At 38.5% G+C, this 228,211-nt stretch overlaps 15 protein-coding genes and 1 long non-coding RNA gene across 19 annotated transcripts; 5 read left to right on the top strand and 11 right to left on the bottom strand.

The window, feature by feature from the left end:
* Positions 1-1,298: 1,298 nt before the first annotated feature.
* On the bottom strand, positions 1,299-14,471 carry mfsd11 (major facilitator superfamily domain containing 11). 2 transcript variants are annotated; one of them, XM_051941407.1, is made up of 14 exons: positions 14,231-14,471; positions 13,219-13,391; positions 13,081-13,136; positions 11,269-11,376; positions 11,108-11,187; positions 10,059-10,155; positions 9,094-9,152; positions 8,847-9,009; positions 7,863-7,906; positions 7,715-7,780; positions 7,032-7,157; positions 6,779-6,953; positions 5,406-5,541; positions 1,299-4,576 (listed from the first exon to the last, which is right to left on the bottom strand). In XM_051941407.1, exons 2-14 carry the CDS (start codon positions 13,312-13,314, stop codon positions 4,415-4,417), a joined length of 1,368 nt encoding a protein of 455 aa, XP_051797367.1. In that variant the 5' UTR covers positions 13,315-13,391; positions 14,231-14,471; the 3' UTR covers positions 1,299-4,414. The 2 variants fall into 2 exon arrangements, with proteins under 2 accessions (XP_051797367.1, XP_051797368.1); XM_051941408.1 differs by having other exon boundaries at positions 13,219-13,333.
* Positions 14,472-15,076: 605 nt separating this feature from the next.
* On the bottom strand, positions 15,077-19,549 carry si:ch211-198p11.6 (uncharacterized). Its single transcript, XM_022199984.2, has 5 exons — positions 19,362-19,549; positions 18,177-18,221; positions 17,974-18,084; positions 16,427-16,561; positions 15,077-16,342 (listed from the first exon to the last, which is right to left on the bottom strand). The coding sequence occupies exons 2-5, from the start codon at positions 18,180-18,182 to the stop codon at positions 16,256-16,258; spliced, it is 339 nt and encodes a 112-aa protein (XP_022055676.2). The 5' UTR covers positions 18,183-18,221; positions 19,362-19,549; the 3' UTR covers positions 15,077-16,255.
* Positions 19,550-20,233: 684 nt separating this feature from the next.
* Positions 20,234-22,887, bottom strand: eif1 (eukaryotic translation initiation factor 1). Its single transcript, XM_022200017.2, has 4 exons — positions 22,696-22,887; positions 21,817-21,980; positions 21,546-21,647; positions 20,234-21,451 (listed from the first exon to the last, which is right to left on the bottom strand). The coding sequence occupies exons 1-4, from the start codon at positions 22,724-22,726 to the stop codon at positions 21,407-21,409; spliced, it is 342 nt and encodes a 113-aa protein (XP_022055709.1). The 5' UTR covers positions 22,727-22,887; the 3' UTR covers positions 20,234-21,406.
* A 752-nt stretch (positions 22,888-23,639) lies between these two features.
* Positions 23,640-24,995, bottom strand: LOC110955115 (GTPase IMAP family member 9-like). Its single transcript, XM_022199983.2, has one exon. It carries the CDS (start codon positions 24,694-24,696, stop codon positions 23,788-23,790), a length of 909 nt encoding a protein of 302 aa, XP_022055675.1. The 5' UTR covers positions 24,697-24,995; the 3' UTR covers positions 23,640-23,787.
* Positions 24,996-27,894: 2,899 nt separating this feature from the next.
* Positions 27,895-33,477, bottom strand: srsf2b (serine and arginine rich splicing factor 2b). Of its 3 annotated transcripts, XR_002595975.2 has the most exons (4): positions 32,867-33,477; positions 29,817-30,129; positions 28,642-28,702; positions 27,895-28,069 (listed from the first exon to the last, which is right to left on the bottom strand). XR_002595975.2 is itself a non-coding variant. In XM_022200010.2 (3 exons), exons 1-2 carry the CDS (start codon positions 33,226-33,228, stop codon positions 29,838-29,840), a joined length of 654 nt encoding a protein of 217 aa, XP_022055702.1. In that variant the 5' UTR covers positions 33,229-33,477; the 3' UTR covers positions 27,895-28,702; positions 29,817-29,837. The 3 variants fall into 3 exon arrangements, 2 of the variants coding, with proteins under 2 accessions (XP_022055702.1, XP_022055703.1); XM_022200010.2 differs by having other exon boundaries at positions 27,895-28,702; XM_022200011.2 differs by having other exon boundaries at positions 27,895-28,702; positions 29,817-30,117.
* A 1,185-nt stretch (positions 33,478-34,662) lies between these two features.
* Positions 34,663-62,050, bottom strand: LOC110955114 (transmembrane protease serine 9-like). The gene is given in 20 exon segments (XM_051941491.1): positions 34,663-36,148; positions 39,533-39,630; positions 39,757-40,010; positions 40,351-40,522; positions 40,689-40,999; positions 41,001-41,181; positions 41,423-41,691; positions 42,319-42,484; positions 42,657-42,677; positions 45,372-45,513; positions 53,477-53,872; positions 54,730-54,827; positions 54,953-55,206; positions 55,406-55,577; positions 55,748-56,111; positions 57,540-57,685; positions 59,148-59,410; positions 59,669-59,834; positions 59,953-59,973; positions 61,993-62,050. Coding segments are annotated over 20 exon segments (4,047 nt in total). The 3' UTR covers positions 34,663-35,653.
* An 8,200-nt stretch (positions 62,051-70,250) lies between these two features.
* fus (FUS RNA binding protein) lies at positions 70,251-90,187 on the bottom strand. The gene is made up of 15 exons (XM_022199998.2): positions 90,014-90,187; positions 88,448-88,472; positions 88,079-88,248; positions 87,825-88,005; positions 86,735-86,958; positions 85,868-86,069; positions 81,783-81,817; positions 76,535-76,576; positions 75,099-75,208; positions 74,561-74,690; positions 74,111-74,209; positions 73,330-73,468; positions 73,129-73,226; positions 72,918-73,050; positions 70,251-72,328 (listed from the first exon to the last, which is right to left on the bottom strand). The coding sequence occupies exons 1-15, from the start codon at positions 90,024-90,026 to the stop codon at positions 72,289-72,291; spliced, it is 1,641 nt and encodes a 546-aa protein (XP_022055690.2). The 5' UTR covers positions 90,027-90,187; the 3' UTR covers positions 70,251-72,288.
* Positions 90,188-92,787: 2,600 nt separating this feature from the next.
* Positions 92,788-108,259, bottom strand: arl6ip1 (ADP-ribosylation factor-like 6 interacting protein 1). The gene is made up of 6 exons (XM_022200013.2): positions 108,090-108,259; positions 106,119-106,252; positions 104,914-105,033; positions 100,131-100,248; positions 99,695-99,779; positions 92,788-93,594 (listed from the first exon to the last, which is right to left on the bottom strand). Exons 1-6 carry the CDS (start codon positions 108,123-108,125, stop codon positions 93,476-93,478), a joined length of 612 nt encoding a protein of 203 aa, XP_022055705.1. The 5' UTR covers positions 108,126-108,259; the 3' UTR covers positions 92,788-93,475.
* A 1,484-nt stretch (positions 108,260-109,743) lies between these two features.
* srrm2 (serine/arginine repetitive matrix 2) lies at positions 109,744-124,354 on the top strand. The gene is given in 15 exon segments (XM_051941426.1): positions 109,744-109,960; positions 111,888-112,139; positions 112,343-112,438; positions 113,909-114,109; positions 114,192-114,275; positions 114,356-114,421; positions 114,506-114,532; positions 114,632-114,748; positions 116,114-116,246; positions 116,988-117,821; positions 117,824-119,268; positions 120,872-121,426; positions 122,008-122,082; positions 123,807-123,914; positions 123,994-124,354. Coding segments are annotated over 14 exon segments (4,044 nt in total). The 5' UTR covers positions 109,744-109,960; positions 111,888-111,891; the 3' UTR covers positions 124,049-124,354.
* A 2,896-nt stretch (positions 124,355-127,250) lies between these two features.
* si:dkey-16l2.16 (ras-related protein Rab-35) lies at positions 127,251-140,893 on the top strand. Its single transcript, XM_022200012.2, has 7 exons — positions 127,251-127,410; positions 130,310-130,841; positions 134,914-134,964; positions 136,010-136,133; positions 136,207-136,331; positions 137,926-138,050; positions 138,292-140,893. The coding sequence occupies exons 2-7, from the start codon at positions 130,787-130,789 to the stop codon at positions 138,439-138,441; spliced, it is 630 nt and encodes a 209-aa protein (XP_022055704.1). The 5' UTR covers positions 127,251-127,410; positions 130,310-130,786; the 3' UTR covers positions 138,442-140,893.
* Positions 140,894-141,686: 793 nt separating this feature from the next.
* anapc2 (anaphase promoting complex subunit 2) lies at positions 141,687-152,480 on the bottom strand. The gene is made up of 14 exons (XM_022199994.2): positions 151,839-152,480; positions 150,562-150,811; positions 150,166-150,487; positions 149,070-149,202; positions 148,758-148,986; positions 148,398-148,517; positions 147,873-147,990; positions 146,294-146,472; positions 146,078-146,219; positions 145,201-145,276; positions 144,585-144,788; positions 143,886-144,018; positions 142,771-143,012; positions 141,687-142,010 (listed from the first exon to the last, which is right to left on the bottom strand). Exons 1-14 carry the CDS (start codon positions 151,935-151,937, stop codon positions 141,801-141,803), a joined length of 2,457 nt encoding a protein of 818 aa, XP_022055686.2. The 5' UTR covers positions 151,938-152,480; the 3' UTR covers positions 141,687-141,800.
* On the top strand, positions 142,942-148,916 carry LOC110955136 (uncharacterized). Its single transcript, XR_007938795.1, has 5 exons — positions 142,942-143,082; positions 143,877-144,801; positions 146,032-146,528; positions 148,384-148,538; positions 148,802-148,916. It is a non-coding gene; the product is annotated as an uncharacterized LOC110955136 (long non-coding RNA).
* Positions 152,481-154,620: 2,140 nt separating the features above from the next.
* On the top strand, positions 154,621-162,343 carry rnf25 (ring finger protein 25). The gene is made up of 10 exons (XM_022200001.2): positions 154,621-154,738; positions 154,975-155,046; positions 156,531-156,627; positions 157,349-157,416; positions 157,519-157,588; positions 157,682-157,753; positions 159,242-159,388; positions 159,462-159,551; positions 159,628-159,765; positions 161,527-162,343. Exons 1-10 carry the CDS (start codon positions 154,719-154,721, stop codon positions 162,112-162,114), a joined length of 1,362 nt encoding a protein of 453 aa, XP_022055693.2. The 5' UTR covers positions 154,621-154,718; the 3' UTR covers positions 162,115-162,343.
* A 1,434-nt stretch (positions 162,344-163,777) lies between these two features.
* Positions 163,778-172,238, top strand: kat8 (K(lysine) acetyltransferase 8). The gene is made up of 11 exons (XM_022200000.2): positions 163,778-164,191; positions 164,657-164,731; positions 164,866-165,044; positions 165,125-165,178; positions 165,272-165,436; positions 167,170-167,259; positions 167,342-167,482; positions 168,382-168,475; positions 169,039-169,189; positions 171,518-171,672; positions 172,075-172,238. The coding sequence occupies exons 1-11, from the start codon at positions 163,870-163,872 to the stop codon at positions 172,137-172,139; spliced, it is 1,491 nt and encodes a 496-aa protein (XP_022055692.1). The 5' UTR covers positions 163,778-163,869; the 3' UTR covers positions 172,140-172,238.
* A 5,200-nt stretch (positions 172,239-177,438) lies between these two features.
* On the bottom strand, positions 177,439-184,212 carry LOC110955132 (nucleoside diphosphate kinase B-like). The gene is made up of 5 exons (XM_022200014.2): positions 184,082-184,212; positions 181,017-181,147; positions 178,844-178,945; positions 178,330-178,442; positions 177,439-177,639 (listed from the first exon to the last, which is right to left on the bottom strand). Exons 2-5 carry the CDS (start codon positions 181,131-181,133, stop codon positions 177,522-177,524), a joined length of 450 nt encoding a protein of 149 aa, XP_022055706.1. The 5' UTR covers positions 181,134-181,147; positions 184,082-184,212; the 3' UTR covers positions 177,439-177,521.
* Positions 184,213-188,647: 4,435 nt separating this feature from the next.
* On the bottom strand, positions 188,648-225,325 carry rapgefl1 (Rap guanine nucleotide exchange factor (GEF)-like 1). Its single transcript, XM_051941403.1, has 16 exons — positions 224,589-225,325; positions 223,237-223,484; positions 206,144-206,222; positions 203,992-204,205; positions 203,414-203,511; positions 203,098-203,210; positions 201,782-201,949; positions 201,596-201,693; positions 200,828-200,950; positions 199,774-199,952; positions 199,587-199,677; positions 199,209-199,259; positions 198,987-199,074; positions 197,971-198,035; positions 197,739-197,793; positions 188,648-197,031 (listed from the first exon to the last, which is right to left on the bottom strand). Exons 1-16 carry the CDS (start codon positions 224,789-224,791, stop codon positions 196,907-196,909), a joined length of 1,998 nt encoding a protein of 665 aa, XP_051797363.1. The 5' UTR covers positions 224,792-225,325; the 3' UTR covers positions 188,648-196,906.
* Positions 225,326-228,211: the final 2,886 nt, after the last annotated feature.

The following is a 228,211-nucleotide window of genomic DNA, read 5'->3' as shown; positions in this document are numbered from 1 at the left end:
CAAGGGTCTAGGACCACTCGACAGGGAGGGAGGCGGGCTAAAAGGTTGTCTATCAAATCACTCTGCAGCAATTGGGTAGGTATACAACCAATCAGCGCAACGAATAGGCTCCTAGAGCGCAGGAAATCAGAGGATGCGGTAGTTCGGTGAAGCCTTATTTATACAGTCAGTGGGTGAAGCTCAAGTATATTACAGACATGTTAGCAGAAAGATTATTCAGTCGGTGCTAATGGAGCTCAACGACTTTGTCGTTTTTGTTGTCGACCCTGGCAGAGAATTAAATTCGTTGCCGTGGGTTGTCTAGCGCGGCTAGGCTAGTTGTTTCCGGTTGTTTCTGTCAGAATCGTCGCGCCTCTGTCGTCACTTAGTTACGCCCGCCTTCTGACTCTACACTTCATGGTGATTCGTCGGCCAGTTTTAGGAGAATCCAGCCTCAAGCCTTATGGAGGGTAACTTGACCCACCCTGGCAGAGAATTAAATTCGTTGCCGTGGGTTGTCGAACACGGCTAGGCTACCCAAAATCATCAACTTGCCCCTGCTGACAAAGTGTTTCAACAGAAAGGTAAATGCTGTAATTTGATTCTTTTAATAAACCGTGTAACTTGGGAGTTTGTGTGTTTGCTCAGACTCACGAAAAATTAGAGGGAACATTGGTCTTAACATTTATTTAGTCAAATAAATGTATTTAATATTACAGTATCTTAATCCAGATATACGTCAGTTTTACATCCTGTTGTTGGGTTTTCACCTTAGTATTTGAAATATTCTGGTAAATTTGCACTACATAAAATATTGTATATTATTCAAAAGCATTCTGGGTAAAAATCTTGTTTTTTAAATGCACTACATAAATAAATACTGCTGATTTGACCGAATAAAACAAAGAAAATAAACAGACATGCAGGTTATTTTTTTTTACATGTAATTCAATGTTTTATTTAAATTCAAGAATGACATCTTTTAAAAAAATCTGATTCCGATATTTAGAAAGAGGCTGTAATTTCTGAGTTTGCAGTATTATTTTTTATGTCGGCCAAACATTAATAAAATCTCTGAAAAAGTAATCAGATTATTTATTTTTTGAGTAATTTATCTTTTTTGATATAAACATTTAGAATGAAAAAAGACTATATGAATACCCAAAACGGTTAAAAAAAAGTCTGTGGGCACATTTTAAATCTATTTTGTTTATAAAATTAATTAAACATCACATATCTCTTTAGTTGAAGCAGGTAAAGCACACGACCAACGTTCAAAATAACATTTTATTGATAATAAAAACAAACAAGCCACAGTCTGGGTGCCTCTAAATTACTACATTCAAGTATAAAATCACCTCATACATCAGAATCATGCGTTTCCCTTCGTATCCTTGATTGCAGTCGCGACAGGAAACAAGCCCTCCATGTAATCTGGCAATAAATTAACGAGAGCAACGAGCCGCGATTCAGGAAATGACACAAAAAGGGAACGAGTACAGCGCGCCTGACACCGCTCCGTTTCCACGACGACGCCTTAAGGCCTGAATTCAGCACCGTCTGGCATCAGATCCGTTTAAAGTGACAGAAAAGTGAAGGAAAAACGCACAACAAGACGGAGAAGCTGAGAGAATAAAAGAGTTCCAGAGGATGAAACCGTTGCTGTGCGGCAGTGTTACGTTACTGATGTGAATAAGGGCACTTCAGATATATTTGTGTGATTTTGATTTAGTTGCTCAGATTTTATTATTATTCTGTATCATTTTTATTGGAAACACACTAAAAGGGGCACTCAGCTGACCTGAATTCATTCTTTTCTGTATCAACCGTTCATATTCAGCATAATGCCACTTGAGTCTCTGGTTTTCACACGTTTAAAGGTTCTGAACATGATTTACATCCAGCAGACTTCTCGTGTTTTTGTTAGCATCCTCACACATGGTGCAAATTAAATTAAAACGCTGCTCTTTAGTTCCAAAACCTCCACAGAGGACTTTAACAGGAGGAAGCCTGGCAGATAAACACACAGAAAGACTGCTAACCCTCTGAACTCCAAACAGGTTTTACCTTCTGCCTCATTTTTCTTCACCGTGGTTCATTTTTCAATCTAAAGTTCTGCATGAAGAAGAAGGAGAGGAACTCAGAAATGTTGTCTGCCAGTCGGACTCAGAAGAAAGTTAATAAATGTAAGCTGAATTTCTTTGATTATTTATTTTCCAAGTGTCCTCAGTTGTTACCAACACTAGAAAAGCTAATGGTGGCTTCCCATGGCGTCGATATTTAACCATTTATAACGTGTATCCCCGTCTCCTGTCTGCTCTGTGTAAACTGTCTGAATAATTACCAGATAATTGTAATTATTGGTCCCAGCTGAGTCGATGATGGTTTTTCTGTTGCACCAAGGAGAGCATAATTTTAGTTTTTAACAGAATATTATCAGCACAAAATGGTCATATTTGGACTTAGACGTGGTTAATTTTCCCAACTGAACCCTACGTCACAAAGGATTAGTTCAAGGACCGTTAGAAAGGCAAATATCTAGTCATTTTTTTCCTGTCATAGTTCGGCATTTTTTAAAAACACAGCTGTTTTGTCACAGCTGAGTTGCCAATGGTTTCTCTGCTACACCGAAGAGAGCAGATTTTTAAAAAATTTTTACCGAATATTATTACCACAAAATGCTCATTTTTGGACTTTGATGTAGCAAATTTTCCCAACTGAACCCTACGCCACAAAGGATTAGTTCAAGGACTGTTAGAAAGTCAAACATCCAGTCATTTTTGTCTGTCCAAGTTTGGCACTTTTTAAAAACACAACCTGCATTTCAGCTGAAAACTCTGAATTTCTGTCATGTGTCTGTTAGTCTCAGCCGAGTCATTGATGGCTGCACGGTTGTGTCACAAAATTCATTTCTTTTCTTTTTTTCCTTTTTTAATAGGGTGTGGTTAGAACAGCCAGCAGCAAATATGCAAACAGCATGAAGAAAAAAAGTCAGCAAAAAAAGTAAAGTAAAAAATATCATCAATATTAGTTTCTGGCTGATGAATTATGCAAGTTTGGCAAATTGTTTGTTTTTTAAAGAATCTATTTTTGGCAGATTTTTAAATGTAACATGAAGAATAAAACATTCTTTTGATGAAATAGAAAGTTTTGAAGCTCCAAGGTAACAGATGATGAGTTCAAGGACCATCAGAAAGTTGAAAATGACACATTTTTTTCTATTTTTACGTTTTTGGCTGATAAATCAGCATAATTTGGGTGATTTTTTTAAAAGAAATCCTGTCCTCGAAGCCTGCCAGTGGGTTAGATAACATAAGATGTCATCAAGGTGCATTATGGGACTTGTAGAAACCGACATTTTTTTGGTAAATATAACTGTGGTGTTACATCACTGCAGTGTCCCTTTAAGCTACAAGTTAAATTCAATCCAAAAATCTGGAATCAAAAGTAAATTCCCCCTGATTTGCCGTCTTGTTGTGTCTCTTTCCTGTCAAACATTCACCGTTTGAACATCAGGTGACGAGAAAAAGCAGCAAAGAAAAAGACTTAATCTTTCTTTCATGGAGGCACAAACAGTCTGTTGTCCAGCCGTCAAATGATCCGATTACAGCGCGACGTTTCCCCTAAATATCAGCGGAACAGCAACACAGAACCCTCACATGGAACAGAAATGAACAGAAAGAACCCAGTTTCTTGATTATGTTTCCCTTTAAACTAACAATCTGTTCCCAGTTGCAGAAAATTTGTGGTGAAAAGTGAATTTTGCGGCTGTGATGACCTTTAAGTGGAGCTGAAGAGTAAAGCAGTAACGACACAAGTGCAGTGAATAGATGGAGGAATTTGAGAGTGACGGTTTTGTCAGCGTTTCATTGTAATATGTGCACGAGTCCAAGATATTCTTTATTTTTCTTGGCAGCAAACCCATAAAAAGACCAACATCTGTGATAAACGGTGCGTCTGGGACCATTTTCAGCGGCGGATTCAGTCACATTTACAGCAGCGGAAGGTGTATTCAGTTGTTTCTAACCGATTTTGGCACAAAGAAATAAGCCGTTTATGACGAGTCTCTTTATGGGATTTACTGTCAAGATCAAATAAAGTGAATATCAGCAGACGTCTGTTTAAAGTGAACATTAAAACCAGCGGCTGATCCATAAATCGGTGTGTCCTCCCTCCGTACTGGACTACCATCAACCCAAAGTGCTTCCATATTTCCTCCACCACCCCGCTGAGTAGAATTTATTCAGACTGTGTGCACAAAGTAAAGAAAACGAGTTTGGAATGAAGCTAACTGAGGTATATCTGGCGTGCACACTCCACCTCCCAGACATTTGGCTCGGTGAAAACCAAACGTACCACGGCGTCGGTCCGACACACGTCTTCGTGGAGGAGTTCTAATCCAGCTGTGGAGACCCAAACACCTCCGGCGGTTCCCTCAGATGCTGTCGTAGTCGGACTCCCGGCGGCTGGACTGAGCGACGCCTTCGGCCACGAAGAAGGTGACGGAGCCGAGGAAGCCGGCGATGACGAGGATGAGCAGCTGCCAGTGGAGCAGCAGGTAGTTACTGTAGTAGAAGGCCAGCGCCGCCATGATGGACTGGAAGGAAACCACACAGCCAAGAGCACTTAATTAAAAGTTTAAAAAATCTTTCTGTGTAAATATCTAGTGCCACAATGTAGACATCTGCGGCTTATAGTCAGCTGCGGCTCATATAAGTACAAAACTCTTTTCTTTTAAATTTAGTGGGTGTGGCTTATATTCAGGTGCGCTCAAACGTATGGAAACTACAGCAATTTTATAATGCATGTCATGTAAAAGGCCGGGTTCTGCTCGAGGTTTCTTCCCTGTTAAAAGGGTGTTTTCCTTGCCACTGTCGCCTTTGGGCTTGCTCTGGGGGTCAGGCATATGGGTTCTGTAAAGCGTCTTGAGACAATTTGACTGTAATTGACGCTATATAAATAAAATTGAATTGAATTAAAATGGGAGCAGTGCCGCTCCCGTGGGATTTTGTGATGGACGTCGTTCCACGTGGTTCTTTGACACACTGTAAGACCCCATAAAGTGCATCTTCTCTTCTTTCTGGAACCGTTTGAATTTTCTCTCTAGTGCAAATGGTTGAGGAGTTCGGTGAATTTAAAGAGCGCTCGTAAAGTGGGATATAAAGGGTTAAAATCAAGTTTCAAACCAGTCCAGAATTAGATCAAAAACCGAGTTTGTAAACAAGTCTAAAACCAGCCCAAACAATGTTTCATAACAGTCCAAAAAAGAAAGTTTGAACCGATCCAAAACTGGTCCAAACACAAGTTTGAAGGCACTCCAAAAATCACATTGGAACCATTCCAAACCTGGTTTCAAACCAGGTCTAGAACCGATTCAAACCAGGCTGAAGTGATTCTAGAATCAGGTGTGTGGATGTGGAAGTCACCTGGATGAACTTGAAGACGGCGAATGCTGGAGCGCTGTTGTCTCTGAACAGGAAGCCGATGATGCTGAGCAGCTGAGTGTTGAAGCAGCTGTCGCCCAAACCGAGCAGGAAGCTGCAGAGCAACGCAACGCCGACGCTGCAGCGGGAAAAGACTTTATTTAGGCACCAGTGGCTGGATCTAAATCTAACGTGGACAAGCTGGTGGCGTCAGTCAGAGGAACAAAACAACTTTAAATGTTTTAAGGAAGAATAAAAGACGTAAATCAGAAGTTTAGGGTTAGTTAAAGTCTCCTGGAGCAAATCAGTGACAGAAAAAAGGATGATTTGACTTAATTACAGTAAAAGAAATAAAAAACAATTATGACCCGACTGAAAGAAGTCACTCATTCCTCTCTCCTCATTTAAAAACTCAGTTCAACCACCCCACTGTTTTTAGCCATTTACCTCTTATGTGTCAGAGTTTATCATTGTATTATCTGCTTTATTTCATTTCTCTTTATGTTTTCACTGTTTTGTATCGACTGTTTATGCTGCCTCTTGGTCAGGTTGTCACTATTAGTGAGAACTGGTTCTCAGCTGGCCTACTATATTTAAATATTCTACTTTAAAAAAAGCAGATATTTAAATGTATTTTTTTTTTACAAATTTAATACTTTAATAATTGTTCTTTTATTTGGTTGATAAGTTTTCTTTACTATTTATGTTTAGTAATTTTGTACAGTTTTAATTTTTCTTTGCGCACTGGTTTGATTCGTCTTAATTTGTTTTCACTGTTTAATATTTTTTTTATAATTTTTAATAAAAGTATCTACCGTAATTGATTAGCATTTTTAATTTTACTTGTTTTTATTTTTTTTTATTGTTTTTTAAATTTATTTTCTGAAAAATATGTTTAGCCATTTTTGATTGTTGAACAATTTATCTTCTTGCTTTTATTTTAAATAATTTTGCTTTTTTTCTTTAACTATAACAATTTATTTGTTTCACAATTTTAACGTGTAATTTTTCAAACAACCTAACTTATGTTTGGAATTTGTTCAGTAATCTACTCTTCCTTTGTTTAAAATCTTTTCATTTAAATTGTGTTTTGTCATGTTTAATAATTTTCTCTTAATTATTAAATTTTCTTTTTTTATTATTTGTTCAGGTTTCTTATCTACAGAACACCAGCATCACAGAAGTGTTTGGTTTCTGCCGTTTTTCACACTAGTTGTTTTTCTTTTGTCCTTTTTCTGCTTTAACATCTCAAACCTTCTTTCCATTTTCTCGACCTCTCGTATCTCCTGCACACTAAAAGCAAGAAAAGTTTTTCCTTTTGAACCCTGTTAGTGTAATAAATGTAAAACTAAACACAGTCCAGGTGAGTTTCTCACTTGGGGCTGATGTACGACTGCAGGTCGGTTCCTGCTTCAGGAGCTATAGGAGCGTCGCTGGCGATGTTCAGGAAGATCAGGTAGAAGGCGACATAGTGGGTGATGAGTCCGAGCAGAACCACCGGGTTCCTGCCGAAGCGATTGTCCTTGTTGAGCAGCCCGAAGACGCCCCCTCCTGGACGCACAGAGAACAGCAGCAATAAACACCTGGACGACTGCTACTTCTTATTGCAGCTTTAATAAATGAACTCACCTAAGATTTCTCCAATTCCGATACAGATCCCAGAGATCCCGATCAGACTCTTAGCGTCCTGACCGAAGCGGGTCATGGCTCCGATACACGTCCCGTAGACGCCGCTGTAGAAGGTCAACTCCAGACCTGTAGATTCAATTATATTCTGCTTAAAAAGATTTAAACCCTTCAGATCTTTATGTTCTCATCTATCAACAACTGAAGGTCCTCAATTCATCCTGTAGCAGGTTGGCATAAAAAAATCCCCATCAGCCACAAAAAGAACAAGAAGACAGTTTAAATCCAGAGTTCAAGAGACTCTGGATTTAAAAAGTTCAAATCCCACTTGAACTTTTCCAAAGGTAGGTCTAAAACCAGCTCTAACCCATCTCTGAAGGTTGGAAACTCGTGTTAAAACAGTCCAAAACATACATTTGTAGGTATTTGGAGACATTTCATCCACTTTACCTACAATAAAACCTTTTATAGAATTTCTCTCAAAGCTGACGTATTATTTCTTCATTTTTATTCAGTTGGTAGTTTGTTTGTATTTTTGGTGAATAATTTCAATATATGTATATAATAGACGCTCATTTCTGTCTTCCTCCATCATTTATCTGCGTTTTTCCAGGAAGTCAAACACTACAGTTGATGCTGAACAGGAAGTTGTAGTTTTTAGTGTTTTCTTGTTGCGTAGAACTCACCGGTGTATCCAATGGAGACGCTCAGCAGCAGCATTTCCTTGGAGACAAACATTTTACAGGCTTTAACTGAAAAAACAGCAGAGCAGATGTTAACGCACAAGATGATTCAGTTTCAGCCATGAAATAAAGGCAGTTCTGATCAACTCACTGAAAGCGTCCAGAGCCTGAGAGCAGAGTCCCGGCGGAGTCGAACTGTGAACAGACGTAAAGCATCGATAAATATCTACAAATGCAGTTTATATGAAGCTGAATCTTGTGTCCTTCGACCTTTTACAGGATCGTCCGTCTTCTCTTCGCACTCATCCCTAAACTGCTCTGGTTGCCGCGGCGACCGTATCACAGCAGTTTCAAAGACAAATGTAGGAAACACAACAAAGGATAGCATTTACAGTGAAAGGTCGCCTGTCTGCTGCGACGCAAATCCGTCCTCGAAAAAAAAATATTTCTGCAATATACGGAGATCATCTGTTCTAAAAGAAGTCAGGAGGCTGGAGAGGCGCCAACCAGAGACCACATCAGGAGCTCAGCACAAGCCAAATGTTAAAGGACAGAAAACGGCTCCTTAAAGAGTCTAATTTCACTGCTTAGACCGAAAGCAAATGTTGAAAATAATTCACTCACAATGCTGGGAGCCGACACGCTTAGCTCTGATCTACACCGTGTTGTCCTAAAGGTAAAGTTTGCCTGAAATAAACCAGAACAATCCTTAACTTCACACATCAGAGCTGAAAACATCAGAGCTGCAGCAAACGTTTACTTCATTACAGATAAATCCTCTGAAACCAAAAGTTTAAAATGTATGCTAACTGTGAAAAACAATGTTCAAAATCAACATTAAACTAGTAGAACACCAAGTATAAAACCAGTCCAAAACCAAGTTTAAACCAGTCCAAAGCTGAATCTAAAGCAATATTTGAATACAGTCTAAAACCCAAAAAAAAAGAACCCACAGTGAGGTAAAATTGCCACATTTTTAAGAAAACGGAGCCAACAGTGAGGGGAAAAAACCCAAACACATCCAGAGGCTGTTTGGAGTTCACAGGGTTAAATCCAGAATGTGCTTCCATGTTGTCGTTTTATAGAGGTTTATGATCCAGACGTAGAGAGGCCCAGGGACACCTGGAAAACTCACCTGGACGTGGAGCTCTCGATGGATTCGGGCTCCAGCAGCGACTCGGTGACCTCCGAGTTGACAGGAGAAGATTCAGGGTCGGGTTTCCTGATGAGGAAGAAGAGGAAGCAGCCGACCAGACTGATGACGGTGAGCGAGATGAACACCGTCTGACGGTCTTTATCTGAGACGACGTGAGTCAGAAGCAAACTATGAATAACTTTAAACTCACGAGGCAGAGATTTCAGGAACCACGGCTGGATTTTACCTGTTATATGAACGTGTCCGTGCCAGGCGCAGTAAATGTACAGATTTCCAAAGAACAAGCTGCAGAGACGACGAAAAACTGACATTTAGAAACAAACAAGTTCACGTACATCTAAAGTACAGAAAAACTGGAACAAATTACTATAATTTTATCACTGTGTATGTGAGGATAAGTGTCATGATAAAAATATTTCTAAGAAACGGACACAAATGTCAGAATATCTCATCTGTTTGCCAAAATATTCCAAATATGAAGTGAAAATATTAAAAACAACTACAGAGTAAGGAAGATGAACAACAAAGACACTGAAAATGCCCAAAGGAAGACATAAAAAAACAAAAACAATCAGTCTAAAATAAGATGTGCATTTGCTAAAAAAAAAAGATAATACAAATGTCAATAAAATGAGCAAAAAAAAAAAAACACTAAAAATGTTGAAAACAAGGTGCACATTAATGAAAGACATACAAAATGACTGAAATGAAACAAAAGCAACCATAAGGTGATAAATTGACTAAACAGATGTAGAAAAGGTTCAAAATTAGACACAAAATGACTAAAAAGTACTGGAAACAATTAATTAAATCACCAAAATGGCATTAAAAATGACTGAAAAGTGATCAAAACAACAATGAAAATATCCAAAATTATCCATAAAGTGATGAAACAGAAATGCAATGTCTAAAAGGAGATGCACAATGAAGAAAAAGACATCCAAAAGGTTCAAAACGGACACCAAAAATGCTCAAAATGTCCAAAACAAAACGCAAAACGACCAGAATGACCTTAAGTGAAATGGCGAAATACACTGAAAACATCCGAAATTGGACACAGCTTGACAAAAAGGCACTTAATGTGTCCAAAAATCAGAAAATGTGGAAAAAAAGACGCTAAAATTGTATAGAACAACTGGCACAATGACAAAAAAAAGACTTAAAAATGACTTGCTGCATAAAAAGGTTTACCTGAACTGCAGCAGAGCCCAGAAGATTCCGCTGTTCCTTCCTATGGTGCTGTCGGTGGAGTTGATGGCGAGAACGTTTCCCTGAGCTGTCCACAGAACTGGAGAGAAAATGCACACAATGATGAAAAAGACACTCAAAACCTTCAAAATAAATAACTATCAAACACAAAATATCCAAAATGTAACGGAAAATGTCCAAAAAGGCGCTGAAAATGTCAGCACAAAATGTTCAAAATAAGGAGAAAAACGACCAAAAACACTAAAAATGTTTTAAACAGATAAAAAAAAGTGACCAAAATCAATGCAAAATGTTCAAAAGATAACCAAAAAGGACCAAGAATAACTGCAAAATGTTCAACAAAAGACAGAAAATTATCAAAAAGAAACTCAAAATGTTCAAAATAAATAACAAGGTGACCAAAATCAACGCAAAAATGTTCAAAACATGACCAACAAATGAGACAAATTACTGCAAAATGTTCAAATATGACCACGAATAACTGTAAAATGTTCAATGTAAGACACAAAATGACCAAAAAGACATTGAAGATGTTTGAAATCGACTGGCCAATATTTCAAAATAAAATGAAAAATCACCAAAAACACACTCGAAATGCCCAGCAGAAATAAGTGTGACCAAAAACAATGTAAAATGTTCAAAATAAGACGCAAAATGATCAAAAGGACCCTCAAAAAAATAAAAACAATGAACAAAGTGAGCAAAATAAATGCAAAAAGTTCAAATTAAATAACGAAGTAAGCAATATAAATGAAAAAACTTCAAAATAAGAACTGAAAAAAACTTATTGTCAAAAAATAAATAACAAAATGACCAAGAACAAATGCAAAATAGCCTAAATGTAATGAAAAGGGACCAAAAAGGTGAAATATGACAAAAAAATGATTAAAAACACACTTAAAATGTCCAAAATAAGACCCAAAATGACCAAAAATAAACGAAAAATGTTTAAAGTACGACACAAAATGAGCAGAAAGACACTCATGATGTCTACAATAAGCTCCACGGTGGAAGAAGCAGGTAAAGCAAACCTGCAGCTCCGATCCCGACCAGCACCGACGCCGTGTAGAAGCTCCAGGTGTACGGGTGGATGAACATGGCGATGTAGGCGCTGAGGAAAACAATGAAGACGAGCATCAGGGCTCCGATTCAGCATCATGAAGGTTAAACGTGTCTGCAGGTGTGGACTCACCTGTACAGGAGTCCACTGAAGAACATGGAGAGCTGAGGCCCGATGACCGTCACCACGGAGGGAGCGATCAGGTTGGATGCTGAGAAAACTCCATAGATGATGGACATGCTGCAGGAAGACAACATTCAGACTGTTGAAAGGTGCGTTTCTTTAAATAAAAAAAAACATTTACCAGTCATAAATGGTAAAAACAAAAGGAACAGCTGAATTTTCTGTCGTCTGATGGCCAATGACTCGAGGAAAATTAACCAAATCTAAGCTCAGAGCCGCGACATTTAATCAAAACCATCAAAAATTACCAAAAGTAAGCCGTTGCCTCTAGCTTAATTACGTAAAAAAATTAGAATCATGAGATTGTTTTTCCACATATATGAAGCCACGACTGATAGTTTAATATCTAAACTGAACACAAAGAGGCAAAAGTGTGACAGATAAATAAAAAGAGAGAAACGATACAAAACAGGGCAAAAAACAAGGAGACAAAACAACAAAAACAGGACACAAAGACACAAAACTGAGATGCCAAGAGTCATCAAGAAATAAAAATTTGTAGATGCTTGAAACATGGAAATAGTTAAATATCCGTAGAATGTGGAGAAACAATTACCAAAAAGATGCTTGAAACTACACAAAGGAGGCAAAATCGTCCCAAAAACACACTAAATGACACACGAAACAACTAAACAGCACACAAAACAACAAAAAACGAGAAAGAAAACCACAACAAGATACAAAATGCTAAAAAAATAACACACAAAACAACAAAAATAGGAAGGAAAAGCCCAAAAATGACAAAACTGTTTCAAAGACACACAAAATGACCACGAGACACAAAACAACAAAAAAGAAAAAAAACTGCCCCACAAAGACTCTAAATTTGACACAAAACAACAAAAAATTAAAAGAAAACTACAAAAACAAGCCATAAAAAGAGAAAAATAACACAAAACAACGAAAATGTGACATAGAACAAGAAATAGGGGGGAAAAAAAGCCAAAAAATGACACAAAATTGTGAAAACGAGACACAAAACAGCCAAAAAGAAACAAGAAAACACAAAATGAAGCACAAAACAACAAAAAATTAGAATTAAAACCAGAAAAACGAGACACAAAACAACAAAAATATGCCACAAATTCAGAAAAATGAGTGGAAAAAAATGCCAAAAATGAAGAGACACAAAACAATCACAAAGGAGAGAAAAAGCTGTCAAACATCTGTAGTATTTGGAGACAAAACGACCACAAAGAGACTTTCAACAACACAAACGACATGAAACAACAAAAAATAAACAAAACAACAATAATGAGAAAAAACAAGACACAAAGCAACAAAAAATAAGAAACAAAACAACAAAAATTAGGGGAAAAAAAGCCCAAAATGACACGAGGCATAAAACAACAAAAAATAAAGAAAACTACAGAAGCAAGACAAAATAAGAAAAGCAACACACAAAACAATAACAATGTGACACAAAATAACACAAATATGACAGAAGTGAGAAAAAACTGTCCCAAAGACGCATAAAACGACCACAACGAGACACAAAACACTACAAAGGAGACCAAACTGTGTCAGCATTTATTGAGGATGTAAAATATGTGAAGTCTGTGGAGACGCTAGTTAGTCTTTAGCTGTGGACGGATTTATATTGCAGAGAAAAATGAGCCACAGTGAATTAAACCAACAACACATACTGCTGCTTGAGAGTTGAGGTTCATGTAAATCCCTCCTGACTGAGACGTTTGTTCCCTAAAATAGTTCCTCTAAGATTTAATTAGGAGTTCCTGACTGATCTGAACTCTTCGTCACCTCGTGTATCCGCTGCCGTGGAACTCGCTGGAGTTGAAGCTCTTGATCACGGTTTGCTGTGAACAAAAACCACAAATTACCCTCAACGCTATCTTAAATGATCAGTAATTAAGCCGGAACAAGCGGCAGTAAACCAACCTCTATGTTGCCGCACGTTTGGAAAGCCGTGAACATGAACATGAAGCCGAAGCCGAGGACGATGATGTTGGACAGCCGCTTCCCCTCTGGAGTCATCGTGGAGGATTTTAAATTCCTTGAGGAAGTGAATGAAGAAAAAAACGAAAAAAACTCTATTGTAGTGAGCAGCACATCTAGGAATAGAAACAGAGGAAGTGTGCATGAGAAGAATCCAAGAAACGTGAATTATTTAAAAAGAAGCCGAGACAAACGTGTAAACTCTGACTCTGTCACTCAACCAAACTCCATTTAAAAATCTTTCGTTTTAGCAAAAACACACACAAACTCATGATTTCACAGAAGACGCTAATAATTAGGGCTGCAACTCACAAAAAGGGACATAAACAAGAAAATATTCACATTTCACAGAATTTAGACTGTTTTTAATTTACAAAAACTATTAAACCAAATTATTAATCATTTTTAAGCTACTTCCACTCAGGAATCAATAACTATTTCTTATTCTGATGTAAATATTTGCCGATTCATTCAATAATATCTGCAGTTCTGTTGCTAATTTTAAGTATAATACTTCACAGATTAAAAACTTGATTCATATATAAACATAACCTTATTACTTTATGTATAAGGTAATAAAGTTTTTAACTTATTTCTGGCAAATATCTTAATGGGTTTAGGTGAATAATCAACCTTGAAATTGCAGTCAAGCTCTAACTTATAGTGAGATTTCCTTTAAATTAATGCTGTTTGGTTGGTTTATTACAAGCCGAATTATAAAATGGACGATATGGATTCTGTAATCACATAAATATTTGTTATTTCACTCATCATATCTGACTGCCAGCGAGTTATCCTTAAATGGACTGACTTTTACACGGGGTGTTGTGTACATGTCTATTTCTGGAAAAGCAGGAAGCCTAAATGCTAAAAACAACAGCTGGTAGACAGAAATAATTTTCTTCTGTCGTGTGAATGAAGTGAACATTAATAAAATGAGACAAACAGAACTCACCGATCACTGAAGCTCACCAGCCTTTCTCCGGATTCACGCTGCGTTTTTCAGCATAATTAGCTGTTTTTATAAACTATGAGAAGTTTGTCCGGCAAATTCCTCCGTCCGGTCACTAAACGGACTCTAACATCGCGGCTCCGTCAGCTAAAACCGGATTCTTTGCGCTAGTTTCGCCGGTAAACAGGAGAAGCTAGAAAACGGTCATGTGAAGGAATCAGCTGACTGAACTGCGACTTCCTCTTCTGTGGTGTTCATTGGCGACCGGAAGTAAAACATGGAGGCGGAGACTCAGCGACTCCAGCTGGTGGAGTCTGGAACTGCAAGTCCACTATTATTATTATTATTATTATTATTATTATTATTATTATTATTATTATTATTATTATTATTATTTGAGAGTCCAAACATAAATATTGGGGTTAAGACCACTAGTTTTATATATGGTGTGATTTCACCTGAGAAATTTACAAGTTAGGGTACAAACTCTATTTTACCTGACCATAATACATTTAAATTCTGAGACGCTATAGCATAATTTATTATGGAGTTTAACGTGACAATTTACAAGTGAAGTTCTGACCTGACAAACGCTTCATGTGTCACCTTGACCTATGTTGACAATATGACACTGAAGCTAATTAAACATATCAATTTCATTCAAGGTATGGCAGAAAAAAACATCCTGCAGGAGCTTTAACTGTGTTTAATTCAGATATAGTTTGGTTTTCTGTGTGTTTCTGTTATTCAGACTGTAAACATGGAGGATGGAACTCATTTAATCTGTAAAAAAATTCCTATTGATCCCAGTCTGTGGACAAAGTGGAGAAGAAAACAAGGACGCCTGAATTTGAAATATTTTTGAATTTAATAAAAACCTTATTTAAAAAAAATGATTGTATGAAACAACAGCACAAAGCTACTTTTTTCTGAACATTTAGGAATAAACAGTTGACCTTCTGGATTTTTATTTACAGAATATCAACACCAGATTCCAACAGTAAATCACTTTAACACATAAAAACATTTAATTACATCTTGCTGCCACAAATGTTTCTTAATCCGCCACTGAAAATAGTCCGTTTCCTTTCTGTTTGTAAAGGAGGAACTATTTCTGTTTCTGTGGCAGCTGAAATGAAAATGTAGATTGATTCTATGCCGACAGATCTGACCTGTTGTCCTCATTTACTTGTCACCAAACAATACTGTTTTCTTGTCTGAAAAAATACAAAAAAAAAATCAGCAAAAAAAAAATCGCAAAATTTCTTTAAATTTCAGGAAGAAAATTCCAATAATTCCTTAAAAGTTTCCCTTAAAAGTTTAATTTTTTTTAAAAAATCCCCCAAATTTGACAAGAAAATTCTTGCACGTTTTCAAAAAATGAGACAAATCTTACAAAAAATCTTAAAAATATCTAAAGTGATTACAGATATATCGGAAAAATTTCAAATGTTTTCTTAAGAACATTCACGAACAAAAACAACCAAAATCTGGCGAAATTCGTTGAATTTTGGTTGATTTTTTGTGAATGTTCTAAAGACAATATTACACATTTTACTGATGCATATGTAATCCTTTTAGATATTTTTAGGATTTCTTTTGGAAGATTTTTACTTATTTTTGAAGAATTTTCTTGTCAAATTTGGGAGATTTTCCCCCCCCAAAACTTTAAAGGGAAACTTTTAAGGAATTATTGGAATTTTCTTCCTTAAAGGTTTTGCAAATTTTCTGAAATTTGGGGAATTTTTTGTTGAATTTTTGAATTTTTTTCAGACAAGGGAACAATATTTTTTTGGTCCCATAAATGAAGAGAACAGTAGGGTTAAAAAGTCACAGAAGGTTTTAGCTGCAGAAAGTTGCTGGATCTTCATGCAGACCCTGAATCCTTGAGTGTAAACACAGATTCTCATCAGAACTGAAGGCACTTTGAAGGTGATCTGATGCTTCCTCTTGTTGATGGCAGCTGCAGACCTTCATGTCTCTGTAAACTCCACTGAATGCAAAGTCACGTTTGCGGTAAATCGTCCTCTACTTGATCCTGATCTCGAAGCAGAGACAGTTGCAGGATTCACACTCTGGAGGCTGACAGGTGCAGGCACAGTCCCACCGATCACACTGAGACAAAACACAACAGTTTAACCTTCATATCTGCAGCTTTCAGTCGGCGTCGTGTGGCCAAGCTGTCTGAGGTTCACTTACAGAAGGAGAAGAGCACGAAGGCAAGAGGGAGTCCACGGTCGGCAGCTTACAGTCGCACATCGCAGCAAATCTGAAGCACTGATCACAAATGGAGACGCTGGGACAGCAGTCGGTGCAATAAGAGGAGCAGCAGTCCTGTAAGGAGAGGAAACAGAAACAGGAAGAAGCTGGTTTAATTTGTGTTTACAGATACGACTTCTGAGCACAAACTGGTGAAGTCTGAGCAGAGGATAACCCTCGTGTCGCCCTGCTGGTCAAAACTGACCCGTTTTTAAGTTTGAAAATGTGAGAAAAAATATATATTTTCACAGTGAAACTTCTGATGTCCACATTTTCTACATTTTTGGGAAATCTTTGAACATTTTTTGGTGGAAAAAAAGAAAAGTTAAAAATGTTTCTTAAGAACATTCACAAAAAAATCAACCAAAATCCAGCAAAATTCGCTGGATTTTGATTGATTTTGTTTGTGAATGTTCTTAAAGAAAAGATTAGAAGTTTTACTGATATATGTCATCATTTTAGATATTTTTGAGATTTTTACTCATTTTTGAAAATATTTACAAGAATTTTCTTGTCACATTTGAGGGATTGTTTTAAATAAAACTTTTAAGGGAAACTTTTAAGCAATTATTGGAATTTACTTCTTGAAGGTTTTGCAAATTTTCAGAAATTTGGGGAATTTTTTGCTGAATTTTTGGATTTTTTCAGACAAGGAAACAATTTCGATCCTCTAAATGAGGACAACAGGAGGGTTAAACCAAAACTTAAAGGATCTCTGGTTATTTATTGGTTAATTAGTGGGGAAATAAGTAAAGTGTGGATAATTTGATGAATCTCTTTCTCCTGGTTGATTAACTGAGTTTGTTTCTTGTTGTAGATTTTGAAAATAACCGACAGTTAAACCATTTAACACATTAATTATTTGCATTTACTCACATTAGTTGAACTGTCAGCTAACATAAAACAATACAAAAAACTAACACAAAGTTAAAGGCAGATTTCTGCACTAATGAATATATTTGCAGCTCATTTCTGTTCTGGCTGATATATTTTCTCTGAAGTGGTAAAGACTGTGTTTTTAGCATCGTCTGTTAGTAGCAAAAACATCAGATTAACTCTGACATTTCTGATATTTTTAAGAGGAACATGCTTTTCTTTTCTTTTTTTGTTGTTTTCTGAGAAACACAGACTTTTCTGTGCTGTTGGACGAACACAGAAACCCAAAAAACAGTAACTTTTCATTTTAGCACAACTGTGTTTATGGCAATTATCATTTTTGCACTACTATATTTATATATTCCTTTCTAGGTGTACATTTCTGTATATATTGTGTCATTTATTTTTATTACTATTATTTTTTTCCTCCTTGTTCTTCTTTCTACTTTATGTCTGAACAAAAGAACTCAAAACTACTACATTAATAGGAAGACATGAAGAACGTTTATGAGATATGGTTTCTCTGTAGATTTAGTAAAATCTTTCCTTCACTGAGTGAAATGCATTCAGGTGAGACGTGGTGTGGAGCACATAAATGAAAGTGATCCAACCTTGAGGCAGTAACGGATCCACAGTCCGACCCCCAGAACCACCATGTACAGACTGACTGTGATCATCAGAACTGCAGGTAGAGGGATGGACAGCTGCCAGATGGACAGAACCTGCAGAACAGAACCATCATTATATGAAACATCCGTCAGCAGACGCTTGAGGGGACAGAAAATATAATATTACCACCATGATGGCTCCTCACCTCCATTGAGTCTTTGTGAAGATAAACCTTTAACCGTCACAGAACCTGATGGGAACAAACACAGTTTAAACTTGATTTATTAGACTTTAATCTTCTTCTTCTGTGGGTTTTGAAACAATATAAAAAAAAGCAGTTACACGTCTGGCCACACAGGCAAATGTTCGGCTTCACTTACACAAGTTTCTGTAGTTTAGAACTAAAGTGAAATTAGAACTTCATAAGTAAAGTATGAAAAAATGTGTTAAAACAACGCAAAATGTCGTTCATATTTTAGATTCCTCAACACTTGGAGTGGTTTCCTGTTAATAGAAAGTTATCTGGTGGAATTTATTTAATCTTATACAGACACCAGTTGGGCTGCGTTGAGGTGAAAACTACATTTATAATCTGGGACTGGTTTCAAGTCATTTTAAACTACTTTTGAATTATTTCAAGTCTAAATATAGAAATATTAAAAGAGGATAACATTGCCTTGTCAAACTTTCCACACATCAGATTCTACTGATCTTAGAGCCTCAAAAGTTGCATTTTAGTAGAAGTATGGATCCATCCACTTACAGGATCTTTATGGGGACACTATACCAGCCTGATTTGAAAATGATGCACTTTTTTTTTTCAATTTTCAAGGACCAATAATTATAAATGTGTCCTCTGTTGGATCCTTCAGTCATTCTGATCTGACAGAAATTATTCTGTCGCTGTCCTTACCAAGTTTCATGGCTGTGTGAGTTTTAATGTTGGACTTGTAAAACCTTAAATGGCTTCACTGGTCTTTACCTTCATCACTGTTGAACATTATTTTCATCATGATCTCAACCATGCTGAATTTGTTGCACATAAACAGAACTTGTCTCCATTTAAAGGTGCTAAATTACTGATTCTAAGACTGAAAAACAAACAGTTAAACATCACTATTATTACTGTTTTTTCTGAACATGTTTGTGTTTTATTCTGTATCTTAAAGCAAAGTTGTAGCTGTTAAAAACTGCATTGTGAAACGTACTGAAACTAATGTCGAATCTGTATTATTATAAACACTTTATAGTTAAAGAATGACTCTGACAGAGTGACTTAAAAATAAGAAAAAAAACAAGGGCAGTTTTATAGAACAGATGACGGCTACGTTGGGAGCCGTTGACCGTTAGCTAAAAGCTAACAGAGCTAACGGAGCTAACAGTCACTGACCGCTGCGCCGCTGAGTTTCTCCGGAGACTCAGTCTGAACTGGTACATCTGGAGGAAAACCACATTTTACATCTTCCATGCTGCAACGGAGGAGAAACTCGTTCGTAAAGCTGCTACTGAAAACAAACCAAAGCTAGCGGTATGGCGGCGGCTGCGTTACCATGGAGAAGGAAGGATCCCGAGAAGGAACGAAAAGCGCGAACGCGAAAACTAATTTCCTCCAACTGAAGTAAGAAACCTAGACATCTAAAGTAAAAATTCAGATCTTTTTGTGCCTGTAATTAGATATTAACATTTTTATTTTTTTTTATTATTACTATTATTGCTAAATTAAACAGCATCACTGTTGGAAGGTTGTTTGATATATTTTACAGGAAAAAATAAACCTTTGTTTCTCATCAAAACATACATATATAAACTTTTTCATTGGCTATTTACATTTTTGATGTTACAATGAGAATTGTATGGACATCCCTTTGGTGTATAGTGGTCAATGAATGTGACTAATCAAGAGTTGCTAATAATAATGCAATGTGACTAGAAACACAGATCACATAGACACCTGCACATCTGATTATTTCATGTTTGTTTCTATATTGCCTTGATTAGGATAAATTTAAAATAATGCAGACTGTTACAGATAAACTACCAATGTACTTGTGTATACATATTGCATTGGTCTGTGCAGTGTTTGGGAGAAGCTGTTTATGTAATCCAGCTGTTTAAAAATTAACAATTTATGATTCACTGTGTGTTCCTTCTTCACACTCAGCAATGTTCCAGTCCAAAGGTATGGAACAGAACAGAACATTTGCAAAGTTTGAGCTAAAATATTTCTGCAAACTGAAGTAAAAGCAGCCACACAGGACAAACTTATCAACCGCAGAAATTTTATTGAACCAAATGTGGAATTTGCAAAACAGACTCCATCACCTTCAGTCACAGTGACACAGTGTGACCTGGCCATGGCTTTGATTTTTACTGGAGAACTTCAGCATCTCTACATCTTAACTCGTGTTTATAAATTATTGCATTGCAGGAAATTAAAATATTCAAGTGTCCATAAACCACAGGTTTGGTACCAGATCTGTTGAGGGACCAAACCAGAAAGCTGGTCGAGCACCAGAGCAGGAAACTCGTCGCCGGCTAGTAAATCCCCAAAGAGGCTCGATTTTACTATCTAAGAATATTTAACAAGATAAGCTGAGCCAGAGAATACCAGCAGTTGAGGTCATTTCCCACCCTGGTGTCAATCTGTGAACTGATTCAGCCTTCATGTTACAGGCTTCGCTTCGACCGCCACCCAACGCTCATCAACTTTGATACTTGGATTGGTATCAAAAAGTGGTAAGAAAATGTATCAAACAGAAAGAGCAAAAAAAAAAACAAATCTGCTGGAGGAGTGGTGAAGGTGGTCAGTACTGACGGTTACTCTGCTCCGCTGGTGGAGTAAACAAAGGAGAACTCAGGCAGAACCAAAGGAGATACATAAGTCATGTTGGCAAACAAAACATCCTACATCCCTCCTGCAGTCTTCAAACTTCAGCAGTAAACACTGTAGTACACCTGAGACCCTCCTGCACACACCCAGCCCCCACCCCAGGACACCACTCCACTCCTTATATGGAGACTCATTGTTTTATTGAAACACCTTGAAGTACAAAACAAAAACGTTACATGAAACGGTGCCTCCGCAACATGGCACGAGACCTAAAATGAAAAAAATTTAAAAGGAAATAAACAAAGGGGACGAGGAAGGAGGAAGTGTGTGAGGGAGGGTCATCACCACTCATCCCTGATGTTGTGTGGAGCTGCAGTGGTGTGTCTTTGCGAGAGCGGGCCTACCCCCTGGTGTCGTAGCGGGGCGGTGGTGTTACAGAGTCCCATGTTTGTCAGAGGTAATTCACGTGTTAGCTAATAGGAGCTGGTGGGGTTGCAAGGGGAGAGGGGGGAGGAAGAGCAACAGCAGCACATAGGATAAGGGGAAGAGAGGGGGATGGGGGAGTTTAATGGCCTTCCAGGAGGGGAGAGGGCTGCAAGAAGCTTCTAGAAGCCGTGGACTTTGAGCTGCTCCTCCTTGGCCAAGTCAATCTGCAAAGAAACAACAAATTAGTGACTGAAAACAACCTCTGGCATTCACAAGCCAGACAATATGGTGAAGTACAGGAATGTCAAATAAACTCACCTCAATGAGGAACTGGCAGATATTCTTGCGCTGGTCTCCCTGCAGCTGGATCACTTCACCGTACTCTGGGTGCTCAATCACTGTCCCATTGCAGGCAAACTTCTGTTGGGGTCACAAAGAGCAAAACACTGAGTCACAAGGACACACAGCAGCCTGCATTATTATCTGATGAAAGCTGGCAGCCTGCCACAAAGCAGCAGCACCGACGGAGATGCTGCTGAGGAGAAAACAGGGCGCTGCTGAGGGCTGAGACCCCACCCCGGGCTCCTACCTTCTTGAAAGCCTTGACTAGCTTCTTCTTGTCATAGTCGGCGGAGATGCCCTGGACAGTAGTGAGGGTCTTCCTGCCGTTCCGCTGTTGGATTCTTATGTGGATGTAGTCCTCTGTCCCGGCTGGGAGGCGGTCATCACCCTTAGTTGCATCAGCAAAGGGGTCTGAAGGGGCAGAAACAGAGTTGGAAAAAACTTCAACAACAGAGATGCAACTCACTTTCACACAGGTCACCTAATCTGTACTATAAAGATATTTCACATAATTGAGGGACATACTTTGTCCCCTTCATCCTACAATCTGCCAAATGAGCTCCTGTGTTTTCATTCGAAGGGTCATATTTCAGATGTCGCAGATGCTAAATATACAGCTTAACAGCCCAGTGTGGCAGCGTTCGTTAGCATCCGCTAAGCGGCACCTTTAGCCAGCAGTAGCGGAATAACAGCAGAGTCATGGCATGGTAACTTTCACTGCCTCGTTCAAACTGTCCTGTAAACTGTAGCTGAGCGGAATAAATGTGTTGTAGACTACTTCTAGCAGCATGACTCCGCTGGATCCTCACCAGCGCCGACTGGTTTCAATAATAAGCTAACTCCTAAGTTTAAAAAAAAATGTGGGCCTAATGGCGGCCGTTACAACGTTAGCAGAGGCCCGCTAATCGACTGAAACCACAGAGTCCAGATAGTTACATTAAAAACACAGACAATCTAACTTAGAGTTTACCATTTATGTCACACTTTAAATAACAAAAAGTGTAATAAACACCAAAAACAGCTTCACAGCCAATAAACCCTCGACGAAAGTTAACAGCTTAGCCCGGCTAGCTGTCGCCCTTCCCCCACCTTGTGTCCCGGTTCAGCTCGATGAAAAACCACTCACCATAACGTTGGAGGTTCTGGATACCGGACATACGATAAGATTTGCTTTCCTTTCGGATAATAACTTGGTTAGCGAGCGGTTCGTCGGCTAACTTGGACTGTTCTATTGTCGTTTCGGGGTTGTGCCTCTTCACGGGAGCGACGCTCGACTCAGCTTAGTCAGCTTCTCACAAAATGGAGCCTGTCGAGCTCGTACGTCTGCAAAACGAGCCCTTATAGCCCCGCCCCGAACCCTACGTCGGCACGTCGCTGACGCAGGACGCCACCGGAAGCCACGCCTAAATTTTACTGGAAGGGTGATGTCACTTTGCGAGAATTTAGTCATCCTTGCAACAGGAAAATTACCAAAACATATAAAAACACTTGAATATTTGATAAAAATTGATGATGATTATAATATTTAACGTTAAAGAAACAACACAGATCAATAAAAACCTCAGACCACTTCAGCGTATTGATTTCTTTTTACCCAAAATTATCCAACAAAATGTGTCACAAAATTCCTTGCACCTGTATATATTTAAAAATGTTGTTGAAAGTCTCCCCACTTCTATGCACCTTTCATATTATCATCATGTGGAAATGATTTTTTTTCTCTAAGAATTTCATATATGCTGAGAGATCAATATTAGAGCGCTGTTTTCTTGTAGAATTAAATATTCAATTTTAATTTCACTTACCATATTTGAAAGAAAACTGATGCATCTTAAGGACAAAGTTAGTGTAGATAAAGAAGCAGCTGATTCTGGGGAGGTCAGGGGGAACTTTTTCAGACTTATTTGATTTTATATGAAACGACTCAGATGATGCTTTTACCTGTTGAACACATTTTAAGTCATTCTGAACGTTTTTTGTTGTTGTTGTTTTGGACAAGTTTTGTGTCATTTTGGGCTAGTTTTGCCTTGTTATGGTCAAACTTTGGGTTATTTTGAACAAAAAACGTCATTTTGAATTTTTTTTTTTTTTTTTGCATTTCAGAGGGCTTGTAAATGAAAATATTCATATTATGAAGGTAAAACTTCGTTAAACACACGAAGGTTACTGTAGATAAAGAATCAGCTGAAAATTGTTTCTCTACTCTGGTTGATTTTATTCACTGGATGACACACATCTTCTCGTTCTTCAGAGTCTGAATTCCTCCCACAAATAATCCGATCCCCAACCCCACTAAAGCTCCCAGTGGACCCAGTGACATTCCGATTGAAGCCCCGAGAGTGATGGCGTTGATGAAGGCGTTGTCCTTCTCTGCCTGTTTTCTGGCCTCTTCGGGCTTCATGTCGGGGTTCTCCTCCAGGAGCTGCTGCTGCTTCTCCCTGATGGCCTTCTCAGTCTCCTGCAGCAGCTCGTTGGTGTAATATCGGCCTCCGTTCTTCTGCACCAGAGTGTTGATCTTCTTCAACAGCTCTCCCACTTGACTCCGGTCCTTGGACTTGTTGTTGAAGACGTGGTACGTCCCTCCACATTGACCGATGAAGTCCTGCAGAGCTTTGTTGTCGCCGATCAGCTCCTCCACGGAGACATCTTCGTCCTCCAGATCGTCTCCACGGGTGAACAGGGCCATGGTGTATTCTGCTGCCTTCTCCCCAAACAGCTCCTGGATGAGTTTCACCGTTTGCTGCTCTTCTGCGGTGAACCTTCCCGGCTGGATCACCACCAGGAACACATGAGGACCAGGAGCAACGAAGGAGATGCACTTAGCGATCTCCATCTTCACGTCGTCATGAGTTCTTCCGGTGTCGAAAAGACCTGGAGTGTCGACCACGGCCAGCGTCTGACCTCCGAACTCTGTGGCCTCCTTCTGACACTCGGCCGTCAGAGAACAGGTGGAAGACGTGGATTTGAACTCCTTCCTTCCTAAGATGGTGTTTCCTGTGGCGCTCTTCCCAGCTCCAGTTTTACCGACCAGCACCACCCTGAGGTGAGCTTCCTGTTCACCTGTGGAGGACAAAGCACCTGCATGACTGAAGCTGCAAAGACGAAACTGATTCATAACTTTCGTCATTTTATCTCCACCAGCAGCTCTGTGAAAATAACGGTGACATCGAGAAGAAACAAACTTCAAACTGGGAGAGAAAACGAGCTAACTACAAGAAAAAAATTGCCCAAAATATAAAAAATGTGCAAAATAATAAAAAAATGTTCAAAACAATTCAGATTTTTTGTCCAAGATGACTCAAAAATCACACAAAATAGTGCACAAGTGTCTAAAATGAGCAAAAAAATATCCAACACGACAAGAAATTGGTCAACAATATTCAAACAATAAAAAGATCCAACAAGGCTAATTTTGGACCATGTTTGTTTTTGGAAAAGTAAATGTTTTCATCCGTTTTGGGCGAATTTTATTTCATTTGGACAAAATTTGAATCATTATCCAGTTTGCAAAAATTCTAAATAAATTCTTTATGTTTTTAATTTTTTGGACAAATATGGAGCCATTGTGGAAAAATGTTTGTCCAACATTTCTTTACATGTGTACTGAATGAAAAAAAAATCCAAAACAATTCAGATTTTGTCCTGAATGATTCAAAAATCAGCCAAAATGTAAAACAGAAACATCCATAATGCCACAAAAGTCATTAGAAAACTCACCCAAAATGTCCAAAATTACTCAGAATTTGTCCAAAATGACAAAAAAAAATCTCAAAAACGACCAAAACAGATGCCCCAGATTTGTGCAGAATAATTCATAAATCCCCCAAAGTGATAAAAATCTCCACAATGACAGAGAAATCATCCAAACAACTAAAAATTTGTCCAACAACACTAAAAAATCTTCATCACAAAAATTTAACAAAAAAAACCCCAACATTTCAAAATCACAAAAAATCCAAAAATAAATTTTAATTTGTCAAAAATAACTTTGAAAAAGAGAAAGAAAAAATTAAATAATTCCAAAATGACCAACAAAATTTAAAACATACTCAAGAAATATTCACAAATGTCATCAGTTGAAAAAAATCTCAGAAAGTCCAAAATATTAAAATTTGAAAAAGACGTAGAATCAAAAAAAAAAAGTCTAAATGTGTCCTTAATAATTATTAAATGAAATAAACCATGAAAACTAAAAAACTCAGACTTGGAATCCGTCCAAACTGATGCTGATATTCAGGCCGAGCAGCTTCCAGGAAACAGCTGAAATGAAGCCAGAAACTTTGCAGGTTCAATCCCATGTTACTTTAAACATTTACACTTTTTTAAAGTTGATCGATTGCTGATTTTCATCCGCAACCAAACAGTGACCTTTTAACAGTGAATGAAGAAGTTTTTCAGTCTGGATCACAGAGAACAGAGAAAATCAGCTGCAGATTCTTCAGCAGCTTAAACTGGATGATCAGGATTCCTGCAGAGATTCACCAGCAGCAGTGAAATTCACTCACAGCTGCTCCAATCAAGACCATAAACTCACTTTATTCTAGACTTTTAGATTGTTTCAGATCAGTTGCCACGGAGTTCAGCAGTGAAAGAAACATAATCAGTTCTTTTCTGTTCATAACACGATTCCCATCAGAGCAGCAAATTATTAGTATGATTCAGAGAAAGTCAACAGCTCCAGTGACATAAATAATAAAACCTAGAGTCCAGTTTAACCCTCCTGCTGTCTTCATTTATGGGCACCAAAAAATATTGTTTCCTTGTCTGAAAAAAAATTGAAAAATTAAGCAAAAAAATTCTGAAAATTTCTTAAAATTTGCAAAACTTTCAGGAAGAAAATTCCAATAATTCCTTAAAAGTTTCCCTTCAATGTTTTTTTTTTAAATGTCACCCAAATTCGGCAAGAAAATTCTTGTAAATATTTTCATAAAATGAATACAAATCTTCCTAAAAAATCCTAAAAATATCTAAAGTGATTACATATATATCAGTGAAACTTCTAATATATTCTTTAAGAACATTCACATAAAAATCAACCAAAATCCAGCAAATTTCACTGGATTTTTAACACTTTTTTTCCCACCAAAAAAGTTCAGATTTTCCAAACATGTTGAAAATGTGGACATCAGACGTTTGACTGTGAAAATACTTCCTTTTTTCCACATTTTCAAACTTTAAACCAGGTCAATGTTGACCTCCATGACGACACGAGGGTAAAAAGAAGTTCTTACTCTGAGTGTCTCCGTCCATGATCGTCGTCTCTGCGCTCTGAGGAGTGAAGTCAGTTCCAGCCGGCTGCTTCAGTCTCCTCCCCGTCAACATGTGACGTCCTGGAAGTTCAGAAATCTCACCGGTTTTGTTTCAAATTAACTTCCTGTTATCAAACTAGAACCAAGTGGGACCAAAATGACAAAAAAAATATCCTAAACTAGTTGGAGAGTATATTGGACACATTCTGATTAATGGACAGATTGAAGGTATTTGGTTTATTTTCAAGTCTTTTTAAGACAAATTTTATGGTATTCAGACAACATTTTACAGTTTTGCAAAAATTCTGTGTAATTTCAGACAGACTTTGGACCATTTTTAAGTTTCGGGGGAAAAAGAATGTGTTGTTTTGGAGCATCTGTGAGTTGTTATTGCTACATTTCAATTTTTTTTTCCATCCAGTTTTGCAAAAATTCTGAATTTGGTTTCATCTCCGAGTTTTAGGAAAGAATTTATCTTTTTTGTTATTGTTTTAGAGCATCTGTGAGTTGTGTTTGCCCTATTTCAAATTGGAAATGTTGAATTTTGGATCATTTTGGAGAAATTTGAATTGAATTGTGCATGTCGCTTGTGTTTTTTGACCAATTTTGAGTAACTTTGAAGCCTTTTTGAGGGTGCCAATATTACAGGCTACAGATTCATGGCAAGAATCACAAGATGAGGTTGAATTTTTTGCAATTGCGTCAAAAAAATGGCACAAACCTGCTCAAAATTAGTCCAAAGATGACCTGAACTGTGTCTAAAAGGATGACAAATTTGTCCACTGACTCAAATTTATCATAAAATGGCAGAAATGAAGAAATATTAGGCCTTAAAAATGGAAAAAAGAGAATCCAATCTTGAGCTATTTAGATAAATGTTGACATGGATCCAATCATGTTTTTGTTTTAAGGGTGAAAATATAAAAATTGTCAGGTCTGAAACATGAAATCCTCAAAATTCAGACAAAATATTTCACCAACTTTAGTTTAAAATAATAAAAAACAACACTGTGACTTGATTAAACACCCACATGTTCTTAGAAATAGCACAATCCCAGCCACAGAATAAGAGACGGTTTTAGACAAAAACATCAAATCTTTATTAAAGTCACATTAGTTCACTGTAAAGCAAAGACAGGAGCACATTTTATTTTGTAAACGGGTGAAACCGTAGCGACCGTAGCACTGTAGTCACAGCAGCATTCTGGAGAAACAGCTAACCAGCAAAACTCAACTGCTACACAACTGCGTCTAGTGCACAAAAAAAACACACACACAAGCAAAGTTAGCGTGAAAAAAAAACAACACCCAAACAAAAATCACAGAAAGCAAAATCGAGTTAGTGACGTTCTGTAAAATTCAGCATTTTCCTGCCTGACGGAGACCCTGAGCTGCAGCAACGACACGCTGAAGAAGGAAATTAAACAAAGAAATGAAACAGAAGCGACCTTTCTTTCTGTTCACTCCGTTTTATGTCACTTTGGTGCTTTCTTTTAAAACTCCAGAGCAGAAATTGAATAAAAAGAAAGTGATTTGTTGATGAAATACGCTTAAAATGTGCTTTTACATGAAGTAAGGCCTGCATGAAGATTTTTCCCCATTAAAGATTCCATTTCTGCAGCTGGATTTTAGTGATAAATACAGTTACGACATCCAAATAAAGAGGGTTTAACCTGAACGTATGATCATGAAATAAAAGTGAAGCCGTAGTGTTTGAATCCAAACACTCAGTAAAGCAGGAACGGGTTATAAAAAGCTGATAAAATGACATTTGTGAAACCAAAAACAGACTTTCTGAGGCCAAATGAAGACACAATAACCACCTTTTGGAGCTGGACGCCGGTTCTCGTGTTGGATCCAGTCTGGAAGCTCTCAGGTCTTCAGCTGAAACGGTCAAAAACACGCCGACGTTAAACGAACATTTCAACAAAACGCTCTGCAGAAGTTCAGCAAATCTATAAAACCTGGAAGTCAACCTGGAGCAGAACAGAACATCTAAGAGTTTATAGAACTAAACTGATTTTATTCTACATGTCAGGAGACATTTAATCACCAGTGAAGACACATTTTTAGTTTTCATGTGGACAAACTAAGTACTTTTGGACACGTTTTGTCCTTCAGGCAAAGTTTTGTTATTTGAGATAAATTTCGATTCACTTCAGACAAATTTTGAACCACTGCAAACTATTTTAGTTACTACTTTTTGATATATTTTTAGTTATTTCAACACATTTTTAAGCACTCTGGCCATATTTTGGGTTTTTTTTGAGTGCTTTAAAACAGGTTTTTCTACTTTGAACCAAATTTTGAGCAACTGAACAGTTTTTACTATCGTCACCCTGGAAAAAGCATTGTTGTTTTGTTATATTTTTTAGTTCTTCCTGTTTTTTTTGTTTTTTTAACAAACTTTGAGTCCTTTCTATTTTTTACCAATTGGACAAATCTTGAATCCTTGTGGACAAAATGTAGTTATTCTGTTCAAATGTTTGAACGGATCAGCTTGCAGTGTGGAAAAGGACACAGCTTGTGGGGCACAAAGGGACTTATTCTGTATATTTATAGATATTGCCTCGTAGCTAGAAGACTTGATACTTGTAAATGGTCTGTATTTATATAGCGCTTTACTAAACCTGCAAGGTACTGAAAGCGCTTTACATGATACGTCACATTCACACACCGATGGCAGAAGCTGCCATGCAAGGCGCTAACCACGACCCATCAGGAGCAATTAGGGGCTCGGTGTCTTGCTCAGGGACACCTCGACATGAGCACGACGGGCCGAGGATCGAACCGGTAACCCTTCGGTTGCAAGACGGCCACTCTACCCACTGATCCATGCCACCCCAATTGTAAGATAGGCAGGAGCTGTTTTCATTCTGGTTTTGAATGCAAGTGTCAGAGTTTTGAATTTTACATTTTCATGACCACCTCCCTCCCTGATGCGAACAGGTTTTAATACCAAATACAAGCTAATAAAACGCATCTTGTCCAGCCTCACCTGTTGCTGCTGAGCTGAGCACTACGAGGATTCACCTCCGTTTTCTGCAGCCAACTTGGGCTGACTCTTAGACCTGGACCTGGAACCCCTTCTGGAGGAAGGGGTGCGGCTTCTGGACCGGGACCTGGACTTGGACCTGGACCGAGATCTGGAGCGGGAATGGGCCTTGGTCTTCTTGTTCCTGGGGGAGCGGGACTTGGACCTGGAGTAGGACCGGGACCTGGACCTGCTGTAGCGGGAACGGCTTCGGGACCGGGAGCGACTCCGGCTGCGAGACCGGCTGCGTCTCCGGTGTTTGGGGCTGAGGGAAGAGCTGCATACATTCAGTTCAGTTACGGTCTGTGATGTGAGAACAGCTGGAACTACATGGAGGAAACACGACCTGGAGCTTCATCAGCACCAAACATCTACATTATGAACAACAAACAAAAATAAACTGAGACTACTGAGACAGATATTGCAATTTGGTCATTATAGCAGCTCCCTTCTCCTGAATACATAAAAATTGTGCTGATTGTTGCTGCTGTCTATATCAAACATACATGTCCCTTTATTTTTTCTATTTTTAACACATAGTACATTCAAAACAACAATGTGCTTTACAGTAAAAAAAGATTACGACTGGTGGTAAGAATTAAGTTAAGTTGAAATACGACAGTTACGACCATAAAGTGTTATTTCTGCTGAGATTTTACCTCAGTATTTTACATAGTAAGGATTAAGCACTTACACGTTTTATCTAAAAATACTACTGTAGCTTACAATAATCCATACTGAGGCTGAAATCAAACCGTGGCCGTTTCTCAACATGTGGACTCGTGAAATGTCATCAGTCTGAGACCAAGTACTGTTCTAATTCAAAGAACACATCTGACTGAGAACGGAAGTAACACCCGGAAATGTTCTAGCTCCGCCCACATTTATCGAGACTACATCGGACCAGACTTGTGTGGATGCGGCCAAATAACCCATAATGCATTTCGCCTCGACCAGCAGTCAAAGGCCGAGGAGGAAACTTTCAGAGGCAACAGAAGTTTTTTTGGGGGGAATACTACCGTTATTATGATACAAAACGTAGTTTTCAGATTATTTCAGACGAGAAAGTAGTTGTGTAAACGTCAAACATGTGGTCATTTTATCCAGAAAAAGCCTGATTAAAAATTTACTCCAACCGTTTTGGAGACGTGAGCGTCCAGGTTAAACGGCAATGAGCGGCCGGTCAGCCTCAATGTAGCCGAAGAGCAGCCTGATGTCAGCAAGACTTTTTGAAACCTGCCGCTGGCTCTGACGGTTCTATAGTGGTTAAACAGGGATATAAGCAGTTTTACGTTTATCTAAAGGTCACACTTTGGGCTCATGGTGTATTTTTTCATTATTATTCAGAGAAAAATGGGCTTCAAAGAAGTTAAAGTTAATATTCATAACATCATATTGTTAATCTCTACTTGATCGCTGACTGTGTGTTTCTTAATTGTTGTCTTGTCTTCATTACCTGTAGAACAACTTTGTTCTATTCTTATGACTGTTACTGTGCATTAAAAATAACATTTAAGCAATATTTTAGACCAGGGACATCTGGAGAAACCCAGATCCTCCCTGACTGCTGGGAGACTCCACAGACAGAACATCAGCAGCTCATCTTCAGCATCTGGACCAGCAGGATGCTGTTCATGGAAACTGAAGGAGATTGAATGCTGAAATGCATTTAAGCATTTTGCAGTTAAGTATTATTAAACTGTGTTAATAAACATGAATTGAATTGTTGAAGCTAGGAGTAAATTTTGCCCTAATCAGACCTGTTTGATCAGATGCTGCTGATGTTTGAGCAGGTTTCTGTTTTATTACCTGACAGAAGAAGAGCTCACCTGTATTCAGGTTCTGAGTACAGCAGCTGACATGAAATATTCTCTCATTAATCAGTGATGATGTTCAGCATCCAGAAGTCCTGGTGATCACATTAAAGTGATGTTTGTGTATCTGTCAGACTATAAACTTCTGGATGTTGGAGGACAAACATCAGGTACATATGTAGAATGTAGACTAATGTATTTTATTAATGTTAATAATAAAAGTATAAACCATCCACCCCTTTTATGAGGTGTCCTCGTGAAGGTTTAATATTTTTCAGAAATCAGTTTCTGAAAAGTTTTTGTGGAACCACTGATAGAACTGAGAATGAGACAGTTCAGTTCATCACAGACTACAGCTGTCAATAAATCAGCAGCTCTAAAACATAAAGAGATTTATGACAACCTTACAAACCTGAATATATACACAGTAACAGTATAATATTAAACGTGAACATGAAGGGCTGTGTTATATCTGCTCCATTTCGTTGTTTTTCAAGGTAAAAATAACCGGAGCAGATGAACCGAGGCGGTACACTGGCGCTCCCAATTAAAATTGCTCTTTAGTCTCGATGCGCTCTCGCCAAGTATGCGAGTACGGACTTGCGTACTTCAAATTGAAAAACGGCCACAGGCTTCGCTTATCCCTTCCGAATGCACTGCGAGAAATAGAGACGTCCTGGAGTAATTCACAAATTACCAAAGGTCCCCAGGTAGGACTAATCCCGTGCGAATGGGGCTTAAGTGCTCGAATCATTCAGTGGAGTCTGGTGTCCACATAACTACGTGCTTTTTAACTATCACTGGACTCAAAAGTGAATTTTACTTATAAAATGTACACGTTTATTATTATTATTATTATCTTATCTGAGCCGAATTACAAAGCGGATCTTTTTGGTTTGTAAAAACACCTATATTTTGCTCTGTGAGGGATGTGTTGGCTCAGTTTGACAAGGCATCCCCAAACACTCGAATTTGTCAACGGAGTCTGGTGTCATCAAGACTAAAAGCTTTGTTGTAGAAATTTAGACATTTAGTTTATTATACTTGTATTTGAGCCGAGTTATACAGTGGATCTTACTGGTTTGTAAAAACACTTATATGTTGTTCTGTGAGTGATGTGTTGGGTCAGTGGGCCAAGACCTCTCTAAACACTCGAATTATTGAATGGAGTCTGGTGACTTCAAGACTAAACGCTCCTACCTTCTGCTTCGGCGTCCGTGGCCGCTGTACTTCCGGGCGGATCCTCCTCGTCGTCCTCCACCGTAGTGAGAGTCTGGCGGTCTGCCGTACCGGGCCATCTGGACCCGCAGCTCCCGGCCGTCCATCACCGCTCCGTCCATGGCGTCCATCGCGTCCTCGGCGTCCCGTTTGTCGTGGAACCGAACGAACGCGAAGCCCCGGCTCTCTTTCGTGTAGCGGTCTCGGGGAATGTAGACGTCCCCCACCCGGCCGTACTTCTCGAACACCCGGCGGAGGGTTTCGGGCGATGTTCGATACGTCAGGTTGTCCACTTTGAGGGAAGTCATGCCGTCGACGTTCGGCGGAGGCCTACCGTAATTCATGGCGGTGAAAGCAGCGAGGCCTCCACGAAACAGTTGAGAAACGAGCGTCGAAGACGAGCACGTATGTTTACAAAGTCCACGAAAACACAAAAGTGTGTTGTAAATCGAATTACATCGCCTGTGTACAGTCTGAAGCCCTACGAATTTAAAGTAAGCTACTTTTTCCCCAACATAATTCCGTCCGAGCCACTTCCAACTGCCCCGAACCGCCGAGTCTAACTTCTTCTTCTTCTACTACTTTACAAAGAGGTGGTGTCCAGTTACGGCATCGGCGCCATCTTGTGGAGGTAAATAGATTCTCAAAAAGAACAACATGCAAGCAAATATATTTTTTTCGTTATGAAAATTATTATTTAATAACCAATAATGGCATGCTGGTGCGTTTACTAGATTTTTGTTACGTTTTCTGTTTAATTTTTGACTAGAGGTTGTGCCTTTGTCTCCTTTGGAGTGTAGCCGGTTTTAGCAATTAACTGCATCTTGTGGAGTTAATTTGATTCTCAGAATGAACCACATCTTTAAAGAGGCAAGCGGTAATGGGCATTTATGACATAATGACTAGTTCAAGAGATTTAGGTATTTTGTTGTTAAATTTTTCATCATAAGTCAGTGTCAATGATTTGCAGCATTCATACCATATTTAAGTTAATTCTCAAAATAACCAAGCAAAAAAACGGAATTATTGTTATTTCTGTCAAATATACAAATAGGATGCTGTGTATGTACCATATAGTCGTTTTAAAGGATCATTCTGGTTTATTTCAGCTTGCTATGTCTCCCATTAATGTGCCTGTTGTGTCCATATAATTCATGCTAAACTCACACTCTCTATCTCATTTTCAGGGAAGTGAGGAATGGCACAAGCAGTGTATATTGGGACAAAGAGCTGGGGTTCCAGTCATTCAGAGATTTTCTCAGTCAACAGATTCCACTCTTTGCAGCAACAGTTTTCCTGCTCAGTTGGTAGCAGTGCAGTGAGTACAGGACCACCACCAGGTTTCACAAGTATGCAAGTTTTCAGGACATAAAGTAAATGCAACATCACAGTAAAGAAAAATTGTAGTTTATTTTACACAAACGACAATTTCAACATAAATGGATGCAAATTGGTGCATAGAAATCACCAAAATGCAGGAAATAATGTTTTAAAAAATTATTTAAAAATATAATCATCTGTTAAAGCAAAACAAATATATTAAAAAGTGTTTTTTGAGCAAACATTAAGGGCATTCATTTACACTGAGCTACATTAGCTCTCTGATTATATGAGGTAAACAATATTTGTGAGACCTTCAGCAGATTTCACAACACCAAATGCATGATATGTAAAGATTTCACACATTTGATTGATAAAACAATCTATAATAATGCAAGTATGAGCCATTTAATTTCAGAAACCATGCAACGCCGGATCGCTGGCAACATTCACACTACTCTGATCAGTGCAACTTTCAAAGTTTTTCATTTACACCCACATTTTACACCCTCCACAGTCAAGTCCAGCTTACAAAGCCGGTGACCACGTTACAACAGAGAAGTAGGGAGGTAAAGTCTCTATTCAACAAAAAAGAAAGAAAGAAAAATAGTTTCCTAATTGCAGAAGTGTCTCATAGTTTCCAGATTTACGGGGTGAACCTGAACCACTCACTGACAACAGCTCATTTTGAGGCTCGTATTTGTGCAAACATGGAGAAATAATCCTGAATAAAGCATTTTTTTTCTCAGTTTGCCAGCTAGAATCTCAAATACATATGAACACTAATTCTAATCCGGTTTTGATGCATCTACATCCTTTTCATGGAATTTTTGCCTATTTGGCAAATGGAAAAACTTCGAACAGCTGTGAGGACATCTTTGCAGTGATTTTAACTGGTTTGCATCTCTTTCTGGTCTTCGATGATTTCTTTGCTGCTGTTTTGTGTGTTTTAGTGATTGTTTGATTGATTTGTAAACCGGACATGTCAACCATTTCTTCGAATTGACCATGAACACCATATTACCCGGGAGACTCTGGGGCCAGAAGTCAAAAATGTCTGGTACATCAACTCTGATTCTTGTGTTATCATAATCAGCCAGAAAAAAACAATAATCCAAAAAATCATTTGGAGTTCTATGACTGAAGGTTTTTTAAGTGCTCTTTGTAGTCAGCCATTCTGTAAGCTCAGCACCTCTGTGTCTGTACTGATGTTTTGACCAGGAGAAGTTCATGTCTCAATTTAAAAAGCTGCCAAAGAGGAAACAAAGAAAACTTATACTGTAGGAGAAATGAACACCTGGTTTTACCCTGCCTTTTTCACTGCTCAGCTCCTATTGGTCAATGGATACCCTCAGTATCAAGTCAATGATCAGCTGATGCAGTTTAAAGCCTGTAACAATTCTCACATTCATTTGTGCTTTGCACATCATGTAAATCAGATGAAGTTCTCTATGAGAAGAGCTGGAGACACAAGGCGAGGAAGAGGAAGTGGAAGAAGAGGAAGGAGGAAGAGTGAGCAAGAGTGCCCCTGCTGTTCAGAGTAGTGGCGGTGGTGGTGGTGTTGGTGCTGTTATTGGTAGAAGCTGGAGACAGCAGCGTGCCCAAATTTTGAGTCAGGAACTCCTGAAAGCGGCTCACTTTGCTGAAGACTTGGATGTTGTCAGCTCGAACTTCACTTCTGGTGGAGTTGGTTTGGGCAGAGTTGGTTTGAGTAGAGTTGGTTTGAGTAGAGTTGGTTTGGGCAGAGTTGGTTTGGGTAGAGTTGGTTTGAGTAGAGTTGGTTTGAGTAGAGTTGGTTTGGGCAGAGTTGGTTTGGGTAGAGTTGGTTTGGGCAGAGTTGGTTTGGGCAGAGTTGGTTTGGGTAGAGTTGGTTTCAACAGACAACACAGCCACCTGAAACCAGGAACCGCTCTGTTTACACATCAGTGGGCCGCCCTGGTCACCCTGAAGAAACCCAAAGGAGAGTTATCAGTGCTTCTAATCTCATTAGTTCCACAGAGAGAGAGACACACAAAAATGACTGAAAGGAAGAGTTTGATAATTGTAAAATACATTTCCTACTGGGAGTTTGATTTCGTTTTTGTGTTTGTCAAAAGGTGGTTAGCTTAGCTTGGCACAAAGAATGGAATCAGAGAGAAACAGCTAGCCTGGCTCTGTTTAAAGGTAACAAAAGAACGCAAAATGAAGACATTTTTTTCCTTTAAATGAATTGCCAACATTACATTATCTATCAGTCAGAAATTGTAAAAACAGAAGAATGACCAAATTTTCCACTTCCTGACAGTCATTGAACAAATCCTGTGTGACCCGTGGTTTTGTCATGAATAGCAACTAAATCTAAACTTAAAATTGTGAAATTTCACCAAAATCAACCAAAATCAAATAAATCCTGTAAAAAAAAAAAAAACTAAAATGTCTGGACTCTGTAAGTAGAGTTGAGTAAAATTAACTAAATGTCAGCTTAAAATTGATTTAAAAAATTCAAAACAAAAAAAGTTCGTTCCTCAGCAGAACTACACACGTGGACAAAATTGTTGGTACCCCTCAGTTAAAGAAGGAAAAACCCACAATTCTCACTGAAATCACTTGAAACTCACAAAAGTAACAATAAATAAAAATTTATTGAAAATTAAATAATCAAAAACAGCCATTACTTTTGAATTGTTGATTAACATAATTATTTAAAAAAACTAACTAATGAAACAGGCCTGGACAAAAATGATGGTACCTCTATAAAAGATTGAAAACTATTTGACCAGAGTGACATGATTAACTCAGGTGTGTCATTTAATTGACATCACAGGTGTTTCCAAACTCATAATCAGTCAGTCTGCCTATTTAAAGGGAGACAAGTAGTCACCCTGCTGTTTGGTGAAAAGGTGTGTACCACACTGAACATGGACAACAGAAAGCGAAGGAGAGAATTGTCCCAGGACATCCGAAAAAAAATGATAGACAAACATCTTAAAGGTAAAGGCTATAAGATCATCTCTAAACAGCTTGAAGTTCCTGTGACAACAGTGGCTCATATTATTCAGAAGTTCAAGACCCACGGGACAGTAGCCAACCTCCCTGGACGTGGCCGCAAGAGGAAAATTGATGACAAATTGAAGAGACGGATCGTTGGAATTGTATCCAAAGAGCCCAGAGCAACCTCCAAAGAAATTAAAGGTGAACTCCAAGGCCAAGGTACATCAGTGTCAGATCGCACCATTCGTCGTTGTTTGAGCCAAAGTGGACTTCATGGGAGACGACCAAGGAGGACACCACTGCTGAAAAAAACTCATAAAAAAGCGAGAGTGGAATTTGCAAAAATGCATGTTGACAAGCCACAAAGCTTCTGGGAGAATGTCCTTTGGACAGATGAGACCAAACTGGAGCTTTTTGGTAAGGCACATCAACTCTATGTTCATAGACTCAAAAACCAAGCATACGAAGAAAAGAACACTGTCCCTACGGTGAAACATGGAGGAGGCTCAGTAATGTTTTGGGGCTGCTTTGCTGCATCTGGCACAGGGTGTCTTGAAAGTGTGCAAGGTACGATGAAATCTGAAGACTATCAAGGCATTCTGGAGAGAAATGTGCTGCCTAGTGTCAGAAAGCTTGGTCTCAGTCGCAGGTCATGGGTCTTCCAACAGGACAACGATCCAAAACACACAGCCAAAAACACCCAAGAATGGCTGAGAGAAAAGCGTTGGACTATTCTAAAGTGGCCTTCTATGAGCCCAGATCTGAATCCCATTGAACATATGTGGAAGGAGCTGAAACATGCCATTTGGAGAAGACACCCATCAAACCTGAGACAACTGGAGCTGTTTGCTCATGAGGAGTGGGCCGAAATACCTGTTGACAGCTGCAGAACGCTCATTGACAAATACAGAAATCGTTTAATTGCAGTGATTGCCTCAAAAGGTTGTGCAACAAAATATTAAGTTATGGGTACCATCATTTTTGTCCAGCCCTATTTCATTAGTTTGTTTTTTTTAAATAATTATGTTAATCAACAATTCAAAAGTGATGACTGATTTTGATTATTTAATTTGCAATAATTTTTTATTTATTGTTACTTTTGTGAGTTTCAAGTGATTTCAGTGAGAATTGTGGGTTTTTCCTTCTTTAACTGAGGGGTACCAACAATTTTGTCCACGTGTGTATGAGGCTACGAATGATTCAGCTGTGACCTGTGACTACTACTACTACTACTACTACTACCACTACTACTGATAACAATAACAATAATAATAATAATTAGTACTAGTAGTCATAGTATATGGGGTTGTATCCCAAATCTAAGTTCAAGTTTTAGAAATTTCAACAAAATCACTTAATTTTAAATGCCTCGTTAAAAAAGTCATCAAAAACTAATCACTTCTATCCAGTTGTATTAAACACTACAGTTCTGAGCTCCTCAGCACAAAAGGTTCTCCAAGGCTGACTCAACAGTAAAAAAATTCAGAGTTTTCGCTTGAAGTGCAGGCAGTGTTTCCTCAGAGCAGAGAGGAGACGATTAGACTGACTGACGGGAAATTCAAACATACAGATCAATAAAATAAATGCAGCATGGCTCAAAAACAGTGAACAGAGGAGCAAGCTGATGGAAGATACATTCAGCATGGTGAAATAGGTAACTAGAGATGTTGTGCAGAGTGGTTTGAAAAAATTTGCAGAGATTGTACTAATGTAGGGCTGCACAGTGTATCAGTGGTTAGCACTGTCGCCTTGTAGTTAGAAGATTCCCCTGTTTGTGTCCCGGCCTGGGTCTGGGATCTTTCTGCATGGAGATGGCATGTACTCCCTGTGCATGTGTGTTTTTTCTGGGTACTCCAGCTTCCTCTCGCAGTCCAAAGACATACTGTGATTCTAAATTGGCCGTAGGTTTGAATGTGATTGTTGGTCTCCATATGTAGCCCTGTGACACACTGGTGACCTGTCCAGGGTGTCGTCTACCTTCACCCTAAGTCAGCTGGGATAGGCTCTATCCCCCTCGTGACCCTAATGAGGATTAAGCGATGCATAGATAATGGATGGATTAATGGTAAATGGTCTGTATTTATATAGCACTTTACTATACCTGCAAGGTGCCTAAAGCGCTTTACATGATACGTCACGTTCACCCATTCACACACACATTCACACACTGATGGCGTGTGTGTGTATATATATATATATATATATATATATATATATATATATATATACACACATGAAGGGCCAGTACTGGTGACACCAGTGGACTTGAAAACATGTTAATTGCAGGTTTCAATTTCTGATGTAAAAATGAGCTGTCAACAAATAGTGTGTAGCAGTTATAATAATAATGTCATTTACCTGCTCCACTGTAAAATTTCCTGTACAAATGTTGTCACTGGATGACGCGTTCCCACAGTCTACTGTTGAGGTCTGGAACTCCTGCAACACTTGCTCCTCTGAAGTTAGGAAGAGAAAAAAAACTGTGATTATACAGCATTGATGTGCAGCAGTGTACATGTTTAACCTGAACAGGTGGACTGATGCAGAACTTTCCTGTGACAGCCGTTGTGTTGTGGACTCACCTCCTCCTCGTCCGGAGCTCCAGCCCGCGGCCCAGCACACTGTGCCCACGGCAAAGGTTTGCCCACTGTCCAGGCAGATGGGCTGGATGTAGTCGGACAGGGTGGGTTGACCTGACAGGGTCAGCACTGCGATGTTGGATCCGTTCAGGTTGCTCAGAGTTATATTTGTCACATTCATCGTCACCTCAAATGGGTTGGATCCGTTCTGCCTCAGACGACCCAGCACTACAGTCCAGTCAGACGCTACAGGGGGGCTGAGGAAAGGAAAATGAACTGAACTCAAAACATGATGATAACAACTTAAAACCATGGCTGCACCTTCACAGGTTCATTTCTCATAGTTAGCGTGGACAGAGACAAACCAGCAAAGTCCATCTGTGGCTCCAAGATCACTGGTCCCACTGAACTCTTTGAAAGCACTTCACTACAGTTTCATGTTTAAAAGTCTTGGTATTTTTCTGCAATTTTAGTTGTTTTGCATCTCTTGGTTCTCATTTTGTCCCTTTATGATAATTTTACAACTCATTTGCATCTCAGTTGCTTGTTTTGTGTCTCTTTTGTGTCACAGTGGGAAACAGGACAAACTGATCTCACCTTGAGAAGCATTTGGCGTCACTCATCACAGAGTCCACGGCCACCAGAGTCCCACCACACACATGACTTCCATTCTTCTGCAGACTCGCCATCCACGGCCACAGGCCTTCTGTCACCACTGAGTTTCCCCCCAAAATACGAGGATTCCTCGGAGCTTGTCCACAGACCACCGCTGGAGAGAAAAGTCAAAGGTAGACACAGTGAAAATCAGACCTCTGAGACTCAGATTCCAGATACCAGATGACTTCTATAAAGAGATCAGGAATTACATGAACTGTTACTCTGTATAAAAAAATCAAAGGGTTGTTAAGAATCAAAAGTATGGGACTGACAGGCACTCACGTTTGGGTGTGGTGGTTGGAGGGGGGGGGTTGTAACTGGCGGCAGGCCTGGACAGGTGACGTTGAGGTCACTGTCAGTCCCTGTGGACCTGAAGGTGATGAAGCCCGTCTGGTTGTTGGTGATCTGTTCATTAATCCAGCTCTGGAATCGAGACGCTCTGGTGTAAACTCCTGGGAACCTAGCATCGGCACAACCAATTCCAAAACTGACGATACCGACAAGAATCCATCTATCGCCTTGCTTAACCACCAGCGGACCTCCTGAATCCCCCTGACAAAGTAGAAACAGTTAGTTACAGAGCAAACGGAAGTAAAACCTGACTCAAACAGGTAAAGGTGATCACCTGACAGGCGTCCCTCCCTCCTTCAGATAAGCCGGCACACAGCATGTTCTCAGTGATCCGACCAACTCCATAGTTGCAGTTACACTGTCTGTTTCCCACAATCGGCACCTGCACCTCCATCAGATTTTGTGGAAAAGGGTTGCTCACTAAGGAAACAAATTCAGCTCTGAGTGTTTATGTTTTGCATATTTGTGGTCATTTAGTATTTAGTGCTGGTCATTTTGTGCATTTCAAGTTTGTTTTTTTTCAAAACTCAGCTTGCATTGTTTGGCATCTGTTGTGTTCATTTCACATCTCTTCTTCACTGGTTGCATCTCGTTCTGTTTGTGTTGCTTCTCTGGGTTATTTACTTATCTGAATATAAATGTAAACTCCCGAATAACCTACCTCCAGATGCAATGGTGCCATAGCCAGTGACCCAAGTTTCGACGCCAGCGTGGAAGGTGCTGCCTGAGGCTGCCACGCAGACGGGCACAATGAATGTGGTGAAATTAACAGGTGATGAGAGCCTCAGGAGGGCGATGTCGTTGTCAAAAGTTGTGGGGTTGTAGTTGGGATGGCTGATGATCTCTGCTACTGTCCGATCAACCTCGTTGGGATTGGTCCCCTGCTGGCTCTGACGACCCATAAACAATCGCACACTGCTCGCGCTGGTACTGGAGGTCACAAAAAATAAAAAAAATTTACATGCTTGTTTTCCACTGAAAATGGGTGGAAATTTATAAACCTCCATCCGAATTGTCAAAAATATGTAATTTATTGGGCTAGTGAGAAGTCATGACTGATTAAGCTGTGACCAGCAGTTTTGTAGGAGAGTTTTCAGGTGAACTTCATGCTGTGTTCACACAGAGCAAAGATGAGACGACCAGAGAGGCTCAGAAAAGAAAAGATTCTGGTTCAAAAAAGAACAATGCATAATCAAAGTATTCAAGCCGCTTTGGAGTTTTCCCTTTTATTACTTTTTATTTTACAATTTCAAAAAAAAACAACTTCCTGTTGTCAAAGTGAAAATTGATTTTAATGTTCTCTTCAGACTGCATCAGGTTGTCCTCCAGGACTTCTCTAGACTTTGCGGCCTTCATTTTGTCCTCTACCTTTCCAAGCCTTCCTGGACCTGCTGCTGAGAAAAGGTCCATGATGCTGCCACCACCGTGCTTCACAGTGGTGGGATTTATGACATTATTCTTTACAAAAGTCAGAGAAATAGAAGGGTAATGAAACTGTCCTGAAAAAAAACAGTGGATGTTTGGGTGAACATGCTTTGGTTGACCGTATGTGCTCACCTTGCGAAGCAGTGAGCAGCACTCACCACCCACTGGTTGTTAATGAGGGATCCTCCACAGAACTGAAACCCTGACAGTGTGTTCACGCTGACCTGCCAGGGCCAGAAACCTTCAGGGGCAACTTCTCCTCCAACAATCCTGGTGTTGAGAGTGGCCAGACCACAAACTAAAGACATTAGAAACACATAGTGAGAAACACTCTGCCTTCAGTCTGGGGTTTAAGTTTGATAGAAATTATTAACAATGCGAAAATATAAACATTTCTATTTGACCAAAAATATGTGTTTGAAATTTCACAAATGACAAGATAGGGATTATCAGAGGAAGCTTTGACTTACCGTTTAGCTGTGACTCAGACTCTGAAAAACAGAAAATAATAATAAAACAAAATCTTAAAACAATGACTATGGTTAGTTTATTGTCTGTAATAACAGTGGGATAGTCGAGTGTCTGTGGTTAGTTTACTGACACCAAGACTGCAATTCAGTCTATTCCACACCAGATTACATTGCGCTTATCTGTAGTGTTGATGTTAATTTAATCATTTTATGGAGGCTTGCAGCTGTGAAATTAAGGGTTTCTTTGTTCGTTTCCTTCAGCAACATATTCACAAAAATAGTATCCCCCTCTCTACAGCGGCCTCCAGTGCTTGGATACCGACACCAACAGTTCATTAAAAAATGAAAATCTAAGTGAAAGGTCATAGAAATGCCGATTTCTTTGGTTAGGGTGACTCCAGCTGGAGGCTCTACTGTTTGGCTTCAGGGTCAGGATGGGAGGCTCAAGCCCCATCCCTGCTGAAAACATTGTTCTGAAACTCTGTGTTGCCCTCTAGCTGCTCCAAAATGTCATGGTACACATCCACACAGCAGGTCTTTGGGTCCTCAGATTGCAGTTTGGGCACCAACTTCACGCAACTCTTCCACATTTTTTCCAAGTTTTCCCATGCTTTTGATTTGTCTGGCCTGCTTTGTACGTAACAAGTGACACAGAGAGGTCGCCGATGCCTCGTCTGTTCCTGCTTTTCAGAGGGCTGCTGATGCCTCCTCTGTTCTTGTCCCTGCCTCTGAGTCAGCTGACGCCATCTCTTCCATTCTGAAATGTGCACCTAGGTCATCCAACGTTAAGTTTAGTGACCTGCTTCTTTGTTTTCCTTGAATTTCCCTCGAGATTAATAAAGTATCTATCTATCTATCTATCTATCTATCTATCTATCTATCTATCTATCTATCTATCTATCTATCTATCTATCTATCTATCTATCTATCTATCTATCTATCTATCTATCTATCTATCTATCTAGCGAGAGGTCGGTATGAAGGTGTTAGGAACAGGGCCAAATGGTCTGATTGTCCGAGGTAGGGGTGAACTTTGTTGGCACCTTTGAAGTTATTATAAACCTGGTTCAGTGTTTTTTTTACTATGTGTTCCCATGTGGATGTTTTTGTGGAATTTGGGCAACACAGACTTCAGGTTTGTAAAGTTAAAATCCCCTGCCACACTGATGAAGCTGTCTGGTAATCTGTCCTGTCATTCATTGACTGCCTCATGCAGTCTGCTCGTGGCCCATGGGTGAACACAGCAAAAATCCACAGCGCGCTGTGTTCACGACTGAGATGGAGTGGTTTGCATTTTATCATCAGGAACTCCAAGTCTGTACAACTGTGGCTCTCTATGACAGTAACATCAGTGCAACAATCTTCTCTCGCAAAACATACACATCTCCTTCCTTTATTTACATTTAATTGCAGTAATTAATTTATTTAATTAGAGGAGGCATACAGTCATGGACTTGGGTTTCGGTTTCTGAGTTTGGTTTGTTCCTGAGATTCATTCCTGTGGTTTCCTTTTCTGTGTTTCCTGTATCTCAGCTTGTGTCTGTTTCTGTTCTTTGTCTGTCTCGGCTTTTGATTGAAACTATTTATTTCACCTGTGTCTTGTCTCCCCAATCAACAGCTCTGTCTTTGTTGGTTTGTCCTGTTCCTTACCTTGTTTACCTTCCATATGTCAGACCTTCTGTTTACCTGCCTGAATTCTTCCCTATGTACTTTTGCCTCTGGTTAGAACATTTAGTTCTTTTGAGCATTTTGTGTTTCTTTTTTTTTCTTTTTTTTTGCTGTAAGTTAAAGGATTACTTTTGTTGTATTTTTGGATGTTTGGTTAATTTTTGCCAGTCCTCATTCTTTTCATTTATCTGGACTGTGAATTTTTTGTATCAGCATTTTTGATCAAAGCTCACTTTGTGTTTCTTGGTGTCTGCACTTGAGTCCTGAAGTCATTGATCCATGATGCAAATAGAATAAAATTCCTTCTCCTGCTTCAACATTCAATATTCAAGATTTTTTTGTACACATAAACAGACAGCTGAGGCACATAGGAATTCTTGTGTGGGGTTTTCTTGGAAGTCGAGTTAAAAAAAAAAAGCACAAACCTTTCGTGAGTCCAGTCCAAAACAAGAGCTTCCTGATGCCACAAAAATGTGTACTTCAGTTTCAAATTGCTCGAATCTTGTGGTGATTTTATCAAGTATATCAGGTGCTGTCTGAGTTTTACACTGAACTTCAATCATGTGTACGTGATGAATCTTTAATCCTGAAAACTAATGTCGATTTGTAAAATCAATGGATAAACTTATGATTGTAATTACAACTGTTAATTTTAGATGTTTTCAAATTTGAATTTTTACAAATAAATTTACAAAAAATATACATTTTGTGTTATTTTGTATTAGAAATATAAAGTCACAGTCTGTTTTTGTCATCTTACTAATATTTGTACATCTGTCACATAAAAAGGAACATTTTCATATAATTACAGTTTTTTTTCTTCTACTGTATAACCAACAAAGGCATTTGGAGATTTTACTCAACCTGAGTAAAGATATTCTCACTTTATTTTTACCTTCTTTACTTAATTTGCTCTAAATATTTTTGCTCTCTGTGTGACTGGATTTGCACGTCTCCCTGTGTTTACCTTAATACTACTTTTTCTGAACTCAATGATTGGACGAGCTCCTCAGTAGCGCTACCTGATCAGGTGTGTGATTTTCTTACCTGGCAGCAGCAGAATCAGCAGCACAGTTGTCGCACAGATCACCTTGTAGAAAGCCATGATTGTGAATCCATCGCAGCAAATCTGCTCCTGCATAAATAACCTTCTTCTGCCCTCCCTCCATCTGGAACACGCCTCTCTTTCCTCTTACATGACAAACACTGTCATCTGTCCCACGACACACCCAACAACTCACCGCAACTCACCTGTTTGTCCTCATATCAACCATGTCAAAGTCTCTTTGTACTCAAGTATTGTTCTGTAAAGGGCCTCAGTGTTTCCTACACTTCTACTCCACTACTTTTCGTACATTTTCCACCTTTTGTCACCCCTGTTGTAATTAGTAACTTTTCAGGCTTATGATTAATTGCTGACCTCACATGAGATAACAGTGCACGGTTACAGATTAAACCATTTTTGATTTTCACTGGCCTGTTGACACATTTCAAATGTCTGAGATTTGTCTAGTCAAAGAGACATTTCCTATGTCACGCGGAGTTTCACTTACATAACTGACTGTGGTCACTATTAGAGAAAAAGCTCGTGTAAAAATGACTTGAGACAAACATACAAGTTCATTTTACTGTATGTCACATATCAGATAGAATATATGAAGTATAACGTCAGTTTGAGGCTGTCAGATTGTAGAATGAATGCGAAACTTTATTTAAATGAATTCTGATTTGTAGATGTGAGTCGCAGCACCCAAAGGTGAAGGAAAGGAGCTCATAATTCTCTTGAAATAATTTTATCTTGAAGAGTCATGGTGCCTTTGTGGTTGCCACTCCTGTTCACAGATTGATTCAGATAGCATTTTATCATCGTTGATTGAATTTAAGTCTCGTTAAAGCTCGTGTCCGGAGTCTAACTTGTCCTAATACCAAAATAACATGAATCTGCTAGGACGAACGAGTAAAGTTTCAATATGTGATTACACTCGTGTATCCCTCTCGATGACGTTGTTTATCAAACTTAGTGCATTTACGCGTTTATATGTGTTACATTGTTTATTTATTTCTATCTAGAGTTCAGAATTGCATGACTCCTCTGACGAAGAGTATGTCCCAGACGGCCCAACATCTTCCTCCAGAGGTCGGGCATCTAAACGAAGCCGTCAGGCGGGCTATGGAGGCCGTGGTCGGGGAGCGACGCGAGCACCCCGAGCCAAAAAACGTCCTGCAGTCTCTTGGCCTGACAAGCCGTGGGATTGGTAACTTTTCTGGAAGTTGCTGATCCCTGATGCTCTCTCCTCCACAAGCAAAACAAATGTACGCGCGGTTGCGTAGTGCGTAGCTCGCCCACCTCTGCATGGGCTTGCTTGCTGTGCGCGTAACCGTTGATTGACAGCATGACAAAGCTGAAGCTTGAACTTGATTGGTCGGCAGCGACCGGCGCTTTTTGGAATAACATGGGGGTCTATGAGAGGAAGGCGGAGCTCATGAATAAATTTTCATATCGCGTCATACTAACATTATATTATAGTATCGAACTAGACTAACACATTTAAGCTTTGTTAAACAATGATACATAAATTGAAAACAAACGGAAACTCCGGACACAAGCTTTAAGAAGTCGGGTTTAAAAAGTGAAGGATTCCACCACAAAAAATAGGTATTTTAGGTAGCTTAATAGCAAAGAAATAATAACAGTAATAATTATATAAATCAGCCTTTAAACAGGATAAAGTGTTGGTTAACACTGACTTTAACAAAGTCCAGACAAAGCTTTATAGCATTTTAACACTCTGGCCTCTGCGTAAGCTGATGTGTATGAAAATAAACAAGTACATTTAATAACTTGTAAGCTCAGTGGTTGTATCTTTGATCTTGGTTGTCTGGATTTACCCGGTTTAACTGGTTCTGCATAGTTTTGTTGCTGTCCTTTCCTGGAGCAGTGCGTCAAAATGACTTTGCACTTCTGCATACCAGCACATTTTCCAGTAAGCATACCTTTACATAACCCTTCCTTGTTGACCCAAGCATGAAATGTCTAACTTGCAGATCCAGGGGTCTGTTCCGTAAAGCGAGTTTACTAAATAATCCAGACTTAAAACTGTCTAACTGTCAAGCTAACTATGGTTAACTGGCAGACTAATTGGCTGACTAACTGTCAGGCTAACTTTCAAACTAACTGTCAGGCTAACTGTAAGGGGAACTTTCAAACTAACTGTCAGGCTAACTCTCAGGCTAACTGTCAGGGGAAAAGAAAAGAAATCTGATTTCTTGCCAGCAAATTTAAACATCATGAGATTAATTGTCAAAATTGCTTTAACGAAATCAATCCAGTATGACAATCACAACGTTGAGTCACAGATGCCTAATAAGCAAACATGTGGTTTAGATAGACTAGTCATCTTTTCTAAGGACTCATCAAAGACTGATTTCATTAGCCGCTGGAATGTGGTCGGATAATTCTTTGATCAAGTGCGCGTGACATTAAAATGAAAAAACCCAGAGTCATTGTCTTTATTATCAGGAGTCATGGCTACTCAGTAGCATCCACTGACAGAGAAAAGGGTGGTTCCAGGAAGACATTCAGACTAAACATTAAGTTAATGTTTGGAAGAGGCGTCTCTTTCATTGCCAGACAGGTAGCACTGTAGATAGTGTCTTGCACAACAGCAGTTCTTCCAGTTTGATTGGGACAAGCAAAAACTGTCGGATCTGTTCCTTTTCCGCATCTTGCAAGTGAGCATCTGACACCACAATGTTGATGTAATCAAGGCTCCAAACAAAGAATGAGAGGAGGAGTGGAACTTGTCAGTGACAAGTTGTGAGTTGGGTTTTTATTTTTCATTTGCTTGCTTTTATTTTGTGGTCTCTGTTATGGAGAAGGTTAGCATTAGCTAGTTGACATGGGTAAGTAATGAAGGGGATGGACTTAAAACCTTCTACCTTATCAGCCACATTTATTATTATTACAGTGCTAAAAATGGAATCCACACCAAGAACCATAAGTCTGACCTGAGCACAGCTATAGGTAGAGTGGATGCTTGTCCTTGAAGATCCACAGCAAAGTTTTCCCATCCAGTGCCAGATACTGAGGATCTTCTGCCCATGATAGAAGGTCAGACTTTGACCCTTTTAGTTTCACCCAGAGATACTCATGAATGAGAGTGCAACTAGCTTCAGTGTCAAAAACAGCTTTACCATGTGCTCATGGAAACTGGAACAATGACTTTGAACAATGAGTGGATTGTATTTTGTGCGTGAACTTAACTCACTTGATGCTTCCTGCACTTGTTGGGATGTCAGCTTAGTGTGCATTTTTAAGATTTCAGAACTGATACTAAACATTTTTAGGCATCCACCAAGATGGTTTGGACACCTAATGTTGTTGAAGATTAGTAGAACTGAAAAATTTGGACCTTGAACTCAGCTGGACGTTCCAACAAGACAATGACCCCAAACACACATCGCAAGCGGAAAAGAAATGGTTCAATCTGTTGTAGAATGAAGGTACTAGACGGGCCTCCCAAAAGTTCTGACTTTAACTCATCGAGAACCTATAGACTGATAAAGAAAGTCTGAGTCAGAAATTCAATCAAATCCAAATTCAAAGAACTTAACTTTTCCATTAGGAACTTTATTTGTACCAGAGCATCTGTGTGTACACTGTACATAGAATTAATGTACCCAACAACTTAAGAATAAACACAAGCAATATACCATAGACACAACACATCCAACATACCAGAGATAGTAGATAAAAGACTGGTAAAATTTAAGATTAAAAAGAATATGTTATCCTTACAAAAGTGCAGTGTACCAAATACACAAATAATTAAAAGGTCCTGAAAAGTTAAGACCTCCCAATCAGTGCAGTCCAAACAGACCTGTTGACTCTCGGCCACATTATCATCCCCCTCTCTCACCAGCTTCTTGCCTACGTCTTCTCTCGACAGTTTCATGTGGAAGGCAGGGATCAGATGAACAACATTATGGTCTGCATTGCTGACAGGTGGTTTTTGTTTGCTTTTTTTGCATTCTTCACATTCCCATGGCAGAGATCGATCGTTGTATCGCCTCTGGTTGTACATGTGACATACTGTTGATAAGTTGGGAGTGTCGTAGTTAGCCTGCAGACATTAAAGTCCCCTAAAATCAAAACAGGGGCTTCTGAAGATTCACATTCAATCTGATGAACAGACGCAGCTATGGCCTCTGTATGACATTGCCAGAGGGGGGGATGTAAACAAGTACTATCGTCAGCTGACTTAACACCTGAGGGATGTACTTGGATCTGAAGGACACAACCAGCAGCTCTAGATCAGGTGTACAACAGGAGAATTTGATGTCAGCAATTCTGCCCCAGTTCTGATTAAAGTACACACACAACCCACCTCCACGTTTCTTCCAGCGGCTCAAAGACAGACAACACATTTAGTTGAACTACACCAATTCTGTCCAGAGGAGTTAAAGATAAACCAGAAGCTCGTAGACAGAAACCAAAAGAACCGAACTCAGATGAAAAAGGACATTGAACCAAATATCAGCTTTTCTGTTTGTATATTTATGATCCCACTGATTTAGTTATGTTTCCAGAAGATCTGCAATATATCTATAAAAGAACCAAAATATACCATTATTATTTTGTGACAAAGACATATATGTTTCAATGATTCCATCACAGAAAATTTAGAGTTATGGGAGTCATTGGAAACTCAAACACTGCCATGATATACATAGTCTTTAGCAGTGGATGAAATTTTTTTCACAACTGTACCTGTGTGTGATTAATAATGTTTGAATGTGGATCTGTTGTTCCAAACCACAAACTTTCCAGCGGCAAAATGTGTTCAGGATCACTGACTCTGATAAATAACATTCCTAAGCTGCACAGTCCAACCAGTTTTAATCTCTGTACAGTAGAGTAGAACGAACACGTCAGGTTTTCCAGCTGTGTTAGTGGCCGGACACACCGACAATTTCTTTCAACATTAGAACATAAATGGTCATTTCCTACATTTCAACCTCTGAACTCTGAGTAGTTTTAGGGGCGTTTTTTATTTGTTTGTCTGTCGGGTTTTAAATGACCTTTTTCCTCATTTTTGTTCCTCGTTTTTCATCACAATATAAAGTCCCGTACTTCTATGGGAAAAAAACTCGAAAAAATTCGAATCATCGTCTCATGCTTTGTTTTATTGATCCAGTATGTTCTAGTTTCCTCTCGGTCTCTCTGATCATCTCCTCTCTGCTCTGTGGAAACACTGCCTGCAGTTCTTCTGAAAACTCTTGGATTTTTTTTGTTGTGGGTCACATCTGAGTGGAGAACCAGTTGTGTCGAGGAGTTTAGAATTCTGTTTCTAGAAAAATCTGGTGTAAGCAGTTTATTTTTGAAATTTTTTTTTCTTAATGAGACGTAAAATGAAGCGATTTTTGATACATTTCACAACCTCATGCTTAGATTTGGTTGTTTATTACAACAGAACCACACTTCTTCTATTACTACTTAAAAATGATGATAATAATAATACGTTTTTTATTTGACAACAAATTTACAATGTAATGAAAACAAATTCAAACATAAAAACGACCCAAAGCATGCAATACACGATAAAATAATTAAGTCAATTTTTTTGTTAATATTATAAAACACATTCAAGACAACAGCTGTTACCTCTAAAAGCCCTGAAGCAAAAATACATTTGACGACTGTCAGAAAGCTGAAAATCAAACAGTTGATGATATGTGCTCTCATTCTTTCAACAAAACAAAAAACATAACAGAATTAACCTAATCAGGACATAAAATCTGATGCTTCTATTATCTCATTTCTTCAGTGTAAATAGCAAAGATGTGAGTCAGAAGAGCAGTTGAACTGCATTCCGAGCTGGTTTAGAGCTTGGAGCTCCCTCTGCTGGAAATCCCATTCACATAACACCTGAACTGTTCTTACCTGTACAGCCCAAATGTTACATTCATGGTTTTCAGTTGGAAACATCCATCCATCCATTCTCTATACACCGCTTTATCCTCACTAGGGTCGCGGGGGGGTGCTGGAGCCTATCCCAGCTGACTCGGGCGAAGGCAGGGGACACCCTGGACAGGTCGCCAGTCTGTTGCAGGGCTACATATACAGACAAACAATCACACTCACATTCACACCTACGGGCAATTTTAGAATAACCAATTAACCTCAGCATGTTTTTGGACTGTGGGAGGAAGCCGGAGTGCCCGGAGAAAACCCACGCATGCACAGGGAGAACATGCAAACTCCATGCAGAAAGATCCCAGGCCCACCCCGAGATTTGAACCGGGGATCTTCTTACTGGAAGGCGAAAGTGCTAACCACTACGTCACTGTGCAGCCCAGTTGGAAACATCGCTAGTGTCCATCTCCATCGTGTTATCAGACATTTTCTCTCAAGTGTTATGTATTTGCCACTTATCACTAAACTAATTTGTAGCTTTCCAAAATACTAGATTTTTTTGTGAATGATTTTTTGTTTTCAGTGTGACTGAATGGAAACATAGATCTAAACTGCTTGACTTGTCCATTTAAAGTTAAAAAAAAACTGTCCACAATGACTGAAAATGTGTTCAGAATAACAAAAATGTGTTAGAAATAAATCAAAAGCCAAACTTCAGGAGATTAAACAATCTGTAATTATGTGCAACTGAACAGTAAACACACCCACACATCTTAAAATGTTTTTTCTTGGTATGAAACAACTCCAACATTGATGTGCTTCTCATAAATGCAATCACAACGTAGCGGAAGATGTAACTTCACTTAAAAGCAGGTTATCACATCAAACAGACAACATGTACAGAACACATATTCATAGGTTTGAGGGGAAAAGCAGATGATATTTTTCCCTCAATATTTATAACATGTTCAGTTTTCTTCTGACAGTAAAGATTCAAAAAGAAGAATTATCGTCCAAATTAAATAATTACAGTGCAGCGGAAGTATACACAGAGCAAATACTGTCAGTAAATATGAAGTGCATTGTTTTTCAGATAGGAGTGGTACAGCAGCTGTCTGATTATATGAGGTAGACTGTATTCCTAAAACCTCCAAATTCTGAAACAGCAACTGTGCAGTATATAAGGAATCCATGCATCTTATCATTGCATCTGTTTAAAGAATCTACAATAATTCAGGTGTGATTTACGGTGCATCAGAAACCATGAAATGCCGGATTGCTGGGAAACATTCACACACATCTGTTCAGTGCAGGCGAAGCTTTCAAAGTTCTTCATTTACACCCACATTTTTACACCCTTCAAAATAAAGTCCAGCTTACAAAGCTAGTAAACATGCCAAGTAATAGTGAGGTGAGAAGGGGAAAAAAAAAAATCACATTTCTCTTGTGCGAATGTGTCGTCTGTAGTGTCCAGATTCCCAGAGTGAACCTGAGCTACTCAGTGACAATTAGAGCTCATTTTGCAGTTCTTGATTCTGCTCACATGGGGAAATATTTCTGAATAAAGTGGATTTTTTTTTCTCAGTTTGTCAGCTAGTGTCTCAAACATCCAAATCTCTTCCTTCCTTCTATCACTGATTGCATCTGTATCCCTACCATGGAATTTCTGACATTTGGCAAAAGGTGAATTTTCTAACAGAACTGTGCAAAATGCATGCGTGGGACATCATTTATAAGTTAACATCTTGTACTTTATGAAAATGTGCATGTTTGCTATGAAACTAAGACATAATCTGAACGAAATCAGTTTAAACATGGTTCCACAAAGGTAATTAGGTTAATATTGCACTGAGTTGAGAGTTAACATTGCATATTCTGCTTCCAAGCCGTCTCTTTGCTGCAGTTGTAGTAGTGGTTCTTTTTTCCTGCCCGTCAAGGAAAAAAACAGAACAAACAGAAACCTGAACGCCTGGTTCAACCCCGCCTACTTCAGTACTCAGCTCCTATTGGTCAACAGATAGTGTCAGAATCCACTCAATGATCAGATGATACAGCTTAAAGCCTGTAACATTTCTCATATTTAAGGCTGCTCACATTCATTTGTGCTTCTCACATGTAAATCAGCTGAAGTTCTCTATGAGAAGAGCTGGAGACCCAAGGCGAGGAGGAGGAAGTGGTGGAAGAAAAAGAAGAAGAAGGAGGAGGAAGAGTGAGCAGGAGCTCCCCCGGTGGTCACAGAAACAATGGCAGCTGCATTGGCGTTTGTGTTGTTGGTGGTGTTTGTGCTGTTGGTAGTCGTGAAGGTGATGGTTGTTGTGGTACTGTTGATGGTCACGATGGTGTTGATGGAGTTGTTGGTGGAGGCTGGAGACAGCAATGTACCCAGAGTCTGAGTCAGGTAGTTCTGGAAGTGGCTCACTCTGGTGAAGACTTGCAGGTTGTTGGCTCGAACTTCCCGGGTCAGTCTGACTCTGGTGGAGTTGATTTGAGTCAAACTGATTCTGGTGGAGTTTTCCTCGGTCAAGATGATTTCATTGGAGTTATCTTCGATGGAGTTGTTATCAATCGATAATACAGCCGCTTGGAACCAAGTGCCCTCCTCTTTACACATCAGCGGACTGCCAGAATGACCCTGAACAAACCCGCAGGACAGTTATCAGTGTTTCTAATCTTACTCGTCTCACAGAAAGAGTTTCCTTTCCTTCTTGTATTTATCTCATATTGCAGAGTCTTAACTCTAATATTAAAATTAGCCAGGTAAATTTACAATGTTGACTTGTGCTGAGAATATGAACATAGCTCTCCCTGGTACCCCATATTCTTGCAGTACCTTCCACAAGGCCCCTCAAAGGACATCATCATAAGCCTTTTCTAAATCAACAAAACACATGTGGACTGGCTGGTTGAACTCCCATGACCCCCTCATTAGCTCTGCAGGGTAAAGTTGTTCAACAGTTTGTTGGAGCCTCTCTTCTAGCACCCTGGAGTAAACTTTCCAAGGGAGGCTGAGAGGTGTGATACCCCAAAATTGGAGCACACTCTCCAGTCTCCCTGTATAAAAATGGGAACAAACACCCCGGTCTGCCACTCCACAGACACTGTCACCAATGTCCATGTGATGCCGAAGAGATTTGTTAACCAAGACAGTCCAGCAAAAGGTTCTTGCCTACCTCAGTGACCTCTACCATGGAAATTTGCAAAGGATGTGTTAACAGGGTGGAGGTGTTTCTGAAAGTGCTCTTTCCAGCACTCAACCATCTTCCCAGTCAGGGTCAGCAGTTCTCAGCCCAGGCTGGACTCGGCCAAGGCTAAGCCCCGCGTCCCCTTCCTTAGGGGTTCAATAGTTTTAAAATGATTGTTTAGTTCTATCTCATTGTGGTCAGTTTTTAGCACTTTTTGGTCTTTTTGTGCATCTTTTCACTCCTTTTTTCTCATTTCTAAACACATATCAACCAAAGCAGTATAATAATAGGAATTGTTATTAATCACCTGCTCCAGTGTAAAATTTCCTGTACAAATGTTGTCACTGGATGACGCGTTCTCACAGTCTACTATTGAGGTCTGGAACTCCTGCAACACTTGCTCCTCTGAAGTTAGGAAGAGAAAAAAACTGTGATTATATAACATTGATGTGCAGCAGTGTACATGTTTAACCTGAACAGGTGGACTGATGCAGAACTTTCCTGTGACAGCCGTTGTGTTGTGGACTCACCTCCTCCTCGTCCGGAGCTCCAGCCGGCGGCCCAGCACACTGTGCCCACGGCAAAGGTTCGCCCACTGTCCAGGCAGATGGGCTGGATGTAGTCGGACAGGGTGGGTTGACCTGACAGGGTCAGCATTGCGATGTTGGATCCGTTCAGGTTGCTCAGAGTTATATTTGTCACATTCATCGTCACCTCAAATGGGTTGGATCCGTTCTGCCTCAGACGACCCAGCACTACAGTCCAGTCAGACACTACAGGGGGGCTGAGGAAAGGAAAATGAACTGAACTCAAAACATGATGATAACAACTTAAAACCACGGCTGCACTTTCACAGGTTCATTTCTCATGGTTAGTGTGGACAGAGACAAACCAGCCCAAAGTCAAACCAAACCAAACCATCTCAGTTGCTTGTTTTGTGTCTCTTTTGTGTCACAGTGGGAAACAGGACAAACTGATCTCACCTTGAGAAGCATTTGGCGTCACTCATCACAGAGTCCACGGCCACCAGAGTCCCACCACACACATGACTTCCATTCTTCTGCAGACTCGCCATCCACGGCCACAGGCCTTCTGTCACCACTGAGTTTCCCCCCAAAATACGAGGATTCCTTGGAGCTTGTCCACAGACCACCGCTGGAGAGAAAAGTCAAAGGTAGACACAATGAAAATCAGACCTCTGAGACTCAGATACCAGATGTCAGATGACTTCTATAAAGAGATCAGGATTTACATGAACTGTTACTCTGTATAAAAAAATCAAAGGGTTGTTAAGAATCAAAAGTATGGGACTGACAGGCACTCACGTTTGGGTGTGGTGGTTGAAGACGGGGTGGTTGTTGGAGAGGTGGTGGTTGGAGAGGGTTTAGTTGGTGGAAGGGTGGTAATTGGAGAGGATATTGTGAGGGTAGTGTTTGGAGGGAGGGGCGTTGTAACTGGCGGCAGGCCTGGACAGGTGACGTTGAGGTCACTGTCAGTCCCTGTGGACATGAAGGTGATGAAGCCCGGCCGATTGTTGATGATCTGTTCATTAATCCAGGTCTGATACCTGGACACTTTGGTGTAAACTCCTGGGAAGTTTGCCTCGGCACAACCATATCCAAAACTGACGACGGCGCTAAGAATCCATCTATTGCCTTGCTTAATCACCAGCGGACCTCCTGAATCCCCCTGAAACAGTTACAGAGCAGATGAGAAGGAAGTACAGTAGCTATAAAAATGTTCATTCCTTTGGAAGATTTCCGTTTTATTAAATTACAAAATTGAACCATGGTCAATTTAATTTGGCTTTTTTTTTTTTTCAAATGGAGGTCATTTGAGGTCAGTGAATGTGTCTCAGTGAAGTATGTAGTACAAAGACTCCTGTATTTGGAAGGTTCAGTCACTGGTTGATCAGTACACCATGGAGACTTAAGAACACTCCAAGAAACTCTGGGAAAAGATTGTTGAACAGCATCTGTCAAGGGAAGATATAAGAACATTTCCAAGTCACCGAATATCTCTTGGAGTAACATTAAATTCATTATTAAGAAATGGAAGGAATGTGGAACACGAGTAAATCAGACTAGAGCAGGATGTCCTCAAAAACTGAGAGCCCAAGAAAGAAAGAGACTAGTGAGGGAGGAAACCAAGACAACTATGACTCCTTTGAAGTAGTTAAAAGCTTCAGCAGCTGAGATGGGAGAGACTGTTCATGAAACAACTGTTGTCTGTTCTTCACCAGTCAAAGCTATATGGAGACAAAGAGAAAGACTCTGTTGGAAAAAGCTCAAATTAAATCTGGACCAAAAGACGTGGGTGATTCTGAAGTCAACTGGAAAAGGGTTTTTTGGTCTGAGGAGACCAATATGGAGCTTTTTGACCATTAGACTAGATGTTGTGTTTGGCAGACACCAAACAATGCACATCATCCCAAAGACATCATTTCCACTGTGAAGCATGGTGGTGGCAGCATCATGATGTTTCTCAGCAGCAGGTCCTGGAAGACTTGTAAAAGTAGGGGTAAATGAATGTAGCAAAGTCTAGAGAAATCCTGGAGGACAACCTGATGCAGTCTGAAGAGAACTGAGACTTGGAGAAGATTTGTTTACAATCAAGACAAAGACCTGAATCATTCAGCCAATGCTACACAGAAATGGTTTAAAGACAATAAAATTAATGTGCTGGAGGCCAAGTCAAACATCAGTCCAACTGAAAATTTGTGATCGGACTTTAAAAGGGCTTTTCACTCACAATCCCTGTGTAACCTGACAGTTCTGAAAAGAATAATGAGGTAAAGCTGCAGTGTCCAGATGCTTAGGCTGACTGAGACCTATCCACACAGGCTCAATGCTGTAACTGCTGTTAAAGCTGCATCTATTAAATACTGACATGAATGGAATGAACTCAACTACTTCTTGTCCATAATACATTTTTAATTAACTAACATTACATTGTAGAAACCTGTCTTCACTTGGACATGAAAGACTTTTTTTTTTTTTAATTGTCAAAAAGCCAAATTAAATTGGCCATGATTCAATGTTGAAAAGGAGAAAACCTGAAGGTGAATACTTTTTGTCAGCTCGGTAAAACCTGGCTCAGACAGGTAGAGGTGATCACCTGACAGGAGTCCTTCCCTCCTTCAGGTAAGCCAGCACACAGCATGCTCTCAGTGATCCGACCAACTCCATAGTTGCAGTTACACTGTCTGTTTCCCACAATCGGCACCTCCACCTCCATCAGGTTTTGTGGAAAAGGAGGTCTCACTAAGAAAGCATAAACTTAGTTTAATAAACAACACATTCATCAACAGCTCCATGGACATTTCCTGGACTTTTTGTGGGCCTTTAAGATCCCTTTGTAACTCTTGTTTTTGTTAGCTTGAATCTCTTTGTGGTAATTTTGCCCCTTGGCAGCCATAGTAGTGGCCCTTCATATGTCTGAAAAGTGGCTTCATCTGTATGCATTAAATTGTCATCTACTTGTGTATATCTTTGTTAGGTTCTCTTTCTTTATGTCAGCTTTTAAAAATCTTTTTCTGAGCCATCTGCGTTTCTTCATTGTTGTTTTGCATGTGTATATTTTACATCTCACCAAGTCAATTTTAATCTCTTTCTGGACTTTCTGTGCGTCTTTGCAGTCAGCTTTCATCTATCTGTGCTCATTTTACATGTGTTTTTCTATTGTTTGTACCCTTTGCAGTTGCTCTGAGTCTCTGTGATCATTTTACACTGAGTATACATTTTGTATGTTTTATCTGTGCAATGAACTATTATCCATTTGTGCTCTTTTTGTATCTCTCTGTCGTTACTCGTGTCTCTGCATTACTTCAGGGTCTTTTTGTCCCTCTGTGCAGTTGTTTTAGGTGTATTTGTGTTTATTTTATGTACTTTTTTCCATTGGTTTGCATTTTATTGAGGTTATTTTGTGTGTCTTTGCTGTTGTTTTGTCTCTGTGTGCGTTGGTGTTGCACCTGGTTGTGTTCATTTTCCATCTCATTTTCTTTGTTTGATTCTCTTTGTGGTTGTTTTGTACTTTTGCAGCTATTTTACTTGTGCTAGTAGCTCCTTTTGGATGTTTTGGAGAAGTTTTATCTCTGTTTGCATTGAATCAGTATAATATATTGTTCTGTGTTTTTGTCTCTTTTGTGGTCCTTCACTGTCTCTTTACTGTTTGGGTCTATTTTACATCTCATTTTAGCTGGTTCTGTCTCTCGGATCAATTTGCATCACTTTTTGGTCTTTCTGTGCGTCTTTGCAGTTGTTTTATGCCTATTTCCATTAATATTACAACTCTTTTTAATAAGTTTTACGCATCAGTCTGTCCATTTTGTTTCTCTTTGATGTTTACTTGACCCCTTTACGCCTATTGTCGCGAATTCACAACATACCACTTTCATTCAGATTGCAGCTGAGATAGCGCATCCATTCTCCCAATGCCAGTTTGTGCATGTTCAATACGTACCTCAGAACCTTTTGCAAGCACTGGTTTCTCGTAGGACCGGTCGAGTGTGACCTAATTATTATATATCTGTTATTATTATTATTATCATTATTATTATGTATCTGTTCTTTGTTTAGTAGATAAATTAACAATCGCCACTTATTTTAGCATCAGCTGGAAAGCAAAAACACACAAAAATGTTTTTTTATTTAATTTTAAATAAATTCATGCATCAAGGGGTAAACTGAACACTCTCAGATGTAACCTGCTGGCTTTATGACCCACCTCCAGATCCAGTGTTGCCCCAGCCGGTGATCCAGGTATTAACGCCAGTGTGGAAGGTGCTGCCTGAGGCTGCCAGGCAGACGGGCGCAATGTAGGTGGTGAAAGCCACAGATGATGAGAGCCTCAGGAGGGCGATGTCGTTGTTGAGAGTTGAGGAGTCGTATTTGGGATGGATGATGATCTGTGATACAGTCCGAGAAACCTCGTTGGGGTTGGACCCCTGCTGGCTCTGACGACCCATATACACAATCGCACTGCGCGCTCTGTTCAGAAAAGAAGAAGACACTGAGACATAGACAAATGAAAACAACAAAACAACAGAAAAAATGACATTTCAAGTGACATTATCAGCAAAAATTAGGTCAAGTTTAACACTGACACGGAAGGGAATTTTTGAAAGCAGTTCAAATGTCTGGAGAAGTGAAGACAGAGTTTGTTGGAAGGTTCTTTAGTCTTCATGATGTAGTTCTGTCCAGGAGTACTGATCCACCACCAGTTCTACAATGACTGTAGTTCATCACCTGGAGAAGCAGTGAGCAGCACTCAGCACCCACTGGTTGTTAATGAGGGATCCTCCACAGAACTGAAACCCTCCAAGTGTGTTCACGCTGACCTGCCAGGGCCAGCTACCTGGAAGAGCATCTTGACCTCCAACAATCCTGGTGTTGAGACTCGCCAGACCACAAACTAAAGACATTAGAAACACATAGTGAGCAACACTCTGCCTTAAGTGTTTGGCACTAATAATGGGCTTCGTATTTCACAAATAACAAGATCATAACAACCAACTGAAGCTTTGACTTACCATCTAGCTGTGACTCAGATTCTGAAAAATAGAAGACAGACACAAAATCATGAAACAACAAATCTAAAAAAAAATCTCAAAAATATGCTGAGGTTAATTGATTTTTCTAAATTGCCTGTAGGTGCGAATGTGAGTGTGACTATTTGTCTGTATATGTAGCCCTGCAACAGACTGGTGACCCGTCCAGGGTGTCCCCTGCCTTTGTCCCAGGTCAGCTGGGATAGACTTCAACCCGAATGAGGATTAAGCGGTGTATAGAGAATGGATGGATGGATCGTTCAGGATGAGAATCAGCACCTCCAAGTCTGAGGCCATGGTTCTCTACTGGAAACCGGTGGATTGCTCCTCGTGGGTTAGGGAGAGGTACTGTCCCAAACGAAAGATTGTAAGTATCTTAGGCTCTTGCTGACTCGCTTAGTTCAGCATCAGCAGTAATGTGGCCGTTGTACCGGACTGTTATAGTGAAGAAAGAGCTGAGCCAGAAAGTGAAGCTCTCGACTTACCAGTCCATCTCCGTTCCAAACCTCACGTATGATCATGAGCTCTGGGTAGTGACCGATCTATGAGGCTGTGGATACAAATGGATCAAACGAGTTTTCTCCATACATTTTCTGGGCCCAGCCTCAGAGATAGAGGAAGGAGCTCAGACATCTGGAGGGAGCTCCAAGTAGTATCGCTACACTTTGTGTTGAAACAATCCTGCTCAGGTGGTTCACGTGTCTGATGAAGATGCCTCCTGATTTACTTCCTTTGGAGGTTTTCCAGGCACCTCAGAGGAGACCCTGCAGTAGACCCAGAACTCACTAGAGGGATTATATATCTCATCTGGCCTAGGAATGCTATAGAATCCCCAGGAAGAACTGGAAAATGTTGCTGGGAAAAGAGATGTTTGGAGTGATCTGTTTGGCCTGCTGCCACCACAAACCGAGATAGATAGAAGTTTCCATTTAGAAAGATTTCTAAATAATTCAGTTTCATCACTAAAAACAGTTGCACCAACAACCATGAATACATGCCAATAAAATGTTTAATGACATTTGTAAACAATGGCTTTTACTGTACAAAGTATATAAAGGACAAAACAAAAGCAGAAGGTAACGCAACAAGGATTAAGAAAAACAAGTTAAAACAAAAAGACTACAGATGCAAAATGCATTGTACATACAAGTAAACACAAATAAAATAACTGGAGCAGGAAAATCTAAGTTGTCCAGTCATATAGCATGTTTAAAACAAGGTATTTAGGTTTTACCCTACAACGTTTTATAAAATGAAAAATTACCTGACTGATTTAAATATTAAAGTTAAAACTCTACAATAATGTATACATGTTTATCTGAAAATATTAAATATAGAGGTAAAACCCTACAATATTATAAAAAAAACACAAATTTATCGGAATCATTTATTCATCATTTAAATATTATAGACCGGATGAGATTAAGACCCTTAAAAAGTATACATGGAAAACCCAGTGAATTCAAAACAGAGAGGAAAAACTTCTAACAGGAATAATAGCAGAAACTTTTCTAACCCTGAAATCTTCTTGAATAAATCTTGATTTATTATTGAAGAATGCAGAATGTAAATAGTAATAAGAGAGTTTTAGCGAGGGACGGGTGGATGGAGATGGTGTTTGATAGGACAAATATCACAAACTTAATCCTCCTGTTTCCTAAATCTCACATGTGATCATTTAATCTTAGAACAAAGCTGCTAATGAAGCTGAAATAAGTTGAGTCAAGAGTTTCTAAATGCAGAAAAAAGTTATTTCATTAGGGTATTCTCCTTTTTGTTCCGCTACAGTTATCTGACAAATGCATTTATTCTTCACTAAAACAAACAAAGGCATTTTGAGATTTTACTCCACCTGAACAAAGTTTTTCTTACTTCATTTTTCCTTTTGATCAAAATATTTTGCTCTCAGTGTGACCACATTTGCATGTTTCCCTGCGTTTCCATTACTACTACTTTTTCTGACCTCAGTGATTGGACGAGCTCCTCAGTAGCGCTACCTGATCAGGTGTGTGATTTTCTTACCTGGCAGCAGCAGAATCAGCAGCACAGTTGTCGCACAGATCACCTTGTAGAAAGCCATGATTGTGAATCCATCACAGCACATCTGCTCCTGCATAAATAACCTTCTTCTTCTGCCCTCCCTCCATCTCAAACACGCCTCTCTTTCCCTCTTACATGACAAACACTGTCATCTGTCCGACGACACGCCCAACACCTTACTGCTCCTCACCTGTTTGTCCTCACACCAAACATGTCAGAGTCACGTTGCTGTTCTTTGAGGAATCTGAATATTTCCTCCACTTCTGCTGCATGTCTGTGCATTTTTCACCTTTCTGTGACCCTTGGAGTATTAAGAAACCTGTTAGGATTCTGACTGATTATTGATTTAACAATGAAATCATGGCACAGTTATAGATGAAACCATTTCCTGGGCTCTGAGCCCAGCTGGGTCAGTTGAGTCCTGATCTCACATTTCAGTTGTGTGAGATCTGCTTCATCACAGAGACGTTTCCCCTGTAAACCTCACATGGTTTCCCTTACATGACTGTCTGCGAGCCAAATGGGTCAAATGATCCAATATCTCTGAATAAATTCACAGATTGGAGAAAAAACACTCTCCTCAAGGCAGCTTCGTGTAAGTTCATTTCACTGCATGTTGCGTTGCGTGGTGTAATGTTTGTCTGAGGCTGTCGGATTGTGAGATAGAAGTGAGGTTGCACTGCAATCTGAATAGAAAATATATCATAAAATTAGTCTTTTTTCAGCTGGAATCTGCATTCAGGCGGCAATTGTAGGTCATTAATCTTATTTTTTAGACATAAACGCAGAAATGAAACAAGGGGTAAATAATGAGGTTATGTGTTAAAATTACCCATCTGCACTCCAAAACCCAACATGTTATGTTTTACAAAACATCAACAAAGTTACATCAAGAAAGTGTAGATTTTAACAGCAAAGTAATCTTCTCTAACACACAGTTCTGTTGTGAAAATCAACCAAATCTAAGTTCAAATATCAACAAACAAGTATGAAAACAAAACAAATCAGTAGTAAAATATCTCATGTATGGAGTCACTAATAGCAACACCTGAGAGGAAAATGTACATTTTGATTCTAGTTGATTTTCTTTACATCCATCCATCATCTATACACCACTTAATCCTCATTAGGGTGGTTGGGTCCTGGAGGCTATCTCAGCTGGCTTAGGGACAGGTCATCAGTCTGTCACAGGGTTACACATACAGACAAACAATCCCACTCACATTCACATCTACAGACGGTTTAGAATCACCAGTTAACCTCAGCATGTTTTTGGACTGTAGGAGGAAGCTGGAGAATCTGGAGTAAACCCACAACTGCACAGGGAGAACATGCAAACTCCATGCAGAAAGATCCAAGGCCGAGATGCAATCTGGGGGTCTTCTAGCTGCAAGGCCACAGTGCTAACCACCGAACCACTGTGCAGCCCTGTTTTACCCAAGGTTTAACTTTTTATTTATGTTTTTGTTTACTTCTAGTCAGGACTTCTAATGGAGGATGTGACATTAGCAAAGAAAGAGCTGTTAAATCACCTCTTGACCCCTAATATGTACCTTGTGACCTTTTAGAGGGGCGTGACCTTGAGGTTGGACACCATTGGCCTACATGGAGGAGCTAAAATTAATTTGAAATTCATTACAATAAATAACAACTGTAATAGTTTTACTAGGTTGTTACTACATAAAGCATATTTTGCTAATCACTACTTTTCGACTGTTGTTTTCATCACTTGAAGAGTTTGAACAGTTCAATAATTAGTGCTTCTGCAAATGCACTAATGGTAGAATAAATAAACATATTTTTTATTCTACCATTTATTCAATTCTGTGAGCTTTTTCAGTTTGGCTGTGTAGCAGTTTGTAGTTTTGTGTTACGTAACTAAATCGCCACAGACTCTCAAAGAACATGTTCTCATCTGCTCAGGCAGCATTTCTGCACATCCATATGTTGGTCTGGTTGAAGACTGTCTGCTGCTGTCTCCTGTCAGACGCTTTTTACACATGGCAGGTGTTTTCAGAAACTCAGGTTGCTTCACTTAAACTCTGAATTCTTTTCACACCTACAGCTCTTTTTTTCCTTCAGGGAATCAGCTTTCACGTGTAGTTCCACAATACCTTAACATTTAATTATTTTTATGGAGGTGAACCTAAAACTAAGCTTTGATAATGCCACAATATTAGAAAGTCATACATACATACATAATTTGTTAGAGTATTTTCAGAATAGAGTAAAGAATCAAACATTTAGGAAGCTATTTAATTACTATTTCTGCATTATTATTATTTATATAGCTACTAATCTAACCATTAATCTGTTAGCTTACTTTTAGCTAATTATTCCAAATGTTAGGTTTTTTTAGCATAGAATATTAAGGATTATTTAAAGTAGTTTAGCCTACATTTAGCTATTTCAACCAATAAATCAACTTTCAGCTATTTGTTTCAACTGTTTATCTGCTAGCCTACTTTTAGCTAGCGATTTAAAAAATTGCATCTTTCGGCCTACTTGTAGCTAACCACATAAACCATTTATATGTTTTCCCATTGTAGCCAACTATAAGAACCATTAATCTGTTAGCCCATTGTAGCTAACTACTGAAACCATTATTCTGTTAGCCCATTGTTGCTAACTATTTAAACCATTTATCTATCAGCCTTTTTGACTATTTATCTATTAACCTACTTTTTGCAAACCATTTCAACCATTAAGTGATAAGCCAAACGTGACCTAACTATTGCAGTATGTTTTTTTGTTAGCTTATTTTAACTATTTCAAGTGTTTCTGTATCTATCAGGGTACTTTCAGCTAACTATTTCAAAAATAGTCTATATATTTTGACCTACCTTTAGCTATCTATTTATCTTTCAGCCCATTTTAGCTAACTATTTTATACATTTGTCTTTTATTCCGTTATAGCTAATCATTTTAAATATTTATCAATCAGCCTACTTTCAGCTAACCAATTCAACCAATAAGCTATAAGTCAACTTTTAGGTAACTGTATCAGTTGCTCATCTATTAGCCTATTTTAGCTGACTATTTCTCTCATTATTTTCTCAGCAAACTATTAGCCAACAATTTAAGCTATTTATCCATTAGCCTGTTTTAGCTAACTATATCAACCGTTCACTTTTATTTAGTTATTTCACTCGATATACACCATCTGTAGCACCAGAAGGTGTATCCAAAATCCTACCCTATTTTAGCTAACTATATCACCTTTTCACCTTTATTTAGCTATTTCAACCATTTATCTATCTTTAGTTATTGTTTATATGGATCAATTATTATTATTATTATTGATCATCATAACTTACAAAATAATTTCTAATATGAAATTAACTACTTTATGTAATGTTGATTATTTTGTTTTGCAAAAAATATTTTACATTTTGTTGTTTTTTTTATGCACAAAACCTGAGTGTAAAAATAGAAGTTGTAAAATAAATGAAGTGGAAAGTAGAATATTTCCCTTGAAATGTTGCATGGATAAAGTATAAAGTGTCAGAAAAGGACAATATTCTAATTTTCCACCACTTGATTCACTGGACAGCTATCAGATGGCACAGTGCTTTTGTTCTCTAAATGAATCAGTCATCCGTCATGGTGACTGTGATTGTGTTTCTGCTTTGTGATTTTTCTTTTTCTAAGAAGTGAGCTGAAACTAACAGGTAACTGGAAGGAAGGAAACGAGCTTTAAAGGTCCTGCTTGTGATAATAAGGCTTCCTATTCACTTTGGCAGTAAAAAATCTATTTATGAGAGTCAGTTAAGATGTAAATTTAGTTTTCTAAAGACAATTAATTTGAAGAATTGAAGCAGAAGTTAGCAATCGTAATCATGTGGAAAATAATGAATCTTGATAGTTTGGATTTATTTACTGAATTAAATTTAAACATATACATTAATATTATCAAAAAAACATTTCAATACATATACTTATACACAGATAACTCATTTTTAGAACATTCTTTGCTCAACCATTTCTGATTTTTAGTATGGATATTTGTAAAGATATTTGTGAAATATTAGATTTATATATCAAAAACTTTCTGACGTTTTACTTTTTAAAACTGCCCATTGACCCACTTTCAGCAGGTTTTTTCTCACATTTAAATCTGAGGCTGATTGAACAACAATATCTGAGGAACTATTAAAGATAAAACTTGAAATATTCACTGTCATTTCTCTTCATGTCATTGATTGAGAATCTGTAAAATCGGACAAGCAGATCGAATAATCTTTGATTATGGGTGAGTTCCATCCATCCATCCATTCTCTATACACCGCTTTATCATCACTGGGATCGCGGGGGATGCTGGAGTCTATCCCAGCTGACTGGGCGAAGGCAGGGGACACCCTGGACAGGTCACCAGTCTGTCGCAGGGCTTATGGGTGAGTTATGAGTTCCAATATGAAAAAAGTGAAGCTGTCATGAAAAGTTCATCTTTAAGCTAATACATTTTTAAAAATGATAGTCAACTATGATATTTTCTGAACCACATGTAGCTGTATGTGACAATAACACAAAACTAAACATATAGAACAGTTTAATGTGAAATAGTTGACAAAATTCACAAACATGTACTAAAAAAGTTATTTTTGTTGAAATAACTGATTGACAAGTTCTGGCACGAAAACCAAAACAACAGTAGATAGTCTACTTCTGGAGTTTCAAAATTGTTGAAAATGGAAATTACTTTTTAAATAATATATATATCTTGGAAAGTATTTTATATATCGGTCTGAAATTTCAGAGATACCTTTTTATATAGTTCATGATATAAAAAGTATATCAGAGGTGGTCGAGCAGAAGGCTTCTAGTGATTTGAGCTGTGATGACCTAAGAGGAAATAATTCTTCTTCCCTCCATGTGACTCATCCTGAGAACACGAAGGAAACAAAGACCACAGATTTATTCTTGGACATGACACTGAAAACAGGCTATTGATCTTCCAGCATCCATTCATGTTCACTGACAGCTGAACAGGAAAAATAAACCTGCCGGCGGTTCATCAGGCTTCCAGTTAATAGGTTAACTCCAGCTATTGTCATTTTATCAGATAATTGTCTCAAACTCCATGAAAGCCAAACGCCATGACTTCCCATCCATTATGTCAGTCAGAACATAACACCCACCAACAACAGCAAACACCTCACACATGAATCACCGGGAAATGTATGCAATGTATATTGACTAACAGTAATTTATTCTTGATTTTTTTCCTGCTGATTAATAGAAAAATAAACGTCAACATTACATTTCAAGTCGAGTAAAAGTGCAAATACCACAATGTGAAAATAGTCCATTATAAGTAAAATATTATATTTAACATATTTATTGTTAAAAGGTACACAAGGAGTGTAATGTACTTTAACAACTGCCCCATAAATGTAGTACTATACTAAATAATTACAATTATTAGATTGTCAACATGTTTGTGGTTGTTGGACTTAACTAGCGAAGAGTACACTGAAAGATAAACAGTTGAAATGGTTAGCTAAAAGTAGGCTAATAGATATACAGCTAAAACAGTTAGCTAAGAGTCGACTAATACCTAAACATTTGAAATGGTTAGCTAAAAGTAGGCTAGCAGATAAATAGTTGAAATGGTTAGCTAAAAGTAGGCTAATAGATTAGCAGCTGAAATGGTTAGCTTAAAGTTTGATTATTTTTTTTATTTCAAATCAGCTTCTCACATTATCAAAATCAGGCAATTTACATGAGTGATTTGAAAAGGGGATGGATGAAGCAACGCTTATAAATTCCAACCCCTCACACACCACCAGACTTCCATATAGGACTACATTTTCCTGCCACACACAACATATAGACAAGACAAAAGACAGGCCCATTACACTTCAAACCCACACCACTGCCCCCTTTGAACACTGAAACATCTCAAATAGAACAATGGTGTCAATCGTCATTCTTTTAGGTAGATACACAATACATCGACGCATCTACTTATGCTAATACATACCAACAACATACAATGTTATACAAACACATTTTGGAAAAAAACGAGAGAACAGAAAAAGGAATAAATACATTCTTGTTACAAAAGCATTTTCTTGCTGTGGTAATCATGGGTCACCCATACCCAGGCCCATACACATTGTGAGTGTGCCTGTTTATGAAAGATAATAATGAAACAGTTGAAATGGTAAGCTAGTAGTAGGCTAATATAGAAATGACAGAAATTGTTAGATGACAGTAGGTTGACAGAAAACAGGTGAAATGGTTAGCTAAGTGTACACTAATTGATTAAAAAAACAGTTGACATTGTTACCTAAAAGTAGGCTAATAGTTAAATAGTTGAAATGGTAAGCTAGTAGTAGGCTAATATAGAAATGACAGAAATTGTTAGATGACAGTAGGTTGACAGAAAACAGGTGAAATGGTTAGCTAAGTGTACACTAATTGATTAAAAAAACAGTTGACATTGTTACCTAAAAGTAGGCTAATAGTTAAATAGTTGAAATGCTAGCTATAAGTAGGCTAATAGATAAATAATTGAAATGTTTAGCTAAAAGTAGGCCAATAGATAAACAGTTGAAATGGTTAGCTAAAAGTAAGATAATAATTAAACAGTTGAAATGGTAAGCTAGTAGCAGGCTAATATGGAAATGACAGAAATCGTTGGCTGAAAGTAGGTTGACAGAAAACAGGTGAAATGGTTAGCTAAGTGTACCGTAATTGATTAAAAAACTGTTGACATGGTTAGTTAAAAGTAGGCTAATAGATACTAGTACAGTAATATAGTGCAATAATCAGACAACCGGTTGAAATAGGTAGAGATAGGTGGGCTAACCAATAAATAGTTGACATGGGTAGCTAAGAGTAGGCTAATATACAAATTATTAAAAATGGGCAAAAGTTATGAATAATCAGTTGAGTATCACAATATAAGTTAACATAAGTAGTTATGTCAGCTTTTTCACCATTACTTTCTTATGATATAGCAAATATATACAGAAAAATAAAGATAAATGGCTAAAAGCACCAGATATCACTGGATAAATAAGCCCAATGCAGCCACTTGATATATTTGATTGTTCAAATATTGTTATGAAATCAGTGGAACAGACTGACGTGATTATAGATGATTATCTGACAGCAGACAACAGATGATGTGAATCACTGTCTTGGAATCATCTTTTGTCCTCGTGGTGTCGATTTTGTCCTGATAGAACTTTTTCTCAGCAGGAACAGTTCAGGTGAAACTGAAGTCACTGAAGGTGGTGCATTGGCTCAGGTGAGCCGCTTCCAGGTGATGTATTGTGACGCTGCTTACGTTAACACAAATGTTCTACCTGAGCAGCATTTACTCCACAAATGAACAGAAACCTTCAGACCTCAGTTATCAAGCTTGTTTAACATGTGGCCACCTGATAGCGATAGTAAAACAATCTGCTTTAATTGAGGTGAAGTAACACATGAATCTCCCATTTCTTTTTAAGGAAGTGACCTAAATATGATAGATTTCTGGCAGCAGAACCCATTGTACTGTATTGTATATAATTGCTGATTAAGGGGAATTTTAGTGGCATCACCCTTGGCTTTGATGATTTATTTTTACAGGAACCCTCTTTGTGTTTTCTATTGTCAACACAAACTGGATCTGCCACTTGGAGAGAAGTGTGAGAGCTATGTCCAGGTAAGATTACAGGTGTGTGTGCAGGTACGTAGAAGCTCCAGGAAAAGGCTGCAGAGCTGGTTAGACAACACCATTGATGAGAAGTGATGACAAATCCAGCTGGCAGACATCAAGTATAGAATTACTGTCACCCACAGATCATTATTACTATAATTTTATGTACAGTTAATCTAACAAGTGGCATTTAAATTCTGTGTGAAGTTTGACGTTTGCGTGTTTTGGGATTCCAGTTTGTGGCTTGCTGCAGCTTCTCTTCACACCTCCTGTTGGTATTTTTAATGTCAATGTGTGGATAAAACAGTAATTCTCCCAGTGGTGATAGAATTTCGCTGGATTTTGGTAGATTTTTTTTAAACAATTTTTTTCCACCAAAAAATGCTAAAAAAAAATTTCCCAAAATGCTGAAAATGTGGACATCAGAAGTTTCACTGTGAACATGTATTTTTTCCACATTTTCAAACTTTAAAACGGGTAAATTTTACCCACATGATGACACAAGGGTTAATAACTCGGAGCTCCAGACGAAGCTGAGCAAAAGATTCAATCAAGCCAACAACAGAGTCAGAAAGAACCACAGAAGCACTGATCGATTTCTTTTTATAACATTTTCATTTGGAAACCAGTACAAGCACAATACAAAAACAACTCAGGAGTAATAAATAGACAGTCCAACAAAAACACTGTAAATACAGCTGCGTGGACGAGGCCCGTTTTACACGTCGGGTCACGTTACCGCTGGCATCAGTTTTTATTGTTTTCTAGTGGCTCGAGTCCAACAAGTTCCTCAGAAACGACTCAATGATGAGAAAATTCTTTAATGTTACTGGAAAAACCACAAAGACATAAAGCAGCGTCTTGATCCTCAGTGGTTTTAGTTTCAGATCAGATTTGTTTCTTGATCATGAGGAAAATCAAACTGTTCTGAGTCATTTCAGGACAAATTTTATCCACAGAAGCTGCAACTAACGATTACTGGTAAAGTCGATTAATCAGATTTTTTAGATCAATAATTACAGGTTTGGAAAACTTTAATAAATGTCAGTCCAACATGACAAATGTGTTGTTTTCTCCACAAAAATCCTCCGTTTAAAGTGAATGACCCAGAAAAGATTCACATTTCAGAAGCTGCAATCAGAGAATTTAGACTTTTGTTTTCTTTAATAATTATGTAATCCAAGTACTCAAATCTAACTAATTTGTTAGAGTTTGTGGCCACCAAGACAGTTATGATTTCCTCTGGAATAAAATGATTTCTAGCACCAGCTGGCTGCACTCTTAGAGAATTACTTGAACCAAACACTTATTTTACGTTTTATATTTTGTTTAAATCTGTTTCAGAGTCTTTTTTGAACATTCTTGTCCAAACAACCTCATAAAACTGCCCATGATTTACAGTAAAGCTGCTCTGACCTCCATCACCTTCACCACTTTCTCTGCTGTAACACAATTAATCAACATTAACAAAGGAGTCTGGCAGCATTAAGAGCCACCAGACAGGTTTCACGGTCTGCATGTGACAAAACCTTGTATAGAAAATGTTTAAAGCACTTAGTGCAGCAGTAATGTGGAAATATGAACCACTTCTGTTGTTTAAGTGGAAAAAATGACAGAACGAAAGCTGTCGAAGGGAACATAAACCTCTTAATCCTTCTCACCTGAAGAACCAGCTAGAAATTAGAGAATTTGACTCGTAATATTCACATTTTACTTTCTAAAGTGCACAGATTCGCTGTGACAAACAGATTACCGACGAAAGACGACGTTATGCAAGTTACAGTTCAGAGATGTCACCATTAAAATGCTCTCAGTTGATGCAGAAATCGAAACATTTGCTAAATCACAAACCTAATTTTGAGAAAATGCCATTTAAAGACATAATTTTTTACAATGTTTTTAATGTTTCAACATAAAATGAGGCCTTATCTCTATAACTGCTAACAATAACTCCCAGAACAGAAATGCCAACATGAGATAAATCTGCTTCACAGTTCTGCATTTGTTTTATTTCGTTGACGTATTAAAATCACACGTTTATACAAAAGTGATTTGAGATAGTTGTTTTTATCAAAAACTTTTTGCAAATACCAAAAAAATCTGTTTGTTCCATACTTCTAGTAGTAAAACGTCTAAATCAGGCTGTGAATGACGTGATGTGTGTAAAAACCTCCAGAGTGTAAACAGGAAGTGTCATTTATGAGAAAATCGCATTGACAGATATGTAACATACAGAAAATCTACAGATGCAAACAGACAAAATGTAGTAAAATAAACACCTTAATGTGTATTTTTAAAATGTTGTAGAAGCAAAATACTCCTAAACCTCACAATAGAGCTCAACAGTGTGACGAAGAAGGTTTTGTTTGAATCACAAATTCGTTTTTCTTGCAACAAAATACATACAGTAGTTTATTTATACGTGTTTCTTGCTGCAGGTAACGCTGAAATCTCTCTTATGTGAACTTCATTGTTTTTGTCTTTAAATGGAGAATTAGTTTTTCTAAACGAGGCCTCGTCCAGCAGAAAACAGTCAAACACACAAACAGAAAGAGTCACGTCTGTCTACAAACTAAATCAGTTTTATAAAAGGTGAAGATGTTGAGCTCACACTGAAGGAAGCTTCAGTACGGTCGACCTCGACGTTCCTGACGACGGTCGCCCCTGGAAACAACAACATAAAGGATTTATATTCAAACTTTCACTTTAGAAGTATAAAACAAAAGCAAGTCAAAGGCCTGAATTTCATATTTTATAGACAAAAACACACTGAAATTAACTATGAGAAGAGCTGAAAATACAACTTTTCGAGCTTTTACAGCTTCTGGCTGATATGTATGTTCAGTGATTTATTCATACCGTGCTGTTTTTCTATCAGGCGCTTCATTTTTCTTTATGTTATATAGTTTTTTCCTGCCGTCCTCAAAAACTGAGAGACCGAGCAAGAAAGAGACGATTTAGGGAGGCCACCAAGACACCTATGACTTCACCTTCAGAAGAGTCTTATACGTCTTGGTGGCCTCCCCTCATAACTGACATTACTTTGTTGAAATCTGTTCGTTTTGACATTTAATCTTTTTTGTTTTGAATATTTTTGTCCAAACAGTTCAATGAAAGTAGTCATGACTGAAATTAAAATTCAATAGAAGCAGAAAACTTCCAAGAACACTGTTTTGTAGTTTTTCTGAGCAGGGACTTCCTTCCTGTTTTAAGTTCTCTGTTATCTACTATTTCCTGTTGGTATTTTTCTGACCTTGCGTCCATCTTTCCAGGTCCGTATCCTCCCCGATCACCTCCCCGGCCTCCTCTGAAACCTCCTCGGTCGCCTCCCCGGCCTCTGAAGCCGCCGCGATCAAACCCTCCCCTGCGATCTCCTCCGTAACCTCCTGACAGCACAACAAGGAGGTCAGTTAACTGTCCACAGAACTGTCCAGACTCAGCTGGTGTTTGTCAGTAAACCAGACCTCTGTCCATGGGTGGCATCTCACTGGCGTCCTCAGGTTTAGGAGCCTTACACTGGTTACACTCGTTACGCCACGAGAAGTTCAGGTTGCCGCAGTTGCTGCATGGAAATGTGAAGAAAATCACAAGAAAATCACGACAAATTCAGCTTCACTCCTCTGATTTATTTAGTGGTGCAAACATTCAGATGAAATGGAACTCACGGGTTTGAACACTTCCAGTCTCCGGCTCTCTGCTGCCCTCCTCCTCCTCCTCCCCCCCCTCCCCCACTGCCTCCATTTCCTCCTGGGAAACCTCCACCTCCACCTCGATTTCCTCCGAATCCTCCACGACCCATCGGCCCTGAACACAGCAGTCAGTGAGCCGTAATGATGCTAACAGGAGTTTATTAAGAAATGACAGAACTGGAGCCATTTAAATACTTCATAGTGCAAAGAGAACAGCACTGAAGACGATTAAAAACCAATAAATCAATCAGATCCTCCCAACAGAACTTCCTTAAAACCATCTGACTCTATATCCAACTTTATTAGTGATCAAAGTTCTACCTTCATGTCCATAGAGGTGGGTCCAGATTTGTCACTTTTTAATGGACTTTTTCCATAATTTCTGAGGGTGGGGGAGACGAAGGAATGACCGAATATTCAGATCGATTTGGTTGGAGGGGTTGGACTCCAAATCTCAAAATAAATATTTGGATACCACCCTAACGATCAAATATTCAGGTCCAGCCCTACTTAGAGCATCAATATTATGGAATGAATTATAGTTTGAACAGTAAAACAGCAGCTGCATTAGTATCATGGATGTGTTTCTGTTTCAGTTTGGCCAAAATTACAAAAATTGTCAAAAATGTGTCATAATTTCTCCAAAATAAGACAGGATTTATCCAAAATGTTTCATTATTTGGCGAAAATTGCACAACAAACAGCCAAAAATGGCCAAAACAATTATCTAAGATGACAAAAAAAGAGGCTCCTTCACCTCCTCGTCCTCGTCCTCCTCTCATCCCACCTCGACCTCCAAAGTCAGCTCTGCGGGTGGCGAAGGACACCTTGATCGGATTTCCGTTGAAGTCTTTACCTGCAGAATGACAACATTAAAGATGTGAGGAAAAAACAGAGGTGGACTGAACCACAGAAAGTTTGGAATTAAGTGTGAGGTGTTGCCTGTGTCACTAAAAAGAGAACCAACCTTTTAAATTAAGCACTATTTCTTATCTTTTAGTGGACTTTGAGCTGTTTTAACTGTTTATCTATTCGTCTACTGTATACTTTTAGATCACCAAGCTTCAGAATGAAAACAAGATTAAAATCGAGAACCGCACACAACAAAAAAAAATTTACTCTTTAAAAAGTTAGCAGTGACCGGTTTCCACATTAAAACAGTATGAGATGGCAACTTAAATCTGAAAAGAAAAGAAGAAGAGCTCACCATCAAACCAGTCGATGGCAGCTTTGGCTGATGGAGGATCATCGAAGGAAACTGTGGCCTCCCCCTTCAGCTTTCCCGTCTCTCTGTCGGTGTACAGGTTGATCATGGGCAGGCCGGTCTTCTTGTTCACCTAACAGGATGGATGGAAGTCAGCTCTTTGATTATGGATCAGACCATTTTAAATCGGAACCATGCAGGTCCAAAAAGACGTCAAACATGGGCAGATATTTTCCTTAAGGAGTCCAGAATGTGACTAAATCAGAATTTAATTTCGATGTCCAAACTGTCTATGAAATTTAGGCGCCAAAAGAAGCAAACAACAACAAATCACACTAATTTATCGTTCTCCATTACAGCCTTTTCCCCCACATCTTTGCATATAGTTAAATCTGAATTTGAAGACCTTCATCTGAAATAAATTCATCTCAGGTTCAGATTTGTAAGAAATGAACACAACTGTCAGACTCGTATTTTACATACTTCCATACTTTATAGTACATTTTTATAATGTGAGCAGCATGAAGCTGTGGAGAGTTACCTTGATAATTCCAATCTGCTTAAAGAAGTCAGCGACTGATTCGACAGTGTAGTCGTCTCCCAGGCCTTGCACAAAGATGGTGTTATTATCAGAGTTATCCTGGTCTGGCACTGGTGGGAGAAAGATTCAAAGGGATGTTAATAAAGTGTCATGTGTTCACCGACTACACTGGTTTCATCCATTGTTGATCAATGAAAATGAATAATGACCATGAGTTGATATTTAACCTGCATCTTAGATGGGGAAAAAATGTACTGATGATTTTCTTAAAGTCTGACCAGCACAAAAGCTAAACATTAATGGGAGATTCTGAATTGCTAATTGATGTGCTTTAAACGAGAGAATGTAATGTATTCAGAAATGTTTTTGTTATATCTGGGGATGTCATTTTTTCAGCTGGTTAGATTTGAGTCATTTATTAATGAGTATCTGCTGATTGGTAATACACACTACTAAACTACTGTAGATCAGCTGTAGTATCTGGTTGCACCACCAGATGGAGCCTCAGTGTTTAATACTGTCATGACCAATTCTGCCAGCAGAGAGCACTGTGGGGATTTAGCTAGTCAAGGGGCACCATGACAAAGTCTTATGTGATGCTTAATGACCTCCCACTCTTGTTGTGGTCAAGAATACAAGTTTCATCGTCTTTTAGAGCTTTGGTAAGGAAAGTGGGCCAATTCTCCTCAGTCTGCATGTCGTCTAAATCAAAATGCTACTTTTTATGCAGCACTTGAATTTCACAGTAATGATTCTGACCACCTTTGAGCATTTCTAATCAGATGCAACTGCTGCTGGCTTCAACACCTTCTATATGATGATGAACTGAGCGAAATCAATATTTTTTATTTCCTGTGATTGTTGATCAAATAACACCACTCCCAAGTGGAATTTTATATCTATCGATATATCAATATATCTTTGTTTACTTTGTTATTTTGTGAAATAAATAAAATATTAATATTCACACACAAACTAATTCATCACAATAAAGCACCTTGAGGGTTGACAATTTTGCTCAAATATTTGCTGCAGTTTGTTTTGTCAAAAGCGCTTTCAGCAGCTCAGGCTTGTTTGCACTAAGCATTGTGGGTCAGAATAATCAAACGCATGCTTTGACACCCTAGGTATTGGAACGTTCTTAATGTTTTTCTGGGGTTCTACATAGATTAGTCCACCAAAATATAACTTTAAGATCCCTGAAAGCTCACCAACACCTCATAAAGTGTAACAGAAAACATTTGAATGAGGTGAAACATCTAAAGTGTAGACAGGAGGGCACTAAATCTCTTAAACATTCCTGTCACGTTTGAAAAAAATATGTCCTGTTGAGCAGCCGGTTCCTATTAAAGTGTTTCCGTTCTGTCAGACAGCCAGTAAAAAAAGATTGGTGTCAACAGTCTCTTGTATAGAACCAAAACAAAACACACACTTACTGAAGCCGGGGCCTCCATGTCCATGTCCTGGGTCTCTTGGTCCTTGAAAGGACAAAGAAACTGAGATTAGTTGTGGAAACAAGTGGCTGTGAAACCAAACAAACAGCCATCATTCAGACATACATTCCTTTCATTTATGTTGTGTTGAGACAAAACCTGTACCAACGTCAACCTTCTAGTCACTCTGTATGTAACAGCCTTGAGCAAAACATTTACCACCCTCTTCCCACCATGTCATCATTATGTAACATCATTCATGATCTTCACAACACGTGTCTCATGTCATCTTAAAATCCCATGAACAAGATTTACCACACAAGTTCATTTTATGCATCTCAAAATAGTGAACACCTCCATCAATAAACCTGACTGTGGAGGTCGGCTCTTGAATTCAAGGCATTTGTGTTGCTGCGATTCCTCTGGCATAAACTTTACCAACTCTTGGCACTAAGTCCAACACAGTGAAACACAATCCCTGGTTTTTCTGACACAGTGATCCATGTCATTGATTACTTCCTTTGTCAGCTTCAAGCGGCTCAACAAAAGACTAAGAGTTTGTACCAACAGACATCTTGGGAAAAAGAACCCCATGTTTGTCATTCTGAGAACTTAACAGTTCGTAAAACCAACCTCCAGTTTTTTCAGAGATTAACCGAGACACCGTAGAAATTCTTTGGTGTTTTAAGTCCTGTCACCTTTTTGAGATTTATGCTGCGTCACCAGCAGCTTCATTCATCTGAACCAACCCTGAGCACCAGCATCCAACTTAGGTAATAACTGAGACAAGAGGTGGCACCAGGCCCACCGTTTCTCAGAGGTTTTAATCACTTTTTACTAGGTTTGATTCCTTGAATTTGCTCCACTTGCTGTTGATTTGACTTGTACCCCTTACTGTCTATTGAATTGCAGTCTTTTCAACCTTCTTTTTCATGTCAAATTCCTTGTATGTGAAAACTGACAAGACAATGAAACTGATTTGTTACTTTAAACTATGTGACTCAGCAAACTCACCAGGCAGCAACAGCAGTTTCAGTCAATGACTCATTGTTTGCATGACACCTTTTCCATGGCTGAGTCACTGTGACGGATGTATATAGGTATCTGAGGGCCACTCATGGTTTTGGCATCCCTGTAAGCTCCATTAATGCTACATTATCCACCAATCTGCCACAACATTAAAACCACCTGCCTGATATTGTGTAGATCCTTCTCATGCTGTCTAAATACTCTGACTTGTCGAGTCATGGAGTTGGGACTGATCAACCAAGAAGTTGTCCTGTTGTGTCTGGTACCGGATATTGGGTCCTTTGGGTCCAGTGGGATCCATTGAGTAGGCTTGTTCCAACACGACTCCACAACATGACTGAACTGGGATCTGAGAAGTTTTGAGCTCAAGTCAAGACCTTGAATTCTTTGTCGTGTCCCTTGAGCTGTTTCTAAACTGCTTTTGCAGCGCAACAGGATGCATAGTCCTGCTCGAAGACTCTCGTTTTTGGGCATAACTGTATGCTATAAAGTCATATCAGTGTCCACAAAAACTCAAAGGTTCAAAGCATTCAAATAGACAAGGAGAGAGAAGCCTATAGCTGCTGCTGTTGCTCCAAGACCATGTGCACGTCATCAAATTTTCAGATCGAGGAAGACGTCATGCATGCTTTTGAGGAGTATCTGGAGGTTCAAGATGTGACTTTCTTCCATTAAAGGACAGTGAAGCTTGAACACTGACGAACCAAATGAAGTTAAAGGAGACTATGTTAAAAAGTATTGCAAGAATAGTCTTTCTCCTGTTCCGTTGACATGTACCATCCACCTAAATGCTGCTTAGGTGGGTGGTACATGTCTACCTAAGTGTCAGAGTAACATCCAAATGACCCAAAGTTTCCCAACAAAGACAACGGGTTCAGGTGGACATTTCACAGAATACTGTAGCTAGTGACGTATTCAGACGTAGCACCATGTCACTGATTATTCCTGGAGTTTGTTGTCTTTCCATGCAAAGTACAGTGGTTGGACACAGGAGCACGTGCATTTAGGTGAATCATGGTAATACTCCCTGGACTGAAGCTTGACTTTAAAACACCGTATCACAAATCAAACTGCAATATCTGCCAGAAAAATCGGCAAACTGATATTTTCCCTAAAGCGTTCAGCCCAAGTCAGGCGTAGCACAGGCTATCTGGAGAATTCAGAACTTCTCCTGTGTTTGGGGATTGCTGATGGACGCATGTACGAATAAAAGCTTCTCCTAAGTCCTGCAGCAGCTACTTTAATTTAGACTCTTCTAATGGTGACTTGTAAAGGTGAGGATCATAGAGAATCTCCTCTGACAGTCATTCCTCATGAACGTGATTTGATTTGAGCATCAATACGATGCATTGAAGATTGAATCAACGCCACTTTCAACCTGAACTTCACATTTAAAACTCAATGGAGTATTTAGTAAATGTCATTAAATCCCAGCTCATGGATAAATAATTTGAGGTGTTTTCTTATTAGTTTGTATAGAGTTTGAGACAAATTATTTTAGAATTTCAATGCAATGACAACTTTCCCATTTGACAAGAACCAAAACTTTACAACTACAAACTCTGTCAAAACTAGCTGTTCCCTCAAAATGTGAATGTTTCTTCATGTTCATCTGTCCCTGAATTTGGTGATTTGTTGCTTTTTTGACGTTGATGTTGCTCATGTTTCTCAGAAGGTTCTTAAATAACCTCCGACCCTGGTGCTTATGAAAGCAGGAGGCATCACCATCAGATCTCCAGAACCAGAACTCGGAGGATGATGGAGGAGTTTTACCAACTCAGAAATATACTTCTACAGGCTCATCATTCAGGCAAACACATCTGCAGCCACAACACCAACACGAGAAACTCAGAAATATTTACTCTGACCTCCATATATCCTCAGCCACCGTTGGCCCGTTGTTTTAGGATAGTTACAGGTACCAGACTTTCTAACCGTTTAGCCTTGAATAGACTGAAAACTACAACACACCCATTTTTAACAGTGAACAAATTTCCCTGCAATTGTAATTACTATTTGTTAAATATTTTGTCATTGTTTGCAGGTTTCTCACAGTTTCTTCTTTTTTATCCCAAGAAGAACGACAACAATCAGTTACTAGTTGCCAACCACTGAATCTATCAGGAACTATTTTGACGTTTTATTATATTCAAGGGAAAAAAGTCCAGAGTCTGTAATTGCAGCTTCTTAAATGTCAATATTTTCTAGTTTCTTTCTAGAGAAACAAAGACATTTTTCACCATTTTCTGACACAAAAAACTGCTTGATTAATCCAGAAAATTACCAATAATAAAGAGTAGTTGCAGCCCTGACTTCATTATTGATTTAAAATAGTGCAGAAATATCCATCATAATGTCACAAATTTCTAAATAATGTAATGTAGTTGGACTGAAAGCTGTGTTTTCTCACAATTTAATTCTGCAACTATCATCTGGTTGCTCAAAAACGACTTCACATTGTTTACTGTTGAACTGTTAAAGAGCTTTAGGTGGGTTTTTGAGACTTTGCAACCCTGATTAATAGAATGGTGATGAAAAACACATTAAAAACTTCAAGAAGGAAAAATTGGTTGCAAAATTGCGAGCCGTGATGCTAAACTTATAAAAACATTTTAAATGTCACGTTACATTACGTTTTACAGACCAAACAACTGACTGACTGATCCACAAAATAAGGAATAGAATCATGAGCTGCACAGACAAACACTAACTTTGATGGTGAAACACTCCACAGTTCCCACCAGGGAACAACTACTTTAGACTTCCATGACAACACAAGAATCAACTCTGTTCATTTTCTTCAAGCTCAATAATGTCAACATCATCTGAACCAAAAGCAACCTGTCAGCCTTCCAAGTGTAAACCAGTAACATACAATTATTCCTTTGTTGTTGATGTGGTTTACACAAACAATAGATCTATTGTTCCAACAGAACACAAACCTTCCATCTATTTACAGTGCAGTCTGTTCAAGTTCTGGTATTCCACAGCTGTGCAACCAATTTCAGTCTTCATCTTTGACACGCACACGACAACAGAAATATCCTTCAGGTTTTACCGCCGTGTTAGTAGCAGGAGCTGAAGACGATTTCATCCATTTCCGGAACATAAATGATAATTTGATCTATTTAACCCTCTGAACTCCAAGTAGTTTGAGTTTTTTTTTTGCTTCCGTCTCATTTTTCCTCATTGTGGGCTCAAGATAAAGTCTTGCACCTCTAAGAAAATAGAACCAAGAAGGAGAGAGAATTCAGAATTATGTTTTTTTAAGCAAAAATGCCTTTCATAGATGTTTCACCATGCTGAAAGTATCTTCCAACAACTTGCTTCTCTGCTGACTGTTTTTGAGTCATGCTGCATTTATTTTATTGATCCAGCAGCTTTGATTTCCTCTCTGCTCTGGGGAACACTGCCTGCAGTTCAACTAAAAGCTGAAGTTTTCACCATCGGCCACATACGACTCAGTGATAGAATGTTGAGGAGCTCAGAGGTTTTCTCATAGCCAAAAGATGAAAATCTGATAAATCTTCCATTTTTTTGTTCTGAGTCTTTCTCATGTGGTCACAACTAAGTCAGTCCTGGTTTCTTGGATGCACTCAGAATTGTTAGTTTTAAACAAAATCCCCAGCAAACTGCTCATTTTTGATTATTCTTTCAAATGAGATATGTATTACACTGTGATTTTAATGAAATTTCACAAATTTAAACTTTTGTCACATCTGACACCTTCAAGAACCATTGGAAAGTTGAAAATCACATTTTCTTCTGTTTTCACAAAGAAAATAACCCCCTGAGGGTTTTGGAGTTCAGAGGGTTAACCTGCATTATATTAAAACTGTTGACTCTTTCCTTAACTCGATTCTTCTGCTGATTTCATCACATTTTCTCAAACTTGTCCAATGCCAGACAAAAAACCTCCATCTACCAAACTCACACACCGTGAAATATCAAAGATGGAGATAGTGGAGCAGCAGAACTACATTTTTAACCTTTAATGCAGTCATTTTTTTAACTCATTCTGCTGAAGATCACACACCTGAACACACTGTTCTTACCTGTACAGCCCAAAGTTTCACCCTACACCCTAATATTCATGTTTTTCAGTTGGAAACCTCCATCACATTAGCATGTTTTCACGTTACACTTCTACCACCTATAGCTCCAACCCCTCAAACTCAACAAACCTCGTCTCTCAACAGTTTTTTTTTTTTTTGTCACTTACCACCAAACTTATTGAATCCTCCTCGATCGCCCATTCTGATGAAGAGGAAGAGAAAAATGCATTGAAGGCTGGAGCTGACAGCGATTTCTCTGTTGGGTTGTGGGTAACCTTCAGTCTCCTTGGTAAACCCGCCCCTCTTCATTGGTACTAATGAACTGAATCTCATTAAAACACCTCCAGGACAAGAGGCTCCTTTAAAGACCTCGTCTTTATGCGCTCAGGTTTCTTTTTTTTTATCCACAAGTTCTAGAAACTTGTTTGCACCATTTATGCCAACTTTTGTGTTTTCATGTCAATTAACCAACCCAAACGTTACCACCTTTGACCCTCTGTGGGTGCTTTGGACTTTTTGTTTTTTAGGTCTCAGACAACCTTTACTCAAATTGCAGCACATCCCGGGTGTTTGAGGCTTTTCTCCCAAATGATTTGGATTTTAATTATTATTTACTCCAACAACAATAAGACTATATACTGCCTACAGGCTTCCCCATATTAGTTTCCTCTAATGATGGCTTAAGAGCAGAAAGCCAGCGTGGAGAAGAAGGTAAAAGCCTAGGAGAAGATTCAAAGATTGATTAAAGCAGAGTATGACACAGTGATCCTGCTTGGGGAGGTGGAGGTGAGAAGGCAGCGATGGGAAACACTGTGGTGTTAGTTTGTCAGGCCACCGTCTACTGCAAACACATTTTAGCAAGTTGTTGTAGAGAAAAAGACACGTGAAGGTAAAAAAATAACTCCAAACTGGTGTTGAACTGTAAAACGTGTCGAGGTTTACTGGTAAAGTTAGCTGGAATCTTTCTAAAGCAAAAATCTGGTCACAGAGTTTCAGTTTTGGCCCCAATTTGTCTTTGAATCAGACCTTTGTCTTTATTTTACACTAACACTTAAAGTTGCTTCAGAAAGTAGACAGATTCCTTCACTTTTTGCACTTCATTGTGCTGTTTTCACTCCGTCATTGCGAGTTACTGAGTGCAAGATTGGTCAATTTTACCAATTTAAAATGAAACTTTACAACAGGAAGTGGCCAAAAAACGAAGAGGTCTGAATACTTTCCATCTTTATACCAGCAGGTCATATCTGGTATAAAAACACACATTCCTCCATTCTCAAACCTTAAACCAAAATCCCTCAAGTATTGTTTTAAGAATGTTAACCAACACTCAATCAGTGCACACTTCTACCTGCCTGATTAAAGGATACTGTGATGACCCAACAGGGAAGCAGCTTTAAGTGCGTAATGGATGAGAAAACACAATGAAATGGCAGTTTGTCACCGACATTATGAGGTTACAGAGAAGTACATGAAATACAGCAGCTCTATAAGCGACACATCGACTTACCAAAGCGGTTACTGCTTCACTCTTTCAGTCATGACGTTCTCGTAAACTCTTTGTTCCGTCTCTGTTCTGTTCTCAATAATCTGCTGGGTTTACAAACATTTGCCCCAACCAGTAATCTGTTTCTCTGTGGTATTGCATTTATGTGTAGTCATGACCAAAATTTTGGCTCTCATTGATACATTAAAGGTCTTAAAATGCATTGGGTCAATAAGATCCAAACATAAATGTTAATATTCGGTTAAATGTGTCCATTTTCTCCTCATTTAGGTTCTTTTGGTTTCAAGCTTCTGGTTTATTTTTGACTCTTCTGAACAGAATTGATTCAGTTCAACTAAATTTCAGGTTCTTGATGTGTTTAAGTCAGAACTGTGGGGAGACCAGTCCAGCACCTTCATTCTAGCCTGACTGAACCATTTCTTTTCCACCTCCGATGTGTGCTTGGGCTCACCGTCTTGTCGAAACCTTCAACTGCATCCAAGGTCGACCTTCTGCTCATGATTTTAGGTTTTCCTGAAGAACATGGAGGTAATCCTCCTTCTTCATTGTTCCATTTACTTTGTGTAAAGCTCCAGTCCCACAGAGCATGATACTGCCACCACCATGCTTGATGGTAGGTTTGGTGTTAAAGGCCTCACCTTCTCTCCTCCAAGCATATTTCTACTTAGTTTATGTTCCATCTGACAACAGAACGTTCCACCAGAAGGCTTTTTCTTTGTCCATGTGATCATATGAGTCAATATTTTAAACTAAGGGTGACTTGAAATGAGTGTATTTGGTGGTAATAATCACAATGTTGAGTTTGATTTTATGTTTTCTAACCAGAATTCAACCCCAGAGACCTTCACTTAATGATCCCAACAGAGAAAACTCCAAACCTCCATATAATATTATGTTAATTGTGCTATTTATCCAGTTTATAGCACAGTACAGTGTAGAAACAGCGGATCATGTCTAGCAGCTGCACAGTGTCGTTTGCATTTTACATGATCTAATCAGTCCCTCCAGGAATTCGCGATGTTGCAATCACGCGAATTCACGCGAATTCGCGCGAAATCAACCAATCTCCTCGAATTTTGCGCGGCCTTGCAATTTTGTCCAATCACCACAACTTTCCCGCAGTTTTGGCCCACCTTCCGTGAGTTCCACCAATCATAGCAGCTACCAGCGCAAACGTAATGCACGTACGTCACCAAACTCACTTCCTTGTTCATGGTTTGAAGATGCAGACATGTGCAATACTAATGTCTCTCATTTACCAACAAAAATTACTGCTGAAGACAGTGATAAACAATTAATTCACTGTTACCAACATCACTCAAAACGGACTCAGGGATTTGAATGAAATTTTCAGGGTCGGTCAGAAATGATACAAGGACCAAATGATTAGACTGCAATGATGCGGCTTAAAGTTTGGATTCACGGATTTGTTAAGGATTCATAGCGGCATGGCGTCTGATAGTGGCACGGTAACCATGGCAACAAGTGAACGCTACCTCAGCGGCCTGCTGACGATCACATGATTGTGATCCGACAACAAATCTACCACTGTGGACATATCGGAAATGTCACAAAGAACAACTGATTAAATTGTGGGGGTGTTTCTGAGTCCCATCAATTCCTGTCATTCCCTGCATAGTTAGGTCACGTTATATTAAATCAGTATCTGGCTGCTGCTAATGTCCCACCATGGTGTGCCAGCTTTTGTGGAAATGGTTGGAACGTTAAATAATTAATTTCGGAATAAATATTGTCAATTACAGCATTGAAACATGTTCTACAAACTGGAAAAAATGCAGCTTTTTAGCAATTGTCACTGTCTCCCGCAATTTCATCACAACAAATAAGCTTAAAACATCACAACTTTTATCGCAATTTTTTTGAAAAGCTGCCGCGAATTCAGGCATTTTCGGCCGCAACAATCACGAAAAACGCCCGTGAAATCCTGGAGGGACTGTCTAATCAAACACTTTGGAGTGAGCAGTACCTCTAATCATTCACAGGCCTTTTATGGCATTCTTACATGATGGAACTGTGTTCTAAATTTGACATAGGATTTATTTTTGTTCCTTTATAATTATGGTTTGTACCACATCATGGAGCCCGGGATCCAGGCAGTGACCGGTTTTTGTCAGCGCCATGAATCTGGGCATCGATACCAAACAACCAGTGTGAAGTTTTTAATTTTAAAAAGGGATTTTTCTCATGTCAGGTCATGTTATGGAGAAAAAAGAAGAAGAAACACTCTTTCTGAGCTTGAACTCAAGAATATAGAACAAACGTGATTAGACCAATAAATTCCCTCAGTGATAATATTTTTTTTCTTTTACTTCTCTTCTTACTCCCTTAGCAGCTTGTCTCAATAGCAGGTTGTGGGACCAGTAATCATGATTCTTGCTCTGGTGTTTTTAGGAGTTTGATCATTACTGATTTCATGTTTTCCACCACCATCAGCAGACACATACCCAGAGTTACTGCACAGGACTTTTTTGTATTTAAACGTTCACTGATGAAATGAAATCAAGACCTGTGCAGTCGACAGAAAACAAACAAACTGCTTAGTGGTAATTTAGCAACACCCAGGATTACGTTCCCTGAAAAGCATGAGGGATGATGGGAAATTTCCCCTCGATGACCTCCAAATATGGAACCTCTCTTGTTTCATCTACATGTACAGCTCCATGTGAATCCAGACATGCAACACAGTACAGAACGTCATTGGGCTAGTGATGATATCTAAACACTTACCCCATCCCTCCTCTTCCTCTTGGTCCTCCTCGTCCACCTCGGTCAAAACCGCGATCGTACCCGCCTCCACCGCGACCTCCAAATGCACCTCCACGTCCTCTTCCACCCCGGCCATCCTGACCTCCGTAACCTCCGTCAGGACCTCCATAACCTCCTCCTCCTCCTCCTCCTCCGCTCATCGGAGGGCTGTCGTCTCCATATCCTGAGAGAATGATCTGAAAATTAGATCTCAGAGCGCCACCACTGTTTAGATTTTTTGCTTTTTCTTTTCATCACTGTAGGAATCTGTGCAACCACTGTGTAGCATCTTTGGGTTAATCTGAACCCCAAAACCTAATAAGTCATCTACATCACATCAAATATTAGAGCAATAAGCTGCAACAACAGAAAAAGTCATCAAGGTTTCAACTTTCTTAGGGTCCTCAAACAAAATGTGTGAAACATATGTCTAAAAGTGCTTCTGATTATGCAAAAAATTAAAACAAATGTAGCTTCTCAGTCCGCAGGATTATGTTCAGTCTACTAGGGCTGGACCCGAATATCCGAATATTCGGTCGTGACGGTGGTATTCGAATATTTATTTTAATATTCTTCTGTTCCCTTTCCCCCGTCGGATGTTACGATACGAACCAAACATTTGGATATTCCTCATTAATCGGGGCGAATATCCGGAACCCAGAAATTGCTATTCGGGCCAGCCCTACAGTCTACTCCATGAAACCAAATCTACCTCAAGGATTTGTTAAATTGTAATCATAAGAAATGCAGCATTCAATAAAAATCTGAAACATATGATTACATTTAAGTGGATCTGGGAAGGTAAACTAAATATTAAACTTAAATGGTAAAAGTCCCCATAACTCTCACCTCCACTCTGACCATACGGGCTCTGCTGGCTGTAGTTCGGGGGAGGAGGGGAGTTGTAGCACGGCGGCTGATTGTAGTGACCTCCTCCATGTTGAGATGGTGGTTGGTGGCTCCCGGTGCCTCCATAACCTCCAGGCTGACCTCCACTGCTGCCGTAACCTCCACCGCTCTGCCCACTGCTTGGTGGCTGACTGTAGCCAGAAGCTGGAGAGTTTCCTTCATAACTGTTAAAGGACAACAGAAGAGGAGAATTAAAATACTAGAAACACCACAGCCAAACAATCTTAGCACATCAGTGGAACTTCATAGTATGGGAGGCCACCAAGACACCTATGACTCCTCTGAAGGAGTTCCAAGCTTCAGCAGCTGAGATGGGAGAGACTGTTCATACAACAACTGTTGTCTGTTCTTCACCAGTCAAAGCTTTATGGAGACAAAGAGAAAGACTCTGTTGAAAAAAGCTCAAATTAAATCTGGAACAGAAGACATGTGGAGACTCTGAAGTTAAGGTTCTTTGGTCTGAGGAGACCAAAATGGAGCTTTTCGTCCATCAAGTTAGATGATATGTTTGGAGGACAGCAGACACTGGACATTATCACAAACACACCATCCCCACCATGAAGCACGGTGGTGGCAGCATCATGATGTTTCTCAGCAGCAGGTCCTGAAGGCTTGTAAAGGTAGAGGGTAAAATGAATGCAGCAAAGTCTAGAGAAATCCTGGAGGACAACCTGATGCAGTCTGAAGAAAACTGAGACTTGGAGATTTGTTTTCTGTCAAGAAAATGAGTTGAATCAAACAGCTGAAGCGACTTTAAGGATATTAATAATTATGCAATCGCTTATTTTCCACATTATATTTTTGTTTAAATGATACTATTTTGTGGAAAACCTGCTGTCACTTTGACATTTTGAAATTCTTTTCAAAATATTCAAATTAAATTGAGCATGATTCATGTTGACAACCAATAAAAAAGGGGGAAATGTCTTCATCCAGGTGAATACTACCAGCCAGAAATACTATTTCTATTCATATGAAGGTTTAAGTCAGACAATCAATGGTGTGGAATCAGAAGCTGGTGGCGTCTCACCCTGCAGAGGATGAAGACGGAGGCTGCTGCTGGCTGTAACCAGAGAAAGACGACTGCTGGTTGTAGCTCACGTTGGACGGCTGGTTGCTGCTGTTGTATCCTCCAGAGCTGTACGACTGACTGGAGTGATTGTAGCCTCCTCCACCACCGCCCTGGTTGGAGGGTGGAGATCCGTAACCTCCTGGGAGAAAGAACTGAGATTAGAGATGAGACCAGTAAAATATGACAAACTGTGACGTTGTTGCTTCCTCTACCTGACTGTGGTTGACCGTAGCTGCCGTAACCTCCCTGGTTGTAGGAACCGGGGCTGCTGTCGGAGCTCTGGTTGTAGCCGCCATAACCCTGCTGGCTGTAGCTCTGCCCAGAGGACTGACCGTAGCCCTGGTTAGCTCCTCCACCTCCACCTCCACCGTAGGAGCCGTAGCTACAAACCAACAACACACCTTTTATACACGTTATACTCTACAAATAAATGTACCTTTCCTCAATTTTGTCAAAATAGGAATTATTGTTCATGATAAATCACAAGTTTTTCTTACTTTTCTGGTTTATACCCGAATTTAAAGTTTACAACCGACAACTACTAATGCCTAAATAAAGTTAGAATGAAGGACTTCACTTACCCCTGGGTAGACGTTTGGGAATAATCTGTGGAAAAACAAAGTAGAGTGTTCATATTAAAACAGAAACACATCTTTAATCACAAAATGATTACAAAAGAGGCTTTTTGACAGTGTACCCTTACATTTCAACCACATTAGACCATGAGAGCAACAGAATGAATTCACAAACACTTCACATGTGAAACCAGACAACAGTTCAGTTTCACTCTTCAGAATAAGAAAAAAAAAACTCAACTTAAAACTGAATTACCTTTGTAGATCTGGTCTGCCTCAGACCAGTTTAAAAATCAAAATTATTATTTTTGATCCGTTAAATATGGACTAGATTAACAAAACTAAGCTAAGGAAAGGATAAATTATAGCTTCACATTGGAGAATATTGTGATTCATTTGTGAAAACACAATAAAAGGAGCAGTGTCACATTTTGTTTACTTCTAAACTATATATTATTGCATCAAAAGCTATTATATGCAGATTTGTCAAGACACACACAAATACTATGTTAGTCCAGTTAAATCTAGACTGGAGTAAAACACAATCTGACAATTATGAATCCACAAACACATTTACAGATTTGTAAAACCAAAAAAACGTTCAGTTTCACTCTTGTTCTCAGATCCATACTGCACTGGACTAGTTTAAAATCTCGTGTTCTGATCTGATTAATACAGTCTAGATTAACACAACAATGTTATGGAAGGATTCAATCAGAGCTTCCCATTTAATAATTTTCTATTTTATCTGTAAAACACACAATAATCGTGGCACTGTCCCAGTTTGTTTGCATCTAGACTATATATTATTACACAGAAAACTATTATATTTAGACGTGCCAAATCTGGATTAGATGAACAGGGTGAGTTTAGAAACCGCCATGTACTGATGATGTGAATGGCTGTCTATATGTAGGGAGGGTGGAGAGTTGGGTTTTTTTTTATTATTTCTACTTTAATTGTATATATTTATTGCCTTCTTTGTTTTTAATTCTTGTGAAGCACTTTGTGTTGTTCTGGGTGAAAAAGTGCTACACAAATAAATAAAGTTTGAAGTTTAAGACACATTTTCACATTTCTGAAACCTTTAATTAATTTATGAAAATATCAAAATGATAATTTCAGTGTTTATTTCTCCTCTCTAGATTACATGGGAAAAGGTTTAAATCATAAATTACAGCATCGTCACTTGTCAATTTTTTTTTACTAGATTAATGGAGATATTTTCAAGCATATTTATATTTGGTAAAACCACACACAGATCCGGTCTCCGCCGCCAGCACCAGAAACTGGGTCAGTAGCACAAGCTAGCTAACGAGCTAACAGCAAGCTAACAGCTAACAAACAAACCGCTGCAAGGTTCTTCTGTGGAACTAAAACACATCAGTGTCAGCTTACATGACCAGGTCAGCTATTCTTTGAACAGGACAAACAGCACTACGAGAAGTTAAAGAATTCTAGTTTGAAATTTAAAAACAGCATTTCATCATTTAAAGTCACATATTAGCCGCTAACAGCTAACTAGCGTCACCGGCAGCTAACCGCGTCAGAACCCGTAGCTGAGCTTCTTACCGTTAGACGCCATCAGACAGGAAAAGCGCGAATAAAACCTTGAAAAACGACCAAATAACGTTGTGGGAAACGACTGAACCGGAGAGGAGGAATCAAGGCGAAGATGGATGCAGCGACACCGGCGTCCTAATCACTGTCCTCCGTTGCGGTTCTGACGCCGCCCACCAGGTGGCCCTGTGGAGCCAATAATTAAGAAACCGTAGTTTTACAAAAGCTCTTTAGGGAGCTTAGACATTATTCGTGTTTTTGATTTTTTTTTAAATGATATTTTTTGAGAGGATTTATAAATAATAAAGGCTAACATAATGATGAAAATATTTGCTGCTATTTTTATTTTGAAAAATTGTTCTTTTTTTTACATTCGCTTTCTCCTAATAGAGCTTATGATTTCATAATAAAAAAGAGACAATAGTGAAAAAATAGTGAGATTATTAAATTAATGATAATAAAACTAATCTCAAGGGAAACAGTTGACTTTTAAAGTATTTAAAGTATTTAAACACAAAAGTGAATACAGAAAACTTCATGCATATAGTATTTTTAAAAACAGGTGTTTACAAAATGACCACATAAATAGCACAAAAGCAGAATATTCTAAAATAAATAAATAAATAAATACATAATGAAAATAAAAATTAAAATAAAGTTCAAACCAAAACATTAAAGATTCAAAAATTCAAGATATCGATATTAAAAAATGCAAGCTAAATTGTTTAAAGCAATAAAATATTCAGTCAGGTCACATTCAAAACAACAGAAATGCATTTACCTGATAAGACACAGTGACAGGTGATGTGAATATGTGTCAGGCTCTGGTTCTTACAAATGTTCAGTCTGTGTCTGGTTACCTGTAATCCATTAGCTCACATTTACATCTGACAGTCAGAGAAGGTCATTGAACTCGTTATTTTATACCTGAGTGTTTATTGTCCCCAGTGGCCAAAGTGAGGAACTGCACACCACAAAACACCACTTAAACCAGTTTAAAAATACTTAATAATTTCAAGGAAAACAGAACAAATAAAGACTTAGAAAAAAAACTGCAACTGATCACTATCTCGTCAGTTAAGTTGTTTATTATCATCTGGGATAGTCGACCAGTTTTTTGGGTGATAAAATGTCAGAAAACAGTGAAAAATGGAGCTCAAACCCCAAGAAAACCTCCAAAGATGACTTGTTTTGCCCAAACATATTCAGTTTGCTGTTATAGAAGAGGATATAAACAAGAAAACTCCCACAGAAGTCACAGGATTTCGATGTCTTAGCTTTAAAAAAAAAAAAAAGACTCATTCTGATTAATCAAATACCTAAACAGAGATTAATTTAAAAAATTTAACTGTTGTTGTTTAAATCATGTAAAACATTTTAATGAATTTTTGTGTTGGCTTGTTTAATTTTAAATTTTGACACCAAGATCAGAAACATGTTAGAAATCAGAAGTGATACAGATGTTTAACTGATTTTACAGCTTTATGCCTTCTGTTTGGAATCAGTCTTAAATTTGACTTCTTGATTTGTGTTTGTGCTGAATGGATGTTTCTCTGGAGCTTTTTGTGAATAAAAAGCTCCTAATTCTATAAAAATATTTCACATTTTCTGATGTTCTCTCAGAGTTTTAGACTCCTATTCACACATACTTTCAGTCTGACATGTGATCAGTCTGAGAACAGCCTGGAGGGAAACAACACAAAGACTCAGTTATGAAGATATTTTAAAGATCCGTCTGAGTGAAGAAACAGAAGTTAACGTGTCACTTGGCATTTATTAGCTCCTCTGTGACGTCTCACTCTGATTTTACAGTTACACTGCAGATTGTTGTGATATCTACTGAAAAAATCCACTTTGTTATTTAAAGATGTTTTTTTTTATTTTTGAGAAAGTTATGCGAGGTTCTACTAATGTTTAGAGCAGGAAGTTTTCAGACAGCTAAAGATGTTCTATAAATGTTTGCCAACGCTGTTAGACTGTTACGTTCTAAGGTTCTTAAAACTGGATGTTACACTGGGAAAGTTCTTTGTTATCACAGAATGTTGTATAGATCCTATAATATCCCCAAAACAGTTCTAAAGAACGTTCTGTCATCTGAGACCCTGATAACATTTTTTGAATGTTGTTTGAAAACGTTCTTCGTTTGTTAACATGGAACATTTCACAGATCCTACGTGTTCCCTCAACAACAAACCCAAAACATCTTTAGAACATTTATGAAAAACATTGTGCCATCTGAGGCCTTGATAACATTGAGAAACTTGAACGTTGTTTTTTTGTAACGAGAACATTCTTCTTTATCATTGTGGAGACGTTGAGCAAAAAGGCAAAATGTTCCACCTTTAATATATCAGGACCATTATAAAATGTTCTGTGTGAAGAAGTTCGAAAACACCTGGAGAACATTCTTACTTTATCATGGAATGTTTGATAGATCCTGTGTGTTCCCTCAACAACACCCCCAAAATATTCTCAGAACAGTTATAAAGAGCGTTCTGTCATCCGAGGCCTGAGTTGTATTGAGAACATCCTTCATTTGTGATCATTGTGAAAACGTTCCATTTATGAACATTCAAGAAAAAGATAAAATGTTCCACCTTTAATATATCACATTACAGAAACATCCTAAAACTTTCTGCTATCTGAGGCCACCATAACATCTGGAGAACATATTTCAATATTTCTTTTTTCCTAACCTTTCCTTTTTGGGATAAAAAAAATTCTCCGTTCTAAAGAGTTCTGTGATTTAAAACAAACCAGGAAATGACGTTCACAGGCCAGAAAAATCCATTTAAATCAAATTTTATTGGTTTAGGTAAAGATCTCCAATAAAGACAAACAATGAAATGCGTTTAAAGACGAGAAAAGAGGAGACTGAGGAGGAAAGAACACATAAATAAGAAAAGGAGAACTGACAGGACATAATGAGGGTAGAATGGACAGAAAGGCCTATTTACACAGAGATAAATGCTGCTGAGGTTCAAACGAAGCGCTAATAGCAGCGAGGAGCCTCTGTGAGCTTTAAATCCAGTTCCTGTTTTCAGCACTAAGCTTAAACACAACCAAAGCAGAAGAAGCAAGAAGAGGCTCGTTGACAAAAACAAGTGATTTCTGGTTAAAATGAGGCTTTGACGCTACAAAACCTGCTCAGTAGTCTAAGAGGAGGGAATGGCTTAAAGCATGACACCTGGAACAAAGCACAGCTGATCTAACAGTGTTCAACTCTCCCTGTGAGAACCTTCATCTGGCGGCCACAAACTCAAAACAAAATTTAAAAAAAAAACTGATGGGTGGGGGTTGAAATGTGACGAGGTGGAGGGAGAAATGAAACTTATCCGATGTGTGACAAACCAAACGGTGACGCTCAGAGACCAAACAGGACGCTTGGCTTCTGCTCTGCTGCTGCTTCTTTCAAACTTTCTTCAACCTTCCGTTGCCCGTCGTCGGTTCATCTCTCGGTTCCCAGACGTCCGTCTACTCGTTCTTCTTCTCCTTCTGCTTCAGCAGCTTGTTGATCTCCCTCTTGGCCATGCCGGCGTACTTGGTGATGATGCCATGTTGGTTGAGGCCCGGCAGCAGCAGCAGGAAGCTCACTGCAGGAGAACAAGATATTTATTAAACTGTACAGCCGTAGACTGAGACTCCGGAGGAAAAGTAAACAAAGCCGTTCTGTGCATCATGATATTGATCAGTTCTTCATTAAAGCCATGAATACCAATGATTTTAATGCATGTATGAATTATTTTACAAGAACGTAAAAGAACATGTTGCAACTTGATCCAATAATGCTGATGTTCGTCGGTGTTTTGCCCTGTTTTAGTGTTTTATCAAATCTAATTTCACTTCTATGGCGTGTTTCCCTTAAGACAGAATTATCAATTTACTTTTAGTTTGAAAAAGCCTTTATTTTGAAATTGTTAATAGCTGTCACAGATGATTTTCCTTTGTCGCTGATTAAAACCTCAATGTTCAGCAGTTAACTGAAAAACAGTTTTTATTACGCAACTAATATCTGCTGCTGAATCAGCTCAGTTTTGTGAGGAATAAAGAGTTGATAAAGTAAACATCAATCATCATAAATTAAATAGCAAAAACTAGTAATATTTCAACAGCATAATTTCAGAGCAAACAAGCCGCAATCGTCCACAGTAAATAAACCGTAATTTATTTCCCCATAATCATCCTAACAGTTGATCTACATGAGTTCACTGCATTTAATGCAACTGCTGCAAACAGCTGACGTCGACAAATTGAGTCACAACAAATTTCTTAGTCCAAGAAATCTGTCAGTTTTTACTGCAACCAGTAAAACTGATTTATACTCAGAGCTGACATGCTTCATCACTTTAATGTTTTTGGAAGAGTCCTGATGCTACCTCAGCTCCTAGCCTGTGTTAGCATCTTTTTAAATGTAAATACCAGCAAAATTATGGATTTTAGTTCTTCTACCACTGATTTGCATGGTACTTGAAGAAAAAAAAAAGCAACATGTGTGAGCTATGGGACATCTTGAACTTCCCCAAAGGGACGAACAAACCACCTGACACTCTTCTATGTAGCTTAGCATTGTTAGCGTGAGCCTCAGGCAGCTAGCGAAACCAGACTGCCAGCTTCAGAGTTCATCGACATGGCAGCCACACAGATGCAGCAAACACACCCGATGCTCTCATTTAACAGTAAGTGGCTCCACCTGGTGGATCAACCGGCTCAAAATCAATATCCTATAGTCTCCTGAGACTAGGGCTGGCCCGAATAGTGGTTTCTGGCCTCCTAATATTCGTTCCGCCCCTTTAACTCGTCACTGAATCTGATGAGTGTAAAAAGACTTTTCAGAGGCAGCAGTTTGTTCTGTGTGTTCCTGATTCAGAAAAATGTTCATCTATAACTCAAATAAATCATCAGTGGTTTGTTTACTGCACACAGACTGAAGCCTGGATCTCATTGGCTTCTTCAAAAAACAACTTACTCTCAGCACAAAGGCCTTGACATAAGAAAGAATGCGTTGAAGCAGTCAACTGTTGGAGCCAACAGATTAAAATAACCATTTCATATTGTCTCTGCTTCAGTTTTCTGAACATTAAACATGTTTTATTTCATGTAACTGGAGACTGACTCCCTCTGATCATCCTCTGTTCAGGTTTTACTGAAATTTCCTCCATGTTGGTAATTAAGAACTGAGAGCTCTGTTACTGGAAGTGCCTGATGCAGGTATTAATCCACGAGTCATTGTAGCAGGAAGTCTGGTGATGGAAATCTGAGGTCACAGCAGGAGAACAACACTTTTCTATTCATCTAAATATGTTCACTGTTCTACAACGAGCCTCCAAATAAATAATCTGAAGGTCGAAAGACGCCTTAAAATGACACAAACCATCTCTTCCTGTTTGTCAGAGTGAGTATGAGTATCGCAGAAGCGTTAAAGTTCACAATCAGGAAACGCATCAAAAGGAGCAGAATTTTCTCACATCATGCACTGCATTCTTTAAAGAAACCATGAGTTATATACTTATTTGAATCCAAAGCACTGAGAGAGAGCTCCTTTGTGACTTTTGAAACTACGTGTAAAAACTGAGTAAGAAATATCAAATCTAATTCTCAAAGCTCCCTGTTAAAGACTTTAAAACAACCTTTATGTGTAGAAAGAGTAATCTAATTATGGAGAATATAGTTTGTATTTAACTCAAAGACTCATTTCAGAACAGTCCTTGTGTTTCAGAATTACAGAAGTCAAATGAATTCTGACTTTGCACATTTAACTTCTCACCACTTCATTAAATGCAGGGTTGCTGGATTAAAAAAAAAAAAAAAATATTGACTTAGACAAACCTGCTCAACCTGCTGAGCTACAGGGGAGCAAAATACTGCTCAATTTAAACTTAAATCTCTCCATCAGATGATTTAAAACTAAATTCAAGTTGACTTAACTTTATAATTGAAGTTTCTCTTTACCTCAAGCTTAAGCTCTTGACACATTTGGACTATTTTAACACATTTAAAGGTGGTAAATAAAAATAACTTTAATTTTGGAGGAAGAAATAAGTCCTCTAACTGAATGTAGTTTGTTGATTGAACATAATTTAAACAGACTGATTGCTTTAATTTTCTGCTCAAATATTATTTTTACTTCTATTTCACACTACTTATAGTACACCAATTCTTTTGTACGTTTCCATACTGTATACTCTTTAAATAAATTAATACTGTCACTTATTTTTATCTTATTTTACCTTCACTTTATACCCTAATATTCCGTGCTGTCTGATTGTTTACCCCTGCATTTAACATCCATGCTGCTGGAACAATAATTTTTTTTTTTTTTACTTAATCAAGTCATCCAAGTCTAAATTTACCTTCTAAAAATTGTACGTTTTAAAATAGTACATTAGTTTCTGTGAACACGTGCAGATATTTTTCAGGCTACAGTTTTTCTGACATGTGTAAACTACATGTTCTGTGGTTTGTAAATTTCTGCTGCAACGCTGAAGTTTCCCCTGAGGGATCGATAAAGGAGCTGTGACTTTTATCCAGTATGAAAACATTTCCTGCTCCTAACCTCAAGTGCTCCCTTTAATCTGGATGAGCAGGAAAAGCTCTAACGGGACAGTTTTGTTTTCCACATGAACCCTCGAGCTACAAGTTTGAAGAAACGCATCTCTAATTCCATTTTCCTTTTAAATCGTTTAGAACAAAAACACAGCATCACAGCAGCCTGGATTACTTGTGACCTGCTTGTATTTTTACTTTACTTTTTGAGGCAGCAGTGAAATAAAAAGGGCGCAGGAATAAAGGGGAGCTTTATCTGCATAACAAATGGATGCCCAGCTTATTTAATTGTAAAATTTATTGAAACGGTGCATGTGAAAGTCTTTCTATCCAACAACTTAGAATTAAAACTTGGTCTGCATGGCTTGTTTCGAGCAATGTCTCATGAGAATGTAATGAAAAAATGTATTAAAGTCGACAAGTTTTCTTGGTCAGAATCACCCTACAACAGTAACTACACCAGCAAACATGACAGACCTGCATCCAGGAAAGGAGTCTTTATCCAACAGAAGTCTGTGCGTCTTCCCATATCATGACTATTTCATACACAAAAATGTCCATTGTGCTCGAGTAAAGGAAACTCCAATCAGTAAAACTTTCTAAAAACAAACATATCTATTTTTTTATTCTCAGTTCTTATATTTCTGTTGCTGAGAAATTCTCTGGAGAAGGAAAACCCACAGCTGAAGAATTCAATATATGACCAAAACCTTCGACTTCTAGGGCTGGACCTGAATATTAGGTCGTTGTGTCGTCCTGCGGGTCAAAATTGACCCATTTACACACGTGGACAAAATTGTTGGTACCCCTCAGTTAAAGAAGGAAAAACCCACAATTCTCACTGAAATCACTTGAAACTCACAAAAGTAACAATAAATAAAAATTTATTGAAAATTAAATAATCAAAATCAGCCATCACTTTTGAATTGTTGATTAACATAATTATTTAAAAAAAACAAACTAATGAAATAGGGCTGGACAAAAATGATGGTACCCATAACTTAATATTTTGTTGCACAACCTTTTGAGGCAATCACTGCAATTAAACGATTTCTGTATTTGTCAATGAGCGTTCTGCAGCTGTCAACAGGTATTTTGGCCCACTCCTCATGAGCAAACAGCTCCAGTTGTCTCAGGTTTGATGGGTGTCTTCTCCAAATGGCATGTTTCAGCTCCTTCCACATATGTTCAATGGGATTCAGATCTGGGCTCATAGAAGGCCACTTTAGAATAGTCCAACGCTTTTCTCTCAGCCATTCTTGGGTGTTTTTGGCTGTGTGTTTTGGATCGTTGTCCTGTTGGAAGACCCATGACCTGCGACTGAGACCAAGCTTTCTGACACTCGGCAGCACATTTCTCTCCAGAATGCCTTGATAGTCTTCAGATTTCATCGTACCTTGCACACTTTCAAGACACCCTGTGCCAGATGCAGCAAAGCAGCCCCAAAACATTACTGAGCCTCCTCCATGTTTCACCGTAGGGACAGTGTTCTTTTCTTCGTATGCTTGGTTTTTGAGTCTATGAACATAGAGTTGATGTGCCTTACCAAAAAGCTCCAGTTTGGTCTCATCTGTCCAAAGGACATTCTCCCAGAAGCTTTGTGGCTTGTCAACATGCATTTTTGCAAATTCCAGTCTCGCTTTTTTGAGTTTTTTTCAGCAGTGGTGTCCTCCTTGGTCGTCTCCCATGAAGTCCACTTTGGCTCAAACAACGACGAATGGTGCGATCTGACACTGATGTACCTTGGCCTTGGAGTTCACCTTTAATTTCTTTGGAGGTTGCTCTGGGCTCTTTGGATACAATTCCAACGATCCGTCTCTTCAATTTGTCATCAATTTTCCTCTTGCGGCCACGTCCAGGGAGGTTGGCTACTGTCCCGTGGGTCTTGAACTTCTGAATAATATGAGCCACTGTTGTCACAGGAACTTCAAGCTGTTTAGAGATGGTCTTATAGCCTTTACCTTTAAGATGTTTGTCTATCATTTTTTTTCGGATGTCCTGGGACAATTCTCTCCTTCGCTTTCTGTTGTCCATGTTCAGTGTGGTACACACCTTTTCACCAAACAGCAGGGTGACTACTTGTCTCCCTTTAAATAGGCAGACTGACTGATTATGAGTTTGGAAACACCTGTGATGTCAATTAAATGACACACCTGAGTTAATCATGTCACTCTGGTCAAATAGTTTTCAATCTTTTATAGAGGTACCATCATTTTTGTCCAGGCCTGTTTCATTAGTTTGTTTTTTTAAATAATTATGTTAATCAACAATTCAAAAGTAATGGCTGTTTTTGATTATTTAATTTTCAATAAATTTTTATTTATTGTTACTTTTGTGAGTTTCAAGTGATTTCAGTGAGAATTGTGGGTTTTTCCTTCTTTAACTGAGGGGTACCAACAATTTTGTCCACGTGTGTAAGTTTGAAAATGTGGGGAAAAAACAATTTTTCACAATGAAACTTCTGGTGTCCACATTTTCGGAAAATTTTTGCACATTTTTTGGTGGAAAAAAATAAATGTAAAAAATGTTTCCTAAGAACATTCACAACTTTTTTGTGAATGTTCTCAAAGAAAATATTACAAGTTTTACTGATATATATGTAATCATTTCAGATACTTTTAGGATTTTTTTGAATGATTTTTGCTCATTTTTGGAAAATATTTTCAAGAATTTTCTTGCCAAATTTGGAGGATTTAAAAAAAAAAAAAAAAAAAACTTTTAAGGGAAAAATTTAAGGAATTATTGGAATTTTCTTCCTGAAGGTTTTGCAACGAAACAATATTTTTTGGTGCTCGTAAATGAAGACAACAGGAGGGTGAAATTAAAAAAAATAAATAAAAAATCTGAATGTTAAAATTGAGATCTGAATACTCGGAATTTGAATATGTATATGAGTGTGCATGTATATAGTTCATATAGTATAACTTATTAGGTGAAGTACTGAGTTAATAAATAAAGACATGGATAATATAAATAATATTCTGTCATTAAATCATTACACCACTGAATATTCTGGGCTCGAATATCCGCAGCCCACAAATTGCTATTCAGACCAGCCCTATTGACTTCTGTGTGCTTTTGTGTTTAGGAGTGAAAGTTGGCAGCAGAGAAGAGAGAATGATGGGGAAAAACCGGTTGTAACAAACTCACCGATCAGGTAGGTGAGGAACAGGTTGTGCACCTGCTGTCCGATCCAGGCGACGGCCAGCAGGCTGCTGATCACGGAGGCAAAGTACTGCAGAGAGCAGAGAGGTCACGTTACATTCAGCTCAGCAGCTGTGGCGCCGTTTAATGGGCTTAAACGAAGCCTTCCTCACAGGTGCAGCAAACACTCAGGTCATCTCCACGAGCAGAACGTTCACTGTCACTTTAAACAGACACTGTGTGAAAAACCAGGTTACCGCAGCCCGTAACCCAGTTAGAGGTTTGCTAAGTGGAGCAGCGAAATCAGCTGATATTTTTATTCTTGGGTGTAGAAAAAAAAAGAAAGAAAAAGAAGCTCCCTGCTGTATTAAAGCAGCAGCCCTGCAGCTAACTCAGCTTTACGCGTTACGGGTTTGGGGTTAGAGTCAACATTCTAGTTTACCATTTTGGGTTTCTCCTCCTTCAGGGCGCAGAGACGCTTCCACCAGCCGACGACGCGACGCTGAGTCTTCACCAGATTACCGCAGATCTCATGGAAACGCTGCTGCTGCTCGGTGGTCCTGAGAACAAACAGGAGGTCAAAGTGTTATTTAAAAAAAATAAAGACATCCTGACAGAAGAGTTTCTGTTCAGCTGAGGAAAAAAAAGGATATTACAACACAAATATTTACCAGCAACACCTCTAGTCTTCTCAGCTAGAGGAAGCCACAGCAGTTCTCACTTGCTAGCTGCTGTTATACTGCACAGAAAATATGAACTCTCCATCAGAAGTGAAATAATTCAATTTTTAGCCAGGATTTATTTCATGTTTTCTTCATCTGCTTTGGACAAACTGGGCATTCTGGAGACGTCAATTTAATTTTTTTGGTGCATTCTCTCTGAGATACTTGACATGCAAAAACAGCATTATAGGAAGTGCTGGGTTTGAGTGTGAAATAAGATTAACCATCATGGTGTGATCAAACCTCCGCTGTTTCTGTGTTTCAGCGCTGGAAGGTTAAAGAGATTAAACTCTGACAGCAACGAGAGGCAGCTGAGAAAAGTGGCCTTTATTTTCTGCTTAGCCATCGTTCCCTATTTTGGTCCTCGTTGTCACGGAGCCAAACGGGAACCGTGACCGGACTCTGAAGGCTTCATTTAACCGGCCGACTGCTGCAGTCTGAGCTACGATATGAGAGTCTGCAGATCGATAGCTGCTCTGCAACTACAAATACAGAACAGACTTTTAAACCGAAGTGGCCTCACTTAGTGCACATCACACCGGTCATATCGGCGTTTCTTTTTCTTTATCTACGAGAGCAGCTGTGTAACATATTCGAGCAATATAGTGATGGATTTAGACAGAGAGACGCTGCGTTGATCATTCCTCGTTTGCATAAAGATGAAGTCTAGTCCGCTTTATGGAAATCTGGAGCATCAAACACGATCCACCGACTCTGGAAACTTTAGAAAAAGTAAAAATCGAAAAGGAAGACGGATTTGGCAGCCCAGTTCTCATCTCAAATGTTCTCAGAAACACATTTTGGTGAACAGGTTTTGCAATACGAGTTAAAGTTCTCAAAAATGTTGGTTTGGTTTGAAATTCAGGAGCAGGAAGCCTCTAAAAACACTGAGACTGTAGTGTTCTGGTCGACTGGTTGGTTGGTTTGCTTAGTTTTCATTGTTTGGATGATCGTCAGTCATAAGAAGTTAAGCTCTACGTCAACATTCTTCCAGGATTAATCCAAGAACAACTGTGAGCTGGTCAAACCTGATAGAACCTGCTGGGTCCAATTTATTTGACTTAATTTCAACATTTACTCAGGGTCGACTCAAAACCATCTGATGCCAAAGACATCAGATGATTTCTGTGATTTGTTCAAAAACGTAGAGCTTAAACTTTGCAAACAGCAGTTTGTGTATCAGCAGCTCAACAAGCAACCTCTGGATCATCTAAAAACAGCAAACTGGTCTGTTTTATTCCTCAGTAGTTGTGGTTCTGCAGCACCAGCTGATATATTTTCAGCAATCAGATGTATATGTGTGGCTGCTCTGATCCCAGTCTGTTCAGCAGAAAGTACAAAAAAGAAAGTGAAAAATTCCCACAAAAAAAGCTATGAAATGACCTCCAAAATATGCTAAATCATGACAAAAGGACACAAAATTTCCTTTAAAAGAAGCAAAATCACCACAAAAGGATGCATCATCATCATAAACCATCAAATATCATCACAGAAAGACACAAAACCACCTCAAAAAGACACAAACACTCCACCAAAAGAAATGAAATTACTAGAAAAACACAAAAAATCACCACAAAGAGTGAACTATGGTAATAAAGACACAAAATCCCACAAATTATTCAAAATTACCAGGAAAAAAAAGGCAAATATAGCATGTACAGCTGCTCTCAATCTGTTCTGATCATTTCATTTCAGTAGACAGTTCAAAAAAGGTGCAAAATCACCACAAGACATAAATACACCTCAAAAAAACCAAGAGATATTAAATGACTTTAAATAGACAGGAAATTACTAAAAAGACAGAATAAACATGAAAAAGATGTAAAATGACTGCAAAGTAACAAATATGATCATAAAAAGCCACAAAGTAACCACAAAAACACACAAAACCACCACAAATACAGAAAATCCCCACCAAAAGATATGAAATTACTACAAAAACACACAGAATCACCATTAAGATGTAAAATCACCACAGAGTCAAATATCCTCATTTTTTTAAATGACAAGATTACCTCAAAAAGGTCTGACATTACTATAAACGGATATGAAAACCACCACAAGAGTCAAAAACAGCATAAACAGACACAAAACCTGCACAAAAGTGCAAAATCACCACAAGTAGACATAAAACCACCAGTTATGAATGTGTGCAGCTGCTCCACTCTTATCTGTTCTGATCATTTTAGCAGAAAATAATCAGCTTATATTGATTTGATATGCTGTATTACTATCTTTACAATTAATTTAGGCCAATAAGGCTCCAGGTGGGGTCACTCTGAGCTGAGTGGAACATGAATTCATCTCCAGATCTATCGATATAAAGGCTGCCTGCAGTCAGACTCCTTTAATGCAATAATTAAAGTGTCACAGCAGACACGTAGAGGCGTCTTTGTGTTTCTGTTCATCCAGATACGACGTTTACTTCTTGCTGAACAGGCCCTGCGTTTCTGCTGCTGCCTCAGGAATGTGCAGCAGTGCAGGTTTTATATCGAGACGCATGTCCAGCACACTGAGGCTGTTATCCAACGCTGCCCTGGTGTCTGGTTGTCACAGCTGAGTCGAGAGGCTGTTAGGTAACATCTCTGTAATGTCAAAGCTCCAGCAGGATCAGGGAAACTCTATCGGACCGGTTTCAGGTGGGAACATCTCAAGGAAAGCAAAATGAGGTCTGCTTTTACCTCAAACTGGGATCTAGGGAGCAGATCACTGGTTTTATTTCACTGCTCTCAATGAGAAAGCCTCAACTGCTGACTTGGAGTTTTTATGAACAAAAACATCTCTTGTGCTTCAGTAAAATGTAACAAAAATGAAAAAAAAAAAAACTGGCTGAAAATCAATGTGTAAAATCAAAGCTGTACGAAGTTCCAGGTAGCAAGAATATCTTTATGTTTTCACCCCAAAGTGACAGGAAAAATAGATCTTTGGTCCAATAACGGAGCAGATCTCACAAATGAGCTGCATATTGTTTCATTGCCGTCAATGAAAAACCTGAACTGCAGCCTAGCCGCGCTAGACCCAGGTCTGAAGACGCAAGGGTCTAGGAACTCTCGACAGGGAGGGAGGCGGGCTAAAAGGTTGTCTTTCAAATCAGTCTGCAGCAGTTGGGTAGGTATACAACCAATTAGTGCAACGAATAGGCTGACGTAGTTCCTAGAGCGCCGGAAATCAGAGGATGCGGGAGTTCGGTGAAGCCTTATTTATCTTTCTTATCTTATCCTTTGTTTATCTTTCAAGTTGAATTTTAGCTTCAAATCTTTAAGGGTTGTGGCCAAAGCCGAGTCAAAAGATAACTGTTTATTGTGCGCAGCCATCTCCTTGTCTATCCTTGTTTCTATGGTTGTTTCTGTCAGAATCGTCGCGCCTCTGTCGTCACTTCGTTACGCCCGCCTTCTGACTCTACACTTCATAGTGATTCGTCGCCCAGTTTTAGGAGCATCCAACCTCGAGGCTTACTGAGGGTAACTAGACCCACCCTGGCAGAGAATTAAATTCGTTGCTGTGGGTTGTCTAGCGCGGCTAGGCTACCTGAACTGCTCACCTAGAGTCAAAATGTTGGTTTCTTATTAAAAAGGTGACGGGTTCTAGGAGGTCCAGTAAAGTCAACCAGTCACTTAATTTAACAGAAATCTACATGTTATTCTGTCATTTCTGACCATTTTAATAACAACAATGTCTATTATGCTTGAGGATGGGACACAATAATAAACTCAATTTGAGGTTTTCTGTGAGGAGAGAATCCTTTTACCCAAAGGTGACAGTAAAATGGATTATTGGTCCAATAACTGAGTGGATCGCTTACATGAGTTGGTTATTTTATTGATTTTTTTCCCTTGATGCCACTGAGAAAGCATGAACTGATCACTTAAGAGTCAAAATGTCGATTTCTTATTAAAAAGGTGATGTCATCAGGGTTTGAGGAGGTCCAGTCAAGGCAACGAGTCTCTTAATGAAAAAGAAATTATTTATTCTGTTAATTCGCACCATTTTATAAACAAAAATGTCTATTATGCTTGAGTAAATCACACAGTAATGAACAAAACTGGAGGTTTTCTGTGAGGAGAGAATCTTTTTACCCAGAAGTGCCAGTAAAATGGATTTTTGCTCCCATAACAGAGCAGAACTCTCACAAATGAGATGATTATTTTATTGAATTGGTTTCTGCTGCCAGTGAGAAAGCAAAGAAAAAACCCTGAGGAAGGTCTCAGAGCCAGTTTCACCTACATCATGTCTTTATGATCATCATGTTGAGTCATCATCACACGCCTTAAAATGTCCTCATCCAGAAAACCTGACTGTATTTTACAAGCTCAGACTTATCTGACAGCCAACTTTTGAACTATGACACCTTTTCAACAACAGCTGCTGTTATTTTACATTTATAAATGTGGATGTAGGAAAGATGGATGTTGATATCTGAGTGTTAAGACAGAATAACAGCAGAAAACCTACACAGAGCAAAATATGTAGGTAATAAATGTGATTTATTCATCAGTCTCTCACCACTTGTTGGAGCCGAACACTCGGGGAGCCAGAGTCGGTACCAGGTAGTCGGCCAGGCAGAGCAGCATGACGGTGCAGGAGAGTCCAGTCAGCACTGACGGGTCCAGGTAGTAAATCAGCCTGACAGAGGAGGAACACGAAGCATCAGCCGCTGCATTTTCTAATGTGTAGCTGGTATTTTACAGCACTGTTTCTGGAGCCACTGCCTGTTGTGATGGAAGGATTTATGCTCATGTTTGCTCAAGCTGCACATTTGAAAAAACAAACAAACAAACAAAAAAACAGCTCTGCAACCGACAGTGAAGCAGATCAACAGGGAGGGTGTGTGTGTGCATTCAGGGAATAACAAACTGTTAACCAAAGCACATTCAGGAACCTCATAGGAAGCTCAGTGTCCTAGTCTGGATTCACCTACACGCTAAAGAATGTCTCGTCTTACAAAATCTAATCTGCTGTAATCCACATTGTTTCACTTCCTCACGCTACGTCTTTCAACAGCCTGGAAAACCTGAAGAAAACCTTCAAATCGCACAATGACAGGTTTCAAAATGAGAGTATCGCACACTGTTGCAATCAGATTTGACATTTTAAGACCACACAAAGAAAGATACAACACCTTTTCCACAGCTGACCTACACGTTGTAAAATCTATCAAAAATAAAACAAAATAGCCAATTTGTCAAACTATCAAGATTGAAAGAATCTTTAATTTGTCACATGTACAGACAGCACGAGCAGTGAAATGCAAACTGGCCGTTCCTTAAGGCTGAGCAATAACAAAGCTTTATAAAAGAACATTCTTTAAAACAACAGAAATAAAACACACTGTCATCAATATCAAGGAGGTAGTGAATCTGAGGCTAAGCCACAATAGTGCAAGAATGCAGTCCTGTGTGTTTTATGTATGGATGTTATTTACATAGCTGCTTTCCACTGAGATGCATTACTTGATTTTTTTGTAGCCTTTAGGTATGACATCCTTAATGAAGATGACAGAAACAATATAGCTAAATATGAGACCAGTCATGATTAAAAGCAAGACTTGTATAGCCGTGTATTTTTTGCTGAATCTATTTTAAGACTTTTTAAGGTCCACAGATGGCATAAATACTTGTTTTGTCACAGCTAAATCTCATCTCTGAGAGGAAGGAAATGCTTGTTAAGCCAGCTATGTGCCACGCAGTGTTCGGGAACAAAAGACTCACAGGAAGAGGACGGTGGTGGCGCCCATCAGGGCTCCAGGGAACCACGGCTTCTCCCAGCGCAGGACTCGGTCCCCGGCCAGGATCACTTCACCCCAGCCCTGCAGCTGCTCCTCAAGCTGGGCCGTTTCCTGAGCCTGGACACAAATTCAACACTTAACCAAACCAGAAAGTTCACTACTGATGGGTGCGTTATTGAAAAAAATGTTAGTATTAGTATAATCTAGGAGGACCGAGAGTTTCTCCAGGGGTTCGTATCTCTGCTCTAGACAATAGACAATCCACATTATATTCTGAGGCTACATAATCATCCATAGCAATATTTCAAACTGAGGCAAGTTTTTTCATTTAATTTTAAGGCTTCAAATCATTGTTGAATGTTTATCTTCCATTTAACTGCAAGCGTTGCATCACGACATTTTGGTCACCTGAGGAACACACGGGGAACTTGAGCTTCTCTCCTGCCCTCTGTGCTCACATATACCACATTTTAATACAGCTGAATTCCTAATAAAACCAGTTTCATTTAGATTTGTACAGTGTAATAAAGTCACTGAAACACAGCTCAATCCCACTAAAAGGTAATCAGAGGTCTGCTGCTCTGCACCACTAAAAATCCTGGTTTTACAAAGACGGCATTGTCTGATAAACTCACAAGACACGTGAGCCAAGGCTGTGATGTGACTGTGTTCTTAGAATTCAAAGTTATTCCAGAAATCAGAGAACATCTACACCGCATAAGGACAGAATAAATGGTTTTAGCCGACTCTTGTCCACTGTGTCCATACTGTATATAGAAACTTTGAACTTTTTCATCTTGTTAAGGGGTTTACAAGATTTTTTTTTTTTTTTAAATTACTAATTATTTTGGAATTTCCAGTTCAACAAAATGTGATTATCTGAACCCTTGGTTCTATTTTGCACTATGCTGTTACACAATAACAGCCTGTCAAAGTAAAATTAACTTAAATCAACCTGTCATTTTTGCTTCTTTGGAGGATTAATCATTCAGAGCATTTGTGAGTTCTTATTTGTCACATGCCTCTCAAGGGTTTTAATAAGACAAAATAGAAGAACATTCTTTAAATATTGTGAAGTCATAAATAATAAGGTTATGATTAAATTAATTCAATTAAATGACTTTAATCATCTAATCAATACAAAGTGAATCAATTAGTGCTCAATATTATTGCATCTTTTAAAATAAGAAGATAATTTAGTTGTGCTCACTTTGACAAACATATCTGTCAGTGAAAAGATCATTTAAAAATGTCAGAATAGTTTGGTAGTAAAACTGCATCCAGACTATTCTAACTTAAGTCGTTGGTTTCTGCTTCTGCGAGACTTTTACGGGAATATATTGTTGTGTGAACTAGCTGAGTACGTTGCAACAAATCCTAAGTAATAAACAATTGCTAGCTTCTAAAGTTGTGTTAAAGGGTGTGTGAGCCTTTGGCGATAAGCACACAATCGATAATGCTGCCTTCCCTGTTGATATGACGGTGCAGTGACAGTGCAAAACAGAAAATAAACAGACTTCAATACATGTAAATATGAAAATACGTCGAGCGAAAATGTCACGACTAAATTTCAGGGGTTTCAGCTTAATTATAAGACCAGAAACTGTCGCGTTGGCACAACTTAGCAACGTTACAAATGGGACCTAACGGCAGCAGGCTAACAGGCTAAGCTAAGCAGCTAGCTGAGGTTAGCTGTGGTGACAGTCGTAGCTCAGCGGCAGCACAGTGAACGGTCGGATAAAAGATTAGAGCGAATTCGGTGCCTCAGTTTCTCAGCGGTGCAAAGTACACACAAACAGAACAAATCTACCAACAGACTCGGTGTCGTAATGCTATCAGATTAGGCGCTGATGCTAACGTGCCCGTGAACAAACACACCTACATCATCGCACGGGGCCGTTTAAAAGCCGCTGAATAGGTAAAAAAAAAAAAAAGACAAAGCTTTTTTACTCACCAGCAGGTTTGCGCTTTTGTTGTCGCCTTCAGCCATCGTTCCCGATCCGGTCGGTTTGGATTCTAACGTAGTTTTCGGTGTGATGTCAGAGAAACGACCCGCAGAGCGACAGACTGTCCACACACGTTCCTCCGACTGCTCCGGCGTCACTAACGGTCGAACTCAAGCAGGATGTTTTATCTGAATAATTGCGTCAAACTCCAGCCAGAAGCATCATGGGGAATGTAGTGTTATATCGATCAGATCCCGCAGTTTGGTTTTGTATCTTAAATTGATGCGATTTTGTAATGCAATATGGGAATTCATCAAACGTGATATAATGACCTCATTATACCTTTACTGTGTATTTATTTTTAGCTTCATTGTACTTTTGTAATTCGTGTCTCCTGTTCTTTCCGTATGTAGCTGCTGTAACGTAAATTTCCCTTTCGCTCTATCTCATCTAAATGAGATACATGATACGTCACATTCACCCATTCACACACTGATGGCGGAAGCTGCCATGCAAGACGCTAACCACGACCCATCAGGAGCAATTAGAGTGTCTCGCTCAGGGAGAGCTCGACGGGCAGAGGATCGAGCTGGCAACCTTCAAGTTACAAGACGGCCACTCCACCCACTAAGCCTACGGCTTTGTAAATGTTTTCACACTGGAACACTGTCACTGTTTCAGCAGGAAATTATTGTTTAAGCAAATGTAGATTACAAAAATAAATGATGAGATTAAAATTTTACATTATTGTTTGTTATACAAATCCATCTGGCTGCACAGCGGAGTAGTGGTTAGCCCTTTCGTCTTGCAGCAAGATCCAAAGTTCAAATCCCGGGGTGGGCCTGGGAGCTTTCTGCATGGAGTTTGCATGTTCTCCCTGTGCATGCGTGGGTGCACAGGGAAATTCCTCCCACAGTCCAAAAAATGTGCTGAGGTTAATTGGTTACTCTAAATTGCCCGTAGGTGTGAATGTGAGAGTGATTGTCTGTCTGTATATGTAGCCCTGTGACTATGTGACAGACTGGCGACATGTCCAGGGTGTCCCATGCCTTCGCCCGAGTCAGCTGGGATAGGCTCCAGCACCCCCCGCGACCCTAGTGAGGATAAAGCGGTGAGAATGGATGGATGGAGATCGTGGACTTACCTGACCACGTCAGATATTTCATTGAAGACCCGACAATTTTTTAATCGTGCAAATCTATTTGAATAATTGAAATATCAGGGCTAAAACCCTACAATGTCATATATAATTTAAATGATATAATAATATTTACTCCATCAAATTACCCAACAAATTGAAATATAAATGATAAGGTCTTATAATATTACTTAGTATTTGTTTTTTTGTTTTTTTTATGTTTTATATACGGTCGATACAGTATCATTTTAGGTACTGATTGTGTTTTTAATACATTTTTGTTTTGAATAATTATTGTTATGTTTTAACAATTGTAAATTTACCTGACTAATTTAAAACTCTAAAATTACTCCTGAAAGCATATCTTGTACATATTATTCTTTTAATGGGACAGAACTAACGAATTAAATTAAACATGTTTTAACTGAATCAAATGCGCTTGTTTGTAATCTTTAAACATAAACCACAAATGTCCCAACTTTCCTGTAGCACTTTGAACGCAGCGCAGTCCGGAAGTACACACCGTGCGTATGACGTCACACGGTTTTCATCTCCTGTAATTGGAGAACAGCGCAGCTAGCTGGTGGCTAACGGAGCTAGCAGCAGCGTTTCTTTGATTCTCACAGTTCTAAAGACGCGACCATTTTAAACTCAGTGTTGACGTGTGATTGTTCGGGACTTTTCTAAATCTTCAGACTCCTCTTGACACCGTTTCACTCTTCGTTTGGAGGGAGACTGCTGGTACGTAGCAAATACGTTAGCTACTTTGCTAGCGAGCTTAGGTTGGAACAGTTAGCAACGCTTAAGTGTGGTTGGGCCTTCAGAGACGTTAAAACATATAATCCGCCGGTTAATAAGTGAGCTGAATGTTACAGCTGCGTTTTTTAGACCCAATAAACTTTAGATTATTACCTCAGAGTGATAGATTAGTTTCTGTTGTCGTTTGTCAACATCAAGTTGCTAAATTTCACACAGACGCAACAACGGGCCTGATCTGGCGCACGTGTTAAAGCGCGACAAAATCAGTGTTACCTTGAATAAATCCTCCAAATAATGATAATATTTGATGTTTAGATGCGACACACATCCAGCTAAAGAGCCAGAGGCCTTTCAGCGACTCTGCAGGAAACTCGGCCCGCAGTTCAAACAAAAGAGTGTCAACAAATTGCCGCCTGAAACAAAAGTGTTAGTGTCAATATTTCGGTGTTTTAAAGAGGTTGTATTGGTGTTTATATTGGATTCAAACAGCTTAAAACTTAAACACAGTTTGGTTAGTGGTTTATGTCTGCCATTTTATAAAAGGAAGTCACTTAGTGTTTCATTATACTGTGATTGTCGTGTATGAGCTTTGACCGAAAGGAAAAATCCCCGCTGGATATGTGATTTATTTATTAGAAGCTCTTAAAATAACAGCTACATTTCCAGAATTAATCATTAAGCATTTAAGTTTCATGTTAAAGTTGACGCAAGATGTCTGCTTCATCATTGAATGTCAATTGTCACTGTTTTTACTTCACATGAAGGCTACGACTAACTAATGATTTCCATTGTCGATGAATTTGTGGATTATTTTCTGGATTAATCAATTAGTTGCTCAGTCTTATTAAGTGTCAGAAAATTGTTGAACAATGCTTCCCAAAGTCTGGCTTTGTCTAGAAGCTGCAGTAACAGAATTTTCAATAAAAAATACTCAAACCAATAAATTATCGAAGTAATTAATGATTCCTTCCAAGGTTGCATTGAATCAGGTAAACGCTGCAATTACCATGTTCAGTTTGACACCATACAGTTCATTTCTAACATTTCTGTTAAAAGCTGATAAGTTTCTCTGAGCTCACTTAAACTTAGTGTTTATGACCTGTAAGGTGTCAAACTGAACATGTTAATTGTGTACAATAAAGTTTTCTCTTTTGAATGGAGAAAGCTTAAATTTGTAAGACTTTGAATGGAAGCAACTATCACATAAGCAATTTCCTCTCATAGATCAGCAAAGTATTTCTGATTTCTTCTGGGAATAAGGTCAAATAACAGGAGTCTGACAAATCAGGGAAGGACAGAAACGAAATCAGAATGTGAAAATGTGTGTCTTCCTCAGTGTTTCCCTAAAAACAAGTTTCTGCCTGTCGAGAACAAAACACGCCCCCAGGGGTTTAAAACTAAAATGGAACTGGCTACATTTCCAAAAGTCTCAGTTTTACGATCCTAGAACATCGGAGTGGTTTGGATTTTAGGCTTAAATTTAGCAGAAGTTGTGTGGATGTAGCCCAAAACTATAGACTGTTTTCATCCTAAACCTCGTGTAAAAGTTGACTTATGGCCTTCGACTGAAGGAAGAAAAAGCTGAAAAACCCTTGATGAAATATTTAGTCCCACCTTTTATTCCAATTTTTGTTTTCAGTACCAGATACATTTTCAAAAGTGTCAGTTTTAGGATCCTAAAACATTGGAGTAGTTTAGATTTTAAACGTAGCAGAAGTTGGTTGGATGTAGCCCAAAACTGCGGACCGTTTTTATCTTGAGTTGAACTTCATGCAAAAGTTGACTTATGGCCTTCTGCTAGAGAAAGTGAAAGCTGAAAAACACTGGATGAAATATTTATTACCACATTTTACTTGTCTAGTTTTTGTGTTGTTGAACCCCACGCTGTGTCCCTGTTTTGACACTGCAGCACCATGTACAATGGGATCGGCCTCACGACTCCGCGAGGCAGCGGCACCAACGGTTACGTCCAGCGAAACCTGTCGAGCCTTCGGGTCAAACGGCCGCGAGATGAACGCGGCGGCGAGCGGGACGAGAAGGACCGCGAGAGGCTGGAGAGTCAGCTGAACCGGCAGCCCAACGCCGACATCCTGGAGCACCAACGCAAGAGGCAGCTGGAGGTCAAGTGTGCTGAACTGCAGGACATGATGGAGGAGCAGGGGTAAGGAAAGGACTCGGACTCAACTAGTCAGCTGGTTAACAGTAAACTGATGAACCATTTCAGTCATTTCCAATGATTCTGGGTTTTTAAATGAAAGAATCTGCCATAAAATCATCATCTTTGGTCATTTTCAGCTTTTTATATGTGGAAGTTTGTATTTTATCCATTCATTGTTAAAAGCTCTTCTCTGCTTGGGCGCTCAGGTATTCTGCAGAGGAGATCGAGGAGAAGGTGAACAGTTTCCGCATGATGCTGCAGGAGAAGCAGGAACCGACGCAGGCCTCCACCGAGAGACCAACGTAATATTTTTAATGTTTTTAAAAATGTGTTTTGTTAGGCTGTTTGTGGAGGAAATGTGAGTGCAGGGCTTCGTTAATCTTTGCGACAAATACTGTTCCCAGTTAAGATAATAGAAAAATACCAGTTTAGCTTCACCGACCTCTGCAAATTGTGCGCTAAAGCTTGCATGCCTTTGAATGTAAGGCGATCTACACACTGGATGACTCTGGTTTATAAGGCTCTCCTGGCTTGGGTCCTACTTATTTATGCACCTTTCTATTAAGAACTTGAAGCCGTTATGCCCTACGATCAAATGATGTTTTGTATCTCTCTGTTCCTCGTGTTGAAACTGAAAAAAAGGTTTCAGCTACTCCGCCCCCTCTGCTTGGAATGCCCTCTCATCTGAACTGAAATTGTCAGAATTAGTTTCATTGGAAGCCTTCCGCTCTATCTTAAGATATTGACAGCGGAAGTCCTTTGTGTCCTGTGCCCTCATAATTTTGAAGTGAGAACATAAGAAATTTTCGAAGATATACGACTTAAATAAATTTTGTTTGTTTTCTGAAACTTCGCCTTGGTGGATTTCAAATGTTGCTCGGTCGCATTACTGGTGGTGTTCAGTTTTTTATTTGTCACATTGTACTTGGTAGTTAAAGTATTTTTAGCTCAGCTCCTGAAATGACACCTCATGTATTCGTCCGTCGCTGTAGTTTCTCCATAAACATCATTACATCCAAATTCAGCAATCACTTATAACAGCTAAGATAACGGTAGTAGCTTCTGTTCATCAACCAAAAGAAGCTAGTTTCACATTTAAACCTGTATGTGGAGCTTCGTTCCAACAGAAGAAGCCGACAAGTAAATTTAAAATCACTCTGTCACAGATCCAGATGTTTGGGATCAGTTTGAGGCATTTCCTTCGTTAAATGCTTTTTGACACTGATTATCAACTCAGACGAGTTGAATATGAGCTGAAAATTTCTGCTCTTCTTCCCACAAGTTGCAGCAGAAATGTTGCCGCAGCTGCACCAGTTGTTTTGTGTTTTCAAGTTTCTCTAGAAGCCAGAAGCTTTAGTGTTGATAATATCAGCTAATTTCTCATAAATCACAGCATCAATCTGTTTATTTTTCATTTTTAACTCTCTTTTTATTTGAATTGGAAAGACAAATTATTACAATTCCAAGAATGTCTAGATTAAATCATAAAAGACTGTTTTCTTTGGTGCTTTAATATTTTTGGCACATTATATTTGTCAATGCCCTTGACTAGATGAAGATCAGATCACATTTTATGACAAATTAATGCAGAAAACTATGAAATTTCAAAAGGTTCACATACTTTTTCTTGCCACTCACGTGTTCACGGACCTGTTCCCTGTAAGGTCGGATAATCTGGCAATCCCAGACGACTTGCCTGTTTTAACTCCTTGTTAAATCTGTGTTAAGTTGACACAGAGAGAAGCTGAATGTCGTGTTGTGTTTCCTGTCAGGGTGACGGAGACTCACGCTCTCGCTGCCGCCAATCAGCAGAAAAACGACCGACTTCGCGATGCTTTCGGCATCTCCAAGGACTACGTCGATGGATCGTCGTTCCACGCCGACCGCAAGGAGAAAGAAAAAGAGAAGCGAGAGCAGGAACGCCTGGAGAGGGAAAGACAGCAGCAGCAGCAGCAGCAGCAGCAGAAATATACGTGAGGACAAAAAAACAACCATCTCTCAAAAATATCAAAGCTATTATTTCTGTCCCTGATTCCACGCTTGTTGCTTTTCCAGTTTGGTGGAGGATTCAGACGAGTCGGATTCTCCTCCCAAGAAACGCAGCCGGAAGAAGAAAAAGAAGAACAAGAACAGAGACAGGTGAGAGGATGAACTTCAGTAGAAACAACATGGAAGACCGATGAATCGGCGTCTGACGGTTTTTCTTTGTTTCCCAGCAGCTCAGAGAGTCCGTCACCATCTCCTCGCAGAGAGAAGAAGAAATCCAAAAAGAAGAAAAAGAAGCGGTATTCCGCTGTCATATTTCTGTTTTTCTACATTTCACTGGTTGGTTTTAACAAAGACACTAAGCTTTAATATCTGTTTTTCAGCGAGGTGTCAGAGGAGGAGGAAGACAGGTTGGTGTTCGTCTTTGCTGTTTGTAGCCCCGTTAAAGATTAGTGTAAAACGTGTTGAACTCCTGTTCTGTTGTGACTTTGTCTTTTACCAACTTTCAGCTCCTCAGATGAGAAACAGAAATTGTCAAAGAAGCACAGAAAAAACAGCGAAAGCAAAAGTCCTCCGAAAACAAAGTCAGCGCGGCACCGAAGCGTCTCGTCCAGCTCTGCTCACAGGTGGGAAAATACAGAAATATTTACATAAACTCATCTCAATGTTGTGATTATATATCGCAGCATTTTGCGGTATGTAGGTATTTTTTATATATTTATTATTGTGGCGAGCTGCATTGAAGAATGACGCTGCCATTTATGCACTTTACAACTAGCAGATGCTTTTATTTTGACACACAGAAAGCAGCGCTACAGAAAATGTGGCAGGACACACTTCACACTCACGGTCCTGAAAACACTTAACCAAGCTAACTAGGCTGACTAAAACACTAATAACACTGGAACACTAACATAAACCACAATCATGTCATTTAAACCCCCAACTCCCCAAACTCCCATGGTGCTTTGCAGCACCACAGTTCAGTCATAGCGACCGGTTCTGCGATCGCCACGTTATTTTAATTATTTTTGTGGTAAAATAAACATTTTTTAGCCTAAAAAAATGTAAAAGAATATATAAAAAATAATAATTAAAACATATTAAAAGAATATATCTGGAATCTGGATTCATAGACAAGGGAACACTATATTCTCGCATTTCTTAAAAGCTAAATGAATTCATTAAAAAATAATAATGTGCAGAATATTGCTCACTTTATTCTGCACATTATTTATTTTGATGCGGAATGAATATTTGGATATTTGTCTTTAATAGGGCCCAAATATCCGGAGACTGAAAACCACTATTCGGGCCAGCTCTATTATATACATAATCTTGACTATTTGATATGTTAAGATAACTGTACATGTAATCTTTTTAGGTTTGCATGTCCTTCTTTTTGAGCAGCAATGCGAACAACTCAAATTTTTGTTTGACTTTGCAATGACAATAAAATGTATTTCTAATCTTAACTCTAGAAGCCGCCGAGATGCTTCAGATGCTGCTTTGAATCAAAGTTTTAGACTAAACTTGTCATTAAACCGTTTGTCAATTTATTTTCTCTTGTCATGTCCAATAATAAATAATAATAATAAATAATAATAAATTCCCACCAACCAGCATCTACAGCAGCAAAAAAGTGCTTCCTGTTTATTGAGCTAAGCGCTAATTAGCTCCTCGACTTAAAAATACTCGTCAAGTGAGGATAAGAGGGGTTTCAGTTTTCAAAATATAACCTGATCCTCCAGTAAATGGATGTGTTTTACTGCAGTTGTTTCTGAACTTTAAAGCAAAACCTGACCAGTGACTAAGTCCAGAAAAATATCTGACATTGTTTTGATCTCAGCTTCTTAAAAATGAGAGGATTTGTTTTATTGGTCAGTATCTTTTTTTTTAAAGTGCTATTCAGGTAATGCTATAGGTCAGTTAAGCGCATTTAGGTGCAGCTAAATCCAATTAAATTCCTTTTTCTGTGTGAATTTTAACAGCCAATCTCCACCTCCGCTGAGATCACGTCAGCAGGACCAAACCACGAGAAACGAAGGTAGAAAAGGTAGATCGCCCGACAGGAGGAGGCGGAGCTACGAGGAGCCGAGTCCGCAGCGTCACGGAGGCGACGGGGTAAGAAAGGTGTCATGTGGTGCGGTTATGATTTACTCTACATGAAGGTTTTTCTGTATAAAACCAACTAATTCTGGATTAAAAACTGACAGAACCAGAGCTGAAAGCTATCAGAGGAGAATCTAAAAGCCTCCTAAACAAGCTCTGAATGCTGCAGACGATCTGTTGGATGATCCTGGTGTCTTCTGTGTAAAAATTATCCTTTGATTGTCTAGAGTTTGTTCTTATCTACCATCCATCACACAAGCCTTAAAAATTGACCCAGAATGCACTTATTTTCCCTAAGCTTGTATAGAATGACTCAAAAATTCAGCAGAGATGTCCAAGCTAACCCCAAAACTCACCCAGAATCATCAAAAATGTCCTCTAAATTACTCGGTTTTTCCCCAAAATTGTCAAAAATGATCACCCACTTTAACCAGAAGGCACTTTTTAAGGTTTTCTCCGCTAAATTATCAGAAAATAGAAACACATCGAGGGTACCACTGATGGAGAGAGTCCATTAAAAAGTGATAAATCTGGACCTGTTAGAGGGTCTGTAACTCTGAAAATGTTGATACTATGAAGGTGAAACTATCCATGGGTTCATTAAATATACTAAAGTTACTGTAGATACAAACATCTGAGGAGGTGCAGCTGATTCTGAGGAGGTCTGTGGGGAGAAACTGACAGTTTTTTCATAGAATGACTCGTAAAATTCACTAAAAACACTAAGAACAAATCTTTTCTTCTGTCGTCCAGAAGAGGCCAAATCTCGAGAGGGAAAAAGATCGACCGAGTAGGACGGAGAAAACCTCCACGAAAAGGAGACATGACTCATCCTCGTCATCTTCTCCTCCACCGCAGAAAACCAACGAGAGGGAGAAAGGAAGGAGGTCCATGAGCAAACAGAAGGAGAGCAACAAGGGGAGGCGTTCAAGGAGCGTAGAGGTGGAAAAGAGGAGGCGTTCAAGGAGCGTAGAGGTGGAAAAGAGGAGGCGTTCAAAGAGCACAGAGATGCTGAAAAGGAGGCGTTCAAAGAGCATAGAAATGGAAAAGAGGAGGCGTTCAAGGAGCATAGAAATGGAAAAGAGGAGGCGTTCAAGGAGCATAGAAATGGAAAAGAGGAGGCGTTCAAGGAGCATAGAAATGGAAAAGAGGAAACGTTCAAGGAGCATAGAAATGGAAAAAAGGAGGCGTTCAAGGAGCATAGAGGTCCAAAAGAGGAGGCGTTCAAGGAGCGTAGATGAGGAGAAAAGGAGGCGCTCAAGGAGCATAGAAATAGAGAAAAAGAGGCGTTCAAGGAGCCCAGTGATGGAGAGGAGGCGGCGTTCAGGGAGCCCAGAGATGGCGAAAAGGAGACGTTCAAGAAGCGTAGAACATGAGAGGGACAGAGTGAGGCATTCAAGGAGCAAAGAAAAGGAGAGAGAACGAGGGAGGCGCTCCAGAAGCAGAGATGTGGAGAAAGCGAGGCGTTCAAGAAGCAGAGAAAAGCGGGACAAAGTAAAGGAGAGCCTTGCTCAGAGGCCAAGACATGACTCCTCTTCATCTCCTTCTCCTTCTCCTCCTCCTCCTCCTCCCCCAGACAGGAGAGTCGAAGCGAAAGGAGCCGAGATGTCAACCGGAACAAAAACACGAGACATGACTCCTCGTCTCCATCACCGCCGCCACCCGAGAAAAAAAGAGCGAGGGAGAGAAGCAGCGAGAGGGAGCACCGGGCTGAGAGAGATCCGCCATCGAGGAGCGACAACAGGAGGAGGCAGGAGAGGGAGGCGTCACCTCGGCAACACAAAAACGACAGGAGACGGGACAGAAACCTCTCGCCATCGCCTGTCGCCAACGGAAACCAAGGAGAACGGGAGGTAGAGAGGAGGCGAGAGACTGACAGGGAGGTCGCTAGACAGAGAGAACAGGACAGAGAAGGAGGCAGAAGGAGAGAGGAGGTGGTAAAGTCTTCTGCAGATGGAAGGAGAGAAGCATCGAGACCTGCTGAGAAGAACAGGAGCGACAGACCGGAGCAGCATAAGGAGAAACCCCAGGAGAAGGAGGCGAAACAGGCCGAGAAAAGACGAGAAAGCAGCAGCAGCAGCAGCAGCAGTAATAGTAGTAGTAGTAGTAGCAGTAGCAGCAGCAGCAGCAGCAGCAGTGGCAGCGACAGCGACAGCTCCTCGTCTTCCTCCTCCTCTTCATCCTCCTCCTCCTCTGAAGATGAAGGTGAAACCAAGAAGGTCGGATCAGCCAGCAGCCCCGAGAAAGCTGCTGCCATCGGAGCCGCGTTTCAGAGATATTTAGCAAACGGTAAGAAGGAAAGTTCTGAAGGCGACGCCACCAGACGGAAGGAAGCGGATAGACCTGAGAGACCGACCCCGGAGAACCGGTCCAGAGACCAGGAGAACCGGTCTAAAGGCCAGGAGAACCAGTCCAGAGACCAGGAGAACCGACACAGAGGACAGGAGAACCGATCGAGAGACCAGGAGAACCGGTCCAGAGATCAAGAGAACCGGTCCAAAGGCCAGGAGAACCGACACAGAGGACAGGAGAACCGATCGAGAGACCAGGAGAACCGATCGAGAGACCAGGAGAACCGGTCCAAAGGCCAGGAGAACCGATCCAGGGGCCAAGAAATTCGATCCAGAGACCAGGAGAACCGGTCCAGAGACCAGGAGAGCCGGTCTAAAGGCCAGGAGCGCTACAGCCCCACCCAGGCCGACAGCCCCAGTCCTCCTCCTCCATCGTCCCCCAGAGGCAGCAGGTTCTCCCCCTCCAGGAGGCCCAACAGGTCCAGCCCCTTGGCCAGGAGGTCTCGCTCTCCTCCTCAGAGGACCTCCAACGCCTCCCCGGCCCGTCGCACTCCACCCAGGCAGTACCAGGAACCACTGTCCAGGTCCAGAAGAGCTTCTCCTCCTCCTCCGACCTGGACGGACCGTGACAGACAAAGGGACCGAGACAGAGAGAGGGCTATCAGGAGGAGCAGGACCAGGAGTCCAAGAAGGAGAAGCAGGTCAAGATCCAGGAGTCCAAGGAGACGCAGCCCCCCCAGCAGGTAGGACCAGAACCTGGTTTATAAATGTTAATATCTGAGAAGAGAAAGAGCTGGAAGCAAACATTTTAGAGTTCAAATTTTATGTGGTTGCATTCGTCCTTCGCGTCTTCTTGTGGTGCTTTTGCATTATTTTGCGTTGGTTTTGCGTCCTATTATGGTGGTTTTGCATGTTTTTGTGGAAATGTTGTCTTTCTGGTGATATTGCAACTTTTTGTGGTGATTTTTGTGTCTTGTTATGGTGATTTTGAAACTTTTAGAGGTGATTTCTTTTTTGGTCTTTTTGTGGTTTTAAGTGTATGTGACGGTCTCTAAATGTTTTTGTGGAGATTTTTGATCTTTTCATGCTGTGTTTTTGAGTTAGCTGCTTCTTTTAGGTGCTCTGCCACGTTGGTTATATTGACACACAAACTGCTGTTTGCAAAGTTTAAACTCTGCTTTTTTAACAAAATGCGGAAACTCTGACAACTTTTTTGACATCAGAGACAACTCTGAGTAAAGTTCAGTGAACAGTTTATAGTGTGTGGGCATTTAATGAATCTTTGAGTACATGCGAGTTAATTTTTTTCTCTCTTTAAGCTAATTCAGAATTTTTGGATGGTCGTTTTTTTCCGTTTTGTGTCTCATCTTAAAACTTTTGTTTCTACTTGTAACCATTTTTTCTTTTTTTTAGTCTTCTAGGGTCCCACATGGTCAGCTTTTTGTTTACACTTGACTTATTATTCCGCCAAGGAACACTGCAGAGGTTTTGTGACGGTCGATGTTGGTTTGTCTGTCTGTCCATATGGACTACACTACTCAACAACATACTAATGGGTTTGGATTAAATTTTCAGGGAAGGTCAGAAATGACAAGGACCAAATGATTATATTTTGGCAGTGATACGGCGTATAGTCTGGATCCATGGATTTGTTAAAGATTTCTATATCATTGCCAAATAGCGGCACGGCGTCACTGTAACTATGACAACAAGTAAACACTACGTCAGCTGCCTGCTGACAATCACATGATGGTGATACAAGGAACAATTGATTAAATTGTTTGAGTGTTTCTGAGTCCCATCAATTCCTGCCACCGCTACATATTTAGGTCACACGATTCGGTATCCATACATAACGTACACATGCCTGTGCTCAGTGTAAGGTCATTCTGTTTGTGGGTACATCTATATTTAATGGACACTTTCTATATTGCTGTGATTTCTGATCATCAATAACTAATAAACAAATACTGCTTTCCTGACAACGCCATATGGGGGAATGGACAGCCTTGACGGAGGACTGTGCTCTCTGAGTGCTTTTCTAGTTGACGACTTCTTTGACACCAGTTAGTTTAGAGTCAGCTTCCGGTAAACATTCAGCAAACAGTAACCAAGTTAGACCTAAAAGTTGACATTAGTTTCTTCCTTCCGCTGCCTAAAATTTTGACAATTATGAACTACATAAGACAATTTAGAGTATCTTTGCGTCTTTAAATGTACCAGTGACGATGAGAAGCAAAGATTTTATTCATGTTGACTGTGTCCAAACATAATTATTTAAACTTGAAGTGAAATAAAATTTTATGAGCTGCTGTGAAACTTAGTTTTGGTGTTTTCCTCTTCTAGACTTCGTCGCTCTCCCTCTCCTCAGCGACGGAGGAGAACCAGCAGATCCCTGTCTAGAGAGAGACCCAGACAGAGGGAGGTGGAGCAGCAGAGGGAGAGAGAGAAGGAGCGTCAGCAGCAAAAAGAAGTTCCTCCTCCTCCTCGCTCCTCCTCTTCATCATCCTCCTCCAGCTCCTCCTCATCCTCCTCCTCCTCACCTTCACCTCCACCACAGAAAAAAGACGCCAAAGCAGCACCAGAGAAGAGTCGCTCCTCCAGAGACTCCTCAAACGCTCCACCCTCAGGTAGGAGGAGTTCGCTGCCCCGAAGGTCTCCGGCCGACAGCCAATCAGACGCCAAGCAGCCATCGAGCAGGAAGCAGCTGTCACCGGCGGCCCAACCGGCTCCACCTCCAGAGCAGGTGGCCAGAAATAAGAGCACCGTGAATGGGAAGGAGGCCGACAAGAAAGGCAGCAGCAGCTCCAGCTCCTCTTCATCCTCCTCATCGTCCTCCTCTTCCTCGTCGTCGTCGTCCTCCTCAGAGAGCTCAGACTCTGAGGCAGAGCAGGAAAAAGGGTGAGCAGGAAAATGTATTTTTTAAAATGGTACAGCTGCTGTTTTAAAGGTCAGTACTTCCAGGTCTTCTATCTCAGATCATCAGGTTCCTTCTGCTCAGCCGGTGACAAAAAAACACTAAAAAGAGACATGAATGTGCCACACAGAGACTAATAATGTCTGTAAGGGACACAAAATGCATTTTTTTCCTCAGTGAAATTTGAGGCTGTTGGAACAACAATGTTTTAGAAACAACGATAAAAACTTGAGTTTTCACTATTATTTCTCATCATGTCATTGATTTCAGGTTTTTGTCTTTAGTTCTTCCTGTTGTTCAATCAGACTCAAATTTGAATGTAAGAAACATCTGCTGAAAGGGAGTCAATTAGCATTTTTTGTAAAACTAATTTTCTGAAATCATTATTGACATATCAAGCTAAAATTTCACTGTTTTCTTTGTAAATGTCAGTATTTTATGCTGTACCGATTTCAGGCCAGTCGGAGCAGAAATTGTTCTAAAAATGTGATAATTTAAAACATTAATGACCTTATTGTTGTGGCTGAACTTCACTGTAATTATGAATAATTTGTGTTTTTAACAGGAAAACGGACAAAACTCAGAGCTCTCATTCCTCGTCCTCCTCGTCTGACAATGAAAAGGAAACAACGAAGAAAAGGTGAGGAGAAGAAAAATCCACAGTCTTTGTTCTAAAGACTTCACTTTTATTCTGAAAGAGAACATTTGACGCTCCATTTAACTGCAGCCTTAATTTATATAAATTATATCATGAAAAATACAGAACAAACTGTGAGACAGAAACAAGACTCAGACTCTAAAATCCAACTAACTCAGTTCATGTGTTTCCTTTTGGAGATAAATTTAATTTGCACGTTGAATGATCATTTTAATTTGAAGAAAACCAAATCTAATATGATTGATTCTGGAACCTTTGGTTGTCTGACAGTATTTCAAACGTAGTTATCTGATTTAAATGAATGTTGTTATATTTAATTAACTCTATGAATGATGTCACAGTGGGTTTGCATTTCTGCCTTCTGGAGGCACAACCTCAGCAGATATCATTTAATTGTACATTTAGCAAACTTTTTAACCATTTGTCAATTAATCATGCATATTCTGTTCATTTATCCATCATTTTAGCTGACCGTTTATATTCTTTCTGCATTAACTAATTAAACATTTTCTGGTACTTTGAGAAATCTGAATAAATATTTTATCATTACTTATAACTTTTTCATTACTTTGGACTAAGTATATATTCCCTTTTGCTAATACTTCAGTCAATTTATTTTAGGTATTAGCCAGCAATTGCTTTGAGCTAAGTATTAATTGTTTTTAGCTAACTATTCATTTCCTTCAGCACACTAATTTTTCTTTATACTAGTAATTTTTTTTTGAGATAACTATTAGTTTTAGCTCGCTACTTCTTTGACTTAATTTTGTTTTTTTGAACTGTTACTTTTAGCTGACAGTTTATTGCTTCTAGCAAACTTTGTTTCTTTAAGCTAACTATTTTGTTCTTTGAGCTAACTATTGCTTTTGGCTAACAATTTATTGCTTTTAACTAATTATTTTTTCTTTAAGCTATTGCTTTAAGCTGACTATCCATTTCTTTGAGCCAGCTTATGCTTTTAGCTAACTATTTGTTTCTTGAAGCTAGCTATTTTTTCTTTCAGGTAGCTATTACTTTTAGCTAACATTTTTTTGCTTTTAGCTAACTATTTATTTGAGGTAGCTTTACTTTTAGACAACTATTTATTTTTTCTTTTAAGTAGCTAACGGTTTAAGGTACCTATTTCTTTTCGCCATACTATTTTTTGCTTTTAGCTAGTTTTTTATTTCTTTTAGTTAACTATTTCTTTTAGATAAGTATTCGTTTGTTTGAGCTATTCCTTTTAGCTACTTTTTTTTAGCTAACTATTCATTTGTTTAAGCTATTACTGTTAGCTAGCTGCTACTTTTAGCTTATTCGTTGTTTTTAACTAACAATTTATTGCTTTTGGCAAACTATTTCTTTAAGCTGTTTATTTCTTTTAAGTATTCATTTTAGCTTATTCATTGCTTTTAACTAACAGTTTATTGCTTGTAGCTAACTACTTTAAGTATTTTTTCTTTTAGCTAACTTCCTTTCTTTTTGCCAACTATTTATTGCTTTTAGCTCACTTTTAATAGCTTTTAGCCATGTTTAAATTTTAGCTAATCATTTATTTGAGTCATTTTTTTGAGGATGATAAAGTTAGAATAATAATCAAATCATCATTGTTTATGAAAAACTATTAGTGAATACCAGCCTGTAGTTCAATGCTATTGTAATCATTAATTTTATTGTGGATTCTTACCACTGTTTTTGAGTTTTAACATTTTTTGTTTTCCTTTCAGCCCCATTCGGCCCCGTCGGGTTCCGGCCGATTCTCTGAGAGATTCTCGCTCGCTCAGTTATTCTCCTCCGAGACACTTGAGGGCGGCAGCGTCCTCACCGAGTCGCAGGTCTGTAGACCCTGAACATCATTTTACCTGCGACGTCATGTATGACTGTAATAACTTTATGGTGTTTTCCTTCCTGTAGAAGCGGCAGCAGACAGTCGCCGAGTCGCTCATCAGGCGGCCGACGTAGGAAATGATGCAACAGCTCGGAGACGCCTCACTTCCTCCTGTTCTTCTTCTGCTGTTTGAACTGAACATGGAGCCAGTAGATGTGTGGATGTCAGAACTGGCTTCTCTCTTTCTTTTTCTGAGCTGAACCGGAAGCGTTCGCAGTAACTGTCCTCTGTCCCGTTGGTTTCGTTCCACCTGTAGATATGAGCTGTCTGTATTTTGGTTATTATCGTGCAACAGATCCGCGATTTCCTTTTAATGTGAATGGAAACATGTGGTTAATTTCTTTGTTCAAAATGATTAATAATAATAAAACTCAATTGTACATTTTATTCGTGTGGATACTTTTTTTTTTATTTCGTGTTTCAACGTAAAGCGGCTAGAGCCGATATTTTACAAAAAGAATGACTCAAAGTGTGTTTGTCGGTGCAGAGAATCAACTTTATAGAGGTTTAAAATGAGTTGCAGCTCAGTGTTTAGCATTTAGCAGCTAACAAGCTCAATATTTTTTGCTCAGGAGATGGTGGAGACCAAAAGTGGAGCAAAAAGAGTCTGAATATTGGACTCAACTCTGCCAAATGAAAGATTATATTACACACGAGAAAATTGGACAATATAAAAAATAAATTACCAGTGAATTAGTCACACAACAACTTTAAATGTGTAAATCCAAACTACATACTCAATGGAACTAAACTGATTTTAATTTTGGCCTGATTTCATATAAAGATTTTAGAAATGGAGTTTTTGTATATTTTGGATGGAGCAACATTTTGTGTGTATTTGTTTTGTGTCTATAGTCATTTTGTGCGTCTGAGGGCATTTTGTCTCTTTGTGGTCATTTTGTCTCTGTGGTCATTTTGTGTGTTTTTAAGTTAATTTTTTGTACGCTTTCGGTCATTTTCTGTGTTGTTAATTTTTTGGTCATTTTGTATGTTTTTGTACTTGTTTTGAGTCGATAGTCGTTTTAGTGTCTCTGTGGACATTTTATGTGTTTTTGTGTTAATTTTTTTGTACATTTTAGTCATTTAGTATATTTTTGTCTTCTTTTTTGTACGTTTTTGCTCATTTTATGTTTTTTGTGCTTGTTTTATGTTGATAGTCACTTTTGCGTGTGTCTGTGGACATTTTCTGTCTCTTTGTGGTCATTTTGTTACTTTTTTGTACATTTTTGGTCATTTTTTTGTGTTTTTGTAATTGTTTTGTGTCTATAGTTATTTTGTGTGTCTGTTATTTTCTGTCTCTTTGTGGTCATTTTGTGTGTTTTTGTATTTGTTCTGTGTCTATAGTCATTTATACATCTCTGTGGACATTTTCTGTCTGTTTTTGGTCATTTCCTGTGCTTTTGTGATTGTTTTGTGTATATTTTCTGTCACTTTGTTTATTTTTCTGGTCATGTTGCTGGCAGTTTTTATATTTAAACAGTTAATCTCAGATATTTTCTTCAGACTTCATCTCTAAAATGGCTCTTTCCGATGAATTTTAGGACTTTGTGTGAAATCCGCTGTGGACGGAAGCATTTCTCAACATCAACTGTGACCGGAAACAACTCAGCTGCTGTTGCAATAATGAAACTGGGATGAAGACATCAGCTGGGCGTTGATTCATTTACACAAACCTGACTTGTCTCTGAACCCCTGAATCCAGATGTCCTGGGTAAAGCTCAAGATGTCGAGTAAAATTCAAGATTTTTATGAACTTATTCGACTTTATTTAAGACATGTAAAATAAACTGTTTCGTAACAATTTCAAATCTGAAAACGAAGCAACAGCAAGTGAAAATCAATGTTGTGGGTGTGCTTTCAGTGTCTAATTGTCTCTTTTATATTAGCTCGCATCTCTTAGTTTCCCTTTTGTGTGTCGCTAATTGTCTAGTTCATTTCTTTGTGGTAAACTTATGTCTATTTGTTTTCATATAATGTCTCTTTGTGATCATTTTAAGTCTCCCCCTCACTGATTTTCATCTCCTTTGCGGTGTTTTTTCACCCCTTAGTGTCTGTGTGTGGTTGATTTGTGTCTTTTTGTCATTAGTATCTCCTTTTTTGTTAATTTGCATGTCAATATGGACATAGTGTGTCGTTTTACTATTATTTTGCCTCTCTTTGTGGCAGCTGTGCATCTTTTTCTAGTCATTTTGTATCTATTTGTGCTCATTTGATGTGTTTATGTGGTTGTTTTGTTTGTCTTTATGGTAATTTTGTGTCTCTTTGTGATAATTTTGTGTCTCTTAGTAGGTATTTTGCATCTCTTTTGTGGTCATTTTGCATCTCTGTGGAATTTGGTGTCCTTTTCTAGTTGTTTTGTGTCTCTTTGTTGCCATTTTTCAATGAATGTCTCCTTTTTTCATGTCAGGGTCGTTATTTTTCACTTCACTGTTACTTTGCCTCACTTTCTGGTGGCTGTGCATCTCTTTCTATTCTGTGTCTCTTTCTGGAAACTTTCTTCATTTTCTCTTTTTGGTCATTCTGTGTGTGTCTGGTCATATTAAATCTCTTAGTGGCTGTTTTGCATCTTCTTTGCAGTGATTTTGCATTTACTTTCTAGTTGTTTTGTGTTTCTGGTCATTAGTTGTCTCTTTGTATTCATTTGATGTGTTTTTGTAGTTATGTGTGTTTTGTGGTTTTGTGTATTTTTGTTGTTGTTTTGTGTCTCTTTTTGGTCATTTTATGTTTTTTTTTGTCTTTTTGTCAAACTGTTTTGCATCTTCTTTGGAGTCATTTTGCATTTCCTTTTGTAGTTGCTTTCTGTTTATTTCTTGTTATTTTGTGTTGTTTTGCTATGAATATCTCATTTTGTTGATTTTCATGTCATGGTGGTTGTGTGTCACTTTATTTTGTGTCACTTCATGGTGATATGCATCTCTTTCTAGTCATTTTGTGTTTTTGCGTGTGTATTTGTGGTTATTTGTGTTTTCGTAGCTGTTTTCTGTGTGTCATTATTTTGTTTTAAATGTCTCTGTGAATTTTTTGTGTCTCTTAGTAGCTATTTTACTTCTCTTTTGCAGTCATTTTGTGTCCATTTGTGCTCACTTGATGGTAGTAAGAGGAAATAAAGCACGTGTAATTACAAATGTTATCATTTTAATTAGAAAAAATACATTTTATTATCATTAATTAAAACGAGTAAATTAATATGATGAGAGTAATTACATTCTCCATTGAGGTGCATTAGGATTAAACATGGAATCGACGCAGCGGTTGCTCGGTGGCAGTTTTTCCCACATGACCTGAACGCGGCATCAGATGATGAGCGGGTCAGGCAGGTGTGGTCGGCAGGGAGACATTCCGACCGGAGCCGTGATCCACAACCGGGACTCAGCCAGCGCGTTACCGCAGAAGGCCAAAACCATGAGCGGCCTACCGGGAACCGAACCTTCCAGATGACCGAAGTAAGTTTTTTTTTATTTTAAATTGATTTACCAGGGGACTGCTTCAAAGTTTCCCGGAGAAGTTTCCTGACGTTTCGGCAGAAAGGCCAGCGTCAGGCCCGGACACCGTCACTCCCAGACCGGATCCACAAATCTGGACATTTTGCCGTTTTCATGCTTATCAGCGACGTTAATCACATTAACAAACACAAATGAACACGTTTTAAGCTTTTTATGTCTTTTTTTGCTTCTTCGGCTGCATTTTTCACCTCTTAAAATAAGTGTTTTTTAATTTAATTTGCAGTTTCACTCCCGTTTCTGCGCCGGTCTGGTTTGGCAGCTTTAACTTGTGACTACCGGACTAAACTGTACTTTTAACGTCCAGAAAAGTCGAAATAAACTCATTTGATGTGGCCGAATTTAAGAACGCGTTTACGTCTTTATTCACATATCCACATAAATACCCAAAATTAATGGAATAGCTTGTTAAACTATATTTTAACTAAAAGCAATACAAATTCGCATGGAGTTTGGCAGGTCTCTCCTTCAAACATAGAACGCATCAGGCAAGAGGAAAAATGGGACAATATTGCCACTGTAGTGGGTCACAAATATAAAAAAACTCGACAGTTAAATGCTCACTAATGATACTAAAGTGCAACCAAGCTGGGAAAATCTGTTAAATCAGTGACCTACTCACGTTAAAATGAGTTGTAGGCCAAACTACTTTTCAAAATCTCATTAAAAAATGGAAAGTCAATTAGTATTTGTTTTTAACCCATATTATTCAGAAGTTGTCATTTTCACTTTCACTTTCTATTCTATCATTCAATTCGTCTCCCATAAATACACTTTATTGTGGTAAAATAAACTTTTAGTGCATTAATTGCTTTGAAAACACAATTGAAATCTCGCGAACAGCCAGTCTTACTCAAATTTGATTGTTTTATTGAAAAAAAAACATTTTGGAAGTTTTAATGTATGCCGAATGAAAGATAACAAATGTATAACTTAGACAATTGTGGAAATTAGGTGTTTCAACCGTTATTATTTGCTATGACCTGAAGATCTTTTCAAAATAGCTGCTTCTCAAAGCGAGGATTCGCGTTGCCCCTACAGGACACCATACTGGGAGGTTAATTCACATTAGCGTGATCCTAGCCAGACTCCACTGTTATTACAGTCAGTTTAATTTAGATAGATCAATGATACACTAATTAATAGACAAAAAATCATTAGGTTTATTGTTAGTTAAATCGGCGACATGAATTAATGCTGTTTTTGGACGAATTCTACACCAAACTCTGTTCAAAATCTCGGCAAAAAATCTGTGTCTGAAGTGCTACTTCCTCATATGAGCGCAAACGGCTGAAACTTACTCAAATTTACTGCGTTTATTGAAATGAGAAAAGTTTGATGTACAATCTCTAAGCCGAATGAAAGATAATAATCATAAGAAGTAGAAGAATCAGAAATTTTAGCATTTTATGCGGTTTTTTTGCTGTTTACATAAATGACCGTTAAATTCCCGCTTTTTAATGCTTCAATTCGCCCACACACAGTCAAAGCCCGGCGATAACGGTTGAAACTGCGTCTCAGATTTGGTCTTTTTTTATTTAAACAAACAGTTTAGGGGACATGATGTAAGCCGAATGAAAGACAACAAACATAAGACTTTAATAGCTGTGAAGATTTTGTGTTTAAGCCCTTTTTGCTGCTGTCACACCGAGAATTTGTTAAAATTGCTGTTTCTTAAAGCGGCGATTCGTGTTGCCTTTCTACCAAGAACAAGGCTCGGTTAGCCAGCATTAGCAAGGTACTAGCATACTTCTGTCGTGTTTAATTAATTACTTTAGATTAAGAGAAGACATCAGTGACGGCTAGATAAAGAAACATTTCGTAGATGTTTATTATTAGTTAATTCAGCGACCTGTAAATGACCTTTTCGCGTTCGAGGTAATTTCATGCTGAACTACGTTTAAAATCTCTGCAAAAAAACTATTTCTGTCAGCAGTTTCTTTTACCCCTTTATTATATGCGACTTTGAGATATTTCCTCAAACTTTATGTATTATACTTTGAATCGTCATATTTAGATACACAATAATACCTTAAAATAAAGTTTTAGTACAGAAATTGCTGTAGGTGTACACAGCTGTCCGACATTAAACGCGCCGGGTTAAGTCTGGTGCAATATCCCAAAACTGTGATTTAAATCTAATGTTCTTTACAGTTTTAAGTGCATAACGTTGGCCGAATTAAGGAAAACACATACAAGACTCAGCAGGAATTTGAGTTTTAGCGTTTAAGATGTTAATATGTGCTGTTTTTCAAAGAGTCTTTAAATTTCGACTTTTTAAAGCGATAATTGGCGTTGCTCTCCTTTCACGAAATCTGGCCAAAACGGCTCGAGTTGCTTCACAGATTTGGTATTGTGTTATTAAAACAGCAATACTTCGAGTGACTTAATGATAGCCGAATGATTAGTAACAAGTAGGACACTCAGCACAATGCGGAGTTTTATTGTTTTAAGCTGATAATATTTGCTGTTACATAAATATTCCTAAAATTCCCACTTTTCAAAGCGGAGGTTCGCTGTGTCGTCCTCTCACGAAGAAGGCAGATTTCCAGGGCTAGATTAGCTCGCTTTATCAGAGTCCCAGCCTTTCCTGTTTTCATGGAAACAGTGCTAACGTTAGCCTGCTGTGCTCCAGTGTTTCATTTAATGAATTGAGAGGCAGTAACAGGTAGACAGTGTGACCCTGCAGTCTGATGGGGGTTGGATGAAGCAGGATGAGGAAGTTATATTTAGTGACTCAGCTGTTTGAGGAGCAGGCGGGAGGTAAGGAGGGGAGAGGCTGCACCCAGCAATCAAAAACGATTGGCTCTGACCTTTGATTACCTTCCCTGTCTTTGTGCAGCACCTGAAGCGTCCTGGGATGAAAAGGGAACCAGAGCGACTGAAGGGATCGAACTCAAAGGGACGTCTGCAGATGCTTCTTTTCGCACAAAGGGATGGAGTTCAGGGTCATAACTGCTCATAACTGGATTAACGATCTGTGCACCAGCCTCAGAATGACAAACCTGGAGATGTGAGGACTTGCTGTGGGAGTGCTGCTGATAGAACACAACTGGAAATCCCCTGCAGGAGTCACCGGGTGGAACTGGAACTAAGGTGGAACCAACCAGGCGCCGTCGGCCGTCAAGTATGAATCATAAGTGCTCACTTCTTCACACGTTCTGCCGGCTGCCGCGGTTTCACCCTGAAACCGACCAGGATGATGTGAGCGCCTGAACTGGAACTTAAATGGCCGCTGTGCTGCTCTGAGCTGGGAGCGACTGAACAAACTCTGCACGTGAAACTGGTTTGACTTGGGAGTCAAGTTCGAGGCGTCCAGATGGCCGGAAAAGACTACAATCATCTGTTCAAGCTGCTGATCATCGGAGACTCCAGTTAGTGCTTCATTTATCATCCAGCTGCAAAAAGCTCACGGAGGACAAACAATCCGAAACAAACCAGAATTATCCTCTAACATCACATTCTGACCAATTATCTGATTATTCTGGTTTATTCTGTCCTCAGTCTGGTTGTGATCCATCAATGTTTCAGTCCTCAGCCCCAAAAATACCAGAATCTGAGATTTACAACCTCTAATAGCTCCAGAGGTGGTCAGATTTAACTATTATTTTTTTAACAGTTCTGGTTAAATTGACCTTTTTCTGATTGTTTTTTATTTGAGTGCTACAAACCACAAAGACTTGTTTTAGTTATCATAGTAAACAATCAGAGCAATGAGGCTGCAAACAGCTCAATTATAAAGTTATAAATTGTTCTAATAATTAGTTTCCCTCATAGCTGCTTTACAGTTTCATGTTAAAAATGTCAGAGACATTGTCAAGAGACAACACGAGTAATTCCAGAGACTTTAAAGTTTAAAATATCACAAAATTTATACAAAATAAAGTCAGAATTTGCAGTAAACATGTTCAAAAATATCAACATTTTGAGTTTAGTATCATCGAAAAATCTGAGAACTAACATTCATATTGACAGAGCAGCTCTCAGGTATTTTTCCCAGTGAAATTGCTTCACAAATATATTTTAAAACACATTTATATTTGCTTTTCTGCAAAACTGGAAAAATGAACAAATATTCATATTTTTGAAGTTGCTTCGGCAGAATTTTTGTAATTTTTTCTGTCAACAAATAATACAAAATTTAAGCGAATCAGCATGCAAACCTCTGAAAACCAACAAATATATATATCTTTGTGAAGCTGCTGCTGCTGCAGAATTTCTGACACTTTTTTTTGCCTAAAAGTGACTTTTAATGATTAATCAGCCATTCAAATGTTCAGAAATGCTGCTGATGAATGAATGATTTCTGGAGACACCGTTTTTTCACGTCTCAAACCCTCGAAGTCGTGTCATTTATGCGACACCCGATAAATGACTAACGTGGAATAAACCCATAAACCTGTTTCGTGGCTCTGAGAATTCTCGTGGTGCATTTAAGGACCAGAAGGATTTCTAGGTCACGAGACCACAGAAGTTATCACCGTTAAAGCCACAAACTGTTAAATGTGAACCAAGTGTAGGTTTAATCCTGTAACTGTGGAGATAAATCATGAAAACTTCCAGGTAGTGGACAGTAAAGTCACTTTAAAAACATCTTAACTCCAATTATGATGATATTAAAATTAATTTATACATTTTTAACACATTAGAATTCAATTTTGGCTACAGATGGCATCTATGAACCTCCTAAATAACATAAAAAATGCCATTATTTCAAATGTCTTTAAGCTAAATGAAGCTTATTGATGCTGTCGGGCTGTAAAATCACTTTAAATTAATTCCACTGTAGTTGGAAAAAAAAGCAATCCACATTCATCCTGAAAGACCTAAATATATCCAAAAAAGTGAAAAAAAAATTGATACATTTATATATAAACGAACAACAACAAAATAGATATACAAAAAAGTGCAAAATCAAATATAGAAATTATACAGAGAAAGTATATATAATCTACAGCAATAATAGGAAATAATTGCAAAAAATAAAGCTGATGTATTTTTGCAGCAGTGGGATTTACAGGGTGAACAGTTTTTATTTTAATAGTGTCACATGTTTGGAAATAGAAGAAAAGCTCCACTGACCTTTCTGGAACATGAGCTCTTGTCCTGAGATCGACTTCAAATCGTCTAAAAACTTGCTATAAGCTCTAAGTTATTGCATTAAATTAGCAAATCAAAACTTCTAAAAGCCAAATTTAACATATTTTTACATGTAAACAAAGCAGGATGATGTCATGTCTAAACATGGATCAGAAACAGCGACCGTCTTTAGGTAGAAATGCCCTTATTTTGAAAATTCTTGAGGCTGATTTTCTCATTTTTGATGCTCGTGTGACAAAATGAAGAATTCTTCAGTTTTCTGCTTCACTATTTGAGACTTGATGAAGCTTTTAAAGAGGTTTGAGAAGCAGCCAGTGAGCTAAAATGACTCGCTTTAACTGCAGTCAAGTCTGTAAATGTTTGTGCAGGTGAGGTTGGAATTCTTCAGATTCTTTCAGAACTGATTCACTCTGATTCTTATCAGGTTGGTGGAAGATGAAAACTTCTAAAATGTCTGCTTATTTTCAGCTTCTTCCACTTTAGATGTCTTTAACCTCCTCTGGAGTTCTCGTTTTTCTGTATAAAGGAACTTTTTGTTGCCCCAAAAGCAGTTTTAAGCAGGAAAACCACCATCAGTAGAATGATGAGAATTAAGACTAAAAATAGCAGTTAGATTTTTTAAAACTGGTTTTCTTTATTTGAGTTTAACTCTGAGTTTAACTGAAGTGTAACAGACATTTTGGTTTGTCTAATAATCAGAAATGGCAAGAAAATGCAGAGAAAAATGCAAAAATAAATAATAAAAAAACCCTCAAAATTCTTAAGTAGCAGCTTCTTAAAAGTTACGATTGGGCAGTTTTGTAATTTATTTTAAGAGAAAACTAAAATATATTAATTTTTAGCATAAAAGACATTTAAGTTGATTAAATACTTATAAAAATATATATAAATATATTAAAAATGCACAAAAATTCTGTAGTAGAAGCTTCTCAAAAGTGAATATCTGTCAGTAAAGTCATATTTTGTGCATTTTATTTGATGTTTGGGCAAAGGAAATGCAGATTTATGCTAAATAAATAATTGTTCATGATTAAATATAGAGCAAATTTGATGATCGACTCAAAATGACATTTTAATAATTCATTATTTTAAAGGAAAATGTAGCAAAAATTCTCATAGCATCTTCTCACATTTGAATATAAGCTGGTTTCTTTTTGTCTTTGAGAAAATAAAATTAATTCTTCATTAATGAGCAGAATAGACATTTAAGTACATCAGATATTTAGAAATATCAAGAAAATGCACAAAAATAGCAAAAACTCTCCAATAGCAGCTCCTTAAATGAGATTATTGGGTAGTTTTCCTGTTTGTTTTTTTTTGCAAGTTAACTTATATTTTGTGTATTCTGACTGTTGGTTGGACAACTTAAAGCACTTTAAAGACATTAAATTGGACATTTTTGACTGTTTTCTGACATTTAAACTCTAAATTAATGAATCTAATTGTCAGATGTGTTAAATATGGAAGTCACTGCATCGACTGAAAGCACAAAACCTCTCGATTCCAGAAGCTGCTCCTTAATTTAACAAGAACAGATGAACATTTCTGTTGTCTGCAGATGAATTTATTTGCTTAATTTCCTGCTCAGTGATCAGATTTAGATTCACGTCTTAAGTTTGAAGCCTCCAGACGACAGATTCAGACACGTTGCCTCCTGAAAAATTATCATTACCTTGGAGCTTCGTCTGAAAACAGGTTCGACCAGTCGAGTCTGGTCTTGTTTTATCAAACCGCTGAAATGAATTAACTCATTTACTGAAGCTCTGACTCACCGACGTTTACTGGAAACTGCTTTGAAAGCAAAAATAACAAATATTCACTGATTGCAACTTCTTTTCTTTGACAGTAAAATCTAAATTTTGGACATTTTGACTGTTGTTCAGATAAATTTTTGTTAATTTAGTGTTTAAGTTATTCAGTATGACAACATTTTAGTTGATTAAATGGTCAGAAATGACTAGAAAATGCAGCCCAGAACCCAACAAACGCTGTAAAATGATTAAATGAATGGATTTGTTGAATGAAAATTACTTAGATAATTTTGTATTTTTTTCTAGAAATATAACGTCAAAGCAAATGCACGAGTTCTGTATTGTTCTGATTATATTTTCTCGTATTATAATCAATGTTTTTCTCATTTTCTGTTGCGTTTTCTGCAGATATTCTCAGACGTGTTCTGCAGGTTTTCTCTGTTTTTCAGCCTCTTTTTAGTTCACATTTAACTCTGATGTATTTCCACCGTGACTTCGTTCTTTGCTCTTATTCTTCGTTCTGTTTCCCTTTTCTCCTCCTCCGTGTTTTATTCGATGTGAGTTTAGTCTCTGATCTGCTCCGTTTCCTCCTCAGATGTCGGGAAAAGCAGCCTCCTGCTTCGCTTCGCAGACAATTCATTCTCTGGTGAGTTTAAACTACTTTTTCTCTGCACGTCGTATCTGCAGGTTTCTGCAGACGTTTTAGAAGAAAAAATTGACAAATAAAGTTGTAGAAACTTCCTCAAACACGTCGATTAGTTAAAATCTCAGATGTGTAAAACGTCTAAGAAATGTCTTTTATTCACGTTTGATTAATTGAAGGAAAAATTTCCACATTTATCCTGATAATTGGTCACAAAAAGTCATTTTATTCTATTTATTGCTGTGGCAGTCCTTCTGTTATTGAGGAGGAAAATGTAAATAAATCAATAAAACTAAATCTATTTTGTTCAGTAAATGACAGATTGGCTCTTTCTGTATTTCTACAAATATATTTATTTCATTTGTTAATTTAGTTAATTCAATATTTAATTCTTCATTCACTCCTTTATTTATTTCTACATGCATTTTTGTGTTTTTTTTAAATATTGTATAGTTCAGTATTTCTGCCTATTTATTTATTAATGTTGGTATTTGTAGTTTTTCCTTTGTTTGTTTTTACATGAATTTATTTTCCAAATTTTGTTTGCATAAAGTTTGCTCTACAGAAACGTAGAAATAAGAGATATTAATATAATTGTCATTTTTATAACTAAAATATAGCTACTGTTTTATTTGTTTATGCATTCATTAATTTATGTCTGTATTTTGACATTTATTAATTTTGATGTTTTTATATACATATATATCTGTTTATTTATTTGTCTATTTTATTTTTTTAGATTAAAATAATTATATCCTTTTAAATACCAAAATCTATCTACTATATCTTTCTACATTAATTTATATATTCATTTCATTTTTTTGCATGTATTACATATTTTTATTTGTTTCTACATTCATTTATTTCTGCATTTTTACTTTTTTTATTTCTACACATTTTTTGCCTCTTGTGGTGTGTTAGCATTTCTGTGGTAATTTTGCATCTTTTTTGTTTATTTTCTTGTAATTTTGCATAATTCTGTGGTGATTTTGCTTTTTTTGTGGAGTGTTTCTATGTAATCTTGATCATTTCCCTCTGGGTCCTTCAGGCAGCTACATCACCACCATCGGCGTCGACTTTAAGATCCGGACGGTCGACATCGACGGCGAGCGAGTGAAGCTGCAGATTTGGGACACGGCCGGACAGGAGAGGTTCAGAACCATCACCTCCACGTAAGAACAGACCAATAAACGTTCACATTCATCCCTGCAGATCTGAAGCTAACGCTGTGGTGTTTGTCTGCAGCTACTACAGAAACACCCACGGAGTCATCATCGTTTACGACGTGACCAATCCAGAGTCTTTTGTCAACGTTAGGAGGTGGTTAAATGAAATCTCCCAGAACTGCGACAACGTCTGCAAGATTCTCGGTACGTCGACTAAACTGCAAACTCTTCTTTTCTGTCTGTCATTAGATGAAAAGGTCATGATGAGGTCGATTCATCCTCGCGAAGTGAAGCAAAAAAATTAAGTTTTGACATTTTTCTGTTTGTTTTGTAAACTTGTGTTGAGCGTCTTGCAATTTTTGCCTTTAACCTCAAAATTCAGATTTTTTTTTTTCTGAGAAAATGCCATTTTTGCTTTGTAATTTTTATTCTGTCACCCTGACTGGTCGAGGCAGACGGCTGCCTTCCCTGAGTCTGGTTCTGTCAAAGTTTTTTTTTTTAGATTCCTTCCTGTCACTTGCTTGTAGGAATCTAAAAAAACAACTTTTGATTGTTGGGTTTTCTGTTCTTTGTTTAAAATATGTGGAATGTTCTGAGATGGCGTATGTCGTGAACTGGCGCTATACTGGGGTCCTCGGTTTACGACGTCCTCGACCTACGGCATTTTGTCGTTACGTTGGAACTGGTTACACGGAACTCGTTGACGAGCAGAGTGGATGAATACGTCGTCACACGGTGCAATAAGACCGCTTTGTTTCCATTCTCTGGTTGTACACCACCTTGGATCGTGCTACATTCACTAACTTCTTTCCCTTCATTATGGCTCCCAAGTGTCAGTCAGACTCTTCTGATGCTTCGAAGAAAAGCTAAGCCATCTCCATGGCACTGAAATTAGATCGAATAAAATGCTCGGAACAGGGCAGAACACCGACAAAGTTCAGTCAAGTCTTAAAAACGTATTGTGGTGACCCTCTGTGATGAATGATGAGACTTTATCTCGTTCTCTGGTTGTTAATTGAAGCTTCACACAGATTACTGTGGACCGTAGCCAACGGCAAAATAACTACAAAAACTTGATAACTTAGCTCCAGAATTAGCCGCCCTTCTCAGCTCTCTCTACTGCTGACTCTGAACCAATCAGAGGTGAGCTAACTAAACATGACACGTTCACTGACATTAGGGAAATCTCAAACCGAACAACAAACATTGAAACATCAACAACAGTTTCAGTCCTTTACAATATTCTGTTATCTTCTTGTAAAAAATGATTCATGCGTGGATGAAAGTTGTTGGTATTCATGACTCTTCTGAAGAACTGATTGATATCGTGATTCACGGAATGACTTTGTTTACATTTCGCCGGAGTTCCGACTTACAGCAAAAATCGACTTACATCACATCTTAGGAACGTAAGTGAAAGACCCCCTGTCTAAGTAAAAAAATTTTTTTTATATTTTTGTTAAACTAGTACTTGTCTTAGATGTTATGTCTAAAATGGAGTTTGAACCAGAAAATATTCAGCAGAACTTAGTGTCTCATTGTTTTTATAGTTACTATGATAGCAAACATTTTTTTTTATTTTTTAAATCTGAATGGTTTTTATTTTTCACATCGTACATTTAACTGCAATAAGAAGACAGCAGTGTCTCGGATGCTAGTTTTATTCATTCAAAACAACATTCAGACCTGAGTTTGGGTTCACTAGCAGCTTGTTTAATGCCAGACGTTGTCCTCCGGCCAGCAGGGGGCGCTACAGCTCAGACAGGTTAAAGGATGTTTGTCCTGCTTCTTCTTTCAGTGGGAAATAAAAATGACGACCCCGCCAGGAAACAGGTGGAGAGTCAGGACGCCATGCGTTTTGGGGAGTCAGTCGGTGTTCGAGTCTTCGAGACAAGTGCCAAAGAAAATATAAACGTAGAAGAAGTAAGGCGAAGATACTTATTTCTCATAATTTAAGTTGTATTTAGTGCATTTTCTTCATATAAATGTTTGTCTTGCTGCCAGTCCCTGTTAATGATGTAAATTTGCATGTGCAGTTGTTTCACTCTCAAATGAAGATCTTAAAATTGTTGTGTGATTCATTATTTTCATTATTTAAGTATTTTACTTTGACAAAATTGCAGATTTCTGTTTAGAAACTTGAATTTTCTCTGTTGTCGTTCAGATGTTCATGGCCTTCACCCACATGGTTCTTCGGGCCAAGAAGCAGAGTCAGAACCGAGCTGAGAGGGAACGAGAACGCGAGAAGGACACGGTGAACATGAACGCTCATAGAGACCGAGACCGAAGGAAGAGAGGCAAGAAGTGCTGCTGATCAATAAACAGGAACTGATCCGGATCCGATCGAAGCCTTCAGAGATTCATTTACTGAACGGACGATTTCCTCTCTGCAGCCTGAAGTTAACGGATCATTCTGGTGTTTTTTCACGGCTTTAAAGTTGGATGTTTTCATCGACTCCTCGCTGCACAAACGTGTCCTGAATCTGTAGTTTCACCTCATCAACGCTCTCAGATTTATCTGTCGACTGTGGGGAAGTTTAGAGACAATTCAGCAGCATTTAAAGTCGTATTAGACGACAGGAACCTGCACAAAAACCCAATTTTTCCTGCTTCCTGAGTAAATGTGCAGCCGTTCTGGTGATTTGATGAACAAGTTATTTTTGTTAAATTTGTTGGGCGTATTTTTAAATTAAATTAACCTCCATATAGTATTTAACTCAGAAACATTCAGCTTGTAGCTTCTTGCACAAAGGAAAAAAACGAAATGTCCTTTTTAGCGCCAACATCAGGTTTTGAGTCCCAAAAAAAGCAACTGTTGATGAACATACTGACTGCATCTGTGAATAATTCTGATTTTAGAGACCCCGTGTGGGGCTGTTGAACTAAAACTGACAGTAATTTACTGATTTTTTTTTTTTGTGATTGATTGAACAGAAAACTAGTTTAAACTCTTTTCGACATCCTCAAACGTCAAGTTTAAAATGCTGAACAGGTAAAACCCCAGAAACACTCAGTTTAGGATGCCGTGGCCAAAGAAGATTCTCACAGAAAGGGATTAATTCTGGAATACTTGTTTTTTTCCTTGACAATCTGAGATTAAAGCAGGAGGCATTAAACCCTCAGCTGTGACTGTCAGGCACAAAACAAACATCTAAATAACTGTGATTAGATCAAAGCTGCTTTTATTTGTGTAGTTTATCTGTTATTGAAGCACATCAGAAGGCAAAGCAGCTGCAAACGTTTAAAATCTTACATTATTAAAGCTGCAGTTCACAATTGTTTCCACTGTTTGGCCTCTAAAATGTCAGAAAATGTTGAAAAATGTCAGTAAGTGCTTCCCAAAGCTAGAAATAACGACATATGCTCAGTTTCCTATCATTAAAGAGGAAAGAAACCAGAAAATGTTTACATTTAAGAAGCTAAAATCTGAAAGTTTACACTGTTTGTGGTTAAAAATGAGATTTTAGATGAATTTACATGAAGAAAACAGTAGTTTCAAGGACCAGCTTACCAACAAAAAAGCATTTGTCAGCGAAAGAACTGGAAAGAAGCTGTACATTCAACAAATATGCATTAAAATCCTGTCATAAATAGTTAAGCCATTTTTCAGGTTAGATTATTATTTTTCACTGAAGATGGGCACTAAAATTGTGAAAAAAATCTTCAGTGTTTCCCAAAGTGAGAGATGCCCGAAGGTAAAGGAAAGTTCAACATTTTGAAACAAATCTATGAAAAAAAAAACTCCTATTACACGCAGAAAAGATCAATTTTGAAGGCAAATTTACAAAAATCAACAAAGAAGTTCCACATTTAAGATGCGGCTCTGGTTGTGTATTGAGGTAGAATTCATGACTTATAATATAAATTTAGTTGCTTGTTTCTAAAATGTCAGAAAATGTTGAAAATTGTTCATTCGTGTTTCTCAAATACAAAGAATCACAAAAATATTCAGTAGTTTACTGTTAAGGTGGAAAGAAACCAGAAAATACTCCTATTTAAGAAGCTAAAATCACATAATTTTGACTGTTTTTATTTAAAAATAACTTAAACTGATTAATAATTGAGAATTAATTTAATAGCAGACAACTAATTGATTTGCTGCAGTTTTACACATCAGCTTTACTTGTATATTTATCAGCGGTAATCCAGTAAAATGTGACCTGTAGAGTGTTTCTTTTCAAAAACACCTTAAAAATGTATCGATGATTCAGAAAAATTCTGTTAGATTGTCTGAAGTGTTTCAGATTTTGCATTTCTTGCTCCCTAAAAGATTTTTTTTTTATTTTATTTTGATGACTTTTGTCAGAAAAATGAATTTTCATCTTTTCAGGCGTCAGATTAGAGTTTTGACACTTTAGCTACCTGATAATAATCAAATAAAGGGAATTTTTGTTGTTGTTAAAATCCGTTAAAATCGCTCAGCTTGGGAAAATCTGCAGATGGAGCTTTTCTCTTCAACTTCCTTCCACTGCTCCTACAAAATAAAAGCACGAAAAAGCTCAGAAATCCTCTTGAAGTGACTGAACTGACCTGAGATGCTTCCGATTTTAGTGCAAAAACACCCGAATGTTCCTTTAACTTTGCTCTTTTCTGCTCGTGTTTGTCTTAATCCAGAACTCCTATTTAACTCAGAAAGGGAACTAAAGTTACTAACAGGAGTTTAAACTAGTGTTTAAATGTGTTTTAATGTCGACTCAATCTGAATAAAGCAATAAAGGCCGGTGATTGTCAGCGATAATTAATGTCAAATAAAGAATAAAGTAAAAGCTGCTTTTGTTCATTCAATTAAAACCAACTTTTCTTTTTTAAATGTATTTTTTTCAGATTTCTCCCTTGAATTTAACTATTTTTCTGAAACAAATGAATTTCTAACCAGTAGAATTTACAGTAAAGATGGAAAAAGCTGCTAAATGTGGATTTAGATTGAAAAATACACATTCAACTGTGTTTAAAGATGCTATTTTTTTTCTCCAGTTTGCATAGAATTATTTAAAATGATCAAAATAACAGCAGCAATGGAGGAAAATGCAGATTATTCTGTTAAAGTGGCATCAAAAATGTGATTTCATGTCAGGTTTTATTGCAGAAAAAATCCCAATTTTTGGTTCATTTTTGCTCATTTTTTTGCTATATTTGAGTTAAATAATTTTATCAGAATCTGTTGCAAATGATTTATGTGCATTTTTTCAATTTAGTTGTAGAATAAAGTGATTTTAATAAAATAGCAATATTTAATGATAAATTTGGTAAAAATGTCCCATCCCAGTGGCACAGGTGAGTAGTTTAATGACCGTTGGAAATTTCAAAATCCAACAATTCCTTCCTGCTAATAAATTATGTAATTTTGTTTTTTAAAATATAACTTTAAAGCATACCAGCAGGAATAAATCAGATCCAGTGTACGAATAAGGGGCAGGCATTAAGTTTTAGAAGGAAAATAGGATTTTTAAACTGCAGCAATAGTGGAGATTTAACGTGTTTGTAACGGCGGCTATGAGAAAATGTGAGGTTTTGTGTAAAAATGTTGTCTCTGGTTCAAGAAGTTCACAGAAACACAAGAGAAATCAAGAAGCTTTAATATTTATAATAAGTCAGTTTTTAACATCTTCATTTTCAGCTTCTTCACAGTCAGAGCTGACGTTTCCCAGTGTTCTTGAATGCAGCGCAGCCCCTTCAGGTGGACTTGGGCAGCCGGTACACGCCGGCCGACACCATCAGCTGATGGTCGCGGACCTTCTTCTGCAGAAAGGCCTCCAGCTCGTTGATGTCCATCTCCGTGACGACGGGTCCCGTGGCGACGAACATCCTCAGCATGGCGTGGATCCGGTCCAGAGTCATGCTTTCCAGGTTGGTGAGCATTGCCTGGATGTAGGCCCAGAACAGCTGCAGAACCAGGACCAGGTGAGTCAGACCGAGACGTTTACAGAAAGTTTATTTGTTCATTTAAAGGATTTAATCTGGTTTTATGAATATCTAAGCATGAAAAACGTCAGAACAATAAAGAACATTTTCAAGTATATTAATGCGTAACTTATTATATTTTTGTGAGTTTTCAATGGTATAAAGTGATCAGCTGAACTTAAATGTTCAGCAGCAGCTATTTTAATAATCAATTATGGATTTTTCTGTGTGAATTTGGTTCCAGCTTCTAAAATGAGACAATTTCTTGCTTTATTTTGTCTCACTGTATAAAAAATTGAATATTTTGGTGATTTTTTTGACTGCAGGTGAAACCAAATAAAACATTTTCTGTCATCAACTTTGTCTCTTTCTATTGTTTTGATTTTTTTTTTTTAATTTAACTGGCAAATCTTTTAACAGCCAGTTTATCATTTTAGTAACTTTTCAAGCTTTAATTATAAAAAAATGAACATTTTTAGACTCCAGCTTCCAAATATTGACTAAAAGAATACTTAAGTGCAGCTCTAATAATGACTGGCAACTATTTAATAGTAAATTCATCATTTTAGTCATTTTTCAGGCCAAAATATTAAAGAAAATTCACATTTTCAGATTCTAGAATCTAAAGTTTGGAAAAATGACAGAAATATTAACTGACTTCTGAAACAATAAACAACCTGTTGATCGATCTGGGCGCTCTGTTTGTAGAGTACATTTAAATTTCTCTATTTTCCCGTCGTACCTGCAGCTTCTCCTCCCTCTGCTCTGACTGGGTGGTGGTGTTGGAGTCTCTCTCCTCGTCGCTGTCTATCAGCATCACTCCTCTCTCCAGCTTCTCCTTGTTGGATCCCGTCTCCACCACGTAGTAGCGACCGCCGGCCTCCTCCCGCAGGACGCCGTGCTGCTGCCACAGAGCCAGCTTCCTGTGGAGGAGCTCCTTCGGCGCTCCGAGCTTCAGGCTGAGCTCCTCCAGAGTCCAGCAGCCTGGAGAACCACCGAGGACACCGATCAATAACACCGATCAATACTTCTGATCAGCCTTCACATTCATATGGTAGGCTATTAGTGTTTAATGTTTTTTTCTTTCTCGCATTTTAGTGACTGCAGATGGAACCAAACGAAACATTTACTGACTTCTTTCATCTGTCTACGTTGACTGCCAATGTGCGAGGCAACATTTTTTAAAAATAGCATCTTAATAATCACATCAGTAGCAATAAAACAGAAACAGATTTAGGAGTTTAGAGGAAAACTTTGAAAATGTGATAAAATCTGAGTCTGTGTTAAACAAAGCAGCGATTTTTTTATTTACCTAAACTTGCTTGTTGTTGTTTCTGAACAAACGGGAGGGTGTTAAAGACTGTTCTTTTAAAAAATCAGCCAGTAACTGTATAAAAAAAAAAAGCAGGAAGAATCCTCCAGTTTTCCGATGGTCCTTGAACACACCGTGCAGTTAAATCAGGAAAATTCACCCCAAAAACAGTGTCATATTTACAGGATTATAAACTGACTTAATAGTTCAGTCTACAAAGCTGAAAACTAACAGCTGTGATAATGATGATGAATTTAAAGTGTTCAACTAAGTTTTTGTTTTAAGTCCAGAATTCTTGTCCTGGAACTTTTAATTTGATATTTGTCACATTTTCTAATTTAAACAAAACTTAAATGACTCAAACTAAATGGAAAAAAATGGTTCCAAGTTTGGTAAATCCAAGTTTCCATCAGGAGTTTGTGAAGACAACATTGGAAGGACTTTTATTGTGAAAGAGCTGTTAGAACATCCTGCAGCAGATGCTAGACTATTTTGCTCCATTTCCAGATGTTTTCTATTCTGTTCTATAAAACCAGGGGTCGTACTTTTGTCCTGGAAGTGCAGGATGATGGCAGCCTGGATGGGCGACACGGTGAGGTGGGTCAACGTTCGGTCCTCCAGCTCCACGTCCAGAGTGACGGAGCCCAGATGAGGCTTCCAGCTCAGAGTCCTCATGGCCTGAAACAAACACAGAAACATCCAGAAAAACTGGAAAACTGCAAACCAGAGGAACTACGGCAGGATTCTGGTGTTGGAATATCTAGAGATTTTTGGACTCTGAATAGACTGATAAATAACAGTTAATTGATAATTAGCTGTTAACTGACTGATAATTGACTATGAATTGATTGTTAATTGGCTTAACACATTGATAATTGATTGTAAATTGACAATTGATGGCTAATTGATTGCTAATAGACTGATAATGGATTGTTAGTTGACTGATAATTGCATGATAATTAATTAGTCATTTATTGTCATGTTGTCATTTTGTCTAAGCAAAATGTGGAACAAGAATCTCATTATTCTATTTAAAGTCTTCAACATCACACAGCGTCCTTGAACGCATCGTCACTAAAACTGAGCTTCTGCTGCCAGTTTTACACAGATTTTCAGGTTGCAGTGAAGTTAAATTTAGGAAATTGACTAAAAGAAATGTAAAATAGGCTTTGAGAAATGACCCTAAACAGCTGAACCATGTAAGAGCACCGCTGGTCTCATCTCTAACAGAGTGGTTTCTCCACCTTGAGCTTCTCGTAGCGGTGGGTGTAGGCCTCCATGGCCTGGCAGACCACCGGCGGCAGCTCCAGTTTCTCCTCCTTCAGCGGCGGCCAGAACTCCGAGGACAGGATGATGGAGGACAGCGACAGCGGCGGCTGATCCTCCTCGCTCAGCCTCGACTCCTCCTCACGGATGTTGCTGTTGATCCTGCGAGAGTCGGCCATGTCCTGAAGAAATACGGTGAATACAAACTTTAATGAACGACTGAATATAACAGTCAGACATGACTTAAACCTGCATTCTGTCCAACCGCCAGCAGGGGGTGACTCCTCTGGTTGCATTTATATAGACGTCTAAGACAAAATCCCCCAACGTCTCACTTAATTTATTACCTCAGTAAACATTTTTCTCATGAGTTCATGTTCTCAGTTGCAAATTTAAAGTCTTTTTCAATACAGCATGATGCTTATTTAGTAAATGATGGTCCTAGTTACATTAAAATGGACAAAAAAAATCGAAAAAACGGACAGACAGTGACAGATTAATTCCAAACTTAAAGCTTGAAAACAGATTTTAATTTAGTCTGTCTGGTGCCCAAATAAAAGCTGTTGGGCTGTTTTATGGCGACTGAATTTTTACCTTCAGCATAACCTCACAGTAATGCATGTGAGACTCTCCAAACCGCAGCTTCAGCAGCTCGACGTTACGAATCTCCCTGAAAACACACAACAGGAGAAATGTGATGATATTAACACGAGGAAATTTCATACACTGACATAGTTCCACATATGTTTACCATGTGGATGGCTGTGGAGATATGCAGTATATAAAAAATACAAATAGAACCTTGCATCTTGAAAAAAAGACTGTAAACATCTGTGGCTTGAAAAGATTTCTGTAGTCGAGTTTGAAAGGCCTGTTATCTTTAAAATAAAGTTTGAAAAATCCCAAATTACATTATTAGTCGGCGAGAAACTATAAAAACTGAAAGAATACTCGGATTTAAAACTTTCCGATGTCCTTGAACGCATCATGTGTCTCCATCAGGAAAAAAACACAAATCTGAGTCTAAAAATAGTGAAATTTCATCAAAACCACTTTATTTTACCCATCTCGTTTAAAAATCTGCAAAAATAAGCCGTCTGCACTCAATTGTGGAAAATCTACAGAAACCAACACAAATTTAGAGAGTTTTTGGTTGCAGGCAGTGTTTCCACAGAGAGACAGAGGAAAATCAAAGCTACCGGATCAATAACAGGGAACAGAGGAGCAAGTTGTTGAAGATACATTCAGCATGGAGAAACAGCTTTTACAGCAGATGAGCAGAGTAGAGAGGAAAAGTATGGACTCTAATATGAGATGTTTTTCTAGTGTTGGTGACACAACTCAACTTTAATTTCTGTATTTTTCTGATTCATTCTGTCTTTCTAACATTTCTGACTTCTCTCTCCTCCTTCATCGTTTCCACAGAGCTGCAGGACTTTTTGTTGTCATGGTAAATGAGCTACAGTCCTACCTGGCCGTGTTGTAGTTGACTTGGTGCAGCAGCCGGTCGGCCAGCACGGCTCGGTACTCGTCTATGAAGATGTCCTTGCTGCCATAGATGCTGACCAGCAGGCTGATGATGTCCGACGAGCGACGCTTCGAGCCCATTTTATCTGCAAACATCCAGAGGAAACGCATGAGTAGAGCCCAGCAGCAGTGTACGGACAACGGTGGTGCGTTCACTGACCGGGTACGGCGTCCGTCGGATCTGGAGTCCAGTCCTCGGGGTCGTTGCCTTCCTCATCGCTGTCCTGCATCTCCAGAGTCACCGGGTCTCCTCTGGACAGTTCTGATGCCAGATCAGTGCAGCCTTCAGCGTCTCCAGTCAGACCGGCAATGATCTGCCTCACCGTGTCCTCACGAGTCCTGAACACACCACAGAGGCTTTTTAAACCTTATGTGTGGTTCATAAAGAGCTCATGGTACGTGAAATTATAAACTGAAGCACAAATAAACTTGACTTCAGCAACATTACAAAGCTAGCAAATTTTAGCAGGCGGTATCAGGAGTTTAAAGGAGCTATTTGTGGCTAAAGGAGCCATAAACAGCACAGAAAGGTGCTATTTGTAGCTAACACTAGCTATCAGGAGTAAAGAGGAGCTGTCTGTAGCTAAAAGAAAGCTATCTGTAGCTAACAATAGCCATAAGAAGCAAAATTATATAGCTAACAGAAGCTATCTGTAGCTACAGGAGCAATAAGTAGCAAAGACAGGTGCTGTTTGTCGCTAACACGAGCTATCAGAAGTGAACAGGAGCTATCTGTAGCAAACAATAGCCATAAGGAGCAACTATCTGTAGCTAACAGAAGCTATCTGTAGCTAACAATAGCCATAAGAAGCAAAATTATATAGCTAACAGAAGCTATCTGTAGCTACAGGAGCAATAAGTAGCAAAGACAGGTGCTGTTTGTCGCTAACACTAGCTATCAGAAGTGAACAGAAGCTATCTGTAGCTAACAATAGCCATAAGAAGCAAAATTCTGTAGCTAACAGAAGCTATCTGTAGCTAAAGGAGCAATAAGTAGCAAAGACAGGTGCTGTTTGTTGCTAACACTAGCTATCAGAAGTGAACAGGAGCTATTTGTAGCAAAAAATAGCCATAAGGAGCAAATATCTGTAGCTAACAGAAGCTGTCTGTAGCTAACAATAGCCATAAGAAGCAAAATTCTGTAGCTAACAGAAGCTATCTGTAGCTAAAGGAGCAATAAGTAGCAAAGACAGGTGCTGTTTGTTGCTAACACTAGCTATCAGAAGTGAACAGGAGCTATTTGTAGCAAAAAATAGCCATAAGGAGCAAATATCTGTAGCTAACAGAAGCTATCTGTAGCTAACAATAGCCAGAAGGAGCAAATATCTGTAGCTAACAGAAGCTGTCTGTAGCTAACAATAGACAGAAGGAGCAAATATCTGTAGCTAACAGAAGCTGTCTGTAGCTAACAATAGACAGAAGGAGCAAAAATGTGCTATTTGTAGCTTACAGAAGCTAACAAGATGAACTAAGATGTGCTAACAGGAATGCAGTAGCTACCTGAAGCTAACTGGCGCCATCAGTAGCAAACAAGAGCCAACTAGAGCTAAGAGGAGCCAACAGGAGTCTACTGAAGCTAATAGATTAAAAATTTTAGTTATTCCAAGTCTAGTTTTTCTGGTAAACTTGTTAGCTCCTCGCTAAAAGGAGGTACCTGTAGCAAACAGGAGCTAAGAGGGGTCCTGTCACCACATTAATAACTTACCTCTGTTATTAAAAATAATAATTAAAGGACTGACCTGAGGTATTTGCGGATGGGCTGACAGGCGACCTGAAGGATGACCATCGATGGGTCGAGCTCTCTGAGAGCTTTGATGGCAGAGATGTAAACAGTGAGGATGTCTGAGGTGTGAACGCCTGCAGACAGAAAAACAGAAGAAACACAGCATTTAACTTTTCAAACGTATTTATGTACTCCGTGGCTTAATTTTTTTTTATATTGACAGTCAGAGTTCAAGCATCACTGCCATCCTCAGGCAATCAAACACTGTTTTATTTGCTCATTTTCCAATTTTATGTTTTTTTTTAATATATATGTACTTGGGATATGATATAGATATGTGTATGCATACAGGTATGAGTATGTTTTCATTTTCCTTCATCCTGAGTGTAAATCTTAAAGACAGAAACATGATGAAAGATTGAATTTGCATGAAAATCCCTTGATGTCTTGTCATTTTACAAATACTGTAAATAATGTCAAGAATTTCCTTTCCAACTTCTACATAACTCTTATTTTTACGTCTGCAGAAACAGAAACGGACCCGGATGCAACAGTCGGCTTTCAAAAGCAGACTTGAGTGAAGTGAGGAGCTGCTGCCTCTGGTTGGTTCTCTCCAGACAGAACTTCAGATCCTCAATCGCAGCTTTGGATTCTGGGAAATCTGACAGAGACGGAAGAAAATGTAAGAAAAGTGAAGGAAAATCTGCCGTAGAATTACAGACATACGAGAGAAAAATCATGCCAGAGAAACATTGTCAGATAGTAAAACACTGATGAGTTCACAACCACAAGTTGAAGAGAAGTTCTGGGAAATTTACCAGCTGGTATTACTGAATGTTACCATGGAAACACAGAAGCTAGCTCTGAGTTAGCATCAGGTCAGGTAGCTAACTCGTCTCACCTCTGATGATGCTGAACAGCTCTTCAATCCTCATGTTGACGTAGATCCTGCAGAAAAACTGATGCATGTGACACCTCCACTGCTTCAAGACCGAGCTGGCAGCCGGGCCGGGCTGGACACCGGGACCACCGGGACCAGCTGGACCACCAGGACCAGCTGGACCCGAACTGTCGCCTTCTGCTTTGCTGGCAAACACTTTGCTCAGCCAGCCGAGCACCAGCTCCAGCCACTGCTCAAACAGAATCAGACAGGTAAGACAGGTAACAGCTGCTGACAGGTGAGATGTGACGATGGCGTCTTTAGATGCTTCACCTCCTGGAACTCGAGTAGGAAGGAGCGCTCGTACTCGCCCCGGCAGTGCTGCTCCATTCGCTGCTCGATGAGCTTGTGGAGGATGGAGGTGACGGCCTCGGAGCTGACCCACTCCAGCAGCTGCAGTCTGGACCTGCAGACAGAAAACAGCAACAATCCATCTGACCTCAGAGAAGTCAAACTGAAAACAACAACACGCACCAATGCACAAGCAGGAGGACACTGTTTACTCTTCATTAGCAGCTAGCCAGGTTTATTTTAGCTCCTTTACAGCGACCGGTTGGTACAAATCAAACTGAAGTAGATTGAAGCACTCTAAGTTTATTCACCAGTCAAAGTTGTTACCTCCTGTTGGCTTGGAGCTAACAGGAGTCATCAGGAAATAACAAGAGCTATCTGTAGCTAACAGGAGCTATTGGGATTTTACAGGAGCTATTGGTAACTAGCAGCTGTCTTAAGGCAGTAATACGAGCTTTTTACATGTAGCTAACGAGAGCAATGAGAGGCTAACAGGCTATGTGTAGCTAACTGGAGCTATTAGGAGTTAACCGGAGCTATCAGTAGCTAACAGGAGCCATGAGGAGCTACCAGGAGCAACTAGGAATTAACAAGAGCTAACTTTAGCTAACAAAAGTTTTAGGGTTATAATATTAGCTATTGGTAGCTAACAATTGTCATAAGGCAGAAATAGAGGGCTAACTGGAGCTAATGAGGGTAATGAGAGCTAACAGGAGCTATCTATGGCTACCATAAGCTAACTGTCATATTTACTCACTGGCTTTGTAGTTATCTGACTTATTAATTTATTTCTTTAATTTTCCTCCTAACTTTTTACTTATTGCCTGGTTTATTTAAGCTAATTATTTATTTATTCATTCACGTTTATGTAATTATTTATCCATTTACTCACTGATGTTTTATGTATATTTTAGAATTCTACTATTCCTATTTAGCAGACACTTTTATCCACAGTGACATAAATCTGAGAGTAGCTACCTTTTGTTGGCTGAGTGTAGTGAGTGGGAGGGAGTGTAGACCTGAATGAGAGAGTTCAGGCTGGAAGGAGCGGTTTTCATTCCAGTTTTGAAATACTCACAGTATGTGGCTGAGCTCTTGCTGTAGTTCCAGAGCCTCCTGACACCAGCACTGGGACGTCTGGACCCCACATCCAGGGCAGGACCCTCCTTCTTGGCCCTCGGGGGCCTCGGCTCCGTCCTCGTCTCCGCCCTCCTGCTTCATGTAGACGGTGAAGGTCCTGGTGTAAAACTCCAGCACTCGCTCCTGAAGAACTGGGGATGGAGAGAAGAGCAGGAGGGCCCTGATGGTGGTGAAGGCCCGGTCCTGGAGGCCCCGGGGCCCTGGACCACTGAGACCCCCACAGCCCTCATCCTGCCACGTCCCCAGCTTCTCCAAACCACCTGAGAGGAGGAGGAGATGTCTGAATGATGCTCTTTAACAGAGAGGATCACCTGTCACCTCTGGTTCTACTCACCAAGGAAAGGTTCCAGACGGTCCAGCAGAGTCCTGAAGGCGGTGAGCAGAACCAAGGCCCGGTCCTTCTCCTCCAGCTCATTCTCCGGCTGCTTCAGTCCGGACCAGAACTCAGGAACCACTGAATAGGACAGACGGGTCTGCAAAGTCTCCAGCAGCCAGGCGCCCAGCAGCCGACCCAAACCCTGACTGCACAGCAGGGCCAGGGAGTCGGAGAGGCTCTGATCGGAGCCCGAACAGTCGGGAGACACCTAAAGATGAGCAAAATATGATTAAAAAAGTGATCTAAACATGACTGAAACTTGACCAAAACATGCTCAAAGCATGACCAAAAAATAACTAAAACATGACCAAAATACGATCCAAACATAACCAGCATATGAACGAAATATTGAGACTACAAGAACCACAAATGGACAAAAAAAATGGAAAAAATGGACATTATACATACACAAAATAATTAAGACTGTGCAACCCAGACATTTTGTTTGTTTTTTTTCTTGTTTGTTTTTTGTTATTGATGTATAGTAAAATTTAATAAAACATAAGTGTCAAAAAAAAGAATATGAACGAAATGACCAAAATATAACAAAAACATGATCTAAATATCATCTAAACTTGACCAAACTATGATCTAAACATGACCCAAACACAATCTGAATATGAGAAAAATATGAAATAAGATGTAAACATGACCTGAATAGGACTATAACTAGTTGTTTTGCATCTCTTTATGATCCTTTTGTGTTCATTCTGTTATTTTAAGGTCATTTTGAATCATTTTGTGGTTTTATGAATCTTTCTGAAGTCTATTTGTCTCCTTTAATAGTTAATTTGTGTCTCTTTCTGGTCGTTTTGATGCGGTTTGCTTCTTTTCTTGATTGTGACTGTTTTGAATGATTTTACATTTCTACGTGGTCATTTGGGTGGTTTTCTTACAAGAAATGTTGGCTCACTGACCCCTGATAAAATCTTGTTTCACTATAATAAGACAGAAAACATGAATACACAGAGATAAACCATCAGGTAGCAGAAAGACAGAATATGGATAGAAAAACATCACAGGGCAGCAAAGACGGCAAAGACATCAGCACAAGTCGACCGAATTTAACCGAATACTCCTCCTGACTAGTGCGGAGTCCATGGTTACGTCCTGGCGAGAATAAATCCTCTCCACAAGCATGAAAAGATTAAATTGGATGATATTTGAATGGAGTTCGGCTGCAGCGGTTCACTCCGTTAGCTGCCGGATCATATTCAGTGTTAAAATCCACTCACCAGAGCCGCAGTGACGGTTTCCCAAGCCTCAGCGAACCCCTGTTGCGGTTCCGGTCCGGACATTTCTACACAGTCCGATTCCATCACAGTTTCCTCCATTTTTCTCAGAGTTTGTTCACGAAAGACGAACTCGGTTGTATAAACACATCATTTAAACTTGCGGCTGGTAGCAACCAGTTATAACGCCACACACGGACACGTACGAACAAACATTACGTCTGATGCGGGTTTAAATTAATGTCAGAAACAGTTATTACTTAGATCAGTAACTGACTTAAGTTATTAACATAAATTAACGCTACATGTTTCTTCCTTTCATATCGCGGGTTTTCTTCTTCTTCGTTGACGTTCTCTTCTTCTTCCTCTGCTGATTTTTATGCTGAGTCACTGAATGCTGCCTCCACAGGTAACATCCGGTTACTGCACCTCCTCACTGACGTCATGCTTATACAGTCTCGGGTTATGGGTTATGCTCATAGACTGTATATACAGTCTGTAGTTATACTGAGTAACTTCAGTAAATTTAAAATATTCGTCAACACATTTTTTCAGTGTTTTTATGAAATCAGTGAAAAACAAGTGAAACAAAATCTCTGATATTTTTTAGTGGGCAGAAAACAAAGTAAACAACAGCAAAATAACTTAAAACAAATCAACATGTAGAAAACAGTGAATAAATTACAGAAAAATCACCAAATAAATACATTTTTCAATTCAATTCAAATTTATTTATTTCATCAAGGATGTGTAGCACAGAAATACACATTTTATGATCATCAGATAACCAGTCATACACATATGTTATGCCATACACACCCCTGCTCGAAAAGGAGCAGGCTGAAGAAAATCTTATATTTCATATATATAAGTACAGACAAATAAGTTTTGTATTGCTATTGGTAAAACTTTATTTTTGACTTTGAACATAACTAATAATGTATGTAACTGAAGTAATTCCTGCCACTTCAATAATCTAGAATCAAAAAATAACATATTTGTATGCTCCCGATAATCCGCTCTATAAATAATCCTGATTGCTCTCTTCTGTAGGAGGTACAGTGGTTTTGTGTTACTTTTATAAGTGTTTCCCCAAACTTCCACACAATAAGTAATATAGGGCAATATAAGTGCACAATACAATGTCCTCATTGTCCTAAAATGTAATATGTGCTTTACCTTATTTAAAATAAAAATATTTTTTGACATTTTTTTCCTTACATGTGCAATGTGGGCTTTCCAAGTTAGACCATCGTCCAATATTACTCCCAAAAAGCAGAGTTCATTGACCCTTTCTATATTCCATCTATGGACAATATAACATTTTCTTCTCTTTTTTTCCTATTGCCAAAAATCATAAATTTTGTCTTGTTTACATTTAATGCTAATTTATTGTCTTCAAACCAACCAATTCCTGTCCAACAATGTTTATCAAAGCTTTTATATCATATCCAGAAATATATAAATTGGTGTCATCAGCAAATAAAACAAATTTCAATAACTTTGACCCCTCACATATATCATTCACATAAAGAATAAACAAATTTGGTCCCAACACAGAACCCTGCGGAATTCCACAAACAATCTGCCTGTGTTCAGATTTACTGCTACCAATCTCCACAAACTGTTCTCTATCTTGCAAATAGCTCCTCATCCAATCTAATACTATCCCTCTCACCCCAAATGTTTCCAACTTTGACAATAATATAGAATTTTCTATTGTGTCAAATGCTTTCTTTAGGTCAATAAACACCCCTATGGTGTATTTCTTATTGTCAATTGCTGTTGCTATATCCTCTATTATATTCATTACCGCTGAAGCAGTTGACCTGTTACAACAAAAGCCAGACTGACTCTCACTCAGTAGCATATTCTTCTCAATAAATTTGTCTAATTTTTCAACAAATATTTTTTCAAACATTTTTAAGAATTGAGACAATAGAGACACAGGTCTGTAATTTGTAAGATTATGTTTGTCTCCACCTTTAAATAGTGGTATTACCTTTGCTACCTTCATCTTATTGGGAAAAATTCCTGTTTGAAAAGAAAGATTAAGAATATAACACAAAGGTTTACTGACACAATCTATGGTCCTTTTCACAAGTACCATGTCAAGCCCATCACTGTCTTTTGACGTCTTATTTTTCAATTTAATTACGAGTGATATAATTTCATTTTCACTAACATCGTTAACAAACATAGATTGCAACAATTTATTCTCTCCTCTCCATTCCATTTGTGCATCTCCTTTTTTTGTTTTCTTTTATAGTTTTTGCCAGATTGGGTACCACAGCTACAAAAAAAAGAGTTAAATTAATTCACCACTTCACTCTTATCTTTTACAATCATATTGTTTTCATTTATAATATGACTAGGTGGTTTTATCAGCCCTGATGTTCTTCCAATTACTTTATCCAAAATCTTCCAGGATTTTTAATATTGCTTTTATTTTTTTCTAATAAATTATTGTAGTAATCCTTCTTTGCTTGTCTAAGTATTTTTCTCAGTTTGTTTTTGTAAGTCTTGTATCTACAATAATACATTGTTCTGTGTTTACAAACAGAAAATGCAAATTTTGCACAAAAATAATCAAAATATTTTTTAAAAGAAGCAAGGTTTTTGTTTATTTGTATATATTTTGTAAGAAATAAGTCATGTAAAAAATCATAATGACTGTTTTACGGTTCCGAAAATAAAATAAATTAAACCTGCATATACATGAGATGCAATTTTCACAAAAATATTTTTGGTTTGTGCGTTTTCATTCAGTAATAAACAATAAGAACGTAAAATAACCAAATAAATATCTGTTGTTTTGAAAGGTCTGCGTGTTGACGCTACATCCGGTTAGCAGCAGCTGTTAGCCGTTAGCTGAGAAACATCATGACGGCGGCTGAGTGCGAGTGAGTTTCTCTGAATTCTAATCCCAAATCCTCTGAAATTTCATGAAACCCTTTGATTTGCTGTCCATATAATCATCCGTAAAAATCCAAGTGAATGTCGCAGGTGTAATTTATTAAGCTAGCGTAGAGCTAACAGGCTGACTTTACCTGGATTTGTGAGCGTTAGCCGGTTATAAAATGCCTCAGAAGTGCAGCAACAGCACGAATTAATAGGTGTTTTTTTTCCCCCTCCACAGCGTCCAGTCAGAGATCGAGGTGCTTCAGTCCATCTACCTGGACGAGCTGCTGGTTGGCCGCAGGGAGGACGGGTGAGTTAGCTGTTAGCTGCTAATTTCGGCACTTTGCTGCATTAACTGATTATTTGCTGATATTTAATGGCAGTTTATGTAAGATGTGAGCAGCAGCTTTCTAGTTAACACTCCGTTTGGAGCTGCACAGTAATGTTGGGGTAAAACAGGAAACTGACCCCAAAAGCTACAGGTTTACTCTTCTTTATTTCTGTCTGCTTAATTTGATTTCTTACAATTTGGTCAGAAATTTGCACCAACCACAGCTCCTTCATCCTCCATCTTGGATCTTTTATCAAACCCTGATACCAGACCTTTTTTACTGACACGAAGCTCATCTGTTGTCAAGTTGTTTCTCATCAATCTGGTGTATTTTGATTCATAGGCTCACATTGGATTTAGGTCAGATAAACACCAATGTTGCAGTTATAGTTTACTTTCTAGTTATTCTTGCATCAGCTCTGATAGTTTGTGCTTATTTGGCTTCAGTGTCTGGTTGTTGCATCTTTTCTTCCTTATACGTGCCTTTGTGCAGAGATTTTAGATGTCTTTGTGTTAAATTTGCATCTCTTTGGTTGGTTCTTTGTGGTCTGTTCACGTCTCTTCTGCGTGGTCATATTCCATCACTCTTTGTGTCTGTTTGCTTCTTTTCATGTTAAAAATGTGAATTCCAAACTCACGAGGTTATGTAAAAACAAGCTTTTCTTTTAGGTGCCTTTGACTTCTCATCCAAGAGGCTATTTAAATTATTCTGCTGCTTCAGAACTGAAGAAGCCTCTCAGATGACAAGTTACTCGTCTTCAGGAACCTATAAGAGGAATCTAGTTGCGTTTTACTGAAGCATGTAGGGTTGTTATGGTCAGAATCCCTAAACATCTACACGGACAAATTACTGTTGAGCTTCTCAGACTTTATCCTTAAAGCTTGAGCTTCTGCTTCTACACTCAACTAGTGAGGACACTGTTGTTTCTTTGAATAAAAAATAAATAAGGGGCCTTTTTAGAAACACTGAAACATGACTCATCCATATTTGTTAGACCAACATGTGCAAAGCGGGTTAAAAAAATAAATAAAACGCCTTCTCAGCTTGCCAAATCGTCATCATTATGCATATTTCAAATAATTCGTACTGCATGAGGAATGTCCAGACATCCACTTTACTGAGCACTGATGGAACAAAAACAGGAAGTTTGCTCACTAATTCCCCTTAAATCATTGATTTTATGGCATAACTTCAAAGAACTAATAAAATAATAATGCAGAAAATGGCTGTTTACACACATACATGCAGTAAATGTTCAATCTGTACTGATGTACTAAAACTGAATCATAAAATGCAACCAAAAAGGTGTCAGCTGAAGCCAAAATCCTTTTTTTTTTTTTTTACTTCTATCACATCTAATATGCCTTATTTGAATTTATAGAGGCTAAACAGTGCAGACAGTAAGTAAATAACTGGCTATACTGATTGTCGTTGCCTCGATGCTGTTGTGTTGTTGCTGCAGATGCTGGGAGGTGAGTCTGGTTCTGTATCCGTCCACGGCCGAGGATTCTGTCTCCCAGTTCGTCCGACTCACGCTGACTTTGACCCTCGATCAGCAGGTGCGTCTCTGTTATCTCATTCTGCATAAAGATAAATATGAACAGTGTAATGAAACAGGATTTATGACCAACAGTAACAGTCTATCAGCCATGTACTGCTCAGAAAACAGTCTAGAATTTTAAATTATAATGGCTCAAACTCATCCATTGGTTCCTCCAGAAGATACAAATCCACTGGCACAGATCTTAAAATAAATCAAGACTGAATTTTAAATAAATCGTTAAAGTTGGTGGAGCCAGGGGGCGTGGCTATACTTGATAGACAGCAACAGAAGCCTCTGCGGTAAAACGTGGGCGGGATAAGAGAGTCCTCAACCAATCCTGCCCCTAGTTGCTCTCCGGTCCAGTCTGTTTGATGACGCTTTTTACGTCACTGGCTCCAAGAAATCCAAAACGGCGACCAGGAAGTAGCAAAATCCGGGCTTCATTTTCTCTGCGTTGAAACCAACGGGTGACGTCACAGTTAGTTCACGCCTGGTCTGCGGTCTAGTTGACCTAAACACTGCGGCCCTACGTTCTAATTTAAAGTTGTAATATATCATTAAATTATTAAAAAGAAGATAATTTCTGTAATTATTTTCTCACATGACTCTATTTTAAGCTTTGATTCACACATTCACTGTCTGTTTTCTCCTTTTACTGGGATTTATTTTCATTTTCGCGGCTTGTTAAGTCATTTAACAAACATACTTCTGCTCTTTCCTGTGTTCTGTGTGCTCAGTATCCTTCCTCTTCTCCATCCATCTCCATCCACAACCCCCGCGGACTCTCTGATGACAAACTCAGCAGGTAACACAGTGACTCATTCACCAGCTTCACTGATTTCTGCTGAAATCTTCCGGGACTGAGTGTTAAATCCTGTGTTCTGGTGTTGTTGTTCTTCTCCTTCAGTGTCAGAAAGTGTCTTCAACTGGAGGCTCAGTCGTGTCTCGGTTCACCGGTGCTCTATCAGCTCATCGAGGTCACTACAAATACTCTTATTATATTAGTATTGTTGCTGTTGTCAGGAGAATATGTAGTTTCAGAGGACTGATTGTCTGTTTTTCTCCTCCAGAAAGCGAAAGAAATCCTGACTGAAAGCAATATTCCTCATGGAAACTGTGTCATTTGCCTCTATGACTTTAAGGTGAGACCATTCAGGATTTTCTCATTAAAGTTTTATTTTAGTAATTTTATCACGGTATTGTGCAGTCAGTAATCTTCTTCCTGCTTGTGTTGAACCTGAACATATATTTCATCCCTTTTTATGAATTCTGTGCTTTTTTAACAACAGGAACTGAACAACAGTTAAATATTCCTGTTTTTAGTACTTTTCTGTATATTTGAAAAAAGGAACACTTTTTTTCATTTTTTTGATTAATTAACTGTTATTTTACAACATTTACATGTTTTATGAAAATCTTTTCTTTCAAAATTACAGAAAAATCTAATAATTTATATATTAACTGTAAATAAACAGACCGAAATGTTGAGAAATTTTACACGAAAAATCATTTTTTCTATTTTTCTGTCTGGTATTTGACCATAAAATTATTTATTATGTATTTATTATTTGTACTATATTGAAGTCAGCTTAAAATTTTGATGTTTTACAAATATCTGCTGTTATTTAAAAAACAATTGAAGATTTTAAAATAATTTTGCTTTGTTCAGTTTTTTAACAGATTTTCCCTATTTTGTTAAATTGCAGAAAATATGTCATAAAATTATTGAAAAAAATGAAAGAAATACAAATTTATAATTACATTAATTTACTACATGTTGACTGTAAAAAAAAATAAAAAATAAAAAATCCCAGTCAAACCTGTAAATAGTATCCTTATCAGAATCTGTATTTTGTTCTTTTACGACGTGTAGCTGCCAAATTCTGTGTTTTTACTGCATTTAAATCAGTTCTAAATGTTTTTATTTTACGGATATTTTCATATTTTTTAAACATTACAGTCGTCCACCGTTTTTTAATGTATTTTTTCTTGCACCTTTTGTGAACTAGTTTTATCTTTTTGTAGTTGTTTTCCACCATTTTCACAACTTTTTTTTTAGTTGGCTTCCTCGCTTTTCGTATTTTTTATTTATTTGTGGAGCCATTGTGTTTCTTTTTAATTTGTTTTCATTCATTTTATTTGTTTGAAGTCTTTTTGAAAGTCTTTCTGATTGTATTTGACACTTTTTTCTGGTCTGTTTGTTTCTTTTTGTGGTTGATACGTGAGTTCTGAGCTTCACAGAATTCACGCTTCTACAATCAACAAGTCTGATGCCTTAAACACTCTCTTGTAGAGTAGAATAGAATAGCTTTATTGTTATCATACACTGGAGCATGATGAAAATGTAAGTAGCTGCCACTGGACGGTGCATTGAAACAAGCTAAATTAATGACAAAAAATTGAATGTACATGTCAAACAAAACTATATTAAGAATTCCAACATATGCAAAAGAGGCAGATATGTACTGTACAGTAAGAAAAAATAGAATAAATATGGGCAGGAGATTAAGCAGCATTATTAAAAGTGACACTGTGCCATATTTGAGTTCAGAAGTCTGATGGACAGTGGCTAAAAACTGCCAGCAGATATTTTCCAGAATCAGCTGAAAGTCAAACTTCCTGTGTTTCAGGAGGGCGAGACGTTCACTAAGACCAGCTGCTACCACTACTTCCACTCCCACTGTCTCGGCCGCTACGTCAGCCACTCGGAGAGGGAGCTCCGGCAGCGGGAGAAGGAGCTGGAGGAGGACAAGACCAGAGATCGATCCGACTATCAGGTCAGATACGAGGCATGCTGTTTATCTGCTTCCATCGGGGAAACCCTGAATCCTCACTGCTGCTCTCTGACAGGAGCTGAGCGTCGTCTGTCCGGTGTGCAGAGAGCCGCTGATCTACGACGTCCACCAGCTTCTGTCGGCTCCTGCTCCTCAGCTGCCCGAGGTAAAGACTGATGCTGTGACTCACCGGCAGCAGGACGGTGAAAGCGTCATGAGTAAACTCTGCGTTTGTCTTGCAGCTCGACCAGGCCGCCATCGGTTCAGACTTTCAGCAGAAGTGGTGTGAACTCCAGAAGCTCCTGGAGAAACAGAGATGTAAAGGTGGAATCATCGACCCCGAGGTGGAATCAAACCGATTTCTCATCCACATCAACGAGGTACGAATCTTATGGTGCTTTCATGTAGACTGCACATCATATAAGCATCTAAAGACACAGGAGACGGATCTGAGTTTGGAAAAATAATGAAGATGTTCAGCAAAGTAAATCAACCAGTCAGCCTATGGAGTGGCAGCAGTGAAGCATAAGATGTGGGGAAAAAAATGTGATTTGTGTTATTTTGGCTGATTGTTGTTGTCAGACTGGCAGGCTTTAGGATTTCTCAGTGATGTGCTTCATAGAAAGTTTGACGTCCAGGACAAAACCTCAAAGCTGAGTCGGATGAGTTCAAGAGGAGTTTGACAGTTTTCTTTGTTTTCCAGCTTTTCTTCATCGGAACCTATGAGGGATGTATAAATTCATTACAATAAAAGAAAACAAAAAAAAGGGAAATTCCAGTGCAAACAGGGCAAGAGAGGAATATATTATGTTAGTTTCTACACTGACAGCTGCACATTAGAGGTCTGAAACTTTAATTTTATTTCATTTAAACTTCGACATCCAGCCCTGACATTGTCCATCATGAAGACTACTTGGAAATCAGTTTAGTTTTTGGCCAAATGAAAGTCAAATTAATGTTACTGATTGAATATTTTCTGTGATAAACACCAGTTATCTAATCAGTGTTCTGTCAGCTGCAGTGTGAACAGACTGAGCAGCAATTCAGGACAGAACATAAAAACATATTTATGCATTTCTGCATCACCAACTAAATGTGTTCAGGTTTCCATGGCAACATGATGCATCCAGTGTGTGATGCTGTAACCGCTTCACTCAGTGATCTTAGAAACGTACAGATCAACAGTTTTGCAGATAAAAACCTCAGCTGAGAATCTAAATCACTCGGAGAGAATTTTTTTTGGAGAAGAGTATGAAAGTTTCTTACAGCTGAGCCAGACTCTGAACACAACCTCAGGTTAGCTGTGCAGCACCAGTTGCCATGGTGATCTGGCCACGCAGCACCAGTTGCCATGTGTGATCTGGCCACGCAGCATCAGTTACTATGGTGATCTGGCCACGCAGCATCAGTTACTATGGTGATCTGGCCACGCAGCATCAGTTACCATGTGTGATCTGGCCACGCAGCATCAGTTACCATGTGTGATCTGGCCACGCAGCATCAGTTACCATGTGTGATCTGGCCACGCAGCATCAGTTACTATGGTGATCTGGCCACGCAGCACCAGTTACCATGTGTGATCTGGCCACGCAGCATCAGTTACCATGTGTGATCTGGCCACGCAGCATCAGTTACCATGTGTGATCTGGCCACGCAGCACCAGTTGCCATGGTGATCTGGCCACGCAGCATCAGTTACTATGGTGATCTGGCCACGCAGCACCAGTTGCCATGGTGATCTGGCCACGCAGCATCAGTTACCATGTGTGATCTGGCCACGCAGCATCAGTTACCATGTGTGATCTGGCCACGCAGCATCAGTTGCCATGGTGATCTGGCCACGCAGCATCAGTTACTATGGTGATCTGGCCACGCAGCATCAGTTACCATGGTGATCTAACAGGTCAAAAGAGACACACCTTCGTGAATTTGAAAACTCTGACTTCAGGCTGACACACTCATGTGTTTTCACCCCTCAGGCTGCTGAAGCTACAACAGTCTGAACACTAATCAGTATTTTTTCTAAGGACATTCACGTTGTAGTAAAGTTATTAAGTTAATTTTAAAAACTTAGCAGATATGTCATTTGCTTAATAAAGTGTAAATGTTGTGTTTGTAATGTGATGCATGTTGTTCCCACAGACTCCTTCTGTGGCTGAAGATGGAAACCTGGATTCAGACGTTCCTCCTGGTCCTCCGACAGCCTCCAGCGCGTCCTCTGATGAACCCGGACTCAGATCGGACCAGGTTGGTTCAGGACTGTCCCACTGCAGAGGCGTTCAGGCCCCGAGGCGTCAGAACCAGGCCAGGGGGCCGAGAAGAGGAGGCAGAACCAGACCCCATCAGGGCCGAGCCGCCCCCGTCACAGAACACCTGGACAAACTGACTCTGTCCTCAGACTGCACCGAAGGACCAATCAGAGCTCAGGGTGAACACGTCCAGCAGGTGCAGGCGGAACCAGAACAGTCCAACAGGAGGGAGGTCCAAACGGAGCTGCAGGGTTCTCCAGACGCTCAGTCCGGTTTAGAGAGCGAAAGCCTGAAATATGCTGCAGACTCCGGAGGCGGCCGCGGCCACCGTGGGAGGAGGAGGGGCCCTCAGAGGTCTGGTCCTGGACCTGCTCGGTACCACTGGGATGGCTGGGCTTCCAGAGGCCGAGGAGGAGGCCCTAGGCGAGGCCACAGCAGGGAGCAAAGGGTGGTGGAGAGGAGCAGGGAGGAGGTGCTATGACAAAGAGCACCAGGAGGGCCGATGAACAAACGTATGTGTGCCTCCATCCTCAGTGTGCAGAGATCACAGCCCTGGAAGGACGACCGCCGTAGAACCCCTCATCCATCATCCTGCTCTCTGATATGCACTTTCACACACACTGACAACACACACAGCTGGTTGTTGCTTCTTGTTGTGATGCTAATTGACTTGAAAGAACTACAAATTAAATTTTCTGTGTCACACTGTGTTTTCATTTCCAGTTTTAATTCATCTCCTTTAACGATGTGATCACGTCTGATTTAGTGTCCAAGACGTTTCAATTCAATGTAGTCAAATGTTAACTGAGCTCCAGACGATTCTGCTGCACTTTCCTACGCTACTTCGACATTTCAGAAGTAAATATTTTACTTAAACTAAACTACATTTATTCTTACACTTCAGACCCTGTGCAGAATTTTTAGGAAAATAAAACAAAAAATCTAAAAAATATATTGTAAAGTATTTCTTAAAACATACTTGTAAAGCATTATTATATTTTATGTATTTATATATTTTTATTTTTAAAAGTTTTATTCTAAGCTGTTATTTTATTACTAAAACTCTTAATCTGTTGTTCTTTAAAAAAATAGCTGTTAACTATATTATGAATTATTTATTGACATGTTGTAATAATCCAGTATTGAATAGTTTAAGGTTCAAGTTAATCTTTATTATTGTGGAGGGGCAATTTGTCACCACAGTGGTACAGTTTTACCACCTACTAAAACCACATAATAGACGAAAGAATATGATGATAAAAATTAAATAATAAATTTAAGACAAAAGAAATTTGTTGAAAGAGTGAAATAAAAATATGAATAAAATAAAAAAATGTATATATATCACATAGTGGTGTTTAATAACAGAGAGGTACAAATGAGTTATGAGTAAATCTGTTGGTCCTACACAGACCATATCTGCGACTGGGTGGGATGATTCATCATTAAATGTAGCACAAAACCATTGTTTTTAGTTATTTTAATATTTAAATATAGTCTTTGATCATTACTATTTTTCATTAAAATTTAGTTCTCCAATGTTAATATTTCAGTAAAACACCTCTAGACCATTATTAATTATTTTGATTTTAAAATATAATTCTAAATCATCATTTTAATATTTAAATAAAATTTGTGACCATTGTTATGATTTTTCCATTATAATTTTATTCTGAACTGTTAATACTTCAGTAAAACATAGTTGTAGATAATTTTAATTATTTTACTATTGAAATATAGTGCTAAATCATTATTAATTATTCTAATATTAAAATATAGTTTTTGCTCATTATTTTTCATTATAATATAGTTGTGAACTGTTAATATTTTATATTATATGATAAAACAATTCTAAATTCATTATTGTTATTAACAATTGACAATTCATTATTGTTAATTATATTGTCAAAATATAGTACTAAATCATTATTCTTAATTACTTCAATATTAAAAACTGTTTTGAAGCCCTGTCTTTTGCCTTGACAAAAAAAATTCCTTGTATTTCAAAGTTAAGCACTTTTCTCTGAAGAAAAAAAATAAAACGGTTAACATATGTAACAGCGACATAGCGCTAAGCCTCATGGGAGAAGTAGTTGTACGTCGAAGGATATCTATGGACGGAACTGACGTCCTACCTCCGCCATCTTGGCCGTTTTTTTCGTCGAGGTCCGGCCCCTCTCTGTAAACTGCGCAGAGTCGCAGCGGCGTGTGGTTGTTTTTAAAAACGGCGGAGGTTATGACTGGCGGGAGCGAGTTTCATAAGAACTACAACAACAAGAACAAGCACTCTGGACACACAATGGACGTGGACATGGATTCCAGTCACATCGAAAGTGAGCGTGGAGAGCTGGACAGCAGCATCACGGCTGCCTGCTCTTCCAACGGCAGTGGCGGGGAAGAGGACGAGGCGGAGGGCCTTGGCCGTCCGAGAGAAGCCGGGGGCTCTAGTAGCCAGCACATGCCGGACGGAGGAGGGGTGCTCGGCGGCGGCAGGGAGCAGGAGGTGTCGGTGGAAATTGGAGAAACGTATTTGTGTCAAAGAGCTGACAAGACGTGGCGTAAGTGGAGCCGCTGTTCAGGCTGTTAGTCCCGGATTCCGATGACATGTCAGCTGCGGTGGTAGCGCGGTTCAGTTTATTCAGGACGAAATTCAAACCAAAATGAGTTATTACGTTTTGAGACATAATTACTTATCAGGCGTAATTCGGCTGCTTTTAATATGCTACTTTTTTCAGGCTTTCAGGAACTTTCGGCATTAATGATGAGGTCGTAGCGGTGTAAACAACAGACGAGCCCCTTTAAAAAAAGATATTTCCCCTGATATTTTACACTCATGTTACATTCTGGATGACTATTTCTTTGCCGAATTAAAGAATACTTCAACACACACCGACTGACTATTTCTAAACGGAATGTACTCCCAAATATGTTGTCTAATAAGCTGTGAAGCTGTCAAGTCTTCAAAATGTGAATGGAGTTTGGTGCTAAGATGCATTAACTGATGGGTGTTTCTCATTTTTCAGACACAGCAGAAGTTATTCAGTCCCGGCTGAATGAACAGGAGGGCAGAGAGGAGTTTTATGTCCACTATGTAGGATGTAAGTACAAAATCAACTGCTGTATATCCTGAACTGGTTAAATCCTTATATTTACTTTTATGTCCCCATGCTTCATCCTCTTATGTCATGTCTCTTCAGCTAATGATCCTCATGTAATTTCTTTGTTCCTGCAGTTAACCGGCGTCTTGATGAGTGGGTTGGTAAAGCCCGTCTGGCTCTGACTAAGACGGTGAAGGATGCCGTCAGAAAGAGCACAGAAATCGGAGGTGTTGGCGATCTAGGTGACCAGCCTGAGAGGAAGATCACTCGCAACCAGAAGCGCAAACACGACGAGATCAACCATGTGCAGAAGGTAGAGTTGCTGGTTGTTTCCTGCTGTTTGATGTCACACTTTAGGGTATTCTATTAATCTAAGGGATGTTTCCTTTGCAGACGTATGCAGAGATGGACCCAACGACAGCAGCACTGGAGAAGGAGCATGAGGCAGTGCGTCTTTAAAGCCGCCTTTATTTAGTCCCTTCCCTCAGTTTTATCTGAACTGCTTGGTTAAATACAATTTAAATGGTTTCTCTTCCTCAGATCACCAAAGTGAAATATGTGGACAAAATACAGATAGGAAACTTTGAGATAGACGCCTGGTACTTCTCACCGTTTCCTGAAGATTACGGCAAACAGCCCAAACTGTGGATCTGCGAGTACTGCTTGAAGTACATGAAGTACGAGAAGACGTTCAGACATCACCTGGTCAGTACGACACTGAAGTATTTCCTCACCAAAGTTTAACAATAGCCACTCTTGTGCCTTTTTAGTTTGAGTCAAAGAGTGATTGTATGTGTGAGTCTGTGGATAGCTTTTTGTTCAGTGTGTGCTGGTGCTGCAAAGGTTGAAATATTAATATTTTGGGCTATTTTAGACAAATTTTAGTTTTTCTGTGCCATTTTTGAGTTATTGTGGGCAGTTTTTTAAACAATTTTGGATGGATTTTGAGTCATTTTTAACAATTTTTCTGTCATCATTGCCGTTTTAAATAATTTTGGACAAATTCAGAGTCATTTTGGACAATTTTTATTGTTTTGGACCACTTCTAAGTCAGACAGTTTTTGAATCACTTTGGATATATATTGAGTCATTTTGGACAAGTTTTTTGTTTGGGCTAATTTTGGTTCATTTTAGACAAGTTTGACTGTTTTGCTTTAGTTTTTGAATCATTTTGGTCAAATTTTGAGTTGTTAGTATTTACTGGTATTGGACACATTTAGGGCTGGACCCGAATATCCGGATATTCGTTCGCTACGGCACTATCCGGATATTAATTTGGTATCCGAATATTCGCCCCCCCACCCCCCGTCGGACGTTACCGGGCGGAAAGAATATGCCGCGTTACTGTCTCCTGTCCACCTTCGGCCCACATCGGCACTTATCGGCTCATCTCATTATGTGATCACATAAACATATACACATATGTCTATAACATATACACATATGTCTATAACATATACACATATGTCTATGTGATCACTCCCTCCTCCCCCCAGACGAAAATATTCGGAGCTCGTCTCTTCCCTGCGCCTTCTTCTTCTTCGGCTCATTTCGGCTCCTCCATTCATGTTTGTAAACACCACCCGATTGGCCGGGTGGCTGCCGACTCTGACGTCGCGCTTCACTTCGTTGCATAAACACAAGACAAGATGCCGAAGACCTCTGCTGAAGACAAAACGAAGGCAACGAAGGTCGGTTTACAGTGGGTTTAATCTGTCTTGAGGAAATGTTGGCCAGAACTTTGTAAAAACGAAAAAGGATCCGAATTTTCGGGCCGTCTGTGTCACAAGCCGCCACCGCCGCACCGAAATTTTTAGGTGTTATAAACACTTTTTTTGGAAACCGTTTGGTTTTAGCTAATGTGGACAGTTTTTGAGTCATTAGAGAGAATTTTTACTGGTATTGGACACATCGTAAGTCGTTTTGCACACGTTATGAGTTTTGACAAGTTTGAATTATTGTTGACCATGGAGGCATTTTGAGCAAATTCTGAATCAACTTGGATGTTTTAGGTTATTTTGCACACATTTTGAGTAATTTTGCACGTTTTGGGACATTTTGGGTCATTTTACACAAGTTTTAGTTGTTTTTGACAAGTATTAGTAATTTTTGACCATTGTTTAGTCATTGTATTAGACAACCAAAATTAAGTCATTTTGGACAAGTTTGAGTTACAGAGGACACATTTTGAGTCATTTTGGACATGTTTGGGGACATTTTGGCTCATTTTTGACAAATTTTAGTTATTTTTGAGAAGTATCAGATATTTTTGAACATTGTTTATTGATTGTATGAGACAACCAATATTAGACAAATCTCAGTTCATTTTGGAGAATTTTTAAGTCATTTGGACAAGTTTGAGTTACTCTGGACAAATTTCGAGTCATTTTGGACAAATCGGTTGATTTCACTCCTCTTTTTTTCCTTTGCCTCCTCAGTCACACTGTCAGTGGAAACAGCCTCCAGGTAAAGAGATCTACAGGAGGAGCAACATATCGGTTTATGAAGTGGACGGACGAGACCACAAGGTGAGCATTTACTGCTAAACGATGTGGATTCTGTGAAGACTATTGACGTGGTGATGACTGACTGCTGGTTTTGTGTTTACAGATCTACTGTCAGAATCTTTGTCTACTAGCGAAACTGTTTCTGGACCACAAGACGCTGTATTTTGATGTCGAACCCTTCATCTTCTACATCCTCACTGAAGTCAACAAACAGGGAGCGCACATCGTCGGCTACTTCTCCAAAGTGAGCGTTCATACAGCTGCTGCCTCTGGTGTTTAATGTTTATTTGTTTATTCACACGATTTACTTGATATTTTTGAAGTTGCTTTTTGTATATGTAGCACTTTTAATTTTGTTGTTTATTGCACAATACAAGGACAGTGAAGGGATTCTATTTTATTTCTATTCTCTGTCATTTCAACATGATTTAGTACCGTTTCAGAAATGATCTCTGTCCATACCAACATGCCTTAGAACGGTCTGGACATCTGAAAGAATTCTGGCTGTCTTTCAAGAACAACACTGATCATCAATTCTTCCCAGATTCTACCAAAATTAACTCGTTGTTGTCAGTTGTGATGCAAACTGCCACAAATTTCTTAAATACTAACTTTCCTTCTGCATATGTAGACGGTAGTAGCCTGACATTCTGAATTTAACGGCACAAGAGCTGCCGGCTCATACAGAAAGGTCAACAACACTGGGGGCTGATGTCTTTGGTCTGGGTCATTTTAGAAATGTCTTGGGTCATGTTGCACCATTTTTTAATCATTGTGGACAGTTTATGAATAGTTTTGGACAAGTTTTTGTTTTTGTGAGTCATTTTTTGAGTCGTTATAGACCGTTTTTGGAGAATTTCTGTCATTTTGGACAAATTTTGACCAGTTATGAACAAGTTTTGGGTAATTTTAGATGTGTTTGTATCACTGCGGACAAGCTTTGAATAATTTTGGACAAATTTTAGTTTTAGTGGATCATTTTTGAGTCATTATGGACCGTTTTTAACTCATTAGGCAAATTTCAATTCTTTTTGGAGAATTTCTGTCATTCTGGACAAATTTTCAGTAGTTGTGGACAAGTTTTGGGTCATTTTAGATTTGTCTTCAGAACATTGAACTGGAACCTGCGGTTTTGTTTTGCAGGAGAAAGAGTCTCCGGACGGGAATAACGTGGCCTGTATTCTCACACTGCCTCCTTACCAACGCAGAGGCTACGGGAAGTTCCTCATAGCCTTCAGTAAGTAACAGCAGCTATGATGTGTTAGTTATTAGCTTATATAATCTTTAAAATGATAAATGAAATGCAGGAGCCTACAGCTTTGCCTTCTTATTTAACAACAGCAGACAAAACATTCTTCTTTGGTTAATAATATGAAAGTCAATTTGCTTTTAACTGGAGCTGCACGATATATCGAAAAACTATCATCATTGTGATAATGGTAAGTTTGATATCCATATCACAAAGTTGCGTGATAATTTTATGGTTATTTACATGTATAAATCATGCTTTTTGCATGCATAGACATTTTCTTGTGAGCGTGACCTTAAACCCCCCCACCCTGAATAGCACTGCTGCTGTTGGCTAGAGCGAGCCTCGTGCTCCCAGTGGAAAGGGAAAGAGCCACAACACAACATGTCAGGACAGGAGAAAGACGACTGTAATGAACAACTGGAGCCTAAAAAACACCGTGGTGTTTTCTGTCATGTGATAGATAATGAAACAACGGAGTGATTGAGAAACTAGTCCTTAGATTAAAAGGTAGGAGTCTTCATGTAAATGTGTGTTGCTGCTGTTTGCAGGTTACGAACTGTCCAAGTTAGAGAGTACAGTCGGTTCTCCAGAGAAACCTCTGTCTGACCTGGGGAAGCTGAGCTACAGAAGTTACTGGTCCTGGGTTTTACTGGAGATCCTGAGAGACTTCAGAGGAACGCTGTCCATCAAAGACCTCAGGTAGACGCACAAACGCCAGCATCACTCAACCTTTTATCAGGACGACTGTTTGCTTTTCTATCAAACTGGGAAGGATTGGATATACAGAGAAGACATTTCTGCAGCTTCTCCTGTCATCTGCAGCTTAGTTTACATGTGAAACAAGCTGCTGATTAAACAAAATTAACAACAAATCGTACAAATATGAGTCTGAAAATCATCAAAGCTGTAAATTAGGACTAGAACTTTAATGTATTCATTTCAATTAATTAATTACAGAAAAAATGACACGTTAAAACACATTTAATCGCACATTTAAACATATTTAATCACACATTAAACATATTTAATAGCACCTTTCTCAGTTCCCTAATTTCTGGCACACTGGTAACGCTGATGCAGCCCAGTAGGGGGCAGTAATGCACCTAAAGTCTGTTTTCCAGCCGTGAAGAAAACACACAAGTGTAACGTCGGCCACAAGAAAGTTTGAACAGTGAAGGAAGACGAGACCACATTGAGCTTCTTGGGCAGAAAGTTTTTTCTTTTAACCCTCATGTCGTCCTTCGGGTCAAATTGACCCATTTTAAAGTTTGAAAACGTGGAGAAAAAAAACAGTTTTCACAGTGAAACTTCTGACATCCACATTTTCAACATTTTTGGGAAATGTCAGAAAATTTTTGGTGGTAAAAAAATGTTAAAAAAAATTTCTTAAGAACATTCACAAAAAATCAACCAATATCCAGTGAAATTTGCTGGATTTTGGTTGATTTTTTTGTGTGAATGTTAAGTAAAATATTAGAAGTTTTACTGATACATGTAATCACTTTAGATATCGTTAGGATTCTTTTGGAAGATTTTTACTCATTTTTGAAAATATTTACAAGAATTCTTTTGCCAAATTTGGTAGATTTTTTTAAATACAGTTTTTAAGGGAAACTTAAAATGATTGGAATTTTCTTCCTGAAGGTTTTGCAAATTTTCAGAAATTTCGGGAATTTTCTTGCTGAGTTTTTTTTTTTTTTTTTTCCCAGACAAGGAAACTATATTTTTGGTGCCCATAAATGAAGACAACAGGAGGGTTAAAAATCTTCTTGATGTCAGCTTGGATAAAAGTTTGTTTGCAAACTGTGCAACAAAGAGTTTTCTGATCACTGCATTTATGTATTTTCAATGTTTATTTTTACAGCACAGAATTCTAGGGCTGGACCCGAATATTCATTCACTACGGCGGTATCCGGACATTAATTTTGGTGTCCGAATATTCATCGCACGTCTCGGCTCATCCATTCATGTTTGTAAACACCACCCGAATGGCCGGGTGGCTGCCGACTCTGACGTCACGCTTCACTTCGATACATAAACACAAGACAAGATGCCGAAGACGAGCCCAGACGAATGGATCCGAATATTTGGGCCGTCTTCGCCGCGCCACGCCATTACAGGGCGGAACGAATATTCAGATATTCGTCTTTAATATGGCCCAAATATCCGGAGACCAGAATCCACTATTCGGGCCAGCCCTACAGAAATCACAGTATTTGTTCCAGAGTTAGCTGGCTGCTAATTTACGTCTATTGTCTCTGAGCAGTAACACAAAAAAAACACAACAAAAGTACAGAAGTTACCGTCTGCAGTGTGAGGTAATAAACAGAATCAGTAAACGCAATAAATCAAAGCTCATCATTGATTGTGACCGTTTTTTCACCCAAACCTTGAGGCTGGTTTTTAACTCTGTAAAGCTTCCTGAGTCTCTGATGTTGGTGTGGAAGGAATTTAACTTCATCGTTTTAACTGAGGGAAGACTGAACAAAAGCTGTGTTTTGTTGTTGGTTTTCAACTCAGTGCAAGATTATAGATCATTTAAAACTTTATGGTGCATGAGAGTAGAAGCGAAAATTGTCAAAACAGAGGAAAGATCTCTGATCTCTTGGCTTTTAATCTAACACTTGAAGGATTTGTTTATAGTGCAGTTGGACCTTGGAAGACTATAAGACAGGAGGACAGATGAGGAAAAATCATACTGAGAGCTTTGCAGCAGATGGAGACAAATGCTGTCTGATGCTTTTAAAATAGTTTGATTTGAATTTAACGAGTCGTTTTTTGAAAGGCAGCTTTGTTTTAATTGTAATGCTCAGGAAATAGAAGTTCAGAGTGTTAGTTTGGTGCTGATTTCAGCTTCTACTGTCCAAAACTAATCAAAACGTGGCCAAAAATGCTCAAAATGTGTCCACAATGAATCACAATTTATTCATTTCATCAGGTTAAGTTAAACTGATTAATCCTGAGTCTCTTTGAGGAGATTCTATCCGATGTTTTTGCCTACGTGTCTCATTCTGATGTTTGTTGCAGTCAGATGACCAGCATCACGCAGAGTGACATCATCAGCACGCTGCAGTCGCTCAACATGGTGAAGTACTGGAAAGGTCAACACGTCATCTGTGTGACCCCCAAACTGGTGGAGGAGCATCTGAAGAGCGCCCAGTACAAGAAACCACCGATTACAGGTAGAGGATCCATCCACAGACCCTTTCTACCCACTGTTAATGACGTCAGGGCTACATGAGTATGAATAAAATGCTTTTTATTTCATTTTCACATTTAAATGAACAGAGAGCTGCTTTCACATCCATGTTGTGCTACATTCCTGCCATCCAGAGACTAAATATGAATAAAACTCACAAACACCTCACCGCTGAACATCTACTTTTAGATTGACACTACAAGTTACAGATGTTCCTTAAACGCCTCACATGCAGGCTACAGTAGAAGCTAGCTAGTGGACTGAGCACAGAGAAGCTTCTCGTCTCCATCAGTGACTGCAGCAGCTCAGACAAAACAGTATTTTGAAAAGGCATTCAGAGTTGTTCTCAACACGTTTTAGCTCGTTTCCTCTCTTTTCTCTCCAGTGGACACCATGTGTTTGAAGTGGGCGCCTCCCAAGAACAAACAAGCCAAGTTGTCCAAGAAGTGAAGAAGCTCCCTGCTGCCTCTCAGCTGTAATAAAAACACAATGTACATAGTTCTTAGTAGTATCTGTCAGTATTTTCTTAAAATAAATGTATAAAAGAAAGACATGTCTCCTGATCCCTTCTTTCCTGAGTATCTACAGTGCCTTGTGAAAGTATTCGGCCCCCTTGAACTTTTCAACCTTTTGCCACATTTCAGGCTTCAAACATAAAGATATAAAATTTTAATTTTTGTTAAGAATCAACAACAATTGGGACACAATCATGAAGTGGAATGAAATTTATTGGATATTTTATACATTTTTAACAAAAAACTGAAAAGTGGGGCGTGCAATATTATTCGGCCCCTTTACTTTCAGTGCAGCAAACTCACTCCAGAAGTTCAGTGAGGATCTCTGAATGATCCAATGTTGTCCTAAATGACTGATGATGATAAACAGAATCCACCTGTGTGTAATCAAGTCTCCGTATAAATGCACCTGCTCTGTGATAGTCTCAGGGTTCTGTTTAAAGTGCAGAGGGCATCATGAAGACCAAGGAACACACCAGGCAGGTCCGAGATACTGTTGTGGAGAAGTTTAAAGCCGGATTTGGATACAAAAAGATTTCCCAAGCTTTAAACATCTCAAGGAGCACTGTGCAAGCAATCATATTGAAATGGAAGGAGTATCAGACCACTGCTAATCTACCAAGACCCGGCCGTCCCTCTAAACTTTCACCTCCAACAAGGAGAAGACTGATCAGAGATGCAGCCAAGAGGCCCATGATCACTCTGGATGAACTGCAGAGATCTACAGCTGAGGTGGGAGAGTCTGTCCATAGGACAACAATCAGTCGTACACTGCACAAATCTAGCCTTTATGGAAGAGTGGCAAGAAGAAAGCCATTTCTCAAAGATATCCATAAAAAGTCTCGTTTAAAGTTTGCCACAAGCCACCTGGGAGACACAGCAAACATGTGGAAGAAGGTGCTCTGGTCAGATGAAACCAAAATCCAACTTTCTGGCCACAATGCAAAACGATATGTTTGGCGTAAAAGCACCGCTGCTGAAAAGTCCGAAAATTCACATAAAGATGAAAGAAAACGCTTCCTCGCTGTTGCTGTCCAGCAAAGGATGTGTTTAAACTTAGAAGCAGCTGGAATGGAGACAAGAAAACAGTGAAGGACAGAAAGGTAAATTTGTGTTCAAAATAAAGCTAACTGCTGAACTTAACATGTCTGGCTGGGGATTGTTACATTGCGTGACCTAAATATGTGGCGGGCAGCAGGGATTGATGGGACTCAGAAATGGCCTACAGTTGAATTATTTGTTCCTTGTATGATTTCCAACTGGTAAATCAGTCATTTTGTAGTAGGATCGCAATCGTGATCGTCGGCGGGTAACTGACAGTGTTTACGTCATGGTTACAGTGACGCAGTGCCAGCAACTCCCAATGGGAAATCCCCAATAAAGCCGTGGATCCAGATTATAAACCGTATCAGTGCCAACATCTAATCCGTTAGTTTGTTTTTAAGTATTGTTTTCACACAGAAGGACAGACAGATAGGCAGACGGATTCACAGACAAACGTATGCCATAGTTACTATGACGTTTTTGAAACATTTTGGATGACAAACTAAACTGACTTTTTTTTTTTTCAAATTTTGGACGGCATACTAAACTATGAAGTTTTTGTCAGTTTTCTTATCGACATACTATGACATATTTTTTAAATTTTGAACAACATACTAAACTATGACATCTTTGTGTTTTTTTTTTTATCAACATACTAAACTATGACTTTTTTCAAATTTTGGATGACAATAAACTATGATGTTTTTATGACATTTTGGACAACACACTATGACGTTTTTTTATATTTTTTGTGATATTTTGGACGACATACTAAACTATGACGTTTTTGTCATATTTTGGATGACATACTAAACTATGGCGTCTTTGGTCATATTTTAGACGACATACTAAACTATGACGTTTTTGTCATATTTTGGACGACATACTACACTATGGCATCTTTGGTCATATTTTGGACAACAATAAACTATGATGTTTTTATGACATTTTGGACAACATACTAAACTATGACGTTTTTGTCATATTTTGGATGACATACTAAACTGATATTTTTATGACATTTTAGACGACATACTAAACTATGACGTCTTTGGTCATATTTTGGACGACATACTAAACTATGACGTTTTTGTCATATTTCGGACGTCATACTGAACCATGATGTTCTGGTCATGTTTTGGACGACATACTAAACTATGACATCTTTGGTCATATTTTGGACGACATACTAAACTATGACGTTTTTGTCATATTTCGGACGTCATACTGAACCATGATGTTCTGGTCATGTTTTGGATGACATACTAAACTATGACGTCTTTGGTAATATTTCAGACGACATGCTAAACTATGACATTTTTGGTAATATTTTGGACGACATACTAAACTATGACGTTTTTGTCATGTTTTGGACGACATACTACACTATGGCGTCTTTGGTCATATTTCGGATGGCATACTGAACTATGATGTTTTTGTCATATTTCAGACGTCATACTAAACTATGATGTCTTTGGTAATATTTTGGACGACATACTACACTATGGTCACTTTGGTCATATTTTGGACGACATACTGAACTATGACGTCTTTGGTAATATTTCGGACGTCATACTAAATTATTACTTCTTTTTTCATATATTGGACCACATACAGTATGTCGTCCAACATTTGATGCTCTAAAAATGTCATCTTTTTACCTGATCTGTAGCTCAGTGAGTTAAGGGTTTGCCTATGGAGCTGCAGGTTGCTGGTTCAAGACCAGACCCTGCTTAAAATTTTTGAAAAACTTAGACAAAGAATGAAAGAAAAATGCCACTGGTGGGTCTTGATACTACTACCTTCCACTTGGTAGTCTCTCCTCTCATCCTCCTGAGCTACTCACTCAGATACTAATTGGTCTTTTTTTTGCGCCTTTATCATCGATTTTTTGTCATTTGAGTTTTTTTTTTTAACTCGAGTCTCGACTTGACCGTTTTTCTCGGGAGGTTGGACTTCAGCCTTTGAGCTGGAGGGTTGAACCCTCAAATTTTGGACGACATACTAAACTATGATGTTTTTGTTATATTTTTTGTGATATTTTGGACGACATACTACACTATGGTGTCTTTGGTCATATTTTAGACGACATACTAAACTATGACGTTTTTGTCATATTTTGGACGACATACTGAACCATGATGTTCTGGTCATGTTCAGTAAATGGTTGTATTTATATAGTGCTTTCATCCAAAGCGCTTTACATGATACATCACATTCACCCATTCACACACTGATGGCAGAAGCTGCCATGCAAGACGCTAACCATGACACACCAAGAGCAATTAGGGGTTAGGTGTCTTGCTCAGGGACAACTCGACATAAGCTCGACGGGCAGAGGATCGAACCAGCAACATTCCAGTTACAAGACGGCCACTCTAGCCACTGAGCCATGCCGCCCACATTTTAAGAAAAAAAAAAAGATTTAACATAGTAATAAAATGTGTTGTGTTCAGAGTTTATTGAAATCTTCTTGGGCTCACACAGTAAATCATTTAATAGAAACTTGATATTCAGTCTAAGGAAACTGGAAACTGCAGAGCGACAGAAGAACCAACAATATCTCTTGTTTTCTCCTTTAATGAGTCGACTCTTCTGGTGCTTTCAGACCAAAGAACTACAGATTCTTCACAACCTGCTCAAACTCTTGGTACAGGACCTCACCACACGGATCAAGAAGGTTTCCTTCTCATTTCTACTCTGATGCTCACCTTCTCCTGCTCAAACTGCTGACAAATGTTTCTGCTGCTCTAAAGTCTGGTCTCCAGAACTTCCTAAAAACTCTCAAAGTCTCTTCTGCTGCAGGTTGCTTTGTAGAACCGTTACAGAAAACCTCACTAAACCACATGGAGAGGCCTCAAGATAGTCGTCCAAATGAAACCATACAAAAACCAAACTAGCACAACCCAAACACTAAAGTCTCCTGCAGTCTACCAGAGAAGCTCTTTAAACAGAGAATCAGGACAGGAACTCTTACCTTCTGGACAATCAGCGTTGGTTCACAAACAAGAATACAGAATGTGTCTGACCAAAAACCTCTAAAGACTCACTACAGCCAAGATAAAGACAACTCAGCTGTACCAAATCCACTAATCACGGCACACATTAGCACCATGTGCTAACTGTGGCTAAAGAACCACATTTACCAAGACAACTATCCAGTACAAAGCCCTATAAAACTCACCAAGAAACACATTCAAGAGGATTTTACTGCTGGAAGCTGCAAGCCAACGTCTAAAGAACAAACTAAAGTGACAGAAGCAAACCCGGTTCGGTGGTGAAGAGAAGCAGAGGAAAGGTTTGACTGCAGACATAAAGCAGGAAGACACTGAGCTGCTCAAGTGTTCATGATAACACCAAGCAGCCACCTGGACAGCCAATAGGAACACAGCTTACTGGAAGTCCAGAGGGCTGGCTTAATGAAGTAAATTTAGATTAAAGTGGAAGCAGAAAGTTAACAAAGAAAGTTGAAATCCACCTTCTGATACCTGAAATCTCTGAGTTTTCACACAAAGAACACCTGAACATGTCAAACCGGTTCCATAGTAGAACCTTCACTGTAAAAACGTCATAGTATGGTGTGTTGCTTAAAAAACATTACAATCGGCTGTTCAGGGTCGCCGAGGAGCGACACAAAAACAGGACAAACGCTGGTTTCCAGGGGGTTAGGAGGCTATTTATTTGAAAAAGTAAGTTTACAACAAGACAACATGTGAGCAGAAAAGTCACAAAGTCTCTCTTTAGATAAGCTGAAAATATTAGTTTTTGTCTTTTTTGGCTGGTGGATCCTACATAAACTATGACGTTTTAAAGACATTTTGGACGACATACTAAACTATGATGTTTTTGTAAGTTTTTTATCGATATACTAAACTGTGACGTTTTGTGACTTTTTGGACAACGTGCTAGAGTATGACTTCTTTTTCAAATTTTTATTGACATATTAAACTAAGATGTTTTTGAGACATTTTGTATCACACACTAAACTATGACATTTTTGTGACATTTAGGGTGACATATTAAACCTCTAGCAAACGTAAAATGTAAAAATGTGATAGTATAAAATGCACTAACAATGTTGTAGTTTCTTGTGTCTTTACAAGTGTTGCAGGATGTTCTGTCATTTCATTAGTTAATACCATAACTGTCAAACCCAAGACTGAAAGATTTCAGGACACTGATACAGCCAGAATTGTTAACATGAGACTTTATTGGTAAGTGCTACATGTTGTGGTTTGATCGGTGAGGATCGACTGCTGGAGGATGATGGAGTTTACTCGTAGAGGAAGGGTGTGGCGCAAGGAGTGTAGTTCACGAACTCCTCAGGCTTGAACCAAAGCTCAACCTCTCTCTTGGCGTTCTCCAGGGTGTCGCTGCCGTGGATGATGTTCCTGATGGAAGAGAGCTGGTCAGTTTCTGTGGGGTTCTGTTATTTAGCACTGATGTTACTGTGGTTGATCTGCATGTCCTAGTGGCAAAATAACACTAACTGGTGCTGCTTGAGTTGCATGTTTGCTCTTGTGAGGTCTTTGAGCTGTCAGGACCACACTGTAAGTATCTGATAAAGTCATCAAACACCTCCACTGTTAAGAAACTTTTGCTATAGTTTGAAGGCTTTCTGAACTTGTCTGGATTGTCCTGTGTGCCTCGGTGTTTGTTGAAGATAGTGTTGCATTATCAGAACCTGACATCATCAGGTCAGAATGAGGTTAGACTCCGGTATTTCAGCTGTCAGACTGTGATTGGTTGTCCAGCTGTGTGTGGACGGTTGTCAGGATGCCACTGTGAGTGTCTGACAAATGTCCCAGAACTGAAAAGGCCTCTTAGACGAAGGTGAAACATCATTAAAGCCAAACAGTGAAGTCTAGTTGCTTTTAGCTGAAGCTCTTAGAATCAGACTTTTAAAATACCGGAGTCATGTGCCAGCCTATATGTTGGCATCGTCATCATATAGCAAACTAATAGTTCATATTTGCACTGGTAATTAGAAGTTTTAAATTAACTATGTCTCTGGGAGTCTGTAGTCCTGGAATTAGATTTGTGTCAGTATATCAGAATTCAGTGTGTTGCGGTTTGTTTACCTGCCGATGTTGACGCACAGATCTCCACGGATGCTGCCGGGCTTGGACTCAGCGGGGTTGGTCTCACCCAGCATCATCCTGACCAGCTTCACAATGCTCTGACCCTCCCACACCTGGAAATCAGAGGAACACGCCTGTAACACACCTAAAACCTCGGCAGAACCACCAGTCAGAAAGAACATCTGAGCACCACCAAAGCATAACCCAATAAAAAAACAAGTACAATCTCATCAAGGTGTGAAAATACTAAAGAAATAAGTTTGTGTGAAGTTAACTGATAATTGACAAGTGTTTGTGAAGCTTCCTTGTGCTGCTAGCTAATAATCTCTGAAGTGTCTGCCGTAAATCACTGAACACTAGCTGCTGCTGTCAGGTTTCAAGTGTCTCTTTGTCCCATTGGAGGTGTGAAAGCAGCTGATAGACCTTGAAACTAAGACGGTGTGAAGAGCGACAGAAGCCTGATGCAATGGAAAGAGATAAACAGAAGAAGATATGCGAGTGTTTATGGGGTTACCATGGCGAGGATGGGTCCAGAGGACATGTATTTGCAGAGTCCACCGTAGAAGGGCATGTCCTTCAGGTCCAGGTAGTGCTGCTTCAGGTGGTCCTCAGATGCCTGAACACAAACCGAATCAAAGTGTTTGATGCATAAAACATCCCAAACTCAAAGTTACCAGCAGATTAATCAAAAACAAAATGTAAAATCCCTTTCAGTTTGAATTTGTGTAGCGCCCCCTGGTGTGTGGACTGAATGTTGCTCATTGAGCCAAACTGTCTCATACAAACGTAGCTGTCCAATTTTATATGAGAGATTCTAAAATATATAAGTCTGTATATTTTACTGAACTGTGCACAAATGTTCTTTCTGTAAAGTTGCATCTGTCGTCCAGCTGTAATATAGAATAAATGTTTTAGCAGAAAGCAAGTGTGTTCTGATATCATTCTTCAAGAGGAAATATTCTGGATATGAGTCATTTAGCATCTAAAGCTAAAGTCATGGAAAGAAGCTAACTACAAAACTAAAGCTGTATAAAGGGCTAAAAATGCAGCTAAAATTGCAGAAAAAAAGCTAATGATAAAGCTAAAGACAAGAAGCTCACTACAAAGCTAAAGGCACAGAAAGGGCTAATAATGCAGCTAAAGACAAGAAGAGCTAAGTACACAGCTAAAGTTATAGAAAAATAAGCTAACTACACAGCTAAAGTTATAGAAAGAAGCTAACTACACAGCTAAAGTTATAGAAAAAGAGGCTAACAACACAGCTAAAGTTATTTTTAAAAAAGCTAACGATGCAGTTAAAGGTTAAGAAAGAAGAGCTAATTACACAGCATCATATAATAGGTAGCTACTTGGCTAAAGTCATAGGAAGAATTTACTATAAAACTAAAGCTATGTAAAGAGCAAAAAATGCAGATAAAGTTAAAAAGATGCTAACTACACAGCTAAAGTTATTTTAAAAACGTTAACTACACACCTAAAGTTATAGCAAAAGAAGCTAGTTACACGGGTAAAGTTATAGAAAGAAGCTAACTACAGAGCTAAAGTTATAGCAAAATAAGCTAACTACACGGCTAAAGTTAGAGCAAAAGAAGCTAATTACACATCTAAAGTTATAGAAAGAAGCTAACTACACAGCTAAAGTTATATAAAGAAGCTAACTACACAGCTAAAGTTATATAAAGAAGCTAATTACACAGCTAAAGTTATAGAAAGAAGGTAACTACACAGTTAAAATTATAGACAAATAAACTAACTACGCAGCTAAAGTTATAGAAAGAAGCTAACTACACAGCTAAAATTGTAGAAAGAAGTTAATTACACAGCTAAAATTATAGACAAATAAGCTAACTATGCAGCTAAAGTTATAGAAAGAAGCTAACTACACAGCTAAAGTTATAGAAAGAAGCTAACTACACAGCTAAAGTTATAGAAAGAAGTTAACTACACAGCAAAAGTTATTACAAAAGAGGCTAGTCATGTTTCTGTAGGGGGCGGTATGTGGTTGTATTTTTAGCTGCTGTCAGTGTTGTCAGCTGTCGGAAGATTGAACTCCAGCAGCTGCTCTGAACATGTTTGAATCTTTTACTGAAGCGGTCAGCAGCTGTTTGAATCTGAAACTTGCTAAACCTTGACTCAGTGGCTTAGCTTTATAATGGTCTATTACATATACATTTTCTAATCAGTAAGATAATCAGAAATAATATTTAGCTGATACGTTTTTAGTAGCTACTATGTATTTTTATTTTTTTAATATCTTTCATTTTAAATTCCTCTATCTAAAGCTCAGTAGCACTACATGGCTTCAAGTGAAGACTACTGTAACAGAAATATAGAAACATGAACTTAGATATCTGTAATGTAAAAAATTTATATCAAAATCCATTATTGTTAAGTTAAATACTGTAGTAAAAATAAAAGGAGTTTCAATAATGGTTTATAAATTAGACAACAACAGTAGCTCTTGCAAAGTTTTCGTTTTCCGCATTTTTAATGTAAAAGTTGCTTTTCTGCGACACTAAATTATTTCACTTTCGTCCACCAGAAACCAGCAGGGGGCGCTACAGGGGCAAATTAATCGAAGGAACTTTTGTTTATGGTCAGATCTGTTGATTTGGAAACAATTCATCGTTTTTATCTTTTTAGTAGTTTTGAGGAGTTTCTGTGTTGTTGTCCGTTGCCGTGGTTACCTGCAGGAATTTGGCGGCGATCAGCTTGAAGCCTCTGGTCTCGAAGCGCTTGATGATCTCACCGCACAGTCCTCTCTGGACACCATCGGGTTTCACAGCGATGAAGGTACGCTCCATGTCTGCTGAGGATGCTGCAGACAGACAGACAAACAAACAAACAAACAAACAAACGTCAGTATCTGCAGCATGTGGAGACAAAATGACCCCAAAGAGACGTGAAACGGCAAAAATACGAGAGAAAACGAACAAAACGAGACACAAAATGACAAAGACGGAAAAAAAACAACCATTATAAGACACGGAAAAAGACAGTTTTCCTCCAAATGTGAGTAACTGAATGAACATCCTACATTACCCACAATCCTCCAGTGAACCGACTCACTGATTCTACTTTCAGTCTCTTGTTAATTTTTTAAAGACTCTGGTTCTTTTTATCTTTGTCTGTTTTTAGCCATTTTGTTTTATGTGTTTTTACTTTGTTAATTTAACACCAATTTTTGGTCATTTTATGTCACTTTTCAGCGCCTTTGAGCTTAAATTTTTATCTTTGTTCGTCTGTTTTTGGTGATTTGGTCTGTCAGTGTTTGGTCTCTATGAGTCTTTATGTTGATTCTTTTGTCTCTTGGTGCTGGTTTTCTGTTGCTAAGTGGGTTTTTTTGTTATTATCCTTTTTTTGGTTGTCTTAAAGTCTATTTTTGGCCATTTTATGTCGATTGTTAGTTGTTTTTGTCTCTACGTCTCATTTTAGTTCCATAGTGTCTCTTTGAGTCTTCTTCTGGTCTTGAAACTCTTTCTTTCTGTTTGGTGTCTCTTGGTGTCTTTTTCTTTTTGTGTCTCTATTCTGTCAGTCATTTTTTTCTTGTTGTCCATGTTCAGTCATTTTGTGTTTCTTTCTGTTGGTCTTCACTGTTTTCTCCCGTCAGATCGTCCCCGCACTTTCCATCAAATATTAAATTTCTCCTCCTCAGAGGCACCAGAGCTGCTATGAGCTCCATGCTTTCTTCAGCTGTTGAACCCGACACTGTTTCAGTTTGGACAAAGCTTCGCTGCTAATTTTACTGTCACTGGAATCTGCTGGCAAGATGCTGACAGCAGCTGCAGGTGTTTCTGAATGTTATCAGCTGAAGTTCTGCTGGTTTTTACAAACAGAACCTCAGCAATCAGGACGGAACCAAAAAAAAAAACTACATTTTAAACCCATTTTTTAACAAATTTTTTAAAACTATTTGCTGTTATTTTCCCTGTTTGCAGGTGATATTGAGCAAAATCACCAGAAAAAGTTTCAATTTAAATGAAAAATGTATGTATTTGTACAATAAACAGTTTAAACGTTCAGGTTCTTCTTTGGATGAAACAAAAAAATCTCAAACAAATTTGAGATTTTCAAAAAAAATTTGGAGAAAATTAGAGTTTTGATTCATTCAACATTTAACTGTGAGGTTAAATGAAAAAAATGCAGAAAAACTGTTTCAAGTTTTATTTTTCCGATATGCAGAGCATAATATTAGTGTGTAAAAAACTGATGTGAAGTTATAATTTGAATCATTTTTAATTAGGTTAAAATGTAACACAGCTGTTGATGATAAAAACAAAAAACTGTAAAAATGGTATTTTGCCTTCAGATAATTTGGAGAAACTATACAAAAATAAATTCCTGTGACACTAAAGTTGAACTGAGAACAAATAAAATCCTGTTTTTAATGTCAGTTTGTTTCTTCACAGCTGAAGAAAAGACGTTCAGTTCATCGTTTTCAAGATTCCTGTTAAAAATCATCTCAGAAAGACTCCAGAGTTTGTGAGGAAATATTTTAAATCTTTTTTGTTTCACATCTTTAAAAAAAACTGAATATGAGTTTATGAACAAATTCATAAAGGAAAAAAGATTCTGAATGTCCCTGCAGAAATATGAATAAAACTAAAATAAATGCTCACCTCAGTAATAGTTCCTACATTCATGCTAAATTGTTTGATTTTCTTTTTCAGGATTTCACTTTGATATTTTGCTATTTAATTTAATCAAGTTGTTAATGTTTTAGGTTATATTTTCGATTTCCCTAAATAGTTTTCATCAAGCTTTTCATTTCCTTTATTTTACTTTAATATTTGATCAAGTTTTGTCAAATAATTTTTATAATTTTTGTGTTTTTATCTTGTGTTTATGTCACTATTTTGCATTTTAAATAAGTGTTATTACATTTTTATTTGTTTTACTGTCACATTTTGTGTCTTGAAACAGTTTATGAAGTTTTTTAGTAATCTTTACTCTCATATTCTGTCTATTCAATCTGTCTTACTGATTAAAAAAACAAATTCTTTAAGGTTCCTTCTTTATTCTTTAATTTGTTTTAATAAATGTTTTATCTCATTTTTAATAATTTAATTATTTGTAATACAGCTGTTGATGATAAAAACTAAAAACTGTAAAAATGGGATTTTGCCTTCAGATAATTTTTATTTGTCTTGTTGCTCCATTCAAAATCTACTTGGACTTCATGCCACTTGCTCTGAGTCAAACTATACATCAAGGGTTTTTAATTTATTTATCTTGTGTGTCTGACTCATTTAAAACTGAATTAATATTATTTAAAAATCGAATTTTTCTTCTAACTGAATCTTCGTCACACGTTGTTGGTTCCTGTTTTAGTTCACAGAAGATTTTACACAATAAAAGACTAAATTAAAGCTGGTCTGTTTGCAGCTGTTTGGAGGCATCGCTGCAGAAACACAAGAACACAAGGACACAACACAAGTACAGAAAATTTTCTTCTTTACAATAAAATGACTGTTTCATGTAAAACCTACAAGAGTTTGAGCAGAAAATGGAAATAACAGATAAAAGTTTCTCATTTTAAAGCCTTTAAGAACAGAATTATTCAAAATTATGATCTTAACATGATCTTGATTTTGTGTGACTCAGAAGCAGAAAGGCAACAGAAAACTTTGTTTAAAGTTCAGTCAGAAAACTTTGTTTAAAGTTCAGTCAGAAAACTTTATGGCAAATTAACGAATGGCAAAACCCAAAGTGTAAACTGTGTGTCTTTTTTGTGTGTCTGTCTTAAATCTACCTTGGTTGAGGGTCTTGAGCTCGTGAAGTTGATCTGCCGGCGGCTGGATGCGAATCACCGAGGCCGAAGCTCCAGAGAGGAGCTCTATTTAAACCAAGCTGAGGAGGAGGAGCCTAAGGATGTGTGTGTGTGTGTGTGTGTGTGTGTGTTCAGACCAAATGTGTGTCGTTGACAGATCTGTCAGTGTCTGAGAGCTTGTGTGTCTGCCCCTGTGAGAACCATTAAAGTCCTCAAATTACAAAAATGTCCTTGAACTGGAAAAGTGAGACAAAAAGCGTGAAGGCATTTACTTTAACAGAATGGTGGCGATGTTTTTACAAAAATGTCTTTTAATAAAAATTCTTCAACAACAGCTGAACTCATTGCCCAGAACTTCATATTTATTTGTGAAAAAAGTCATTTTCACGTAAAAAATCAAATTTTTACTTCTGCAAAACAGCAATTGATTTTATAAAATGCTCATTTTCTAAATATGTCCTCAAACTGAAAAAAATGGCAAAAAGAGTCACTGATGACGAATTTTGCACTTTACATTTTACAAATGTCCACTTTCATAAGCAATGCAGTGACTTTCAAAAATCTAAAAAAAGTTTTAAAAAATGTCCTAACTTTTGCTAAAAAAGCCTCAAAATTTTACAACAAATAAAATACATACAAGGATTTTGCAAAATTATCCTAAATTTTACAAAATATTCTTTAAAAAGAAGGAGAGAAAAACCAAAAACTCCTCATTTTGGAAACACTGCTGTCACATAGCAAAAACTAAACACATTTACTAAAAAATTCAAAGACATTTTTTTTTAAAACTGTCCTAAATTTACAAATTATGATTTTTTTTAAACACAAAATATTTTCACTTTCATAAAGGTGTTTTTTACAAAAAGGCCCCAGTTCTGTTTTAAGACATCATTTCACAATAACTTCTCAATTTTACTAAATATATTTTATAAATGTCCTAATTTTGAAATACCTTTATTTTCCAAAATAAATGTTTCAATTTAAAAAAAAAAAAGTAGTCAAAAATTGTCCCCACTCTTACAAAACTGTCTTCACGAATATTTCACTTTCAATGTTCATATTTTACAGAAATGTTTTTGTTTTTTAAAAAATGTCTCTTTTTATTTTAACCTAACCCTTTTTCAATTGTTTGAAGAACATCTCTGAAGACCACACTACCCGTGAGCCTCTGCTGTCTGTTGCCATGGAGACAATTAATCCTAGATGAGTTCAGAGTCATACAATTGATTAAAAATGCAGATTTAAATGTAGAAATTGATTGACTGAGTTGAACAGAGATCTACTCTATCTGCTCCCTGATTGGCTGCTTGGTTCTCACAGCAGGGGTTTCTGGGAGCTGTAGTCAGATGCAGCAGGTGAACGAGTTCAAACTGAGAAGAGCTTCGTCTGAAATGACCTGAACATGGCAGGATGGAATAAATACATGAATGTGCTGGTCCACATGTTAAACGCATATAGGCGGCGTGTTGTTGAGGTTGGACCTCGTCAGTGCTGTTGCAGTTTAAACTTAGATCAAACTGAGTACAACTTGTTCACCTGCTGGTGTGCTCCGTCGTCACTGATCTGCTGCATCAGGATCACTTCACACGCATTTGCATTTCTAATTGGATGAATAATTTCTCATATATTATAAACTAACTAACCTAACTAACTTAAACTGCCTCCATTTTAATTTTAGTTTCCAGACGACTTGTTTCAAAATAAGACACCTGTCGTAAGGATCTTTTATATGACTTTTATGACTGCATGTATAAATATGCCAACAGGTGGAGATTAAAGCTAATGAACATAGGGTAAAGTTAATAATACACCTCATATTAATGCTAACAGAAGGAAGGCAACACTAACAGACTGAGCTTAAAGCTAAAAGACAGGCTTATGCAAACACACTGAGGCTAAAGCTAACAGCTCCTACAACATGACATCATGCTAAGGTGTGTATATTTATTATTTTACTGTCTCTTGTTGTTGCTAAGTACTGCCACGCAATACATCAAATCAAATTCCTTGTGTGTCCTCACTTGGCAATAAAGGCTTTTATTTCCTAACAAAGGAAGGCTAACACTAGCAGACTGAGACTAAAATGAACAGGTTCCAGCTCATAAAATCATGCTAACACAGAGATTAAAGGTAATAAAGTGAGACTAAAGCTAGCAGGTTCCAGCTCATGATATCATGCTAACAAAGGGAGGCTAACACTAACAGACCCAGCTTAAAGCTAACAGACAGGCTAATGCAAACACATTGAGGCTAAAGCTAATAAACTGTGGTTAAAGTTTGCAGATTCAGGTCATAATGCCAAAGTAACAGAGAGGCTAATACTAGCAGGGCCTAAATCATGATACTGTGCTAACCAGCTAAGGCTAAACCTAGCAGATTCCAGCTCATGCTGGCAAACATGCTAAACATAATACTGTATCTTACAAAAACACTGACACTAACAGACAGAGGCTAAAACTAACAGGTCTGAGGTTATGATACCCTGCTAACAGACTGATGCTAAAGCTAATAAGCTCCCAGTCATGGCCTTAAATTAACTGAAGCTGACAGGTTCCAGTTCGTGATACTATGCTAGCAGAGAGGCTAAAGATGCCACATTGAGGTTAAAGCTGATAGGTTACACTTCATGATACCATGCTAACAGAGGGGATAAAGCTACCACATTGAGGCGAAAGCTGACAAGTTTCGGTTCATTATATCTTGTGTAGTATCTGATCCGAGACGTGTTGCTTAATATATTTAGTAGAATGGCATGCACTTCATCTGCTTTCAACTGTTTAGGATGGAATGTGCTTAGTTTGCTCTTGACTGTTCAAAAGGGTTTAAGGTTGTGTCCAAATAAGGGTCCCAATCTTCAGGTGGCTGACTGATGGGGCTCTTAGGGGCCTCTGTGTCTAGGAGGATGATTGAAGGGGCCCTCTGTTTCCTATTTTGGTCTTTGAGCAGAAACTATTTGTGGTGACCTCATACTTGTCCTTCTTGTCCAAAGCGTATAAAAGTGACCTCCAGTTGTTGTTCAGAGAGGTTCATTTGACTGATTCCTCCCAGACAGTCTCTGTCTGACCAATGCTGTTCTTCCTGATCATAAAATTATGTCATGAAAAGCAACAGTGTCACCGGACGGCACATCCAAGAGAAACCACAACACTTGCTAACAGAATGTGTCAAACACTAACAGACTGAGGCTAAAGCTAACGGACCAAAATTACAAGCAACAGGTCCCAGGACATGATATTGTGCTAACAGGGAAGCTAAAGTTACCATACTAGGACTAAGGCTAAAAGGTTCCAGCTCATGATAACATGTAAACAGATTGATACTAAAGCTATTGGTTCACAGGTCATGATATGTTAACAGACTGAAGCTAAAGCTAAGCTGTTTTATTTAAGCTTTTATTGAACTTTCAAGTAGCTTAAACAGGGTGAATTAAATGTATTTTACTGGGCTCTAAAGCTAGTTAGTTTAGCATCTGTGTATGTGTTTCTGGGCTAATGTAGCAGACTGTATATGGTAATATAAGCCTCACGGAGGAGGTTGTGATGCTGCTGCTGTTCAGCCTCAGTATAGTGTTGACGGCAGGATATTTTTCCTGGGGCTCAGTGTTTTCCAGATCTGTAAGTGGAGCAGGTGTGATGGATTATATAAGGCCTCGTCCTCCACCTGTTATATAACTGAAATCAGACTCATGCTAACTAACTCCTGCTACTGTACCAGCATTTCATCTGCAGCCACAACCTTCACCCTTCCCCCAAAATCTGACCCTAAATATAAACCGTCTCCTAATCAGGGATGGAAACCATTCTCTGGGGGGATGCAGGTCCAGTCCTGGGGGTGGAACAGGGACCCTATCAGCTGAAATTAAAGCGCACACCCCCTTTAACCCTGTTTCACGCAGTTGCGATTACAGCTGCGATTCCTCTTAACATACTGATCCTGTTTGCTGCCCAGAAACACACAAACTGAAATAACCAGAAACCTGATTTCATCCAGTTTTACTGGTGCTTTTATCTGGTCTGATATTTAAGTTATGCACACATATCAGTCGTGGAAGTTATGAATCATTTCAGCTCAAAGACGTACAGATTTATTCAGGACATACCAAGACATCAGGCAGCTGCACAAATGTCTCTTTGTGTCTACTTGTAGTTGTTCTGCATCTTTGTGGATAGTTTGTCTTTTTGTGGTTGTTTTGCGTGTCTTGGATTTAATTTTGTGTCTCGTTGAGGTTGTTTTGTGTCTGATTTCATTTTGCGTCTGTGGTCATTTTCTGTCTTTGAGGTTGTTTTGTGTCTCTTTGTGGTTGTTTTGTGTGTCTTGGATATCATTTTGTGTCTCTTTGAGGTTGTTTGATGTGTCTGTATGGTTGTTTTGTGTCTCTGAGGTTGTTTTGTTGTTTTTGTTATAGTGTTTTAAACTAAACAAACAACTTCAGGTATGTCAACATATTTGTTGCATGCATCATGCTGTGTTTACTGCAATTATAAAATGTTAGCATGCTAATGTTAGCACGCTAACGGAGCAGTGTGTGAAAAAGACAGGCAGTCGTGCTGTTGTCCAGAGGTTTTATTTCAGTGTCTGTAGTGTGACAGCAGGGGGAGCACAGGTCTGCAGGAGGAACAGCCGATATCTGATCAATACCTTTACAGTAAGACGATCAATAAACTTCCATAAGTCCAGTCTCTGCATTAAACAGTTTCATTTTTGAAATAAAATCCACATTATCACAGATTTGTGTCATTCTAGAATACTGTCATCACTTTAAAGAAAAATTTCCAAAAACTCCAAAACATCAGCTCAGGATAAAGTGCATTAATACGATTTCACTGGTTTCAATACGATGGTGGTCAGTTTCAGAAAAACAAATAATTCTATTTTTAAAAATCCATCAAATCAATGAAAGTCATCCAGAAAAAAGCTGTAATTTTGTGAGGAAATTAACTGACATGTTCAATAATTCGACATAAGGGTGACATTTAAGGAGAAAAGTTGTAAAATGGAAAAATGTTATTTTACTTTTAAAAAGTCACACTTTAAGTATAGAAATATTATTTTATGAGAAGTATAATACATTCATAAAGTAATTTAATAATCAAAAACAACAAAACTTTGTTCATGATAGAAAATAAATAAAACACATTTAATAATACTACAAATAGCTTCAGACTTATTTATGTTTGTTCCCTTTTTTTCTGGAATGTAAAGACTTTATCGTCATTCAAGTTTTTATCATGTAACTTTATTTTAACACAAAATTCAAACTTTACTTTTAAAATACTCACATTTTTCTGCCTGAATCACTTTTTAACATTGGTTTTGTTTGTTCCACTTTTTTGGAATGTAAAGAATTTTTCTTGAATTATATTGTCATTTGTTTCAACTTAAAAATATGATTTGTTTTCTAGCAAAACTATATTTACACATCATTCTGTTAGTTTTTTTAAAATGACATTTTCTTAGGAAATTATTTCACATTACATTTGTTCAGCTCAGATTTTAACCACAATGTGAAATATTGTGACTTTCTAATAAATATTTCTCTAATCCACTCTAATAAAGTTAGCTTCATTTATATTAGTTGTTTCTCATAAAATTACAGCTTGATTCTTGAATTGTAAAATAATGACTAAATTTCCCATATTGTTTCTTAAAATATTCCCTTTTGTCATTATTCAAATAAAATTAAAAATAAAATGATTTTTGTATCTTTAAATAAATCAAAAAAATACACTGTCAAAAAAAGACTTCTGTAATGTCACACAATTTAGATTTTTTTGCTCAAATTTCTCTCAAAATAACATATTTCATTAATTACAATCATAATCCTCCAATTGTGTTAAAATCAGCTTCACAAGGTCAAGATTTAGTTTTAAGTTTGTTTGTAGTGAGGCCCCGCCCCTATCACGTGGCTCCGCCCCCTGCCAGACCTCTGCTCCAATCATGTTGTCTCACAGAAATAAGGACTTGAATGGATGTAAACAACCACTTCTGTACAAAAAAAATAAACAGAAACAACCAGAAGCTTCAGATAGAAAACAGAACGATCAAACTGAGGAGATTCGACTGTACAATTCATAAAGTCAGAAATTCATTTCTTTCTCTTTCTGTCGTCGCTTTACACAAATAAAAAAACACCAAATCAAAGGTTTCTCCTTGAGTTAGCGCCACTCTCGCTCCGCTCATACATAAAATAGAGTCTCCGTTAGTATTTGCTTATTTACAGGGTTGCAGTATTTACATATCTTATTTTCTCAGTGTTTTCTTACAGGCGACGCGGCGGATGGCTTCGACCCAGGAAGCCGTCTGAATTATGGACCCCAGCAGAAGCTGTGATGGGAGGGTCAGGTTAAAATGAGTCAGTTTACAGTAAAGCAGCTTTGTTTCGACAGCAGAACTTCGCTGGGGTCCATAACAAGGCGCCGACACCCAGGAAGTGGTCCTGAGAGCCACCGGCAGACTAGAGATGATTGAGAAGAACCTTCACTGGGTTTCACACTTTGGACCCGACCAGCTAACGCTAACGTCTCTGTCTCGACAAGACCCGAGTTCTTAAACCCGACTGGAAACAGTGACCGAAACCAACGAGTCTCAAGTTCTGCATTACAAGATGAGAGATAGAAACCTCAGATGTTCTTGACAGTTTAGAGGAAAACTAGCTGAAGCTTGTACTGACTGAAAGTTCAAGTTTGAGAATTTGGCTTCTTTGAAGTTCAAACTGAAATCCGTAATTTAAACTTGAACTTTAATTTTTGGGTGTTTGAAATAAAAAAACGGGTTCTTCAAACAAACCAGAAACATGGCGACCCAGAAACAACATGTCTGAACTTCTGCTGCTGAGACTAGAAATAGAAACCTTAGATGTTGGAACTGCAAACTCGGAAATTTTTGGATTTCAAACACAAAGACGTGAATTTAACTTTGAAATTACACTTGGATCACTTAAAAGTTCAAGAAACTTCAAACTCAAGAACCTACAAGTTTACACTCCAGGTTTTTGGGACTTTGTTGGTAGTTTAGCCTCATTGGAGTTTGATGGAAGCAAAAAAACTTGTGTTCTTGAAAAATTGAACTTTTAAGTTCTAATCAAACTTTTGTTCTTGGTTTCAACCATACTGTCAGAGATCTGAGCTGAAGTTCTTGGAAGTTTCAGGAAAGTTCATGTGTTCACTGAAGTTTGAATTTTCACGATTGAAAATTCAAATTTCTTGGAAAAAAACTACATTTGTGATCTTGGGAACTTGAGCGTAAATATAAATTCTTGGTACTTTGAACTCAAACTCATGTTTTGAGAGTTCAATAATAAATATGATGTTTGGAGTTCCAGACAAACTCGTGCTCTAGCTGTTTCATCAGTTTCAGGTGAGTCTGAAGTTCTTTGAGAGGTCTGAACTTGTGTTTTTGAGAGTCGTGTTGGTTGGAGCTTTGATCAAACTCAGGTTTAAATTCTGTTTGAGTTCAAATTTGCTTTCTTGAAAGTTCAAACAAAAATTTGTGTCTTGTAAATCTGATGATTTTAGGAGATCAAACTTTAACTTGTGCTGTTTGGAGTGAAATACAAACTCATGTTGTTGAGGTTCAAATCATGTTTTCAGGGAAGTTTGAAAGCAACGTTTCAGACTCGTTTTCTTGTGAATTCAAATTCCCATCTGGACGAAGGGTCTTGTCAAACCGGAGAAGTGTTGAAGGTTTTGTCCCGTCCAGAATCAAACAAACTCACTTTCAAAGATCTGACTTTTATCAGTCTGGATTTAAAATCCACAGACGGAAAATGTTGGACTGCTCCTTTACAGCAGGTTCAGTTCTGGTAAAATTATTACTTTACTTAAAAAAAAAAAACAGAACCCAAAAATCTCTAAAGTCCATGAAGTCTCAAAGTTGCGAAAATAAGATCCAGGTTGTTAAACAGAACTGAAATAAAACAGGCTTGAATCGTGACTAAAACCTGCAGGTCTGGTCTGGTTGTTGGTTCTGGACGGGTTCTGCTTCACTGAGCTTCTATAGACGGATGTTATGGTACAGATGGAGGATGATAAAGTCTCACGTTCCACCAGAGCTGAGCACAAAGAACATTTACAGCTTTTCACACACTTTTTACAAACACCTGAACCACCGAAGAGCTTCAACCCAAAGACAAACCACTCAAACTCTCCTTTTAAATAAAAATATACTTTTAGAATAATTCTGTGGCGTAGCAAGTAAAGACTTCCACCAAATTAACTGACAACTAGAATAAATCACTATATTTAACTTTTGTTTTTACATTTCCTTATTATCTCAAAAATATCAAGAATTTTCCAATAAAATTACACTTTTTACTGAAGTATCAGCAGAACAGAAACATCTTGGAGTGAAACTCTTCAGTAAACTGCAAAAAAACAAGCCTCAGTCTGAAATTCATTTTGTTGTCAGTCTTGAAATTATCTGCACAGTTTCACTCTAAAGCTGTTTCAGTAAACTTTTAACATCTGATCTTTAGTTTTTCAGTAAATTTTGAAATTTACATTAATCAAAAGAAACAAGATTAAAGTTACTGACAGGAAATAGATGACTTGTTCAGATAGGCACCAGTCAGTTGGAATTTAACTTTTACTCTGAAAGGTCCTATGGAGGCCCCCAGGGATCAGGTGGTGAAAAATGACAATTTTTTAGAAAAATAAACTAAGGAAATATTTTTCCCAAAACAAAATTTACAAAAATACAAGGTTTATATTAGTCTTTCATTATCTATCAATCAATCTGTTGCATTAATAACTTAACAGATTAAAAATATATTAGCTGATAAGGTAAAGAGAAGGTCATGCATGTCACTAAATGTATCATGGTTGAGCTGTAGTACCTGGTTGTTCCACCTCTCACTGTTTAATACTGTAGAGACCAGAGGAGGCGTCACTCAGACTATAGTTTTTATAGACTATAGACTATAATTTGTCAGCAGAGAGCATTGTGGGAGTTTAGCTAGCAACGGGCACCATGACAAAGACTAATGTGTTACTTAATGACCTCCGACCACAGTTTACGTGTTTAAAATGGACCGAGTTTTGCCAGAACGGTGCTGCTGATTAGTATCAAGGTTTGCATCCCAGGTTGATTTATTCATCCCTTAGTTTATTTACCGATAAATTGCATCTTTTACCACGACTCCTGGAACAAAATTACTTGAAAAAAAAAAAAAAAAGATTTTTATGGCTTTTTTCACAGTGCACATGGCTCTGAGTGTCAAAAATCATGATTATCAGTTAATAAACTGCGTCCATTGACAACTTTACAGAATTTTTTGAACCGATAAGTTTAGAGAAGAAGGTCATGCATGTTCAACTAAGAATCGTAGATTAGCTTTGTAGGGTTTCCTCCGGGCATTAGTTTTTCATAAATAACATTTTCTACCATGTGACTCTTGGATCAAAACGACTTGAGCTGAGGTGTTTTTGTTTTTTTACAGTGCACACGGCTCTGACTGTCAAAACCCAAAGTAAATAAAGTTTGGGACTCGGTTGGACTCAGACCTGGTGGTGATCACAGCATAAAAACAACAACTCCGCAGGTTTCTATTATTGAGTAAATATGAAGTGTGATCAGCTGTACAAACACAATCAACCGCAACACAACTGAGTCTACTGAACCGAGAAGAAAAGAGTAAACAAAACCTCTCCGTGTCTCTGAGCCCTGAGGTTTGGCAAAAGTGCTTCGTTGATGCGAGAAAGTCGACCGATCGGCTCGCCGTCGCTCCCGTTATTGCCTCGGACCTTGACCCGAGCCGACCAATGGGAGGGCAGCTCTGTTGGAGGCGGTCGAGTCCTTCCTGAAAGCCGATTGGTCGGAGGAGTTCGATCCAAACGCTGAGAAAAAGGAGGTGTTTCTTTCTGCTGATCGATCAGCTGATATCAGTCCGATCAGTTCGGTCGCTTTTTCAAAGGACCAAACCGAAGCTTATACATGTTTTCACCACATTTTTTTTCAAACTGTTGACATCCTGGTAGTTTAAATGTTACAATTAAACTGCAGCTTATTTTTTGGACTCATCAATTAGCTGTTTAGTCTAGAAGTGTCATTGATTGTGACTTTTAAAGTGCTTTTATACATTTTGCAGCCAGTTTTCCTTCATTTTTTGGAATTTTCAATCTATCAGTTGTGTTTTGCATCTTGTTTCCACATCTTTATAGTTTCTTTTTAGCGTTTCTAATAGTAGGGCTGGACTCGTGGTGGTATCCGAATATACCCTTTATGGTTCATTTAAAATGCCAAAGACAGAGATATCCATGCTAATGCAATGCTGTCGGACTGATACAACAATACGACAGCATTAACATTAGCCAAATACTGCCTGTGCGTTTCTTGAAAATGCGCTGCTGCCCCTGCTCCTCTTCCTCCTTGTGATTAGTAATAAACTATTTCCTGTTCAGACCACAAAATGGTGACAAATGTGGATCTCCAACTTACTGTCAGTGAGGAGGAAAGAACCCAGAAAATATTCACGTTGAAGAAGCTGCACAGAATCTGAGGATTTATCATTTTATCCTTTAGAAATTATTAAAATATAGGTGATAAATTCAACAGTTGACAGCTAATTGATTAATCGATTAGAAGTGGGCAGAAACTAAGACAGATTCAGGATGTAAGCTTCAGTAAATGAGGTGAAAGCAGTAAACTGTTTGGTCCTTTAAAGCGACGTGAATCTCTGAACCTCCTGCTGGAGAATAAAACACTGTGAGATGTTTTTCTGTTCATCAGCAAAGTCCCGAAAGGAAAAAAAAACTCAGACATTGTTTGGTAGAAAACCAGCATCTACACTGTCATCCAGAACGTCCTCCACTGTCGTACTGTCAGTGAACGCATCGCTGCCGAACCAGTGGAATAACGCAGCTTGTAGACCAAACGTCAGTCTGTATTTCATGGAAAAGTGTTTTTACTTTCATGGAAAAATATATGAAATCCACAAGAGTGTAAACTGGGAAATTCAAGGTTCCACCTGCAGGAAAACTGCTTCAGTGTCTCAGAGGTCGAACCGTCCTGGACTGAGCAGCAGCAGCAGCAGCTCGTAAATCAAGTGTTTCCTGATTCAGCTTCACGTTTTTCATCACGATTGGTTGTTTTATTTTACTTTCTGGTGAGTTTTCATGTCATTTTCATAATTTCTTACCTTTTGAGTCTCTTTTTTTTCTCCTTTTGGCAATTTTTCACAATTTCTTTAACTCTGCAACCAATTTTTTTTGCGCATTTTGATCAATTTCACGAATTTCTAAAATTGTTTTCCATTTAACTGTGGCTGTTTTTTGGTCTCTTTTGGTCCATTTTTTATGGTTTTCAACCAAAGAGATAATGTTTTTCTGTCTTTCCTTGGTTGTTTTTCCAATTTTCATTTAATTTTAACATTTCTTCATCCAAATTTAGTGTTTTCTTTCAAAACAAAACTTCTTTCCTCTGTCATTTCAGATTTTTGGTGACTTCTTTTTTGGTTGTCGTAGTGAAACAGGATAAATGAAACTAAACTCCTGTAGTCTGCATCGTACTCCAGAAATCTGACGTTCTCATCAGATATTTGTGGTTTAGCAGGTCATAGTTTGAAGGATTTTAAACCTGATGGACCTACGAGCAGCTGCTGCAGCCGGATTCTGGGTAAACCGACGGATTCCTTGCTCAAAGAACCTTCACGTCCTCGAGAACATTTTCTCCACGTGTTTGGCAGTTTGTCCTTGTGCAGCTTTTAGATCTGCTGAAGGTTGTCGAGACGTTTTTATGTTCTGTGATTCCTGTCAAGGAGCTTTTCCGCTCGGCTGGTTCTGCAGAAACTTGACAGTAAAAACGCTGCAGCTGATGATCGTCTCCAGTATAAACAGGTTCATGTTTCTGCAGGAATCAGTGAAAAAACGAAGCCTGAAAATGCTTGAAAACTACAACAAGGAGAAGCAGCAAAGTTCTTACATCTGAGCAGCTGGAGCCCTGAAGAGTTTTGGCACTTTTGCATGAAATAAAAGATAATTTAATCATAAATTACTGATTAACTGCTGCAGGTGCAAGAAAAAATCCTCAGAAATCTACTGAGTCACGGTTGGATCTTTGCAGACCTGCTGTACCTGCAGCCTCCAACGTCTTGAGATGTTTTTGTTGATTCTGCTTTTGGATGTGAACAGATTCTAACTTTTAACTCTTCAGTTGGCCTTTGATTTGTTCTGAAGCAGCACAGAATCTGGAATCGAGTCGGATCAACGCTCAGGAGCTGAATTTTAATACAAACTGCAGCTTCTTCTGCCAGTCCGACAGTTTTATCCACTTCTGTCACCTGATGTGACGACTGTCCAATAGTAGCATAGAGACTGTAACCATGGCGATGGTAAAGACAGACCAAAGCGGCGACGGTAACGTCTTCGTAATGCATCCAAGTTTAGCACGAATTTTAACCAGAATACCAGATGAATGAAACGCAGACTTAAGTGTTTCCATCCAGTAAACGGCAGGTGGCGCTGAGGCTGCAGTTAAAACACCACAGAAGAAGACGGCAGGAAGTCATTAAGACAGAAAGACAAACCCTCAGAGTCTGTCGGTCAGGTGTCAGATTGTCTGGATTCTGATTGGATGCCTGGTTTTAGCCGATGATGTAGGTTCTGATTGGCTATTAGAATCCAGACCTGCAGCTCAGACGAACGTTTCAACAAAGACAAACACGGAGACAAAATGGCCGCCGCAGGACGAGGACGCCGGCAAGTTTTTGTTGGCGAGCGGCTCCGAACGTACGAACGAAAAGGTGGTTTCTTCGGGCAGATGTTGGGGAGGAGGGTTGAAGTTTCCTTGCCTTCGTCCTCGCCGTCCCTCGCTCTACGTGTCTTTGGGCTCCAGCTTGCAGGACATGTCGAACAGCAGGTTCTGGTTGTCGATGACCTGCAGCTGCCGGACGTAGGCTTTCGTCTGGAGGTGGGAGGGGGACGTCTCCGTATCCATGGCTACCAGGTAACAAAAAAAACAGAAAGAAAAAACAGCTGCTGGTTATTAAGTCTCAGAGCTGCAGTGACACAAAACAGCCACAAGGAGGAGACAAATCCAACACAAGATGTTAAAACACAAACCTGCAGACAAGTTACAACAAACACCAACTTTTATCTGTTATTTTAGCATTTTTTAAAGTCTTTTGCCTCTTTTTATCAGACTTTTTTCTCATTCTGAATTCTCTCTTGTCTTCTTAAGTGAATCATGTCTCATTTTGGTTGCTTTTCATCTCGCCGTTTTCTATTATTTTGTCCATTTTTGTCTCTTTTTTTGTAATTTTATGGTACATCCAACAGTCTTTCATTTTCTGTTGGATCCCTTAGGTGTTTTTTTTTGTGGTGGGTGTTATAATTTACTTTAGAATTAGGGATGTTTTGCTGCTTTTACATGATGAAATGTGGTTCAGAAGAAGATGAAGAAACTTGGGAGTGAACTATTTTGGACTGATGAAGGTGAAATTTTCCCAAAAGGCACAGCAGGTGTGACCAAATAATCTAAGTTCACAGGTTTCTAATGAACAGCTTCAGTTTATGAGCACTAAAATGCATGTGGATGATCTATCCATCTGTCTGTCCTTCCATCTATCCCTGTAGGTCCCATTCACTGTTAAAAAGTGATGTTTTTAAGGATAATTCTGGTGTATTGTTGTGTGTCTGTGTGTTACCTAGCTGACTGCTCCTGTAGCGTCTGATGATCCTCACCATCTCGGCCACTTTATGCTGCAAAAAGACAAAACCACAGGAGAAGAAGAAGAGATTGTCACAGTCAGAGATGCTGTGTTTCTGGAGATGTTTTTGAGTCTCTTTTTTGTCATTTGTTGGATCTTTTTGTAGTTTGATGTGTGTGTGGTCAGTTTGTGTGTTCAGCTTCTGCGTCAGTCACACAATTAAACTCACCATCTTCTCAAAGTTGACGAGTTCACCGTGAAATGTTTTGCAGCTCTCATGAAGAAACGTCAAGTCTGTCAGAGAAAGAGGATATTCAGGTGTGTTAAAGTCAGCGCTAACTGGCACAAACGGGATCACAGAGAAGAGAATCAAAGCAAAAATATACAGAATGAGCACAGATTAAATTAAAACAACCAGAGACAAAAACTTTCCACCCCCCCGCCCCCTGCCAAAACATGACAAATACGACCAAAAGTAAACTCAAAATGATGGTACTTTTCAGGCTGTTTTCCATCAGTTCCTCTATTTCACCACTGGGGCGCCGCTGTAAACTATTTGTGTGTGTTTTATCTTTGTATTTGTTGATTTGCTGCTTCGTATTTTTTTTGTGGACATTTTTAACTAGCAGGAGGCGCCACAGCGACCATAACAGCTGCATTCCTGTTTTTTTTTAAAGACGAAACCTCCACCCTTAGCTCTGTGTTACCATGGAGACACAGAGCTGCACACACACATTTGTACATTTGTATTTGTGTGCAGGTTAACAGTAGCTGATTAGCCAGAGGTGCTAATTAGCGAGGTGCAGCTAACGTCTCTGCAGCAGCTTCACATCTGGTCCACAGCTGGAGTCTCAGTGGACCAATCAGTGACAGTTTATCAATAACCCCAAGGACCAGAATCTGATCACCAGTTAGTGTTTATTTCAGGAGACTAGAGGCTAGTTTCTGGTAGCATCGCTAAGGTATCGGTGCAGGTAAAGAAAACCTAGCTGTCTGTTAAAGGAAACAAAAAGCAGACGGAAAACCACCAAAGGAAGATAAAAATGATCAAAAATCCATCACAGCAAGACACGAACTACCAAAAATCTAAAATCGTAACTAACTGGGTTAATCAGCAGCAAACAAATTTAAACTTGAGTAAATAACTCAAACTGGACTTGAGGTGTTTTGGTTCAGTTTGGTTAGAATAATAAGCTCAGATCTGTAGAACTTCAACAGAAGTTAAACTTCCAGATGTTGGTTCACCTTTGAGCAGCAGAGGAGTGAAGGGGATCAGAGGAGGCCTCAGGCTGGTGATCAGGTCTCTGTAGGACTTATGGTTCCTGGACGGGTCCTGGAGAGCAGAGGATCAATACAACCTGATTAATACACACCTGATCAATACAAACTGATCAATACACACCTGATTAATATGAACCTGATCAATACACAAATGATCAGCTCTGATCAAAAATTAATAAAACTCACCGCGATGCTTTCAAATTGCTGGAACTGTTTCCTGAACTTCCCTGGAAGACCCTGAACACACAATCAATACGATACCTGATCAATATGACAAATATGGCAGACAAAAAATCACGGATTTCTTGATATTTCTATCACAGTTTACATCACTAACAGAACTGATAAATAATGTGGCCTATTGATCTGAAGATAACAATTATTAACGGATCAATAATGAGACAAAAAAGAACCAAGAGAATAAAAAATATAAACAAGATTGAAGACGACAAAACCACCAAAAAATAAAAACAACCAGACTGAAAACAGACGAGGCAACAGAAAACGTTCTAAAAGTTGTTTTAAATCTTTATTTCCAGCTTCATGTTTAGATGACCTTCTTACCTCCCAGGTGAGTCTCAACCTGCTGACGGCCGGATTGTCCAAACCCAGAACCACGGCCAGGAAGGAGAGCAGGTCCTGCTGCTGCTTACAGCTGGAATACACAACACACAAAAACACAACATTGTACAACATAATACTACAAAGCAACACAACAACAACACACCATTACTCTGTGAACTGAACTCACAGCGCTGCGATCTTGATGAACTTTCGCAGCAGCTGGATCCTCTTCGGCAGAGACTGACACTGCAGGATCTCCGTGGCGACCCAGTGCTGCACCTCGCTGCAGCGCTGCAGTACCAGCTCCAGGTTCAGGGGCCGCCAGCGAGACTGTTCACCGTGAAACACGTAACACACAAACTCCACCTGCAGGGACACCAACGAAGAAGAACAGCCGCTAAAGACATTAACGACTAAAAATAGGCGGAAAATTCCGACAAGACAAATCACCATAAACTGGCGATAAAAACACGAAAGAAAGTCACAAATGGCCCCAAAAAAAGACAGAACTACCAAAAAACCCCAAAACACTCAGATAAACTACCACAAAGGACAAAAATGAACTACAAACGATCAAAAAGACAGAAATGAATTAGAAACTACCAAAGACACCTGACATCAAACTACTACAGAAAATACAAATGATTAAAAAAAAAAACTGTCAAAAATGACAAAAATGACCTTGGAAAAACAATAAGGGCAAGCAAAGCTCAACAGACATTAAAACTATGGAAGAGAAATTACCTAGGAACTAGAGAAAAGGACACAAATCAACAAAAGACACTGAAAAACTTTTAAAGACAAATAATAAAAAAATTTAAACAAATATGGAACGATAAAAAGATAAAAAGAAACTACCAATGAAAGACACAAATGACCAAAAACACTCCGATAAACTACCATCGGAGGACAGAAATGAACTAGAAAGACATCAAACTACGAAAAAAGACACAATCAAAAAAACGACCAAAAAATACAAAAACAATGCCAAAAAAGTCCAATAATGAATACAGTAAAGGTAAACAGACCTTAAAACTACGGAAGAGAAATGACCGAGAAACTTCAGAAATGGACACAAATCACCAAAGCAGACAGAAAAACAAAGACAAATGACCCAACAACTGTTAAAGAAAGTCACAAAGGACAGTGTGTGTGTGTGTGTGTGTGTGTGTGTGTGTGTGTGTGTGTGTGTGTGTGTGTGTGTGTGTGTGTGTGTGTGTGTGTGTGTGTGTGTGTCTGACCTCGTGCACACAGCTGAACAACTCCCAGTCAAAAACCACCAGTTGGTTAGAAACCTCCTCAGCTGACATGTCGTGTAGTTTGCTGTCCCCAGGACTCCAGTGGATCTCTTCAGGTAGAGGCAGCTGATGGACGAAACACCGATCTAGTGTCAGCATCGCTCTCTCTGGTTCTATTAACATGTCTGATCTGTGACTGTTCACATCAAACTCTCTGGTTCTATTATTTATTACTTTATATTTATTTTGAATGACACCAAAAGAATAAAGATTAAATATTCAGATTTTTTGTTTGGATTTGGTTGAATTTTCCAACAGAAACAAAAGTTGCACGTTTGGTTCACAGATTTTTGGCAAAATGAGAACTCTGATGATTTTTCCAGTGTTTCCAATTATTATAAATCATGTAATTTTGGCTATTTTTTACAAATAATATGACTTTTAAAGCTGCAGGATGTCATTCTTAATGTACTAATTTGGGTTCAAGACTACACACCAGGGGGTGCTGCAGGATTTCATGTTTAATATGCAGAGTTTATGTATCCTGAAGGTTCCCATTTTTAGACTAAAGATCCAAAGCTCATTTACATAAATAGAGTAATTCATTAAGAAAATACAAAATACATAATGCTAATTAAAAATATAATGCTTAGCTGCATATTTTCATTTCAGTGACGATCATCTAACAAACAGTTTTAATTCGTTTTGTTGTTGTTTAATTGGCTGCATTCATATAAACCATTTCAACTAGTCAGTGAGTCGGTTCCTCACCAGTGAGTCCAGTTCAGACGGTTCACAGGCGAACAGGTGAGTGTTGACTCCCAGTGTGGTGAAAACAGCCTCATCACTCGGACGAAACACCGCTTTCTCTGAAAACACAACAGATGAAAAAATAGATTGACAGGTTTCTGAGTGACCTGACCAGAACCACAAACACCGGGTTCTCCAGGTTCTGACCTCCGGCTGACGTCACGGCCACCAGGATGAGGTTTCCGGGCAGAACTGGCTGGTCCTCACTGTACTGCAGCTTCTCCCGGACCAGAGCCAGAATCTCTCCTACCCGGCAGGACAACCGGCTCCGGATAGTGACGTAGGAATGGTCTGGAGTGTAAACCCTGCAGAAGACTGGACACACAAGATACATGAAAAACTTCTGCAGAACCGTTATAATAGTGATACCACAACTTAAAGCAAGAACAAACATGCAAATTTAGCATTTAGACTGGAAGTATAGTGAAACTGTTAGCTTATAGCTGACAGGGGTCATGTCTCAACAGCTACAAGCTAACCTAAGCTAATATTATTTAGTTTGAATCAGAAACATTTGCATCATCTGATTCAGAATCACTGGAAAATGTGAACAAAACACCACTGGCATCACTGACTGTTAAATCTAACATTAGCTAACAGTTTGGTTCATTCAAGATTTCATGTTTTTTTTTTTTTTTTACAAACCACTACAAAAATTTAGCCGCTAGGGACAGAAGCATACAGGCAAACATCTAATTAATCGATCAGCTTAGTTTTCCACAGCTTAGAGTTGCCTACTAGGTACCTTTGGTGTAAAGTTAGCAACTATGTCCCCTTAGCTTAGAGTTAGCCACTGTGTCCCTTTAGCTTGTAGTTAGTTAATATGTTCCCTTTGCTGAGAATTAGCAACTATGGTTCCTTAGTTTAGAGTTAGCTACTATGTCCCCTTAGCTTAGAGTTAGTAACTATGTCCCGTTAGTTTAGAGTTAGCTACTCTGTCCCCTTAGCTTAGAGTTAGATACCATGTACTTTTAGCTTCGCGTTAGTTAATACATCCCTTTAGCTCAGAATTAGCAACTATGGTCCTTTAGCTTAGAGCAATTTACTATATCCGCTTGGCTTAGAGCTAGCTAGTATGTCCCCTTATCTTAGAGTTAGTTAATACATCCCCTTAGCTCAGAATTAGCAACTATGGTCCCTTAGCTTAGTGTTAGCTTCCAGGTGCCCATAACTTACAGCTAGCGTCTAAGTCACCTTACCATAAACTGAGACTAGCATGTTGGCTAACAGGCTACAACATGCACCTCAAATGGACTCTGAGTCGTGCTAAGCTAGGCTAACTCCTCCTGATGTCCTGCAGCTCTGAAAACATGAAAGCTCTGTGTGTGTTCTGGGTGTGTCGGTTTGTGATTTGTATATCCGACCACAGGCTGCAGGTGTGTTTGCATTTCAGCTGAGTGTGTATTTACAGATCACACAGTGTAGTAGGGCTGGTGTGGGTGCACGTGTGCGTTTTGTCGTACTCTCGTCGGAGCCCCTGAACGCCTCTCTGGGCTGCAAACAGGCATCGATGCGTCTGAAGTGTCTGAACAGCGGACGGACCTGCTTCTTCCTGCTTTCCTTCTCCTCCTCAGAGCTGTGAACCACACAAAACACACAAAATACACAATTAAACATTATTCATATCATGTCTGTGCATAAAACATGCCACAAATACGATGATGAAGAGCTGAATTGGTAATTAATATAAACTATAAAGACAAATATACAGCGTCCTCTGTAATGAACACACTGTGAGTGTGAGTTGATGCATCAGTTGTGTGTTGTTGTGTGTCATACGGGCAGTGTAAGATCTCGGTCCATCGCTGCAGTTTCAGGACGTCCTCGACCAGTTCAGGATACCTTGTCAGTTCCTGAACCGCACACAGGTACAGCTCCTACACAGACACACACACAGTTTAACAAGCTGCACTTACACAGTAATGAATTTATTGTGTTGCTGTGTATATTGTGTTATATCTGGTTGTGCATAGTGTGACATTTGCTGTGCATTTGGTGTGTTTTACGATATGTAGGTGTTTTATGATCGTTGTGTTATATTGTGTGGTTGTGTTGTGTTGCTTTTTTTTGTTTTTTTAAATCTTATATTGTGTTGTATTATTGTGTAGTATTGTTGTGTATACTGTGTTATACTATTGAGTATGTTGTCTTGTAATATTGTGTAGTATTTTTATGTTATTGTGTAGTACTGCTGTGTATATTATGTTGTATTATGTAGTACTGTTGTGTATAGTGCAGTACTCTGGTGTATATTGTGTAGTATCGTTGTGCAGTATATATTGTATATCATGTGTTGTATTACTATGTAGTATTGTTGTGTGTATACTGTAGTATTATTGTGTAGTACTGTTGTGTACCTTAGGGAAGCAGTTGCTGCGTTCTCCCTCCTCCTGCAGCAGCTCTCTGTAGGTATCCAGGTACCTGAACGCCACGTTCAGCACCGCCTGCTTCCTCTCTGCTGCATCCATCATGGCCGCCTCCACATCTTCATCACCTCCTCGTCCTCCTCCTCCTCGCCCCTCCTCCCTCCTCTCCCCCTCCCTCCCCCCTCTGTCTCCCTCCAAACTGAATCTGGAAAAGTCGAATTCAGGAAGAAACCAGAAGAAGAAGAAGACGTCTGCACAAACCAACCACGTTTACACTCCGCGCACACGATGTCACCACCACAAACACACAGACAGACACACAAACGACGACGTGCAGCTACAATAAATCAGGAACAAATGTGACACAATAATCAGCAGTTTCAGCCTCAGAGAGCAGCAGCAGCTCAGAGACGCCATGATGACCCACATATCAACAAACACACACACACACATCTGTACACACTGGTTTTGTGCCTCTCTGATTGGAGGATGAATTTCTTTTCATTGTCTCCTTGGGGACTTCACATATAGAACTACAGTTCCCATGATGCTCTGGGAACACTGTTATATGATCATATATTATTAATATGCAGACTGAGGGCTCAGAATCTAAACGAAACGCACTGAAACAAAAATCTTTTAACGCAATGCTCCACTTCTGGAGCCCAAAAGCTATTGACAGGTTTCAAGGACATGTTGGCTTTAAGAAATAAAGAATCGCTGGATTTCAACTTTCCAACAGTCCCTGAACTACTCGTCTATCACCAAACCTGAGCTTAAAATCCTGATATTTCGGTAAAATCATACTGTATTAAAAATTTGTCAAAAATTAACAGTTTGCATTAAACAGATTCTGTAAAAAATAAAAAATTCTCAGTTTCTTACTGCAACTTTGAAGTCATAACTGGCTCAGCTGTGACCAACAGTCACATGATGAAAATTCAGAGAGTTTTCAGGTGAACTGGAGAAGAGACGAAGATGGAAACATGTAAAAAGTTAAATTTCCAAAATAGTGGAGACATTAGTTTCAGTGTTTTAACATCTGTGGAAATGTGATGATTTTTAAATTTTTGTAAATAACCTAATCAAAGAGATCCTCTTTTTTTTCTCCAATTTTACGATTTATGTTCTAATTGTGTCACAGTTTTTAAATTCACCTTGGATCAATCCTTTGCTCTAAACAGATTCTGTAAAATTAAAGAAAAACATCTGAGCTCCTCTGCCCAAACGTGAAGGTGACTGACAGTCATGTGATTAAAATTTGGATTATTTTATGTGAACTGCTTCTTCATGTTGTTCTGTTTCCACAGAGCTGCAGGACTTTAGATTGAAAAATGAACCAGAGAGTAAAAGTGAGACAAACCGCTCAGAACTGCTTCATTGAAACTCTGAAATCTGCTCCACTGGTGTTGACTTTCCCTCTGAAGCAGCTGATTGGCTGTTTTAATGGGAGGACCCGAGATTCTGCTTCCTGATTGGAGGAAGTGAAAAGAAAACATTGAGCTGCTCAGACACACAACAGATACACACAAACCAGCACACAAGACGACACACGACGACAGCACAGTGTTGAACACAACCACCACTGATCACAGACCCACACCTGTGCACATCTGGACGTGGATCAGCTGGTAGAGCAGGTCGTCCAATGATCGAAGGGTTGGCGGTTTGATTTCCGCTCTCACCTAGTCATGTGCTGTTGTGTCCTTGGGCAAGACACTTAACCCACCTTGTCTCCAGTGCTCTCACACTGTATGAATGTGTGTGAATGTTGGTGGTAGTTGGAGGGGCCGTAGGCGCGGATTGGCAGCCACACTTCCGTCAGTCTGCCCCAGGGCAGCTGTGGCTACAAATGTAGCTTACCACCACCAGAGTGAGAATGTGTGAGCGAATGAATAATGGATTCATTGTAAAGCGCTTTGGGTGTCTTGAAAAGCGCTATATAAATGTAACCATTAGTATTAGTAACACAACACAACCCATCCTCTGGGTGTTGTGTAGTACATTGTGTACTGCCTTGTATAGTATGTTGTACATAATATCGTATACTATATTTTGCAGTATGTTGTGTGCTACATTGCGTAGTATATTGTGTACTAGGTTGTGTACTACATTGTGTACTAGGTTGTGTAGAGGAGGATACTGCTGCAGCAGGACTTGTTGGAGCCTGTCGGCCGTCAGGAAGATGGGATGTGTCAACATGAAGTCATCCAGCAGCGTTTCTGCACAGACACACAAACAGGTTAGTACACACTGTACCTGAACACACCTCACTGCAGGTAGATTCCTGAGTAAAACCTGAAGACTGCAGGACGCTTAGTCTGAGCAGAGAACCACCGAAGGAGTTATTGTTTAGCTGAGAGATGATTTGCTGAAAAATCTGAACAAAGTGGAAAATTGATGCATTAAAAATTAAAAACAGCCTCAATGTTAATCAGATTTGATCTAACTAATGTAATGCACTGACAGTAATTATGCTGATTTTGTTCTTTTTTTTTTTTTTTTTTTTTACTCAGTCTGAACTCTTCACTTCATTGTAACACTGAAAATGTCCTGCTGTGGCATTAATAAAGGAATATCTGATCTTCAAAGTGCTAAACGGAAGGTTACAAACATATTTGCAAATTAAAGCAAAATACAACCAAACTGACTGAGAGACAAAATGGCAGTAAAGTAGAAATTTATAACCCCAGAAGTCAATACAGCCCTGCTCAGTGTCACTTCAGTGTCAAACGATTCTAAGCAGTATCAGATAATTTAATTTAGAAAGCAAATCAACAGTTAGAAACACTTTATAAAGACGAAATTTAAAATCCAGGCCACAAACTGAACAAAAATGAGTCCAGCTGTGATTTCTAATCAGTCTAACTACAAGAACATGTTTCTAAAATGAGCTGTGAACAGCAGAACTTTGTCAGTTCTGGACCTATGGACCGTCTCTGTGTCTGCATCATGGCTCCACATGGAGAAGAACAGAACAAAAGAAGTGAAAATCTGACTGTGAGACTTCACAAACATATAAAAGGATCCACGAGGATCAATGAACAACTAAAAATCAGTGAACTACAGTGTCAGCAGTAACCAGGAGGTGTAGAAACAGCCAGAGTACCACTAATCAGAGCTCTTAAAATGACTCCATGGACAGTGAACTACTTTCACAGCATGAAATGAAGCCTGATGAATGTTGGAGAACATTCTTTGGTCAGATGAAGATAAATTTGTTGGGTTCAGATGTAGTCCAGGATGTTTGTTGGGAGTCTGGTCAGTAGTACCACAGTGAATGCATCGTCCTGACATGTGAAGCATGGAGGTTGGAGTGTGATAATACGAGTGTAAAAAGTGTTGATGACATTTATAGATGCAGCATCTGAGGATAAACCAAAATACAAAACAATCCAAAACTACCATAAAAAAGATGGAAAATAGCTACAAAAGACACAAACTGAGAACAAAAAGGCAGAAAACAATGGCAGAGAGACTAACATGACCAGAGACGCATGAAACGACCATAAAGTTAAAGACCATAGTTTCAGAGCAAATACTCTGCTGCAGGAGTAATCTGATTACTGTGAGGTGACATTTAAGGATCAGATGCTGCAGATTAAATGTGGGTCACAAGGACACATTCAGCCTTAAAGAGATTCTTGTTTCAGAATATAACAACAGATTCATGTTTATCAGCTTTACACAGACAAACACGTGTCACTATTTTATATTTTAAACAGGAGAAGAAGAGGAAGAAGAAGGTTTTTCTTCTCCTGCAGCTGCTGCAGCCAACAGCTGGAATCTAAGATGCTGAAGCAGCTCGAAAACCTGTGGTCACATTTACTAAAATACACTGCTCTGTGTGTGTGTGTGTGTGAGAGAGAGAGAGGCATGCTGCAGTGGGCGTGGCCTGTAGTCGGGGTCCGCCTCTCTGCAGGCGGTTACCATAGAGACACCACGTTGCCGACAGTGAGAGGATGAATGTGAGAGAAGAAACAGTGAAGAGACTAAACAGGACGTGTGTTCGTATTGATCGAAGAACCAGACCGATCAGTGATCAATAACATCTGAGATGAGTCCTGGATTTCACTGCTTCAGTACTGAGTACTCACATCATTTACTACAGTAAAAGTACAAATAAAACACAGTAAAAATACTCTGCTACAAGTAAATGTTCTGCTTTATAAAGTAAAATTTGAAAAATGTTAAATATCAGAATTAGTCTCCTGTAACCAGTACATTAGCAATTTCAATTATTATTCATAAAATTACATAAAAGCTGCTTTTCTGCATTTTTTCAAGGTGCAGCTCATTTTACACAGTTAAAAATGTAAGGTTTTGTTATTAATAGTTGTAACTATCCTTGTTTTGAATAAAATCCCAAGACAAAGTATTCATTCACATATTTACCCTAAAAAATGTCAAAACTACAAATAATATTCACATAAAGGTGCATTTTTACAAATGGCGATTTATTCTTTTACAATGTGGGATCATGAAATTATAGTTTTACTGCATTTACATCAGCTAATATTTTATTATTCTACAGATCCTTGCCGCCATTTTTTTCTTTACAGTTTTTGATTTAAATCTTTTCTTTTTGCTAAGTTGCTGCCAGATTTTTACAGTTTTATTAAAGACTTTTCAACAGTGTAAACGACTGAAGCTCAGCAGCATTTTTTATTTTTCCATGGAGTAACTGATGCATCTCAGACTTTCAGGATGTTGATTCAGTCCAATCAGCAGAGCAAACATTAAGATTCTTAACAATAAATTGAAATGTTTGAAATATTTAGAATGAAAAGCAGCAAATTCTCAAATTTGGAGCTGAAATTATGAAATATTTGTTGTCTCTGCATGAAAAACATGAGCTGACTGTTGGTTCATTGTATAACCAAAACTGTAAATTCTTCATATATGAAACTGCACAAACTTAAAACACATCAACTTATTTTCTGTATGGATCAACAAAACTGTTAGAAATGTGAGACAAAATTTCCCATTATGCTCTGGGAACATGGACATATGATCATATACTTTAAATATGCAGACTGAGGGCTCAGAATCAAAACTGAACATACTGAAACAAATCTTTTATGCAGCGGTTCAGGAAACAAACACAAAGCAGAATTAGACTAAAATAATAAACCGTTGTACTTGATGAATCAGACAAATGTTCCACTTCTGGAGCCCAAAACCTCCTGACAGGTTTCAAAGACATGTTGGTTTAAAGAAGTAAAGAATCACTCTATTTTAAACTTTCCAACAGTTCTTGAACTACTCATCTGTCACCAAATCTGAACTTAAATTGCTAATAGTTAATTGAAATCAAGTCGTATTTTAAAATTTGCCAAAAATTAACAGTTTGCTTGAAACAGATTGTGTAAAAAATTAAAATTCTCATTTTCTCATTGCCATGGTGAAGTCCTGACTGACTGTCTGGTAAAGAAAATTCAGAGATTTTTCAGCTGAACTGCAGGCAGTGTTTCCTCAGAACAGAGGAAAAGCATCCTCATTTTTAGAGAGTGTCTTCAGGTTGAAATTTATTGACACAAAGTCAAACACAGAAGATGATGAAGCTAATTCTTTCATACAAGCCTCAGTTTTAGCATTAACTAAAATCTGTGTTTTATAATCGAACAGCGACTGCAGAGAAAACCATCAGTCTGAGCAGAGAAACGATGGCAAGAACACAGTAAAGAGTGTGAACGTGGGAGGAGGAGAGAAACCGGCTGAATCCAAATGGGATGAAAAAAAAAACGCCCACAACCTCTGAACAGAAACACTGAAGGAGGATTTCAGAAACACAAAACACAGTTCAGGATCACAACGGCTGAACACGACGACAAACGATCACAGCAAGTTTCAACTGCTAACGCACAAATCTGAAGGTTGGTAGAAATTCAGTGTGATGTTTGACAGTAATGACAAACTGTCTTTGCAGATAAACAGCCACAAGTTCACCACAACCACTAACTATGAGGAGCTGCTGAATGCTAAATTACTGAGAGCGAGTGTGTAGCTAAAAACATTAGAGCCATGAATCCATCAGTGCAGCACCTAAAATCTGCAGAAACCTCAAGATAAACTGGAAACATCCTCCAGACGTGGTTTTAAATCACTGTGGGGACTCCAAACTACAGCTGCAGCAAACAGTTAATCCACTGTTCATAATTGTCATGTAATTTAGTAATTAACACTCAGTATCAAGTTCCTGCTAGCGTAGCCACTAAAGCTATCTTGTTATCTTCTTCAGGCTAATATAACAACTAACTATTTTGATACTAAGTTCCTGCTAACATTGTGACTAACACTATTTTGTAATTTTGTTAATGTCAACATCGGTGCTAATATCTTGCTTTGGCTAACATGGGGGCGACTTTTATCTTGTTTAGGCTAACATTATCATATTTAGCCTAATATAGAGGCTAACATCTTGTTACGGCTAATATAGAAGCTAACATTTTCTTGTTTAGGCTAACTTAGCTGTTTAGGCTAACTTAGAGCTAACATCTTGTTTTGGCTAACACAGAGGCTAACATTATCATGTTCAGGCTAACGTAGAGGCTAACATGATCTTGTTGAGGATGATACAGAGGCTAATAGTATAAGATAAGATAATCTTTATTACTCCCCATGTCAGGGGAAATTTCCAATGTTACACCATACAGTGAGCAGCATCTTATTTAGGCTAACATAGAGGCTAACATTATCTTGCTTTGATTAACACAGAGGCTAAAATTATCATGTTTAGGCTAATGTAGAGGCTAACATTTTCTTGCTTAGGCTAACATAGAGGCAAACAATATCATGTTGCGGCTAACATAGATCCTAATGTTATCTTGTTTAGGCTAACACTAAGGCATACAATATCATGTTTAGAATAATTTAGAGGCTAACATCATCTTGTTTAGGTTAATGGTAATTAACACTACCTTGATATTAAATTTCTGCTAACCATGACCAACTCCGTGTTGTCATTTTGTTTACCCGAACATGGCAACTAACGTTGTATTGGTATGTTGTTTAGGCTAACATAATGACTTTGATATCTCTTCTAGGATACCATAAAGGCTAGAATTATCTCACTTATGGCAAACATGACTAAAGCTATCTTGTTGTCTTGTTTAGGCTAAAATAGGCTTATATTTTCTGATTTAGGCTGTCTAGAAATCAAGTTCTGCTAACATAGCCTCTAATGCCATGTTATCTTGTTCAGAGTAACAGCAACAAACATTGACTTGATAAGGCTACTATAGCACCTAATAGCAACTTGTCATTAAGCTACCATAGAGGCAAATGTTATCTTGTTTAAGCTAACCTAGCAGCTAACAATATCTCATCAAGTTCAGGCGAACACAACAGCTAATTTTGGCTTCTTTAGGCTAAAATAGCGACTAAAACTATTTTGTCACGGAGTTTTGGATAACATAATGGCTAACAGTATCTTGTGTATGCTAATTTAGCAATAACCTTCAACATTAATGACTTGTATGCTGTATGTTTTGCTGTTCAGTTGCCATGTTTTCTTCTATTTATTCATGGAGACTGAGGTCAACTTAAAAATCATTTTATTTATATGTTGTGCTGTGTGTTAGCACAATTTTTTAGCACTAATTTGTATTTAGAATCAATGAATTCCATTGTTTTCTGGTATCGTGACATCTCTGTTAAATACTGCCTGGTACTTGGCTGGTTAATGTCTGAATTGCTCCTACAGGGATCAATAAATCAGACAATGTAAATCTAGTTTTCAATGTGATCTAGTTTTCCAAATTTCATGCAGAGTTTGGCTCAGATTTCTGGTTCTGTGTGATAAATGTCTGTTAATCTGGATGCTTTTAGCTTTAAGAAAAGCTTATTCAGATCCCAAGACTTGAATCGGAGAAATCAGCTTCCAGTCTTGTACAATAAAATGGTGCGAGTTTGTATTTTCCGGCTGAAGTTGGAGGATTTGAGTGTGAAGCGTCTAATTTGAGTGTCAGTGTTTTTTCCTCCCACCTCCTCTGCTCACTTCCTCCCACATCTCTTCTCCAAATGTCTCTCGGAGCTGGTTGCTATGTGAACAGGTGCTAAAGAGCCTCTTATGGATGCAACATACAAACACAGAAACTGAGTCCTCTAGCGACGTCTCCGCCGGCAGGATGAGGAAACCTGCCAGAGGTCGGGGAAGATGAGGACGATGAGGAGGAGGGAGGTAAAGGTAAAAGCATCCAGAGGTAACCGAGTGGGCAGCTTCATCACTTCTCTTTCTGAGAGAATAAATCATCCTCCTACACAGAGCGACTCGTTCCACAGAGCTTCATCTCTGCAGTGTTTTGGTTTGTAAAGTGGATTCACTCTGATACAACAACAGCAGACATGTTACAGCAGATCCCATACATTAAAATGTTAGATATCAGTCCTCCAATATGTATAATTTACCAACAGCTGCATGTGTCATAGCAACGCTGCTCAAACAACATTCATAAAGGCTGACATTAGCTTGTTTAGGCAGAGACTGTTATCATGCAAAGAATATCATAGCGACTAAAGTTGTCTTTTTTAAAAATCTTATTCACACTAACACATCTTGTTTAAGATAAGGTTGTTGCTAGAGGTACGGACCCGTACCCGTAGCCTGTGGACCACGGATACGGCACTTTCCATTTGCCAATCAGATACGCGAGATCTGGTCACATGACTCCCGGTAGACGCTAGCGGTACGGACCCGTAGCATCGGTACTACAGGTACGGACCCTAAACCTGACCCTAACCCTAACCTTTGCTTACCTTTCAACAGTTTGCAGTGGTTAACAGCTTCTTGACTCGCGACACTCGCGTACGGGTCCGTATCTGTCTGGCAAATGGAAAGTGCCGTATCCGTAGCCCACAGGCTATGGGTACGGGTCCGTATCTGTAGACACTACCTTAAGATAATTCTGCAATAAATGCTATCTTGTAAAAGCTACTGTAGCAATTTACACTATCAAGTTTCTGCGAATATAGTTATATCTAGACTAATGTAGCAGCTAACATTAGCTTGCTCCAGCCAACAGCAATAAGCAATATCAATGCAATTCTGGTAACACAAACTACCATTATCTTCTTCATGCTAATGTAGCCAATAACATTGTTGTTATTCACTAACATGGTGACCAACATTATCCTGTTCAGACTAATGTATAAACTAACATTATCTCATTCATGCTAAGGCTGGCATAACCACTGACACAATCATGCTATCTTTTCAGGCTAACATAGCAACTAACCACCTAAATATCTGGTTGAGGCTAACAAAGGGGTTAACACTATCTTGTTAAGACAAACAGCAAACACTCTGGATATCAACTTTCTGTGAACTTAGCAACTAAGGTTATCTCACTTAGGCTTATCTAACAGATAATCTTATATAAGAAAATAGCAAGAAACACTATTAATATTATCTTACTAACACAGAAGATAATACTATCTTATTTATGCTAGCCACTAATATCGTCTTATTTACACTCACACAGTGGCCAACATCCTGTTTAGGCTAATAGCAACTATCATTATCACTGTTATCTTGTTTAGGCTAACAGAAAATCTAATATCTGTTTAACCACTGATACTATTTAGGTTAGCGCAGAAAGCTAACATAGCCTTGTTAAAGCTTGTTTACACAGTAAAGTGCTATGGATGGCATAGTTGATCATTATTATTCTGTTTAGGCTAATGTACAGGGTGGGGAAGCAAAAATGTCCTGTCAGGTAAAAACAACTATAAATGGGTATAACTTTTTTATTCTTTGGAATTTTGAACCGATTTCTTGAAGAAGACAAATTTAAAGCTTTCAAAACATGTTTATTCAATATGTCCTCCATCAGCCATGATGAAGACCTCGATACAGCCTCTGAAAGAGGCACAGGCCCTCCTTGGGGTACGCCTCCCATTCCCTGGAGAATGCAGCCTTAAGTAAATCCATATTGGCATCAGGGGTGGCATTAGTCTTCAACTCAATGGCGCCCCATCAGAAAAAAATCCAGGGGGTTTAGATCAGGTGAGCTCGGGGGCCAAATACCTTTGGGCCAGAAGTTCGCCATATTCTACTCACAGAACTTTTGGACCTTGATTGATGTGTGAGCAGGAGCCCCATCTTGCTGCCACACATAGTTGTTGTCGGGGTAGGTGGCCTTCAGCCAGAGCAAAACGGTGTATCTCAGAACTTTGTAGTACACATGCCCCCCTACTTCTTCAAGCCAGATCAGAAAATTGGGGCAATTTTCTGATCTGGCTTGAAGAAGTAGGGGGGCATCTTATTGCCATCTGAGCCCAAGACTCCCAGGACCATCTGGAGATCTCTTGGTGCCCAAACTGGATTGTCTGACATGCTGGATGCGGCGAATGGTCCTCTCACTGATGCCAACAATCTTGGAAATGTCCTTCTGAGGGATTTGGGCATCCAAGAGATCACAAACCCTATTGCATTTTGGTTGTTGCTTGCTCACTTCACTTCAGGGTCTGACAAATACTAAAAAGATTGGTTAAAGGTAAAGAACTTTGATTTTAATTATTGTTTTGATTACTCTCACCGTTTGGGCAGGACATTCAAATTTGTCAAAAGGACATTTTTGCTTCCCCACCCTGTAGCCACTAATATTATCTTATTTATGTGAACATAGCGACCAACATTATCCAGTTTGGCCTTTTTGAGGCTAATGTAGCAGCTATCATCATCTTCTTTAAGTTAACAACAGTTAACAATGCTACTTCTAAATTTAGCGGCCAACATCTCATTTGCACTAACAGTGTGCTACATTATCCTGTTGAGGCTAATGTGCAAGCCAACGTTTTTTCATTTGCACTCATGTAATGACTGACATTATCTTGTTTGGGCTAGCATAGCAACTAACACTGTCTAAAGTTTAAGTTTATCTTCTTTAGCAACAAACACCATCTTGTTATCAAGTTCTGGCTAATGTAGCAGCTGCCCATTATCTTTTCTAGGCTAGCATAGTGACTGACACTATATTATCAAGTTTTTGGCTAACATAGCAGCTAACACTATCTTGGTTATGTAGCATAACTCTTAAGCTACTGTGACTACTCTTTCTGTCAGTCTGTAAACATAAAACATTGTTTGCAGTAGTTTTTGGACTTCATGTATAAAAACATTTCTTTGACTAATTGTATATAAACTTCTGTTATGGTAACAAAATAAAAGTCTCAAACCAGCACTGGATTCTGTCAGAACCGGTTGAAGCTGCTGTTTGTTTTATTTCGTTTTCTGCTTTTAAACTGAATATCATAGGACAAAATGGCTGCTTCTGGTTCAAAAACACAGACTGAATCTGCAGCTGAGGACGTTTCAGCTTCTGTCTGCAGGACAATAAAACCCCTAAAGTGTATAATTATGGCTACAGAGGGAGACAAAACCAGAGTTCATGACACACACGCACACATGCACACGTATTGTTTTGAATGAACCAGTGTTAGAATAATTCACTGTGAAGACCTGGGTCCTCACAGACAACTGGGCGGCAGCAAAGTGTTGTTGTCCCTCACAGGCAAGCCAGCCTCACCTGAACAGCTGCCTGCCTCAACACGTCCGCCACTCTCCGGCTGTTATGTAAAAGGCTTTGGCAGGTTCGTTCCTCTTTTGTGAAACTGTCAGGAAACTTATCGTCTTTCTGTTCTACCTGCCGGGCAGCTGTTTAAACACACTGTGAAAATATTATGGGGTGGGAGACGGACGTCGCCACGGCAACCGCTGGCTACAGCCTTCTCGTAGCTTAATTCAACCCTCCTCCAAAAATCACTTTATGCTACTTGTCTCAGATTTAAATCTGCCAAAAAAAGAGCATCAGCTAGAAGCAGATTCTGATAAAAAATGAAAATTCTGAGCTTCTCGATGCAATCACGAGGATATTAGTTATCCAGCTGAGACCAACAGTCAAGTGACAAAAAATTCTGAGACTGAGATGAAAATAAAATGTCCTGGAACAATAAAATAAATGCAGCATTGCTCAAAAAAACAGTGAACAGAGGAGCAAGTTGTTGGAAGATACATTCAGTATGAGGAGCAGAGTAGAGAGAAAACGTTGGAGAGGCTGGACGCATGAAGACAGAAAAACATCTACAGTATGAGGAGACAAAACGACCACAAAGAGACACAGAACAACCAAAACAAGACAAAATTACACAAAACTCAACGAGACACAAAACACAGAAGTGACCAAAAATTAACTAAACGTGACAAAAAATGACAAACCAGAATAAAACCAATAAAAACAAGACCCAGAATAATACAAAAGAAACAAAAAATGACCAAATTGAGGCACAAAATGACACAAACGGAATAAAAACTGTAAAAATGAGACACAAAATGACCATAGAGAGAAAACTGTCTCAAAGACAAAAACTTAACACTGGAATCTAAAAGACGCAAATGATATGTCTCTCAGAGTTTGCAGTGGATGAAAACATGTAGTAAAATATCTATAGGATGTGGTGACAAAACAACAAAAATCTGACCAACAAAAGAGACCAAAAACAAACAATGAGACAAAGACACAAACAACAACAACAAAAAACCACAAAGAGACACAAATGTCCCAAAAAGTGACAAAAAAAAAACCACAGGAAAAATGGAATCAAAACAAAAACGACGCACAAAATGACCACAAAGAGAGAAAAATGTCCCGAAGACACAAAAATAAAGCCAAAATTGGACATAAAGACACAAATTAAAAAACAAGACAGAAAGCTACAAAAATGCAACTCAAAATTTAAAAAAAAAATGAGACAAAATGACACAAAAGAAACCAAAAATGATCTAATTGAGACACAAAATGACATCAAGAATGAAAACAGCAAAAATGAGACCCAAAATGACCATAGAGAGAGAAAACTGTCTCAAAGACACAAAAAACAACTAAACTAAAAGACGCAAATGAAAAGTCTCTCAGCTTGTATCGGCTGTAAACATGTGAATTGTTAACTATTTCTATTATATGTGCAGGACTTTATGTTGCTGTGAAAAATGAGCCACAGTGATTTAAAACGAAAGTTTAACTTCCCGCTGTGGCTGAATTTCACCTTCTCTGTATGTTCTAGTGGATTTCAGGTGTGTTACATAACATAGAAGCGTCAGCAGCGAGGTGGAGGCTGCAGCTCTGGGAGCCAATCAGATGAGGCGACATCAGTGAAAGGCGGGAAAACACATGTTGCCACACGCTAATTATTTTCTAAAACCACAGTAACCTGGATTATCCTGATTTACTGCCTCCGTCTCAGAAACACAGAGGCTCATTGAAAGAACAAACCGAGCATCATGGGAACGTTGAAAGCAGCTCAGCAGGTCCAAGTCCACCATGTTCAGGTTCTCATCCCATTTACGTCTGCTGAACTCTACGCAGAGGACAAGTTTTCAAACCAAACTGTTATTGTACCTTTGGTGAAGGTTTTACTTTTACTCTGAAGCTCTTATCTTGTTAGATTTAAGTTCTAGTCCAACATGTTGTAGCTTGTTTTCTACACAACAGTCGAGTCTATCCAGATCATCTTATAAAACCTGCAGATGGTTCGGACTCGATTACTTTACATGATTAAACTGCTCTGTTTTTACACGTATCTCACAGTAAAATGTTCACAGGTTGTCTGGAATCTGGAAATATTAGAGCAATGATGATGAGAAACTGGAAAAAAACACAGATTAACTGTCAGTGAATGTTCAGTTTTCTGCTGCAGAACCAGAGATTTCTAACAAACTCATCTGAAAACGATTTTATTTTCTCAACATTGTCCTCTCATGGTGGTCGTTTATGTCCGTTTGTGGCTGTTTGTTGTCTCTATGGTTGTTTTACATTTCTTCATGGTTGTTTTGTGTCTCTTTGTGGCTGTTTTACGTCTCTTTGTGGCTGTTTTACGTCTCTTTGTGGCTGTTTTACGTCTCTTTGTGGCTGTTTTACGTCTCTGTGGTGGCTATGTGCATCTTTGAAATTATTTTGCATTTTTTTTTAGTTGTTTTGCACCCGTCTGATAATATATATATATGTATAGTTTATAAGAAATCTAAATATTAAGTTCAGGAGTGACTCAAACCAGAGTTGTGTATTTGCAACTATGATTAAATCCGATGTAAATTCTCAATCAGTTTGTTTCAGACAAACAGCCGGTATTACTGGGAAGCCGACTCGGGCAGCTTAATTTGATTTATGCAATAAAAAGTGACTCAACTGAGAAGTCGGGACGAGGAGTCCAAACAGACTCTGGGGGTTAAACTGGCTCTCTGTTAGTCTGTACGTCATTTAATAACATAAAATCAAAGCAAATCAGCCAAGTGTCTGTATGATGCAGGTTCATGAAGAATCAGGTTCTTTCTGAAGGGACTTTGGCCTCCACAGTTTCATCAAGCATCACATTCATTCTCAGAGTCCCAACTCCTTCAGATCTGAACTCAGAGACATCAAACACATATTTTTAGATTCAGCGTGACTCACACTTCCTGAGGATATCATCGTCTCTCATGTAGATCTGAATAAACCTCCAGAAATCCACTGAGAAACCAGAGAAGAAACTGTGATTCTTATGAGCACAGAACCTGCCTGAGAATCCGTCCGTTTCTAAGTTTCCTTCAGTGTTTCGGTGCTCTAGTCACCGTTGTGTGTTTGCACATGAAACATCGCAGACATTAGCTGCTAATAAATGATTCGGCTTCAAATTTGTATTAGTTCATATTTAGTCAGACTCAAAGCCAGTGTTTGGATTCACTAACTGACTTCACATAACTTAATAATCCATTAAGAAAGAAAGACTGAAAATGGAAACTTTTTTCATTTTGTCACATAAAGATATTTTACTGAGGCTCAAAACATGTCAGAATTAAAAATTGAATATCAAGAAAAACTTCTGATGTTAAACTAGTTTTTCAGCAGCTTTAAACTGCATTTTTACTCCACCAGGGAATGCAGTGGAGTTATGTGATGATCAGCGTTGGTTTGTCCGTCTGTCTGTGTGCAACTTTACTCCACAACAGAATAACGGATTTGGAAAAAAAATTCAGGGAAGGTCAGAAATGACACAAGGACAAAGTGATTACATTTTAGCAGTCGTGGGGTCGTATTGTGACTGTGTTCACCTCACACATTTTTTTGTCATTTTGTGCACTTCTGTAGTCCTTTAGCAACCTTTTGTGGACATTCAGTGTATTCATGTTTGTTTTGTACATCGTTGCTGTGATTCGGTTTCTCTCTGTGGCCTTTTTGAGTATTTTTATGGCCATTTGTGTCTGTTTTTGTTTGTTTGTGTCTCTTTTTGAGTCTTTGTGGTCATTAGCATGTTTTCGTACTCATTTTGTGTCTTTGTTGTGAGTTAGTGTCTTTAATGGTCTTTTTGCTTCGTGCGTATTTGTAATTGTTTTGCATGTTTTTGTGGTTCTTTAGTGTCTCTTTCTGGTCATTTTGAGCCTTTTTATTTTCATTTGGTGTCCCTGGTCATTTTTGCATCTTGTGGTTATTTTGTGCCTTTTTATGTTTTTTCCTGTCTTTTTATGATGTCTTTGTGCATCCTCGTGGTCTTTTCTCATCCATTTGTCAACATTTGATATTAATCTCGAGTAGAAATGAAGAAAAACGGCTGCATTAAACAAACACAAATTCTCTTTTTTTATCGTCCTTCAGCTGCAGGTTGACCGGTTTCTGCGGTGGGACTAGCATGTTTTTACTTCCTGAACGTGGTCTCCTGATCTACACTGAAACGCTCTGGTTCAGACTGCAGGTGTTAAAAGGTAACCAGGTGTGTCAGCAGGTAGAACCAGACAGGTGAGAGTCCTTCAGTTTAAATATGAAGCCGCATCACAACAAACATCCTGCAGCAGATCCTCACTTACTACTGATGATTACATAATAACTCAATGATAAACGCTCTCATTAAGGTACATTTTGACTCAATCAATAATCTAACACTGAAGTGATTAGACTCAATTAATGTATTTCCACTTCATAGTGAAACAATATTTTAACCACTGAAGCTAAATGTTCAAAAATCATGAATTTTAGAAAAAAGTAAAAACCACACTGGAAAAATTACAGCGAAAATTCTATAATTTTACAGTCTAACAAAAGAATAAATTAGTATTTATTAACAAAAGATGTTTCATGTGAACAATATTTACACTTTTGGCCCGTTTATATTTATTCCTTTATTTATTTGTTTGTTTATTTTACTAAATATCTGTAATTTTTTTAAAAAAACTGAGAAAATCTGTAAACTAAAAAGTTAAATGTCACACAGTATGTTTAGTATTTTTCTCTCTTTACAGTTATGCCATTGTGGGTTTCTTCTTTAAATATAAATTGAGTTTAATCGAGTATCAAAGGGAACATTTTCCGTCTCTTCAGTGCAAACATCAAATAAAACCAGAAATAATCCTTAAAACAAAGAAGCTCAGCTGGAGCGTCTATTATTAGCGGGTTTGTAAGCCAGAAATAGAAAACTTTCCATATTTGTAGTCCTTTAATGACAGAAGGTCGAGCTCAGACTTATTTTTAATCCGACGTGTAAGAAGCAGCTGTCGAGTGTTTTCTGAGAAAAACTTTGGTCCTTAAAGCTGCAGCTTTATGCAACAAGAAGTTCAGAAATTATCCTGAAAACACAAATTCACTCCAGTGTTGTCCCATTTTCTGTTTCTGAGCCACAGATTCACTCTTAGCTTGGACTTTCTGACCCTCCGTAGGAACTGAAACTAAAACATCCATCGAGCTTCCTTCAGTCGGTCTGAAACAAAAAGTCCTGATTTTAGTTCTTCAGATTTTTTTGTGGCATCAAGTCGAAGCTTGTTTCTGTTTTTAGTAGAAAAACTGTTTCAGTTTACAGATTTAATCATCAGAGTGAACGAGCAGCAAGAACAGAAAAATAAACGTTTTCAGAGTAACTTTTTAATTTTCTTAGACATGTATGAAACTTTTTAGATTTATTGTGATTTTTAAAAAAATGTGTAAAATTTTAAATATTTCTGTAAAAATATTTTTAAAAATCTGAATATTTAAATGATTTACTGGTTTATTTTTAATTATATTTTCACTTTTTTATTTTATGGATTTTCTTGGTTTTGGAGTATTTAAGTAGCATAATTATCATCATTGCTGTAATTATTGTTAGAATTAATATTAATATATTAAGATTGTATTAATTTCATAATAAGAGTATTGTCTCATCTTGTTTCAAAAAGTTTTTATCTTCAAATATTGTTCAATTTATTTTTAGCTTTTCTCATTGATTAAATGCTTAAAATTTTAATATTTTTGATTTATTTAAAAATGTGTCTTTATTTTAAGCAGTTTTAATTTTAGTTGAGACTAATACTTTTCCAATGTTTTTCTGATGTGCAGAAATATTTTATATTTCCAACATTATTATTATTAGTAGTATTTTGTTGATTTTACTGTTTTACAATATTTAATATTTAAGTTGCATTATTATTATTATTATCATATATATTTTAGAATAATATTATTTTAAAGTGTATTTTCTTATCTTATTTCAAGTATTTTTATCTTTAAATATTGTTCAATATATTTTCAGTTTTTATCGTAGATTAAACATTTTTTACGCAGGTTTTTAAAAAAAAATATTTTAAAATAAAATGCACAAATACTTGAAATGCAAAATCATGTTTATGTAGAACAGGCAGCAAACAAAAATGTTTTTCAAACATGTTTTAGAAAAGATTTACTTTTGTTGCTTTGGTTTAGAATATTTTTTATAGTTTTTGTGGGGCATTTTCCAATTTTTTAAAATGCATTTTCTCATCTTATTTCAAGCGGTTTTAATTTTAGCTGAGGTGAATAATTTTGTTTTTTATTTCACTTTAAATTTTAAACATTTAATATATTTAATGTTTCTGTAGGTGTGAAAATTTTGGACATTCAGGAAAAAAAATGTATTTATTTTATTATGCCTGAATGAATAAATGATGAGGAATATTTAGACCCCCCCTCAACATTCCTGCAGCTCATGAACCTTCAGCTGTAATAAGCAGCAAATTCTAAAGAGGACGACGATTATGTAACTGCTGGATACACACACACACACACACACACACACACACACACACACACAGTAACACGCTGAGGATGCAGTCTGAATGATTTCAGCGTAAAATGAAAATCCTGTTGCAGCGTTTCTGAAGAAAACGTTGATTTTCTGATCAGCAGCGAAATGTTTCATTAAGATGACGAATAAATGATTAAATAACATCATAAAACACAAACGTTAAATATTCATTTATTCACACAGAAACCAAAGCAGCCAATTAGAATCCTGATTATATTTTACTGTCAGTTTAATTTTCTGTTTGCACTGAATCAATTCTGTGTTTTTGAAGGTCAGTTTTCGTCTCTTTCTGGTCATTTTGTCTCTTTTTTTGCATGAAATTGTCTTTTTGTGTGTTTAAAAGGGTGTTTTTATCTGTATTTGCACTGAATCTGCAACGTTTGTGGGGGGTTTTTGTGCCCTTTAGTCCATTTTGATCTCGTCGTGGTCTTTTTGTGCATCTTTGCTTTGGCTTCACATCCGTTTGTGTTTATTTTGTGTCTCAGAGTCTATTCTAGTCTGTTGTGTTGGCTTTTAGAAATGTTCACTTTGTGTCTTTTTGCACTTAATAGAAGTTATTTCTGTGTTTTTGCACTAAATCAGCATCGTTTGTGTTCGTTTTGTGTCCATTAGTCCATTTTCATCTCTTTCTGGTCATTTTGTGTGTTTTTGTCACCATTTTGTTACTCGGTGGTTATTTTGAGATATTTTGTGCATATTTGCATTGGTTTTACATCTTTTTCTGGCCATTTTGTGTTTTTTTTAGTCCATTTTGATCTCATTCTGGTCTTTTTCTGTGTCCTTGTGGTGATTTTGTGTCTGCTGTTTTGTGCATCCTTGCTTTGGTTTTACATCCGTTTGTGAGCATTTTGTCTCTCTTTGCAGCCATTTTGGATTTAATAGAGGTTATTTTACGTCTGCTTGCACTGGGTTACTATCTGTGTTTATTTTAGTAACAAATCTGTTATAAATCTTTAATTTAAAATGCAAACAGTAAAACTCCAGTGTTCATCTGTCAGGACCTTCATCACTGCATTCTAAACACCTGGTTAGTGGTGATTAAATACCGATATCTGGAATAAAACTCTTGCTGATGCTGGACAGTTAAACTAATAATAATTTAAGGACCCTCATCACCGCATTCTAACCACCTGATCAGTGACGTCACCAGGCGTTTCCACCTGGACCGGGTCTCACCTGTACAGTGTCCGAAGCGTTTTCCCGCCACGCTGTCCAGCACGGCGAGCGTCAGGTTGTCGGGGGTGTCGGGGTGCAGCGGCGTCCCTCCTCCCTCGGTGACCAGGCTGGCCTCGGAGCTCTGCTCGTCGCTGGACAGAGACGGGCTGCGGACATCTCCAGAACCGGAGCTGTTGGCGCTGCCGGGCACCGAGACCGGACCGGTCCCCGCCGCCGAGGGCCAGGAGGGCGGGTCCTCGCTGTCAGGGCTGCAGGACCAAACACAGGTTAAACGTCTTCAAATATTATAGAAACACTTTCATGTTCTGTCATTTAATTCAGGATTAATAAAGTTTTTTATCTTAATTTAAATCGACACCAGATCAGACTCACTGTGATAATCAAATTAATCCATTTATCACTTAGAAAATAATTCATTCTTTAACGTTTCATAAGATAGAACATTAATATCATGTAAATAAAATGGAATTTAAAGGATTAAAAGCCTGAATATTTATTACTTATGATCAGACTGACGTTGGTTAATAATAGCTGTAAAATAATATTCTTAGTGAAGAATTAATTAACGTTATTTATCATTTTTCAGCTCTTGCATAACAGCAAATATATGTAAATAATTATTTTTGGCTTATCTAAATGCAATAAAAAATTTTAAATGGACAAATTCATGAAAATACAGACTTTGATGTGCCAATATTCATGTTTTTTATGACTGTGTAAATGAACATTTCTCTGTAATTTTATTAGATATTTGTAATTTAACAAAATTAAAAATCAATAAAATGCTTTTAAAATGATCTGTTCTTTTCAATGTAGAAAATATCTGAGTATAACAATGTTTTGGTGATTTCAGAACAGCAAAAAATTACTTTAAACTTTAAAGTAGTAAAAGAATAAAGTACTAATTTTAAAATACTAAAATATATAATACAAGAAAATTAAATAATAAAATAAAATACTAAATTGAAATAAAAATATAAAATAAATAAAATACTTAACTAAATTTGCCATTTTCAACTCATATCTGTAAAATAATCACACTTTTGCAGATATTTAATCTAGTCATTATTTGACATTGTTGACCTATTTTAAGAATAACGTGTATTGTTTATTTTCTATAATTTAACAAAACAGGGGAATCTGTGAATTAACTGTAAGTAGTCTTAAAATGACTTGTCATTTCCAGTGCACATATTTATAAAACAATATTTTTGAAGATTTAAGAACTATAAAAATAAAACGTGGAAATAAAGTATTTTTTCTTTTAAATAACAGGAAACACCTGTTCAATAATAAAGAATAATAAAAACACAGGTTTTATTGACTGTTCATTGATCACTGATTTCGGTCACCTGAACACCTCCCGGGCCTGGCCGCTCTCCGGTGACGTCTCCCTGAAGAACGGAACCACCCGGGACAGGCTCGCCCTCCGCCGGGACGCCCCGGTGCCGCCGCTGGCCTTGTCCGCCACCCCGCCGACGAAGCCTCCCGCCCGGGTCAGCGCCGTGGTCTGCTTCTTCAGGAACTTCTCCAGCGGCTTCATCCCGGCCGGCATGGTGGGCTGCTGTTGGGGCGGTTCGGGTCGGTTCGATGCGGAGCTGGAGCTGCTGGAGGCGGCGCGGCTCTACATCATCCTCCGGCCGCTGCGGCTCGGCCCGGGCAGGTGTGCGCAGGTGTGAGCTCGGAGGCTCGGCGGGCTGCTGTGGAGGCCCAGCCCGGTTCTAACCCATCGGAGGCGGCAGAGCTGCAGGTTCGGGTCGGTGCGTGTCCTGGTTCTCCGCCTTCCTGCTGAAAATCTCTCCCCGAATCGAGCTCCGAGTCACCGACTAACCGGAGCTCTTCTCCCCGGAGCTTCCTGAACAGCGGCGGCCGCAGATCGACGCACCTGGCGGGGGAAGAACCGCTCCGGGCCGCGAGGGTTCCGTCGGTGCAGGTTCAGCGCTGGTTCGGTGCTTCAGCTCGGTCCAGCTGCCCGTCGCTCTCCGGTTCTCTCTCTCCGCCCCTCCGCATAAATTACCGGAGAACCCACGGTTCCTCCCCCCTTCTGCTGCAGTTGCGCGCCCCCGACACACTGAGCGCGCATGCACGTCCACGAGTCCAGCGGTGTAAAAATTGATGGAGATGAAAATATCCCTGACGACAGCAGGAAACACCGCGAGATTTTACCAAGCACCGCGAAGAGTGAAAGATAATCAATGTATCGATCAGGAAGTCTGAAGGAGCGGCGTCTGATCAGTATCGATCCGTATTGGCAATCAATAGTGATCAGATGTTAGTAGAGAATCAATAGAGAGCAAAAACGACCGAAAAAGAAAAACACATAAGACAACAAATCAGAAGAAAATTATCAAAAAAAGCAGAACAATGAGACAAAAAAAAACTACCAGAAAAAGATAAACAACCACGAAGACACACAAATTGTAAACAAAAAACACAAAATGAACAAACAGATGCAAAAAATAAGACAAAAGATGTTAAATAACCACAAAACTAACCAAAAAAAGAAAATAATCACCAAAAGATGCAGAAAACATGCAAAATGAACATTAAGAAAAATTGTAACCATAAAATGAAAACAAAGTGATGCAACTACAAAGAAGTGAAGTGACAAAATGAGCCCAAACAGATGCAAAAATAACCACAGACAACACACGAAAGACACAAAACAACAAAACGATAAAAAATAACAACTTAGACACACAGACCATAAACAAAAAACACAAAACGAACACAAATGCAAAAAATAAGAGAAAAGATGCCAAATAACCACAAAGAGCCACAAAATGAACATAAAACAAATCAACCAGAAAGAGATGCGGAAAACACACAAACTAACCACTAAAACACACAAATTATTATCAAAAACACTAAACGAAAAAGATGCTAAAAACAAACACAAAATACACCAAGATGATCATAAAACGACCACACACACCTCAGCACCACCGACCTGTATGAAGATGAAAAGATGAAGACCCGGTTTCTGTTCAGAACGAGGTCAGGTAACAGCTGCAGCATGTTCCAGTAAAACGACACCTTCATCCTCACCTGGACGACTCCCTAATCACCTGGATCACCTGTCAGCAGACTGCTTCTGAGGTAACCGTAACAACCAAAGACACTAAAAAGACAACAGATGCAGAAAACTAGAAAAAATCATGCAAAACGAACACAAAGGCACAAAATGATCACAAAAAGTTGCAAAAAAGGCAAAAACGAACACAAAGAGACAGGAAATGGCCACAAACATATGAAATAATCAACATAAAATTAACATAAAAAAGAAAATAAGCTAAAAACAAGAAAAAAAAAACAGAGATGATGATCATGACAAAGTCTCAAAAAAGGCAAATACGGCACAACGAGAAGTGAAATGATCACAAAAAGATCAAAGAACGACAGGAAATTACCAAAGACACAAAATACCCACTAATAGATATGAAATAACCACAAAAAAAACACACAAAAGATGCAAAAAAGAAACAAAAAGCGTCAAGAAAAGATGCAAAACCACCATAAAGACGTAAAACTACACAATTATGACCATAGGAGACAAAATGACCCAAAAAAGTAAAAGTAAAAAAAAAAAAAAAAAAAAACACAAGAAAAAAAGAAAAACAACCACAAAGACTCACAAGAAAATGAGAGAAAGACAAAGTGACGACAAAAAGATGCAAAAAGAGATGCAAAACAAGCACAAGCTGACAAGACACAAAATGATGTAAGATGAGCACAAAATGTGACCACAAAGCAACCAGAGACAAAATAAACCGACCATAAAGAGACAAAATGACACCAAAAACACACAAATTGAGCACAAACAGATGTAAAAAAATGTGAAAAAAAGATGTAAAGTAGCTACAGAGACAGAAAATGAGCAAAAAAGAGACAAAACAAGCACGAAAGAGCAAAAAAGGCAAGAAAAAACAAACAAATCAACCACAGTCACAAGAAAATGAGAGAAACACACTGAAAATGGCGACAAAACGACGCAAAAAAGTGATGCAAAACAAGCACAGACACAAGATGACAAGACACAAAATGATGTAAGATGAGCACAAAATACACAAAATATGGCTACAAAGGGACACAAAACTACCAAAAAGAGACAAAATGAAACAAACACAAAGATGTTAAAAAAATGTCAAAAAGGCAGAAAAAGCAGAAAAAATGAGAGATAAGAAAAAAAGAAAAACAACAAAAAGTCACAAGACAACTAGAGAAACATAAACCGATGAAGAAAACACAAAAAAATGACGACAAAACGGTTGTAAAAGATGCAAATTTTTCAGAAATGTTTAAAACCTGAAAAAAAAAAAGGTTGAAAACAAAATCAAGGCCGATTCTAATTCACATTTGGGAAAAAAACAAATGAAGACAAACAGTTTTATTTTCATGTTCTTTATTGATCCTGTGGACGACGACAAACAAAACCGTCGTCTTCATCACCGTCGTCATGGTAACCTGGATACGAAGAACCTAAAACTAAGCTTCCGTCATGAAGCCAGAAAACCAAACGTGAGAACAAATATTCATGTTTAACCGATGAAATAAATCCTGCAGCAGCTGAGAGAGAAAACAAACCGGTAACAGACTTAATATGTAAAAATAGAAACAGTTTTTGGAGCTGCGGTGATTATTTTCTGGATGAATCAATCAGACGTTTGGTGAAAAACGCCAGAACATGTTTGAGAATTTCATACCGATTCTAAAATCTAGTGATTATTTCTCTATTTTTATTTTATCAGCTTTTTTTTTTTTAAAAAAACATTGCAATAATATTTTTCATTTTGTCGACGATTTTACACATTTTATTAAAACATTTCAACATTTTAGGTCATATTTTTTTAAATGTTATCAATAATTTGAATATTTCTTGAATAAATTAGTTGTTTGGTTGATAAAATGTCAGAAAGTGGAGAAAAACGTTTCACAAATTTCTAAAACCTGCAGAGCTGAAAATCAGGATTAATTC

This window comes from Acanthochromis polyacanthus, chromosome 21 (genome assembly GCF_021347895.1).
Source record: "Acanthochromis polyacanthus isolate Apoly-LR-REF ecotype Palm Island chromosome 21, KAUST_Apoly_ChrSc, whole genome shotgun sequence".
Lineage (NCBI taxonomy): Eukaryota > Metazoa > Chordata > Actinopteri > Pomacentridae > Acanthochromis > Acanthochromis polyacanthus.
Note: the sequence above shows the minus strand (reverse complement) of the source record. Positions and strands in the feature narration are given on the sequence as shown.

Coding starts and splice junctions, on each gene's coding strand:
- mfsd11 (XM_051941407.1), bottom strand. CDS start 13,314: ATGACTCCAGAGGGGAAGCGGCTGTCCAACATCATCGTCCTCGGCTTC. Junction 11,377..13,080: donor CACGGCAGCGGATACACGAG/GTGACGAAGAGT, acceptor GTCTTCCTGCAG/CATGTCCATCATCTATGGAG. Junction 7,781..7,862: donor TCAGGCTCTGGACGCTTTCA/GTGAGTTGATCA, acceptor CTGTTTTTTCAG/TTAAAGCCTGTAAAATGTTT.
- si:ch211-198p11.6 (XM_022199984.2), bottom strand. Junction 16,562..17,973: donor GGATCCGTTACTGCCTCAAG/GTTGGATCACTT, acceptor CTCTCCTTACAG/GACTGCTGCTCCTCTTATTG. Junction 16,343..16,426: donor CTTCGTGCTCTTCTCCTTCT/GTAAGTGAACCT, acceptor GTTTTGTCTCAG/TGTGATCGGTGGGACTGTGC.
- eif1 (XM_022200017.2), bottom strand. CDS start 22,726: ATGTCCGGTATCCAGAACCTCCAACGTTATG. Junction 21,648..21,816: donor TAGTCAAGGCTTTCAAGAAG/GTAGGAGCCCGG, acceptor TGACCCCAACAG/AAGTTTGCCTGCAATGGGAC. Junction 21,452..21,545: donor TCTGCCAGTTCCTCATTGAG/GTGAGTTTATTT, acceptor GTTTCTTTGCAG/ATTGACTTGGCCAAGGAGGA.
- LOC110955115 (XM_022199983.2), bottom strand. CDS start 24,696: ATGACGAAAGTTATGAATCAGTTTCGTCTTTGCAGCTTCAGTCATGCA.
- srsf2b (XM_022200010.2), bottom strand. CDS start 33,228: ATGAATTACGGTAGGCCTCCGCCGAACGTCGACGGCATGACTTCCCTC. Junction 30,130..32,866: donor CACGGACGCCGAAGCAGAAG/GTAGGAGCGTTT, acceptor GAATGTATGCAG/CTCTTCCCTCAGCCCCAAAC.
- fus (XM_022199998.2), bottom strand. Junction 88,249..88,447: donor TCCCAAACGTCTACCCAGGG/GTAAGTGAAGTC, acceptor GTTGGTTTGTAG/CTACGGCTCCTACGGTGGAG. Junction 76,577..81,782: donor AGGATTCAATAAGTTTGGTG/GTAAGTGACAAA, acceptor TGTCCTTTCAAG/GACCAAGAGACCCAGGACAT.
- arl6ip1 (XM_022200013.2), bottom strand. CDS start 108,125: ATGGCTGAAGGCGACAACAAAAGCGCAAACCTGCTG. Junction 100,249..104,913: donor GTGTTCGGCTCCAACAAGTG/GTGAGAGACTGA, acceptor GTTTGTTCTCAG/GACCACCGAGCAGCAGCAGC. Junction 93,595..99,694: donor GTTCCTCACCTACCTGATCG/GTGAGTTTGTTA, acceptor GTTCTCCTGCAG/TGAGCTTCCTGCTGCTGCTG.
- si:dkey-16l2.16 (XM_022200012.2), top strand. CDS start 130,787: ATGGCCGGAAAAGACTACAATCATCTGTTCAAGCTGCTGATCATCGGA. Junction 134,965..136,009: donor CGCAGACAATTCATTCTCTG/GTGAGTTTAAAC, acceptor TGGGTCCTTCAG/GCAGCTACATCACCACCATC. Junction 136,134..136,206: donor TTCAGAACCATCACCTCCAC/GTAAGAACAGAC, acceptor GTTTGTCTGCAG/CTACTACAGAAACACCCACG.
- anapc2 (XM_022199994.2), bottom strand. CDS start 151,937: ATGGAGGAAACTGTGATGGAATCGGACTGTGTAGAAATGTCCGGACCG. Junction 150,488..150,561: donor CCGTCTGGAACCTTTCCTTG/GTGAGTAGAACC, acceptor TCCTCCTCTCAG/GTGGTTTGGAGAAGCTGGGG. Junction 148,987..149,069: donor TCCTACTCGAGTTCCAGGAG/GTGAAGCATCTA, acceptor CTGTTTGAGCAG/TGGCTGGAGCTGGTGCTCGG.
- rnf25 (XM_022200001.2), top strand. CDS start 154,719: ATGACGGCGGCTGAGTGCGA. Junction 154,739..154,974: donor ATGACGGCGGCTGAGTGCGA/GTGAGTTTCTCT, acceptor CCCCCTCCACAG/CGTCCAGTCAGAGATCGAGG. Junction 156,628..157,348: donor CTTTGACCCTCGATCAGCAG/GTGCGTCTCTGT, acceptor CTGTGTGCTCAG/TATCCTTCCTCTTCTCCATC.
- kat8 (XM_022200000.2), top strand. CDS start 163,870: ATGACTGGCGGGAGCGAGTTTCATAAGAACTACAACAACAAGAACAAG. Junction 165,045..165,124: donor AGATCAACCATGTGCAGAAG/GTAGAGTTGCTG, acceptor TTTCCTTTGCAG/ACGTATGCAGAGATGGACCC. Junction 168,476..169,038: donor GAAGTTCCTCATAGCCTTCA/GTAAGTAACAGC, acceptor TGCTGTTTGCAG/GTTACGAACTGTCCAAGTTA.
- LOC110955132 (XM_022200014.2), bottom strand. CDS start 181,133: ATGGAGCGTACCTTCATCGCTGTGAAACCCGATGGTGTCCAGAGAGGA. Junction 178,946..181,016: donor TCGCCGCCAAATTCCTGCAG/GTAACCACGGCA, acceptor GTTTGTGTTCAG/GCATCTGAGGACCACCTGAA. Junction 178,443..178,843: donor CTGGACCCATCCTCGCCATG/GTAACCCCATAA, acceptor TCTGATTTCCAG/GTGTGGGAGGGTCAGAGCAT.
- rapgefl1 (XM_051941403.1), bottom strand. CDS start 224,791: ATGCCGGCCGGGATGAAGCCGCTGGAGAAGTTCCTGAAGAAGCAGACC. Junction 199,678..199,773: donor TTCATCAAGATCGCAGCGCT/GTGAGTTCAGTT, acceptor TGTGTATTCCAG/CTGTAAGCAGCAGCAGGACC. Junction 197,032..197,738: donor CTACAGGAGCAGTCAGCTAG/GTAACACACAGA, acceptor GTTACCTGGTAG/CCATGGATACGGAGACGTCC.